Consider the following 288,358-nt stretch of genomic DNA (forward strand, 5'->3'; position numbering starts at 1 on the left):
ATCATCATCATCATCATCATCATCATCATCAACATAATTCACATTGTTGTTATATTATTAGATTTCACTAATACAATCAAATGTTCATGTTAAAAGTCACCAGAAAATAAACATTGCAGCAAAAAAAAATCTAATCATGCTCTATCTCACACGCGTTGACATACCAAAATGATAAAATAGGCCTCCACATTGAAATATAAGATACTGAAATTAAAACTACACATTGAATGACTTTAGTCGCTCTGGATAAGAGCGTCTGCTAAATGACTTAAATGTAAATGTACATGTAGCTAATATCGCAATGCCTATGTCTTCAATAAATCGACAATATTCTTCAGCCTATGTTTTTCTGTAGCCTACAAAAATATAAATGTTCACCACAATGCTTTATGGCTCCGAGGGTAACTAGATACATGAAACCTTCAAATGAGTGAATCCAAGCCGTGGCTTGAATAAGCTGTAGTACTGATGGGTAGGCTATATACCCAGGTGTATGATGGGTAGGCTATATACCCAGGTGTCTGATGGGTAGAACTATTACTATTATATTTAGTAGTGGAGTAATAATAATACACAATCCTATTGGACGATAGCCGAATAATAAATACATTACAATACATTTGGTAATTATTATTGTTCATTACAAAAATGTTTTATTTTTTATTTTTTTTAGTATTAATATACACAATCATCAGCTATAGAAAATAGATTGGGGTTGTCTTCACCCAGGTGGTGTCCCCTTCTGTGATCACCTCCAACAGACAAACGTTGGACAAACGTTGGTTTAAACCATGCCGTCTCTCGAAAGAAAACTCTCTGAAATAGGCTTTGGGCCTCTATTGAATGAATACAACTCTGCGGGGTTATGTCAACGGGCCTGGCCATGTATAGCCCTATGCGTCAAGCGTTGGTAAATTGTAGAATAGTTCTCCAAAATAGCTCTCCCGCTTCATAGGCTTAATTGTTCTTCAAGTCTGTCCATCATTTTATTCGCAGTCAGTTGGGGAGTTCTAGGCGCAGTTGGGGATTTTTCAAAGATTATGGTTATAATTTGGTCGCACTGCTAAATGTTTTAGATTTAGGTAGCCTAGATATAGGACGGCGTTATAAACAACAGCAACAGTGAACGTTAGTGCAGCTTAATATATAAAAAGTTGCTATGATGCACGTACTACATCAAATTTGAGCAAACAATAAACGTTGAGCACCAGCACCATGAGGTTGTGCGTGACAAGTTGTCTCAGGTGAGCGCGCAGCTTGATCAATCAAATTACATGAATAACGTCTCAATATCAAAACTCACTGACAAGCAGCCTCCAACAGTCCTCAACAATGCATCAACTTGTAGTAAATTCGTCTATGGGCCTAAACGAACCATAAAATCAGCCATTTTGGTACTTTATGAATATGTAAATTAGGCCCTATAGGCTAAGTGTCAAGCTTGATTTAGGATACATATACACTGTTTCAACCTAATATTACTAAGGGACGAAGCAGGCTTTTTTTATTTGTGATTTAGTAGAAGCTCTTATGCAGAAAGACTTACAGTAGAGCATACATTTTCATACTTGTCCTCCGAATTGGACCTAAAAACCCTGGCGTTGTAAGGGCCATACTCTACCAACTGAGCCACACTGGACCTGGTGTGCCATGAACCAAGAGGTTGTCAGTTCAAATCCCAGGTGAGGACACGTTGAATAATAATTACTCTATAAATTAACATGCACAATGTAATCATGTATGTCAACGTGTGTTAAAAATGTAAGTGGAAAACATTATATGTTAAAAGTACTGTGTAATCAACTTGAGCAAACATATTTTAAATTGACTGAAGTTTTCTCAAATTGGAGCTAAGTTTGGGCCAACAATTATTTTGTTTTGTTCAGGTAACACTTGGACCGAAAAGTATATCGATCCAGTTACTTAATATATGTTTATTTTATTTTAATTTTGACATGTTTTTTTTACAGTAATAGCCAAAAGACGGGTCCTCCCATTGTTCTAATTTCCCCAAGACAGAAGTAAAACAATACTTCCGTGTTTGTGGATGAATCTGCTTGTTGACCAACTCATCAAACGGTGTTGTACGCAACCGCATTATGTTCCCCAATGGGCATACCCATACAGGCGATTACTCAAACATACAAACATATTGGTCACAGGATACTAACCTGCCGGCGGCGAACATCACACACACACACACACACACACACACACACACACACACACACACACACACACACACACACACACACACACACACACACACACACACACACACACACACACACACACACACACACACACACACACACACACAGTGTTGAGGTTTGCTGTCACAGTCGCCTATCAACAGGCCTATCCTTAATACTTTTTTTGTGCATTATTTTAAGCATCTGAAATTATAATAGTTCAATCCGAAATATTTGCTCAGTGACGATAAAAAGACACGGCTATAATAGCACTATAGGCTATTATGCACTATAGGCTATATGTAGATAATTACTTTACAACAACCAAAACCGCACACACACGAACATTTATTTTGTCAGCTTTACACTGACGTTTGTTCATTCCACGTGTAACTCTGTGTTGTTGTTTTAGTCGCCCTGCTCTGCTTTATATTGGCCAGGTCGCAGTTGTAAATGAGAACTTGTTCTCAACTGGCCTCCCTGGTTAAATAAAGGTGAAATACATATGAAATCATTCATTACCAAAGCAATGGCCCATTATTTTAAAGATCCAGCGCCATTTATGTATTTTGACATAGAATATAACTAACTAAAGGACTGGGGGAGAAAATGAAATCATTCATTACCAAAGCAATGGCCCATTATTTTAAAGATCCAGCGCCATTTATGTATTTTGAGATAGCATATAATTAACTAAAGGACTGGGGGAGAAAATGAAATCATTCATTACCAAAGCAACGGCCCATTATTTAGTTACTATGTAAGAAAGAATTCATCCTCTTATCAACAAAAAAAAGCGAATAAAAAAAAAAGTTTTAAAACATAACTATATTTTTAGGGAGAGATGCACTCTCACAGAACATAAGAATAATAGTGATTAAATGCATTATCAAAACAAATAGACCCAGTAGCCCTTCGTCTAGACCGGCTAGCCTACTCCTTTCTGTAATCTATAAATTATTGAAAGAAAGCGCTCGAGCATGAGGCTAGAAATAACCCTAAATAGAGCACACTCGGCGTAAGAAAATATTGATATGTCATATGATTGGGAGGATTGGGCCCCTGTGTATTTGATCTGTAGTTTCACGGGAAGTAGAAGTAAATTGAAATGACACGACTTTGCACTTAAACAAACGGATTTCGTCAGGGTATGGGTTGTTTGTTTAACCCGACAGCTCGGTGGAACAAGTCGCACGCTTTACACACTCATTAAAACGATTATTCACGATCTGTCGAATGTTTTCTAGTTCGTTCACACGAACCTCTAGCAAAGTAATACAGTCAGAGACTGCAACAAAAATGTTATTATTGCGTGTAGATAGATGTTGGATAGCCTGTTGCGTCTCACAAACTAGGGACAGGTTTGACAGACTACCGCAAAATAAGTATTGTTTAACCAGCATTCGAGACATATTTAATCGCTGTTGGTGTGGTGTGGTGTGGCCTGGACATGACATACTTGAATAAAATAGTGACACCTAACACACACACAACCGCACGCGCTCGTACACACACACGCACACACCCACACGCGCACCCACACGCTTGTATAATTTTACACTTACACGTTTAATTGTTTATTATTATTGTTTATTTTTATTATCATTATCAGGCCTGTTATTACTATTACAATGAATTACTTTATCTATGTGTAAATATATAATACACATAACGGACAGATTTTTACTTCAAATTTAGACTTTTTACATCAACGCCTCTGACCAGTGACCATCACCTACATTGTTTATTACTGGGACTGAATAATAAATAACTGAAAATATCTCTGCCTGCACTTTGACAAGCCTTACGATGCCATATCATAATCCTAACGCTAATCTCCACATCTCTGCACGCATTTTCAATGTTAGCCATGTAGGGTTAAGGTGGTTATCATGATATTACGTAGCCTTCTAAAAGATTCTAGCGCCCTCAATCTGCGAGGCGTAGACCTACAAGATAATGGCCGATGCAAGCTTCTTGTACACAGGCAAGGAATGAAAAAAATACAAGTATTTTGATTAGTACTTCCACCTTTTGGGTCATAAATGAATAAAGGATATTACCATGTTTTTTAAGTAGATGACTACTATTCAGAAAAAAATGTAGGACTATGCAATCGTATAGTTATCATTCGCTCCTTTTTTATTAGGCTATTCGTAGTAGTAGTAATACTAGTAGTAGTATTAGAGTAGCAGTAGTAGACATATTCTTATTCGTATTCTTAATATTATTCACATTTTTAGTATTATTCAAATCCGTGCCTTTTGATTTGGTCCCAAGAAAAGTTTTCATTTTAACATTCTGTCATAAAGAGCAAATCTGCAACTTCATAAAATAAATTAGTTTTCCCATCTCAAGAGGTAAAAAAATATATACTATAGTAAGTGTGCAAAATAAAGTAACAGGATTGACCCTAACAGGGTTGACGATTTAATCTTAAATCAGCCATGAATCCCATGTGACAGGGGGAATAGAAGCTGTAACAGGGAGTGACAATTCAATGCAAGCTTCACAAAAAAATGGTAGAACCAGCGCACCTGATTCTACATTAATTTGACTATTAGATGTTCAATGTTTCTTTAGAAAATATATATTTTTTATAGGAATAGTTTCACCATATTAAAACGAGAGTTCCGTTCGGTAATTTGTAAGTCGCTCTGGATAAGAGCGTCTGCTAAATGACTTAAATGTAAATGTAAATGTAAGAGGGTTGACCTTAAAATGAGGGAAGGGGTTTCTTTTACCTTAAAATTAATCACTAATCACATTAAATAAATAACCCAATAACCTTCACAAATGACTTTGTCAAAGGAACAGAATAATTAAGTCTTTACAATAATGGTGCCATCTTGGAGAAATGTTGGGTTTAAGTGGGTTAAAATCATCCTAGAAGTCACAGAGGATGCATAAAGGCATGTCAAAATACTGCATTTTGGCACCTTAGCAAGTCTTTAATCATATTAACAAATCAGATCTATAGAAATGTTAATGCGGTCTATATTAAAGGGCGCTGAATTAACTATAGCAGGCATGTAATATTCAGTAGGCCTATTTGTGCACAATTTCTACTTCAAATATCAAAGGGATAAGGTATGCAAATGTAATTATTTCCGTGGATTGACCCAGGCCTATTATTGCTGAGGCATCAGCACCAATTGTTGTTAGCTGCTGTTGTTGTTCTTTTTGATGATGTTTGTGGTCAGATATTTGTGTGTTTAGACCCATGCGAGCTGAGCCTCAGGATTGTTGCTATGCTATACAATATGAAGCCCCTGCACGTGCCCTACCATACAGCTGTTATGCTAGTTCTGTGCAGAAAGCAGGATTTGGTGCTACTCATTGGACACCAAATACATATGATATCCCCACTATTCCCATCCGTGTGTAAACGTGCATAAAGGTCAGTTGTTATCCTATGTGTCTGCGTCGACATACATTCGTGTCGACATACATTCATACACATGTCTGTTAGTCAATTACCTTAATCGGCTGGTTTCTCTTGGGGTCTAATGTCATTTCCTACTACAGTACAGACTTTGTGCACCTTAACTTAACCAAGATATTACCAGAGAATCGAGTATGGTGCTATTCTAAAATTGGTGTTTTCATTCATTCATAGATTTGCATTTGTCGATTGGGAATACGTCTATGTTTAACTTCAAAATATAGATGTAACACTGATAGCCTACAGGTCTAGATTTTGGTCTAAATGTGTCATAGATTTTTCACTTCCGGTTGGCGAGTCCAGTCTCTTGAGTAGCTGGTGTCTGGATTGAGTCTTAGGCTGGACTGGAGGATGTCCTCAAATCGCTCTGCTGTCGCTTTGAGGTACAACCACGCCCTTACCCAATCCATATTTAAAATGGCATGCACAGATTGTAGTCTTCATGACACAAGAGACACCGAAAATACGAGAACTTGAAATTCCTCACTTATATGTTTAAAAATATCTATTATCGTGCTGTCAGACAGTAGCGCACATATTTCCGCCTCGATTAGCGGTTACATCACCCATGCAGTATAGGGTAAAGCAACCCAGTTGTAAAGACCAACGCTTGGCACGCAATCCTTTAGTTAATGCTTTCCTCTCTGTGGTTCAGGCATATTAATTGATAATTGTTGTGGCTAAAAGTGCAAGCACATTGCCATATTGTTAGGCCTTTTATTTGATTCTTCGTATTCTGTATCCGGCTATTGGCGTAGCCTACATTTTAAATAGCCTAACAATATGGTATGTCCACCGTTTAGAATTTCTTTCATTTATTATCAAACTGTGAATAAATGTAAATATTATCTGATATTTTGTGTGGGGAACAACATTTCTGCTTCAAATGTATCATATTGGTTCTTGGAGCACGTACACTGTATATATTTCCATACTTTAAGAAGATATATTTCTTCAAGATATAACCCGACCTCATTGCCTTTTGAGTGGTCACCCCATTTAACATTTGAACGATAACATCTAGCGAGGAGATATTGAGTTGCACTAGTCCATTGTGAAAGCAGTGAGGTTATTGCATTACAGTTGCATACTCATTTAACACGAGGCCTCTTTAGGAAATGAACAAATTACTGACCGCACAGCGTTGAAACGTAGGCTTCTGTTGTGTTTTATTTGTGCTATGTATGCCCTCCTACCACTTCGGATGAAAATAAATACAATAAAAGAAACAATTACGTATTCTACAGGTTATAGCTGCACAGGCATTTAAATACACATGCATTTCCTTATTATTCATGTAGCCTACCATTACATAGAAATGCTTTAGGAACGCACCTATATGGCCTGGTCTGAGTTTGAACAATGTAATGCCCCCGAAGCGAATCAATCAATACTCATCATATAGAGGATATGAGGGAGATGGACAAATACACAACCACACAAACACCAGCGGTTACTGTTAATACGTGCTAAAGGGCTAAACCGAATCAAAAAACAGCCTGCACGAGACCATGAATAGTCAGTCACGTGCATTCTGCCTACTACTAGATGTTTCATCTTATCCATCCCTTTGCCACACGATTGCTAATGTGTGATTGCAGTTTATTTAACATGGGTAGGCCTGGTTTGTCTTTAACAAACACATACTATGTACCAAGTGGTGAAAATAAGGGAGACAAAGAAAGGGTAAACATTGTTTTTGTCAGTTGGTTCTCAAAGCCAAACGCTGAACCGAGGAGGCCTTTCACGGTCAAGGCCTAGGTCCTCCATGCACAGTGTTGCCTGCACAGTAGTCCAATAAACAACCACATGCAACATAACAACCTACCGAAACGTACTAATATTCGGAATGACAAAAAAGACAAAACTTTTCAGCAGATATGGACGTAACCTATTATTTTATTTTGTTCGATTGACAGTTTTAGCGACAAAAACACGGGAATAAGACCACAATATCACAACCATGAAATTTAAAGACAACATAAACAATCACTCCATATTTGCATGAGGCGTTTGCTCAACACGGGTTACACGTTCGCAAAGTTAACCTATAATTACAATAGGTATTGACAGTTCACTAAGTACAAAAGGATGTGGTCTGGTGGTGACCACATTCAGTAAAATATGCACAACACAAGCTAAAGGCATTCATTCATTTTGTCCCCTTCTGAATCTGTTCTGGTGCTGAATACTGAAATTCTCAAGTATTTTTTCTAAACCCATTCTTTGGTCTATAAAGTATAACAGTATTGTGAAAATGTAATATATAAGTGAATGTCATAAAGTACTAGCCTAATTTGTTCATAATGGGAGAGGACAAAATAACAAAGAGCCATGGGTTGGTATGGTTATTCTGCATTTTAAAAACACATTTATTTGAAAAGGAAAAATATACAAATTAGTGTTATTTTTTTGTTGTTGCAAAAATCATATTCCACCAGTGCACTCATGATACGTGATAATACTGCAAACATGGAGACTGGTGGTTGATGTGATGGTATTAGATATTCTTAATATTAAAATTAGGCAAATCTGCAGACTATTTAAATACACATTCTAAGGTAATGCCTCTCAGTCCAAAACCTACATTTACTCTTATTTTTTTTGTTATCACATTGCACGTTGCTGACGGTGGAATAATAAACAACTCCCCGAAACATGACATATGCCTACGTACACAGAAATAAATGCAGAATATTACTAAAAAATACCTGGACTTCAGTTCTGGCTGCTTTCATTTAGTTTTTCTCTTTGTTTACTTTAACTTTCCTTTATATGTTTTAGAATGTAAACGGGTGTAAAATGCTCACTTACAGTCTTGCTCCCGAGGGATGTTTTGTTAGTGTATAAGTGGATTTGAAGTTGACCCTTGATTATGATGTGTGAAGTAATCAGAAAGTCCTCCAGAAAGTCCTGAAGAGAAACTTGGTAGCGAAGACCTTAAAGACTCACAGGGAAGAGATGAGGGCGCCTGCGGGGAGGAGGAGGAGGAGGCAACCCTGGCCGCCATCGAAGCGCTGCTCTGGGAGGTCATTGATGGATGCGGGACATGGGGGAAAAAGTAACTTGTCTGTCCTGCAAGGAGGTTTATGGACGAACATGGGTTTAAAGAGTAAGTCCCAGAGCAGGGCACTGATAGACCACATGGCACAGAGGCCGCCAACGCCGCCGCCGTTAGGTGATGAGTGGCATAGGGAATGTCTCCATTCACAAGTCTGTCAACACTCAGGCCATTGGAAGAAGGGAAAGAATGGTTGTTCCCCAAACTGTTTTGAGTCAACATTGTACTGTAGGACATAGGATGACTAGGGTAAGCCGATGATGTCCCATTGTAGCTCAACGCGCTGCTGGCCCTCGGATGGTGAAGCGAAAGAAATGGTGACATTGGCCAATATAGAGAGCCGGCTCTATCCATAAAGGTCAACCCAGAGGAAGTAAGACGAGCACCCCGCTTGAAAGCCAACTTTGCCCTGGATGTGGTCGATCTCCGGCGAAGTTTGCCTGTTGTCCCACCGATAAACACATCGTCACTCGAGGGGTCAAGCATCCAGTAGTTCCCCTTACCCGGGTCATCATAGTGCCGCGGGACTTTAACAAAACATTTGTTTAGGCTAAGGTTATGCCTGATGGAATTCTGCCAACCCTGCTTGTTCTCCCGGTAATAGGGGAAATTCTTCATAATGAATTCGTAAATACCGTTCAGAGTTAGTCGTTTCTCCGGACTCTGCCGAATAGCCATCATAATTAAAGCATTATAGCTGAATGGTGGTTTCTCGTACTTGCCGTTTTTCTTTTCACCGTCTTTCCCACCGCTCTCTCCCTCTTTGCTATCCTTCTTCTCTTCCTGTTTTTCCTTTTCGTCCATGCAAGTGGTTTCATTGGACGAATTGTCACTTTTGGTGCAAATGTTCTCTGACTTTGCATCTTGCACTAGAGAAGGTAAAGGGCTCTTCCCCTCTTCTTCTGACACGGTTCTGTGGTGGTTGTCACTTTGGACGGCTTCAGGCACCAGACTGTTTATACTGAAAGATGATTTAGGAATCATTTTCACTTCTTTCCGTTCTCCCATATCCAACATCACACGCAAGGTCAAATGGCAATAAGCAGCAGCACAGTTATATCTCAATATCTTACACTGGCAACTCTGCTAATAAAAACTATTTCATGTTCTTTACAACACATCGATAGGAGACAGATAGCTACAATTAATTATGGAGCCACAGACACTACGCTGTAAAAAAAAAATTGGTTGAACCTTTACGGACTACAGCCAACCACAGCACCATAAGTATTAACGCGTCCTCCCTTCTTCCAGCCAATCACAGAGTAGTTCTTAGCAGTTGCTTAAGTGCGCAAGGATACACACGTTCACCAATGCAACGCAGAATGGGCTCATCCTTATCAACAAAGGATTTATTTCTCGGACCAAAATCATACCAAGAAAATGGATAACATAACCTCAATCCATTTCACTGCTCTTGAAATTTCCAGATTGCTGATTCAACATATCTCTCCGTCTTTAAAGTTTGTTTACATTTCGTTGGGAAAAAAACACAAGGAGGATCACAGAAATGTAGCGGCCGAAGAAAGGTACTACTTTATGTCTCAAGCATAAGTAGCCTTCTATTCAAATGTGGATATTAGACATCTTATGTTTGAAAAATGGACATGACTGTGACATTTTTATATGGAGGAAGATTTAGGTTACCTGTCTCCACCGTAGCAAAACGGCATGAAGCCTATGTTCATGGTCCTTATTAAATGTTCAGGCAGCATTCAAATATTATACTTAATTCATATTTAATTCTGTTTGTTTCCCCTCCATCTTTTTAGAGTTCAAATAAATCCAAGCCCCGGCGGTCAGCTGCTTGGAGAGCGAGATCTCCATCTTGGGCTCGTGCGTAATGGTTTCGACATATCGTTTGAAGAAGTACCCCTTATATTTTATTTATAGGATATGCGGCGTTGCAAACACCACAAACATATCATAATTATTAGTATTAGGCCTACCATTATCAGCCTAGTAGTAGGCGAGCCTACGATTAGTAGTAGTAGGCCTAGTACAGTGGCCTAGTATATAAGTAGGCCTTGTATTAATAGTATTATTATTCAAGTCTACTACTTTAACCACATATCAAAACGTACAGTAGACCTTTAATAATAATTTTCGTCATACTAGTAAATCCCTCTGACGGGTAACAAGGTTCACATGGAGGGGGGTAGTTGCCTGAGGGCACACAGTTAATGTGTTGTGAAAAGTGTCATGAAATGTAATGTTTTGTCATATCTTTAATTGTATTTAACTGCCTTAATGTTGCGGGAGCCCAGGAAGAACTGCTGCCTAATGGAGATCTTTAATAAATACAAATATGGTCATAAATCTACAAGAACAAAGGGAGTCGAATAAAGCATCGTTTTCACCAATCTTCCATTGATTTAATCTGAAATCTGAAATTCAAACTCAAATGTATTACTTTAGTCAAGATGCGTAAAAGTATTGCGAGAACGAGTAGCCTAAATTGTGGATATGATATATGGTTCTCACAGTGCTCAGCTCAGACCAGTTCCAGGTCAAACCAGCTTAGAGAGCTTGTCTATTTGTGTATTTGTATATTTAGGTAAACTCATATGGGACACACACACACACATGAACGAAGGTGCACGTACGCCGAGACAAATTCACCAAAAAGCGAGCGCAACAGAGCGAAAGAAGTGGTGGAAACTGAGAGCCTTGTGAATTCCCACAAGGTGACTTTTGTTGGCTAGACTTACTGTTGATGCACATTCATGTAAATATTAGTGGCATTCGTTAGAAATGTCAAGCCAACATCATGTGTTTGAAGAAAAAAATTAAATAGAGATTACACAAAGATATCCAAAAACAACGGAGTTGTCGGCCAGTTGTAGTTGTCCAATAATAACACAATTAAACAAATCATGTTCTTTTCGATATTTTGGTCCTGTCATGATGTTGGTATGATATCCAGTATGTTGTTTGGTGATTAGTCATTGATGATTTAAGATAGTGTTATGACGATTGGCTACCTCGGATTTTTCTTAATACTTTTGCCTGCTATTATTAACATCTAATCAAAACAATAAAGCCGATATAATAGCAATAACAACAATAATAATAATATGTTGTGCTGTTATAGTAACGCACTTAATTTTTATCCCATTTCTGAAGTGAGGGGGAGTGGGACAAAGCACGATGAAAGTTTTTTTTAGTAGGCCTATAGTCCAAATATGTTCGATAAGTTACATTTCAACAATACGTTTGGTATATCATTGCCAAGTGCAAATAGTTTAAAAAGTCGTGTAATTTCATTTCAGGTTTGCAAAAATTAAGAAAGGTAAACTGTGTAGGCCTATAAGCACCAGCAACGCAAATATCTAATCTATGCGCAATATGATAGGTGGCAGGTATCGGTTAATAGCGATGGACCAGTAACCGAAAGGTCTCTGGTTAGAATCCCCGAGCTGACTAGGTGAAAATCTGTTGATGTGCCCTTGAGTAAGGCACTTAACCCTAATTGCTCATGTAAAGTCGCTCTGGAAAAGTGTCTCCTAAATTGTACATGTGCAAAAAAAAAAAATCTTGCATTCTGATGGTGGTGATGAGTCCAACTTTCCCGGAGACTATAGTTGTTGTACAGAGAATGTGATACTCCTGAGCAGCCATATCGCATCACTTAAGGAACGGACTGGTTGTCAACACTTTCTTTCAGCTCTGGAAACCAGCGGGAGTAAACAAACAAGGCCATGAGCACGCCCTTTCTGAAGTTTGTGGTATTATCTCTGCAACCTATATCGTCTATTTTCTTATAGCAAATTAGTTTGCAAACCACCAATACATAATTTAATATGTTTAACGAATAAATGTCGGTTCTACGAGTAAAACAAATTCCAGCAATAACCAATAATTAAAATAGGCTACATTTGAAAACTGCATGAAAGACAATTATGGCCTAGGCCTGTGTTGCGCCAGTATGTGAGGACGCATATGCAACCGATATCATCACAAATCACATTCATCTACTTGATACACCCTGCAAATGCTGTGCCGCATCGTTTGTTTTGTGACGGCTATGTTAATGCATGTGCTTGTTTTAAAAACACATATTTGGAGACGCTGCTACCTCAGCCACCGATTATGACATTATCTGAATCCTAAGGTGTCGGTATAAGGTAATTAACCTAGGATTGATGCACAGCACATCAATATTGAGGATTAATAGCGAAGAGTAGGAGATCAGTAGGTCTATTTGTTGCGATTATTGCATAACAAAATAATTAGATTATTGTCTTATTTCCTAAAGTAAATGTCTACCTTATATAAAAAGTTATTTAAACTGCATGTTTCCGTAAGGGAACCTAAAGTAAATTAATGGTAGCCTATAATGGTTTAGAACGAAGTTCCGGCCATAAAAGTATAATTCTAAAAAATAAAATTCCAACTATGTTATGTTCCACACCTAAAACAAAGGCTTACCATTTAATCTCTCAGACTGACAAGCACAATTTAGTTGGGCTCCCGAGTGACGCAGCTGTCTAAGGCACTGCATCTCAGCGCAAGAGGCGTCACTACAGTCCCTGGTTCGAATCCAGGCCGTATCACATCCGGCCTTGATTGGAAATCCAATAGGGTGGCGCACAATTGGCCCAGCGTCGTCCGAGGTAGGCCATCATTGTAAATACGAATTTGTTCTTAACTGACTTGCCTAGTAAAATAAAAGTAAAAAGAAATATTGAAAGTATTAGCTTAATCCGTGTATATGCATGGATTTGTTTTGATTACAATGTCAACAGGTAAGCCTACTGCAACATATTTATAAACAGGCCGTTAATCTAAACAGTTGTTATTCACTTTCGGGCACATGAGACGATAGGCAAGCACAGACAGCAAAACTCCGTTATTAAACTGAACGATACTGGCACACATATGAGAGCAGAGATCCCCCTAGCGGTATAGGACAGAAAGCCTATTGGTTTACAAAGCTGATGTATTGCAGAGGGGAAATCTAAGTCTGTTGAATCAATCAATCAATCAAAATTATTTATAAAGACCTTTTTATATCAGCTGATGTCATAAAATACTATACAGAAACCCAGCCTAAAACCCCAAACAGCAAGCAATGCAGAAACAAATGTTATTGTCACATGTGTCGAATATAACAAGTGTAGACAAGTGTAGACCTTACAGTGAAATATGCTTACTTACAAGCCCTTAACCAACAATAGAGTTTAGAAAAATAAGTAAAAAATAGATAAGTAATAGATAAGCAGTAAAATAACAATAGTGATGCGATATATGGGAGGTACCGGTACAAGAGTCAATTTTCGGGGGCACCGAATATGTACATGTAGGTAGAGTTAAAGTGACTATACATAGATCAAGAGTAGAGTAGCAGCAGCGTAAAAGAGGGGATGGGGGTAACAATGCAAATAGTCTGGGTAGACATTTGATTCGCTGTTCAGGAGTCTTATGGCTTGGGGGTATTGGAGAAAATCATTTTGATTCAATTGATAAAATGAAAATACAATGTTTGCTCTGGAATTTAAATGAAACTATTCTATGCATGTGTTGCAATGGCTAACAGAAACACAAGTTACTACTTCAGTTTATAACACATTTAGCATAATTTAGGTACAGAGATAAAGTATCTCTACAACTCTTATCACAGCAAACCGTTTATATTGATTTATAGACCTTGATAAATAATAATGAATAATTATTCGACGTAGGCCTAATTATTTGATCATACATTTTGATTATAAAATTGGTCTGGCCGTGGATAACTTTTTGGGGACCTAACCTAACGGGAAACTTTTTAATTGCGATTTTGTTTAGAGGTGCTGTATCACTGTATTGTAAATCTGTATTCATTTATAACAGACAAGCCTGCAGTATTTCTACCGTTATGTTCCGTAGTCGATAGCCATGTGTGGGATAGCTGCACAGTTGAAAAGAGTGTTTGCATTTCGTCTTCCTCTAATGTGTGTAGCAGACTATATTCATTTATTGGTCAACCATAAAGTGAGAGCTCAATTGAAGGTGTGTATGTTCTCCTGCAATAAATCGGAAAGATGCTAAATTTCAAGCCAATGTTCATACACAACAGGAAGGTATTTTTTCTCTTTTGTGGTTAGGTCAATTGAAGTAATAAATAGAAAATTGTGGAACAGAGATATTTGTCGCTATTGCAATCTCGTCATTTTGGGAAATATCCTATTTTTGGGAGTTTTATAATTAGTTTATCAAGGAAAATTTATTTACATTTTCTTAACTGATTTTACTGGCCGATACCAACATTGTTAAATCTTTGAGCTGTGTGGTGATTGATTTACTCAGCTGCAGCAGCAGCTTTAGGAGGCGCGTGATCGGAATAACGAATAACCTATCGAATGAAGACAATTCTATAGGCTTGGGGCCACTGAGTGTTCACAACAATAGGAACACCTGCTCTTTCCATGACATAGACTGACCATGGGAATCCAGGTGAAAGCTATGATATCTTATTGATGTAATTTGTTAAATCCACTTCAATAATTGTAGATAAAGGGGAGGAGACAGGTTAAATAAGGATTTTTAAGCCATGAGACAATTGAGACATGAATTGTGTTTGTGCACCATTCAAAGTGCCTTTGAACGGGGTATGGCAGTAGGTGCCAGGCGCACGGGTTTGAATGTGTCAAGGACTGCAACACTGCTGGGTTTAACACGCTCAACAGTTTCCCGTGTATCAAGAATGGTCCACCCCCCAAAGGACATCCAGCCAACTGGACGCAGCTGTGGGAAGCATTGGAGTCAACATGGGCCAGCATCCCTGTAGAACGCTTTCGACACCTTGTAGAGTCCATGCCCTGAAGAATGGGGGCTGTTCTGAGGGCAAAGAGGGGTGGGGGTAGGTGCAACTCGATATTAGGTGTTCCTTAACTTTTTTACACTCAGTGTAGTTCACAATTAAATGTTTTACAAGCAAGCCGATTAATGGTGCGATTTTGTAAAACAAGAAAGACAGGCATATATATTAAATTAAACAGAATATGCAGAGCTATATCTGGTAATCGGACAAATAGGCCCTTTGCCAGCTTGTAGCAAGGCAGATGATGACATTTGCTTATGAATGATTTCTATAGAATCCGCGTAAACACTATAAAGGGTAAGGCTTTATATCTGGAACATGTTGTTCCGTTTCAAATGTATTATTATACAATTAGGATGTTGATTTTTCTGTTGCTTTTCAAACACAATTCCAACACAACGTAATCGATGTTCAAAACATGATGTCCTGTAATTACTAGAAAACCTCAAACTAATGCAAATGTCATAAATATAACTACACACATAAATAGTGAAAAAGAAATGACCAAAAATAAACTAGATGGTTATTTTTCATGAAGAAAAAATGGTGGGACTTGCTTTAACTCTTTAAAAGTAGTGGAATAAGTTGAACATGTTTTAATTAAGCCAAGCAGTAAAAAATACTCAGTTAAATTTAGCAAAATAATTGGTCTGATTATTTTGATAGACTACACTATCAACCTTATTACTTTGGATTGTGGGGCAGTTGGATCATCACAAATAAATACACTCAGACTAGCCTACTACACTTGTGCACAATCCTACTAGAATACCACAGCATAGAATACCACAGTATAGAATTCCAAAGTATATGACAACTGTAATAATAGAGTACAGAAGACAAGGAGGCGTTGCTGTAGTTTAAAATAAATAAATAAGTAAACTAATTTATATTGAAAATTTAACCCTGAGATTAATTTCTTAATGAAATGATAAAGCTGTTAAAAGAAAGTTATGACTGGATAGATAAATACACTTAGGTTGGAGTCATTAAAACTCCTTTTTCAACCACTCCACAAATTTCTTGTTAACAAACTACAGTTTTGGCAAGTCAGTTAGGGCATGACACAAGTAATTTTTCCAACAATTGTTTACAGACAGATTATTTCACTTATAATTAACTGTATCACAATTCCAGTGGGTCAGAAGTCAGCTTGGAAAATTCCAGAAAATGATGTCATGGCTTTAGAAGGTTCTGATAGGCTAATTGACATAATTTGAGTCAATTGGAGGTGTACCTGTGGATGTATTTCAAGGCCTACCTTCAAACTCAGTGCCTCTTTGCTTGACATCATGGGAAAATCAAATGAAATCAGCAAAGACCTCAGAAAAAAAAGTGTAGACCTCCACAAATCTGGTTCATCCTTGGGAGCAATTTCCAAATGTCTGAAGGTACCACATTCATCTGTACAAACAATAGTACGCAAGTATCAACACCATGGGACCATGCAGCCGTCATACCGCACAGGAAGGAGACGCGTTCTGTCTCCTAGAGATGAACGTACTTTGGTATGAAAGGTGCAGATCAATCCCAGAACAATCAGCAAAGGACCTTGTGAAGATGCTGGAGGAAACTGGTACAAAAGTATCTATATCCACAGTAAAACAAGTCCTATATCGACATAACCTGAAAGGCAGCTCAGCAAGGAAGAAGCCATTGCTCCAAAACCGCCATAAAAAAGCCAGACTACGGTTTGCAACTGCACATGGGGACAAAGATCAAACTTTTTGGAGAAATGTCCTCTGGTCTGATGAAACAAAAATAGAACTGTTTGGCCATAATGACCATCGTCAAAATGGCTTAAGGACAACAAAGTCAAGGTATTGGAGTGGTCATCACAAAGCCCTGACCTCAATTCTATAGAAAATGTGTGGGCAGAACTGAAAAAGCATGTGCAAGAAAAGAGGCCTTACAAACCTGACTCAGTTTTAATTTAACCTTTATTTAACCAGGCAAGTCAGTTAAGAACACATTCTTATTTTCAATGACAGCCTGGGAACAGTGGGTTAACTGCCTGCTCAGAATGACAGATTTGTACCTTGTCAGCTCGGGGGTTTGAACTTGCAACCTTCCAGTTACTAGTCCAACGCTCTAACCACTAGGCTAGTTACACCAGCTCTGTTAGGAGGAATGGGCCAAAATTCACCCAACTTAGTTAGTGGTTGGTAGTTGTGCTGTTCTGATTTCAGAATTGAATATCTGAGAAGTGGTCCAAGGTGTTTACTCATTGTCTCATGCTTAGAATGTGCTCTCACCCATTGTTATAATTTGTAACTTCTAAAAAGTTAATTCAACAATGAGTTGATGTGGTTACTAAAACAGCTGTACCTCTTGATTGGCAGTAGATATTTATATTCTCATTTCCAGATTTGATTAGCAAAGAAATGTACCACAATGTCATAAAGTGTCTAAAGTGTAGGGAAAGTGGTCAAAACAGCAGTTGTTTGAAAACATTTTGACGAAAAGTTGATGTGTTTACTATAACAGCTGTATCATTAGATCGGTACAATATACTGTATTTCTGTTCAGATTCCAGATTTGACTAGCAAAGTAGACTGAGATGTTATACTCTCCAACTTTTTGTCTAACTTGTTAGGAAAGTGGTCAAAATGGCAGTTGTTTGTAAAAGTTCAGATGAAAAGTTGTTGACACAGTTACTTAAACAGCTATATCGTTGGATCAGTACAATCTATCTTTGATCTGATTGCACATTTGAATAGCAGAGAAATGGACAAATATGGCATTCACTAAGCTTTCATCTAAAGGGCTGGTAAAAGTGGTCAAAACAGCAGTTGTTTCAAAAAGTTAAGAGGAAAAGTTGTTGATGTGACTAAAAAAGATAAATAATTTCATTCGCAGAAGATAATTATGTTCTCATTCCAGATTTGAATAGCAGAGAAGCAGAGAAAACAACGAACAAACACGATATAATGACAGGTCATTCAATAGAGGCCAAGTCTTTGAAAGCTGCATCCTCCGAAGATGGAGGGGGTCAGTTCATGGCTTGATCGAAGGGAGGTGGATGGGTCCAATCATTGTGTTTGCGGCAATAACCTGAGCCTACATTGAATCCCTTGATCCCTTTCTTCTACACTTTTTGGGATCCATCGCTTGCATCATGTAAATGACCGTTTAAGGTTCTATATAGAACCCTTTTATATGGTTCTTTGATCAGAACTCCAGGGGTTCTTCTTCACTGAACCAAAAATATGAATCCTTGGATCCATATAGGGTTCTAAATTAAACCAATTCCGGTTATATATAGAACCTTAAGGGGTGCCATATATGAAGCAAGCATGGAACCCTTTTTGGTTATTTCCAGAACCTATTTTTCTAAGAGTGTACATGCTTTTAACAATGAAAATGTTTGATGAAACGCATGACCTGAAATATCATGGCGCATTTACCCAAAGTGTGTCAAATTCAACAACATGATTGTGCGGTATAAGCTATAGGCAGACCTAGACTTTGAGGGTTCCATCGCAAAAAGTCTAGGTCCAGGCATAGTACGCATCATAACGGAAATATGTGCACCAGCAATTATGAAGAAAAAAAATCACAAATTATTTCACAAATAGACACAGCTCAAGATGTTAAACCAATTGCAACATCTCGAATGCACCTTTGAACTACAAAAACAAGGAATAGACTTGAGGAATTGAATTGCTTGTTGCTTTCATTGTCTCTGTCGCCACCGTGCGGGGGCAAATGTTGCTGATTCAAGGAGGCATAGTACGCCACTGTAACCTACCAAAGGCCTAGGATCGAAAACGTCAAAATATATATTATTTGTGGCATGTAATTTGCTGACGCTTCTTCTTCGAGTGTATGTTGTGATATCATTCTCCACATATTTCTCAATTCCAGAGAAACTGAACATTTCCATCAAAAACATTTATTTTGACACAATCTGCAACACAAACATGACCGTCCAATCAGATGATCAAAAGTGAGACAGTGCAAGCCTAAATGAGGGGGGGGGGTCATAATAAATGTGGAATATTAGATGATAAATTGTCCCCTAATTTTATCTGAATGCAGGCTTCATTCGACTAACACATGCTCAATGTTGAATAAGTCCTTTAGTTTTTTCTTAGTTGAAGTCTGTATCGAAAAGTAATCACACTGTGATTAAATAAAATTATGGCATGAAAATGAATTTCGAAAAGGATACTGTCTTTGGAAATGTCCACTCATTTAGTTGTACTGATTAAAATATGTTACGATACGAACACTGTTCACACAATGTGATGTTCAAAATATGCTAAAGTTTTCATAACAACATTGGAGGCCATTAATCGATCAAATTACACATGCACCAAAAATGTAGGCTTCTTAAAATGCACATGTATAATTTCAATATCGGCTGTTTTGTCATTGGCATAATGAATCGTTTACACAAAATTTCGTTTGAGCAAGTTAAGGATTATCTATTTGCTTCCACATCGGAGATATTGGGCCTATTTCAATTAGCAAAAGTGGTGATTTGAAAATTATTGTGGATTGAACTGTTGTTCAAAATGAAATACGCCAACTGAAAGTGATTATTTCAATAGAATAAATACATTCATCTTTTTTAATAGGCAGTGGCATGAGAAAAGATCACGAAGCAAAATCTTAAATAGATCAACAAAATTAGGAAATTAACATATCAGTTGTTGCTAACATATCATCAACAAATGCTCATAGTTTACAACAGAAAAACATTGTGGCATTTTGACAATTGTAAAGATGATATGAAGATATCCACTGTTAAGATGACAGACTCCACTCACAGGAAATATCCCAAATTACTTTAAAATCAAATTGTATTTGTCACATGCGCGAATACAACCTTACAGTGAAATGTTTACTTACAAGCCCTTAAACAACAATGCAGTTTTAAGAAAAATACACAAAAAAAGAAATAAAAGTAACAAATAATTAAAGAGCAGCAGTAAAATAACAATAGAGGCTATATACAGGGGGTATGATGGTTCGTCAAGGTAGTTAAGGTAATATATACATGTGGGTAGAGTTATCAAAGTGACTTATGTATAGATATGTAATAAGAGAGAGTAGCAGCAGCATAAATGAGAGGGGGGCAATGCAAATAATCTGGGTAGCCATTTGATTAGATGTTCAGTTGTCTTATGGCTTGGGGGTAGAAATTGTTTAGAAGTTTTTTGGACCTAGACTTGGTGCTCCGGTACCGATTGCTGTGCAGTATTAGAGAGAATAGTCTACGACTTGGGCGTCTGGAGTCTTTGAGAATTCGTAGGGCCTTCCTGTGATACCGCCTGGTATAGAGGTCCTGGATGGCAGGAAGCTTGGCCCCAGTGATGTACTGGGCCGTACGCACTACCCTCTGTAGTGCCTTGCGGTCGGAGTCCGAACAGTTGCCATACAAGGCAGTGATGCAACCAGTCAGGTTGTTCTCAATGGATCAGCTGTAGAACCTTTTGAGGATCTGAGGACCAATGCCAAATCTTTTCTGTCTCCTGAGGGGGAATAGGTTTTGTCGTGCCCTCTTCACGACTGTCTTGGTGTGCTTGGACCATCAAATCAAATCAAATCAAATTTATTTATATAGCCCTTCGTACATCAGCTGATATCTCAAAGTGCTGTACAGAAACCCAGCCTAAAACCCCAAACAGCAAACAATGCAGGTGTAAAAGCACGGTGGCTAGGAAAAACTCCCTAGAAAGGCCAAAACCTAGGAAGAAACCTAGAGAGGAACCGGGCTATGTGGGGTGGCCAGTCCTCTTCTGGCTGTGCCGGGTAGAGATTATAACAGAACATGACCAAGATGTTCAAATGTTCATAAATGACCAGCATGGTCGAATAATAATAAGGCAGAACAGTTGAAACTGGAGCAGCAGCACAGTCAGGTGGACTGGGGACAGCAAGGAGCCTTCATGTCAGGTAGTCCTGGGGCACGGTCCTAGGGCTCAGGTCAGTTGAAACTGGAGCAGGAGCATGGCCAGGTGGACTGGGGACAGCAAGGAGTCCTCATGTCAGGTAGTCCTGGGACATGGTCCTAGGGCTCAGGTCCTCCGAGAGAGAGAAAGAAAGAGAGAAGGAGAGAATTAGAGAACGCACACTTAGATTCACACAGGACACCGAATAGAAGACAGATATAACAAACTGACCCTAGCCCCCCGACACATAAACTACTGCAGCATAAATACTGGAGGCTGAGACAGGAGGGGTCAGGAGACACTGTGGCCCCATCCGAGGACACCCCGGACAGGGCCAAACAGGAAGGATATAACCCCACCCACTTTGCCAAAGCACATCCCCCACACCACTAGAGGGATATCTTCAACCACCAACTTACCATCCTGAGACAAGGCCGAGTATAGCCCACAAAGATCTCCGCCACGGTACAACCCAAGGGGGGCAACCCAGACAGGCCGACCACAACAGTGAATCAACCCACCCAGGTGACGCACCCCCCCAGGGACGGCACGAGAGAGCCCCAGCAAGCCAGTGACTCAGCCCCGTAACAGGGTTAGAGGCAGAGAATCCCAGTGGAAAGAGGGGAACCGGCCAGGCAGAGACAGCAAGGGCGGTTCGTTGCTCCAGAGCCTTTCCGTTCACCTTCCCACTCCTGGGCCAGACTACACTCAATCATATGACCCACTGAAGAGATGAGTCTTCAGTAAAGACTTAAAGGTTGAGACCGAGTTTGCGTCTCTGACATGGGTAGGCAGACCGTTCCATAAAAATGGAGCTCTATAGGAGAAAGCCCTGCCTCCAGCTGTTTGCTTAGAAATTCTAGGGACAATTAGGAGGCCTGCGTCTTGTGACCGTAGCGTACGTGTAGGTATGTACGGCAGGACCAAATCAGAGAGGTAGGTAGGAGCAAGCCCATGTAATGCTTTGTAGGTTAGCAGTAAAACCTTGAAATCAGCCCTTGCTTTGACAGGAAGCCAGTGTAGAGAGGCTAGCACTGGAGTAATATGATCAAATTTTTTGGTTCTAGTCAGGATTCTAGCAGCCGTATTTAGCACTAACTGAAGTTTATTTAGTGCTTTATCCGGGTAGCCGGAAAATAGAGCATTGCAGTAGTCTAACCTAGAAGTGACAAAAGCATGGATTAATTTTTCTGCATCATTTTTGGACAGAAAGTTTCTGATTTTTGCAATGTTACGTAGATGGAAAAAAAAGCTGTCCTCGAAATGGTCTTGATATGTTCTTCAAAAGAGAGATCAGGGTCCAGAGTAACGCCGAGGTCCTTCACAGTTTTATTTGAGACGACTGTACAACCATTAAGATTAATTGTCAGATTCAACAGAAGATCTCTTTGTTTCTTGGGACCTAGAACAAGCATCTCTGTTTTGTCCGAGTTTAAAAGTAGAAAGTTTGCAGCCATCCACTTCCTTATGTCTGAAACACATGCTTCTAGCGAGGGCAATTTTGGGGCTTCACCATGTTTCATTGAAATGTACAGCTGTGTGTCATCCGCATAGCAGTGAAAGTTTACATTATGTTTTCGAGTAACATCCCCAAGAGGTAAAATATATAGTGAAAACAATAGTGGTCCTAAAACAGAACCTTGAAGAACACCGAAATGTACAGTTGATTTGTCAGAGGACAAACCATTCACAGAGACAAACTGATATCTTTCCGACAGATAAGATCTAAACCAGGCCAGAACTTGTCCGTGTAGACCAATTTGGGTTTCCAATCTCTCCAAAAGAATGTGGTGATCGATGGTATCAAGAGCAGCACTAAGGTCTAGGAGCACGAGGACAGATGCAGAGCCTCGGTCCGATGCCATTAAAATGTAATTTACCACCTTCACAAGTGCCGTCTCAGTGCTATGATGGGGTCTAAAACCAGACTGAAGCATTTCGTATACATTGTTTGTCTTCAGGAAGGCAGTGAGTTGCTGCGCAACAGTGAGTTGCTGCGCAACCAAACGGACAACCATGTCCGTTTGGTGGTGATGTGGACACCAAGGAACTTGAAGTTCTCAACCTTTTCCACTACAGCCCCGTCGATGAGAATGGGGGTGTGCTCGGTCCTCCTTTTCCTGTAGTCCACAATGAAGATGTGAAGATGCTTCACAAGCATCTTCCGAAGATGTTATGTTATAACAGGCTTCAAAGTATCTCAGAGTATTTAATAAGGAGTTATTGATGTACACTACCATTCAAACGTTTGGAAACACCTACTCATTCAAGGGTTTTTCTTTATTTTTACTGTTTTCTACCTTGTAGAATAATGGTGAAGACATCAAAACAATGAAATAACATATGGAATCATGTAGTAACCAAAACAGTGTTAAACAAAAATTGTTAAACGAAAAGTGTTAAACAAATCAAAATATATTTTATATTTGAGATTCTTCAAGTTGCACCCCTTTGCCTTCATGAAAACTTTGCACACTCTTAGCATTTTCTGAACCAGCTTCATGAGGTAGTCACCCAGAATGCATTTCAATTAACCGGTGTGCCTTGTTCATTTGTTTAATTCCTTCTTAATGCGTTTTTGCCAATCAGTTTTGTTGTGACAAGGTAGGTTTGGTATTCAGAAGATAGCCCTATTTGGTAAAATACCAAGTCCATATTATGTCAGGAACAGCTCAAATAAGACACGAGAAATGACAGTCCATCATTACCTTAGGACATGAAGGTCAGTCAATGCGGAACATTTCAAGAACTTTGAAAGTTTCTTCAAGTGCAGTCGCAAAAACCAAGTGCTACAGTATGCTGTTTATTATCTATGCATAGTCATTTTGCAAATCACCTTAAATAACTTATACCCCTGCACACTGACTCGGTACCGGTACCCCCTGTATGCAGCCTCGTTATTGTTATGTACATTTATTGTGTTACTTTTTGATTGATTCAATTTTTTTTACTTTAGTTTATTTAGTAAATATTTGATTAATTATTTATTGAACTGCATTGTTGGCTAAGGGCTTGTAAGTAAGCATTTCACATTTAGGTCTACACTTGTTGTATTCGGCGCATATGACAAATACAATTGGATTTGATTTGATTTGAAACTGGCTCTCATGAGGACCGCCACAGGAAAGGAAGACTCAGAGTTACCTCTACTGCAGAGGATAAGTTCATTAGAGTTACCAGCCTCAGATTGCAGACCAAATAAATGCTTCACAGAGTTCAACAGACTCATCTCAACATCAACTGTTCAGAGGAGACTGAGTGAATCAGGCCTTCATGGTCGAAATGCTGCAAAGAAACCACTACTATAAAGGACACCAATAATAATAAGAGACTTGCTTGGGCCAAGAAACACGAGCAATGGACATTAGACCAGTGGAAATCTGTCTTTTGGTCTGATGAGTGCAAATTTGAGATTTTTGGGTCCAACCACCATGTCTTTGTGAGATGCAGAGTAGGTGAACAGATGATCTCCACTTGTGTGGTTCCCACCGTGAAGCATCAAATCAAATCAAATCCATTTTTATTTGTCACATACACATGGTTAGCAGATGTTAATGTGAGTGTAGCGAAATGCTTGTGCTTCTAGTTCCGACAATGCAGTAATAACCAACAAGTAATCTAACTAACAATTCCAAAACTACTGTCTTATACACAGTGTAAGGGGATAAAGAATATGTACATAAGGATATGTGAATGAGTGATGGTACAGAGCAGCATAGGCAAGATACAGTAGATGGTATCGAGTACAGTATATACATATGAGATGAGTATGTAAACAAAGTGGCATAGTTAAAGTGGCTAGTGATACATGTATTACATAAGGATGCAGTCGATGATATAGAGTACAGTATATACGTATGCATATGAGATGAATAATGTAGGGTAAGTAACATTATATAAGGTAGCATTGTTTAAAGTGGCTAGTGATATATTTACATCATTTCCCATCAATTCCCATTATTAAAGTGGCTGGAGTTGAGTCAGTGTCAGTGTCAGTGTGTTGGCAGCAGCCACTCAATGTTAGTGGTGGCTGTTTAACAGTCTGATGGCCTTGAGGTAGAAGCTGTTTTTCAGTCTCTCGGTCCCAGCTTTGATGCACCTGTACTGACCTCGTCTTCTGGATGATAGCGGGTTGAACAGGCAGTGGCTCGGGTGGTTGATGTCCTTGATGATCTTTATGGCCTTGCTGTAACATCGGGTGGTGTAGGTGTCCTGGAGGGCAGGTAGTTTGCCCCCAGTGATGCGTTGTGCAGACCTCACTACCCTCTGGAGAGGCTTACGGTTGAGGGCGGAGCAGTTGCCGTACCAGGCGGTGATACAGCCCGCCAGGATGCTCTCGATTGTGCATCTGTAGAAGTTTGTGAGTGCTTTTGGTGACAAGCCAAATTTCTTCAGCCTCCTGAGGTTGAAGAGGCACTGCTGCGCCTTCTTCAAGGTGCTGTCTGTGTGAGTGGACCAATTCAGTTTGTCTGTGATGTGTATGCAGAGGAACTTAAAACTTGCTACCCTCTCCACTACTGTTCCATCGATGTGGATAGGGGGGTGTTCCCTCTGCTGTTTCCTGAAGTCCACAATCATCTCCTTAGTTTTGTTGACGTTGAGTGTGAGGTTATTTTCCTGACACCACACTCCGAGGGCCCTCACCTCCTCCCTGTAGGCCGCCTCGTCGTTGTTGGTAATCAAGCCTACCACTGTTGTGTCGTCCGCAAACTTGATGATTGAGTTGGAGGCGTGCGTGGCCACGCAGTCGTGGGTGAACAGGGAGTACAGGAGAGGGCTCAGAACGCACCCTTGTGGGGCCCCAGTGTTGAGGATCAGCGGGGAGGAGATGTTGTTGCCTACCCTCACCACCTGGGGGCGGCCCGTCAGGAAGTCCAGTACCCAGTTGCACAGGGCGGGGTCGAGACCCAGGGTCTCGAGCTTGATGACGAGCTTGGAGGGTACTATGGTGTTGAATGCCGAGCTGTAGTCGATGAACAGCATTCTCACATAGGTATTCCTCTTGTCCAGATGGGTTGGGCAGTGTGCAGTGTGGTTGAGATTGCATCGTCTGTGGACCTATTTGGGCGGTAAGCAAATTGGAGTGGGTCTAGGGTGTCAGGTAGGGTGGAGGTGATATGGTCCTTGACTAGTCTCTCAAAGCACTTCATGATGACGGAAGTGAGTGCTATGGGGCGGTAGTCGTTTAGCTCAGTTACCTTAGCTTTCTTGGGAACAGGAACAATGGTGGCCCTCTTGAAGCATGTGGGAACAGCAGACTGGTATAAGGATTGATTGAATATGTCCGTAAACACACCGGCCAGCTGGTCTGCGCATGCTCTGAGGGCGCGGCTGGGGATGCCGTCTGGGCCTGCAGCCTTGCGAGGGTTAACACGTTTAAATGTCTTACTCACCTCGGCTGCAGTGAAGGAGAGACCGCATGTTTTCGTTGCAGGCTGTGTCAGTGGCACTGTATTGTCCTCAAAGCGGGCAAAAAAGTTATTTAGTTTGCTCTTGAGCAAGACATCCTGGTCTGTGACTGGGCTGGATTTCTTCTTGTAGTCCGTGATTGACTGTAGACCCTGCCACATGCCTCTTGTGTCTGAGCCGTTGAATTGAGATTCTACTTTGTCTCTGTACTGATGCTTAGCTTGTTTGATTGCCTTGCGGAGGGAATAGCTGCACTGTTTGTATTCGGTCATGTTACCAGACACCTTGCCCTGATTAAAAGCAGTGGTTCGCGCTTTCAGTTTCACGCGAATGCTGCCATCAATCCACGGTTTCTGGTTAGGGAATGTTTTAATCGTTGCTATGGGAACGACATCTTCAACGCACGTTCTAATGAACTCGCACACCGAATCAGCGTATTCGTCAATATTGTTATCTGACGCAATACGAAACATATCCCAGTCCACGTGATGGAAGCAGTCTTGGAGTGTGGAGTCAGCTTGGTCTGACCAGCGTTGGACAGACCTCAGTGTGGGAGCCTCTTGTTTTAGTTTCTGTCTGTAGGCAGGGATCAACAAAATGGAGTCGTGGTCAGCTTTTCCTTAAGGGGGGCGGGGCAGGGCCTTATATGCGTCGCGGAAGTTAGAGTAACAATGATCCAAGGTTTTTCCACCCCTGGTTGCGCAATCGATATGCTGATAAAATTTAGGGAGTCTTGTTTTCAGATTAGCCTTGTTAAAATCCCCAGCTACAATGAATGCAGCCTCCGGATAAATGGTTTCCAGTTTGCAAAGAGTTAAATAAAGTTCGCTCAGAGCCATCGATGCGTCTGCTTGGGGGGGGGATATATACGGCTGTGATTATAATCGAAGAGAATTCTCTTGGTAGATAATGCGGTCTACATTTGATTGTGAGGAATTCTAAATCAGGTGAACAGAAGGATTTGAGTTCCTGTATGTTTCTTTCATCACACCATGTCTCGTTAGCCATAAGGCATACGCCCCCGCCCCTCTTCTTACCAGAAAGATGTTTGTTTCTGTCGGCGCGATGCGTGGAGAAACCCGTTGGCTGCACCGCCTCGGATAGCGTCTCTCCAGTGAGCCATGTTTCCGTGAAGCAAAGAACGTTACAGTCTCTGATGTCCCTCTGGAATGCTACCCTTGCTCGGATTTCATCAACCTTGCTGTCAAGAGACTGGACATTGGCAAGAAGAATGCTAGGGAGTGGTGCACGGTGTGCCCGTCTCCGGAGTCTGACCAGAAGACCGTCTCATTTCCCTCTTTTTCTGAGTCGTTTTTTGGGGTCGCTGCATGGGATCCATTCCGTTGTCCTGTTTGAAAGGCAGAACACAGGATCCGCATCGCGAAAAACATATTATTGGTCGTACTGATGGTGAGTTGACGCTGATCTTATATTCAGTAGTTCTTCTCGACTGTATGTAATGAAACCTAAGATGACCTGGGGTACTAATGTAAGAAATAACACGTAAAAAAAACAAAAAACTGCATAGTTTCCTAGGAACGCGAAGCGAGGCGGCCATCTCTGTCGGCGCCGGAAGTATGGAGGAGGAGGTGTGATGTGTGGGGGTGCTTTGCTGGTGACACTGTCAGTGATTTATTTAGAATTCAATGCACACTTAACCAGCATGGCTACCACAGAATTCTGCAGAGATAAGCCATCCCATCTGGTTTCCTCTTAGTGAGACTATCATTTGTTTTTCAACAGGGAAATGACCCAAAACACACATCCAGGCTGTTTAAGGGCTATTTGATCAAGGGGAGTGATGGAGTGCTGCATCAGATGACATGGCCTCCACAATCACCCAACCTCAATCCAATTGAGATGGTTTGGGATGAGTTGGACGGCAGAGTGAAGGAAAATCAGCCAACAAGTGCTCAGCATATGTGGGAACTCCTTCAAGATGGAAAAGCACTCCTCATGAAGCTGGTTGAGAGAATTCCAAGAGTGTGTGAAGCTGTCATCAAGCAAAGGGTGGCTATTTTGAATAATATAATTTGTTTAACACTTTTTTTGGTTACTACATGATTCCAATTGTGATATTTCATAGTTTTGATGCCTTCACCATTATTCTACAATATAGAAAAAAGTTTTAAAAAATAAACCCTTGAATGACTAGGTGTGTCCAAACTTTTGACTGGTACTTTATATCAAATAATATAATGTGAACATACCAAACAATTTGCTGAAGTATTTAATTTATTTCAGTGCCTAAATAGTTGTTTGGAACCATTGTGTAATGGGTCAAATTGATGCAAACAATTGTATAGTCTCACCTGGAATTTATTTTGTTGTCAATAGTTGTTTTTGTAATATTTCACATTCACATTTCAGTCATTTAGTAGACACTCCCATGCAGAGCGAATTATAGGAGCAATTATGGTTAAGTGCCTCGCTCAAGGGCACATCGACAGCTTTATCACCTAGTCGGCTTGGGGATTCAAACCAGCGACTTTTCGGTTACTGGCCCCAATGCACTTAACCGCTAGGCTACCTGCTGCCAAATTTAAGGCACTGGTAAAATATGTGTTATTCATTTATAATAACAAAGTCTTAAGGAATGGCCCATCTATTTGACAGTTGTCTTATCTAGAATCTTAAGAGTCTGAGGACTTTCCAGAATTTTCTGGAGGCAGGTACTGACTGCCATCATCCAGACTGAAGAACATTCACAGGCAGCAAAACAGACAGTCACAGACATTTTGTAAGAGGTGCATCAGTCTCTGTATACTTTATTACAATGTCCTCAAACTTCTAACATAGCATCAATGCTACAGTACTTAGATTGCCACTTTAAGCATAAATTCTCTTTTAGTAATGTAAAGGACTCACATTAGTTTGAAGATATGGTCATTTCTCCTGTAATCTGGGTCATCCTTAAATACTATATTGATCGGCGGTCATCAGGTAAACCTCCGAAAAGGGCACCAACAAGTAACATACTGTACCTAATTGCTAAACCTGAAAAGATAGCTAATACATTCACTTAAATTGTAAGATATCCCTGTAGCTGCATCCTTGTATTTGAACAGCAACCCTGTCTTTGTGTCTCCCTCTCCAGTACTCCATAGACAGCATCCCAGTTGTCCAAACCCTGCAAACCAACACAGTTTTCTGCTAGTTGTAGATAATGAATTATTAAATTATTTAAAAAAACTAGAGATGACTTAGCTTCAACAGCATCAACAATTGTTTCAGGTCAGAGTGTTTCAGTCTTCCACAATGAGGTATTAAAACAGGCTGAGGGTCTTATTTTGTTTCCGCCTTGTTTCAACTTGATCGCCAACATCCCATCCATGGCACTTGACCTCTGACCTATAAATATGTACGGTGGGGAAGGGCGATCAGGGGGAGTGGTGGATTCCCCATCTGGCTGCTCAGTAGGTTCAGAGGGGACAAGCGCAGACACAGGTGGGGATCGAGCCGACACAGGTGACCCAAGACAAGATGGGGCCGACATCATAGATGAGGCTTTGACTAACATAGGTGAGGGTGGGGGAGATAGAGGTGAGGCTGGCTCAGGTGAGGTTGGGGCTGGGGCTGGAGCCAGCTCCTCAGGCCTTTTTAACTTTCCCTCTCTGAGTGATAGCCATGTCTTGGGTGATAGTTGGTCTCTCTGTGGGAGGCAACGCTTCTTCCTTAGCTGATAATTCATTGGAATCGTAGTGGGCATGGCTACAGGTTTCTGTAGTGGGAGAGGATGGACAGGATGGAGGAGGGTTGACTTGAGGGGTGAAGTATGGAGATCTAGAGGGGGCTAGCAGGGCCACAGAAGCTGTGCTCTGGGTGGTCAGGGTCTTACAGATGGAGGAAGAGGAGGGAGAGGGAATTAGAATTAGGAATTAGAATACAAGAATGGACATGAACCATCTTATGATGGGATAAAGATCAGCCATTTAGGTCAAGGAGTTGGTCAACCAGGTTGTCAGTCCTGTGATAAGATATTGTGTAAAATAATTAATTTAAAATATTGATCTGCACTGTATGGTTGTTAACTAGCTTGCCAGACAGTTTTAGAGGAACACTGGCTGAAATCAGTTGATGAAAGACAAGTTGTAAATAAAACAAGTACTGACATTTTCAGTGCTTGACTTGAGCAGGAGCTCACCGGAGCTGAGTACCGGCACCTCAAATTCTCTACTGCTTGAGCTCCTGTTCCTCTTCTAGAATATTAGCTCAAAAGTATTGTGGAGCTCCTGCACCTAAACATAAACAGTAGTGGCACCAAAAATCCATGTCAAGCACTGGATATCGTATTTACATTTACATTTAAGTCATTTAGCAGAATGTATCATATTATAGCACTCAAAGCTTTCCAATATATATTTTTGGGACATTTATGATCTGTTCACATATATTTTAGAGGCTATTTACAGTGCCTTGCAAAAGTATTCATTCCCCTTGGCGATTTAACTATTTTGTTGCATTACAACGTGTAATTGAAATAGATATTTATATGGATTTCATGAAATGAACATACACAAAATAGTCCAAATTGGTGAAGTGAAATGAAAATATAACTTGTTTCAAAAAATGCAAAAAATTAATTAATGGAAAAGTGGTGCAAGCATATGTATTCACCCCTTTTGCTATGAAGCCCCTAAATAAGATCTGGTGGAACCAAATACCTTCAGAAATCACATGATTAGTTAAATAATGTCCACCTGTGTGCAATCTAAGTGTCACATGATCTCAGTATATACAGTGCCTTGCGAAAGTATTAGTCCCCCTTGAACTTTGCGGCCTTTTGCCACATTTCAGGCTTCAAACATAAAGATATAAAACTGTATTTCTTTGTGAAGAATCAACAACAAGTGGGACACAATCATGAAGTGGAATGACATTTATTGGATATTTCAAACTTTTTTAACAAATCAAAAACAGAAAAATTGGGCGTGCAAAATTAAATCCATTATAAAAAAAGATAGAATATAACACTACAACAAACCTGCCAAGAGAGGGCCGCCCACCAAAACTCACGGACCAGGCAAGGAGGAGATTAATCAGAGAGGCAACAAAGAGACCAAAGATAACCCTGAAGGAGCTGCAAAGCTCCACAGCGGAGATTGGAGTATCTGTCCATAGGACCACGTTAAAGCCGTACACTCCACAGAACTGGGCTTTAGGGAAGAGTGGTCATCACCCTCTCATCACCCCGAGAACATCATCCCCACAGTGAAGCATGGTGATGGCAGCATCATGCTGTGGGGATGTTTTTCATCGGCAAGGACTGCAAAACTGGTCAGAATTGAATGAATGATAGATGGAGCTAAATACAGGGTAATTCTTGAGGGAAACCTGTTTCAGTCTTCCAGAGATTTGAAACTGGGACAGAGGTTCACCTTCCAGCAGGACAATGACCCTAAGCATACTGCTAAAGCATCACTCAAATGGTTTAAGGGGAAGATTGAAATGTATTTTAATGGCCTAGTCAAAGCCCAGACCTCATTCCAATTGAGAATCTGTGGTATGACAAAAATTTCTGTACACCATTGGAACCCATCCAACTTGAAGGAGCTCGAGCAGTTTTGCCTTGAAGAATGGGCAAAAATCCCAGTGGCTAGGCGTGTCAAGCTTATAGAGACATACCCCAAGAGACTTGCAGCTGTAATTGCTGCAAAAGTTGGCTCGACAAAATATTGATGCATGCTTAAGCTTTCAGTTTTTTTGTCTTATTTCTTGTTTGTTTAACAATAAAAAATATTTTGCTTCTTCAAAGTGTTGTGTAAATCAAATTATATGCAGTTAGATTTACTAGCGTTTAAGAGCAGTTGGACACCACGGAAGAAGTGTTGTATGGCATTGAATCTTGTTTGGAGGTTTGTTAACAAAGTGTCCATGTAACGACGTTCATCTGTTGAAAAAGGAGCGGACTAAAATGTGGCGTGGTGGTTACTCATGTTCTTTAATGAAAAATGAACGATACATGAAATAACTTAATATACAAAACAACAAACGAAACCCATACAACCTCTGTGTTTGTGACAACAAACACAGAGACAGGAACAATCACCCAAAAAACAGACAGTGAAACCTAGGCTACCTAAATGTGGTTCCCAATCAGAGACAACGAGAATCACCTGACTGATTGATAACAGGCAGCCAAGCCTATGCTAGACACCCCTACTCAGCCGCAATCCCAATGCCTACTAAAACCCCAATACGAAAACACAACAAAAATAAACCCATGTCACACCCTGGCCTGACCAAATAAATAACGAAAACACAAAATACTAAGACCAAGGCGTGACAGTCCAAAGAAGGGCCAGATGTACACAGAATGGTGTTGTCTGCGTAGAGGTGGATCAGGGAATTACCCGCAGCAAGAGCAACATTGTTGATATACAGTATATAGAGAAAAGAGTTGAATTGCACAGTGGAGAAGGTACGGTGGGATTCGAAATGGTCAGTGATCTGTTTATTAACTTGACTTCCGAAGACTTTAGAAAGGCAGGGCAGGATGGATATGTCTAACAGTTTGGGTCTAGAGTGTCACCCCCTTTGAAGAGAGGGATGACTGCGCAGCTTTCCAATCTTTATGGATCTCGGACGATACGAGAGGTTGTCGCTCAGACTGATAATAGGGGTTGCAAAAATGATAATTTTAGAAAGAAAGGGCCCAGATTGTCTAGCCCAGCTGATTTGTACGGGTCCAGGCTTTAGCAGCTCTTTCAGAACATCTGCTATCTGGATTTGGGTGAATGAGAAGCTGGGGAGGCTTGGGAAAGTAGCTGCGGGGGGTGCGGTGCTGTTGGCCGGGGTTGGGGTAGACAGGAGGAAAGCATGGCCAGCCATAGAGAATTGCTTATTGAAATTCTCGGTTATTGTGGATTTTTCAGAGGTGACAGTGTTTCCTAGCCTCAGTGCAGTGGGCAGCTAGGAGGAAGTGCTCTTATTCTCCATGGACTTTAGTTTCCCAAAACATTTTGGAGTTAGAGCTACAGGATGCAAATTTCTGTTTGAAAAAGCTAGCCTTTGCTTTCCTGACTGACTGCGTGTATTGGTTCCTGACTTCCTTGAAAAGTTGCATATCGCAGGGACTATTCGATGCTGTCGCAGTCCGACACAGGATGTTTTTGTGCTGGTCGAGGGCAGTCAGGTTTGGAGAGAACCAAGGGCTATATCTGTTCTTAGTTCTACATGTTTTTTTTGAAAAGGGCATGCTTATTTAAGATGGTGAGGGAAGCACTTTTAAAGAACGACCAGGCATCCTCTACCAACGGGATGAGGTCAATATCCTTCTGGGACACCCGGGCCAGGTCGATTAGAAAGGCCTGCTCGCAGAAGTGTTTTAGGGAGCTTGACAGTGATGAGGCGTGGCCATTTGACCGCGGATCCATAGCAGATAAAGGCAATGAGGCAGTGATCGCTGAGATCCTGATTGAAAACTGCAGAGGTGTATTTGAAGGGCAAGTTGGACAGGATAATATCTATGAAGGTGCCCATGTTTGCGGATTTAGGGTTGTACCTGGAGGGTTCCTTGATAATTTGTGTGAGATTGAGGGCATCTATCTTAGATTGTAGGACTGCCAGGGTGTTAAGCATATCCCAGTTTAGGTCACCTAAACAGAACAGAACGAACTCTGAAGATAGATGGGGGACAATCAATTCACATATGGTGTCCAGGGCACAGCTAGGAGCTGAGGGGGGTCTATAACAGGCGACAACAGTGAGAGACTTATTTCTGGAGAGATTAATTTTTAACATTAGAAGCTCAAACTGTTTGGGCAAAGACCTGGAAGGTATGACAAAACTTTGCAGGCTATCTCTGCAGTAGATTGCAACTCCTCCCCCATTGACAGTTCTATCTTGACGGAAAATGTTGTAGCTGGGGATGGAAATCTCAGAATTTTTGGTGGCCTTCCTAACTCAGGATTCAGATACGGCAAGGACATCAGGGTTGGCGGAGTGTGCTAAAGCAGTGAGTAAAACAAACTTAGGGAGGAGGCTTCTGATGTTAACATGCATGAAACCAATGCTTTTACGTTTACAGAAGTCAATAAATGAGAGCGCCTGGGGACATGCAGAGCCTGGGTTAACCTCCACATCACCCGAGGAACAGAGGAGGAGTAGGATGAGGGTACGGCTAAAAGCTATCAAAACTGGTCGTCTAGTGCATTGGGGACAGAGAATAAAAGGAGCAGATTTCTAGGCGAGGTAGGATAGATTCAGGGCATAATGTACAGACAGGGTCGGTTGCATATCGCAGGGTATGGTAGGGAGCGGGTACAGTGGAGATAAACCTAGGCATTGAGTGACGATAAGAGAGGTTGCATCTCTGGACGCACTAGTTATGCTGGGTGAGGTCACCGCATGTGTGGGAGGTGGGACAAAAGAGGTATCTGAGGCATGTTGAGTGGGACTAGGTGCTTCGCAGTAAACTAAAACAATGATAACTATCCTAAACAGTATACAAGGCATATTGACATTAGTGAGCGATATAAAGCAAGGCATAAAGCAATCACAGGTGTTTATTGGGAGAGCTAGCTAAGACAACAATGGGTAAGACAACAGCTAATCAGCTATGACAACAATAACAGGTAAAAGGGCGATGAATGGCAGAGAAGATCAGTTCGCACACACAAGGCCTGAGTTCAAGGCTGGGGCCGACAGATAAACAAAAATAAACAAAATGGAGTACCGTGATTAATGAACAGTCCAGCAGGCATCAGCTATGTAACCAAGTGATCATAGAGTCCAATGAACAGCAATAGATGAAACAGGGAAGCCGCTGAGAAGTCGTTACTACGCTAGCAAGCGGGAGACACAGCGTAAATTAAAAAAAAAAAGAGTTAGCAGGCCTGGGATAGTAGAAACGTCTGCTCTGACGTCCGGCAAAGGCCGGTTGAGTGCACAACAGATGGAATTACGTCGGCAGACCAGTCATGTTGGAACGGCAGGGCTCCATGTCGATAAAGGGTCCAGGCCAGTTGGCAAAAGTATTGTAGCTGGAGTAATTTAGTTTGCTGGCTAGGAGATGCGCCTGGCTCTCGGCTAACTGGTGCTAGTTTCGGGACAAGGGCGTTAGCCACTATAGCCACTCGGTAGCAGCTAGCTAGCAGCGATGATCCGATGCAAAGGTCCAGAGCTTACGGCAAGAATCCGGTGGAGCAGTGGATTCTAGTCGTGTTAGTGAAGAGTCCGGGAGGCATCAGCTGTGTAGCCGAGTGATCACTGAGCAGGCCGGGAGGTGGGCCTGGCTCAAAGCTAGCTTTGGGGCTGAGCCACTCGGTGGCTAGCTGTGATGATCAGGGGAAATGGTCCAGGGCTTACGGCAGGAATCCGGTGTTGTAGTGGGTTAGGGTTAGGGTTAGGGTTAGACAATGTAAATGAGTGACATATTTGAATGAGAGACATAAACATGAAGTAATACATTTAATGGATTTATAATCATTCAGTGTTGGTGTGTGTGCTCTGTTGCATGGTAATACATGTGTTTTATTACCACATCTAGTACTCAGGCTGTTATTTAAATCAAAACAAAACATTTTGTTTGTATTTTTTTAAATAAAAAGTGCATTCGGAAAATCAGACCTGTTGACTTTTTCCACATTTTGTTATGTTACAGCCTTATTAAAAATGTATAGTTAAAAAAAAATACTCATCAATCTACACACAATACCCCATAATGACAAAAAACGGAAATATCTTATTTGCATAATTATTCAGACCCTTTGCTATGAGACTCAAAATTACGCTCAGGTGCATTCTCCATTGATCATCCTTGAGATGTTTCTACAACTTGGAGTCCACCTGTGGTAAATTCAATTGATTGGGAATGATTTGGAAAGGCACACCTGTCTATACAAGTTCCCACAGTTGACAGTGCATATCAGAGGAAAAACCAAGACATGAGGTCGAAGGAATTGTCCGTAGAGCTCCAAGACTGGATTGTATCGAGACAAAGATCTGGGGAAGGGTACAAAAAAATGTCTGCAGCATTGAAGGTCCCCAAGAACACAGTGGCTTCCATAATTCATAAATGTAAGAAGTTTGGAAACACCAAGACTGTCCCTAGTGCTGGCCACCTGGCCAAACTGAGCAATCGGGGGAAAAGGGCCATGGTCAGGGAGTTTTTTTTTAATTGAATTTAATTTGTCCTTTATTTAACCAGGCAACTTACACTGACCAAAAATATAAACGCAACATGTAAAGTGTTGGTCCCATGTTAATTAAGCTGAAATAAAAGATCCCAGAAAATGTCCAAATGCACAAAATACTGACTCCACTTTAATGCCAACATACTGACTCAACATACTGACTCCACTTTAATAATGGAAATTGATGTAAAAAGGTATCACTAGCCACTTTAAACAATGCCACTTAATATAATGTTTACATACCCTACATTACTCATCTCATATGTATATGTATATACTGTACTCTATATCATCTAATGCATCTTGCTATCTTTATCTAACACATGTATCACTAGCCACTTTAAACTATGCCACTTTATGTTTATATACCCTACATTACTCATCTCATATGTATATACTGTACTCTATACCATCTACTGCATCTTGCCTATGCCGTTCTGTACCATCACTCATTCATATATCTTTATGTACATATTCTTGATCCCTTTACACTTGTGTGTATAAGGTAGTAGTTGTGGAATTGTTAGGTTAGATTACTCGTTGGTTATTACTGCATTGTTGGTACTAGAAGCACAAGCATTTCGCTACACTCGCATTAACATCTGCTAACCATGTGTATCTGACAAATAAAATGTTATTTGATTTATACATTTACAGTTATATGTTGGCCATATTGAGGTACTGATATATAGCTATGAGTTAGTCCTGATCCTTCAAATGGATAGGTGTAAGTAATTATAGTAATTCCTAATGCCCTTAACTAGTTGTCTTCGTTAGACAGACACAGGCAGACAGAGAGAGAGAAGGGAGGGAGAAAGTGAGAAAGAAAGGATGAATGTGAGAGAGAGAGAGAGAGAGAGAGAGAGAGAGAGAGAGAGAGAGAGAGAGAGAGAGAGAGAGAGAGAGAGCAGTGCAATTTACTTAAACTTTAGTATTTCAACAACTCGTGTCTTTCAACTTGTTAGGCAATCACATGTACCTACAGGGGAAGGATGGCCAGCCACACAGGAGGGTGATTTTCACTGAGGAGGAGGCCGCGCTGACCGAGATGCATGCTGGCCATTTCGGTGTGAAGCACATGATTGCCAAAATCAACCTACGCTTCTTCTGTTGTGGGATTGTCAAGGATGTGGACAGCTGGGAAAGTGAAATAAACTTTTGTTTATAAATCACATTCTATTATATCTGAAATTATTATAATTTCAATTAATGTTATATCAGAGAGCACACAATGTTTCAATTTGTCACTGTGCTTAAAGGTGTCTAGTCTGCCAGAAGTTTGAGAGGGTGAAGATTGTGGCGCTGGAGTTGTTTCACCATGGACCCTGATCAGTAAGAGTCACATTTCAAATTTTTCCCTGATAAGTTGTTTTGTAATGGTTGCTTCATTTGACCACAGCAGAGGTCAATATTATAAAATGTGTGTGTGTGTCAGTATCCTTACAAATCTGCAAATCTGCATACTGTAAGGCAGATACGGCTAAGAAGGAAGTAATCTTCTCTCTAACACTTTAATATGTTAGGGGTGGACCTCATCAGACCCTTCACGAAATCCAGGAATGGCAACAGCTGGTGTCTAAAACAGCAACTGATTACTTTACCAAGTGGGTGGAGGCAATACCCATGAAGGTCAGTAAAGGAAGAGAATGTGCTTAACTCTACATTCCCTTCTGTAACCCATTAAAAAGGGTGCTTGGAACCAAACCTTTATTTTCATTTTGTATGATACCCATCAAGGACCACACTTACGAGGCCACCTCCATGGCATTGATGGACATCCTCAACACCCACAGTTCTCCTGAGGTCATCTTAAGTGACCGAGGTACGGATGTTAAAGGTTATATTTTATCACCAATATTATTATGATTATTTTTTACAATTTGTTTGAGTTTTTCCATGGTACATAATCAGAAATAGTTCAATATCTTACATTGTCAATAGATATCCCTTTCCTACCTCCTCCTCCAGGTTTGGATGAACGGACAAATCAGATCCTCAAAACTCCCATGGGCAAGTCCCTTGACGGGTACCAGGAATGGTGGGAGGACAACCTGAAGATAATTCTCTTTGCACACAACAGCAGCGTCCAGTCCTCCAACGACCCTATCGCCTGCTGTACGGACAGGAGCTGCAGCTGTTGATTCAGGTAATATACTGGTCTTTCAAATTTGTGATTGACTTAGTGTTGTTGTTTGCCAAATTATTTTGTGGGAGGTTGTCTGTTTTGCATGTTATATTGACATTAATACTTGTCACTTATCAGTTTGCAAACAATGTAAAAAAATGGAATAACATAATAATAGTAGCATTAGTAAAGCTGCATACAAACATGGTCTCCTTTTTGATTTCTTGAGTAAGGCAACTCCAAAATGCAGGCGTTTCAGTCTAGCTCAGTGCTTTCTGTGGTGGTGGGGCAGCCAGCAGAAAATATGGAGTGTAGGGGTTGGTAATGTTCTCTAGTTGCGCCGTGATTGTCTCAGTTTTCTGTCTCTCATGGTGACACTATGTCACCGCCAGATCTAAGGGTAGAGCTAAAAATGTCAAGCCCCTTAGCGGCTACAATAGAGTTACATTAGAAGTGCCAATCCAAAAAGGCTCAAGGTCATTGGCCACAGATAAAATGACTTCAAATCATGTTATATAGTAGCTTTGATTTGGACTGATCATGTAAAAATCCTACTTTCAAAATCTTAGCTTGCTCTCATCATCATGAATCAAGTCGACAATCTACTTGAAAATCCTTTTAAAGCCTTGTCATATGAAGAGAAATAATGAAGAGAAATTATAGATAAAACGTATCGGCTATCATCGGACATAAACATTACACAACAAGTTGGAAATCGCAAATTCAACAACAAATCTGTATTTAAGGGTCTCTTTTCCAAGCTTAAAAAATTATAAACATTCAACATTGTCCATGCTGTCAATCCAGCATGATTTCTGCCGCGCTCAAAACAACTGTTATCTCGGAACTGGGAAATCTGATTTCAGTGAGTTCAAGACAACTGGGAACTCGGGGAAAAAACAAGCTCCGACTAAGAAAATACGTTTTGAATGGTCATCCAACTCGGAATTGTAGGTCGGGAACTCTGGCCTCTTTCCAGAGGTACGGCCTGAAGATCACTGACGTCATCATGATTAAACCTTGTTTTTTTTTCCAAGTTCCTAGTTGTCTTGAAAGCACCATAAATCCAGAGAATGCCAGACTTTGATGACAAAGTTTGATGACAAAATTTGCCCGAGAAGGACTGCCGCACCACCTTCCTGTTCAAGTGAGCACAGCACAACAAGTTGAATCCAAATATGTATTGTATGCTCCTGCATACATTATGTAATATGCCAGGGAGATATGTATACTGTAGCTAAGAAAGTAATACTAAGTGTATGTTAGTAGCCCATGTGTCTCACTCTAATAATTTGGTCTATTTTCCCCTCTTAATTTTGCCAACTGTTCTGACTTGGTTGTGCACATTTAGCCTATAACCTGTTTTAGAGAAATGTAATCATTGAATTTTGTAAGAGCTTTTGTTGTCTGCTTATATGCCCCTTTTATTTATCATACGGTTCTGACTTGGTGTACAGGGAGAACACTGACGGAAAGGCCAATGTTCTGAATTCTGTCGCTGTACATTTCAAACGTGCTGAACAAATAGGACTGTTGACTACGTCCGTCCTAGCTCACTCATTAATGTCTTAATCAAAATGACGGATTGCCTCTTATCTGCTTGTCGTCCCCTTATGCCATAGTTTGTACATCTCAATTGTCAGTATAAACCACATTCTTTTAAGCAAGTCAGCCATATCAGCTATGATTTTTAAAAAGGTAGTAAATGAGGCTGAATTAACTGTTTCACTGCCAGACAAGGCTCCGCTTATAGCCAGGTGTAGAAGTGGTAAGGTGTTGGGACAGCTTTATGTAGGCGCTAACAGTTTGTGGGCACCGTATCAAATAAAAATAAAAAATCACATGTGCCGAATACAACAGGTGTACCTTACAGTGAAATGCTTACTTACAAGCCCAAAACAACAATACAGTTTAATGAAAAACAGGTTAAAAAATTAAAAATAAAAGTAACAAATAATTAAAGAGCATCAGTAAAATAACAATAGCGAGGCTATATACAGGGGGGCCTGGTAAATAGTTCATGTTCGAGGGCACCAGTTAGTTGAGGTAATTGAGGTAATATGTACATGTAGGTAGAGTTAAAGTGATTATGCATCGATCATAAACAAAGTAGCAGCAGCGTAAAAGATGGGTGGGTGGGCAATGTAAATAGTCTGGTTCGCCATTTGATTAGCTGATCAGGAGTATGGCTTGGGGGTAGAAGCTGTTAAGAAGCCTTTTGAACCTAGACTTGGTGCGCCTGTACCGCTTGCCGTGCGGTAGCAGAAAGAACAGTCTATGACTAGTGTGGCTGGAGTCTTTGAGAATTTTTAAGGCCTTCCTCTGACACCGCCTGGTATAGAGGTCCTGGATGGCAGGAAGCTTGGCCCCAGTAATGTATTGGGCCATACACACTACCCTCTGTAGTGCCTTACAGTCGGAGGCCGAGTAGTTGCCATACCAGGGGGTGATGGAACAGCTCTCGATGGTGCAGCTGTATAACTTTTTGAGGATCTGAGGACCCATGCCAAATCTTTTCAGTCTCCTGAGGGGGGAATAGGCTTTGTCATGCCCTATTCATGACTGTCTTGGTGTGTTTGGACCATGATAGTTTGTTGGTGATGTGGACACCAAGGAACTTGAAGATCTCAACCTGCTCCACTACAGCCCTGTCGATGAGAATGGGGGCGTGCCCGGTCCTCCTTTTTTTGTAGTCCACAATCATCTCCTTTGTCTTGATCACGTTGAGGGAGAGGTTGTTATCCTGGCACTACACTGCTCGGTCTCTGACCTCCTCCCTATAGGTTGTCTCATCGTTGTCAGTGATCAGGCCTACCACTGTTGTGTTGTCAGCATACTTAATGATGGTGTTGGAGTCATGCTTGGCCATGCAGTCATGAGTGAACAGGTAGTAAAGGAGGGGACTGAGCATGCATCCCTGAGGGGACCCCGTGTTGAGGATCAGCTTGGCGGATGTGTTGTTACCTACCCTTACCACCTGGTGGTGGCCCGTCATGAAGTCCAGGATACAGTTGCAGAGGAAGGTGTTTAGTCCCAGGGTCCTTAGCTTATTGATGAGCTGAGGGTACTATGGTGTTGAACGCTGAGCTGTAGTCAATGAATAGCATTCTCACGTAGGTGTTCCTTTTGTCCAGGTGGGAAAGGGCAGTGTGGAGTGCAATAGAGATGGCGTCATCTGTGGATCTGTTGGTGCGGTATGTAAATTGGTGTGGGTCTAGGGTTTCTGGGATAATGGTGTTGATGTGAGCCATGACCAGCCTTTCAAAGCATGTCATGGCTACAAACGTGAGTGCTACGGATCAGTAGTCATTTAGGCAGGTTACCTTGGTGTTCTTGGGCACAGGGACTATGGTGGTCTGCTTGAAACATGTTGGTATTATAGACTCAGTCAGGGACAGGTTGAAAATGTCAGTGAAGACACTTGCCAGTTGGTCAGCGCATGCTCGGAGTACACGTCCTAGTAATCCGTCTGGCCCAGCGGCCTTGTGAATGTTTCTCATGGTCTGAGAGTCTGAGAGTCTTTAGGTGCTTTTTGGCAAACTCCAAAAAACAAGCACGCTCTCATGTGTCTTTTACTGAGGAGTGGCTTCTGTTTTGCCACTCTACCATAAAGGCCTGATTGGTGGAGTGCTGCAGAGATGGTTCTGGAAGGTTCTCCTATCTCTATAGAGGAACTCTAGAGCACTGTCAGAGTGACCATTGGGTTCTTGGTCACCTCCCTGACCAAGGCCCTTCTCCCCAGATTGCTCAGTTTGGCTGGGCGGCCAGCTCTAGGAAGAGTCTTGATGGTTCCAAACTTCTTCCATTTCATATTGATGGATGCCACTGTGTTCTTGAGGACCTTCAATGCTTCAGAAATGTTTTGGTACCCTTCCCCAGATCTGTGCCTCGACACAATCCTGTCTCGGAGCACTACGGACAATTCCTTTGACCGCATGGCTTGGTGTTTTCTCTGACATGCACTGTCAACTGTGGGAACTTATATAGACAGGTGTGTGCCTTCATGTCCAATCAATTGAATCTACCGCAAGTGGACTCCAATCTAGTTGTAGAAACACCTCAAGGATGATCAATTGAAACAAGATGCACCTAAGCTCAATTTTGAGTCGCCAATTTTTGGGTCTGAATAGTTATGTAAATGTGATATTTCATTTGAAATATATTTGCAAAGATTTCTAAAAACCTGTTTTCGCTTTGTCATTAGAAGGTATTTTGTACAGATTGCTGAAGATTTTTTATTCATTAAATCAAACAAAATGTAGAAAAAGTCAAACGGTCTGCATGCTTTCTGAAGGCCCAGTAATTCTGTGGAAAAAATAATGGCACTGTACTAGCTAGGTTAGACATATTCCATACATTCTCCCTACATATAATCCTTCTGTCAAACTTTCTATTTCTGTCACTTTTATTTGTGCATGTTTTTAATGGTTGTAACTTGTTTGATGACAATGGTTGCATGCAGTCTGTTTTTGCAAGTGGCCACCTCGTCCTTCAGGTGTTCCCACTGCTTTTTGAGGGTCAGGACTGACTTCCGACTTCTGGATGTCCTTCTAACTGGGGTGTTTCCCTCGGCACATCTCCAGACCTCTACTGATGACCCCCGAGCACAGAGACTGATGGTACAGCACCTCGGTAGGTCAACAAACACATATAAATGTGTGAGTTAAGTGTTTGTTTCACATTATGATATTACTTTTTTTCATCAGTTTATACTGTAAATGCCAGTGTATTTCGACAGGCCTATGCCTATTTATTTGTTATGCCCATGGATTTCCGTTTTTTATTGATTGCTAACAATCAATGTTTGTGTGACTGAAGAAGGTCTGACCCAAATAGCATCCTATTCCCAAGATAGTGCATTACTTTTAACCAGGGCCCTGGTCAAATGTTGTACACTATGGGGAATAGTGTGCCATTTGTGACGTAGACAATGTCTTACCTGTGTCTGAAAATCCAGCTGGATCTGGCTGAAGTCTCTGCCCAGCCTGGCAGACTACAGGGGAAGCCACTTCTCATAAATCCACACCTCCACCTCCTCACAGTCGTCAAAAAACTCAAACTGCTTCAACTGGCCCTCCAGCATTTTCCTCCTGTGGATTCATTAAGGCAATAACCAGCAATAGACCCACTTCAATCAACAGTTACCGTTCCTGTGGTTACACATTTTACACAGACCTACAGGTACTAATAGGCCTCTATTGTCATTAAATATAAACTAATAACCAATTCAATCAATTGCAGATAAAGAGTGTTTATGCTCTATCTGAAGTGTAAACCATTCTGAAACGAACACACCCGGCAAGATGTTTCTCTCACAAATGTCATCATTACTGAGGCAAAACCACACCTTTAGTTAAAATAGAGTCTTATGAATGAACATGTGGTTCTCCGTTATCTGCAATTGATTGTATTTGGGCCTAAGCGGTTGTGTGCATGCTCACCTGTTCTTACTAAGTGCCACCAAAGAGCTGTACTGAGCACTGACTGATTTGACTGGATCTGTCTGTACTCATTTTGGGTACGGGCACCATTTATATTTAGGTGCTGGAACTCTTCAATTATTTTGAGCTAATATTCTCAAGGAGGTGCAGGAACTCAAGCAGAAGAAAATGTGAGTTTCCGGTACACAGTTCTGGTGAGCTCCTGCCCAAGTCAAGTAGGCTACTGTGCTTAAGTAAAAATACATACACACTAGGTCTACATACACACTAGGCCTACATACACACTAGGCCTACATACACACTAGGCCTACATATATTCTAGGCCTACATACACACTAGGCCTACATACACACTAGGCCTACATACACACTAGGCCTACATATACACTAGGCCTAAATACACTAGGTCTACATATACACACTAGGCCTACATATACACTAGGCCTAAATACACTAGGCCTACATATACACTAGGCCTAAATACACTAGGCCTACATATACACTAGGCCTAAATACACTAGGCCTACATATACACTAGGCCTAAATACACTAGGCCTACATATACAGTAGGCCTAAATACACTAGGATGATTTACTGTACTGTAATACACCTGCATGATCATACCTTAGCACTGCAGAAATATGCTGCTGGGTTTGTTTCCACGTGTCAGCATGTTGGGGATGATGATGAAATGTCTCCCAGCTTGGCTCAGTCTCAGTCCCTTCAAAACAAACAGCACTCAGTGCTCCTAGCTTCCGGCTACAGTGTGTCTCAGTGTCTGTTTCTCCACACAACAGACAGTGATTGCTCTGCATTACAGGATCTGTGTTTGTACTGATCTGATTAGTTTAGCACTAGCACCACCCGTCCTCCCATTACTCCACAGTGAAATCTCTGGCCTAATCCACAGGACAGTCACAGAAGGCATGGCCGTTATTTAGAAACTACGGTACATTCAAGATTAGGAGAAGTGCAGTTCAGACCAACGGCCTGCAGAGGGAGCTTGAATCCCAGGTTGATGCCCTTGTGTGTGAGTATGTATATTTGTGTGTGCGTGCGTGCGTGTGTGTCCCCTATCATATACAGGCAAAGTGTATTTTCTCAACAGAAGGATCTGTTATCAGCATCACAACTGAGCCACCAGGCCAGATGGGCCCATCCCTGACTAGATCTGATGTTGATATGACACAAGGATATGCTTTCCTCAACATCATACTGTAGATAACCATAGATAAAGATGGACTATGCATGAATCTACTACAAATATGGTGTCATTTCTAGAGCAAGTTCAATAGGCCCGTACCGCCCTACCAAGCGAAAGAGCAGTAACTTCACATTTAGTCCAAAAGTAGTTACTGACCTTTTTTATACATTAAATACATGCTTTATCATGTGGGCAAAATCCTTCCTCCATTGTGTTGTGCTGTAACTGAAACTGTATGGAACTGAAAGCCATATACAAATAAATCTATAAACACAAGTTAGTGTTGACATTTTTTGTCATGGAGTCATATTCCAGTGGGTGTACTAAGTAAGAAGGCAGTAATTGCCATCTAGGGTCAAAGGTCATGTCAGAGGTAAGGGTCAATATCAGGGGCGTAGGCACAGGTTGGCCTGGGTGGGGGGCCACTGGGGAGCCAGGTCCACCCAATCAGATTGAGTAAAAATATACTTGTCAGTATTCCAAACGGGACATTATTTGCCTTTTTACTTAAGCACAGTAGCCTACTTGACTTGGGCAGGAGCTCACCAGAACTGAGTACCGGCAATTCAAATTTTGTTCTGCTTGAGTTCCTGCACCTTCTTTAGAATATTAGCTCAAAATAATTGAAGAGTTCCTGCACCTAAATATAAAAAATGAGTACGGGCACCATATTTCAGTCCAAGTCAAGCACTGGCCTAAACATGCATACAACATCAGATGGAATTCATAGGAAGCAGTAGGGAGTAGGGAGTGGGAAAACTAAAGAGATAGAGACTATGTCGTGTCTTTGGCATCATTCAAATGAAGACTTATTTTATCAAATCAATTCTCTGTAATTATTATTACGTTATTATTCTAATCATGTAAAAGTCGGGGCACCAAGGAAAATATTCAGAATACAAAGTTATAATTTTCCTAATACACCATTTCAGATATTTTCATATCTGATCAATTAATTAATTAATTAGTCTCATTATAAACGTGGTAAATTGTTGGTTATCTGCACCAACCCAGTCTTCACTATGAATCATCCGTACATCAATTGTCTCAATCATTTATTTATTAACTAACTAAATAATCACAGAAATGCACACACAAACAAACAAAGCAGATTTGGTTACAAGGAAATGATAGGGGATGTGCCTTAGTGGTCTAAACCGGCAAGGCGGCTTGGTAGACAAAGGGACTGAGAAGGCCGCGAAATACAAAAGACACTACGCGGTTGATAATTATAACAATTGAAATGCTAATCCTTCGCACATGAACGCTCACTCATTCGGGAATAATTGCAATCAATATATATATTTACGCTCAGTGTGTCGTGATCTCTGTTGGAATCAAATCAAATCGAATCAAAATCAAATCAAATTTATTTATAGAGCCCTTCGTACATCAGCTGATATCTCAAAGTGCTGTACAGAAACCCAGCCTAAAACCCCAAACAGCAAGCAATGCAGGTGTAGAAGCACGGTGGCTAGGAAAAACTCCCTAGAAAGGCCAAAACCTAGGAAGAAACCTAGAGAGGAACCAGGCTATGTGGGGTGGCCAGTCCTCTTCTGGCTGTGCCGGGTGGAGATTATAACAGAACATGGCCAAGATGTTCAAATGTTCAAAAATGACCAGCATGGTCGAATAATAATAAGGCAGAACAGTTGAAACTGGAGCAGCAGCACGGCCAGGTGGACTGGGGACAGCAAGGAGTCATCATGTCAGGTAGTCCTGGGGCATGGTCCTAGGGCTCAGGTCCTCCGAGAGAGAGAAAGAAAGAGAGAAGGAGAGAATTAGAGAACGCACACTTAGATTCACATAGGACACCGAATAGGACAGGAGAAGTACTCCAGATATAACAAACTGACCCTAGCCCCCGACACATAAACTACTGCAGCATAAATACTGGAGGCTGAGACAGGAGGGGTCAGGAGACACTGTGGCCCCATCCGAGGACACCCCCGGACAGGGCCAAACAGGAAGGATATAACCCCACCCACTGTGCCAAAGCACAGCCCCCACACACCACTAGAGGGATATCTTCAACCACCAACTTACCATCCTGAGACAAGCCCACAAAGATCTCCGCCATGGCACAACCCAAGGGGGGCGCCAACCCAGACAGGATGACCACATCAGTGAATCAACCCACTCAGGTGACGCACCCCTTCGAGGGACGGCATGAGAGAGCCCCAGTAAGCCAGTGACTCAGCCCCTGTAATAGAGTTAGAGGCAGAGAATCCCAGTGGAAAGAGGGGAACCGGCCAGGCAGAGACAGCAAGGGCGGTTCGTTGCTCCAGAGCCTTTCTGTTCACCTTCCCACTCCTGGGCCAGACTACACTCAATCATATGACCCACTGAAGAGACAAGTCTTCAGTAAAGACTTAAAGGTTGAGACCGAGTTTGCATCTCTGACATGGGTAGGCAGACCGTTCCATAAAAATGGAGCTCTATAGGAGAAAGCCCTGCCTCCAGCTGTTTGCTTAGAAATTCTAGGGACAATTAGGAGGCCTGCGTCTTGTGACCGTAGCGTACGTGTAGGTATGTACGGCAGGACCAAATCAGAGAGATAGGTAGGAGCAAGCCCATGTAATGCTTTGTAGGTTAGCAGTAAAACCTTGAAATCAGCCCTTGCTTTGACAGGAAGCCAGTGTAGAGAGGCTAGCACTGGAGTAATATGATCAAATCTTTTGGTTCTAGTCAGGATTCTAGCAGCCGTATTTAGCACCAACTGAAGTTTATTTAGTGCTTTATCCGGGTAGCCGGAAAGTAGAGCATTGCAGTAGTCTAACCTAGAAGTGACAAAAGCATAGATTAATTTTTCTGCATCATTTTTGGACAGAACGTTTCAGATTTTTGCAATGTTACGTAGATGGAAAAAAGCTGTCCTTGAAATGGTCTTGATATGTTCTTCAAAAGAGAGATCAGGGTCCAGAGTAACACCGAGGTCCTTCACAGTTTTATTTGAGACGACTGTACAACCATTAAGATTAATTGTCAGATTCAACAGAAGATCTTTGTTTCTTGGGACCTAGAACAAGCATCTCTGTTTTGTCCGAGTTTAAAAGTAGAAAGTTTGCAGCCATCCACTTCCTTATGTCTGAAACACATGCTTCTAGCAAGGGCAATTTTGGGGCTTCACCATATTTCATTGAAATGTACAGCTGTGTGTCATCCGCATAGCAGTGAAAGTTAACATTATGTTTTCAAACAACATCCCCAAGAGGTAAAATATATAGTGAAAACAATAGTGGTCCTAAAACGGAACCTTGAGGAACACCGAAATTTACAGTCGATTTGTCAGAGGACAAACCATTCACAGAGACAAATTGATATCTTTCCGACAGATAAGATCTAAACCAGGCCAGAACTTGTCCGTGTAGACCAATTTGGGTTTCCAATCTCTCCAAAAGAATGTGGTGATCGATGGTATCAAAAGCAGCCCTAAGGTCTAGGAGCACGAGGACAGATGCAGAGCCTTGGTCCGATGCCATTAAAATGTCATTTACCACCTTCACAAGTGCCGTCTCAGTGCTATGATGGGGTCTAAAACCAGAAAGAAGCATTTCGTATACATGGTTTGTCTTCAGGAAGGCAGTAAGTTGCTGCGCAACAGCTTTTTCTAAAATTTTTGAGAGGAATGGAAGATTCGATATAGGCCGATAGTTTTTATATTTTCTGGGTCAAGGTTTGGCTTTTTCAAGAGAGGCTTTGATACTGCCACTTTTAGTGAGTTTGGTACACATCCGGTGGATAGAGAGCCATTTATTATGTTCAACATAGGAGGGCCAAGCACAGGAAGCAGCTCTTTCAGTAGTTTAGTTGGAATAGGGTCCAGTATGTAGCTTGAAGGTTCAGAGGCTATGATTATTTTCATCATTGTGTCAAGAGATATAGTACTAAAACACTCGAGCGTCTCTCTTGATCCTAGGTCCTGGGAGAGTTGTGCAGACTCAGGACAACTGAGCTTTGAAGGAATACGCAGATTTAAAGAGGAGTCCGTAATTTGCTTTCTAATAATCATAAACTTTTCCTCAAAGAAGTTCATGAATTTATCACTGCTAAAGTGAGTCATCCTCTCTTGGGGAATGCTGCTTTTTAGTTAGCTTTGCGACAGTATCAAAAAGGTATTTCGGATTGTTCTTATTTTCCTCAATTAAGTTAGAAAAATAGGATGATCGAGCAGCAGTAAGGGCTCTTCACGGTACTGTCTTTCCAAGCTCGTCGGAAGACTTCCAGTTTGGTGTGGCGCCATTTCCGTTCCAATTTTCTGGAAGCTTGCTTCAGAGCTCGGGTATTTTCTGTGTACCAGGGAGCTAGTTTCTTATGGGAAATGTTTTGAGTTTTTAGGGGTGCAACTGCATCTAGGGTATTGCGCAAGGTTAAATTGAGTTCCTCAGTTAGGTGGTTAACTGATTTTTGTCCTCTGGCGTCCTTGGGTAGACAGAGGGAATCTGGAAGGACATCAAGGAATCTTTGTGTTGTCTGTGAATTTATAGCACGACTGTTGATGTTCCTTGGTTGGGGTCGGAGCAGATTATTTGTTGCAATTGCAAACGTAATATGAAATTATATCTTCATCTCTGCATTTTGTGTCGCGCCTGGCGGTTTGAAATATGATTGTCTGTGTTTGTTTGCTGGGTTGCTGTCCTCAGATAATAGCATCGTTTGCTTTCACCGTACAGCCTTTTTGAAATTTGACACGTTGGCTGGATTAACAACAAGCATAGCTTCAATTTGGTGTATTGCATGTGTGATTTCATGAAAGTTTAATTTTTATAGTAATTTATTTGAATTTGGCACTCTGCATTTTCACTGGATACCGTCCCACCTATCCCAGAGAAGTTAAACTCCAAAGGGAATTGGAGTTTCCTTCATTAAACAGTTTATAATCACATTCTATAATTTCACAAATAGTTTCATCTTTACTTATTAATTTTATACAACAATTAGATGCAAGCCTTGTATAAACAGAGTTATGGTAATGTGTTATGTCTGTGTTATTGACTTGTTTATTGTTTACTCCATGTGTAACTCTGTGTTGCTGTCTGTTCACACTGCTATGCTTTATCTTGGCCAGGTCGCAGTTGTAAATGAGAACTTGTTCTCAACTAGCCTACCTGGTTAAAGAAAGGTGAAATAAAAAAATAAAAAATACAAATGTGGCTGTATTGTCTCATGAGTTTCACAAACATTAAAAGAAATGGACCGGTCGTAGCTGGATTCTCCCCTGACCATGTACACATTCTCTAAAACATGGGCATTGTTCAGTTCTCAAGTTCTATGATGGAGAAGAGGTTCCTTTGTTCTCCTGAAACTTTCTCTCTCTACACCTCCTGGCCATGAGGAGAGAGACTCCTCTAGGAATTTATGACCTGCAATAACAGAGCCTGGGTGTAGGGGGAAGAGAGAGGTGGTGAGAGAGAGGGCGATGGTGCTCACTATACCCAAAGAGGGCCACATCATGACAACTATATATACAAAAGTACTTAAACACCCCTTCAAATTACTGGGTCGGCTATTCCAGCTATATCCGTTGCTGACAGGTGTTTAAAATCGAGCACACATCCATGCAATCACCATAGACAAAGATTGGCAGTAGAATGCCTTACTGAAGAGCTCAGTGACTTTCAATATGGCACCGTCATAGGATGCCACCTTTCCTTATTCAAATATTTTTATTGAACACACACAAGTATTTTGTATAAGTATTTTGTAGAAAAGACAAGTATGCAATTCTTACCTAAACATAAAAGAGCAGACAGAAACAAAAAGACCCAGAGTTCTAGGTACAAAGTAAATAATACCACTGCTTGGGTGCTGGGGCAAGCACATGCCGCCAAAGGGTAGATTGAAATATTACTGTTGAGAGTGCGTTAAAATGTACAAATTCACAGTGCCGAGTAAGAGTAAGAAAGGAGAGGCTGCCAGATTTGATTAAATGTTGCTAATTTATTGTTCAGAATATATCTAATTCTTTCCAAGCGTACAGCGTTTGCCAATTCGCTAAGCCATAATTTGGTAGAGGGAGCTTCCTTCATTTTCTGAAACAACAAGATGTTTTTTGTTACCGAAATGAGAGTAAGAGATTAGTTGTTTTGGGGGGTTGGTTAATCGGTTTAGGGTTTCAGACACTCCCAGGATGATCAGAAGCGGGTCTGGGTCAATCGAAGTCTCCAGAACTTCAGAGAGGATCCTACAAATTCCAAACAAATAACCATACAAGTTAGAGCATAGGGCAAAGCAGTGGAGTAGTGTACCCTGCGCGGCCTGACATTTATCACACATAGGGGATGTATCAGGAAATATCATATGCAGCTTAATTTTGGAATAGTGTCATCTGTGTAATACCTTGAATTGTATGAGACAATGTCTGGAGTTAATGGAGCATGTGTGGATATACTCCAAGCTCTCTTCCCAGTCTGCCACAGAAATGTCAGTCTCTAGCTCTTCCTCCGATTTTGCCTTAATGGCATATGTAGAAGGTGTGGTAACGTATTGAAAAGTGTCATATAGACAAGACATCACTTTGCCTGAGTTGGGCATATTTTTATGCATCCGTCGAACATGGAAGGTTTAGCATTCCCAAATGTTGGAAGATGTTTTCCAACATAGTCTCAAATCTGTAGGTATCTGAAAAAGTGACTTCTGGGAAGATTATAGGTTTCCCTCAGCAAATCAATGGAGGCAAAGGCCCCTTCTATATATACACCCCTAGTTCTCCCCATTGCTCAAAGGTGTTATCAAGGTTAGAGGGGTCAAAGGAGGGATTCCTGGAAACAGGGAGTAGGAATGATATATGTCTAATGTCAAAGTAGACTTTAATTTGCTTCCAGATACGAACTGTGCTATGTATAATAGGATTGTTACTATAATGTGGCATCTCCAAATTGACAGGCGACAAAATCATAGTGCCAATAGAGAAGGGGCGGCAATCCTGACACTCCATACTAAACCAACTGGATGACAGAGGTGTATCATCCAGCAAAAATGTAACAGCATGGAGGTTAGCGTCCCAATAGTAAAATATACAATTTGGGAGAGACAATCTTCCTTCCCTCTTGGATTTACAAGTGTTTTTTTTAAACCTATCCTAAGTATTTTATAATCCCAGATTAATGGATTGATAATTGAGTCCAGATGTTTATGAAAGGTATGACTACTGGGATGTTCTGGAATAGGTAAAGCAGTTGTGGGAGGAAGACAATTTTAATGGCATTAATTCTTCCCGAGCAAAGAAATTAGGAGAGTTCGTAACTACAATTCCTGGATAGGTACAGTGGGGCAAAAAAGTATTTAGTCAGCCACCAATTGTGCAAGTTCTCCCACTTAAAAAGATGAGAGAGGCCTGTAATTTTCATCATGGGTACACTTCAACTATGACAGACAAAATGGAGAAAAAAAATCCAGAAAACCACATTGTAGGATTTTTAATCAATTTATTTGCAAATTATGGTGGAAAATAAGTATTTGGTCAATAACAAAAGTTTATCTCAATACTTTGTTATATACCCTTTGTTGGCAATGACAGAGGTCAAACATTTTCTGTAAGTCTTCACAAGGTTTTCACACACTGTTGCTGGTATTTTGGCCCATTCCTCCATGCAGATCTCCTCTAGAGCAGTGATGTTTTGGGGCTGTTGCTGGGCAACATGGACTTACGAAGCCACTCCTTCATTGCCCGGGCTGTGTGTTTGGGATCATTGTCATGCTGAAAGACCCAGCAACGTTTTATCTTCAATGCCCTTGCTGATGGAAGGAGGTTTTCACTTAAAATCTCACGATACATGGCCCAATTCATTCTTTCTTTACATGGATCAGTCGTCCTGGTCCCTTTGCAGAAAAACAGCACATGATGTTTCCACCCCCATGCTTCACAGTAGGTATGGTGTTCTTTGGATGCAACTCAGCATTCTTTGTCCTCCAAACACGACGAGTTGAGTTTTTACCAAAAAGTTATATTTTGGTTTCATCTGACCATATGACATTCTCCCAATCTTCTTCTGGATCATCCAAATGCTCTCTAGCAAACTTCAGAGGGGCCTGGACATGTACTGGCTTAAGCAGGGGGACACGTCTGGCACTGCAGGATTTCAGTCCCTGGCGGCGTAGTGTGTTACTGATGGTAGGCTTTGTTAATTTGGTCCTAGCTCTCTGCAGATCATTCACTAGGTCCCCCCGTTGTGGTTCTGGGATTTTTGCTCACCGTTCTTGTGATCATTTTGACCCCACGGGGTGAGATCTTGGAGCCCCAGATCGAGGGAGATTATCAATGGTCTTGTATATCTTCCATTTCCTAATAATTGCTCCCACAGTTGATTTCTTCAAACCAAGCTGCAGGTCTACAATTTTGTTTCTGGTGTCCTTTGACAGCTCTTTGGTCTTGGCCATAGTGCAGTTTGGAGTGTGACTGTTTGAGGTTGTGGACAGGTGTCTTTTATACTGATCACAAGTTCAAACAGGTGCCATTAATACAGGTAACGAGTGGAGGACAGAGGAGCCTCTTAAAGAATAAGTTACAGGTCTGTGAGAGCCAGAAATCTTGCTTGTTTGCAGGTGAGCAAATACTTATTTTCCACCATAATTTGCAAATAAATTCATAAAAAATCCTACAATGTGATTTTCTGGATTTTTTTCTAATTTTGTCTGTCATAGTTGAAGTGTACCTATGATGAAATTTACAGGCCTCTCTCATCTTTTTAAGTGGGAGAACTTGCACAATTGGTGGCTGACTAAATACTTTTTTGCCCCACTGTACATTTTTCTGAAGATGAACTTAAATGGAAGGAGTTCTAACCAATAGGTGTTTTGCAACCGTATGGGCATTAATTTGCTCTTGTTCCAATTTATTCTGTATCCCGAGAAGGTACCAAACAAATTAATAATATCAAGAATAGCTGGAATACTAGATTGGGGTTCTGTTACATAGAGGAGAATGTCATCTGCGTATAGAGAAATCTTATTTAGAGTATCTTTAGTATTATAGCAGTGTATTGCTGCATGAGATCTGATCGCCTGTGCGAGAGGTTCAATGATTAGAGCAAAAAGCAGAGGTGACAGCGCACAACCTTGCCTTGTCCCTCTATAAAGGTTAAATCGGGGCGGACCTTGAATAGATAGGACCACTCAACTTGGTCAAAGGCCTTTTTGGCGTCAAGAGATATAACGTCAAGGTCTACGTTGTGTAACCTTTGGGAATACCTGAGATTAAAGAATGAGTTTCTGTTAGAGATAAAGCTTGTCTGGTCCGAATCGACCAATTTGGCCTTTAAAGTGCTAAGCCTGTATGCCAGAGTTTCCGCTAAAATCTTTTGGTCTGTATTAAGGAGAGAAATTGGTCTATATGACCCTACCTCTTCCTGATCTTTACCCTTTTCATGTATAACTGTATTAAAACGCCTCATCCAAAGCAGGTGGGAGAGCTCCATCCTCATTGGCCTGAACCAACATTTTGTGCAGGTAGGGAGAGAGCATGTTGCTGAATCAATCTGGGCCTGGGGTCTTGCCACTCTTTAGAGATGTAATTGTTTCTCGAATTTCTCCAAGAGATATTTCCTTATTCAGGAAGTTGAAATCTTCCTGGTTCCGGGCAGGGAGATTAGAGTCCTACAAATAGTTTAGCATAATTAAGCATTCGGATCTGCTTATGAAACTGATGGAATCTGTCATTGATGTCCTTGGGGGAAGAGAGTAATTCCCCAGATGCAGATATAACTATGTGAATCATTTGGTCACTCTCAGATTTTCAAAGTTGTCTCGCAAGTAATTTCTGTGGTGTGTCACCAAACTCAAAATATTTTTGCTTGGCATAGAGAAAAGATTTAGCGATTTTAGCTGAGAGAATCCGATTACATTCAAATTTTAAAGGGGTATTGTTTTTAATGTTTCTCCATATATGGATGACTAGCATTCTCCCTATCCAGTAAGTGCATTTGTCCCTCCAATAATTTTGCACGCCCAATTTTTCAGTTTTTGATTTGTTAAAAAAGTTTGAAATATCCAATAAATGTCGTTCCACTTCATGATTGTGTCCCACTTGTTGTTGATTCTTCACAAAAAATACAGTTATATATCTTTGTTTGAAGCGGTTTGGGTAGCCTTTCACAAGCTTCCCACAATAAGTTGGGTGAATTTTGACCGATTCCTCGTGACAGAGCTGGTGTAACGGAGTCAGGTTTGTAGGCCCCCTTGCTCGTACACGCTTTTTCAGTTCTGCCCACCAATGTTCTATAGGATTGAGGTCGGGCTTTGTGATGGCCACTCCAATACCTTGACTTTGTTGTCCTTAAGCCATTTTGCCACAACTTTGGAAGTATGCTTGGGGTCATTGTCCATTTGGAAGACCCATTTGTGACCAAGCTTCAACTTCCTGACTGATGTCTTGAGATGTTGCTTCGATATATCCACATCATTCTCCTTCCTGGTGATGCCATCTATTTTGTGAAGTGGATATAGATACTTTTGAACCTGTTTCCTCCAGTATCTTCACAAGGTCCTTTGCTGTTTTTCTGGGATTGAGTCTCACTTTTCACACCAAAGTACGTTCATCTCTAGGAGACAGCATGCGTCTCCTTCCTGAGAGGCATGACGGATGCGTGATCGCATGGTGCTTATACTTGCGTACTATTGTTTGTACAGATGAATGTGGTACCTTCAGGGGTTTGGAAATTGCTCCCAAGGATGAACCAGATTTCTGGAGGTCTACAATATATTTTTCTGAGGTCTTAGTTGATTTCTATTGATTTTTCCATGATGTCAAGCAAAGAGGCAAGGAGTTTGAAGGTAGGCCTTGAAATACATCCACAGGTACACCTCCAATTGACTATCAAGAAGCTTCTAAAGCCATGACATCATTTTCTGGAATTTTCCAAGCTGTTTAAAGGCACAGTCAACTTAGTGTATGTAAACTTCTGACTCACTGGAATTGTGATACAGTGAATTAGAAGTGAAATAATCTGTTGGAAAAATGACTTGTGTCATGCACAAAGTAGATGTCTTTACCGACTTGCCAAAACTATAGATTGTTAACAAGAAATTTGTGGAGTGGTTGAAAAATTGCGATACAGCAGCTAGCACCACTAGTTACAGTCAACCGATCAAAATCTGCACATCTCTTTCCTGGAAATATGATTAGTGGATGTGATGAACAATTTAATTCACAGATTGTGCAAGTCAGGAAGGAAATTATGATCAACTCGTCATCACCTTAGCCACTTCTGCAAAAATACAATTAATACATACTGGGGTGTCTATTTTCACTGACCTGTGTAATTTTGTGACATTGAGTTAGGAGGGGCAGGAAACGTTAGCCTGGTTGCAGCCCATTCAGTCTGCCAGCCAGCCAGCTGCAGACCCAGCCTGGGCTCTGAGGCTTTGCTCTGGCATTGGGGCCTGTTAGTTTGGTCTGCTGCCAATGTTCTCCATTAAAGTGTGACTCAGACAAGCAGCCCTCCCTTCCTCACTCAGACTTCCTCTCCTCTCATATCCTCTCCTCCTCCTCTATCTTCTCCTCCACTCTCTCTTCTTCTTTCCATTACTTTCATCTCCTCCCCCTATATTCTCGTCCACTCTCTCCCTTTCTCTCCTCTCCTCTGCTTTCCTCCCATGCCTTTCCCACTCTCTCCTCTCCCTTCCGACCAGTGTGACGGCCACTCCCTAATCCAGACCCCGGGGAAATCATATGTCTCTGAACAGATTGTTTTACCTCCTGACAGCCACACTTGGGTTCAAACACTATTCTAATTCAAACACTATTCTAATTCAAACACTATTCTTATTCAAACACTATTCTAATTGCAAATACTTTATCTGTGCTTGATTAAGCTTGCCTGGTATAATGGAACAAAAGAATAGCCATACAACTGCAACCCCCGCCCATCTGGCACTCCAGGCAGGCTAGAGAAAACACTCAAATAGTTTAAATATTTCAAATAGTATTTGAACCCAGGTCTGTTGATTGACTCTCCTCTCTGCTTGCCAGCTAGCTGGGTAATTATGGGAGAGTCTAAGCAGGACTGGTCTGCCTTGGTCTCTCTGGAACCACAGTGGTGGACTGGAAGGCTGCTGGAAGGCTGTTGGGAGGGGTAGCTACCAGCACCAGGCCAGGGCTCAGGTTTGAGTAGATTAGTACAGTACAGTGCACTACAGCTTGGGCCCAGATCTGTTTGTGCTGTGTAGCCAACTCCTATGGCCATGTTGTGACAATAGGAGTCAAATCAAATCTTCTTTGTCACATGCTTTGTTAACAACAGGTGTAGACTAACAGTGAAATACTTACAGTCCATTCTCAACAATGCAGTGCGAAAATAAATGGAGAAATAATAGAAAAGTGAAACATGTAATAATAAAAGTAATAATAAATACACAATGAGTAACGATAACTTGGCTATATACACGGGGTACCAGTACAGAGTCGATGCGCAAGGTATGGGGTAATTGAGATAGATATGTACATAGGTAGGGATAAAGTGACTAGACAACAGGATAAATAATAAACAGTAGCAGCAGCGTATGTAATGACTCAAAAAAGTTAGTTGACAGTGCAAATACAAATTCAGGTTAACTTGGTGTGTTTGAGATCCAGGTTTCTTAATAGTCAGGTGTGTATGGGTAATGCCAGTAAAGTGGAGTAATTATCTGTCTGCAACATGTCCATGACCTACCAGGACATTCAAGGCATGCTGCATGTTGCTTATGAGCAGATTTCAACAGAACAACACTCAGGGGAAAGAAAGAGACAGAGAGAGTAGGAAAGGGAAGGAGAAAGGAAGTACATGGTGAGCTATGCATCTGAATCATATAGTATGATGCCATGTATCCACACAGAAAAGAGAGAGACATACAATACAAAGAACAGTGTCATTTCTGACCATTTAAGTTAGCCACCTTCAGTTCCTTAAAGGGATGTGATGGGATCTGAATAACAATGTTATCTTCCCTACAGTCTTAGAAAAAAAGGGTTCCCAAAGGGTTATTCGACTTCCCAGTAGGAGAACTCTTTTTGGTTCCAAGTCAAGTCAAATCAAATCAAATTGTATTTCTCACATGCTTTGAAAACAACAGGTGTAGACTATCAGTGAAATGCTTACTTACAGATCATTTTCCAACAATGCAGAGTTAAAGACACTGATTTAAAAAAAAAATGCAAATAGTGACACAAGGAATAAATATACAGTGAGTACCAGTACCGAGTACCGAGTCCATACGCATGGGTACGAGGTAATTGAGGTAGCTATGTACCTATAGGTAGGGGTAAAGTGACTAGGCAACAGGATAGATAATAGACAGTAGCAGCAGCGTATGTGGTGAGTGTTAAACTAAGTGTGTATGTGTGTGGCGTGAGAATGCATGAGTGCGTGTGTTATGTGTGTGTGGGCGTATGCAGTGTGTGTGTAAGTGTGTGTTGGAGTGTCAGTGTAAGTATGTGTGAGTGTGTGGGTAGATTCCAGTGTGTGTGCATAGAGTCAGTGCAAAAAAGGTTTGAACCCTTTTGGTTCCAGGTAGAACCCTATTGGGTTCTACGTAAAACCCTTTCCCCAGAGGGTTCTACATGGAACTCAAAATAGTTTGACCTGAAACAAAAAAGGGTTTTACATGGAACGAAAAATATTATTGAAATGGTTTTCCTATAGGTTGTAGATAGCACCTTTTATTTTGTAGAAATGGAACATTAAACAAAATGCTATAAAAAGACAGCCTGTCTCTTTCCTTCCAGTGTATCTGATGGGTCTGTCTGGTGCAATATTTATGTCAGACCTTGGATTACGGTAGTTCTATTCATTCTCTCCAGAGGGTGGTGTGTCCTTCCTGCTATTGATGACAGAGTGAGGTTACATATTGACCAAGACTCTGCACTGTTAGCTGTCTAGACTTTATAAAGCATGAAGGTCCCTTGGCTAGTGTACTGTACTTTAGGCCTCAGTTTTGGCCTGCATCTCCTCTCTAACTTTTCTGAGATAAGAAGGCACAGCCTATGTGATTGAATTAAAAGTGTCTTAATAATAACAAAATAATAATGCAGAATCATAATGTGTACCAGTAAGTAATGATCTGTGTGCCCTATTGACGTCTAATCTGAGTTCGATTGTTTATACCTAGGAATTCCTATAGGGGCGCACCTGGCATCCCAGCTCACCCATTACAAGTGACTTGAGCTGTAGCTAAATATCTGTGTGATATATTTTAATATTTCCCCCTTTCAGGTATGAATGCAATTTCAAATGTATTTGTTCATGTTAGACTGTTACAGATGTTACTGTGTGTTATTTAGTCAGTAGCAAATATGTTTAAAACAACAAATGTGTTGTATGTTTAGACCACTTCGTAGCCACTAGCTGTTTTGCTAGACAGCTTGCTAGAAGGCTGCTCACTTGCACAAGGTGACTTCGTGATCAGAGCGTGCCCGAGAGAGACCACGCGTACAGGTCTTGTGTGTGTGTCTGTGTGTGTGTGTGTGAGTGGGAACAATGGAAATGTTTTGGGAAATGTGAAGGTTGTTGTAATCTAAAGCATTAGTTTGTACCTATGTAAATGGTTGATTTTATATGAAAAGACTCATTACAAGTTATTTATTTATATATTTCCCCCTTTCAGGGGTATAACATTTGAGGCTCCGCTGAGATGAATGCACCTAACACGGAACCCAAACTGGCTGGGCACGTGCGCCATCGGGCATAAATCTATTTTGTCCCCCCACACCAAACGCAATCATGACACGCAGGTTAAAATATCAAAACAAACTCTGAACCAATTATATTAATTTGGGGACAGGTCGAAAAGCATTAAAACATTTATGGCAATTTAGCTAGTTAGCTTGCATTTGATAGCTAATTTGTCCTATTTAGCTAGCTTGCTGTTGCTAGCAAATTTTTCCTGGGATATAAACATTGAGTTGTTATTTTACCTGAATCTCACAAGGTCCTCTACTCCGACAATTAATCCACACATAAAACGGTCAACCGAATCGTTTCTAGTCATCTCTCTTCCTTCCAGGCCTTTTCTTCTCTTGACTTTATATTGCGATTAGCAACTTTCATAAATTAGGTGCATTACCGCCACTGACCTCGTTCGTATTTCAGTCACCCATGTGGGTATAACCAATGAGGAGATGGCAAGTGGGTACCTGCTTCTATGTGGGTGAAATAATTGAATAACATAGATTTCTACATTTATTTTGTAACGCTCACACACGCGACGCGATCGGTGTGGTCTGCCTGTAAGATCGTCTCCACGAGCTAGGAAGACATCCATCTTCAAAACCAACTCGATGACAGCGTGACAGATGACTATGGTGGAGGTTCGACAGACACTGAGGTCAGAGTGAACATCAGGCAGCAGCAAGGTCAATTCAGTAAAAGAAAACCAGAAAGCGTTGTCAACTTTTTTTATTTGAAATGAAGACCTAGAGGATGATAGTATGTCTGAACTGTTGAACATTAAAGACATGATAAATGAGATGCAGGAGGCTAGTGACCTTATCTCAATGGCCAAAGCTAATTAAAATGAAGAACTCAAACTACAAACAGAGCTAGAGAAGTTAAGGCTTTCACTTAAACAAAAAGAAAGTGAGATGCAGGGGCTCGTTAACAAAAATGGAAATGACAATGACACAAACCAGGCCCCCCAAAAAAAAAAAAAACACAGTGCAAATGCAGGGACACGCCATCAGTAGGGCGCAAAGAGTTCAAGATATCCAGTCAAATATGTGAACCAGGCCGAAAAGAAAGACTCACGTTCTCCAGCCTTGCTCACCACATCAAAAACGGACTAAATAAAGGGTATCCAGAGATAGAAATGGTGGATGCAGTGGTAAGAGCTATTTCACCAGGGCTGCAAATGCGGCACTATCTGGAAGGGAAGTCCGAGTTGACGCTACCCACACCGAGGAGAGTACTGTGCAACAGAACTGTATAGCCAACTCACATCATAAGTGCAGAGCAGCAAATAGACCCCACAAAACTTCCTAATCTGTTCCTTAGATCTGATACAGAAAATCCTGTTTGCCTCACAGCAGCAAAGTCTGGTCCTAAGTATGACTCAGCACTGGACCAGAGCATGTTCATGCATACTGTGGAACTGGACAGTTTTTCTCATCTGTTCTAGGCCACGAGCTGGCCAGTGCTACTACAGTGGACCTTGTGCTTGAAAATGCATTGTCATGTTATCCTGTCCTCTGCTTGGTGGTGGGGGATATTGCTGCAGTATAAACACAGGTTGTTGAATGGATTCTCTGATTCGTGAGACTTCAGCACTCAAGTTCTTTAACACCATCTTATCATACCTCAGTTATTTTAGCTCTGATACCAGGTCAGGGGAACGTTTTGGTGAGTTCTGTTTGGTGAGTTCTGAGGGCATTTCTCTTCAACAGGGGCCTCAACAGTCTGAGCTGATTGGATAGTGGCGGGCCAATGTGATATAGGCATTTTCCTTTTGTTCTGTTTCTCTGTCTCGTTAGCACATGCAGTGTTCAGTTTCTCTAGAAGCAGCTCATCTGTTGTTTTTGTGAGATATGGCTGCATGTACGTTCTTATGTTGTCATTTTGTAGACCAGTCTAGAACTTGAGTGCTGAAGTCTCCCGAATCAGAGAATCCATTCAACAACCTGTGTTTATACCGCAGCAATATCCCCCACCACCAAGCAGAGGACAGGATAACATGACAATGCATTTTCAAGCACAAGGTCCACTGTAGTAGCACTGGCCAGCTCGTGGCCTAGAACAGCATTTTAATGGAATATCTACATACAGTTGAAGTCGGAAGTTTACATACACTTAGGTTGGAGTCATTAAAACTCATTTTTCAACCACTCCACAAATTTCTTGTTAACAAACTATAGTTTTGGCAAGTCAGTTAGGACATCTACTTTGTGCATGACACAAGTCATTTTTCCAACAATTGTTTACAGACAGATTATTTCACTTATAACCTACTGTATCACAATTCCAGTGGGTCAGAATTTTACATACACTAAGTTGATTGTGACTTAAACAGCTTGGAAAATTCCAGAAAATGATATCATAGCTTTAGAAGCTTCTGATAGGTTAATTGACATCATGTGAGTCAATTGAAGGTGTACCTGTGGATGGATTTCAAAGCCTACCTCCAAAAGCAGTGCCTCTTTGCTTGACATCATGGGAAAATCAAATGAAATCAGCCAAGACCTCAGAAAACAATTGTAGACCTCCACAAGTGTGGTTCATCCTTGGGAGAAATTTCCAAACGCTTTAAGGTACCATGTTCATCTGTACAAACAATAGTACACAAGTTTAAACACCATGGGACCACGCAGCCTTCATGCAGCTCAGGAAGGAGACGTGTTCTGTCTCCTAGAGATGAATGTACTTGGGTGCGAAAAGTGCAAATCAATCCCAGAACAGCAGCAAAGGACCTTGTGAAGATGCTGGAGGAAACAGGTACAAAAGTATCTATGTCCACAGTAAAACGAGTCATATATCAACATAACCTGAAAGGCCGCTCAGCAAGGAAAAAGCGACTTCTCCAAAACTGCCATAAAAAAAAGCCAGACCACGTTTTGCAACTGCACATGGGGACAAAGATTCTTCTTTTTGGAGAAATGTCCTCTGGTCTGATGAAACAAAAATAGAACTCTTCGGGCCATAATGACCATCATTATGTTTGGAGGAAAAAGGGGAGGCTTGCAAGCCGAAGAACACCATCCCAACCGTGAAGCACGGGGGTGTGCACAGTCTATCGTGCACATACACGAAACAACAAACAATTCCACACACAGACATGGGGGGGGACAGAGGGTTATATACACGTCTAATACTGAGGGAATTGAAACCAGGTGTGTAGGAAAACAAGACAAATGGAAAAATGAAAGGTGGATCGGCGATGGCTAGAAAGCCGGTGACGTCGACCGCCGAACGCCGCCCAAACAAGGAGAGGAACCGACTTTGGCGGAAGTCGTGACACTTCCAAATGGACAATGACCCCAAACATACTTCCAAAGTTGTGGCAAAATGGCTTAAAGACAACAAACTCAAGGTATTGGAGTGGCCATCACAAAGCCCTGACCTCAAGCCCATAAAAATTTGTAGGCAGAACTGAAAAAGTGTGTGCGAGCAAGGAGGCCTACAAACCTGACTCAGTTACACCAGCTCTGTCAGGAGGAATGGGCCAAAATTCACCCAACTTATTGTGGGAAGCTTGTGGAAGGCTACCCTAAACATTTGACCCAAGTTAAACCATTTAAATGCAACACTACCAAATACTAATTGAGTGTATGTGAACTTCTGACCCACTGGGAATGTGATGAATTAAATATAAGCTGAAATAAATCATTCTCTCTACTATTATTCTGACATTTCACATTCTTATAATAAAGTGGTGATCCAAACTGACCGAAGACAGGGAATTTAATTTGTAAATAAATTCATTAAATATCCTACAATGTGATTTTCTGGATTTTTTCCCCCTCATTTTATCTGTCATAGTTGAAGTGTACCTATGATAAATTACAGGCCTCTCTCATCTTTTTAAGTGGGAGAACTTGCACAATTGGTGACTGACTAAATACTTTTTTGCCCCGCTGTATATACACATTCCGTGAACGATACAAAGGAATCTATATTGTAGGATTCCTTACAAATGGTAATGTACAATGTTGAGGCTGTACATAAAGTGGGAATATAATATAACCGTTTAGGTTTAGAACGAGATGTCTCCTGCACAACATTCATCATTATGATTGATGCAACACTTTATACAACGAGCAAAAAAAGCCTCCACCTCCCAAGAGAGGAAATTATGCAATAACTATTAAATGTATTTATTTTTTTCACTTTAGACTGAATGTTGACAGGTAGGTATATACACTCAAGCAGATTCCCCAAAAGCAACAGTGTTGTACGCACAGAGCACTTCTGTTCTGGGCGGTGTATAATGAAAACATAGGGTGGTGGCTGACTAATACGGAAATCTCTCTGACCCATGATCATCATGCCACCTGGATGAAGTAAAATACAGGACTTATTGTTCAACTATTCAAATAGCAATGCTACAAAAACACACTTCCAAAATAAAATTGTAACTTTTACATTCAGATAATTGTTAAAGGTTTCAAATTATTTTTAAGAATGACATTTTTTCTATATCCAGTCCACAAGCTGGCAAGGTAAGACACAGTGCCGCCTTTTTGACTATACGGACAGGGCACAATCATAAGCTTGTTGTGAGTATCATTGTCCTCAAGAAATACACTCCTGTCACAAGCACACAAACATAAAAAATAATTTTTGGTAACCCATATTTTTCTATTTTCTTGCAGAAAATCTAGTATTGAAGCAACGGCAGTAATTTTGCAAAACCAGATTGTGCTCTCTGAAAAAAATTGTTTTTCCCAGTAGGTCAACTGGCCAAGACACTTCCATTGTCATTGACTGTTAAAACAAGAGGAGATGCACTCTAACCTTTGTCCAGTCTATCACATCAACCTCTCCCACCCATAAATCTTTCCAAGCATGTATTTGTTCAGGAACACACTTCCACATACTTTCCTCCTCTATATTTTGACTACATACTAAACATATTTAAGACTATTTTGAAATATATTGATTTTAAAATATTACTTTAAACATTGTGGCAGCATGGTACACACTGTTCCTGGATAAATATACAGCTTAACTTTCACTTAACTTGAGTGCTGTGTCCATACTTTGAATAAATCCTTCATTGATTAAATTAAAAGCTTTGGACAAAGGTTGAAAATAAGACTTGGCCCATAAACACTCAGTTGCCATGCATCTAAAAATATATCTGAGAAACTGATTCTTCAAATCTTTAAGAAAATGTGTTGGTATACCAAAAACTGCCAAGAATAGAAAAAAAGAAAAAAATCAACTGAGGGATTCTGTATCACTTGATTAGACAGTTAACCAACCAACTTTCTTAAAAAAAAAAAAAAAGTAAGGCAAAAATATCAAGGCAAAAAAAAGAGCCTTTAATTCCAACTTTAGTAGGATTACTGCATAAGACTAGATCCTGGATCAATGTCTAACAGGAGGGGTCAAATCTGACTAAAAAACAAGCGTCCCAAAAGCCACACTAGCACACTACTTAGTATGCCAATACATCACACCATACTAGAGGTTGACCGATTAATCGGAATGGCTGATTAATTGGGGCCGATTTAAAGTTTTCATAACAATCGGAAATCGGTATTTTTTTACGTTTTTTTTTTTACACCTTTATTTAACTAGGCAAGTCAGTTAAGAACACATTCTTATTTTCAATGACGGCCTAGGTACAGTGGGTTAACTGCCTTGTTCAGGGGCAGAACGACAGATTTTTTCCTTGTCAGCTCTGGGATTCAATCTTGCAACCTTATGGTTAACCAGTCCAACGCTCTAACCACCTGCCTCTCATTGCACACCACGAGGAGCCTGCCTGTTAAGCGAATGCAGTAGAAGCCAAGTTAAGTTGCTAGCTAGCATTAAACTTATATTATAAAAAACAAACAATAAATCAATCATAATCACTAGTTAACTACACATGGTTGATGATATTACAAGTTTATCTAGCGTGTCCTGCATTGCATATAATCGATGCAATGCAGGGGGATGATTTAACAAAAGCGTATTTGCGAAAAAAGCACAATCATTGCACGACTGTACCTAACCATAAACACCAATGCCTTTCTTAAGATCAATACACAGAAGTATATATTTTTAAACCTGCATATTTAGCTAAACGAAATTCAGGTTAGCAGGCAATATTAACCTGGTGAAATTGTGTCACTTCTCTTGCGTTCATTGCAGAGTCAGGGTAAATGCAACAGTTTGGGCCGCCTGGCTCATTGCGAACTAATTTGCCAGAATTTTACGTAATTATGACATAACATTGAAGGTTGTACAATGTAACAAGGATATTTAGACTTAGGTATGCCACCCTTTAGATAAAATACCGAACGGTTCCTTCCGTATTTCACTGAAAGAATAAACGTTTTGTTTTCGAAATTATAGTTTCCGGATTCGACCATATTAATGACCAAAGGCTCGTATTTCTGTGTGTTATTATGTTATAATTAAGTCTATGATTTGATATTTGATAGAGCAGTCTGACTGAGCGATGGTAGGCAGCAGCAGGCTCGTAAGCATTCATTCAAACAGCACTTTTGTGCATTTTGCCTGCAGCTCTTCGCAAGCACAGCACTGTTTATGACTTCAAGCCTATCAGCCAAATGGTGGTGTAAACGATGTGAAATGGCTAGCTAGTTAGCGGGGTGAGCGCTAATAGCGTTTCAAACGTCACTCGCTCTGAGACTTGGAGTAGTTATTCCGCTTGCTCTGCAAGGGCCGCGGCATTTGTGGAGCGATGGGTAACGCTGCTTCGAGTGTGGCTGTTGTCGATGTGTCCCTGGTTCAAGCCCAGGGAGGAGCGAGGAGAGGGACGGAAGCTATACTGTTACACTGGCAATGCTAAAGTGCCTATAAGAACATCCAATAGTCAAAGGTATATGAAATACAAATGGTATAGAGAGAAATAGTCCTATAAATACTATATTAACTACAACCTAAAACCTCTTAACTTGGAATATTGAAGTCGCATGTTAAAAGGAACCACCAACTTTCATATGTTCTCATGTTCTGAGCAAGGAATTCAAACGTTAGCTTTTTTACACGGCACATATTGATTGTACTTTTACTTCTCCAACACTTTGTTTTTGCATTATTAAAACCAAATTGAACATGTTTCATTATTTATTTGAGGCTAAATGGATTTTTATTGATATATTATATTAAGTTAAAATAAGTGTTCATTCAGTACTGTTGTAATTGTCATTATTACAAATATATATATATTTTTTTTCATCGGCCGATTAATCGTTATCGGCTTTTTTGGGTCGTCCAATAATCGGTATCGGCGTTGAAAAATCATAATCGGTCGACCTCTACACCATACTACATAGTGCACAAGTTTGGGCATTGGGATACAATATAGAGTTGAAGTGTCCTCTCCATTGGTGTTTTTTGGCTTGTCTTTAGTTCTCGTCATGGTTGTAGAGGATGTCAGCGACCTCGTTCTTCCTGTGGGCGGGAGGCACCAGGTGGTGAGGTAGCTCGGTGGGCAGCTCGTACCCCTCCAGCTTCACCTTGATCAGGTGCTGCGCCAGGGCAAACTCCTCATCATCCAGCATGCCGTCTTTATCACAGTCCGCCAGCTTCCAGATCTTCCCCAGGACTGTGTTGGGCAGACTGGAGTTCATCATTTCCTTCTTGGCGTTGACTCCACTGATCTTTCCGTTGATGGGGTTCATGGAGTAGAAAATCTCATCGTACTTGTGTTTGTCACGGCTCACGATCCAGTCCTCGCAGTCAGACCCGGCGCTGATGCCCTCTCCGTAGCCCTGGCCGAAGGGACCGTCTTGGGAGCCCTCAAAGGCCCCGCCGCTCACCATGGCGGGGGGTGCCATGCTCTCCTCGTCACGGATCATGGTCATCAGGCCGGCGATCTTGTTAGCCAACATCTTGTCCACAGACTCAATCAGCTTCATCTTCAGGGAGGGGAACTTGCTGAAGTCATAGTGCTGGAGCTGCTCCTGAAAAACAAAGACAGCAAGAAAGTTTAAGAAACAGGGATCAATGTCATTTGTAATCTAGTCCTGCTTCACAAAATAATATAATAATATATATATTATTTTGTGATATATGCCATTTAGCAGACGCTTTTATCCAAAGCGACTTACAGTCATGTGTGCATACATTCTACGTATGGGTGGTCCCGGGAATCGAACCCACTACCCTGGCGTTACAAGCGCCATGCTCTACCAACTGAGCTACAGAAGGACCAAAATAACACATTACAGTAAGACAGAGCTCTCCAACCCTGTTCCTGGAGAGCTACCCTCCTGTAGGGGTTCATTCCAAGCCGAGTTGTAACTAACCTGATTCAGCTTATCAACCAGCTTATTACAATCAGGTGTGCTATATTCCAGGACAGTAGCTCTCCAGGAACAGGGGTTGAGAACCCTGTAGTAAGACAACGGCTTCCCATCTATGCAGACTACCCAATCACTTGTTTACAGGCCTCCTGGGCCGTATACAGTGTTCCTCACTGAGTTCCCTGAATTTCTTTCAAACCTTGTAGTCATGGCAGATAGTATTCAAATTTCTGGTGACTTCAATACTCACATAGAGAAGTCTATAGTCCCACTCCAAAATACTTTTGGAGCCATTGACTCAGTGGGTTTTATCCAACATGTCTCAGGACCTATGCATTGCCACAATCATAACTTTGATCTTATTTTGTCCTGTGGAATAGATATTTTGTATCTAAATGTTTTTCCTCATAACTCTGGACTATCGGATCATCATCTTTTTACGTTGGCAACAAATCATTTGCTTAGACTCCAAAAGCTGCGCTATAAATTCTCAGACAACCAAAATATTCATTGATGCCCTTCCAGGCTCCCTCTACCTACCCAAGGACGTTGGGAGTACAACAATCAGTTAACTACCTAACCAAGGATCTAAACTTAACCTTTGTAATACACTAAATGCAATGACACCTAAAAAAAAAGAAGGAAGGTCTGACGAGAAACTAGCTCCCTGGTATACAGAAATTACCCAAGCACTGATGCAAGCTTCCAGAAAATTGGAAAGGAAATGGCGCTCCACCAAAATGGAATTCTTCCGACAAGCTTGGAACGACAGTACCATGCAATATCGAAAGGCCCTCACTGATGTCTGATCAGCCTATTTTCCAACCTGATTGAGGAGAATAAAAACAATACAACATTTCTTTTTGATACTGTTGCAAAGTTAACTAAAACAAATAGCATTCCCCAAGTGAGGGTCAATCACCACATTCTTATCGGCAGACTCAACAGCCTTAGATTCTCAAATGATTGCCTCGCCTGGTTCACCAACTACTTCTCTGATAGAGCTCAGTGTGACAAATTGGAGCGCCTGTTGTCCGGACCTCTGGCAGACTATGGGGGTGCCACAGGGTTAAATTCTCGGGCCGACTCTCTCCTCTGAATACATCAATGATGTCGCTCTTGCTGCTGGTGATTCTCTGATCCATCTATACGCAGACGACACCTGTATACCTCTTCTTTGGACACTGTGTTAACTAACCTCCAGACGAGCTTCAATGCCATACAACTCTCTTTCCGTGGCCTCCAACTGCTCTTAAATGCAAGAAAAACTAAATGCATGCTCTTCAACCACTCGCTGCCCGCACCTGCCCGCCCGTCCACCATCACTACTCTGGATGGTTCTGACTTAGAATATGTGGACAACTACAAATACCGAGGTGTCTGGTTAGACTGTAAACTCACCTTCCAGACTCACATTAAGCAGCTCCAATCCTAAATTAAATCTAGAATCGGCTTCCTATTTCGCAACAAAGCCTCCTTCAATCATGCTGCCAAACATACCCTCGTAAAACTGACCATCCTACCAATCCTCGACTTTGGCGATGTCGTTTACAAAATAGCCCCCAACAAATTGGATGCAGTGCCATCCGTTTTGTCACCAAAACCCCATATACTACCCACCACTGCGACCTGTGCGCTCTCATTGGCTGGCCCTCACTTCATACTCGTCGACAAACCCACTGGCTCCAGGTCATCTACAAGTCTCTGCTAGGTAAAGCCCCGCCTTATCTCAGCTCACTGGTCCCCATAGCAGGACCCACCCGTAGCACGCGCTCCAGCATGTATAGCTCACTGGTCACCCCCAAAGCAAAATCTTTCTTTGGCTGCCTTTCCTTCCAGTTCTCTGCTGCTAATGACTGGAACGAAATGCAAAAATCACTGAAGCTGGAGACTCATATCACCCTCACTAGCTTTAAGCACAAGCTGTCAGAGCAGCTCACAGATCACTGCACCTGTACATAGCCCATCCAACTACCTCATCCCCATACTGTATTTATGTATTTATCTTGCTCCTTTGCACCCCAGTATCTCTACTTGCACATTCATCTTCTGCACACCTACCATTCCAGTGTTTAATTGCTATATTGTAATTACTTTGCCACCATGGCCTATTTATTGCCTTACATTTCTTATCCTATCTCATTTGCACTCACTGTATATAGACTTTTTTTCTACTGTATTATTGACTGTATGTTTGTTTATTCCATGTGTAACTCTGTGTTGTTGTATGTGTCAAACTGCTTTGCTTTATCTTGGCCAGGTCGCAGTTGGAAATGAGAACTTGTTCTTAACTAAATAAATATAGTGAAATAAAAATAAAATAAAAACTTTGGTTTATTCTACTTTTTATTTACAAAAAAATATATATTTTCTTACTTAAAAAAACCTCTGCATTGTTGGTTAAGGGCTTGTCAAGTAAGAATTTGACAGAAATGCGCCGACTGGCATGTGACAAATAACATTTGATTTGATAATAATAAAGCCTAAAGTCACCATGCGCAATGCCAAGCGTAGGCTGGAGTGGTGTAAAGCTCGCCGCCATTGGATTCTGGAGCAGTGGAAATGCGTTCTCTGGAGTGATGAATCACGCTTCACCATCTGGCAGTCCGACAGACGGATCTGGGTTTGGCGGATGCCAGGATAACACTACCTGCCCCAATGCATCGTGCCAATTGTAAAGTTAGGTGGTGGAGAAATAATGGTCTGGGGCTGTTTTTCATGGTTTGCGTTAGGCCCCTTACAATGACATTCTAGACAATTCTGTGCTTCCATTCTGTGGCAACAGTTTAGGGAAGGCCCTTTCCTGTTTCAGCATGACAATACCCCGTGCACTAATCGAGGTCCACACAGAAATAGTTTGTTGAGATCGGTGTGAAAGAACTTGACTAGCCTGCCCAGAGCCCTGACATCAACCCCATCGAACACCTTTGGGATGAATTGGAACGCCGACTGCGAGCCTGGCCTAATCGCCCAACACCAGTGCCCGACCTCACGAATGCTCTTGTGGCTTGTATTTGCAAGTCCCCGCAGCAATGTTTCAACATCTAGTGGAAAGCCTTCCGAGAAGAGTGGAGGCCATTATAGCAGCAAATCTGAACCAACTTCATATTAATTACCATGATTTTGGAATGAAATGTTCGACGAGCAGGTGTCAACATACTTGTGGTCATGTAGTGTATATTGATCCTGACTGACTTGGTTGGCCATGAGCTGTCCATTGTCGTTTATATGAGGAAACTTCTAGGCCACATCTGTAAAGCAGGGATTAGGCTTTCCCTGATATGACTCCATTATTGTGGTGTCTAATGGATCCTACAGTCATATCAGGGCTAGGATTAGGGTGGGATGACCAAAGGATATGTAACGGTTACATTGGCTTAAGGTCTCAGGTCTCGGCGGTGCTGTGTTGAACATTTTGTTAAGTAAACACCCATGAATAAAAAACAGAGACATTTGAGACTATGGCAGGTGGTCCCTCTCCTCAACACACAATAACAGGACAGGGAATTTACAGTCCTCCTCAGGGACCAGTACACACTACACTGATCAATGGTGGAGCATTCTCTCAAGACAATGTCTCACAACCAGCTGCACTGTTCTCACTTCAAGTGCTGTGGTGATTCTCTATGTTCAACGCTCTATGTTGAGCGTTTCCCTTCCTAATCCAAAGCCAGGCTCAGTCTGCCTCTGACGCCTAGCTCGCTCTGCTCTCTGTAGCTGACAGAAAACAGCTGCTTTCACACAGAGCTGGGGAGGTGCCAGAGGTGTGGCCGTCTCTCGCTTTCAACTGGATGGCAACGTCCAGCAGTGCTAAACGATGCCCAATGATGAAGTTTTGATGAACTGTTGATGTTTGAGATCTGCACCCTCCATCTACCCCTTTACTTGTATCTGCAAGTACTGTTTCACTTCTCATGTTGAGGTGTGCAAGATGACTGAAATGACTATGGGTACATACGGTATTTGATAATACTCTGCATTTCAGATGAGCCACTGAGTTGCACCTAGATAAAAATCTATTATGTTTTTATTTAACTAGGCAAGTCAGTTAAGAACAAATTCTTATTTTCAATGACGGCCTAGGAACAGTGAGTTAACTGCCTTCAGGGGCAGAACGACAGATTTTTACCTTGTCAGCTCAGGGATTTGATCTTGCAACCTGCCTAGTGTCCCAAATGGCACCCTATTCTTTTTTTTGTGCACTAACTTTGACCAGGGCTCTGGTCAAAAGTAGTGCAGGGGAATAGGTTGCCATTTGGGAAGTAACCATATGAATTATTCTGAATTTGGGGGGCATGGTAACCCAGCGGACCTGCATCTTGACGACATTGGGAAAGTCTCCAGGGGAGATGTGGTGCTCTCTCTGCAGTATGGTGTAGATCTCAGGAAGTCTCATGATCAGTTCCTCTTTCTTCTTCTCCTTCCCAAACAACGACGGCATCTCTTTCTTCAGGTAGCTGATGATGAAGGCATGCACCTATGGGAGAGATGTAGAGAGAGAGAGAGTATTAGTATGGTCAAGCCTGAGCCACTTGTCTATTTATGTAATTTCCAGATTTCAGCTTTCCACATATTCAAATAAGGTTCTATTACACTGTATGTATGAGGTCATGCTGCTTTTGATACAACTTTTGTCTACATCTTTGTGGTATTCTTCCTTCTACATGCTTGATATTTTCATCTGGTTTCATAATAATAATAATAATGATTTGGTGGGTGATTACATTTGTCCTATTTCACACATCTACAAGTGTGTATACGCATGTGTGAATTGGAAATGTGTTTTTCACATGTCTCAACTCCCCCGGAGACACCCTCAGAGAATGGGGTCACAGCCAGGGACAGCCATTATCTTGATGAGACTTGTACAGTGTATTCGTGAACTGAAATTGTATAAGGGGAAATGATAAGGTGGGTTAAAACAGAATACATCAGATAGAAGCTGATTGCATTAATTCACCAGGTTCCTTCAACCTCCAAGCATTGTTGGACCCGCAGGGTTATCAATATGTTCCTCATGTTTGCAAGTGCGACTCCACCTTGTAAATGTCCTTGCCAGGGGGAACATTCAACAACACCGGTGTTTACACAATCATTTCCTCAATAAAGTAGGTTTGGGAGGAAGTTCGCTCCTGGGGATAAAGTAAGGTTGTGCCTTTTAGTTTCCAGAGAATATGAGAATGTTTATTCCTCTTGGAAGCAGGCAGGCATTGTGGGATGGGCAAACAGACGGACGGACAGAGACAGACAGGGTTGGCGTGAACACTATGGTGCTGGAGTGCCAGTGCTTACAAGCAGGCAGGCAGGAAGAGGTTCAGAGGGTGGGTAAATATGGGCCTTGGTTTTTTTCAGGACTTCATACATTCCTCTCTGACCAGGGGTGGGGGGTGACCGAGACCGGCAGGGCCAACCTGGAGTGCTTTACTACCTCACATGGTTTCACACACTCTCAGCATAGCAGGAAGTAATGTGGAGAGCTGCTGGATTTCTGTTTGTCTGGCCAGTTGGAAAATATTGCGGAAGAGATAAGGGTACACTCTTGAGGAATGGCCCTCCTCTGTTCTGGATAAATTGCTTTGTGTGCTGCAGGGAGACTTAAGTACCAGTCTGAATGGAAATACTGTAAACCAGGGATCCCAGAGGAAGTGTTCATGTTGCACAACAGGCCAAAAACAACACAGGTGTAAGACCACATGGTCAGACAAAGTTGTAGTCCGGGATCTTAAGCACACCGATACAATATGTATAGCGATTCTCACGATTCTATATTTATTGCAATTTGATACTGCGGTTCTACTGCTATTTGATGTTCCAAAGATATTGCACACTATGTCTCCTGAAGAGAGATGAGATTGCATTGTAAAATTAGTTTTCATCAGTCATGGAAATGAATGGGGCTGAAAACATGTTGGCTCACTAATTAAAAAGATAGAGAACAAGGATGAAACATTTTTGCAAAGGTTCCGTACAGCCGACTAGCGCTAGCTGGGCAAAAAATGTCAAATATTTTCTAATCGAATCAAAGTATATTTAATATTGTCCAAAACAATATTGCGATATGTAACTGTATAATCCCCCCCAATCACTAATAGAGACATGGGTCTTATTAGGACTATTGTCCTCCAGGGACAACACAAGAATGGGCAGGGCAGAGTAGGTACTGGGGGAGTACAGTCACAGTAACACCTTACCTTAGCAAGTCGAGCTCGTTTGATGAGGTCATTGAGTTTGCGTAAGGCAGCGTTCCGGGGCAGGCCCTGGATGTCCTTGAAGAGGTCCTGGGCCTCTGCCTCAAAGAGCCTCCGGTTCTCCGTGTTCTGCAGGGGCTTGGCCCAGAATGAGCCCAGGTAGACCCTCACCACCTCGGGTGTGTTGATGACTTTCCCAAGGGACCACATCAGAGCTCCGTAGACCCTCATCAGCTGCTGGCTGTCCACCTGGTCAGCCTTGTTCAGCACCACGCGGATCTTGTCATCCTGGCCACGGAAAGCCTTGATGGCCTCAGAGAACTCGTCTGAGATGTCCAGTTTGTGGGCGTCGAAGAGCAGGATGATGCGGTCCACCCGCTCTCCGAACCATCGCAGCACCTCAGAGAAATCATAGCCTGTTGAGCGGGAAAAACAAACAATATTACAATCATGATGCTCAGCCAACACTGAAGTAGTATCATTGTTGTATTAACAACAATTACCGATATTCATCTGTTCCGCTATTGTTTGTAGCCTTTTGTCTGCAGAACTTTTGATTTACAATCTATTAGAGTGCAATGATTTCCTGGACTTGTAAAGAAAGATGTAACACAAACAAATATCAGCCACAAATCAAACACTAGATGTTTATATGTCCTCTAACTAAGAGCGCTACAGCGGCCCAAGGGTGAAAGAACTATCTAAAAGTCACCATTAGTGTTTATACAACAGCCAACCAGCATCTTTGAAAATGACTAAACTATGGGCATCCTGAAACAGAATGAGTGTTTACCTAATAGAATGAGTGTTTACCCAATAGAATGAATGTTTACCTACTTGTAGACAAAATACACAGCAAGGTACACATACACTAGCCTACAGATACAGGTTAAATCATGTGCACGTGGCAGCTGTGGCACTCCTTGAAAAAAATATATATATATGTTTTGGCTCATTGACAAGTACCGGTATTTTAGAAGGTCTCCCTCCAAAGATTTTCTATTGGTTTCAGGTCTGGAGACTGGCTAGGCCACTCCAGGACCTTAAGATGCTTCTTATGGAGCCACTCCTTACCCTGGCTGTGTGTTTCGGATCGTTGTCATGCTGGAAGACCCAGCCACGACCCATCTTCAATGCTCTTACTGAGGGAAGGAGGTTGTTGGCCAAGATCTCGCAATACATGGCCCAATCCATCCTCCCCTCAATACGGTGCACTCGTCCTGTCCCCTTTGCAGAAAAGCATCCCCAAAGAATGACGTTTCCACCTCCATGCTTCACGGTTGGGATGGTGTTCTTGGGGTTGTACTCATCCTTCTTCTTCCTCCAAACACGGCGAGTGGAGTTTAGACCAAAAAGCACTACTTTTGTCTCATCAGACCACATTACCTTCTCCCATTCTTCCTCTGGATCATCCAGATGGTCATTGGCAAACTTCAGACGGGCATGGACATGCACTGGCTTGAGCAGGGGGACCTTGCGTGCGCTGCAGGATTTGAATTGCAGGATTTGGTTTTCTTTGAGACTGTGGTCCCAGCTCTCTTCAGGTCCTTGACCAGGTCCTGCCGTGTAGTTCTGGGCTGATCCCTCACCTTCCTCGTGATCATTGATGCCCCACGAGGTGAGATCTTGCATGGGGCCCTAGACCGAGGGTGATTGACCATCATCTTGAACTTCTTCCATTTTCTAATAATTGCGCCAACAGTTGTTGCCTTCTCACCAAGCTGCTTGCCTATTGTCCTGTAGCCCATCCCAGCCTTGTGCAGGTCTACAATTTTAACCCTGATGTCCTTACACAGCTCTCTGTTCTTGGCCATTGTGGAGAGGTTGAAGTCTGTGTGATTTAGTGTGTGGACAGGTGTCTTTTATACAGGTAACGAGTTCAAACAGGTACAGGTTATACAGGTAATGAGTGGAGAACAGGAGAGATTCTTAAAGAAAAACTAACAGGTCTGTGAGAGCCAGAATTCTTACTGGTTGGTAGGTGATCAAATACTTATGTCATGCAATAAAATGCAAATTAATTAATTAAAAATTATACAATGTGATTTTCTGGATTTTTGTTTTAGATTCCGTCTCTCACAGTTGAAGTGTACAGACCTCTACATGCTTTGTAAGTAGGAAAATCTGCAAAATCGGCAGTGTATCAAATACTTGTTCTCCCCACTGTACATTTAAACTCAGTTTTTCACCATTTCTGACATTTAATCCAAGTAAAAATTCCCTGTTTTAGGTCAGGTAGGATAACCACTTTATTTTATTTTAAGAATGTGAAATGTCAGAATAATAGTAGGGAGAATTATTTATTTCAGCTTTTATTTCTTTGATCACATTCCCTGTGGGTCAGAAGTTTACATACACTCAATTAGTATTTGGTAGCATTGCCTTTAAATTGTTTAAATTGGGTCAAATGTTTTGGGTAGCCTTCCACAAGCTTCCCACAATAAGTTGGGTGAGTTCTGGCCCATTCCTCCTGACAGAGCTGATGTAACTGAGTCAGGTTTGTAGGCCTCCTTGCTCATACATGCTTTTCAGTTCTGCCCACAAATGTTCTATGGGATTGATGTCAGTGCTTTGTGATGGCCACTCCAATAGTTTTGCCACAACTTTGGAAGTATGCTTAGGGTCATTGTCCATTTGGAAGACCCATTTGCGATCAAGCATTAACTTCCTGACTGATGTCTTGAGATGTTGCTTCAATATATCCACATAATTTTCCTCCCTCATGATGCCATCTATTTTGTGAAGTGCACCAGTCCCTCCTGCAGCAAAGCACCCCCACAACATGATGCTTCCACCCCCGTGCATCACGGTTGGGGTGGTGTTCTTCGGTTTGCAAGCCTCCCCCTTTTTCCTCCAAACATAATGATGGACATTATGGCCAAACAGTTCTATTTTTGTTTCATCAGACCAGAGGACATTTCTCCAAAAGTTTGATCTTTGTCCCCATGTGCAATCGCAAACCGTAGTCTGTCTGTTTTATGGCGGTTTTGGAGCAGGGGCTTCTTTCTTACTGAGCGGCCTTTCAGGTTATGTCTACATAGGACTCGTTTTACTGTGGACATAGATACTTTTGTACCTGTTTCCTCCAGCATCTTCACAAGGTCCTTTGCTGTTGTTCTGGGATTGATTTGCACTTTTCACACCAAAGTCATCTCTAGGAGACAGAACGCATCTCCTTCCTGAGCGGTATGACAGCTGCGTGGTCCCATGGTTTTTATACTTGCGTACTATTGTTTGTACAGATGAACATGGTACCTTCAAGTGTTTGGAAATTGAGGTATTGGCTGATTTCATTTGATTTTCCCATGATGTCAAGCAAAGAGTCACTGAGTTTAAAGGTAGGCCTTGAAATACATCCACAGGTACACCTACAAATCAAATCAAATGTTATTTGTCACATACACATGGTTAGCAGATGTTAGTGCGAGTGTAGCGAAATGCTTGTGCTTCTAGTTCCGACAATGCAGTAATAACCAACAAGTAATCTAGCTAACAATTCCAAAACTACTACCTTATAGACACAAGTGTAAGGGGATAAAGAATATGTACATAAGATATATAAATGAGTGATGGTACAGAGCAGCATAGGCAAGATACAGTAGATGGTATTGAGTGCAGTATATACATATGAGATGAGTATGTAAACAAAGTGGCATAGTTAAAGTGGCTAGTGATACATGTATTACATAAGGATGCAGTAGATGATATAGAGTACAGTATATACGTATACATATGAGATGAATAATGTAGGGTATGTAAACATTATATTGACTCAAATGATGTCAGTTAGCCTATCAGAAGCTTCTAAAGCCATGACATCATTTTTGGGAATTTTATAAGCTGTTTAAAACCTCTTATGGCTGGGGGCAGTATTGAGTAGCTTGGATGAATAAGGTGACGAGAGTAAACTGCCTGCTACTCAGGCCCAGTTGCTAATATATGCATATTATTAGATTAGGATATATATTTGGATAGAACACACTCTGAAGTTTCTAAAACTGTTTGAATGATATCTGTGAGTATAACAGAACTCTTTTATGAAATCTGACACAGCGGTTGCATTAAGGAGAAGTTTATCTAATGTTCCATGCATAACACTTGTATTTTCATCAACTCTGCAAAATCACTGGATGTTTTGGAAGCAAAACATTACTGAATGTAACACGCCAATGTAAACTGAGATTTTTGGATATAAATATGAACTTTATCGAACAAAACATACATGTATTGTGTAACATGAAGTCTTATGAGTGTGTGAAGATGAAGATGAAGATCATCAAAGGTTAGTGATTCATTTTATCTCTATTTCTGCTTTTTGTGACTCCTCTCTGTGGCTGGAAAAATGGCTGTGTTTTTCTGTGACTAGGTGCAGACCTAACATAATCGTTTGGTGTGCTTTTGTCGTAAAGCCTTTTTGAAATCGGACACTGGTGGGATTAACAACAAGTTCATCTTTAAAATGGTGTAAAATACCTTTAATTTTATGAATTTTAATTATGAGATTTCTGTTGTTTTGAAGGGGGTGCCAAGCCCTGCACTTTCACTTGCTGTTGTCATATCGATCCCGGGATCTAAGCCATAAGAAGTGGCCTCTAACCTAATTGTTTGTACACCTCCGACTTCAACTGTATGTAGTAGGGATGCACGTTATATCGGTAAGCATATCGGAATCGGACGATATTAGTTAAAAATGGCAACATCGGCATTGGCTCTATGTACAGTCGTGGCCAAAAATTGAGAATGATACAAATATTAATTTTCACAAAGTCTGCTGCCTCAGTTTGATTGATGGCAATTTGCATATACTCCAGAATGTTATGAAGAGTGATCAGATGAATTACAATTAATTGCAAAGTCCCTATTTGCCATGCAAATGAACTGAATCCCCCAAAAACATTTCCACTGCATTTCAGTCCTGCCACAAAAGGACCAGTTGAGATCATGTCAGTGATTCTCTCGTTAACACAGGTGTGAGTGTTGACGAGGACAAGGCTGGAGATCACTCTGTCATGCTGATTGAATAACAGACTGAAAGCTCCAAAAGGAGGGTTGTGCTTGGAATCATTGTTCTTCCTCTGTCAACCATGGTTACCTGTAAGGAAACACGTGCTGTCATCATTGCTTTGCACAAAAAGGGCCTCACAGGCAAGGATATTGCTGCCAGTAAGATTGCACCTAAATCAACCATTTATCAGATCATCAATAACTTCAAGGAGCGGTTCAATTGTTGTGAAGAAGGCTTCAGGGCGCCCAAAAAAAGACCGCAAGCGCCAGGACCGTCTCCTAAAGTTGATTCAGCTGCGGGATCGGGGCACCACCAGTACAGAGCTTGCTCAGGAATGGCAGCAGGCATGTGTGAGTGCATCTACAAGCACAGTGAGGCAAAGACTTTTGGAGGATGGCCTGGTGTCAATAAGGGCAGCAAAGAAGGCACTTCTCTCCAGGAAAAACATCAGGGACAGACTGATATTCTACAAAAGGTACAGGGATTGGACTGCTGAGGACTGGGATAAAGTCATTTTCTCTGATGAATCCCCTTTCCGATTGTTTGGGGCATCTGGAAAAAAGCTTGTCCGGAGAAGACAAAGTGAGCGCTACCATCAGTCCTGTGTCATGCCAACAGTAAAGCATCCTGAGTCCATTCATGTGTGGGGTTGCTTCTCAGCCAAGGGAATGGGCTCACTCACAATTTTGCCTAAGAACACAGCCATGAATAAGAATGGTACCAACAAATCCTCAGAGAGCAACTTCTCCCAACCATCCAGGAACAGTTTGGTGACGAACAATGCCTTTTCCAGCATGATGGAGCACCTTGCCATAAGGCAAAAGTGATAACTAAGGAACTCGGGGAACAAAACATCGATATTTTGGGTCCATGGCCAGAACTCCCCAGACCTTAATCCTATTGAGAACTTGTGGTCAATCCTCAAGAGGCGGGTGGACAAACAAAAACCCACAAATTCTGACAAACTCAAAGCATTGATGATGCAAGAATGGACTGCCATCAGTCGGGATGTGGCCCAGAAGTTAATTGACAGCATGCCAGGCCGGATTGCAGAGATCTTGAAAAAGAAGGGTCAACTCTGCAAATATTGACTCTTTGCATCAACTTCATGTAATTTTCAATAAAATGAGCATGCTGAGACTGACAACACAGTGGGTCGACCAGGATTCCGTACTGAGGAAAGCAATGCTCAAGAATGTTCTGGTTCTCATACCGCTGCTGCCATTTCATTTGCATTTGAGAACATGTTTGAAACTTGGAAAATCCCCAAGAACAATGTACACGCTGTGCTACGTGATGATGCACGTAACATGACAAAGGCTTTGGAAGAATGCAGAGTCGTCAGTTTGCCATGCATGGCACGCACGCTGCAACTGGCTGTGAACGAAGGTGTTTTGGCCCACACATCTGACAGTGGCAACAGGTAGGAAGATAGTCGGTTATGTTAAACACTCACAGTTAGCATACAGCCGCCTGCGAGCAATACAGGAGCAGCTTGGAGTGAAAACAAAAAGACTTAAACAAGACGTTTCCACCAGATGGAAGAGTACTTTTTACATGATGGAGAGCCAGCTGGAACAGAAATGAGTACTTAGTGTGTATGTAGCTAGCTATGAGTTACCTGCAACAATCAGTACAAACCAGTGGACTCTCATTGAAAACATGAATGAATACACTCCTAGCTCCATTAGAACAACTGACTGGAGAAATAAGCTCATCAACTATGTCTGCAGCAGACGCGATACCCTCTGTCAATGCAGGAATAATGCAATATGTTAAATGTTAAATGTACTAACTAAATGTACAAACCTCAGATGTCACACTTCCTGGTTGGATTTTTCTCAGGTTTTCGCCTGCCGTATGAGTTCTGTTATACTCACAGACATCATTCAAACAGTTTTAGAAACTTCCGAGTGTTTTCTATCCAATACTAATAATAATATGCATTATTAGCATCTGGGACAGAGTAGGAGGCAGTTCACTCTGGGCACGCTATTAATCCAAAATTGAAAATTCTGCCCCCTATCCCAAAAGAGTTTTAACCATACCTCGTGGTTAAACTCTGAGACTATCAATCCGACAGAATAAGAGAAAATCTTTGATACTAATTACTAGTCTGCAGCTAGGAATTCTATACCATTGAATGCGAATGCCGACAACCGCCGAAACATCTATTCTATAACAACATTTCTGAATGTTACTCTGAAGTAGCCATTCTAACCAAAAGACTCCAGGGACGCAGAGAGAGGGGCGGATGAACTTCCAACAGAGATCATGACGACACACTGAGCGTAAATATATATATTGATTGCAATTATTCCCGAATGAGTGAGCGTTCATGTGCAAAGGATTAGCATTTCAATGGTTATAATTATCAACTTTGTAGTGTCTTATCTTTCGCGCCCTTCTCAGTCACTTTGTCTACCAAGCCACGATACCGGTTTATCCCACCAGGGCACATCCCCTATCATTTCCCTGTAACCATATCTACTTTGTTTGTTTGTGTGTGCATTTATGTGATTATTTAGTTAGTTAATAAATAAATGATTGAGACAATTGATGTATGGATGGTTCTTAGTGAAGACTGGGTTGGTGCAGATAACCAACAATTTACGACGTTTAGAATGAGACAAACGTGAGGTAAATAATAATTCATTAATTAGAAGACTAATTTATCAGATATTAAAATATCTGAAAGTTATATTAGGAAAATTATACATTTGTAATCTGAATATTTTCCTTGGTGCCCCAACTTCCTAGTAAATTACATTTAACTGATTATTTAATCATGTAATAATAATGACAGAGAATTGATTTGATAAACTACCAGTCTTCAGTTTAATGATGCCAAAGACACAACACTATAGAAGGTCCCACAGTTGACAGTGCATGTCAAGGCAAAAATCTCAGAGAACACAGTGGTCTCCATCATTGGGGAATGGAGAAAATATGAAACTACCCAGACTCTGCCGAGAGCTGGACGTCCGACCAGACTGAGCAACCAGGTAAGAAGGACCTTGGTCAGGGGGTGAACCCAATGACCCCTCTGACAGATCTACAGTTCCTTGGCTGAGATGGGAGATTCTGCCAGAAGGAAAACAGCACTTACAGCACTTCACCAATCTGGGCTTTATAGGAGAGTGGCCAGATGGAAACCATTCCTGACAAAAAGGCACATGACATCAAGCCTAGAGTTTGCAAAAAGGCCCATGAAAGAGCATAAAGCAAAATATTCTGCAGTCTGATGAATCAAAAATGTAACTATTTTTCCTGAATATAAAGAGCTACCAGGCACAGCTCATCACCCGTCTAACACCATGCCTACCGTAAAGCATAGTGATGGCAGCATCATGTTATGGGGATGCTTTCAGCAGCAGTGACTGGGAGACTGGTAAGGATAGAGGGACCAATGAATGGAGACAAATACAGGTAAATCCTTGATGAGAACCTGCTTCAAAGTGCAAATGGCCTTAGACTTGGGGCGAAGATTTACGTTCCAGCAGGACAATGACCCCAAGCATACAGCCAAAGCAACGCTGGAATGGCTGCAGAACAAGAATGTGAAAGTCCTTCCAAAGCTCCAAAGAATGTGAAAGCCCTGCCAAAGCCCAGACCTGAATCCCATTGAAAATCTGTGGAAAGACATGAAGGTTGCTGTTCACAGCCACTCCCCATCTCAGAGCTTGAGAAAATCTGCAAGGAAAAATGGGAGAAAATCCCCAAATCCAGATATGCAAAGCTGATACAGACATACCCAAGGCGACTGAAAGCTGTGATTGCCGCCAAAGGCACGTCTACAAAGTATTAACACAGGGGTGATAATACTTAAGTAAATGACATATGTATTTCATTTTCACTTTCATAGAGGGTATTGTGTGTAGATGGGTGAATTTTTATTTATTTAATCCATTTTGAATTCAGACTGTAACACAACAAAATGTGGAATAAGGGTATGAATACTTTCTGAAGGCACTCTAGCAGTCTTATGGCTTAGGGTAGAGTCTGTTCAGGTTCCTGTTGGTTCCGGACTTGGTGCATCGGTACCACTTGCTGTGCGTTAGCAGAGAGAGCAGTCTAAGACTTGGGTGGCTGGAGTCTTTGACAATTTTTAGGACCTTCCTCTGATACCGCTTGGTATAGAGGTCCTGGGCCATATGCACTACCCTCTGTAGCACCTTGCGGCCATATGCGAAGCAGTGGCCATACCAAGCGGTGATGTAGTGAGTCAAGATACTCTTAATGGTGCAGCTGTAGAACTTTTTTAGGATCTGAGGACCCATGCCAAATCTTTTCAGCCTCCTGAGGGAGAAGAGGCATTGTTGTGCCCTCTTCGCGACTGTGTTGGTGTGTGTGGACCATGATAGATCCTTAGTGATGTGGACACCTAGGAACTTGAAGCTCTCGACCCACTCCACTTCAGCCCAGTCAATGTGAATGCGGGCTTGCTAGGCCCTCTGTTTCCTTTAGTCCATGATCAGCTTCTTTGTCTTGCTGACGTTGAGGGAGAGGTTTTTATCCAGGCACCACATTGCCAGGTCTCTGACCCTCCTCCCTATAGGCTGTCTCATCGTCGTCAGTGATCAGACCTACCACCGCCGTGTCGTCTGCAAACTGAATGATGGTGTTGGAGTAGTGAGCGGCCATACAGTTGTGAGTGAACAGGGAGTACAGGAGAGGACTGAACACGCACCCCTGAGGGGCCACCGTGTTGAGGATCAGCATGGATGCGTCGTTGCCTACACTCACCACCTGGGGGCGGTGAGGTGGTGAGTGTGTCTCTCTTGGAATTCCAGAATTCCAGAATCCAGTTGCAGAGGGAGGTGTTCAGTCCCAGGGTCCATAGCTTCGTGATGAGCTTTGAGGGCGCTATGGTGTTGAATGCTGAGCTGTAGTCAATGAACAGCATTCTCACATAGGTGTCTCTCTTGTCCAGGTGGGAAAGAGAAAATTGCATTATCTGTGGATCTGTTGGGGCGGTATGTGAATTGGAGTGGGTCCAAGTTGTCTGAGTTGATAATGACACACCCTGATCAGTTTCACCAGTCTTTGTGATTATCTCCACCCCTCTCCAGATGTCGCCCAGCTTACCCATTATCCCCTGTGCATTTATACCTATGTTCTCTGCTCCTGCTTTTCACAGTCACTCTTTTTCTCGCCATCCTGGGTTTGACCCTTGCCTGTCCTGACTCTCTGAGCCCGCCTGCCTGACCACTCTGCCTGACCCTGACCTTGAGCCTGCCTGCCGACCTGTACCTTTGCTCAACCTCTGGATTGTTGACTTCTGTCTACTCTGACCCTGCCTGCCATCCGGTACCGTTACCCCACCTCTGGTTTACTGACCTCTGCCTACCTTGACCTGTCTTTTGCCTGCCCCTGTTGGAATATTAAACCATTGTCAACTCGACGTGTCTGCATCTGGGTCTTACCTTGATTCCTGATAGATGTGAGCCATGACCAGCCTTTCAAAGCATTTCATGGCTAAATATGCAAGTGCTAGAGGGTGATAGTCATTTAGACAGGTTACCTAGGCGTTCAAGGGCACAGGGACTATAGTGGTCTGCATGAAACATGTAGGTATTACAGACTGGGTCGGGGAGAGATTGAAAGAGTCAGTGAAGACACTTACCAGCTGGTCAGCGAATGCTCTGAGTATACATCCTGGTAATCTACGGCCATGTGAATGTTAACCTGTTTAAAGGTTCTACTCATATCGGCTACGAAGCGCGTGATCATACAGTCATTCGGAACAGCTGGTGCTCTCATGCATGGTTGTGTTGCTTGCCTCGAAGCGAGTATAGAAGGTATTTAGCTCATCTGGTAGGCTTGCATCGCTGGGAAGCTCGCTTCTGGGTTTCCCTTTGTAATCCGTGATCGTTTGCAAGACCTGCCACATCTGATAAACAGTTTTGTTATATTTTCGTCTTCTGTGACGTATATAAAGTGCACATTTGGGAGGCAAACTCAAAAGTGTATACATTTCAACTCTACATCTGACATGGTACAGGTCTTTTTTTACACCCACAACCATGTGTGTGAGGTGTATACTTTTGTTTCAAAGTAGATTTGTTTAACGCTACCAAGAATCACTTTGTGCGACCCTGAATTATCCCACTGCAGTCAAAGGTTAATGAAGCCCGTGACTGATGTGGTAAACTCCTCCTCAATGCGATTGGATGAATCCCGTAACATAGTCCAGTCTGTGCTAGCGAAACAGTCCTGTAGCTTACCATTCACTTCAACGGACCACTTTAGTGTTGAGCGCGACACTGGTACTTCCTGTTTGAGCTTTTCAGCTTGTAAGAAAGAATCAGGAGGAAAGAGTTAATATCAAGGCACAAGGCGAGACCCAAATGCATGTTTATTAATCCAAAGGGGTAGGCAAGAGAATGGTCATGGACAGGCAAAAAGGTCAAAACCAGATCAGAGTCCAGGAGGTACAGAGTGGCAGACAGGCTCGTGGTCAAGGCAGGCAGAATGGTCAGGCAGGCGGGTACAAAGTCCAGAAACAGGCAAAAAAGGTCAAAACTGGCAGGACTAGAAAAAGGAGAATGCAAAAAGCAGGAGAACGGGAAAAACGCTGGTTAACTTGGAAACATATAAGACGAACTGGCACAGAGACAGGAAACACAGGGATAAATACACTGGAGAAAATAAGCGACACTTGGAGGGGGTCTAGACAATAACAGGAACAGGTGAAACAGATCAAGGCGTGACAGTTATGGTCAGATTTGCCAAATAGAGGGCGAAGGAGAGCTTAGTATGCATCTCTGTGTGTGGAGTAAAGGTGATCTAGAGTTTTTCCGCCTCTAGTTACACAGGTGAAATTAGGTAAGACGGATTTCAGTTTTTCTGCATTAAAATCACCGGCCACTAGGAGCGCCTCCTCTGGATGAGCATTTTCTTGTTTGCTTATGGCCCTATACAGCTCGTTGAGTGCGGTCTTAGTGCCAGCATCGGTTTGTGGTGATAAATAGAAAAACATAGATGAAAACTCTCTTGGTAAATAGTATGGTCTACATCTCGTCCAATTTGGTCTCCAGTGATTGTACACTCGCCAATAGAACGGAGGGTAGAGGTGGTTTATGTACTCGCCGACGTATAGTAGCTGTGTCAGGGTGCCCGCACGTCGGTCTCTCTTAGGGCCTGGTCCGGGGTGAGCAGTATGTCCTGCACCCCTGACTCGTTGAAGTAGAAATCTTCATCCTAATCGAGGTTGGTGATCACTGTTCTGATTTCTATATGTTTTCTTTTCAGTCATAGGAAACGACGGTGGAAACATTGCGTAGGCTTAAACACTGGTATACACTGATTTATAAGGACAAAATGGGTAAAATGCCATTTTATCTCTGTTCTTTTTTTAGTCAGGTCAGTAAATAAATATCAATTACGGTCCCATTCTGATTTGCTTCTAACAGTACCAAAAATTAGAACAGGTCTTGGTAGAAATAGTTATAGTTACTTAGCACCGTGGTCCTGGAATTCTCTCCTGAACATTTTAAAATGTGATGATCTAGTTTCGTTGGTGGAGTTTAAACACTTGATCGATGTATATATCATAGAAGAGTGTAATTGTTTTTAGGCCAGCTGTTTTTAGTCAAGATGTTTGTGTTTTTAATGTAATATGTAATTGTTGTACTGTATGTGTGTTTATAGTTTTGTTTAATGTTGTGTTAGTGTATGTAAGTTGTTTTGTCTGAAACGTTGTTCCCCCTGCTGCTATTGGACCAGGTCTATCTTGGAAAAGAGATATTATCTAAATTAGAAAGAACCTGTATAAATAAAGGTAAAAATATATATATATTACGTCCAAAAAGTTAAGATCGTCGCAAAATAAAAACACAAAAATTAGTCAGGAGCCAGTAAAATGGCAACTATCCATTCCAGCTCTATTTTCATAATCACAGACAATGACAGGGGTTACAAGGCTATAAAGAATGCAAGCAGCCAGACTGGGCCAAGTCATTTAGCTAGGAGGAGCTCTGAGAGAGAGGAGAGTGTGGGAACAGTCAATGCTGTAATGACGTGAGAGACGTGAGAGACAGCGGACATCGGTATAGTAGCCTGAAGGACACTCATGAAACAAACTTCCTCTGCATGACTAATTTGAATCATTGGAACTTGGAAAGATATCAACACCCGTTTTTATTTTGATGACAACTACTCTGAGTTCATCAAGTCCAGTGGTCATGAATTATATCACTTGGCCATGACGTTATTGATCATATTAAAGGCCTACTCTGTGTAAAAATGTATAATATAACTCAACATGAAAACTACTGATGTCATGATGCTATGAACCATTAAAATCATGTTGAAATGGCTGCAACCTCAGCTGTACACAGAGAGAAATGCAGGAACAGATGTAGAAGAATGCCCATCTCTCCATGGTATGCGTCCCAAATGGCCCTAACACTTCTGTAATTGCACCCAATGTTATTGTCTTATAAGTATCGTTTTTCTTTACAGCTTTTCATATCAGAAACCTTGTGGTTTTTCAAAAAGAGGAAAAGAAAGTGAGAACAGGGCAGCACATGATTACCCTAATATCTAAAATAGGGTTGAGGTTACCATCATTTTCTCAACATGGAGGAAACTTGAGTGGGGCTGCTAACAAGGCCTACGGTATGACTTCATATCTCAGGGTTTCCAGTGGAGGCTTAGAAAGCCATTGTTGGATTCCAATTCGGGAGAAAACATAGCTAGAGCCCTGGAGGTGTTGCATCATGCTGTAGCATTGGTACTTCATGGTGATGATATTATTCAATGCAATATTTGTACAATTATGACACACAGCTGGCTTAGAGTGAGATTCTGTACATATTGAGAGCATGAACATGCTGCTTATCTATCTGGTGAATTACACAAAACACTTAATAAAGCTCTCCAACCCATGCTCTGACACTTGACACACACTTGATAGCTACCCATTTGCCCTTACTGCACTGTAGAATACAAAAATGCCAGTATGTGAAAAATGTGCATCTGTAAAATGTATAGAAACAAGGATAGACTTGATACATGATCCACCACAAACAAAATTACTATTCTTTCTTAAAGAAAAGTACCACCATAGCTCTCCAAGTTGGGTAGTTTGATGATTTATAGTTTTAAAAGGGTGGTTGATGTTAATAAAAGCAACATTGAGAGGCTGATGTCTACATCTTAAAGTATTTTGGCAGTGTAGTCCATCCTCCTGTATCAATGTCACATCTCAGCTTGATAGCGAGCTACTGACCTCGACTAACGCGTTGCTTCTCTCCAGACAGGATTCCTGGTGTGTCAATTATACTAATGCCCTGGAGGACCTGGTTAGGCATCTGGGAGCAGATTAACCTACAAGAATACAGGAGCAAAGAAAATAACAGAGTAGCATTAGTATTAAAAATACAATAGAGAAGAAAACACAACACTCGTAATAGACACGAAGGCCAGCTACAGAAAACACCCCGATTTTAACTTATGTTGTCCCAAAAAATATTGAGACGTTTTCTTTTCTACCCCATCCAATGCTTTTTCTACATTTGGTATGTTTTTGATTTGGAGAAACAGTGATGAGTATTCAACCATTCAATCAGATCTGATGAAAATATAGTGTTAATGATAGCTGTATATCTGTCTGGTTGGCAGCAAGGCCCATACCTGTCTGAATGTCTATTGTTTTTGGCAGGAAGGATTTAGAATGTAGTATATAATGTCATGTCTTTGGCTATGCCGGATTAAGTGATATGACATGCTATGCTATAAAATAATTTCTGATTGAGCTAATCATGTAAATGTGATTAACAAGAGAGTCAGTGCACCACAAAATAATATTTATAGAGCTGTTATCTTCCGAAAAAACTCTTAAAGACCTAGTAATATTTTACATCAATAGCAGTCAATATTAATCGTCATCTTAATTCAGTTGTAAATTCTTGGTTATCTGCACGAACCCTGGCTCACAAGTTGAATCAGCAATACAAAATTGGGTTTAATTATTTATTTACTAAATACCTAAGTAATTACACAGAATTAGACATACACATAATTAAATCATAACTTTAATTACAAATTACGTCATAAAGGAAAACGTCCCTAGCGGGCGGAACAGATATGACAGTTTGTTACACAAAAGAAAAGGGCTGGGTTTGAGTGAAAGAGCGGGAAGACTGAGGAACAAAGGGCGAAGCTGTGCTATCGTAAATACAGTATCTTATGCATTCTAAATTACCGCCCATTTGGAAAAGGAAAATGCAATAAATATTTACTCTGAGCTGCGCTTCGGTAGGTTGGTGGTAGATGGAAGGCCGTGTTGCCAAACCGAGTCCTTTGTCCTTTGAAAAATGTCTAGTGAATAAGAGTTCAAAGTTCATACCATTCGCAACCAAAGCTCACGCTGATGTTGGCTTCGTTCTGAACCATTCTGACATCGAACCATCGTCCATACATCCTCAGAACAGGAGGTTATATTTTCGTCAAGGCTTTATATAGGAAGGGAGAGGAGGGCGTGTTTGAAAAGTTTTATAGCCCATGTCCCTTCAAAGGGTCGGGCCACTGATTGAGCAGAGCCCTACCTTATGAAAACCCAAATCTCACATTTTAGAAGCTAAAATCACATTTCATCCCATCACGAATAATTTCATATTCAAACATTTAAATTGAACAACAATTCCATGTGAATCCGATAACTCTGATGTGTAGACTTTCCACTGTAGAGTTTATGTCATCTTATCATTGATGAGAATGTCTCAGATGACAACCGAACTGACATCATATTCATTAAGAACCACCGCATATGCTCAATTGGTCGGATTACCAGAATATAGTTCATTTCCCCCCACCTTCTGATGTTCCCAGAATCTCTATGTTAACCATGGGTTTTGCAAATGTAACATTAGTAGGGTAGAGAGAGGAAAAACGGGGAGAAGAGGTATTTATGACTGTCATAGACCTACCTGCAGGCCAATGTCATGACAGTAGTATGCAGCCATGTACAGTACCAGCCAAAAGTTTGGACACACCTATTCATTCAAGTTAAAAACATTTAAAAAAAAAATATTTTCAACATTGTAGAATAATAGTGAAAACATCAAAACTATGAAATAACACATATGGAATCATGTAGTAACCAAAAAAGTGTTAAACAAATCAAAACATATTTTATATTTCAGATTCTTCAAAGTAGCCACCCTTTGCCTTGATGACAGCTTTGCACACTCTTGGCATGCTCTCAACTAGAGGTCGACCGATTATTGGAGGACCAAAAAAAGCAGATACAGATGAAATCGGCCGGTTTTTAAAATGTATTTTGTAATAATGACAATTACAACAATACTGAATGAACACTTATTTTAACTGAAAATAATACATCAATAAAATCAATTTAGCCTCAAATAAATAATGAAACATGTTCAATTTGGTTTAAATAATGCAAAAAAAAAGTGTTGGAGAAGAAAGTAAAAGTGCAATATGTGCCATGTAAGAAAGCTAACGTTTAAGTTCCTTGCGCAGAACATGAAAACATATGGAAGCTGGTGGTTCCTTTTAACATGAGACTTCAATATTCCCAGGTAAGAAGTTTTAGGTTGTAGTTATTATAGGAATTATAGGACCATTTCTCTCTATACGATTTGTATTACATATACCTTTGACTATTGGATGTTCTTATAGGCACTTTAGTATTGCCAGTGTAACAGTATAGCTTCCATCCCTCTCCTCGCCGCTACCTGGGCTCGAACCAGGAACACATCGACAACAGCCACTCTCGAAGCAGCGTTACCCATGCAGAGCAAGGGGAACAACTACTCCAAGTCTCAGAGCGAGTGACGTTTGAAACGCTATTAGCGAGCACCCCGCTAACTAGCTAGCCATTTCACATCGGTTACACCAGCCTAATCTCGGGAGTTGATAGGCTTGCAGTCATAAACAGCGCAATGCCTGAAGCATTGCGAAGAGCTGCTAGCAAAACGCACACGAAAGTGCTGTTTGAATGAATGCTTACGAGCCTGCTGGTGCCTACCATCGCTCAGTCAGACTGCTCGATCAAATCATAGATTTAATTATAACATAATAACACACAGAAATACCAGCATTAGGTCATTAATATGGTAAAATCTGGAAACTATCATTTCAAAAAAACAAAACGTTTATTCTTTCAGTGAAATACGGAACCGTTACGTATTTTATCTAACGGATGGCATCCCTAAGTCTAAATATTGCTGTCACATTGCACAACCTTCAATGTTATGTCATAATTACGTAAAATTCTGGCAAATTAGTTCGCAATGAGCCAGGCGGCACAAACTGTTTCATATACCCTGACTCTGTGTGCAATGAACACAAGAGAAGTGACACAATTTCACCTGGTTAATATTGCCTGCTAACCTTTCTTTTAGCTAAATATGCAGGTTTAAAAATATATACTTCTGTGTATTGATTTTAAGAAAGGCATTGATGTTTATGGTTAGGTACACGTTGGAGCAACGACAGACCTTTTTCGCGAATGCACACTGCATCGATTATATGCAACGTAGGACACGCTAGATAAACTAAGTCATATCATCAACCCTGTGTAGTTATAAATACTGACTAGTCCAACGCTCTAACCACTAGGCTACCCTGACGCAGGACACGTTAGATAAACTAGTAATATCATCAACCATGTGTAGTTAACTCGTGATTATGATTGATTGATTGTTTTTTATAAGATAAGTTTAATGCTAGCTAGCAACTTACCTTGGCTTCTTACTGCATTCGCGTAACAGGCAGGCTTCTCGTGAGGCAGGTGGTTAGAGCGTTGGACTAGTTAACCGTAAGGTTGCAAGATTGAATCCCTGAGCTGACAAGGTAAAAATCTGTCGTTCTGCCACTAAACAAGGCAGTTAACCCACTGTTCCTAGGCCATCATTGAAAATAAGAATGTGTTCTTAACTGACTTGCCTCGTTACATAAAGTTTTTAAATTAAAAAAAATATATTCAAAATCGGCATCCAAAAATACTGATTTCCGATTGTTATGAAAACTTGAAATCGGCCCTAATTAATCGCCCATTCCAATTAATCGGTCGACCTCTACTCAACCAGCTTCATGAGGAATGCGTTTCAATGAACAGGTGTGCCTTGTTAAAAGTTCATTTGTGGATGCGTTTGAGACAATCAGTTGTGTTGTGACAGGGTAGGGGTGGTATACAGAAGATAGCCCTATTTGCTAAAATACCAAGTCAATATTTTGGCAAACAAAAACAGTTAAATAAGCAAAGAGAAACGACAGTGCAACATTATCTTGAGACATGAAGGTCAGTCAATCCGGAACATTTCAAGGACTTTGACGGTTTCTTCAAGTGCAGTCGCAAAAACCAAAGAAACCACTACTAAAGGACAACAATAATAAGAAGAAACTTGCTTGGGCCAAGAAACACAAGCAATGGACATTAGACAGGTGTAAATATGTCCTTTGGTCTGATGAGTCCAAATTTGAGAGTAAATTTCCTGCTACTCTGTCACAGATGCTAATATATGCATATTATTAGTCGTATTGGTGTCACGCCCTGACCATAGTATTCTTTATTTTCTTTATTATTTTGGTTAGGTCAGGGTGTGACATGGGTAATGTATGTGTTTTTGTTCCTGTCTAGGGATTTTGTATGTCTATGGGTGTTTACTAGTCTAGGTGTTATGTATGTCTATAGTTGCCTAGATTGGTTCTCAATTAGAGGCAGTTGTTTATCGTTGTCTCTGATTGGGAACCATATTTAGGCAGCCATATTCCTTGGGTATTTCGTGGGTTATTGTCTATGGTTAGTTGCCTGTGTCTGCACTTGTTTATATATAGTGTCACGTTCGTTTTGTTGTTTTGTATAGTTTGTTTAGTGTTTCTTCATTAATAAATAGAAGAATATATTCACATCACGCTGCGCCTTGGTCTTCTCCATTCAACGAACGTGACAATTGGATACAAAACACTCTGAAGTTTCTAAAACTGTTTGAATGATGTCTGTGAGTATAACAGAACTCATATGGCAGGTGAAAACCTGAGACAAATCTGAGGTTTGTAGTTTAATTTAAGTGATTGCCTATCCAATATGCTGTGTCTATGGGGCCAGATTGCACTTCCCAAGGCTTCCAGCAGATGTCAACAGTCTTTAGAAAGTTGTTTGAGGCTTCTATTGTGGAAGGTGGTTGAATAAAAGCTGTTTCAACCAGTGGATTAGGCTGAGGTCAATCAGTTGTTTTACTGAGCGGTCACGCCGTGCCTTCTTCTTCTTCTGTAATGAATACGCTATTGTCCGGTTGGAATATTATTGAAGATTTATTATAAAAAGACCCTAAGGATTGATTGTAAACATTGTTTGACATGTTTCTACAAACTGTAATGGAACTCTTTTGACTTTTCGTCTGGATTTTGCGCTTGCGCATTGTGCCTTTGGAATAGTGAACTAAACGCGCTAACAAAACGGAGGTATTTGGACATAAATATGGACGTAATCGAACAAAACAAACTTTCCTTGTGGAAGTGGGAGTCCTGGGTGTGCATTCCGACGAAGATCAACAAAGGTAAGTGAAGATTTATAATGCTATTTATGACTTTTGTTGACTCCACAAATTGGCAGGTAACTGTATAGCTTGCTTTTGTGGCTGAACGCTGTTCTCAGATTATTGAATATTGTGCTTTTGCAGTAAAGCTTTTTTGAAATCTGACACAGGGGTTGCATTAAGAACAAGTTTATCTTTAATTCTATGTAAAACATGTATCTTTCATCAATGTTTATGAATATTTCTGTTATTTGATGTGGCTCTCTGCAATTTTCCCGGATGTTTTGGAGGCATTTCTGAACATGGCGCCAATGTAAACTGAGGTTTTTGGATATAAATATGAACTTGATCGAACAAAACATACATGTATTGTGTAACATTGAGTCCTGGGAGTGTCATCTGATGAAGATCGTCAAAGGTTAGTGATTAATTTGATCTATATTTCTGCTTTTTGTGGCACCTCTCTTTGGTTGGAAAATGGCTGAATGCTTTCTGTGACTAGTTGCTGACCTAACATAATGATATGTTCTGCTTTCGCTGAAAAGCCTTTTTGAAGTCGGAAACTGTGGTTGGATTAACTTCTTGGATATAGGGGGCACTATTTACATTTTTGGATGAAAAACGTTCCCGTTTTAAACAAGAAATGTTGACACGAAAAGATGCTCGACTATGCATATAATTGACAGCTTTGGAAAGAAAACACTCTGACGTTTCCAAAACTGCAAAGATATTGTCTGTGAGTGCCACAGAACTGATGTTACAGAAAAAACCCAGATAAAAATCCAATCAGGAAGTGCCGCATTTTTTGAAACCGCCTCATGCCAATGACTCCTGTGGCTGTGAATGGGCCACGAATGACCTTAGGCTTTCTGTCGCTTCCCCAAGGTGTCGACAGCATTCTGACGTATTTGTAGGCATATCATTGGAAGATTGACCATAAGAGACTACATCTACCAGGTGGTCGCTTGGTGTCCTCCGTCGCAATTATTGCGTGATCTCCAGCTGCAGTATTTTTCCGTTTGCTTCTGATGAGAAGCCAACTGCCACCACTGATAGATTATCGAATAGATATGTGAAAAACACCTTGAGAATTGATTCTAAACAACGTTTGCCATGTTTCTGTCGATATTATGGAGCTAATTTTGAAAAAAGTTTGGCGTTGTATGTGACTGCATTTTCCAGTCTTTTTCTTAGCCAAGCGTGATGAACAAAACGGAGATATTTCGTCTACACAAATAATATTTTCGGAAAAAATGAACATTTGCTATCTAACTAAGAGTTTCGTCATTGAAAACATCCGAAGTTCTTCAAAGGTAAATTATTTAATTTGAATGCTTTTCTTGTTTTTGTGAAAATGTTGCCTGCTGAATGCTAGGCTTAATGCTATGCTAGGCTATCAATACTCTTACACAAATGCTTGTGTAGACTTTGGTTGAAAAGCATATTTTGAAAATCTGAGATGACAGTGTTGTTAACAAAAGGCTAAGCTTGTGTTTGAATATATTTATTTCATTTCATTTGCGATTTTCATGAATAGGAAACGTTGCGTTATGGTAATGAGCTTGAGGCTATGATTACGCTCCCGGATACGGGATTGCTCGTCGCGAGAGGTTAACGAGAAGCGTATCTTTAAAATGGTTTAAAATACTTGTATGGTTGAGGAATTTTAATTATGAGATTTCTGTTGTTTTGAATTTGGCGCCCTGCAATTTCACTGGCTGTTGGCGAGGTGGGATGCTAGCGTCCCAAACGATCCTAGAGAGGTTAACCAGCATGGCTACCACAGCATTCTGCAGCGATACGCCATCCCATCTGGTGTGCGCTTAGTGGGACTATCGTTTGCTTTTCAACAGGACAATGACTCAACACACGTTCAGGCTGTGTAAGTGCTATTTGACCAATAATTAAAGTGAAGCAGTGTTGTATCAGATGACCTGGCCTCCACAATCACCTGACCTCAACCCAATTGAGAAGGTTTGGGATGAGTTGGACCGCAGAGTGATGGAAAAGCAGCCAACAAGTGCTCAGATTATGTGGGAACTCCTTTAATACTGTTGGGAAAGCATTTTGGGTGAAGCTGGTTGAGAGAATGTCAAGAGTGTGCAAAGCTGTCATCAAGGCAAAGGGGTACGCTACTTTGAAGAATCTCAAATAAAAAATATATTTTGATTTGTTTAACACTTTTTTGGTTACTACATGAATATGTGTTATTTCATAGTTTTGATGTCTTCACTATTATTCTACAATGTAGAAAATAGTAAAAATAAAGAAAAATCCTTGGATGAGTAGGTGTGTCCAAACTTGTGACTGGTACTGTACGTGGTGTGGCTCCAATTTAAAGGCTATGAATTCATCCATGTAAAATAACTTCAGTTGGGTGGGGGGGTGGACATACTCCAAGTGATATCTTGTGTGACGCACATTAACGTGCCCGGGAAACAATGAGCTTTGTCGGAGGTTCTCTGGAAAGGAGGAGACGTCCACTGTTCTGTCAGGAATGTCTTTGACCTTAACTTGGGCAACGGTCATAGAAGTACTTACCCATTTCCCCTGGATTATAAATATCTGGAAAAAGGAAACATGCTTCGGCCAAGTGTTGTTTGGCTAAAATTATATCTACGAGAGTCTCTTGACTGAGCCCACAACAGACAGCCAAGCCAACAACAGACAGCCAAGCCAACAACAGATAGTGTACACTACAACTAACGAAAGGTGACAAAGTCACTGCTTCCTCCTAACTGTTTGTGGAAGAAAATGACAGCTATGTCAAACGCTGGGTTGACAGGAAGCAATGGGACAAAACTACCAAAACTATCCCTAACCTCCCTAAGTAAAAAAAAAATCATGATTACATAAACCAACTGGATCTGCTTTGTAAGTCACTCTCGGGAACATAGGGGACAAATCAACAAACCTTGTAAGTACAGGGAGGAAAAAGCATGTGTTATTTTGCACTGCATGCAGGAATGCATGCTTGGATGAATGTCCTCAACAAAACAATGCCTACAATGTGAAACAAAAATGTAATTTCAAATATGTGTTCTCACTTCACAAGAATAATTACTTATTACAGCTGTTATAATGAACAGGGCCCCCGTGTCACTAATATCATATTTATTAGGACAAAGTGAGAGAGGGAGGTAAATGTAGGTAAGATAAACGATAATATGAACTCATAATACATGACAGGGGCAGTGGGAGGTGGTGTCTGGTTGTAATCAATCAATACTCATATCTAAGAAAATGTCTTAACCTTGAGTTATCAGCTGAACAATTCAACATATCTCTGCTAAAGCCTTTACCAAGGCTCAGATGCCTTTTTATGCCATGGAAAATTCCACATGTCACAGCAATTCAAAAAAAATCACACCACCATGTGGGTAACCCTTGATATTGAGAAGATCTTACACCCACAGAGATCCTTTAAATTGTGTAATGTGATTTTATGCTTATACCTGTGTAGTAATACTGCAATTACTATGGTTACAATATTGTTGTTACATAATGTAGTAACAGCTTTGTAAGAGCAACTTCATGTAAAGTGTTACCAGTAATAAACAAAAATGGTCCACTTTACCTGTTGAGGAAAGCGTTTCCAAAAGCGTTGAGTTTACGGAAGGGTTTCTTGGGGTCGACCACCAGAGCGTTACCAGGGACAATCCCCTCGTTCTCCCCGTACATGACAGCGATGAAGCCATCCGTTGTGGGCTCTGGGCCAATCCGCATGCCTGGGAAGTCCTGCTCCAGCAGGTACCTGGAACAGAACAGAGTAAGAGTTTTGTGATACAATACCTTTATTGCACATTACGGCAATACATCCAGACACCAAATACGCCATATCAATACATCAACACATCCAGATACACCATATCAATACATCCAGACACCAGATACACCATATCAATACATCCAGACACCAGATACACCATATCAATACATCCAGACACCAGATCAATACATCCAGACACCAGATACACCATATCAATACATCCAGACACCAGATACACCATATCAATACATCCAGACACCAGATACACCATATCAATACATCCAGACACCATATCAATACATCCAGACACCAGATACACCATATCAATACATCCAGACACCAGATCAATACATCCAGACACCAGATACACCATATCAATACATCCGGACACCAGATACACCATATCAATAGTAGAGGTCGACCAATGATGATTTTTCAACGCCGATACCGATTATTGGAGGACCAAAAAAACCGCTGCCGATTAATCGGCCGTTTATATATATATATATATATGTGTAATAATGACAATCACAACAATACTGAATGAACACTTATTTTAACACATAAATAAAAATCTATTTAGTCTCAAATAAATAATAAAACATGTTCAATTTGGTTTAAATAATGCAAAAACACAGTGTTGGAGAAGAAAGTAAAAGTTCAATATGTGCCATGTAAAAAAGTTCCTTGTTCAGAACATGAGAACATATGGAAGCTGGTCGTTCCTTTTAACATTAGTCTTCAATATTCCCAGTTAAGAAGTTTTAGGTTGTAGTTATTTTAGGAATTATAGGACTATTTCTCTCTATACCATTTGTATTCAATATACCTTTTGACTATTGGATGTCCTTATAGGTCCTATAGTATTGCCAGTCTAATCTCAGGAGTTGATAGGCTTGAAGTCATAAACAGCGCTGTGAATCAAGCATTGCGAGGAGCTGCTGGCAACCACTGCTCAGACTAGGAGTGGTTGTTCCCCTTGCTCTGCATGGGTAACGCTGCTTCGAGGGTGGCTGTTGCCGATGTGTTCCTGGTTCGAGCCCAGGTAGGGGCGAGGAGAGGGACGGAAGCTATACTGTTACACTGGCAATACTAAAGTGCCTATAAGAACACCCAATAGTCAAAGGTATATGAAATGCAAATGGTATAGAGAGAAATAATCCTAAAAATACTATAACTACAACCTAAAACCTCTTACCTTGGAATATTGAAGGAACCACTAGCTTTCATATATTCTCATGTTTCTTCTCCAACACTTTGTTTTTGCATTATTTAAACCAAATTAAACATGTTTCATTATTATCAAGGCTAAATAGATTTTTATTGATGTGTTATATTAAGTTAAAATAAGTGTTCATTCAGTATTGATGTAATTGTCATTATTACAAATAAATAAATAAAAATTGGCAGATTAATCGGTATCGGCATTTTTTGGTCCTCCAATAATCGGAACCGCCGTTGAAAAGTCATAATCGGTTGACCTCTACTAGATACACCATATCAATACATACGGACACTAGGTACACCATATCAACACATCCGGACACTAGATACACCATATCAATACAACACGACACTTCAAATAATGTTTTATAATGGACCATAGGTCTTTGCATGATGGTTGATGAGTGAGGTGAGGTAATAAAACAACAGCAATATCCATCACCTGGCTTCAACATGATTACCAAGCTCTCTTGCAGAACACACTATTAACTGAAACATCTGTACACACCAGGCCAGCGCCTACTAGTGCGAGGCCTCTGTATACATTCTATCATTTAGCATTTTTCAAGCTGAAAGACAAAAAAAATACTTTCATATGAAAATAAATGTGAATACCACATATGAGTAATTCCACATAATATGCTACTATGGGAGAGCTTGGCCATCTGCCTAACTGGATGGCACATGCTCACATTTTCAAGTGCCAACACTAGACCCTTTACAGGCTGGCAGAGTGCTTGATATGTGCCCCTCAAGACCAAAAAAAACAGCTACACATGTTGTTGAGTTCAGACCATGCAATAGGTCATCAGTCCTTCCTGTGAGAGGATGGCACTGTGTCAAAGGTCTTCAAACAGAGGAATGCCAGCTTGCAATGGCAACATCCACTCAGAGGAAAAGACATGTCTTTAGGATGACTATTAATGGCCTCAACTCCCTAGCCTTGTTTAGGTCGAAATCTGTTTGTGCTGTCAAACACGTCACATTCGGCATGACAATGACCATAGGAGTTGGCAAGACAGCACAAATAGATCTGGGATCAGGCTATGATCAACTCCCATGATTCATTATTAAATTCCTTAGAATTGGGTGGGATCCCTGTATGAAGTAACTCTGCAAGCTCTGCAAGAATCAAATCAGGTGTTGTGAATGAGCAATACAATTTAACAGTAAGTGACCATGTAGTCTACTTAAGATAAGAACTGTTTTCACTAACGTTGATCGTTTAATTTAATTTTTTAATTTAAAGGTCAACTTAATAATGGTCAAGTAAAAAAACATTTGATTCAATTAAAACCATATTTATTTCTGTACACATGATCTGCAAGGTGAGATGTTACCCGTACAACAAAAAGGTGCATGTTGACCTAATTCTCAGTATTGTGTACATACTTTCAGCAGCTACCAGACTGGAGTACTGTAGCTTACCAAAGGCACCTTCCCTAAAGATAGTGAAGCTAGCTGCATGTCCTCTCTTGCTGCAGAACCTGCAGATCAACAAGTTATGAAACTGATGTAGTTTGCGCCTGTCCTGATGATTCAGAGAGAAAGATCTTAAAATGGCAATAAATTCAGAGATGTTTAGACAGTTTTACCCATTCTGTAATGGTTCTATTCTTTCTTTCATATAATGGTTGGTTGTTCAGAGGCTCCAGGGGAGCACAAAAGGCCCAGGTCACCAGACATGTCTCATTGATATTTATGGTGGAAACTGGAAAGCAGTTGGTGGAAACTGGATAGTTAATACTACTCTGCTTCTATACTAAAGCAATAAGGCACAAGGGGTTAAGGTATATGGCCAATATACTACGGCTAAGAACATCCGTTAGCCGTGGTATATTGGCCATATACCACAAACCCCTGAGGTGCCTTATTGCTATTATAAACTGGTTATCAACGTAATTAGAGCAGTAAAAATACATGTTTTGTCATACCCGTGGTTATAAACTGGGTGGTTCGAGCCCTGAATGCTGATTGGCTGACAGCCGTGGTATTTGGTATATTACTTCTCTAATTACATTGATTACTAGTCTATAATAGCCATAAGGCACCTCGGGGTTTGTGATATATGGCCAGTATACAGTTGCTAAGGGCTGTGTCCAGGCACTCCGTGTTGCAGTTGTGCTTAAGAACAGCAATTCTCCGTGGTATATTGGCCATATACCACACCTCCTCGGGCCTTATTGCTTATATATACACCACGGTTGTCAGCCAATCAGCATTCAGGGCTCGAACAACCCAGTTTATAATCGTGACATTAAAAAACATTCTATGTAGCAGGTGGTGTGGCATGTTGATGATGTGTCATGTTGTATTGAATTGGAATATGGAATATTGGTAAACTAGAAACAACCTTAACATAATGCTAACCCATTCCCAACACTAGACAGTTGTGTTTACATTAGGTTGCAGGGGGTAACAACCTGCCCCCCCCCATTTAAATTTTGACAGCAATTAACCTCAATTTTGACAGCTCACAACTGTCAAAGTAGGCTACTGCTTAGGGGTTATTCAACAACTCAATTATTTCCGACAGGCAGAGAGCCCTGTAGGTAAAATAAAGTTAACACAAACATGAGAATGCATAACTGTTGCTGATTTCTGGATGCACTAAAGTTACCTTATGAACGTCGTCTTCCCCGTAGAATACTGTCCAACCAGTAGAACCATTGGCTTGCTTTGAAAATCCGCTGCCTCCAACGCAGGTGAGTGGAAATCATGGAAAAGATAGGTTTCTTCCAATGGAAATAATTTTTTGGAGTAAAGTTGTTGAAGACCCTCCGTCACAGTTTGGTACATCTCGCCGTCCTTGTTTCTGCCTCCTTGTTCCTTATTCACCCAACTGAACATGATGATGATGCTCCTCTTCTAAGTTCCCAAATCAAGAACTAACGTTTTACTTCCTGATTTTCCACAGCTTTCAAAGTTTGAGCAACGAGGCTACTTTGTATCCGAATATCTTACAAAAATTGGCACTGTTACTTTGAATCAAATATGTTCTTTGGCAACTGAAAAACGTGGCATCTGGAATCTACGGTTGTTTTCCCAACACTGCTTGATGGCTGCTCTCTACAGTAGCTCCTCTGTGCGGCGCAGTAGTTCACAGCGTTGCAGTGGTTCGCGCCACAGTGGTGCCTGTGCGAAGATGAAGTATTATGTTAACAAGATATTCGGGTGACAGCTCTAACAATGGAAATACATGTCCTCAACGATGGAAGGCAGGCGAGATCAGAAGGGACCATTCTAGCCAATGAGAGTGCAGATAGGCTACGCGTGTGAACAACAGACACAACCAAGTTGTTTTTATCAAATTTGCCGGAATGCCTCGTACATCAACTTATATCAGTAAATTTGTAACAGCCTACACATTATGAAACCTATATTCGATTAAATAAGCCTCACATAATTTTACACTCTCATTGACCGCCATACAAAAAGAGCTTATCTCACGCAGACAAGAGTAAATACTCTCGCCTCGCCTCTCCCTCTATGATTTGCATTACCTTAACGGCACCGCCCTTCCCTATGAATGACCTAGTGACATGAGACTGAATATTCCAGAGGGAAAAATACTGAGTCTACCCCAAGCCCATTTATACATTTCAATGACGTGACATTGTCATAAGGGAAGTAAAGTTTTATTACTCGATACTGCAAACTTGAATGGACAATACAAGTTTGCATTGAAGACTTGGAAAACTTAAATTCGCTCATAATAATGTTGAATGAGGACAGGACTTTTATATTGTCAAATTTTTACAGACGCCATGGAATCCATATTAAGTGACAATGATAATACATGTACTGCATTACATATTGTATGTAGGCACCTAGCAACATGCATGTTGCTTAGACACAGATGTCAGAAAGAAAAATGTGGAATCCTACAATGCCTTCACATAACCACATGGTTTATATGTATGTACGTGAAAACCTTGGCTAATTATTTAATAGTTGCCAGGTGGGAGCAACTTTACAAAAATACTAGAATGCACATTTATCGTGGAGAATATACATGACCTGAATGTATGTACCCTGATCAGAACTGTCATACAGAATGTGGAATTGTGTTAGTCTGCAACAGTTCACTCACTCACTGATGGATACACTGCCAGGTTCTCCTGAAATGTCACTTTGTAGCTGTAGCCTACCTGTGGTGGAAAATATACTGTAGAATAACATTCTGTACTATCCTGACATCTAGTGGAAGGAGAAGATAGACCCGCACCACGGAGGGTTCCCCATATTTGTTTTTGGACTGTTTCCTATGAAGCAGTGGTCCCCTACAGTCTGCAGACTTTTTTGTCCAAGCGAACCCACAACAGCCAACCGCAAATAAACGTATCATCAAGACTTAAATTAACCAACTTGTGATCACTGTACATTTTCCTTGATTCCAAATAGGACAAAGTGTAGCTCCCATTTCCTATGCCTTAAAAATGAATTCAAGATAACCTCTCTATTACACTCTGTTCTGTCTTCTCAATCTTATTCCATCCCATGCCTGATCTTTTGGTGTCTGCTTCAAGCTCCAGCCTCCCGTTGTTTCTCTGGTGTCGTCTTTTCTGTCTCCCTTGCGGGTTCCAGGATAGAGCTTGACTGGTGATGTAGGAGGGCTTTCAGAGGGTGTGACCAATCCCTCCCCATCTTCTCCTGATTTCCTCCACAGAAATCAAACATCAAAGCACATTCAAGTTTTGTTGAACAATTTTATTAATACACATTCAAACATAACTTGTGCAAATAACATTCTCCATCAACCATCATGAAAACAAGTCACTGTCACTTTGTCTCAGCTCAATCAACATGGTTGGAGTTTTAATGAGGCATTTTGTTTTCCCAACTGTTACAAAAGAAATATGATGCACAGCATCTGTTCTGAACATTACAAAACAATGTGTAAGTTACAAAAAGCAGTATAGAAGTAATTTACAGATCTTTATAGATCTTCAAAATGAAAGGCTAGTCTTATTCTTAACTCCGCGAGACAGTGGCATTGCTGTACCGGTGTGTATCCATTCCTTTGTGCCATCTTTGTCTGTGTCTGAAATGGCACCCAAATCCCTATATAGTGCACTACTTTTGTACAGCTCTGGCCAACAGTAGTGCACAATATAGGTAGCAGAATGACATTTCAGATGCAGACCAGATCCACTAAAACCAAATCTGAAATAAGAGCCTGCACACAAGACACACCCTACTGCTCACACAACACCTGTTAATAAAAGCTTGTCAATCAACAACTTTCTCCAACACAGTACATTCTGTACTTTAACAATGCAATAATACAACCAAACTTCACCAGCAATGCAAACAACATACACAACAACATATTGCATTGTATCTCCTTATTCAACATGTCATGTGGGATTGTATCTTCTGCCTTTAATGTAGACATGTTTCATCAACGTCAAGTAATGAGTTCTCAGAGATATTTGCTATTACAGAAGATAGTTGGGCACGGGACAACTATCTCCACACCTCGACTTGTGTTGGATGATGCACTGTCCCATGTTCTTCAAGGCAGAAAGTATTAATGTCTACTGAAATATATTCACTATCTCCATTCTATATGATGTTTAGTTCTGGTAGATTGCTATACATACATACACATACACACACACACACACACACACACACACACACACACACACACACACACACACACATACACATACATACATACATACATACATACATACATACATACATACATACATACATACATACATACACACATACATACTGGGTCCATGTAGTTTGATGATGGTTGCATCCTGATAACTTGGGTTAGAATGATCCACTATCCATTGCCATTTATACCTCTCCCTGCTGTGAGTAATATAGGCATTCCTTAGATTTTTTAACATTCAGCCTGGTTGAAAAATAACAATGTCCTTCTCTCACCTATCTGGTGAGCAACACAGGCACCAAAGGCAACTGCTCTGAGGTCCACCCAGCTCTTTCTGCGGGCTTAGGCTGCACCTTGAGATCTGCAAAGAAACCTTACTCTTATTCTAACTTATTTTCTTGTTCTCCATCCTTCTTTCTGCTCTCTCCATCCCATCTTTTGCAATCTCTCTCACATAAGGGCACCCTGATCCAGATACATCTGCTGTTCTCTACAGACCAGGGGTCAAGGGTCAGGGAGGTCAGATGTGTCCACTGTGACCTTAATGAAGATGGTATCATCTTTGATGTAAGTACCGTTCTCCAGCACAGTCTGGGCCACGAACAGCGGGCAGCCCGAGGCTATGTTCATCTCTGCCGTGGGTCGTCTGAAGCTGCTGCTGTTGGGGTCTGGTTTGAAGGCATCCCCTAGGTGCTTCCTGGCTGGGCCCTGGTCCATCAACATCAGAGTCACCTTCTGCTTAAAGGGCCATAGCAGCAGGGCATCGTACTCGCCACGCATCACCACAAAGAACAGAGACAGGTGGGTTCCTTTCCCCATGCCATCTCCGTTCAGGTAGACCCGGGCACACATCTTGTAGCCAAAGTATCCAGTGTAGAAAGGCTGGCTGTAGAGAGATAGGGTCTTTGACGCCACGGCTTCTTGTTTCCGCCGCTTGTAGTCACGGATCTTCCAGATGAGCGTCCCATTGAAGGAGGCCGTCTCTAGGACCTGGAAGCGCAGGTCCATGTCGGCCAAGCGGATCTCGTGGACACTCAGCATGTCGTCCTGACGGGAGAGCTGTGTCTCTAAAGAACCTGCAGAGAAACAATAGAAAGCCAATGGAATAAGAGTCCTCCTGTATGTTTGTACCACTCTGTACTGGTTTTTATATATATTTATTTTTTCCCCAATTGGTTTAGACTTGTCTCATCGCTGAAACTCGTGTACGGACTCGGGAGCGGCAAAGGTCGAGAGCCGTGCATCATCCGAAACACGACCCAACCAAGCCGCACTGCTTCTTGACATAATGCCCACTTAACCCGGAAGCCAGCCGCACCAATGTGTCGGAGGAAACACTGTCCACCTGGCGACTTTGTCAGTGTGCACTGCGCCTGGCCCGCCACAGGAGTCACTAGTGCGTGATGGGACAAGGACATCCCTGCCGGTCAAACCCTCCCCTAACCCGGACAACACTGGGCCAATTGTGCGCCGCCCCATGAGTCTCCCATTCGCAGCCAGCTGTGACAGAGCCTGGACTCGAACCCAGAATCTCTAGTGGCACAGCTAGCACTGCGATGCTCGGGAGGCCCTAAAGCACTGTTTTTTTCCAATCACTGCTTTGCTCATAATGTAGCTTCAGACTTTGAACATATCAAAATCGGTCCATCACACTACACTCATTCTGAGCAACTCCTAAAAGAGGTACACAGGTTTTAGCGACTGTGAAGTAGCAAAGAATGACAGAATTCCCAAGACAAGTGTTGAGAGAGACAGAGACACTGAGGGAGAGACTAGAGAGCGAGACAGAGAGAAAGCTAGACAAAGGAAGACAGATATAGAGCGAGACAGAAACAGAAAGAGAGTGAGAGAGCATTCAGGGGAACTCACCTAGTGTGTGTGTGGCTGGGATGGCCCCGCCCCTTCCTCCCTCTAGCGTTGCAACCCTGGAACGAATGCTCTCCACGGTGCCTCGTAGTGTTTCCACCTCCTCTCGGATGGTCCTCAGAGACCTCAGCTCCAGCTCCATCTCCAAAAGCTTCTCAGAGTGGGAACTCATCAAGTTCTACATGGAGAAAACGTCCACAAACACATACATACAGTTACACACACTTCATGTAGCCTAGGGGTAGGTAGCCTAGCGGTTAAGAGCATTGGGCCAGTAAGCTGAAAGAGCGTTGAGCCGACTAGCGAAAAATCTGTCGATGTGCCCTTGAGCAAGGCACATAACCCTAATTGCTCCTGTAAGTCGCTCTGGATAGGAACGTCTGCTAAATGACTTCTAATGTAAGTTCCATACATGACAGGACTTTACCTCCAACTGAGAAATCAGTAAATGGGACTGTGGGACAAGACAAGTATTATTATGTATGTCAAAGACTAGCATTACATCTTTATTGAGAGGTTTTATAATGACAGTGTACAAAACATAAACACATGTTCTTTCCATGACAGAATGACCAGGTGAATCCAGGTGAACACTTTGATCCCTTATTGATGACACACTTCAATCAGTGTAGATGAAGGGGAGAAAACAGGTTAAAGAAGGACTCACCTGGTCACAGTTCAGACATGGAATGTGCATGTGTGCCATTCAGAGGTTGAATGGGGAGAACAAAAGATTGAAGTGACTTTGAACGGGGTATGATGGTAAGTGCCAGACGCACCGGTTTGACTGTATTGAGAACTGCAACGCTGCTGAGTTTTTCACATTCAACAGTTTCCTGTGTGTATCAAGAAGGGTCAAACACCCAAAGGACATCCAGCCAGCTTGACAACTGTGGGAAGCATTGGAGTCAACATGGGTCAGCATCCCTGTGGAACGCTTTCGACACCTTGTAGAGGCCATACCCCAACAAATTGAGGCTGTTCTGATGGCCAAAAGGGGGTGCAACTCACATGTTTTGTACACTCAGTGTATTTTGACCTTTTCATTTACCTGCATGGTAGTGAGCTTCTGCTCCAGCTGTCTGTTATTCTCCCTCATCTCCTCGTACTGAGACTCTGTTTCAGACAGACGGCTGCTTAGGCCTGGCAGAACCTTGTACCGCTCCAGAAGCTCTCCTTTAACATCCTCCATCTAGATGGGTGGGAAACATTCTGTCTTAATACTGCTTTCATTACTCTGAACTACGTAACCATTCAGCCCTGCAATTAGTTGGTTGTTAACAAGTTAGTTGTGGTTGAATATTCAGTTTAATTTCTCCCAATGTATTATTTTGGGGTACTTGTCAAAATACATTTTGTTAGAATGTATGTGTTATTTGTAACATGTAAGAGCACATACTCAAATTTGTGATTAGATCATGAGTCAAAACAAGTATGACAGGTAATGCAGATAGATACAAGGCAACATATTTATACACTGTATGCCTTGCATATGGAATGAAATAGAAGTTGGTCATGATGCTGGTGAATTTTCATTATGTTGACTTTATACATGTTTCCTTTAATGGTACACAGGGCAAATTGTTCTAAAGAACAAAGTAGAGTTGATTACCTTGGCCTCCAGCGTAGTGTTCCTTGTTGCCATCAGACGCAGGTGTTCAGAGGCAAAGCTTGATTCATGATCCCTCATGTCTTGGTTGAGACCCTACAGAGGAATATCAGGGAAAATATCATATCAGTAACATACCAGCTTAAAACTACTGTATGTTCTCTTAAATGCGTTGTAGTTCAGTGGGACAATAGCCAGACAACAGAGTAGAAGAGACATCATGAGGAGTTCATAGTGGCCATGATATTACAACTTATATTAAGCATATTATTATTAATACCACTTTTAACAATCATAGTATCATGAAGACTGACCTTGAAATTGCATCCAAAGCGGATAAAGGAGCAGGTGACATGAGCCTTGGGGCACACATGTTGATGACTTGTCAGCTGAGAGTAGAAACACATTTAGGTTCAATCATGTCCTTCTATACCAAGCATTTACATTACAATGTGGTCTCAATTAAATGGGCAACTGTATCACAGCATCTATAACTATGTTACTCCATCTGATGGTAAGAGAAAAGCTGCCCATACTGCCTTGCATGAATACATTTCATACTACAAACATTAAAATACACTCCTTACCTCGCTCCGTAAGATGGAGGGAAAAGTACAATGATTGGGGCAGGCCACCGGACATGAAGGACAAACGGTTTCTTTGTGTTTCTGAAAAATTTAAATAAGAATAAGAAATAAAAGTAACAAATAATTAAAGAGCAGAAGAAAAATAACAATAGCGAGACTATATACAGGGGGGTACAGGTACCGGTACAGAGTCCATGTGCGGGGGCACCGGTTAGTCGAGGTAATATGTACATGTAGTTAAAATTATTAAAGTGACTATGCATGGATAATAAACAGAGAGTAGCAGCAGTGTAAAGGGGGGGCAATGCAAATAGTCTGGGTAGACATTTGATTAGATGTTCAGGAGTCTTATGGCTTGGGAGTAAAAGTTGTTTAGAAGCCTCTTGGACTGAGACTTGGTGCTCCAATACCATGCCATGCCATGCGGTAGCAGATATTCGGTGTTGTTGTCGGTGCTTAAAAGGCAATTCCACAACTTTTTAACTTAATTTCTTCATCTCCAGCACAATACCAGTGTCTACATATGTGAAAACTTTACATTTCTACGTTTTGTATAAAAAAATATAAAAGTAAAAAAGACCCGATGACGTCATCAAAAGTTTAAACATTTTAAAAACAGTAATTTTCAAACACTGGGTGTTTCTCAAATAGCATAATTATGAAGTTAAACGTTTGCTGTGTGCATATCTTATTCCGTCTATTGTTGCCTTTGTCCTGGCTGGAAGAAGGTTCGGTGAATGGGGAGGTGCAGCGTGAGGTAATACAGTAGGGGGAGTGCAAGTGCTTCTCAAATGTAATATTTTATGCGTTCTCCACACTCTCATCTTCACAAGAACGTACTCAAGAGAACGTTGTGGGAGAATGCACTCGGCACTTGGGAGTGTGGAGCACGGTAGTATGCATATTGAGAAACACCCTATGAGATTTGCGGTGACACACCATTATGGTGCTGGAGAAAATGAATATATGGTTGAAAAGTGTCGGAATTGCCCTTTAAGGTGGACTAAAATATGTGCCAGTACTAATTTTGGGTGCCGGTCACAATATTCTATAAGAGGTACAGGTTCGGTGAGCACCGGCCCAACTCAAGTAGTTGTTCTAGTTACCTGTAATTCAGTCATGGCCATCTTGTGCATGCAGAATTCACAGGTGGTCTCTCTGTGTTTACATTTCCAACTCAAGTGCTCAGGAATGTCTTTGCGCATCATCTTCTCTTTGCACTTTCCTAAAGGGCATGGCACCTCAAAATACGGACACACATTCAAATGATCCTGGGAAAAAAGGAGGAAAGGGAATCATAAGGATTTGGTGTAAAGAAAATGTAGCCTATTATGAAGTGCTATAAATAAGATCGCATTTGGGTTGTAGTCATTACAGTTTCAACAGGAAACGTTCAACCAATGTGACTGAAATCAACGAGAATTGTAGATAAACACTTTTCTAGAGTTTGAATAATGACTGTGCGTAACAATGGGACTTTTTCAATTTCCCTGAGTCAGTCAGACACTTACCATGACCTGATGTAGACTCATCTGCTCCTTACAGCCATTCTTCTCACTCCTGCAGTACACTCTCAGAGCCATGATCTCTCTATGGCAGCACACATCACGGAAGATCTGACAGAAAACACAACGGCTACTGTGAGGAGACACGCTGTGATTATGTACGAGGCCATTTAGAAAGGGCATAGTGATGCAAATCATTCACATAGTCTTACCTTGTCTTTGAACAGAGGCTCCATATCTGCTGGACATACTGGATTTGGTTTGCTGTAAAGACGACAAGACATTTAGGTACATTAATACGATGATGATTAACGCGGAGTGAGAAATCTATCATTATAAACTGGGTGGTTCGAGCCCTGAATGCTGCTTGGCTGACAGCCGTGATATATCAGGGTATGACAAAACATTTATTTTTACTGTTCTAGTTTGTAACCAGTTTATAATAAAGAACAGCCCTTAGCCGTGGTATATTAGCCATATATCACACCCCCTTGGGCCTCATTGCTTAATTAACTAATGTCCAATCAACTCCTCCTTTAAGCAACATGTGGCAAAGGACATCATTATTTCTCAATCATAATCATCACACGATCACAACCCCCATTACCAGAAGACAGCTGACATATCAAACACACTGACAAGAAGACGTTTGTCATTTCTCAACTATCATTTCCTAAAAAAAAAACATGCCCCTTCACACTCATCATGAAACTGAAATCTCTTGTCCTCAGGCCTCACCTTAGCTGCTCGGAGATGCAGGTTTCACAGAAGCGGTGTCCACACTCTGTCTGCCTGGGGTTGCAGAGCACTAGCCTGCAGGCCTCACAGCAGTATTTGGGCTCTGGGGTGGCTATGAAGTGGTCCCAGAAGCCCCCGTGCTGGGGTAAGAAGCCTGCCTCGGGGTCGCTGGGCCAGGGGCGCTGGGCCAGAGAGAGAGCAGCCAGGGAGGGAGAGCGATGCTGGAGGGGGATCTGCAGCTCCCGCACGTCCGCATTCCGCCCTGCTGACATGACCTGGCGAGGGCACGGACACGGACACGGACACACACACACACACACACACACACACACACACACACACACACACACACACACACACACACACACACACACACACACACAGAGAGAGAGAAAGACAGGAGGGAAGAGATGTTTAATAAAAATGCACCCGACAGTTACAACATACAGGACAAACACGCATTTCATAAAAAAGGAGTATACAATCGTCTTATGTTACATGGTCTTGGAGTGGGACAATGGTGTTTGAGCTGAGGATGTGTGTGTGAGTGTGTTAATGCTGAGCATTCATTGCCACATCAACAGCCCTGACTCTCAGGCCAAACCTTGGGAAACCCCTTCATAACAGACATAGTTAACTGGGGCTAATGTTATCTCTGCTCTGGGGGGTGCGGTGCAGTGCACAAGCAGGAAGGCCCGGCTTGGGACTGGAATAGAGCATATCCAAAAGTAGATGGAGTAGAGCTGGGTGGATAAAGTGAAAGTTATCAACACCAACCATACAGATCATTTACCGCAGGCATTTTGCTGAGATCTTTTACTATGATAAGTAGCCTATACTACATAAATGTGAAGTTGAAATTAAATAAGTTTACTAATATGGGTGACTGTTAAAAGGACTGTTGATGGCTACAATCAAACTATAGTAGAAGTAGTAGCTCAAAAGGATAAAAAACAACTGTGGTGGTGCACATGGTTATAAACATATCATCCTATGTTTTTATTGTTATTGCATCAATTCAGGAAATGTATCGCAATACGGCTTTTGTCCATATGGCCCTGCTCTAATGGAGGACAGGAGAGCTTAATCTAAACTGACACAAGCCTTTATTATAGACTTGCCAACACATTATTCATTTTCCGAGGGCAAGCAACAGGAGGGCAAGCAATCTAGGCTTGAACATCCAACCCAAATTACAAGATAAACCCTCCTAAAATACAGCATCATCCACTGAACATCCAACCTCAAACTGATCAAAACATATGTAAGGTTCTACTAAATATGTAGCTGGTCTTCCATCATTGTCCTTTTGCCTTTTGGTAGGCCGTCATTGTCAATAAGAATTTGTTCTTAACTGACTTGCTTAGCTAAATAAAGGCTAAATAAAAAAAATAAATTATAATAAATATGGAACATTCTTCCAACAGTGCCTTCAGAAAGTATTCAGACCCATTTTAACCATATTTTGTTATGATACAGGCTAAAATGGATTAAATACATTATTTTCCTCATCCATCTACACACAATACCCCATAATGACAAAGTGAAAAGTTTTTGAACTAAAAATAACAAAACAGAAACACCTTATTCATATAAGTATTCAGACCCTTTGTTATAACAATCCAAATTGAGTTCAGGTGCATTCTGTTTCCAATGATCATCCTTGAGATGTTTCTACAACTTAATTGGAGTCCACCTGTGGAAAATTCAATGGAATGGACATGATTTGGAAAGGCACACACCTGTCTATATAAGGTCTCACAGTTGACAGTGCATGTCAGAGCAAAAACCAAGACATGAGGTCGAAGGATTTGTTCGTAGAGCTCAGAGACAGGATTGTGTAGAGGCACAGATCTGGGGAAGGGTACCAAACCATTTCTGTAGCATTGAAGGTCCCCAAGAACACAGTGGCCTCCATCATTCTTAAATGGAAGAAGTTTGGAACCACCAAGACTCTTCCTAGAGCTGGCCGCCCGGTCAAACTGAGAAATCGGGGGAGAAGGGCCTTGGTCAAGGAGGTGACCAAGAACCCGATGGTCACTCTGACAGAGCTCCAGAGTTTCTCTGTGGAGATGAGAGAACCTTCCAGGAGGACAACCATCTTTGCAGCACTCCACCACACAGCCTTTATGGTAGTGGCCAGACAGAAGCAACTCCTCATTAAAAAAGCACATGACAGCCCACTTGGAGTTTGCCAAAAGGCATCTAAAGACTCTCAGACCATGACAAACAAGGTTCTCTGGTCTGATGAAACCAATATTTAACTCTTTGGCCTGAATGCCAAGGGTAATTTCAGGAGGAAACCTGGCACCATCCCTACAGAGAAGCATGGTGGTGGCAGTAACATGCTGTGGGTATGTTTTTCAGCAACAGGTACTGGGAGACTAGTCAGGATCGAGGGAAAGATGAACGGAGCTACGTACAGAGAGATCCTTCATGAAAACCTGCTCCAGAGCGCTCAGAACCTCACACTGTGGCGAAGGTTCATCTTCCAACAGGACAACGACCCTAAGTACACAGCCAAGACAACACAGGAGTGGCTTCGGGACAAGTGTCCGAATGTCCTTGAGTGTCCCAGCCAGAACACGGAATTGAGCCCGATCGAACATCTCTAGAAAAACCTGAAACCTGTGCAGCAACGCTCCGCATCCAACCTGACAGAGCTTGAGAGGATCTGCAGGGAAGAATGGGGGAAACGCCCCAAATACAGGTGTGCCAAGTTTGTAGCATCATACCCAAGAAGACAAGGCTGTAATCTCTGCCAATGAAGCCTCAACAAAGTACTGAGTAAATGGTCTGAATACTTAAGTAAATGTGATATTTCCGTTTATATACAACAACAAAAAAACTGTCTTTGCTTTGTCATTATGGGGTATTGTGTGTAGATTGATGAGGGGGGAAACTATTTCATCCATTTTAGAATATGGCTGTAACAACATGTGGAAAAAGTAAAAGGGTCTGAACACATTCCGAATGCACTGTATGTGGAACATTCTTCCATCATGCATGTGTATTGTTCAAAGGAAGAATTCCATGAAGCTATAGATGAACACAGACCTAATGACTGAACCCTCAGCTCTACATCCTGTCTCACATGGTTCAACTATCTCATTCATACAAAATGAAACAATTCAGATTCACACTAGTTAGGATATCAAGACTGGCCACTTCTACAGGTTTGCCTTCAATTTTCCCTCAACGTTGAAAGTACATCAGCCCATCATCACTGGATGAGCAAGTGGGATAAGCCTAGGCTATTGGCTGACCAGTTCCTGTGGTTCTCAGGGGACTTCCTGGGATAGTGAAGGGGCTTTTCCACATGCTGCTTCACCGCTGTCTATCATCACTGACTGACTGACTGACTGCACAAACACACACACACAGGTGTAGGCCTACACAAACCCTAGACCCAGCTGAATCGAAGCTGCCAGCAAAAGTTTGAAATGTAGATTGGCTAGGCTATATATCTAATTCAAAGCATATAGTACAGTTGAGATCGTCTTGGGTACATTTGGGCCGGGAATGAGATTAATCAGGTCTCTCTTCCTCTACGGGAAATCGGTTTGATGAAACGCAGAGCATTATGTATAAAAGGGTATTTCCCCTGTTAAATACACTCACTGATTTACATGGAGAATAAACAAGATCTTTTGAGAAATAGGCCCAATATTCTCATCTTTAAACCTGGTCATATGCTTGATGTTGACAGGTGAAATTGTATGTAAGAATGACTGGATGGAGAAAAGTAGAGGGAAATTTGTTACATGTTGTAGCTTCTCAAGTGCGATCATCTTCAAATCAAATCAAATGTTATTAGTCACATGCGCCGAATACAACAGGTGTAGTAGACCTTACAGTGAAATTCTTACTTACAGGCCCTTAACCAACAATGCAGTTTAAAAAATATGGATAATTAAAGAGCAGCAGTAAAATAACAATAGCGAGACTACATACAGGGGGTACCGATACAGAGTCAATGTGTGGGGGCACAGATTAGTCGAGGTAATATGTACATGTAGGTAGAGTATTTAAAGTGACTATGACTATGCATAGATGACAATAGAGAGTAGCAGCGGCGTAAAAGGGGGGCAATGCAAATAGCCTCGGTAGCCATTTAATTAGATGTTCAGGAGTCTTATGGCTTGGGGGTAGAAGCTGTTTTAGAAGCCTTATATGGCCATGCAATGCACCAGCTATCTATTCTACACAGACATTACTGGTACAGAGGTCAGTTTCTCCACTCCAATCATACAGATGTAACCAAGTCTTGAATGCTGCTAGAGTATCATGACATCCCCAAAAAAATGTAACATGTAGGGGAATTCTATGACTGACCTGTCATTGTACATGGGCAATTCCACAGTAACGGAATTACGCTGAGACCCCCTTTTTTCACTTTAAAATGTATGAAAAACAAAAACTATTGATTTCAATGTTTAACAAACAATACAAGTATCTGGTCCTTCTGTAGCTCAGTTGGTAGAGCATGGCGCTTGTAACGCCAGGGTAGTGGGTTCGATTCCCGGGACCACCCATACGTAGAATTTATGCACACATGACTGTAAGTCGCTTTGGATAAAAGCGTCTGCTAAATGGCATATATTATGTGCACAATGGCTACTTTGAACAACTTACATTGTAAATAATCATAGTGGAAAAACTGTGCAGATGCAAAGTTTGGTAACAGAATTACTGTAAAATCTCCCTAAGTTTTATTCTGTTACAAAACTTTCTATCTGCACAGTTCTTCCTGTAAATATGTTTTTGTAAACTACTATTTCCACTGAACATTTTTCACTGTAATTTGAAGTCAATGTTTTGGCTTGGAATACATTTTGAAGTGAAAAATTTGAGTCTCAGCAGAATTCTGTTACATGGAATTGCCCACGTGTAATTCTATAGCCTGAAAGCAATAGAACATGTTTCAACTGTGTGAACAGACATCCAAACAGCTGAATATTACGAGAATAGAGAATCATGCTTTTTCACAGTGATCTTAGATCTGGTCAATAAAAAAATGAAACAGATTCCATAAAAAAAACATTTTCAATGTTTCATATGCATACAGGCATACTGTTTAGCATGATTCAAAGGCAATATTGACATATGTTAAAGCATATAATTTGAATTTAGATAAATTTATTTTGCAACCAATATTCACCCAATAAGCCAATACACTAACTGTGTACCTTGTGTGAGCCTGTTTCAGCGTACTCAAATAATTTATGCAAATGACTTTGATGCACTGACTAGACAACTAATTTGTCATAACTGCAATGAATGTATTACACATGCATTGGCGTAATACTGAATATATAATACAATGAGACATGTCAAGGTGATTATATAGATTAATCCATTTTTAGAATAATTTCACAATTGTTTAGATGGCTAAATCTCGCAGGCAATTCAGTACACCGAAATTGATATTTGAAATTACCTCATACCCCAATTCGAAGCCTCCATAGCTCCCCGCTTTGGTACACCACTGTATGGCTACTCAACATGTTTTTAGAAACATAGCAGCTACATGCTGTGTTCCCACATTGTAACATGGACGATATTATTAACTTCCCTAGTTAGCAACAATACTTACATGAATCAGATCTGTAACGTTGACAAATGCAACGTCGTTTTTCAGGAGCTACAATGTTATAAATGGAGCTTCGGTGAATGGCACGTTCATGAAGGCGAACACCACAATGTAACCGCTTACAATGAAAACGACCGAACTCCGTTTTTAAAATAGGCAGCTAGAGTATTTTATCCGTAGCTGACATCGTAAAAACAATATTAAAGTAAATGTTTTTTAAAATCGAGATGGGAACATAGCAAAATGGAGCCGCCGCTCATTCTTCTGGCTGTTGATGTCTCAGTTGGAAAGCCCCCCTTCGGTATTTCTTCCCCAGGAAATCCCCGTCACGAAGAAAAAAATTGTAGTCAGCCAGTGACAGGCAATGTTTAGTATCGGATTTCCTCTAGATGGCAGTGTCATCAACTGTGAACTGTACTACGGGAATTGCTGTCAGACACAGAAATGTGCAATGGTCTGTACACTCGGTACCCATCACATACTCTACTTGAAAAATGTCTTCCTATCCAAGTAAAAACATTTATAGTTGTGCTATCTGTTCTGAAACAATAGCTCATGATCCTTCTTCAGAAAAGGCATCATCCCTTGAACTGCTCATCACTCAAGGTTTTATATACACTTAGTGTACCAAACATTTGGAACACCTTCCTAACATAGAGTTGACCTAAATATGACAAGTCGTGCTGAACGACAGAACAAATGAGCCTGAGTGCCAACCTGTTTATGTCATGTTGTGACTGACAATAAGCAATGGAGTTGGCAAGAGCAAACAGGTCTGGGACCAGGCTAAAATCAAATAGCAGGAAAATACAAAAAGAGCATCCAGTGGAATCTTTTAAATGTCCCTATAAATCCTTCAAATTTATTTATGGTTAATTAATGAGAAAACTGAATACACAATGGTAAATGACGGCAATAAAATGTACACATTAAAACCCCACCTCAGGCATTCACAATTTCTTCACAAATATATATAAAAAAAAGTTTCAAAACAGTAAGCTAAATCATGGTATCAGTACATTAAAAACAGTTGAATAGCATAGGCAGGTTGCTGCGAAAGGGACAAGGTTTGAACTGACAAATAACACATTTCAAACTCAATGTTTAAATTAAAAATATCAAAATTCTCTCATTCATGTACTTAACTTCTCATTCAACGGTCCTTTCAACTGAAAAATTCGTAACATAAATTGTGTTGACCCGATTGTCCTGAGGTTACTAGTAAACTGAAAATGGACATCCTCACAATGTTTAACAGCTCCTATTTAAAGTTCCTTACATTAATTACAACAACTAATGCATTATTTATAAATATGCACTAGGGTCACAGACAAAAGGTTAGGGAGGAAGAAGACAAATAGAAATGGTTGTGTAGTATCAACTTGCACTGGGTCTCAATATGAAATGTTCCTGTGGAAATGCCATCCTCTCATTCTACGCCCTGTGTCAGGGTGTCAGGCGAGTTGTACCCCATCTCCAACACTGCGATGGTATTCATTGGGGTGTTTTTTCTTTATGTCTGCCTGGTGTACAAAGACATCTTCATCAAGCACACAGAATGACAGGATAGTAATCCACAGGGTCATTTCATAATGAGACCCATTGTGATTAAATACTACACAACCAAAACCAGTCTTTACAAAGTAAAGAGGGTTACAGAAGGATAAAATGAAAAATGTGTAATGTGGTCGAGATCACAGGGATCATCTGTAATGTTGAGTGACAGGGTAAGAGAGGCCAGATACAAAAACAAGTTACATTTGATACAGATGTTTTCCTTCTCACCAAGGTGACAAAAACAGTGATGGGATAAAGTGCAGTCAGATAATCCTGGTTACTTTGACTGTCAGACCGGCTGAAGAATGGCGCTTGAGTTAATTGGTGGGCAGCTGCAAAACACTCTTGAATTGGGGAAGAGGTAACAGGAATGACCTTCTTGAAGAAGCACACACAGACAGGATGTAACCTGTGCAGATTAATCATCGCCTCTTCAGCACAAAAGTAAAATCTCAGAGGGAGGAGTTCGGCCAACAGAAAAATCCAAGATGGCCGACCACTCAGGATGCCAGAGGTTGTTTTGCCACCACTGGCGATGATTCCTGTAAAGGAGGAGTAATTGCAATTAATACATCTGGCAAATTAAACTGAAATTAAAGACTGGAGTTCTTTGTACATCCCTCTGAATTACTATACTGGTGCAAATAAAAAGGGGACCACTAAAATAGTAGGGCACAGTGCAAATTGTCTCATTTCATACAGATTGATAACTGAGTTTAGCCAATTAAATCCTTTACAATTTTTAAATCCATAATGGAATGCAATTAAATTAGTCAGTCACAGACCTCTTTTTGATCCTCTGGCACCACAGGGGTGGTGGCTCCAGTAGAAGATATGTCCATTTTCTCATCATCTCCTCCCTTGGCTGCTCCCTCCATCCCGTGCTCAGCCTCCCATTCCTGCAGCACCTCATCCAGGTTGAAGCGTCGGCGGTAGTTAACAAAGAAGTTCTTCACCTGCACCACTGACTTGTTGCCAATCACGTCCGAGATAGCCTGGAAGTCCCGCCCATATTTTCTTATGGCTGGAAGATGTTACAATGGAGGGAACAAACATTTTATACAAATGTAGATTATGTGCCATGCCCCCCCAGCAAAACAACTTAAGATGGAATTCTTTATACAATGACTTTTCACATGAGCCCCATTTCAGTTGGTTACATTTTCTTTCTACCTCCTCCCTTTCTCTAATCCCTACACATCTGTTGCAATTGCAATCAATTACCTTGTACAGCAAGCAGTTGCTCCTCTGTTGTCCAGCGAGTGTTGAACTTCTGGGTCACCTGAGACATGAATGGTCATGTTATCACTGGCACACAAACATGACATACACCACAGGTCATAATGAGTTAAAAGCAAGGGTTGGAACCAGTTCAGGGAAAGAACAGAAAACCGCAAAAAAAATGTTTTTCTAGGAACAGAACCGGGAACGAAAGTGATCTATACTGTTCCGGACCATAACCGCTTTTTAAAAGCATGGGAACTAGTTAGTAACGTTCTTTTACGTTCCGGGCATTTGTTTTCAGTCCCACAAACAATCTGCAACAAAGCAACTATGCAAAGTCCTCACTCAAATGTATTTCAGTGTCTGCATGCCACCTGAAAATCTTTGCCAGTGTGTTTGAGCATATTCAGAAATTAGGGAGAGATTTTTTACTATAGAAGAATGGATTAACTTTTTCAATGCTAGTTAAGGATACTATTTATACTGAACAAAAATGCAACATGTAAAGTGTAAGGAAATATGTTTCATGAGCTGAAATAAAAGATCCCAGAAATATTCCATATGCACAAAAAGCTTATTTCTTTCAAATTGTGTGAACAAATTTGTTTACATCACTGTTTGTGAGCATTTCTCCTTTGCCAAAATAATCCATCCACCTGACAGCTATGGCATATCAAGAAGCTGATTAAAGCATGATCATTACACAGGTGAATCTTGTGTTGGGGACAATAAAAGGCCACTAAAATGTGCAGATTTGTCACAACACAATGCCCCAGATGTCTCAAGTTGAAGCGTGCAATTGGCATGCTGACTGCAGAAATGTCCACCAGAGCTGTTGCCAGATAATTTAAATGTTCATTTCTCTACCATAACCCACCTTTAACATTGTTTAAGAGAATTTGGCAGTACGTTCAACGGGCCTCACAACCGTGTCACCACGCTAGCCCAAAACCTCCACATCCAGCTTCTTCACCTGCAGGATAAACTGAGACCAGCCACCCGGATATCTCATGAAACGGTGGGTTTGCACATCTGAAGTATTTCTGCACAAACTGTCAGAAACCATCTCAGGGAAGATCTGTGTGCTCCTCATCCTCACCAGGGACTTGACCTGACTGCAGTTTGGCGTCCTAACCGACTTCATTGGGCAAATCTCACCTTCGATTGCCACTGGCATGCTGGAGAGGTGTGCTCTTCACAGATGAATACCAGTTTCAACTGAACCAGGCAGGTGGCAGACAGCGTGTATGGCATTGTGTGGGCGAGCGGTTTGCTGATGTCAACTTTGTGAACAGAGTTCCCCGTGGTGGCGGTAGGGTTATAGTATGGGCAGACATAATCTACGGACAAACACAATTGCATTTTATCAATGGCAATTTGAATGCTCAGAGATACTGGGAAGAGTTTCCGAGGCCCATTGTCGTGCCATTCAGCCACCGCCGTCACCTCATGTTTCAGCATGATAACGCACAGCTACATGTCACAAGGATCTGTACACAATTCCTGGAAGCTGAAAATGTCCCAGTTCTTCCATGGCCTGCATACTCAGACGTGTCATCCATTGAGCATGTTGGCGATGCTCTGGATCAATGTGTACGACAGTATGTTCCAGTTTCCGCCACAATCCAGCAACTTCGCACAGCCATTGAAGAGTGGGACAACATTCCACAGGCCACAATCAACAGCCTAATCAACTCTATGCGAAAGAGATATGTCTTACTACATGAGGCAAATGGAGGTCACACCCGATACTGACTGGTTGTCTGACTGGTTGTCTGATTCACGCCCCAGCACTTTTTTTTTAGGGTATCTGTGACAGATGTTTATCTTTATTCCCAGTCATTAGGGAATCATGAATTTATTTCAATTGACTGACTTCCTTCCTTACATGAACTGTAACTCAGTAAAATGTTGCGTTTATTTTTCTTCAGTTCACTACGTATTTTTAACTATAAAATGGTAAGGCGTGTTTTTAATTAAAATTCTGGTGCCACTCTGCATTCACAAGCTTGTTAGCTAGCTCTGGTACAACGTTAAGGCAAATCTCAGAAGTTCAAAGACATTCAAGCTTGTTCATAGAAACCGCTCCTCCATAGGTATAATTCTGTGGATCTTAATTCAGATAATGTATGTCATAACAAGATGCCCAGGGCATCAAGCCAACTTAATCTCTCGCTCTTTCCCTACTCGCAAAATTTCAGTCGCTCCATAGTAAGCTGCTCTATCCACACTGATTAGTGAAAGAATTTAAAATATGGAGCCAAATGTTTAAAAAGGAACTATAGATACTGATTTTTAGTTCAAGTCTGTTCAGAACTTCAGCGAAACAAAAAAAAATTCTGTTCAGAACGGAACGATTGGAAAATCATTTTTGTTCCAACCCCTGGTTACAAGCCACAAGAGTAACATTCATTCTATGGAGAAAGAGACCAAATTAGATCGTCAGAACTCTAGGTAAGCATTAGCTTTACCTCAGGTACTCTGAAGTGGTCCACTCCTATGTCAAGCTTGTCCTTCAGAGCACTGTTATTCTGTTTGATGCTCTGGATCTAGAAAAGGGATAGAACTCATTCAGGAAACATTTCTAGGTTAACTCATCTCTCACCCGGACACAGGACAATACTGAAGATACTTTAGGTCCCGTTCTTAATTTTCACACAAATCTCCCATTAACATCGATACATGATTGACGCAAAACTTACTCTCAGAGAAGAAAATCCTAGCACAGAGAAGATGAATGTATTGATGCTAAGACTAACACTAACCTGCCGTTTGATGGCAACCAGCTCCATGTCGATTTGCCTCAGCACACCGACTGCAGCAGGGGGGCTGGTGGACATAGCAGCTACGTCTCCCTGGCTCAGGTGCATTCCTTTAGGAGGCTTCTTTTTAGCACGATGCTGGTTCTTCCCTGGAGGACCCTGGGGTTCTTTCTTGACTTGGGTCAGTTTCTCTGCCATACTAGTATTCGGCTAGACGTAAAGGAATACATTTGGGTTAAAATGGCCAAAGTATCAAAACGAGGGAGAATTTAACATGAATTATGTATGTTTCTATTCAAATGGTAATGAAAATATTTAGAAGCTACCCTCTGTACCACTGGTACTGGTTTTATCTCCTGTTTCTCAGGTGCAGCACCCAGCTGAAACAGAAAATCTACATGTTAGTTGGTTCAATAAAACAGCATCTATTTGTATATTAAGTTACAAGAGCCTCTGAACAGACCCACCTCTTTCTTCTCGTCCTTATTTGGTTCGTACACTACATCCCTTGGAGTGTTACCATTGGTCTCCTCAGCCTCATTCTCACTAAAAAGACAAAGCAAAATATTTATACATAGAAAAATGTATTCTTGGCCTGACTTTCCAAGATTACAATATGTTTTTCTAACCAATTTAAGTTTTTAAAAGGAAGAGAGAATGTGGTTCATGCATTTTAAACAAAAGCACACACTTTTCATACCTCTCTTCTCGTCCCCTCTTCTGCTTGCGTGCATGGCGATCCATGACACTGGTTTTGCTCCGTGTCTTCTTCCAGGAGTAGTAAAATCTAACTAAGCTGGCAATGGACTTGTCAGGCAACTAGCACAAGAAGACTTTATCAATCAAGGAAAACATTTTTTTCTACATGATTTGTTGTTTAGAGACATCACACAATGGGCACCCCAAATTAGTATTTAGTGTCTCATGTGCCATGGTCAACTATGTGTTACAATGTTTGTCAATGAAGTATTTCGTTTTAAACAGATTTTTAAAAAACTAAAAATGTAAAAAATGTTTAGTCTCTCACCATCTGCTGTATACGGTGGAAAGTTTTTCCGTGGAAGCTAAAACCCTGTTCAAACAGGACCTTGTCCTCCACTGACCACTCATCTGGGAAAGGTGTGAAGTTGGGCAAATCTGCCAGGGACTTCTCAATGTTGTGCTTGTGCCAGAAAAGCATCCCCAGTGCCTGCTCCATGTTGTACCCATGCTTCTCTTTGGTAATTGCAATGTATTCATCCACTGTAAAAAAAATAAAAATGGTATTTAGTGCCTTCAATAAGTATATACTATACCCCATTGACTTATTCCACATTGCGTTTTGTTACAGCCGGAATTAAAAATGGATGACATGCATTTATCTTCTCACCCGTCTACACACAATACCCTCTAATGACAAAGTTAAAACATGTTTTATACATTATTGCAAATACAGAAATCTAATTTAAATAAAAGTATTCACACAGAGTCAATACTTTGTGGAAGCAGCGATTATAGCTGTGAGTCTTTCTGGGTAAGTTTCTAAAAGCTTTCCACAGCTGGAATGTGCAAAATTTGCACATTATTCGTATTATTATTGTTTTGTTTTTTAAATTCAAGCTTGCCATAGAGTTTTGACTTAAAATCTACTTGAAAATCTAACTCGGCCATTCAGGAAGAGTCACTGTCTTCTTGGTAAACAACTCCATTAAAGATTTGGCCTTGTGTTTCAGGTTACTGTCCTGCTAAAAAGGTTCATGCATTTCCTAGTGTCTGGTGGAAAGCAGACTGAACCATGCTTTCCTCTAGAATTTTGCCTATGCTTAGTTCCATTCAATTTATTTATTTTGGGGGTTACAAGCATACCCATAAAATGATGCAGCCACAGCTATGCTTGGAAATATGGAGAGTGGTACTCAGTAACATGTTATATTGGATTTGCCCCTGAACACTTTGTATTCAGGACATTTTTTGCAGTATTACTTTAGTACCTTATTGCAAACAGGATGCATGTTTCGTAATACTTTCTAATTTACAGGCACAGTTCTTTTTACTCTTTCAATTAGGTTAGTATTGTGGAGTAACTAGAATGTTGTTGATCCATCCTCAAGTTTCCTACCTGTTTTAAAGTCACCATTGGCCTCATAGTAAAATCCCTGAGCGTATTTCTTCCTCTCCAGCAACAGTTCAGAAGGATGCCTGTATCTTTGTAGTGACTGGGTATATTGATGCAGTACACCATCCAATATGTAATTAATAACTTCACCAAGCTCAAAGGGATATTCGAATGTGGGTTTTTTGGCAGCTGTTTTACGGGCTCAAATAAAATGAAAAATCAAATTAAGATGTATTTGGCGCATGTGAGAAATACAACAGGTGTAGACTTTACCGTGAAATGCTTACTTTGCCAACAATGCAGAGTTAGAAAGCTCCTGATCAATTGTGCTATTTTGCATATTTTTTTTAACTGTGGATTTAAAAACATTTTGGGGTTGGTTTCATGTTTCCACCATCATTTCCCATGACTGAAAAGAGCTTCTGGACATCAGAACAGCTATCACTAACCTCGATTTGGGTGAGGACTTCTACTTCAATGAGTCAGAGGTGGAGAACATATTGATTATACAAGACCCAAATCCCAGACTCCCTCTGAGAAGGAGGCGGTGGCGGCGCTATAGAGACAGACGTGCGGGATACCTGAAGGGACTACATCTGCGAGTGGATAAACCGCCTACCCTCTGTTCTATCACTGGAGAATAAACTGGACAGGCTCCGTTAGAGATGATCCTATCGACATGATCTAAAAAAAAATGTAATAACCTATTTTTCCAAGAGTCATGGCTGAACAAGGATGTGGACATTTTTAAAAATCTAGCAGGACCGACCGGCAGTTTTGGGAATGCCTCTTTGTAAACAGCTGGTGCGCAACCTAATACTAGGGTAGTCTTGAGGTTCTTCTCGCCTGAGTTAGAATACCGTATTTTATTTTTACCTTTATTTAACTAGGCAAGTAAGTTAAGAACCAATTCTTATTTTCGATGACGGCCTAAGAACAGTGGGTTAACAGGCTGTTCAGGGGCAGAACAACAGATTTGTACGTTGTCAGCTCGGGGATTTGAACTTGCAACCTTCCGGTTACTAGTCCAACGCTCTAACCACTAGGCTACCCTGCTGCCCCTTATGATAAGCTGTAGACTATAATATTCACCAAGAGAGTTTATCTGTCTTTTTACCACCACAAACCGATGCTGGCACTAAGACTGCACTCAACAAGCTGTAAAGGGCCATACACAAAAAAGAAAATGCTCACGCATGTGGCACTCCTAGTAGCTGGTTAACGCAGGAGAACTGAAATACGTTTTATCTAAGTTCTATCAGCATGCCACCTGTGCAACTACAGGCAAAAAGAAATTGAGTTCACCTTTATTCCACACACAGACACATGCACAAAGCTCTCCCTCCATTTGGAAAATCTGACCATAACTATCCTCCTGATTGCCGCTTACAAGCAGAAACTAAAATACAGAAGTGGTCCAATGAAGCTGATGCTAAGCGACAGGACTGTTTCGCAAGCACAGACTGGAATATGTTCCGGGACTTTTCCGATAGCATTGTTAACCACATCAGTTACCGGCTTCATTAATAAGTGCATCAACGACGTCGTCCCCACAGGGAATGTACAGTGCATTCAGAAAGTTTAAAATGTATTAAAAATTGTTCCCCTCCCCCATCAATCTACAAATAATACCCCATAATGACAAAGCAAAAACAGGTTTAGAAATGTTAGCAGATGTATCAAATAAATATCACATTTGCATACGTATTCTGAACTTTTGCTCAGTACTTTGTTGAAGCAGCTCTGGCAGCGATTACTGACGAGTCTTTTTGGGTATGAAGCTACAAGCTTGGCACACCTGTATTTGGGGAGTGTCGCCCATTCTTCTCTGCAGATCCTCTCATGCTCTGCCAGGTTGGATAGGGAGAGTCGCTGCACAGCTATTTTCAGGTCTTTCCAGAGATGTTTGATCGGGATCAAGTCCAGGCTGTGGGTTGGCCACTCAAGGACATTCAGAGAGTTGTCCTGAAGCATTTTCTTGGCTGTGTGCTTAAGGTTGTTGTCCTGCTGGAAGGTGAACCTTCACCCTAGTCTGAGGTCCTGAGCACTCTGGAGCATGTTTTCATCAACGATCTCTCTGTACTTTGCGCTGTTCATCGTTCCCTCAATCCTGACTCGTCTCCAAGTCCCTGCAGCTGAAAAACATCCACACAGCATGATGCTGCGACCACCATGCATCACCGTAGGGACGGTGCCAGGTTTCTTCCAGTCATGACACTTGGCATTCAGGCCAAAGAGTTCAATCTTGTTTCTCATGGTCAGAGTACTTTAGGTGCCTTTTGACAAACTCCAAACGGGCTGTCATGAGCCTTTTACTGAGGAGTGGATTCAGTCTGGCCACTCTACCATAAAGGTCTGATTGGTGGAGTGCTGCAGAGATGGTTGTCCTTCTGGAAGGTTCTCCCATCTCCACAGGTTACAAACTTCTTCTATTTAAGAATTATGGATGGCACTGTGTTCTTGGAGACCAATGTTGCAGACATTTTTTGGCACCCTTCCCCAGATCTGTGCCTCGACAATCAAGGCTCAGTGCTCTACAGACAATTCCTTTGACCTCATGGCTTGTTCTTTTTGCATTGACATGCACTGTCAACCGTGGGACCTTATATAAACAGGTGTCTTTCCCAATCATGTACAAACAATTGAATTTACATCAGGTGGACTCCAATCAAGTTGTAGAAACATCTCAAGGATGATCAATGGAAACAGGATGCACCTACTCAATTTCAAGTCTCATAGCAAAAGGGTCTGAATACTTATATAAATAAAAAGGTATTAGTTTTTTTATAACTTTGCAAACATTTCTAAAAACTTGTTTTCACTTTGTGATTATGGGGAGACAGCACGGACAGCTGATCGTCCTCACAGTGGCAGACCACGTGTAACACCTGCACAGGATCGGTACATCCGAACATCACATCTGCTGGACAGGTACAGGATGGCAACAACAACTGCCCCGAATTACACCAGGAAAGCACAATCCCTCCATCAGTGCTCAGACTGTCCACAATAGGCTCAGAGAGGCTGGACTGAGGGCTTGTAGGCCTGTTGTAAGGCAGGTCCTCACCAGACATCACCGTCAACAACGTCACCTATGGGCACAAACCCACCTTCACTGGACCAGACAGGACTGGCAAAAAGTGCTCTTCACTCACGAGTCATGGTTTTGTCTCACCAGGGGTGATGGTCAGATTCCCGTTTATCGTCAAAGGAATTAGCGTTACACCAAGGCCTGTACTCTGGAGCGGGATCGATTTGGAGGTGGAGGATCCGTTATGGTCTGGGGCCATGTGTCACAGCATCATCGGACTGAGCTTGTTGTCATTGCAGGCAATCTCAACTCTGTGCGTTACAGGGAAGACATCCTCCTCCCTCGTGTGGTACCCTTCCTGCAGGCTCATCCTGACATGACCCTCCAGCATGAAAATGCCACCAGCCATACGGCTCGTTCTCTGCGTGATTTCCTGCAGGTGTTCTGCAATGGCCAGCAAAGATGGTTGAAACTCACTGCTCGACTGAGGGCCCTTACAGATAATTGTATGTGTGTGGTACATATAATAGGTAGTCAATCAAGAATCATGTTAAACACTATTATGTATTGCACACAGTCCATGTAACTGTGGCTTCTTAACCAAATTTTGCATCCTGAACTTATTTAAGCTTAACATACACTACATGACCAAAAGTATGTGGACACCGGCTCATTTAACATATCATTGCAAAATCATGGGCATTAATGTGGAGTTGGTCCCCCCTTTGCAGACTCCACTCTTCTGGGAAGGCTTTCCACTAGATTTTGGAACATTGTTGCTGGATTTGCATCCATTCAGCCACAAGAGCATTAGTGAGGTCGGGCGATGAGGCCAGGCTCGCAGACGGCATTCCAATTCATCCCAAAGGTGTCCGATGGGGTTAAGGTCAGGGCTCTGTGCAAGTCAGTCAAGTTCTTCCACACCGATCTCAACAAGCCATTTCTTTATGGTCCTCTGATTGTGCACAGGGGCATTGTCATGGTGAAACAGGAAAGGCTGTCCCATTCTGTGTGTGGCCTACCACTTTGCGGCTGAGCAGTTGTAAGTCCTAGACGTTTCCACTTAACAGCACTTACAGTTGACCGGGGCATCTCTAGCAGGGCAGAAATTTGAGGAACTGACTTGTTGGAAAGGTGGCATCCTATGACAGTGCCAAGTTAAGTCACTGAGCTATTCAGTAAGGCCATTCTGCTGCCAGAGATTGCATGGCTGTGTGCTAAATTTTAAATGCCTGTCAGAAATGGGTGTGGCTGAAAAAGCCGAATCCAAAATGTGGAAAAAGTCAAGGGCACACACAGAGAGATAGAGAGACAGAAAGAGAGACAAAAGACTGGAATAACACTCATCTACCCATTTCTGCTATTATTGTAGTTAAATCATTAAGTTAATATTTTGCTTCAGGTAAAACTTCAGATTTGTAAAAGCAACTATTTTACATTTAGTATATAATGAGAAAATGGCTTGAATGTTCCTTACATTTAGCTTCGGCCAGGTTCCGACTGGGGATCCACACCCGCATGCCCAAGTTGTCCCTCTCCTCGGCCACTTTGGCAATCTCTGACATAGATTTAATGGGATTAAATGATTACCAGTGACTTCATTACTCTTAAACTACACTGCCTTTAACTTTAAAAAAAATAAAAAAATGAAACTGGTGAAATTGGCATCACAAGCCAATCAATCATCTCACAGAGAGATCATTTATACAATTTAAAACAAATATGGACCATGAGCAGTCAGGACTTACAATCATAAAGTAAAAGCAGCTACAATCAATTTCATAATGCTTCATTCTTTGATGGGTAGCAATCATATCTAAACAATATTTCTCTCTCTCAATAAATAATAATGGTTGTTCACCCAACAATTAGGGCCTAGCTATGACTGGTGTAAAACAAACTTTTTAAATAAGCTATCTCATCTAAAAAAATGTTTTAATTCAGCAGCTAAAAATGCTGAAATATATTGGATATATTTTAACATCAGTGATTGAGTTGTGTTGTTAAATCCATTCAAACATTAAACAAATGTAGCCATGTACAGGAGTTGGAATGTCAGAAGAATCAAGATTAGCATTAACAAGCCAGTTTAGTCAAGATTCGTGGAATAGGTTAGTAAAGGTTCGTGGAATCTACAGCCAGGAATTGTTCGAGGCTATCACGTCTGGTAACGTGTTCTAGCTTTACGACTGTCTTAACGGTAAAATGACTCACCTGGATCATAGTCTGGCACAAGAGCTTGATACTGAGTCCCAACTCTCATACCACCAATACCTGAACATTAAATAAACACAGGATTAACATTTTGAATCAGTGTACAATTGTATGAAGTAGTTTAGTGTGACCGAGGCTACCACTGTCGTGTTGACCGACCATGCTCATCATCACTGGAACAGCCCGAACTTCCTTCTTCCCATGAATTGTTGCTATTTCCATTTGTAGAAAAACTTTTGTTTGGATTATTCACTGCATTCCTACCCCTTCTTTTCCCAGACATTTCTGAGCCACTCTTTTCCATCATTGCAGGCATTTTTTAAATTGAGAAAGAGCAACAAAACTATTTGAATTTCGGCTAGCTACTGTCTGGCTATCGTCAGCAGCACCTTGCTAGTTTGCTAGCTAGCGAACAAAGTAACGTTAGCGAGTTGGCTAGCTAAGCTGCTGGCTAGCTGGACGAAACTATGATGACCAACTGGTTAAATTGGTCAACTAACCAGCTAAAGACTGCTTTATTATTTAATTAGTTCAGATAGCTAGCTTGCTCCAAAAAATATGACGGGTGACCAAAAAGCTGTTGTGTGGCTCTCTTGAATATTAACCAGCCACCCAGAAAGCTAGCTAGCATGAAATACCCAAGTTAGCGAGGGGTGCTTCACTGCTAGCTTGCTACTACTTGGATAAAAGTTGCGGTTGCAACTAGCAAGCTTGGTTTTTGAAATACATTAGCATAGCTACGTGGCTTTAACACCAGCATTTGTCGACTATATTCTATAGACTTTGACTAGTTAGCTGGCTACTTTTGTCCATTATAGTCGTTACTAAGAGGTGTCGAGAATCTTGCCAGGTAGGTCGGTTGCTAGTTCACACTCCACGGGGTCTTGATAAAGTGCACGACTGCATCAAATGGAACTCAGAATTTTTCAAGCCTTGCCCTGAAGAGAGACCGCTCAAACTAATGATGAGGACCAATTCTCTTCTTACCTGGAAACTAGAGGCTACGATTGATTAAGTAATTATTTAATTGGGAATTTAAGCAACTAAACTAAATTAGTTCTGCAAATACAGCCAATTTATGGAAGTAATAAAAATCCAAGGCTATTTAAAATAATCTCACTGAAAACAGTGAATAAATTAATCAAATCATATGAATTTCAGTCCTTTTATTTTATTTTAAAGGACTGCATTTATTTTCGTTTTTGTTTATATGCCAGAGACCAAATTAAACCTATATTAGCTCATTAACCTCAATCTGTCATGAGCCCCTGGTCCCCATCCTCAGAAGCCCTATAAAGGAGCAATGTCTTGCATTCACATTGTCACAATCAAGCTACTTCTGGTCTCCTTGAAAAGGGTACTCTAAAATAGTATGTGCATGTATTCATAGCAATGTGGCAATGCAGTTGCAAACTATGACCTCCAAAAATATCTCGCCAGGGAAGTCAAACAATATTTGGGGAGCTCAATAGCCTACTTGAGCTAGACTCATATCTTGCTAAATGGGGGTCCTCCGATAGGTATAGGAAATACTTTCTATAGGCTATTTTTTTTACCTGATATTAATTTCTCTTCTTTTTTTTTTACTTCACTGGCCAAGTACTTCTGGAAGGCACTGTATCTGTGCAGATACATGAATAAGATACATGTGTTTTGTTTTTTTCCTCTGCTCTTATGCTTTTTCCATTGTTATTCCCACACAGATGTGGTGATAACAGATTGTGATGTATTTCATTCTCCACTTAACATTAATTTAATCAAAAACTCATCCATCATGCTTCTTTTGAACTTTAACGTGGCCTATTTTATACAGTATAGCCCAGCCCTATCTAGCTGCAGCAGTCATGCTCACATCTATACAGTAAATCTAAATATTATCTTTAGTGATCTTCAATTTCTCATTACATAGGCTACACAGATTACCCATGCCATAATGTCATGTTAGTAGGGTTGGGGTTTACTCTATGGAACATCACTGTGCCTGTTTGCTATTACTCAAAACCATGCTCAAGTAGAACATGGAGAACAGTAGAAGCCCATACAACTCCACACCAGTATGGGCTAAAGGTAGCATAGTGGCTACAGCATTGGGCCAGTAACAGAAAGGATACTATAATAATATGTTTTATTTCACTACACATTTTAATTAGCTGATTCAGAACCAATTTTACACTGATTTCCCACTTCATAACCCATTTTAAATTGCATTTACACTTCTGCATGACTCACAAATAATGTCAACAGGTCAGATTTGATCATACCATGATGTGTGGACATATTGTAAGCTGTATGTTTTCAAATGTATTTAAATGGGTGACGAAGGTGAAGATGATGAAGATGAGCATATGCTACTTTGTCAATTCAAGGTTATGACATGTAATTACACGTATTCACCAGGCAGATGGCGTGGTGGACTATCGAAAATACGCCTATAATTGTCTGTCCTAAACTGAAGCTACTAAAACTAATACGTTATATAACACATACATTTGACTTTTGCACGAACCTACAAACTGGTACACAATTTGAGGTTAATTTGAATGTCATCGTTTAAAAAACAATCTCAAATATCTATATTGTTGCATGTCGAGACCTGTAGTCCATGTTATTGATGTGGTATATCTTGTTTAATAGGTCTACAGTCGATAGGTGTAACCTAATCCTGACGACACAACACGATCTAAACTAAATGTAAATTCCTTGAAAATTATGAAACCCGAGGTGGCGCGTTGCACCAGACGCTCAATTACATAATGCACTCCTGAACCACAACCGGACGGTTCTGTATGCACTGGGGACATTCGATAGGGGGGCGATAGCGCGTTGCCCAAACAAATCGCTCACATGGCGCACTAAACACATACTTTAAAGTTAACGGCACTTGGCATTTAGGACGTCACATTTAATCTCACCTTGGAGTCGTCATCAAACAGCCAATGGGGATATTTGTTGACGCAGTGAGCGACCAACGAGGGCAGTCGTGAAGGAGTTCCACTATTGCCACCAGCAAGGGTATATAAAGTGCCGATGGAGTCTGAAGAAGGTTTGAAGCAAGTCAATAACAGCCGAAACATACTGAACACCGACTCCAAGAGCAGCGAGACAGAAGAGCCGTTTGCTATAGGCTTTCATTTTGATTTGAAAAACTTTTTGCCGTGTGTTATGCAAGTTCCCTAAATTCAGCTATTGATTATTTTATATATTTATAACTGTTTTCTTCTAAATCACATCTGACATCCTGTGTTGATGTTAACAGAGCTGGCACAGAGGTGCTAGGCTATACCTTGCAAAAAAAGGTATATTCAGAAATTAAAGGAATCTGCCGAACACAGTAGCAATGCCTTACGATCTAGGTGTGTTTGACAGCCCGGGCGATTATAAATCAGAGAAACAGTGCCAAAGAACCTCCTTTGCCTTCTACCAAGCAGTGCGGGACGTGTTACCAGTATGGGTGCTCGAGGACATGCGGACTATGGAAGTGTTTCATTGGGAAGAAGAAGGGCGGGCATGCTCTTTTACTCCACCCGAGGCTTTTCTGTATGCACTTGTTCACGACCATCAACAATACGCCAAATTCCTCCTCAACAGATACTCTGTTGGTGCACTGGAGATGCCCAGTCAAAGCTTCTGCTGCTGCCAAGCATCAGCAACACCGCATCTCACAGTAGCTGTTCGCTATAATCGTATTACTATCCTGAAAATGGTCATGGACTCCCTAAAAGACTTCTCTGATAGTGAGCGCCAGAGCTACTTGAACACCCGTGGATGTTTTCACATGCAAGGAGGCAAATACGCATTGCATCTGGCGTGCGAACTGGTGCGCCCTGAGTGTTTGATTATGTTACTAGGACACGGTGCATGTCCTTATGTCACAGACCGAGATGGGAACACCCCCTTGGACTGCCTCCTAAATCAGATACATCAGGGCGAGGCTGACATGCGTAGCAAGCACGTCTGCCTTGGTTACCTCATTCTCTTCATGCCAAAATTCAATTTTCAAATGAAGGGACAGTTGCAGAAGAATCCAGGGCTGTGGCAGAGTCTTATTGGAGAGCAGGCGTTCCAGTGGCTTTTAGAACTATCTCCTCCCTCTCTCTTTGTTCAGGCTATGCATACGATGACCCAGTCTAAACCTGTTAAACAGTTGGACTCTCTGCCAGACTTTCTGAAACCACTGGACTTCAGGCTACACCAGTATACCAGATGAAACTACTCGACAGGTTTATTTTTGGCTATGGTGTGAACGATTTAATAGCGTGAATAAAATGCAGTATGCAGCTTTGTAAATAGGAACAACAACTCAAAAGGTTATTTCATTTTGATGTTTAAAAACAATGCACTATAGAATACACATCTGGACTTGAATAATGTTGCAATGTAAATAAGAGTTGTGTACACAAGAGAACCTGTTGCAGTTTTCTTTCAACCAGAATATACTTGGCCATTATCTGGCGGTTGTGGAGTGAAGCAGGGCAGAGAACGTTATTACTATAGAAACTACACAGGCAACTGAGAAGTGTTGTGTTACAGACCTACAGAAACAATAGACTAGGTCCAAAACTATGAACGTTTCACAGCATGGTATCACCCATAACATGGCACAATGGTTTGAATGTGCTTTTTGCACACATTCATGGTTGTTTTCTCTGCTGATGATTGCACGGCTCATGGTCAGAAGGAAAACATTCTCAGCTCCAGTCCTGTCCTAGGCCCCCACAATTTTGTTTCAGATCAGCACTGTGTTAGTGATGGCCTAGAGTAAAAATGTGCAGTTCTATAGAGTTGAGAAACACTGCTATATCTATGGTGGTCATACAGCACCATCAGGCAGAGTCTCTATAAACACCTTTAATAAGGAAGTTCATTCATACTGAGGAGAGGCATGGATTCATACAACAGGATTCAGTGGACTTGCAGTGCTGTGTATCCCATATAGACATTCACAGAGGGGATACTTCAACTCGATCTTTGGGTTTTCCTGTCTAGTGTAAAACATTGTCTTTAAATCTGATTTTACATCTCAAATGGCACCCTATTCATCTATATTGTTCACTACTTCTGGCCCGGACTTTGTCAATCTGAATTGAACTGGCAAACTCCTAAGGATTAAATAGCACTAGAGTACAGTATTCAGAAGCAACAATATGATACCATTAAATGCATGATTCCCTTAATTATTCAGTAGCTGTATTAAGACAGAATAAATTATTTGGTTCGTTTCCCTTTCTGGTAGTTATACAAAATACACGTGTTATAAATCTCCCAGAACAAACTCCTGCAAATATCCCTTCCTTAGTGAGCACAGTATTCCACAGTAAAAAAGGAAGCATCAATCAATATGTGCACAGTAAGCACCTACACTTATGTGGTACCCTTGCACTGTGACTAACATGATACATTTCTCCATTCAAGTACTTACAGTCACATTCCATCTATGTTATTATAAACAGTAAAAAAATTCAATGGATCTCCTTCATACTACCATCGTAGTTTCCTTTAAAACAACATGAAAACATAATTCAAAGACCATGGCCCTATATAACTCCTGTGATAGTGGTTCAACTGGACTAGAGGTATGACAGATCTAAATATTTAATTGAAGATACCCTATTGGAAGGTTCTAAGTGTGTTGTGGTACGTACAGTTTTCATCGGAATAAATCGATATGTAAAAAACAATACAAGAGCTACAGTAAGTTCCTTTGGGAGAGGATGTTTTCTAAGAAAACAACAGACTGTCTTAGGGTATAAAGTCTAGACTAATGCTGTGTACGGTCTCAGGGTAGCAAGTCTTGACTAGTGCTGTGTACTGGGAGTGCAGTTACCTTCCCACTTCAATTAAAGTGCAAACTAACTAAAATGAAGAAAAATATTGCCTTCCTAAAATGTCACCAATAATTACTTTTTTAAAACTAATAACAATTCATTCCTTAAATTAAATTCAATAGGGATTGGTTGGGTTAGGTTAAAAGTAAACACTGGTTGTACACAGCATGAGGTGGTCTGCGAGACACCCCGTTCCCTTGGTAACACCAATTATCCCATCCTGTCTGTCCACAGAGCCATTGTGCAATCCGTACTGATTCATAAGCACCTAGCAGTTGCCTTAGAATCTATTATGTACATAGGATGATAACATTAAAAAGACATACAGTAGGTAAAGTGCCCACCAACAAATGCAATGCAGCCCATTTCAGTAGTGAAAGTGAATATTAATAAAGAGTGGTTGTTTCAGTTGGGGAGAAACGTGAGAAATAGTACCCTATTCCCTTCATAGTCCACGACTTGACCAGAGCCCTATGGTCCCTAGTCAAATGTAGTGCACTATATAGGGAATATAACACAATTTCAGTCTTCTTTAGATTACCTCCCACTCCTCCTCCAGGTCCTCTCCTCTCAGGGAGCCTGTGTTGACATGGGAATTGATGGTGTTGTGCACCAGGGTCTCGGTGAGCCGGTGCCTCAGACCTCCAGACACACTCACAGCCCACAGCTCGTCCATGGGTGTCACTGTGGGACAATCAGCATGTTGGAGGTGATCAGTTTGAGCAAGGCGAAGCAGAGGCACACAATTTTGTAATGTTGATCCCCTAACAAGGAGTTATTTGGGATGACTTGTAGATCAGTATTGTGACTGCAATGTAGTAGATCTCAAATGTGCACAATGGAAGTCTCTCTCTCTCTCTCTCTCTCTCTCTCTCTCTCTCTCTCTCTCTCTCTCTCTCTCTCTCTCTCTCTCTCTCTCTCTCTCTCTCTCTCTCTCTCTCTCTCTCTCTCTCTCTCTCTCTCTCTCTCTCTCTCTCTCTCTCTCTCTCTCTCTCTCTCTCTCTCTCTCTCTCTCTCTCTCTCTCTCTCTCTCTCTCTCTCTCTCTCTCTCTCTCTCTCTCTCAGAATGAAGCTGTGTTCATGAAAATAGAAAATTTGGTTGGTAGGCTAATTGCTAGTGGAATATTCATAAGGGGTGTGTGTTGGTGCCAATTTCGCCTTTTTTTGTAGCTGAGGCTGGGTCTAATCAGGCTAGAGATGGTGGTGTAGATGAGGCTGGCTCTAGTCAAGTTATGGATGGTGGTGTAGATAAGGCTGGGTCTAGTCAAGATATGGATGGTGGTGTAGCAGAGGCTGGGTCTAGTCATGCTATGGATGGTGGTGTAGATAAGGCTGGGTCTAGTCAAGTTATGGATGGTGGTGTAGATAAGGCTGGGTCTAGTCATGCTATGGATGGTGGTGACTCATTACTCACTCAGCCTCATCACTCACCACTCCCTCCCTCATCACTCACCTCTCTCTCTCTCTCTCTCTCCCTCATCACTCACCTCTCTCTCCCTCATCACTTACCTCTCTCTCCCTCATCACTTACCTCTCCCTCCCTCCCTCCCTCATCACTCACCTGTCAGCCAGTTGAGCAGGCCTGGTATCTTCTTCCAGTAGTCCCCTGCTGGGTTCTTGTCAGTGATACCATAGCGCCTCGCCACCTCCCCGTTGGGGCAGCGCACCCAAACAGTCTTCACACTCAGCACCAGCTGACTGGCCTGCAAGCCTGGGAATAATTTGGATAAATGAAAGGAAAAATTATGATCTAGTCTTTGGACAAAGGTTTTATGAATGGGTGTCTGATCTTTCACTTATGAATATGTAGATGACATAGTCTTTGGAGTCGGACAAAGGTGTTATTAATTATCGTTGGATGTCTGACTAGTTGGTCAATCTTCAGGTCATTCACCTGGAATGTGTTCCCAGTCTGTGCCGATAGGCATCTCGTCTGTGATTCCAGTGCGGACATGTACATTCCCTCTGTTGTCCATGGCCCACAGCATGCTGTCGTTGGGACTGGTGTGGATTCTAATAAAATGCACTCCTAGTGGCTGATGGAGCAGAAAACCATGACGGTGTCAACAACACAGCACAACAGGAGATATCATGGGCTGAGGGTCAAATATTTTTGTCTGGTATGTCTCCAGAATGACTTTATCATCAATATCTATAGTAAAATGTTAAGACAATTTTCTTTAGCAGTCTGAAGATATGAGGATTGACTTAAACATAAAATACAGTGCCTTGCGAAAGTATTCGGCCCCCTTGAACTTGTCGACCTTTTGCCACATTTCAGGCTTCAAACATAAAGATATAAAACTGTATTTTTTTTGTGAATAATCAACAACAAGTGGGACACAATCATGAAGTGGAACGACATTTATTGGATATTTCAAACTTTTTTAACAAATCAAAAACTGAAAAATTGGGTGTGCAAAATTATTCAGCCCCCTTAAGTTAATACTTTGTAGCGCCACCTTTTGCTGCGATTACAGCTGTAAGTCCCTTGGGGTATGTCTCTCAGTTTTGCACATCGAGAGACTGACATTTTTTCCCATTCCTCCTTGCAAAACAGCTCGAGCTCAGTGAGGTTGGATGGAGAGCATTTGTGAACAGGAGTTTTCATTTCTTTCCACAGATTCTCGATTGGATTTAGGTCTGGACTTTGACTTGGCCATTCTAACACCTGGATATGTTTATTTTTGAACCATTCCACTGTAGATTTTGCTTTATGTTTTGGATCATTGTCTTGTGGGAAGACAAATCTCCGTCCCAGTCTCAGGTCTTTTGCAGACTCCATCAGATTTTCTTCCAGAATGGTCCTGTATTTGGCTCCATCCAACTTCCCATCAATTTTAACCATCTTCCCTGTCCCTGCTGAAGAAAAGCAGGCCCAAACCATGATGCTGCCACCACCATGTTTGACAGTGGGGATGGTGTGTTCAGGGTGATGAGCTGTGTTGCTTTTACGACAAACATAACGTTTTGCATTGTTGCCAAAAAGTTCAATTTTGGTTTCATCTGACCAGAGCACCTTCTTCCACATGTTTGGTGTGTCTCCCAGGTGGCTTGTGGCAAACTTTAAACAACACTTTTTATGGATATCTTTAAGAAATGGCTTTCTTCTTGCCACTCTTCCATAAAGGCCAGATTTATGCAATATACGACTGATTGTTGTCCTATGGACAGAGTCTCCCACCTCAGCTGTAGATCTCTGCAGTTCATCCAGAGTGATCATGGGCCTCTTGGCTGCATCTCTGATCAGTCTTCTCCTTGTATGAGCTGAAAGTTTAGAGGGACGGCCAGGTCTTGGTAGATTTGCAGTGGTCTGATACTCCTTCCATTTCAATATTATCGCTTGCACAGTGCTCCTTGGGATGTTTAAAGCTTGGGAAATCTTTTTCTATCCAAATCCGGCTTTAAACTTCTTCACAACAGTATCTCGGACCTGCCTGGTGTGTTCCTTGTTCTTCATGATGCTCTCTGCGCTTTTAACGGACCTCTGAGACTATCATAGTGCAGGTGCATTTATACGGAGACTTGATTACACACAGGTGGATTGTATTATCATCATTAGTCATTTAGGTCAACATTGGATCATTCAGAGATCCTCACTGAACTTCTGGAGAGAGTTTGCTGCACTGAAAGTAAAGGGGCTGAATAATTTTGCACGCCCAATTTTTCAGTTTTTGATTTGGTAAAAAAGTTTGAAATATCCAATAAATGTCGTTCCACTTCATGATTGAGTCCCACTTGTTGTTGATTCTTCACAAAAAAATACAGTTTTATATCTTTATGTTTGAAGCCTGAAATGTGGCAAAAGGTCGCAAAGTTCAAGGGGGGCGAATACTTTCGCAAGGCACTGTACATAAGCAACCATCACTGTATTAATCAAATGCAGGCAGATGTACAATGTAGGCAATCATATTGGTCTTTCTATAAATAAAAAGGGGCCAATTTGTGACATCAGGGTCAACACTTCAAAATGGTTTGATATACATTTAAATATGATTTTCTTGCAACTTCACATGTAAAAGGAATATGAGTGTATAAAAGGCACAATGAGACCATAACTCCTAGCAAGAACAAAACATCTACATGTAATTCAAATGTCACATCTAACATTGATACTGCATGTTTTTTTGTCATGCCTAGTAGCCAGGTCTGTTTGTGCTTTAGTGAACTTCTCTATCATTTATAGCCAAGCTTACCACCTTCCATTAGAATGAAAAAGATCAACAGCATCTCTATTTTCTAATAGTCAATGTAATAATATAATACAGTGGGTTCTGTAAACAACATAATTGACAATAATAACCAATAATTAAATCATTATAATTAGTAAGCTCTTCAAGAAGTGTGTGAAAACTAGACATCGCATTCTTGCTTCCTCTATCCTTATCCCCTCCACTTCTTGTCTCTCCTTGAAAGTGCATTGAAGCCTAAGAGGAAGAACCTTCCTTCCTCTACCCCAATGTGCTTTGAGAGGAAGGTGAGGAACAGAGGACACATCCCTCACCCATCACTCTCTAACATGAGTGGCACAGTGGTCTAATGCACTGCATCTCAGAGCTAGAGGCATCACTACAGACCCTGGTTCGATTCCAGGCTGTATCAGAACCGGACGTGATTGGGAGTCCCATAGGGCGGTGCACAATTGGCCCAGCATCATCCGGGTTTGGCACGAGTAGGTCGTCATTGTAAATAAGAATTTATTCTTAACTGACTTGCCCAGTTAAATAAATGTTCAATAAAAACAAAATAAAAAAAACTGTTGCATCACTCACCTCTCACACTCTCTCAAGTATTTGACAGTTATTACATTTTTTTTGACAGTGCCAGACTGAGTGAGCTACCATAACACCCATGGCCTGTCCAGAAACAACCCATAGCCCCTACTGCCCAGAGTATAGACACTTGTGGAGATCTGAGAGGGATTGATGGGTGGTGACATAGTGAGAGCTCCACCTACCCTTCGATAGGCTTGGTGGAATTTTGATGGTATAGCTTACACCTGTCAATTCTCTGGGGCTAGGGGTTGTTTCTGGACAGAACCCCACACAACCCTCTGCGTGTATGGTGGATCTACAGCACAACTCCTGAGGCATTGGTTGGATGTTTAATTCCATTATTATGCATACAGATTTGCACAGGTGTAAGCTGGACACACGCACAGCAACCTACCAGGCTGATCAGACAGGTCTGGGTAGCTGGACACACCCACAGCACCCTACCAGGCTGATCAGACAGGTCTGGGTAGCTGGAGACCAGCTTTAAACAGTGATAGGATATATTTACACCCTTGCTTCATTCCAGCTAGTTAGATGTGCAACCAAAGACTAACTATAGCTAGGGGCATATCTCTAGTCTAGCAACAGATACTATTGTTTTGGCCCCATAGCATCATTTAATAAGATAATCAATGGTTAGCTAGGATATATCAGTACGCTAACCATTTACAGTAACATCAGTTCATTAATAAGTCAATACACACTAAATCGTATGCAGGAACGGAGAAATCGTACTTTATCTTGCCATTGTGGCACGGTATGGGCAGATATTAATCAATGAATGAATTGATTCACAGAAGGTAGAAGGGTGACCTACTTTGAAAGGACATAAAGTGTTGGCTGTGCACTTGACCAGGCATTCTACATTAAACTCCAACCAGATTTGAACATCAAAATAGCAAGTTGTTTTTGAGGTTTATAAGCAAAAAATATACATTTTTATTTTGATTTCCACTCAAAAACTAATAAACAGCCGTTTTCACATTCCCGATTGCTCCATTTAACTATCGAAAACAAGAGATCAAAATGTACATGGACCGTAATCTTAACTCCGGTATCTTGATTTAATGTTGTCCAAGAATTAGGCTAATTATATTGACCACCATAACAACATAGACACAAAAATGTTCTGTCAATCCTTGAAATAAACATTAATTCCCGCACCTTGGCAGTTGTTAAATCACATGCAGTATCACACAAGCTCTTTACCTCTTGACTGTCATTCAGAAAATCCTTTCCTGAATCAGCTGATGTTGCATGATAATGTCCCCATGTAACTAAACAGCGAGATAGCAAACGTGCATCAAATAACTATTATGTAATTACTGAAGAACTCTGTTAATGACCGTATCAATTTTTGCTGTATTAATCATATTAAAGTTACTCTTTCTATTTGAAGCATTGGATTTTGCAATCACATACATCATTTTGGATATGTGTGCCCATAAACTGTTTTCACACCATAACAGAGATACGAAATGATACCAGGTTACAGTACACTTCCGAGATCTCCATACAAAAAAAAGACCGCAATATCCAGGAATTTCACAGGATCAGGGTGAAAGTGTAATTCGATTGTTAAGAGCTTACTATATAACAAAAAATATCAGAAATGTAAGGAAAGAAAGGTAGTGTTTTATGTCACATGATTTTTGCCATATCATGAGAAAGGGTTTAAACATGTTTTAATTCAATTTATGCATGTTCCTCCTTTATATCTTAATGCATTCACATACATTTGATTTATTTATTAATGACTTTGTAAAAGCTCCAAACAGTTGTCCAATCAAATAAATGCTCACTGGTGCCCTAGTTCATAGAAAGACCCATATAAACAATGCACTGTGGTTAGATTGGCTTTACCTGCTCTGGTGGTTCGATACAGATCCAGGCAGGAAGCATCATGCTGGGGTTGAGGGGTTGCGTCCCAACGCGGAAATAGACCATCCCATAGCCATCACACACCCACACGTTCTGACTGCCACACGATACGCTGACCAGCCTTACCTGATCTGCAAGACAAAGCAAACCAAAGTCAGTTCTTCAATGTCATAAAGAAAGACTTCCAAGAAGCTGAAGAAGGCACTACTGTGCAAAAACATTGGTTCAGACATCTAATAATAGCAGAGATATTTTACATAATGTTGTAACCGGCTTTGATAATAGGCTAATTTTAACTGGGAGTAATATAGAGTGTTTGTACAAGTCTCTATTACTGTTGTTTAGTAAGCAGCCTAACACAGCAACCACAGCCATGGCTATTGCTTATTGAAGCACAACACAGCACACTATACCCATGTGACAAAACACTATTATGTCACAGTAATCTCGCACAGATTACAGAATCTGACTATTGGGATGAGCGACCTCTAAACAAACAATGACCAAGCTACGTCTACTTTAAACATTCAGTGAATGAAGTACATTGCGCTGCCATTGCAGGCCTTGAAATGTATGTGACAAATGTATAGGTCAAGACCTGTAACTGGACCATTCTTAGAGCACAGCCAAGCAGAATAACTGCTGGAACTCGTTCCTTGGTCTATTTTTCCTCTGTAAATAAACTCACAAACAGGGTTTCTCTCTTACCAATCATTTTCAATAGCTCACATTTGCATAAAACAGCCAGTGGAGAAGCGTGATATGATTTACCTTTCCCAAACTTAATAGGGCATGTGATGTTGCAAAGAGAATATGAACATAGGCAGTCAACACAGAGAAGAGGTGAACACGTCTGGATGTCCTCACAGACATCTCTGGGGAAGGAAGTTGACTAATTTAACTGGTTTATTAAATTGTCATACTAACCTTGATGCTCCTCTATGATATACAATCATATTGATGACATCTGTTGGGCAGTCCTTTTAAATCTCAACACATCGCTTAGAACAGGAGGAGGCATGTTGATGATGCAAACACTTGAAAGAGTTATCTGAAATGGGAGTGATGTGGACATCAAGGAACTTGAAGCTCTCAATCTGCTCCACTACAGCCCTTGTCGATGAGAATGGGGGCGTGCTCAGTCGTCCTTTTCCTGGAGTCCACATGCATCTCCTTTGTCTTGATCACATTGAGGGTTAGGGTTAGGGTTAGGGTCTCTGACATCCTCCCTATAGGCTGTCTCATCACTGTCTCACCTACCACTGTTGTGTCATCGGCAAACTTAATGATGGTGTTGGAGTCGTGCCTGGCCGTGCAGCCATGAGTGAACAGGGAGTACAGGAGGGGGACTTAGCACGCACCCCTGAGGGCCCCCCGTGTTGAGGATCAGTGTGGCAGATGTGTTACCTACCCACCAGGAAGTCTAGGATCTATTTGTAGAGGGAGGTGTTTAGTCCCAGGGTCCTTAGCTTATTGATGAGCTGAGGGTACTACGGTGTTGAACGCTGAGCTGTAGTCAATGAATAGCATTCTCATGTAGGTGTTCTTTATGTCCAGGTGGGAAAGGGCAGTGTGGAGTGCAATAGGGAGTGCATCATCTGTAGATCTGTTGGTGCCGTATACAAATTGAGTGGGTCTAGGGTTTCTGGGATAATGGTGTTGATGTGAGCCATGACCATCCTTTCAACGCATTTCATGGCTAAAGACGTGAGTGCTACAGGTTATTTCATAGTTTTGCGGTCTTCACTATTATTCTAAACTGTAGAAAAGAGTAAAAATAAAAACCCTTGAATGAGTAGGTGTGTCCAAACTTTTGACTGGTACTGTGTGTGTGTATATACAGTCTACATACACTTAGGTTGGAGTCATTAAAACTTGTTTTTCAACCACTCCACAAATGTCTTGTTAACAAACTATAGTTTTGGCAAGTCAGTTTGGACATCTACTTTGTGCATGACACAAATCATTTTTCCAACAATTGTTTACAGACAGATTATTTACACACTTATAACTTCCGACTTCAACTGTGTATATGGACAGTATGTGGTTAGAATATGTAGCATATCGGTAGAATACGTAGGATAGGATAGTATATGTATAGCAATAGTTTAATAGGATGGCCTTGACTAGAATACAGTATGTAAACAATATTAAAGTGACCAGTGTTCCATTATTAAAGTGACCAGTCCATAGGGCAACAGCCTCTAAGGTGCAGGGTTGAGTAACCGGGTAATAGCCGGCAAGTGACTAAGTTCAGGGAAGGGTACTGGGTGAAGGCCAAGGGGTTTTAACCAAGGCAAATAAGCCAAATTATTTCAACTGAACATAAAATGGCTTCATCCCTTAAAAACATTGTATTTTCATCTTCAGGTAAGGTTGCGGACTCAAATTAAGTGAATTCATTTGTGAAGTAGGCTATGGAGACAGAGGCATCAATGTTGCTTGTCTTTAGTTATTTTGTGGAATGGTTAATGGACAACCCTTCCAGAGGTGAGTCATTGCTCTTTCCATGTATCACATTATCACTATTTGATTAAGCTATTTGACATTCTGTAACAAAGGTCTGTGTGGGGAGAGACTGGGGCAGGGGGCAACTTCTAAACTGTAGATAGGTAGCGGTCATATCTGCTGGGACTTCTTTAACCATCATAACCCGTGCTAATATCATTCTTAACCAGCCTGTCAGAAGATCGGGATGTCCACCTTTCCAAATACAGATAACCCAGGAAGACCTCATATGTTTATCATTGATAAACTATAGAAATACTCTTGGAACTTCTGGGCAGAATACATTCTAAGAAAAGATTAGTCCTAAACGTTCCCTGAGTCAAGACTAAAGACACATGGTGTTCAGCCATGTCTCAGGGCAAGGCCTAAACATGTCTTTGTATCTTTCTGAATAGTGTATATGGTGTTGCAGCTTCTATGCTTGGCTGCTCAGAGTGGTCTTCAAAGCTCAGGTCAAGGACTAATGTTTTCTAGACATTCATAACCTTGGCCATCACCCTTTCAACTCCGAACTCTATGAAATGGAAATCAACCTTTTATAATAAAAATAATAAAAAATGTTCTACATCCAATGAACATCTTACGTAAAAGAAGCTACACTTGCAAATGTCATTATGACATCACTTTCTAAACTACCCTTCATGAACTATACTGAACTGTGAAAGGTGTTAAAAACACTATGTCCCTGTGCAGCGTTCTAGTATGGAGACTTAGATCATGTGGTCAATGACACTAACAGAACAGGGCTAAAAGTGAGTGTACTCTCAGCTCCTTCCCCACTCATGTTACATCGTGATGCACACAGAGCCCAATAGGACCTGGCTACAGCTGTCTGCTGTCGTCACATGGCCGTCTATTTGCAACCGCCACTTTCCAGCAGCAGAACATATACAACCTGAACCTCTTCAACAAATACTGAAGCTTCTACCAAGACCCTGGTGGATCTAGCCAAGGGTAGAAACCTATGTGCTATTAGATTATTTCAAATCCATGGAAAGTAAGCTAACACTGAACTCTAAGAATGGAGGGTTGGGACTAGGGTTGGTTGGGCAAAATATGGGTAGACCTATTCCAAGGTAATGCTACTTCCAAATATCACTGGTATCCGATATCGTTTTGCGCTGTTAATGAGTAGTAAATCATTCCAGACTGTGCAATTTTTGTGCTAAATTGTGACCTTATAGTTGCGTTCTCATAAATAAATACATAAAAATAGATAATTCATTAGACTATGAACATTGATACAGCATAACTAATAAAACTACACCCTTTTGATTTGTAAAGTTCAAATATAGTATCGTCTTGCACATCACATTATCTCAACCATTTATCGTCAATGTCAAATATCACTGATACTCAATATTATCAAGCCTAGTAGGGACTGAGTTGTTAAAGATTAGGCCGTCTGCCAAATGAGAGTAACACATCGGTCCAATATCCGTTTAGGATCATGTGTTCTCTGCAGACATGTCAGTTTACTGCTTGAGATGTGGTGCAAACAAACTAAAGGCCATATAAACAACACTTCAACCTAAAAGCAGATTAGGTATTTTTCTTTGGTGAACTTATCTGACATTCCTTCAGCATGGAGTATTGACAGGTCAGTCTCAGTGATTGTACCCTTGACTTGATCATTTCCATACCTAGCCTGAACTTTACATAAGAACAAGTCTTATGTAAGTACCAGCTGCCAATACCAAGAAAATAAACACCTCCAACGGAAAAGTGGGGAAGCGAGTGATATCTGACACCCGCCTGTAGAACCTGTGTCCGCGGCCAATCAAGAGGAGGACAAAACGGGTCTTCATACACTGTTGTAAGACAGTCTTTCTACCTACCTGGCGCTTACCTTTAAAGTCCAGATCCTCTGGTTCAGGTGTGCTCGTTTATTTCTCTCCCTGCATTGCCAAAGGATGTGACTAGGACTAGAAAGACAACCGCATATAGACCCCGTTCTGTGTTTACAAACATTGTCGCAAAAGGGCGATGTGCACAAGTTGGTGGCAGAACAAGGGGAAGATCTTACAGAAGGCCAGCAAAAAAAGTCTCTCTTTACATGTTGCTTATTACGGGTGCATTTCACACTACATTTGGATTATGATTGGATTTTAAGGCTTGTATGAATGTCCTGCTTAATATAATGTTTGTTTGTTGAATGTGTGCAGATGGCAATGGCTTTCTTACTGCCGCCAAGAGTGGCGTGAATCTGTGTGTGATGTCAGTATGTCATGTACTGGAAAAGGGTCTATAGAGACGTGAATTAGGTCAGAGTCAGACCGTCGGCAGCTAGGAGGCGTCAGAATCTTAGCCGACCGGGGGACACAACCTGAGCTGGTGGGGACACTAAGATGGCCGTGTGAAAGTATGCAGCTACATGAAGCTGACACCAAAAGACAGGCTGACATTTGACAGACTAGACATACAACATGTGCTAGATACAACATGTACTAGATAAGCATGTGAGACTAGGAACATATGTCCTAGCCTGATCAGTTATGTAATGGCTATAAAAATAACACCAATTGCCAATATATACACAACTAACTGTTCCTTTAATATCTGCAGACCAAATTAATGAGTTACTGCAGTATAATGAAATGTGGCAAACATTTTGTTTTCCCACAAAACAGAGGAAACACCACAGAACTACTGCAATCAACCTCCCTGTGAGGGAACACAATCACCAATGCGCCAAACAAAATGATTTCTGCATTGAGCATCTAGCAGAGCCATCTAGTCTATACTTAGCTACCCTAGCTTGTCATCTGCCCAGTGTTATTTCTAAATGTGAAGAGGGTGGCCTTACCGAGCTGGCTGAGGTCCAGTAGGTTCCAGTGCATGCCAGTGGGGCAGCTAGTGGAGAGGGTGCGGATGTGGACGCGGCCATGTTGGTCCAATCCCCACAAGGCATCGCGGCAGGCAGAGAGCTGGACCATCTCTGTGTCCTGGGGCAGTTGGACTGTGGTGGGGTGCATCTGACCATCCTGGTCCCAAACACAGAACAGGTCTTTCCTGCTCTGGCCCAGCCACAGGAAGCTCCCTGCAGAGACACAGAGACAGTCAGTCACATATTGGTGATGTACAACACAGACACAGATAACAGCGACAGATGTCACTACTCAGAGAGACACAGATAACAGCGAAAGATGTCACTACACAACAGGGGACAGTATGGAATGTAAATGTGGTCTTCCTTATTTATGTTAATATACAGTGGGGAGAACAAGTATTTGATACACTGCCGATTTTGCAGGTTTTCCTACTTAGGTAGGTCTGTAATTTTTATCATAGGTACACTTCAACTGTGAGAGACGGAATCTAAAACAAAAATCCAGAAAATCACATTGTATGATTTTTAAGTAATTCATTTGCATTTTATTGCATGACATAAGTATTTGATACATCAGAAAAGCAGAACTTAATATGTGGTACAGAAACCTTTGTTTGCAATTACAAAGATCATAAGTTTCCTGTAGTTCTTGACCAGGTTTGCACACACTGCAGCAGGGATTTTGGCCCACTCCTCCATACAGACCTTCTCCAGATCCTTCAGGATTCGGGGCTGTCGCTGGGCAATACGGACTTTCAGCTCCCTCCAAAGATTTTCTATTGGGTTCAGGTCTGGAGACTGGCTAGGCCACATATGTCAGAGTCAAGGCCCGCGGGCCACATCCGGCCCGCGAGAAGGTTTTTTACGGCCCCTGGGATGATCTTGATTTATTATTAGAACCGGCCCGCAGACCGCAGCAAGCCGGCAGCCCGCAGATCTTTTACACGCACCAATACTACATTTCCCACAATGCAACGGTGACGCACCGAGCAGTAGGCTGCTTCATTTCAATATTTATTGGCACAGCAGTTGTCAGCATCACAGTAAAATTAACTTTCAGATACCCATAAAAAATGGCAAAACGGAAGGTGGACACTGAGAACCGGGGTTTCAAACAAGGTGGGAGTCGGAGTATTTGTTCACGGAGGTAGCTGGAAAACCTGTGTCTTCTGTGTGGAGAAAGTGTGGCGGTACTGAAAGAGTATAATCTGAGACGACATTATGAAACGAAACACGCGGACAAAAACAAGAATATGGACATGGAACAAAGGCTACAAAAGGCAGAGGAATTAAAACGAGGCCTCAAATCTCGACAGGCTCTGTTCAAAAAAGCCAAATCACAAGGCCAGGCTGCTGTCAAGGCCAGTTTTATTTTGGCAGAAGAGATCGCTAAATCAGCCCGGCCATTTACGGAGGGGGATTTCATCAAAAACTGCATGATTAAAGTTTTGACGAAGTTTGCCCAGAAAAAGGCAACTCTTTTAAATGTGAGTCTGAGCAGAAACACCATTGCCGAGAGAGTAGACCAGTTGTCCATCAATCTAAAAGAGCAGCTTGTGAAAAAGGGAAAAGATTTCATTGCATATTCCTTGGCTGTGGATGAGAGCACCGACATTTCTGACATTGCCCAGTTGTCAATTTTCATCCGCGGAGTGGACTCCAGCCTAAGCGTGACAGAGGAGTTTTTGGCTTTACGTCCTATGCATGGCACAACTACGGGGCATGATTTGTATGAAGAGGTGTCAAGATGTGTAAATGAGATGGAGCTGCCTTGGGAAAAACTCGTGGGTTTGACAACCGACGGAGCACCTGCGATGTGTGGACACAGGAGCGGACTGGTGGCGAAGATACGGGAAAAGATGCAAGAGGAAAACGCGACAGGTGAGCTGACAGCTTATCATTGTATCATACACCAGGAAGCGTTGTGCGGTAAAGCCTTGAAAATGGAGCATGTAATGAGCATCATCACGCGCACAGTTAACTTTATCAGAGCCAAAGGTTTGAATCACCGCCAGTTCAAGGCATTTCTGACGGAGTTAGAAACGGAGCATGGTGATTTGCCTTATCACACAGAGGTGCGATGGCTAAGCCAGGGAAAGGTGCTTCAAAGATGTTTCGAGCTTCGTGAGGAGATTTGTCTGTTCTTGGACAGCAAAGGGAAAGACACAACACAACTCCGAGACGAAATGTTTCTGTGTGAAATGGCTTTTCTGTGTGACATTACGAGTCATCTGAATGCAATGAACTTGCAGCTGCAGGGTCGGGATCGTGTCATCTCTGATATGTACAGTACAGTGAAGGCATTTAAAACCAAACTGACTCTGTGGGAGACGCAGATGCGGAAAGAAAATTTGAGCCACTTTCCCAGCTGCCAGACCATGAAAGAGAAGCTCTCTACCAGTGCGTTCCCGAGCGCACAGTTGGCTGATAAAATAGGTATGCTTGCCGCTGACTTTCGACGCCGATTTGCTGACTTTGAAGCACAAAAAAGCAGGTTGGAACTGCTCGGTAACCCATTTGCTGTTGACGTGGAAAGCTCACCACCAAACCTCCAAATGGAGTTGATTGACCTCCAATGCAATGATGCACTGAGGGCAAAATATGCGGCAGTGGGTGCTGCGGAGTTCGCCCGTTTCCTCCCGACACAATGCCCCAGCTGCGCATCCAGGCTGCTCAAACGTTGTCTATGTTTGGCAGCACATACCTGTGTGAACAACTGTTTTCTTTGATGAACTTGAACAAAACATCACACAGAAGTCGACTTACTGCTGAACACCTCCACTCAATTCTGAGGATTTCCTCAGCTCAGAGCCTTACCCCGAACATTGATGAACTTGTGGAAAAGATGGGACACCACCAAGTATCACCCTCAACCTCAAACAAGTGAACATTACTGTGCAATCACATATTTAGAGTTTTTACTCAGTTCAAGTTTAAAAGTTAAAGTTTAATATTTGTTTTCACTGCATGTTACTTCTCCTTAAACAAAGTGTTGTTTTTGATTAATAGATTTTTGCACTTTATTTTATTGTATTTCAATCCAATTATATTTTAAAAATATTTCAGTTGAGTGGATGATAGAAAATTGCTATTATTGTTTTTTTCTTTGAAGTAAATTTAGCCCACTTTTGCTAAAATAGAAAATATAGGCTACTGATGGTGCCTTGAATACCGGTTTCTTTCATTTAATGTTCATGTTATGGGGATTTTTATATAAAGGAAATTTGTCTTTTGTGTCTGTTGAAAATTAAAGATTACTGACAGAGCCATAAGAAAATATTGCTTTATTTATCTGATCATATTGGAATATATTTGTTAGGTTTTCAGTAGGTTCAATTAGGTTCACTAGACTATATGCGTCATTTAAAAAATGTTCAATGAACATTCGAACAGTCCGGCCGGCGGCTTGTAGCTAAATTTTTTATTTGGCCCTCCGTCCATTTGACTTTGACACCCCTGGGCTAGGCCATTCCAGGACCTTGAGATGCTTCTTACGGAGCCACTCCTTAGTTGCCCTGGCTGTGTGTTTCGGGTCGTTGTCATGCTGGAAGACCCAGCCACGACCCATCTTCAATGCTCTTACTGAGGGAAGGAGGTTGTTGGCCAAGATCTCGCGATACATGGCCCCATCCATCCTCCCCTCAATACGGTGCAGTCGTCCTGTCCCCTTTGCAGAAAAGCATCCCCAAAGAAAGATGTCTCCACCTCCATGCTTCACGGCTGGAATGGTGTTCTTGGGGTTGTACTCATCCTTCTTCCTTCTCCAAACACGGCAAGTGGATTTTAAAACAAAAAGCTCTATTTTTGTCTCATCAGACCTTCTCCCATTCCTCGTCTGGATCATCCAGATGGTCATTAGCAAACTTCAGACGGGCCTGGAAATGCGCTGGCTTGAGCAGGGTGACCTTGCATGCGCTGCAGGATTTTAATCCATGATGCCATAGTGTGTTACTAATGGTTTTCTTTGAGACTGTGGTCCCAGCTCTCTTCAGGTCATTGACCAGGTCCTGCCATGTAGTTCTGGGCTGATCCCTCACCTTCCTCATGATCATTGATGCCCCCCGAGGTGAGATCTTGCATGGAGCCCCAGACTGAGGGTGATTGACCGTCATCTTGAACTTCTTCCATTTTCTAATAATTGCGCCAACAGCTGTTGCCTTCTCACCAAGCTGCTTGCCTATTGTCCTGTAGCCCATCCCAGCCCTGTGCAGATCTACAATTTTATCCCTGATGTCCTTACACAGCTCCCTGGTCTTGGCCATTGTGGAGAGGTTGAAGTCTGTTTGATTGAGTGTGTGGACAGGTGTCTTTTATACAGGTAACGAGTTCAAACAGGTGCAGTTAATACAGGTAATGAGTGGAGAACAGGAGGGCTTCTTAAAGAAAAACTAACAGGTCTGTGAGAGCCGGCATTCTAACTGGTTGGCAGCTGATCAAATACTTATGTCATGCAATAAAATGCAAATTAATTACTTAAAAATCATACAATGTGATTTTCTGGATTTTTGTTTTAGATTCAGTCTCTCACAGTTGAAGTGTACCTATGATAAAAATTACAGACCTCTACATGCTTTGTAAGTAGGAAAACCTGCAAAATCGGCAGTGTATCAAATACTTGTTCTCCCCACTGTATTTGAGATGGGTTGTTGCCATCAGGTGGAGGGTGGGTAGTGCGTGTTATGTTTGTATTACAATATTGTGTTTTGTGTATTACCTTCTTTACTGAGTACAGCCGAGGAATAGACGAATGCCCACTTGGTGGCTGAGACGGTTCCTCTGGGTACCACACCCTGCCAGAATGTACCTGTGGGATCACAACACATCACTGAACACACTGCAGTATTCACACAAAAGTCCCTGTCCACCACAATGACTTAAAACAGAGAAGGTGCCAATAAAGCAATGCTTAGCTGATTAAGTTCTGTGAAGTGTAGTCATGTCAGAAAGTGCATTCCATAAATTGCATTCCTATGCAGAAAACAAAAATTCCTCATGACTGAGCATCTGTGTTAACCCACTGAACTAAAGCCTAGGCATTAGCTTGGAAAGCTAATGCAAGTATTGAGGTTTCATAAATTCATACCGCTGAGGCTGCCCTTGGCGACATGGAAGTTGTTCCTGCCGGATGCAATCCAGACGCCGCTGGTGTTGGAGGAGACCAGGCTGGGCTGGCACTGGAACTGCTGGGACAGGAAGGCCATGCGGAGGCACACTGCAACCCGCTCCACCGGGGCCTTGGTGGCTGTGGCCATGTTCTGAGTGGCCTGGATCAGAGTCTGGAACAGACTTCCCTGATCAAACACTACATAGTCTGTGATGCTCACCTGAGGGTGGGTGAGGAAGAGGAGGGAACAAAAGGCCAGAAATGCATAAGCATTAGAAGTTGTGCCATGGTTAATAGATGTTAATGCGAGTGTAGTGAAAAGCTTGTGCTTCTGGTTCCGACAGTGCAGTAATATCTAACAAGTAATCTAATCATTTCCCAACAACTACCTAATACACAAAAATCTAAAGTGATGGAATAAGAATATGTACATATAGATATGTGGATGAGCAATGGCCGAGCGGCATAGGCAAGGTATAAGGTACAGTATATACATATGAGACGAGTAATGTAAGATATGTAAACAATGTTAAAGTGCGGCATAGGCAAGGTATAAGGTACAGTATATACATATGAGACGAGTAATGTAAGATATGTAAACAATGTTAAACTGCGGCATAGGCAAGGTATAAGGTACAGTATATACATATGAGACGAGTAATGTAAGATATGTAAACAATGTTAAAGTGGCATTGTTTAAAGTGACTTGTGATCCATTTATTGGGTGTCAATGTAGGCAGCAGCCTCTCTGAGTTAATAATCGCTGTTTAGCGGTCTGATGGCCTTGAGGAAAAAAAGCTGTTTTTCGGTCTCTCTGTCCCAGTTTTGATACACCTGTACTGACCTCGCCTTCTGGATGGTAGTGGGGTGAACAGGCAGTGGCTCAGGTGGTTGTTGTCCTTGATGATCTTTTTGGCCTTCCTGTGACATCAGGGTGCTGTTGGTGTCTTGGACTGCAGGTAGTTGGCCCCCGGTGATGCGTTGTGCAGACCGCACCACCCTCTGGAGAACCTTGCGGTTGAAGGTGGCGCAGTTACTGTACCAGACGGTGATACAGCCCAACAGGAGGCTTTCGATTGAGCATCTGTAAAAGTTAGTCAGGGTTCTGAGTGACAAGCCAAATTCCATCAGCCTCCTGAGGTTTAAGAGGCACTGTTGCACTTTCTTCACCACACTGTTTGTGTGGGTGGACCATTTCAGTTTGTCTGTGATGTGTACGCCGAGAAACTTGAAGCTTCCCACCTTTTCCACTACTGTCCATTCGATGTGGATAGGGGGGTGCTCCCTCTGCTGTTTCCTGTCGTCCACAATCATCTCCTCTGTTTTGTTGACGTTGAGTGAGAGGTTGTTTTCCTGACACCACACCTCCTCCCTGTAGGCTGTTTCTTCATTGTTGGTAATCAAGCCCACCTCTGTTTTGTCGTCTGCAAACATTATGACTGAGTTGGAGGCGTGCATGGCCATGCAGTCATGGGTGAACAGGAAGTAGAGGAGGGGGCTGAGCATGCACCCTGTGGGGTTGAGGGTCAGCGAAGTGGAGATTTTGTTTCCTACCTTCACCACCTGGAGACGGCCCGTCAGAAAGTCCAGAACCCAATTGCACGGGGCGGGGTTGAGACCCAAGGCCTCCAGCTTAATGATGAGCTTGAAGGGTACTATGGTGTTGAATGCTTAGCTGTTGTCGATGAACAGCATTCTTACATAGGTATTCCTCTTGTCCTGGTGGGATAGGGCACTGTGCAGTGTGATGGCGATAGCATCATCTTTGGACCTGTTGGGGCGGTATGCAAACTGAAGTGGGTCTAGGGTGGCTGGTAAGGTAGAGGTGAGGTAGAGGTGATATGATCCTTGACCAGTCTCTCAAAGATTTAATATGTCCGTAAACACACCAGCCAGCTGGTCTACTGAGGACACAGCTAGGGATGCCGTCAGCAGCCTTGCGAGGGTTAACACGTTTAAATGTCTCACGTCGGCCATGAAGAAGGAGGGGGGCAGCAGACCTTGTTAGCGGGTCACGACAGTGCCACTGTATTATCCTCAATGCGGGCAAAGAAGTTTATGTGGAAGCGTGACGTCGGTGTCTGACGTGGCTGGTTATCTTTTTGTAGTCCGTGATTTCCTGTAGAATCTGCCACATACGTCTCGTGTCTGAGCCCTTGAATTGCGACTCCACTTTGTCCCTGTACCGGCATTTCACAGGTTTGATTGCCTTGCGGAGGGAATAACTACACCGTTAATATTTGGACATATTGCCAGTCCTCTTTCCATGGTTAAATGTGGTGGTTCACACTTTCAGTTTTGCGTGAATGCTGCCATCCATCCACGGTTTCTGGTTAGGGTTCTTCTTCCCAGAGAGGTGTTTATCTCGGTTGGCGTGATGCATGGAGAAGCCCAGTGGCGCAACCGATTTCGACAACGTCTCCCGAGAGCCATGTTTCGGTGTAACAGATAATGCTGCAATCTCTGATGTCTCTCTGTAAGGCAACCCTTGTCCTAATTTCGTCTACCTTGTTGTCAAGAGACTGGACATGGGCGAGTAGTATATTCGGAAGTGGGGGGCAGTGTTGCACGCCTACAGAGCCTGACTAGGAGGCCGCTCCATCAGTCTCTTCTACGCCGACGTTGCCCTGGGTTGTGGTCTGAACAAAGGATCCGCTTTGGGAAAGTCGTATTCCTGGTCGTAAAGTTGGTAAATTGACGTCTCTCTTATAGCCAATAGTTCTTCCCGGCTGTATGTAATAAGACTTAAGATTTCCTGGGATAATAATGTAAGAAATAATACATAAAAAAATATATAGAAATAAATACTGCATAGTTTCCTAAGGACTCGAAGCGAGGCGACCATATCTGTCGACACCAGACCCATACTCATCCCAGGGTGAAGTCTGTAATGCAAACCATCCTAAATTTGACTTTAATAATACATGCTCTTAAAAAATGATCATAGTGCAAGATAGACGACGTATGGAAAACATTGAACACAGTCTGTAGGATACCAACCTGCCACCAGTGGTCATCTTCCCCCTGGGGCTTCCTGGCAGTGACTCCAGTCCTGAACCACAGACTGCCGCTGGTGTCCAGAGCCCAAACCGTGTTGCTCTCTCCCAGGGCTATACAGATGGGCTCCAGACCCTGACTCTCACTTTGGGAGGAGGAAAAACACATTCACACAAATATGTAATGATCAGCAAAGAAAGCTAACATTGCCTGAGTCCTGAAGACTTGTATTAGCTCCCCAAGCTAATGCCTAGGAGGATTTAGCTCAGCAGGTTAACACAGTCCTGTGGCGGGCTGGAGATCTGGATTTGAACCCTGGTCGGTCATACTAACTAAACGTTCACTGCTACTAGGTCTCTATGACACACGTCTTCCTTCCTCTTTTCAAAAAAGGTGAAAGAATCACAGTTGAATTACAATTATCTGGAATGACCACACCACAACCCACAGGGTTGTCACAAGAACCAACCAGAGCTAACTCCACTATCACTGTTACTGGGGCCTACGACACGCAGGTTCTCTTTTTCAGAAAAGGTCCTACCTGATTTTGTCATACTTCCACATTTCCCCCTCAGAGCAGGAGCTGCTGAGGCCATCGCCATCTCTGTAGAAGACGGCCCTGTGTTGGCTGAGGGCCCACACCACCCCGCCACGCGCTGCGATCTGGGCCATAGGACATGGGCAGTCCACCTTCACAGCTCGTGCACACGGACGGTCCACACTCAAACCTGCAGAACGGGATCACAACCACACAGTCAAGTTTCAGGCATTTGTTGTATTTGTTGTTTTTGTGAGTTAGTGAGGGGCCGGGAATGTCTATATGTAACAGAATGTTAATCATGCTAAACTATTAACAGTATAGCAGTCTCACATTAGTTTCTTAATCATATCGAATTCAAATTAAATGTATATATATCCCATATACATACATTGCATTCGGAAAGAATTCAGACCCTTTGACTTTTCCCACATTTAGTTATTTTCCCCACTCATTAATCCACACACAATACCCCATAATGACAAAGCGAAAACAGGTTTTGAAATTTGTGTAAAGGTATTAAAAACAAAAACAAATACCTTATTTACGTAAGTATTCATACCCTTTTCTATGAGACTCAAAATTGAGCTCAGGTGAATTCTGTTTCCATTGATGATCCTTGAGATGTTTCTACAACTTGATTGGAGTCCACTTGTGGTAAATTCAATTGATTGGACATGATTTGGAAAGGCACAGACCTGTCTATATAAGGTTTCACAGTTCAAAATGCATGTCAGAGCAAAAACCAAGCCGTGAGGTTGAAGGAATTGTCCGTAGAGCTCCGAGACAGGATTGTGTCGAAGCACAGATCTGGGGAAGGGTACCAAAAACTGTCTGCAGCATTGAAGGTCCCCAAGAACACAATGGCCATCATCCTTAAACGGAAGAAATTTGGAACCACCAAGACTCTTCCTAGAGCTGGTCGCCTGGCCAAACTGAGCAATCGGGGAAGAAGGGCCTTGGTCAAGGAGGTGACCAAGAACCTGATGGTCACTCTGACAAGAGCTCCAGAGTTCCTCTGTGGAGATGGGAAAACCTTCCAGAAGGACAACCATCTCCGCAGGACTCCACCAATCAGTCATTTATGGTAGAGTGGCCAGACGGAAACCACTCTTCAGTAAAAGGCATATGACAGTCCGCTTGGAGACTATCAGACCATGACAACAAGATTCTCTGGTCTGATGAATACCCTGAATGCAAAGCATCACGTCTGGAAGAAAACTTGCACCATCCCTAGTCTGATGCATTCTAGTGGCAGAATTGAGCTGTGGGGATGTATTTCAGCGGCTGGGATTAGGAGACTTGTCAGGATCAAGGCAAAGATGAAAGGAGAAAAGTACAGAGAGATTATTGATGAAAACCTGCACCAGAGTGCTCAGGACCTCAGACTGGAGTGAATGTTCACCTTCCAACAGGACAACTACCCTAAGAAAACAGCCAAGACAACGTAGGAGTAGCTTCGGGACAGGTCTCTGAATGTCCTTGAGTGGCCCAAGCCAGAGCCCGGACTTGAACCCGATCAAAGATTTCTGGAGAGACCTGAAAATACCTGTGCAGCGATGCTCCCCATACAATCTAACAGAGCTTGAGTGGATCTGCAGAGAAGAATGGGAGAAACTCCTCAAATACAGGTGTGCCAAGATTGTAGCATCATACACAAGAACACTTGAGGATGTAATCGTTGCCAAAGGTGCTTCAACAAAGTACTAAGTAAAGGTTCTGAATACTTATGTAAATGTGATATGTTTTTGTATTTTTAATACATTTTTAAAAAGGCTAAAAACCTGCTTTGCTTTGTCCTTGTGTGGTATTTTGTGTAGATTGACAAGGGAAAAAAACGAATCCATTTAGAATAAGGCAGTAACATAAAATATGGAAAAGGTCAAGGCGTCGGAATAATTTCGGAATGAACTGTATATCCTCCAAACACCGGTTTTGAGGGCATTATCACTTTCACAGTTTACCAATATATACAGTTGAAGTCGGAGGTTTACATACACTTAGATTGGAGTCATTAAAACTAGTTCTTCAACCACTCCACAAATGTCTTGTTAACAAACTATAGTTTTGGCAAGTCGGTGAGGATATCTACTTTGTGCATGACGAGTCATTTTTCCAACAATTGTTTACAGACAGATTATTTCACTTATAATTCACTGTATCACAATTCCAGTGGGTCAGAAATTTACATACACTAAGTTGACTGTGCCATTAAACAGTTTGGAAAATTCCAGAAAATGATGTCACGGCTTTAGAAGCTTCGGATAGGATAATTGACATAATTTGAGTCAATTGGAGGTGTACCTGTGGATGTATTTCAAGGCCTACCTTCAAACGCAGTGCCTCTTTGCTTGACATCATGGGAAAATCAAAAGAAATCAGCCAAGACCTCAGAAAAAATATTGTAGACCTCCACAAGTCTGGTTCATCCTTGGGAGCAATTTCCAAAAGCCTGAAGGTACCACATTCATCTGTACAAACAATAGTACACAAGTATAAACACCATGGGACCACGCAGCCGTTATACTGCTCAGGAAGAAGACACGTTCTGTCTCCTAGAGATGAATGTACTTTGGTGCGAAAAGTGTCAATTAATCCCAGAACAGCAGCAAAGGACCTTGTGAAGATGCTGGAGGAAACAGGTACAAAAGTATCAATATCCACAGTAAAACGAGTCCTATATCGACAAAACCTGAAAGGCCCCTCAGCAAGGAAGAAGCTAAAACCGGCATTAAAAAAAACTGACTACGGTTTGGAACTGCACATGGGGACAAAGATTGTACTTTCTGGAGAAATGTCCTCTGGGCTGATTAAAAAAAAATAGCACTGTTCGGGCCATAATGACCATTGTTATGTTTAGAGGAAAAAGGGGGACGCTTGCAAGCCAAAGAACACCATCCCAACCATGAAGCACGGGATTGGCAGCATCATGTTGTGGGCTTGCTATGCTGCAGCAGGGACTGGTGCACTTCACAAAATAGATGGCATCATGAGGAACGAAAATCATGTGGATATATTGAAGCAACATCTCAAGACATCAGTCAGGAAGTTAAAGCTTGGTCGCAAATAGGTCTTCCAAATGGACAATGACCCCAAGCATACTTTCAAAGTTATGGCAAAATGGCTTAAGGACAACAAAGTCAAGGTATTGGAGTGGCCATCACAAAGCCCTGACCTCAATCCTATAGAAAATGTGTGGGCAGAACTGAAAAAGCGTGTGCGGGCAAGGAGGCCTCCAAACCTGACTCAGTTACACCAGCTCTGTCAGGACGAATGGGCCAAAATTCACACAACTTATTATGGGAAGCTTGTGGAAGACTACCCGAAATGTTTGACCCAAGTTAAGCAATTTAAAGGCAATGCTACCAAATACTAATTGAGTGTATGTGAACTTCTGATCCACTGGGAATGTGATGAAAGAAATAAAAGCTGAAATAAATAATTCTCTACTATTATTCTGACATCTCACATTCTTGAAATAAAGTAGTGATATTAACTGACCTAAGACAGGGAATTTTTTCTAGGATTAAATGTCAGGAATTGTGAAAAACTGAGTTTAAATGTATTTGGCTAAGGTGTATGTAAACTTCCTACTTCAATTGTAAAAATAATGATTGACAAACATTCATTAGAAACGTTATTTTGATTAATTTATTCACACCATTTCCTTCTTCCACGAGACATAGTCCCGACACAAATCTGAAGTTGCTACCCAAGCCGGCTGGTCGCTCGTTCCATTGGTTCTGTTGCCAGAGACGCAACCCAGTCGTTCAGTCTTTTTGTTCTGTATCTATGGACGCGAGCAACCCAGTGGTTCGATCTAAATGTTCCATTGCCATAATGACTGGCAATGTTCTTATCCCTTGCTTGCTTGCTAGACAACTACGGCTAAGTTACAGTCACGTCAAACAGTGCAGACAGAATAACAGCAAAGTATCTACTAATGCAGCAAAGTATCTTATTATATCCTTCCTGTTTGGCCCTGTATCCTCGGATGGGGCCACAGTGTCTCCTGACCCCTCCTGTCTCAGCCTCCAGTATTTATGCTGCAGTAGTTTATGTGTCGGGGGGCAAGGGTCAGTTTGTTATATCTGGAGTACTTCTCCTGTCCTATTCGGTGTTCTGTGTGAATTTAAGTGTGCTCTCTAATTCTCTCTTTCTTTCTCGGAGGACCTGAGCCCTAGGACCATGCCTCAGGACTACCTGACATGATGACTCCTTGCTGTCCCCAGTCCACCTGGCCGTGCTGCTGCTCCAGTTTCAACCGTTCTGCCTTATTATTATTGGACCATGCTGGTCATTTATGAACATTTGAACATCTTGGCCATGTTCTGTTATAATCTCCACCCGGCACAGCCAGAAGAGGACTGGCCACCGCACATAGCCTGGTTCCTCTCTAGGTTTCTTCCTAGGTTTTGGCCTTTCTAGGGAGTTTTTCCTAGCCACCGTGCTTCTACACCTGCATTGCTTGCTGTTTGGTGTTTTAGGCTGGGTTTCTGTACAGCACTTTGAGATATCAGCTGATGTACGAAGGGCTATATAAATAAATGTGATTTGATTAGATTTTTCTCTAATGATGCACAATTTTGCCTGAGAAAATGTGCTTTCTCATCAGGACACTGTTGTTCTGAGGAGCTAGCCCACAACACAGCTAACACAATCACTTCAATCTGAAGCTGGAAAGACAGCAAACTAGCTGCATTTAGTTTCATTTGACCTGTTTTCTACTGAAATTTCTTTGCATATATCCATAAAAATGACGCCAGCTGAATCATGATTTCGACTGGCTGACCAAAAGCTGCCTGCCTCTTCCCTACTCCCGTCGGACACATTCAATATTATGGGACAGCTGGAGATTGGATTTCAGTATAGAAAAACATTGTTGTAAATGTCAGAGAGACAGACCAGGTTTATTTATTTTTTATTTTACCTTTATTTAACCAGGCAAGTCAGTTAAGAACACATTCTTATTTTCAATGACGGCCTGGGAACAGTGGGTTACCTGCCTGTTCAGGGGCAGAACGACAGATTTGTACCTTGTCAGCTCGGGGGTTTGAACTCGCAACCTTCCGGTTACTTATACAAATCTCCCCTGCTGAAAATCAAACGCTCGTCTAAAAGAAGTGGGAGATATTGTCAAGATGCTTTTCAAAGAGGAGATCAAGTTTATAAATTGCCTGGCTGGGCTGTTGAGACAGTGGATTGCGCAGTGAGATGAAACAGAGTAAATAGGCATTTCAACATCATAGCTTTAGCCGGTGGTAACTAGTGGAATAGACATCGGCTGGAATGTGGTTTTAACCAATCAGTAAAAACAGGATTAAACCCACCCATAGTATACTAATATAGTACTTGTCATGACCAGAGCCAGCGAGTGTGTTAACAATCCATCACAACACCAAAGGTTAAATATTACTTTCTAAAAGCATGTTTTGGATTTACTAGGCTTCATTATTTTGATCCTTAATATGCCATCCGTACAGAATTATGATTACCTCAGAAGATTTAGCAAGTGACTGATGTTACTATTTACTATGGGCCTAAACAGCACCATCTAATGGAGAATGGTTAATCTCAGGAATTGATTTGCTGAATTGAGAGTTCAGACTTTGCCAATAAACAGGATTGTGATATACTTTTCTTAATACTCTGAGGCCACCTGGGGCTAAAATCACAAAGTCTTGTTTAAAATAGAGTGAATCAAGTTGTGCAAAAAGTACATTAACAATACTTACATTATAGAAGCATTCAAATAATGTGCCATCAAAATCTTGAAGAAACTTAATTTCTAAATGTCTAAATGTGTTTGATCTAATCAGGTCTGTTAATCTATACTCCATTGAGAGTAAAAGTGACATACAGTACTGAATAGTCACCAGTAGCTTACCTGTCTGCATGTAGAGGTCCCCGCTGGTTCGGATGATCCATGCTGTGTCTTCACCAAGCGCCACAAAGGCAGAATCCTCCAGGGCCTTGTACCAGTGCCTCTTTCCTTTGATGGTGACTTTACCACATGCATACGCTGTCATGGTCTTCTGTTCCACCTTCCATAGCAGGGACCCTAAATTAAAATGAAACTTTAATGCATCTACTAATATATACACTACCGTTCAAATGTTTGGGGTCATTTAGAAATGTCCTTGTTTTTTAAAGAAAAGCAAAAAAAAAAATGTGTCCATTAAAATAACGTCAAATTGATCAGAAATACAGTGTAGACATTGTTAATGTCATTTGTGGGTTTGATTACAGGCTCAAAATGGCCAGAAACAAAGAACTTTCTTCTGAAACTCATCAGTCTAATCTTGTCCTGAGAAATGAAGGCTATTACATTCAAGAAATTGCCAAGGAACTAAAGATCTCGTACAACGCTGTGTACTACTCCCTTCACAGGACAGTTAAACTGTTTCTAACCAGAATAGAAAGAGGAGTGGGAGGCCCCGGGGCACAACTGAGCAAGAGGACAAGTACATTAGTGTGTCTAGTTTGAGAAACAGACGACTCACAAGTCCTCAACTGGCAGCTTATTAAACCCGCAAATCACCAGTCTCAACGTCAACAGTGAAGAGGTGACTCCGGGATGCTGGCCTTCTAGGCAGAGTTGTAAAGAAAAATCCATATCTCAGACTGGCCAATAAAAATAAAAGATTAAGATGGGCAAAAGAACACAGAAACTGGACAGAGGAACTCTGCATAGAAGGCCAGCATCCCGGAGTCGCCTCTTTACTGTTGATGTTGAGGCTGGTGTTTTGCGGGGAACTATTTAATGAAGCTGCCAGTTTATGGCTTGTGAGGCGCCCGTTTCTCAAACTAGACACTCTAATGTACTTGTCCTCTTGCTCAGTTGTACACAGAGGCCTCCCACTCCTCTTTCTATTGTGGTTAAGACAGTTTCACCGTCCTGTGAAGGGAGTAGTACACAGCGTTGTACGAGATCTTTAGTTTCTTGGCAATTTCTCAAATGTAATAGCCTTCATTTCTCAGAACAAGATTAGACTGATGAGTTTCAGAAAAAAGTTATTTGTTTCTGGCCATTTTGAGCCTGTAATCAAACCCACAAATGAAAAATAAGGACATTTCAAAGTGACCCCAAACTTTTGAATGGTAGTGTACATCCAAAGATGTCATTTTGGTAATCAAACTAACCAACTCCGAAAAGTAAAGATTTATCTCGATGATAGTGGTTGCTGGTGCAGTCCGTCTCCCTCAACTACAGTGCCTTTCAACTCTTCCACAATATATACACATGATAGACCCTAACAGACCCAGTCACTGAATAAATGGTCAATAAAAGCTTAAAGGTACAATATGCAGAAATGGCCCGCCATTTCCTGGTTGCTTAAATTCTAATAGTTCCCTTAACGTCAGTTTATATGATAAAACAAGCAAAAATAGTGTAGATAATCATTGTACCATCTAAACCGCAGTGGAACATCTTTTCAATCCCCCAAAATATTGTATTTTCAGCTGGTGTTCAAAACCGATAGTCAAAGTCGCAAAAATTCAACTTAAAGAACGGGAAATAGTGCATATAGAACAGATCTACAACTTCTTAGACTTGCTTTTAATGATAATGACATATCTATAACTCACATTTCTATGTGAATTTGGTCGTGTCGCCTAAAAGGTTACATATTGCAGATTTAGAAATAAAAGCATTTAACAATAGATTAATAAAAGCTTCTGCTAAATGACCATATTACAGACATCCTCATCACCTGAAGGTGACAGTGCCACCTGCTGCACATTGTCCTCAAACTTCTGCCAGCTCAGGCCCCTGTCTGGGAGGGCACTGCAGTACAGGCCTCCTTTAAAGTCCAGACACCAGATGTATTGGGCAGTCACAACCAGGTTGAGGATGCCACAGCCTGGCCCTGTGTAGCCCATCCAGCTCTCTGCCAACTACAGGAGAGGAGAGAAGGTTCAAACCAGACACAGCATGCTACAGTAATGGTTCGTGTGTTATAAATGTGCCATAAAATGACTAATAACAATCAAATGATCCGTTGCTTTTCATTTTGATGCGACATTTCTAACCACATGGTATCCTATTGAAATGGAATGTGTAATATGCAACGTCACATGTTGTGTTTGATATAACTGTGACCACTAGTATAACTATTACTGTCTTGTCTTGGTCCTGCTGCCCGATGTTGGACCCCTGGAGGTTGAGGGCATTGAGTCTGTCTCCCAGGCTGGCGCTGGATGCTGAGTACGGAACTCCGTGTACAGCGTAAATGTCCTCCTCGTCACTAGAGGGGCACTGCTCAGGCTCCAGGGAATAGCACATCTGATCAACACAGCTTGGAGGCTCCAGATCCAGCAGACAGTGCTGGGAGTCATCCTGGTCCAAGTCATCCAGCCCAATGAGGGGGCTCAGGAGATCATCCTCCTGCTCCTCCATGGGGTCCTGCTCCTTCGAGGTCTGCACGCAAGCAAAGGTGCACTCCAGTAATAGGTCTATGTGTTGGGTGGGAGCCTCCCCCTCTTTGTTAGTGATGGAGGGGCTGTTGCCATTCTTTGGGTAGGACTGGCACTCCATGTACTGGGAGGGCAGGGACATGGGGCAGGAGGGAGGCTGAGTCCCAGGGGGTTGAGTCTGAGTCAGAGGGTCCTCTCTCTGGTCACCACCCTGGCTCTGAGCTCCAGAGGCAGTGAGTTCTGGAGAGACCCCACTGATGGAGCCCTCCTGGTCGGGGGATCCGCTGCTCCTGCTCTGTAGGTCCAGACTGCTACACAGGAAACTTGTGTGGTCGGAAGCTGAGGGGGGCTCACTGATAGAGGTGCTGGTCCCCCCGTCGCTGCCCCCTCCTCCATCCTGACTGTAAATGCTCTCAGACCAGCTGTTGTGCTGCTCACTGATGCGGTTTCCACTTTCTGTAGAGAGAAAAAGAGAGAGCGGGAGAACATAGCAGCAAGAAGTTTCAACATTAGTGGCTTGAATCGTAAGAGAAAGGTAATTATAAGACAAGCTGTTCGTTTTTTCATCTGTTAAAAAAGCAATTTGCAGCAATTGTTTTTACATTTTTTGATCAACTACAGCATAACACACTAGATCTTAAATCACTATAACTGCCACTCGCCTTGCCTCCTCCTCTTGGCCTTCTTCTTGACTTTGATGGCCTGGACCACCAGCTCATGCTGAAAGTCCTCCTGGTTGATGGCACTGTATTGGCTGGAGGAGAGCTCTGACTGCTCCATGGTGCTGGTGGAGAGCATCATGCCCTGAACGCTGTCGCAGGACGTGATGGAACTGCTGTGGCTATGAAAATCACTGGTGCCCCCTACACTGCCCCCTCTCTGGTGGCCCAGTCGCTCCCCCACCTCAGGCCTCTCCATCAGGGCTCCGGCCTTCCCCGCCTCAGGGCTGTTACTCAGCTGGTCCTGCTCCAGCACCTCCTCATCCACCAGTCTCTCCCGCTCCCCCTGCTCTGTGATGATGGCCATTGTCCTGATAGTCTGGACTGTCTCCACGGAGCCGGTTGGAGGGAGCAGGATGGTAGGAGTGGTCAGGGGAGAGGTCAGACGGAAGGACAACTCAGAAACTGGGCAGGAGAAAGTTAAGAGCAGAAGATTGTTATATATGTGGGAATGACTATAGAGATACAATAATTCAATATTAAAGTCTAGGAGTAAAGAAAGTGTTAGCTGGAGATCATGATTCTCCCTCAACTCTCTATGGTTGGTTTGAAATTAACAAAGTGCTTCTGGTATATTATGACATGACGATGTACTATGTATGACATCGTACTGTTGGAAGCCAAGTCCTCAGGAGCATTTGATATGCGAACAATGTCCCGATCTCCTTTCAGGATGAAGATTTCATTTTCGGTGCATGATACAGAGATGATGTCCCCACAGCTCTCCAGTGCACCGATGATCACCTAGAAAGGCAGCATTTTTTTTTTACAGAGATAGACCTATAACATGACACCCTGACAGGACACCGGTTTAAAGACTCTCACAGGCTAAATTCACCTACCTGACTACTTTTTTCTCTATCAAAATATGATTTGTGACAAAAGTGATTCAAAAGTGATTACCTGGTTGAGGAAATACATAAGACAGCTAAAATCCATGTATTAATGTATCTATTAATCCAGATATCCATGTAAAGTATACATTAATTTGTATTAAGTGAATGATGTAAATGTTCCTGCTTGTCTACCCTTTTGTTATGGAAGAAAATATATACAAAAATATTTCAACAACAAAAAAGTATCCATTCCTGCCTGAGGACATCTTTACCTGGTTGAGGCAGTCCAACACGTAGACACTATATTCGTTCCAGCTGAGGACCCAGCCCTCTCTGAGGAAGCAGCTCACCACACCCAGCTGCCTCTCATGGGGCCGACAACCCCCCGTGGGGCCCGGCCTGGCAAACAGCTCAAACTGTGGCACCTCCTGGTTGAACAGACGCTTGAGGACCAGTGTGTCCACCACAAGCCCACTTACATCCGTCCGCCACAGCCGGAGGCCAGGCCTTGCTGCATAGACAAGCAGGTCACTCTGCTTACACAGGCCTGGCTGGAAGCACGCACCAAACTTCCCATTGCTTTGAGGAAAATCAACAATGCAAGATAAATATATTACACTGAACAAAAATATTAAACTCAACATGCTAGATTGTCTTTTTTTTTTTACTGCTTTTACAGTTCATGTAAGGAAATCAGTCGATTGACATAAATAAATTAGGTCCTAATCTATGGATTTCACATGACTGGGAATAGAGATATGCATCTGTTGGTCACAGTCAGATAACTGACTGTGAAAAAAAAGGTAGGGGCGTGGATAAGAAAACCAGTCCGAATCTGGTGTGACCACTAAGGCTGTGATGGTCATGACATTTTGTCAGCTGGTGATTGTCAAGTAAATAATTGCCAGTCTCACGATAACGTAACGTTAATTAACAAACACATTTAGCATCTCTTGGCTTCCACGCAAAGCCTACAAGACACTGATGCAGACCTTTGGATAATCTATTTCAGAAGAACAGAAAAGCATACTCTGCCTTGTCCTTGTTAGCGCCTGATCTGGTCATGCTTTTTAGCTACAGGCAACACTAGTTCATTTAGAAAAAATATTTACTTAGTATTCCATGGCATTATTTTATAGTATGAAGAATACAATTGAACAGAGCTGAATAAAATAGAAAGGATATTTTCTCCAAACGATTTGAGGGAGTGCTCACATACGACTACTCTGTGTTAAGCGGTTAAAGAAACAGGTCCTCCTATATGCGTCATTTAGAGTTCCTTATGTAACTTTAGTTGTGAAATAAACATTGTTTGGATTTTTTATACATTAAGGCTGCATGAGGTGACTAATGATGATTTAAAAAAAGTTGCATGAAAAGGCATGAGCTCTGCTTTCTTTTTTTTGCGCAAGCTGTACACACTTCATCAGTCTGATTCACAATTTGACAAGCACTTGATAATGCCTTGAATTTCCCAGCGGCATCCTCTTTGTGTGGCCATAATGCACCCCCCAAAAAATCCATGCCTGTTGCGGCTAGTGGCCGTTGTGCCCTTGGGCTGAATATAATAATTACAATTCCTCTCTCACGTCTGCGTGCTCCGAAACACCTCTCACTCACATGGGTTTCTCAGATTTCTCAATTCGTATTATTCCAAACATAGTCTGGGACAGTTGTGGGATGTCATAGATCCCAAATTAATACAACGACTAGTATCATCAAAAAAACAATTAATTGCAATGAGGCTGACGCAGCAGATCTGAACGTTTAGCTAAAAATATTAATAAATTATTAGGCTATTTCTTCACATTATAAGCACAGCAATGAGCACCCGGCACTAGGCTTACGGGCAAATGTTCCAAAATGCAATCAATTTGCAGGGAAAAAAACATTCTCAAAAGTGACCGCAAATGTGATTATGCATGTAATGCTTTTTAAAATAATTTTTATGGTGAATGGAGGACGCTTTTCCTGTGGTTAATTTTCATGCCAGCCAGGTAAGCTATGCTCCTGTGGTAAAGAGAAGCAATGTGATGAATAGTTGAGAAATAAAGTTAAGAAATAAATATACTAGACCTAGCCTAGCCTATTGAAAGCTGGGATGGGATCCTCCTCTTTTTAATAGAGGCCATCACTCTGTTTTCTCACGCAATTGCATAGTCTATAGAAATGTTGCATTAGATTTTCGATTCCATTAGCATTACATTACATTTAATGTGAGTGATTATAGGCACAATAGAGTGCTGAATACAAGGAAGTTAGCAAGTTCGGTAGACTGCTAATGACCATCAGCAGCATCAGAGTTGAGAAGCCTAATTACCGTGACTAATAGGTTACGTGGAATTTGACTGTCGTCATGACTTGTGACCGCCGGTGTGGTCACCGTAACAGCCCTAGTGACCACCACTTGCTGCATGCAGCGTGACATATCTCCTTTGTATAGAGTTGATCAGGCTGTTGATTGTGGCCTATAGAATTTTGTCCCACTTCTCTTCAATGGCGGTGCGAAGTTGCTGGATATTGGAGGAACATGAACACGCCATCATACACGTCGATCCAGAGCATCGCAAGCATGCTCAATGGGTGACATGTCTGGTGAATATGCAGGCCATGGAAGAACTGGGACATTTTCAGCTTCCAGGAATTGTGTACAGATCCTTACGACATGGGGCAGTGCTGAAACATGAGGTGATGGCGGAAGATGAATGGCACGACAATAGGCATCAGGATCTCATCACGGTATCACTGTGCATTCAAATCGCCATCGATAAAATGTCATTCAGTTCGTTGTCCGTAGCTTTATGCCTGCCCATACCATAACCCCACCGCCACCATGTGGCACTCCATTCACAACATTGACATCAGAAAACCACTCGCCCACAAGACACCATACACGCTGTCTGCCACCTGCCCGGTACAGTTGAAAACGGGATTCATCCGTGAAGAGCACGTCTCTCCAGCATGCCAGTGGCCTTCTTAGGTGAGCATTTGCCCACTGAAGTCGGTTATGATACCGAACTGCAGTCAGGTCAAGACCCTGATGAGGACAATGAGCATGCAGATGATCTTCCCTGAGATGGTTTCTGACCATTTGTGCAGAAATTCTTTGATTGTGCAAACCCAGTTTCATCAGCTGTCCGGGTGGCTGGTTTGAGAAGAAATCGATTGTGGAGGTCCTGGGCTGGCGTGGTTACACGTGGTCTGTGGTTGTGAGGCCAGTTGTCTGGATGTCCTTTGGGTGGTGGACCATTCGTGATACATATGGGGAACTGTTGAGCGTGAAAAACCCAGCAGCGTTGCAGTTCTTGACACAAACTGGTGCACATGGCACCTACTACTATCCTACTACCTACTATATTCCATTCAAAGACACTTGTCTTGTCCATTCACCCTCTGAATGGCACACATACACGTCTCAATTGTCTCAAGGCTTAAAAATCCTTTAACCTGTCTCCTCCCCTTCATCTACACTGATTGAAGTGACATCGATAAGGAATCATAGCTTTCACCTGGATTCCCTTGGTCAGTCTATGCCACGGAAAGAGCAGATGTTCTTAATGTTTTGTATACTCAGTGTAAGTTGTGGTACTTTTAATTAATAAGTGGCTACCTCTTCCTAGGCTTGGTGCCCAGCTGCTGCAGGTTCTGTTCCTGGGTGTAGAACAGCAGGGATCTCTGATAAGAGGAGATGAGCAGGACCTTCTGACTGTACTGCAGTTGGACTATGGCTGAGAGCTCCTCAAACAGTAACACTGGGTTACACACACCCTAAGGATATGAGCATACAACACACGTCAAAGCTCCAACCGCAATACTGGGTTACATACAACCTGAGCATTCTGGGTTACATAGACCCTGAGGATAGTGGGTTTACATACACCCTGAGGATAGTGGGTTTACATACACCCTGAGGATAGTGGGTTTACATACACCCTGAGCATTCTGGGTTACATGGATACTGGGTTACGTACACCCTGAGGATAGTGGGTTTACATTCACCCTGAGCATTCTGGGTTACATAGACCCTGAGGATACTGGGTTACATACACCCTGAGGATAGGGGGTTTACATACACCCTGAGGATACGAAGGTACAACACACGTGAGAGAAGTGAGAGAATTGAGTTAATAAACAAACAGCACAGTGTGATTGATAGATATATAAATAACTGTTATTGGAGGATATAAGGGAGTATAAAGGGGTAAAAAAAAAATGGTATTATAACTGCATAATACCTGTAGGCTTTAATTAAAGTGTTACTGAAAATTCACACAAAAAAAGACCTTGACCCAAAATGAAAGAATGAAAGCTGCTATACCTGATCCAGGTCCACGGTAGAGTACACAACCTTTCCTTTGTCATCACCAGAAAAGAGCTTCATTCCATTAGCACTCCAGGCCAAGGCAGTGACTGTGCTTTTGTGCAAACCAACCACATCAAATCGCCTTAGCTACAGAAAATAGAGGGACCTCAGTGTTTTTCTACACAAATGGACACATTTACTCAGCACTTACATCTGTTCTGTTTGCACCTGTTCATTTTAGAAGGGAATAAAAAGGGTTGGGTGGTATATGAATGTTTATACCATCATACTGTTCCTGTACCATAACATACTATAGTTTCTAAATGTAAAAATAAATAAATACAGCTAGCAAATTACTAGCGAAGTCCCATAGCGGATGCTTGCTTAAATGCTAACAATATGCAAGCAAACATAAAATAATTGCAACCCAGCTCATAAAGTTATACACCAATCACAAAAGGCTACTCACAGTTTGCTGCATGCAAAAAAAATCCAGAAGAGGTTGATTGTCTTTGCTCTAACCAATAAGCATGATCTTGCCATCTAGCCACCACTATGTATGGTTTTTTTAAAAATCATACTGTAGGTATTTCTAAACACCTTGGTATACGGTATATTACCCAAGCCTAGAATAAAATAGAAAAAAACCCAGCTCAAAAACACTATATTTAGTCATATCAACAGTTCAGTTGATTGATTGGTTTGATGGCATACCTGTTTGTTCCTGCCTGGAAGTTGAGACACCAGTTGAAAGACAGCAACCCGACCAAACACCGTGCCCACTGCCACCAAGTCATCAAAACAACTGAGCAGCTTCACTGCTGTGATAGCTTCGGATTTCCCCTGGAAATATAACATGTTTAGAATGACATACCTACTTACGTTTTACATTTTTTGTAAATCGCTAATATTTGGATGTTTGTTACCAAATTTGCTTTGGGGTGAAGGTGCATGCAACATAATTAAATCAACTAAGCAATACCTAAAACAGTGGCATACTCACCTCTATGCTGTATTTATTAATCTGGCTGACCCGCCTGCAGTACAGGTAGAGCATCCCGATACTACTCCCCACAGCAATGTAATCGCTGTTGGTGTCCAGAGCAGTCAGGTAGACCACTACAGAGCGGAAGCCTTTCTGGACCTTGGCAGGTATTGCATTAAGCAAGTAGTATAGGGGACAGAACTCCCTCAGGGCGCTCTGTGGAGGAGTTTGGGCTGCCATAGTGCACAGGCAATGCTCTGCTCTGTTGACAAGAAAATTAGGCACGGCTATCAAACATGTGTGGAACGCATGGTGATAGACATGACATGTATAGCATAGAATAATATAATACTTGGCTAGAGTACATAGTGTGGGACCAGCCTTGGTACCTAGCTTGCTAGTTGTTGCAGTGGTTATCCTCAGGGTTTTCACACCTTCAGTTAGCGCTAGCTCGATTAGCCTAGCTAGCAACAATCCACATCAACTGAAACTACCAGCTAGTGACATTACTTGGGCAGGTAAAAATTGAATTTGCCTGCAACCGAAAATATTGGATAGCTAACGAGCTTAGAATGAGCACAGCCAGGCCAAGAGCTGTTTATCAGCAATTTTGACATGAGCTAACGTTAACGAGATCATGTTGACTAGCCTAGCTATCGTTAACTACAAATACAAAACACAAGTGTTTACACAGACTTACATTATATTATGTCCCTATATCCTGTTATCATATAGATGACACATACGTTACGCTAAACTCGTGTATAAAAGATAGCGCTGGCGACATTGCTATCGCATCCTTCTATGATTTATTATTCGAGAACGTCAAGCGCTATGGTTGTCAACAACCCTACGACTTCCTAGTCTCGCGGGAATACAATGATGCATGGCTGCCACCTACTGTGCCAGATGAGAAGTTTATTCTCATAAACATTTTTTTACAGGTTATCAATATTGTTTATTTTTCTCTGTTGTGTGTCAAACTAAACAGGCACCTTGATATTACAGCCAACATTTGTGTATTCATGGACACATACAGTAATCCCAGTGAGTGACCTGCAGCATCCAGCTATGTGTATTAAAATTTCAATATGATAGACAAAGCAAATATTTGTTGGATCCAGAGCTTGAGGCTGGTAACTCTAATGAACTTATCCTCTGCAGCAGAGGTAACTCTGGGTCTTCCTTTCCTTTGGCGGTCCTCATCGGAGCTAGTTTCATCATTGCACTTGATGGTTTTTGCGACTGCACTTGAAGAAACTTTCAAAGTTCATGACATTTTCCAAATTGACTGAGCTTCACGTCTTAAAGTAATGATGGACTATAATTTCTCTTTGCTTATTTGAGCTGTTCATTCCATAATATGGGCTTGGTCTTTTACCACAAATGAACTTTTAACAAGGCACACCTGCTAACTGAGATGTATTCCAGGTGACTACATCATGAAGCTGGTTGAGAGAATTCCAAGAGTGTGCAATGCTGTCATCAAGGCAAAGGGTGGCAACTGAAGAAACTCAAATATAATATATATTTTGATTGGTTTAACACTTTCTTGGTTACTAAATGATTCCATAAGTGTTATGTCATAATTTTGATGTCTTCACTATTATTCTACAATGTAGAAAATAGTAAAAATAAAGAAAAACCATGGGATGAGTAGGTGTGTCCAACTGGACTGGTACTGTACATCATTGGGTCGTACAGGAGCAGGCGGTTACATCCCTGAATTTGATGTAGAGATATGTCGAAACTAACAGATTAACTGTCAGTATATTTAGTTGAACCTTTGGCAATAGTAGGTGCTCCACCAGTCAGAAATGTACTATGGTCAGATTCACTGTCTGTATTGAACAGTTTATCATCCGGAAAATCTAATAGGAGTGACCTAGTATTGGAGGCATTAATGTTATTATGGAGAATCAAGAGACTGGGAGTAGTAGTGCGATTCTGCTGGGTCCCAGCCCACCTGGGAGTGAAATAGTAGACCAGGTAGCCAAAATGGCTTTAAAACTAGATATAATTGATATTTGTCCTCCACTGGGTAGAGATGTGTGGGAGAAGAAGTGGGACTCAAAGCCCAAGGGCCGGCATTTATATGCCCTCCAAAGAACAGTTGGTGGACCAAGATTCAAGAGTTAGATTAAGAAGGAAGAGGTGGTGTTTGCTCAGTTGCGTCTGGGACTTTGTACATTGAAATCGGCATTATATCTGGTTGGCAAGCATGCAAATGGTTTGTGTACAGAGTGTATAATTTATGAAACAGTGAAGCATTTGTTGATGTATTGTTGTAAGTACCGTATGTGGAAGAGTGAGAAATATTGACGTGTATGGTTATTGAGGTTGGATGGGGATCAGGGTGTTGAAAGGGATTTTGGGAATAGGTTGTTAGAAGTTAGTAGGGTAGTTTTTTATTTTCTTAGTACTACCGTATTATATAAAAGGGTTTAATGTATCTTAATTACTGATTTCTTTATTCAGTCTGAACTGTGATTGACTACACACTCCAGGACAGTAGGCGGTGGCATGCACCTCGAACATTTGTTTGCGGACCGCTATAATAATATAGAATACGAAGAACGGATACGGAAACGGCATATCAACGCTGGAGAAAAATATGATAGCTACAGCTAGCAGTCTCTTAGCTCACGACGTGAACTGTTTCCTTCTGTAGCGTTTAATGATTGCACCGTTTCACAATATTGCAACAACAAAAAAATTGGGACCATTGCAGTAACCTTTGTAGAAATATATTTGTACCAACGTATTGGTCTGTAAACATTTAACGAAATTCAAGTTACCTAACCTATCGATTGGTTCAGACTTGCACATGAACATCTAGCTAGCTAGCTAGCTACAACAATCAAAATGGCCGACAACGAAAGCAATATGTCAAGTACAACAACAGGGGCAGATCATGTTACAGTATCTCAAGTTCCATGTGTTTCTGGATTGCAAGTTAACCAGAAGCAAGTCGGCGAGAAATGCATTGAAGCAAATGCACCAGAGATCACCGGAGAGCAGGGCTTGACAGATTTCCTGCAAAGCTGCACAAAAGAGGAGACATTCGTTGCAAAGGACTCCCAGGAGGTTGTCAGCCAAACTGAAGACCATGAACAACAATCTGAACAGAACATATTAACTTCTATTGTTGAGACCCCAGGCATTGCAACGGGAGCAGAGTATTCTACAGTCAGTGCTGACTTTGTAAATGCTCTTGCACCTGGGACCACCATCATTTATGTGCAACCAGATGGTAGTTTTGTTGAGGGATCAGGTCTGACTGAAGAGGAGCAGCAACAGCTAGTGGAGCAGTTGGCCAAACAACAGCTTATCACAGTGACTGAGAATGAGGCTGCTCATCTGTTTGAACAAAATCAAGGCATCAAAACAGTCCCTACTACTTCATCACAGATACAGTATACTATTCCCAGTACAGCACTGGCTCCCAACGAACTGCAACAAGTGATAGAGCAAGTTACCAAATCTCAGCAATTCATGGCCCAGACACCCAAGGGATCGGAGCAGGTTGTGACCACACTGGATCCCACAACTGGCTTGTTCACGACTGTAGCAGCTTCAGAGATTGCAGTAGCAAGCCCACAGCCACTGGTAACTATGCAGAATGCATCACAGAAGCTGAAGAATGTTGCGAAACAAGTGGCACTTCAGTCCCACAATGGTACACGCCTGGTTCAGAAAAAGGTAACAACGTTTGGGATTTGTTTGTGTATTCTATGTTAGAATTTAATTAGTAATCCAAATTATTGCTTGTGACTTTCACTGATATATTGTCTAATTCTGTTTAAGGAGAAAAAAGCTAATATTCGATCATTGCTCTTTAATAAGCTGCATGAAATCTACTGTCTGGTAATTATGACCGCCACTGACATTAATATTGTTTATATTTTACCAGCAGGAAACCATCAGAATCCAAGTCCAGATACCATCTGGAAAGCAGGAGGGGAAAGGACCTACACAGACTACCATATCAATCCCTCAACAGAAGAACTTGGCTGTGGCCAGTCAAGGCCAGCAAGTCAAAGTGTCTACGAACGGCAGTGTGAGCAACAGCCCCCAGATCATCCACATCACACCCATAGTTGGACAGCAACAGTACTTCCTACAGCAGAACCCTGGAGACCCTCCTATTCAGCTGCTACTGCAGAGCTCAACACCTGTGGTTGGGAGCCTGGTTCCCGTTGTGCACAAACTGCCCATACCTGTTCAGACCCCTGTCCAGCAGCCTTCAGGTAAGGTCCCGGTCAATGGCACAACAGTCACAGCAATTAAACCTGCCACGTCTGTCTCTGTCCCCACAGTGGAAAAAGTCAAAAGGGTCAAAACCAGAATGAAAAAGGCACCGAAAATCAAAACACGTTCCGGGAGGGTGTCCAGACCGCCCAAGTACAAGGTGAAGGACTATAAGTTCATCAAGACAGAGGACTTGGCCGAGAGCCATCAGTCAGATTCTGACGACTACTCTGAAATCAGTGTGGAGGAAGATGAAGATGGTGAGGATGGTAAAAAGGGAGCATCTATGATTTACAGTCACAAGCGGAAGGCCTTTCAATGTGAAACGTGTGATAAAGCTTACATAGGCCATGGAGGTCTGTCCAGACACTACAGGCTGAACCCCTCCCACGGTGAACTGAAGTCACTTCCTGAAGGGACCTCTAAAACAGACAGCCCTGATAAAAGCGCAGACGCTGGGGACGAACATAAGAAGCCGACTGAAGAAAGTAATGCAAGCAGTGTTAAAAATACATCAGGTCCTGAGAAAAGTGAGGCCACAGAGAAAACAGCTGCTGCAACCACTCAACAAAAAGTAAGACCCTAGAAAGTTAGTCTCAACCAATGTTGACAAAAAATGACCATTGGTATGTTTACAAACCATAGCTAATTTAGCCTAAAACTAATATGGTTGTCTGTCTGTTATAGTAGCCGTTTCTTGGACACAGACTAAGCCTAGTTCTGTTCTAAAAATACAAATCATGCACAATGGAAAATCTCTTGAAATGGCTTTAGTTCAGGACTAGGCTTAATCTGTGTCTGGGAAACCAATCCATAGTGTTTTACTGATTCTGTTGTACCTCCACAGGCGGACACCACAGCAACCCAAGGAGTAGCAGCTTCTACCAGGCAGGCTGTGGTCCAGGCTCGGGGACCAGGGAGGCCCAGAGGACGAGGCAGACCACCTACCAAAGCACACCCAGCGGTGAGACTGGGGCGACCTCCAAAGCTTGGAGGGGGAGCAGCCAGCGTGGAGCAGCAGACCCAGAGTAGGAAAGCATGGCTCAAAGAGGTACATCAAATTAAGCGTCAGGATTAGAAAACGTTACTACTATAAAACATGTGCTCAAAAGCATTTTGTTCTAAGAATGCAACACATAGCGATGCTGTGAGTATCACATCTGAAAATCATACCTACCAATGGTGCTAATGACAAAGGATAGGAATGTGTATATACTAGTACTTTACTACGTCACTTGTCCCGTTTAGGTGACACACGAATGTGACAATGAAGAACTAATGGAGACTGTGCTCCCTCGTCTGGCTAAGGTCATGACTGTCTGGGAGTTCCTCCTGATGAAGGTACGGTCGGTCACCACTTGAAAAACAGTGCAATAAAAAATAAGTTACCTAATACATGGTTTTTGCTGCACATTGTTTGAATGCATGGTGATATAGTGGGACAATTGGATGATCACATTTTAGGCTTGATATGGAAGCTAATTACCTCTGGACAAATGGTGGATCTTTTTATCAACAGTCAAATAAAGAATAAGACGTTCTGTTTTTAGTTTACTGAATAAGTGTATCCCATTTAACTTAAGGTGGAGAAGGAGCGGCAACCCAAAACCCAGTTTTCGGATGTGTACCGGGAGTTTGAGAAGCTCCACAGTCAGGTGAAGAAGATGGCCCAAGACTACATCAGTAACCCTCAGGGTGTTCACATGGCCTTGGAGGTCCACAATGTAGAGGTAAAAATGAATACAGAATATTTTCCTGCTAGCACTGACTTTGCTGATAACTACTTTGAGGGAAAATGTACTTGCCTACAACTGTGATATGTGGTTGTCTCACCCAGCTATCTTAAAATGAATGCACTAATTGTAAGTCACTCTGGATATGAGCATCTGCTAAATCACAATTGTTATTCCATCTTGGAATCAAAATATAGAGTACAATTTTCATACTGTACATCCTGTCACTTAGGTTGCCAAATCTCTTGGCATTGTTGATGAGGTGAACAAGTTCAAAGTTCTGAACCCTCCAACTCAGCAGAATGTCACCAACATGGCAACCAAGAATGTCCACTATATGGAGGTAAGGAGAGCACTATTTAATTTAGACCGCATACTTCTCTACACTTACGGAATTATGGCATTATTATGAATTGTTTTCATAATAATGAATTATGAGATGCTCAGATTTGAGTAACTGTTAGATTGATGTAAGTCTTTCTCTACCTAGAATTCTAAAATGTTACCTCCAACAAAGAGGTTTAAAATGGAAAACCAGGTTGGTGTTCAGATCCATCAGAACGGCATTGAGACTTCCACAAAAGGTATGTTGTATTTTTTTTCCTGATGCTACTAACAATTTGTGGATAGATATTTGCTAAATGTCCAAAGTAGATCACTTTTCATTATCTTCTTTCTTTTCGCTGTATCCTCTCAGAATCAAGTGAGGCCAAAGTCGAGAACACCGCAACAACAAGCATGAAGTACATTTCGCCACATACTGAGGTGGTCGCCAAGAGTCCCTTGGGCCCTCAAGTCACTCAGACTGCTACCATCACACCACAGGTCGTCTCATCTAACCCTGAGACGAACATAACACCCATGGAACTGATCCAGGATCACTTATCCAACAGCATGACAGAAACCGTTGACTCAGTAGGAGAGGAGGCCATGGAGACAGATCAGGGTGTGTCTGGTACAGAACCTACCGAGGTCCTGAGCACCAGTGACATAGCAGATCAAATGAAGGAGCTAGAGAAGGCCTTGGCCACAGACCCAGTCGCAGTTGATCAGCAGCCCATGAGTACTCAGCCGCAGCAGTCCAACCCTACCCCAGTCCAGCAGAGTGGCCTGACCCAGGCTGCCTCCACCTCCAGTGGACTAGGCCAGGTGGTGGTTCAGGAGGCCCAGGGCTGCCAGGAGGTCCAGGAGATCTACATCCAGACGGAGGGGCTGACCATGCACCTAGCAGAGGGCCAGGAGGGCGAATTGGCCTCGGAGCGCATCGTCATCGTCAACGGGCCTGATGGCACCACTATGCACATCCGCGCCCCTGAAGGAGTCCCTCTGGAAGCAGTCCACGCTCTGCTTGGTATTGAGGCTGAGGGGAAAACACAGCAGTGATGATTTTTGTTCCTCCACACCCGGCCACCTCAACACCAAGCACACATCTCTCTTTTCCATCTGGTGTATTTTAAGTGTATTCCTGGTATTCTTTGTACATTTGTAAACGTTCTTTTCGTTGTGGTGTTTTCATCCTTTAACAAGTGCTTAGTTTGTGATATGTTTATATGTAGATAAATATCAAAGCAGTACAAAAAATGTTGCACTATTTTATTACTTTTTATATATTTGGGTGTAACATTTTCCAAAAATAGGTTTCTAATACCATTGAAAATGAATGCAAATGAGGGGAAATAAAATCAAAAGTTAAGAAATTGTGGTTATTCATTTCCATGTTTCATTTGTCACTCATTGTTGCAGTACAACCATTTCATATGCTGTACAGTTGAACTCATTTTCCTAATAAAGGATGCAAGAACCAAATCATTCTATTATTTCATGGAGTTGAAACCAGCAGCATTGCTGTGCATGAGTTCCTTTGTAATGGCCATACAATAGTTGTCATTTATTTATGGACTTGTTAGTACAGTAGCCATACAAGTCCATAAACAAAATAGAATGTTCCAACTGAAGTTGGTTAAATTGGCCTATGCCCTGTCTCTAAAAGAAGACCCTCTAACAGTAACTTTGCCCTGTCATCTGTGTACGGCTGATACAGCCAGCAGGACAGGTACACCATTGAAAGGTCTGGGTTAGTTGTGTGAGCTAGCTCCTGAAGAATAGCCCGTTTCAGAGTCAGTTCTTGCTTGTAGGCTTCATAGAGCTTGTTGGAGACGTCTGCTGCAATGAAAAGAGACATATTTCATAAAACAAATGGTCCATACTCAAAACATCTTGAGGGCCAGTTTCCCAGATACAAATTTAGCCTACCATAGAACTAAAAGGCAATTGAGAATCTCCATTCAAAGTGTTTTCTAGTCTAGAACTTGGTGTAGCCTGGGAAACCAGTTCAATGTGTATTTTCAAAGCGCAGGGCATCTAAAACTGATTAATAGTCTCACCGAACTGTGACGTAGGCCAGGTCTGAAATAAAGGAGTTTGTCTTCCTCCTGTTCCATACTGGAATGTCTCTAGATCGATGATCCCCTTCTCAGAGGAAACTAACTTCTCCATTTTTGATACAATACGAGTCTGATGGGAAAAAAAAGGTCAGTAATGACACCGACAGCACAATTGTAGCCTGGTCCCAGATATTTTTGTGTTGTGACAATGACCATTGAGTTTGCAAGACAGTACAAACAGATCTGGAACCAGGCTACAATTGTTGGTGTTTCCAGGGAGAAAAAGAGAAAGTTGAACAATCCTCAATCAAGATTTGGCAGATTCTTCCACAATCTTTGGTTCTGTTCAATAATGACACAAATGATCTACTCACCATTTTGTCCACGACACTTAGCAACTTGTCACACTCCTCTTCTAGTTCTCTACTGTTTTCAAATGCATTCTCTGAATTAGAGCTGGCAGAGGTGTCCTGACCCGCAATCATGACTTGCATCTCTTTCTGTGAACTGATTTTAATAAAGGGAAAAGGAGGGGTGCACTTTAAGAGCTCTCTCACATTGGCATGACTTTCCTACCAATTCTGTATAAATCCATGGATTATTGGACATGTATTATTATCCTACTACAAATCTTACAACAACAGCCTCATTGGTAGAAACCACACATTGCAGAACATGGATTGACTTACCTTTTATTGAATCCTAAATTGACTATCTTATTTGCCATGGTGGATCCTTCATCATTCAGTCGGTCCCATTTCAGAATCAGATTGTGCCAGTCTGCTGCGTTGTCCTTCACTTTCCTTGCACTGCCAGTCACTGCAGACTGGGACTTTCTGCCAGGAGTGGTCGTCTCTGATCCTTGTAGGCCTACTGGGGAAAAGACAGAAACACTTCTGTGTGTGGCCTAAGAGAGTGTGCCTGCCTGCTAGTGTCTTTGGTGTGGCCAAAGATATGGGAAGAGGTCATTTACTGACAACCAGGTAATGGGTAGATAAGTATATTAGATACATTTTTATTGCATAGATAGAATATTAAATAAAACATAGCAAGTAATTCACCAGCTGACACAAGAAGGCTTCTTACTAACTACCATTATGATTCTAAGGATGTAGCCAGAGCCATATATTTCATATTTAACAAAAATACAAACGCAACGTGCAACAATTTCAACGATTTACAGAGTTACAGTTGATATAAGGAAATCAGCAAATTTAAATAAAAGTATTAAGGCCCTAATCTATAGATTTCACATCAGGAGCACAAATATGGGTGGGCCTTGGAGGACCCAGGCCCAGCCAATCAGAATGAGTTTTTCCCCACAAAAGGGCTTTATTACAGACAGAAATAATCCTCAGTTTCATCAGCTGTCCGAGTTGCTGGTCTCAGAAGATCCCGCAGGTAAAGGGAGGTGGATGTGAAGGTCCTGGACTGGCGTGGTTACAAGTGATCTGCAGTTGTGAGGCCGGTTGGACATACTGCCAAATACTCTAAAACGACGTTGGAGGCAGCTTAGAGTAGAGAAATTAATATTAAATTCTCTGGCAACAGCTCTGGTGGACATTCCTGCAGTCTGCATGCCAATTGCACGATCCCTCAAAACTTGAGATATCTGTGGTGTTGTGTGACAAAACTACACGCAAAAAAACTTGTCAGAGACTCCAGTCACCCAAGTCATAGACTGTTGTCTCTGCCACCGCACGGCAAGCGGTACCAGGGCGCCAAGTCCAGGCCCAAAAGGCTCCTTAACAGCTTCTACCCCCAAGCCATTAGACTGCTGAACAATTAATAAATTAATCATGGCCACCAGACTATTTACATTGACCTCCCCCTCCATTTGTTTTGTACACTGCTGCTACTCGCTGTTTATTATCTATGCATATTCACTTTACCCCTACCTACATTAACAAATTACCTCGACTAAACTGTACATTGACTCAGTACCGGTACACCCTGTATATAGCCTCAACAGATCACTGACCATCTCGAATCCCACCGTACGTTCTCCACTGTGCAATCTGGTTTCCGAGCCGGTCACGGGTGCACCTCAGCCACACTCAAGGTACTAAACGATATCATAACCGCCATCGATAAAAGACAGTACTGTGCAGCCATCTTCATCGACCTGGCCAAGGCTTTCGACTCTGTCAATCACCATATTTTTATCGGCATTTTTCTAATGACTGCCTTGCCTGGTTCACCAACTACTTTGCAGACAGAGTTCAGTGTGTCAAATCGGGGGGCATGTTGTCCGATCCTCTGGCAGTCTCTATTGGGTGCCACAGGGTTCAATTCTCGGGCCGACTCTTTTCTCTGTATATATCAATGATGTTGCTCTTGCTGCGGGCGATTCCCTGATCCACCTCTAAGCAGACGACACCATTCTGTATACTTCTGGCCCTTCCTTGGACACTGTGCTATCTAACCTCCAAACAAGCTTCAATGCCATACAACACTCCTTCCGTGGCCTCCAACTGCTTTTAAACGCTAGTAAAACCAAATGCATGCTTTTCAACCGTTCACTGCCTGCACCCGCACGCCCGACTAGCATCACATCACGCTGGATGGTTCCGACCTAGAATATGTGGACATCTATAAGTACCTAGGTGTCTGGCTAGACTGTAAACTCTCATTCCAGACCCATATCAAACATCTCCAATCTAAAATAAAATCTAGAGTCAGCTTTCTATTCCACAACAAAGCCTCCTTCACTCACGCCGCCAAACTTATCCTAGTAAAACTGACTATCCTACCGATCCTCGACTTCGGCGATGTCATCTACAAAATAGCTTCCAATACTCTACTCAGCAAACTGGATGCAGTTTATCACAGTGCCATCCGTTTTGTTACTAAAGCACCTTATACCACCCACCACTGCGACCTGTATGCTCTAGTCGGCTGGCCCTCGCTACATATTCGTCGCCAGACCCACTGGCTCCAGGTCATCTACAAGTCCATGCTAGGTAAAGCTCTGCCTTATCTCAGTTCACTGGTCACGATGGCAACACCCACCCATAGCACGCGCTCCAGCAGGTGGATCTTACTGATCATCCCTAAAGCCAACACCTCATTTGGCCGCATTTCCATCCAGTTCTCTGCTGCCTGTGACTGGAACGAATTGCAAAAATTGCTGAAGTTGGAGACTTTTATCTCCCTCACCAACTTCAAACATCTGCTATCTGAGCAGCTAACCGATCGCTGCAGCTGTACATAGTCCATCGGTAAATAGCCCACCCAATTTACCTACCTCATCCCCATACTGTTTTAATTTATTTAATTTTCTGCTCTTTTGCACACCAGTATCTCTACCTGCACATGACCATCTGATCATTTATCACTCCATTGTTAATCTGCAAAAATGTAATTATTTGCCTACCTCCTCATGCCTTTTGCACACAATGTATATAGACTCTTTTTTCTTTTTTTCTACTGTGTTATTGACTTGTTAATTGTTTACTCCATGTGTAACTCTGTGTTGTTGTCTGTTCACACTGCTATGCTTTATCTTGGCCAGGTCGCAGTTGTAAATGAGAACTTGTTCTCAACTAGCCTACCTGGTTAAATAAAGGTGAAATAAAATAAATAAAATAATTGTTGTTATTTTACTGTGTTCCTTTGTATTATTTTTTACTTTAGTTTATTTTGTTCTTCTTGAACTGCACTGTTGGGCTTGTAAGTAAGCATTTCACGAAAAGGTCTACACTTGTATTCGGCGCATGTGACAAATAATGTTTGATCTGATTTTAGAGTGGCCTTTCATTGTCCCCAGCACAAGGTGCACCTGTGTAATGATCATGCTGTTTAATCAGCTTCTTGATATGCCACACGTGTCGGGTGTAACGTCAATTTGTATAGTTTACTTCACTACTTGAGTCATCTCTCTCCACTCGCTCTCTCCCAGCCACCCAATGAGAGCATTTGTTGTTCCTCGACCACAAGACACTTGCATTCAGTCTGCATGGTCAACTATGATGTTTGCACTTTGCTTCTAAATATAAATCCACTAGCATTATATAATTAATATTAGTTTGTGTTTCTTACATCTGCAAACAGCTCGTTTGTCTTTTCTTCGCAAGTTGGGCCTAAATCTTGTTAGCCGCTAATGCTAATCACTAGTTAGCTGGCTAACTAGCTAATAAATGTACTGAATCAGAGGACACATAATTAGCTTTACAGCCACTTAATACCAGAGATGGTGTAGACCTAAATCAGCATGATGTTTGTACAACGGCATCTTCTAAATCAAAGAGGAATACAAAGCATGAAGTAGCTAAGAGAAAATCTTCAATGCAGCCAACGATTATAGGGTCCCCAAGGAAACACAACTCTTTGGTTCCTACCCTGTCACAATAACTCCTGCCTGGCATTATAAGTCCTTGTCATGTCAAACAATACTTTATTCAAAGTGTCAACTATTATATTCTAACTATAGAATTAGAATAATCATTATATTTCCATGATTCCAACAGTTCACACAAGTGTTTTAATCTCAATCACTAGCCAAATCGCAATTGTAACATTTGGTTAAAAATAAGGCCTCGATGATTTGCCCATATCGTGCAGCCCTATGTGGCAGTATGGAAATTATCTCAAATGAGTGCAGGAAATGCATAAATTGATAAATGCTTTAAAGTATTTTAAATTTAAGTTCAATTGAACAGTATAAAAGTATCAGAATGGAGAACGACCCATTGAAATCCCTTAGAATATAGGTGTTGCCACCCGAGGGTTACGTACTACTAAGCAAATTTAACAAGATGGCACCGACAGAGATGTTCGTCTCGCTTCAAGTCCTTGCAAGTCCTTCAAGTACTATGTAGTATTTCATTTTGTTATGTATTTTTTCTTACATTGTTAGCCCAGAAAAACGTATGTCTTATTACATACAACCAGGAAGAACTATTGGATATGAGACGGATGCCAACTTACCAACATTACGACCAGGAATACGACTTTCCCGAAGCGGATCCTCTGTTTGGACCACCACCCAGGACAATGGATCTAATCCCAGAGCCGACCCAAGACAACGGCAGCGCAGAACGGGCAGACGGAGCGGCCTGGTCAGGCTCCATAGACGTGCACATCACCCACCCCTTCCAAGTATACTACTCGCCAATGTCCAGTCTCTTGACAGCAAGGTAGACAAAATTAGAGCAAGGGTGCCTTCCAGAGAGACATCAGAGATTGCAACATTCTCTGTTTCACAGAAACATGGCTCTCTCGGGATACATTGTCGGAATCGGTTCAGCCACTGGGCTTCCCCATGCATCGCGCCGACAGAGATAAACACCTCTCTGGGAAGAGGGGGTGTATGCTTCATGATTAAAGACTCACGGTGTAATCAGAACAACATACAGGAACTCAAGTCCTTCTGCTCACCCGACCTAGAATTCCTCACAATCAAATGCCGGCCATATTACCTTCCAAGAGAATTCTCGTCAGTTATCGTCACAGCTGGGTACATACCACCTCAAGCAGACACTAAGACAGCCCTAAAGAAACTTCAGACTCTATATAAAGTGGAAACCATATATCCTGAGGATGCATTTATTGTAGCTGGGGATTTGAACAAAGCAAATTTGAGAACAAGGCTACCTAAATTCTATCAGCATATTGATTGCACTACGGGTGGGGGTAAAACACTTGACCACTGCTACTCAAACTTCCGCGATGCATACAAAGCCCTCCCCCGCCCTCCCTTCGGTTAAATCTGACCACTATGCCATCTTGCTCCTACCGTCTTATAGGCAGAAACTCAAACAGGATGTACCGTTGACTAGAACCATTCAATGCTGGTCTGACCAATCAGAATCCATGCTTCAAGATTGTTTTGATCACGCGGATTGGGATATGTTCCAGGCCAGCCTCAGAGAATAACATTGACCTATACACTGACCCGGTGAGTGAATTTATAAGGAAGTGCATTGGAGATGTTGTACCCACTGAGACTACTAAAACCGACCCTAACCAGAAACCGTGTATGGATGGCAGCATTCGCGCAAAACTGAAAGCGCGAACCACCGCATTTAACCATGGAAAGAGGTCTGAGAATATGGCTGAATTTAAACAGTGCAGTGCAGACAATCAAACAAGTGAAATGCCGGTACAGGGACAAAGTGGAGTCGCAATTCAACGGCTCAGACACGAGACGTATGTGGCAGGGTCTACAGGAAATCCCGGACTACAAAAAGAAAACCAGCCATGTCACAGACACTGACGTCACGCTTCCAGACAAACTAAACACCTTCTTTGCCCGCTTTGAGGATAATACAGTGCCACCGCCGCGGCCCACAAACAGGAACTTCCCTGTGGCCGACATGAGTAAAACATTTAAAAGTGTTAACCCTCGCTAGGCTGCTGGCCCAGACGTCATCCCTAGCCGTGTCCTCAGAGCATGTGCAGACCAGCTAGCTGGTGTATTTACGGACATATTCAATCACTCCCTATCCCAGTCTGCTGTCCCCACATGATTCAAGATGGCCACCATTTGTCCTGTACCCAAGAAGGCAAATATAGATAACTGAAGATAACTGAACTAAATGACTACCGCCCCGTAGCACCCACCTGTCATCATGAAGTGCATTGAGAGACTAGTCAAGGATCATATCACCTCCACCTTATTGGCCACCCTAGACCCACTTCAGTTTGAATAGCGCACTACCAGGTCCACAGACAATGCAATCTCATCTGGACAAGAGGAATACCTATGTAAGAATGCTGTTCATTGATTACAGCTCAGCATTCAACACCATAGTACCCTCCAAGCTCATCATCAAGCTGGAGACCCTGGGCCTCAACCCCGCCCTGTGCAATTGGGTCCTGGACTTCCTGACGGGCCGCCCCCAGGTGGTGAAAGTAGGAAACAACATCTCCACCTCGCTGACCCTCAACACTGGGGCCCCACAAGGGTGCGTGCTCAGCCCTCTCCTGTACTCCCTGTTCAGTCACAACTGCATGGCCATGCACGCCTCCATCTCGATCATAGAGTTTGCAGACGATACAACAGTAGTGGGCTTGATTACCAACAACGACGAGACAGCCTACAGGGAGGAGGTGAGGGTGTGTGGTGTCGGGAAAACAACTTCTCACTCAACGTAAACAAAACAAAGGAGATGACTGTGGACTTCAGGAAACAGCAGAGGGAGCACCCCCATATCCACATTGAAGTGACAGCAGTGGAGAAAGTGGAAAGTTAAGGTCCTTCAGCATACACATCAATGACAAACTGAAATGGTCCACCAACACAGACAGTGTGGTGAAGAAGGTGCAACAGCGCCTCTTCAACCTCAGGAGGCTGATGAAATTTGGCTTGTCATCCAAAATCCTGACTAACTTTTATAGATCCACAATCGAAAGCATCCTGTCGGGCTGTATCACAGCCTGGTACGGCAACTGCTCTGCCCTCAACCGCAAGGCTCTCCAGAGGGTGGTACGGTCTGCACAATGCATCACCAGGGGCAAACTACCTTCCCTCCAAGACACCAACAGCACCCTGATGTCACAGGAAGGCCAAAAAGATCGTCAAGGACAACAACCACCTGAGCCACTGCCTGTTCACACCACTACCATCCAGAAGGCGAGATCAGTACTGGTGCATCAAAGCTGGGACCGAGAGAAGCTGTTCTTCAGTCTATCTCAAGGCCATCAGACTGCTTAACAGCAATCACTAACTCAGAGAGGCTGCTGCCTACATGGAGACCCAATCACTGGCCACTTTAACAAATGGATTATGAGTCCCTTTAAACAATGCCACTTTAATAATGTTTACATATCTAACATTACTCATATGTATATACTGTATTTTATAGCATATATTGCACCTTGCCTATGCCGCTCGGCCATCGCTCATCCATATATTTATATGTACATATTCTCATTCACCCTTTAGATGTGTGTATTAGGTAGTTGTTGGGGAACTGTTAGATTACTTGTTAGATTTTACTGCACTGTCGGGAACCAGAAGCACAAGCATTTCGCTTCACTCGCATTAACATCTGCTAACCATGTGTATGTGACAAATACAATTTGATTTTACATGTATTATTCAAAAACATAAAATAGCGTCATACCGTAATTTTTTTTAATACCGTGATATATTTTCTCCATAACACCCAGACCTAGTAGCTTGCTACCTCCGATCCAAGGCATCGTTCGAAGCTTGCTAGCTCGCTCAGCAGTGGTCCAATCAATCAACATTGAATTTGTTAACACCATCCACCTCATTCGCTAACACAAGACTGGAGTTATTGCCTTACCTTCCATTGTTATTGTATATCCATGGTTTATACTATTCAAGTTTAGTTAGTTTATTGAAGTACTCTTGTGCTTTCTGAAATTTCTTCCAAAGTCAACTTCCGCATATTTCTTCTTCTGGGTCTGTGACAGACTGTCAGCGCCAGTGAAAATATCGCCACCTACCTCAGAGTATTGAATTACAAGGGATTTCAGTGTCTTGCACCTCCCAGTACATTCGCAGTAACACACACACAAATACATCATAAAGCTTCTGACATTAAAAACTGTTTATTAAATACTTTTCTCCATCAAAAAGATGACATACAGTAACTCATGTTAAATCCATAATGGGGGTTTTCATAACAGACTAATTTGCTCAACAGATGACAGAAGAAGGACCACAGAATAAGATGATGTATGAAATAGCTATCAATGTATGTTTATCTCTGTCAAAGTCATTTATTGGTTGGGGGGGTCATGTGCTGCTGTGTGTGGCTGACTGTCGGTCCCAGAGTCTCCCTCAGCTGGTGCCTGGTGGTACAGAGTGTGTAGGCGCTCAGCATTTATATCAGCATCCTCTGCCCCTTCACAACACCGCTGCCAGATTTGGGGGATAGCATCGATTCCATAGTGTGCCCCTGCAATGGCCCCCGCCATGCAGGCAATGGTGTCTGTGTCTCCCCCCAATGCCAGACTGTATGCCATTGTTCTCTCCAGGCCACCATAGCGCTCAGGCAGACCCTCCCGGGGTTCCAGGCAGTGCAGCACACAGAAGATGGCAGTAGGGACAGAATGCAGGGCTGCAATGCCATTGCCTGAGTACAAACACAGAAAGAAGTACATATTTAGAGTGAACTAAAATTGCTAGTCTATCATACTAGCTAGTGATAAGTGATAAACTAGTAAATTATATTCCAAGACGAGTAGGGAATAACAAAATCCTAGAGGGATAATGCCACCATTGAATGTAGATTGTATTTACCCCATAAGTCAATACTGACCTAACTCAGATATGACCTCTTCAATGCTGACACTGTTGTTCCTTTCCATCAGGTCCTTGACTCTGTGCAGTCGATCACAGAATGGGAACTCTGACTCGCTGAAGCTGGAGATGCAAAACAGAACAAGACGAAAGAAAAGTTGAGAACCAAAAACTCTCCTCCGTGCAGCGGTTATTTCTTCAAGCACCCTAGAAAAGGCGTACCCTTGTGTTTGAATTCATCATTGGGCGATTCCACGACAGGATAGCCCAGAGTCCACTCGGGAAATTTGACGTGTTTGTTTATTGTTTCACACAATGTCTAAAAATAAGCCAAATCAAAAAATGGGGTATTAATAATATTTTTAATTGTTGAATAAATGAATGTAAAAAAAAAAGTATAATATATAAATAATTTAGACACTCCATATTTTAGAGCACACAAAAAGCAGTATAATGACAACAAGATGTAGCATGTACAGTTCACAGATCATAGGGTCTTACAGGAAGCACATATAGGTCTACCAAGTGCCTAAAATTGCCACTTTCATCATGACAATCTCAAAAATAGTCTGTGATACAAATGTAAAAAGCATGTCAAACATATTTTCTCCAAATTAAGTTTCTATGTGAGATTTGCCAACATTCTGAGATACCCCCCCAAAAAAATTGCCACGCCTGACGTGGAAACAGACCATTTATTTGGATTTATTTTTTTACCTTAATTTAACTAGGCAAATCAGTTAAGAACAAATTCTTATTTACAATGACGGCCTACCAAAAGGCCTCCTGCGGGGACGGGGGCTGGGATTAAAAATATAGGACAAAACACACATCACGACATCACGACACATCACGACATCATTCTCTAATAACTCTATTACTCATGTTTACCAGTCAAGTTTGGACACACATACTCATTCCAGGGTTTTTCTTAATTTTTTACTATTATCTACATTGTAGAATAATAGTGAAGACATCAAAACTATGAAATAACAAATATGGAATCATGTGTAACCAAAAAAAAGTGTTTTATATTTCAGATTCTTCAAAGTAGCCTCCCTTTGCCTTGATGAAAGCTTTGCACACTCTTGGAATTCACTCAACCAGCTTCATGAGGTAGTCAATTAACACATGTGCCTTCTTAAAAAGTTACATTTGTGGAATTTCTTTCCTTCTTAATGCGTTTGAGCCAATCAGTTGTGCTGTGACAAGGTAGGGTTGGTATACATAAGATAGCCCTATTTGGTAAAAGACAGAGTCCATATTATGAGAGAATGCCAAGAGTGTGCAAAGCTGTCATCAAGGCAAAGGGTGGCAATTTGAATATATTTCGATTTGTAAAAAAAAAAGAGAAAAAAAAGGTAACTACATGATTCCATGTGTTATTTAATAGTTGATGTCGTCACTATTATTCTACAATGTAGAAAATAGTACAAATAAAGAATAACCCTTGAATGAGTAGGTGTTTTAAAACTTCTGACTGCTAGTGTATATTCCTGCTACCAGTCACTGTTCAGCCGTTTACATTTATATCCTACTACCAGTCATGTTTTATGTATAAACCTAACTCAACCACACATTGCATAAGGCATAAATATCATACCCCCCAAAAAATGCTAACCTCCCGTTATTGTAATGGTGAGAGGTTAACATGTCTTGGGGGTATGATATTTGTGCGTCTACAACTTTATCACTCATCATTATTCACAATTAATTCAGGACTATCCGTAATCATGGTAGCATCCTCATTAACGTAAAAGTGTTTTAAAACATATTGTATTCTTATTTACAATAAGAGACTCATAAATGACACAATGCCTTATTTGACCTAAGATAAACTATTTAAATGCAATGCTACTAAATACTAATTTAGTGTGTGTAAACTTCTGACCCACTGGGAATGTGACGAAAAAAATAAAAGCTGAAATAAATCACTCTACTATTATTTTGACATTTCACATTCTTAAAATAATGTGGTGATCCTAATTAAAAATCAACCGTTTCCAGCTACGATAGTCATTTACAACATTAACAATGTCCTGTATTTCTGATCAATTTGATGTTATTTTAAATGGACAAAAAATGTGCTTCCTTCAAAAAACAAGGCCATTTCTAAGTGACCTCAAACTTTTTAACGTTAGTGTAAGTGAATTTGTCCCAATACTGTTGGACCCCTAAAAAAGGGGGGGGGGACTTCGTACAAAAAGAGCTGTAATTTCTAAAACGTTCTACCCGATAAGGATGAAAATACCCTGAAGCTGACAGTCTGCACTTTAACCTCAGTCATCATATCATTTCAAATCCAAAGTGCTGGAGTTCAGAGCCAAAACAACAACAAAAAATTGTCACTGTCCCAATACTTTTAGAGCTCACTGTATATTATTATTACTACTAAGATCACTGCATTGTTGGGAAAGAGCTCTCAAGGTAAGAATTTCACTGTACTGTTTTCACTGGTTGTATGTATCCTTTGCACTTGGTAAATGAACGTAAACTCTTTTTTACTATCTGTTTAAATACTTACACTCTTGAGTCACTGCGAGCAGCATCTTCTGCTTCCACCGCCTCCATCTCTGAGATGAGTTTGTTGATAAACGTAGGCCTATGTGGCAGTTCCAAACCCCCCTGTAAAGAAAGGTGGACCGCGAGGGCCTGGAGCACTGCTCCATTGTAACCCAGAGAACAGGAGTGGGTCAGCATCGCACCAAGCCTGGAGTACTGGGAGCAGAGAGGGAGAGAAATAGGAGATGCAGAGAGAGCGAGAGCAGAGAAAGAGAGAGAGGATTTAAGTATGGCAGTGCCCAGCTAAATGAAGACAGTCAAATTGGAATGGTTGTTAGGGTGACAGTAGCCTTATATCCTCCTCAAACAGCAAATCTGTTGAGTTTCTAGCTGGTTTTCTAGGACGGCCAGTAATGGTAGCCATTGTAGCCACTCGCCTCCACCACACATTCTATCACTAACCCTCCTGATGTCAACTTGGTTACTGAAAGCCAGCGCAAAAGGTGCAGCCCTCATCGCACCACCATTCCCAAAGGAGCCGTGGCCACTGAACTGAGCCCGAGCCGGCTGAAAGACATCATTAAGGTGTGGAGATGCAAGCTTCCTCAACACCTGGATCACACCTGCCCCGTACCCCCGCCCTGGAGAATGGCTGTATTCCTTTGCAAACCTGCAGAGAAAAAGCACCCCAACATAATATTTACATTTTATAGATACTTAATACTACTGAAACTGTAATACACAGACAGACCCCTAACTGTCTACTTTACCTGCGTGCCATGTCTTGCTCATCAAACCCTGCCCTGGTCAGCAGAGACTGGACAACACAGCGTGTCATGGCAGTGTCATCACTGTACTGCAGAATACCTGGACACACACAGATGATGATGATGATGATGACGACGATATGATAGTGTGGTGGTGGGTGTCTGATATTAGGCTTAGAGGCACATTCACAGAAGACTGCTATAAATGTGTAGCCATTTCCCATTAAATATAGGTTAATGTTGCATTGAGCAATCCACATATTTTATAGGGATTAGGATTAAGCGAGGAGGGGGGCTGAGGTAGATGCATGGTGATACATGTGAGTATTTGTACTGAAAACACATTAGTCTCTTGTTTTTCAATATAACTAGTGATCGATCTTGTCTCACCATCGCCGCGACTCTCATCCTCCAATCCGTTCAAATGCTGCAATACACGGTCCATGGGCACCTCCTCTGCACCTTCAAATTCTCCACCAACGCAGTCTCCCAGCACCGCAGCAACCAGCGCACCGCGGAACCGAGACAAAGAGGCTGGTCCTCCCGCTCCCCCTGACCGCACCGCCGTCATGGCCATGTTGTAACTTGTGAATGACTTTTGCTTGCTAAATTATCTATACCCCCCTCTCTGTACAAGCGATTGATCTCCAGTTCGCTGACGATAGCTAGAACAAATCAACAACAATGTCGAGTCTCCTTTCCTGCTTCCTGTTGACGTTTAGTTGACTATTTGACCTATGAGAAACGTTGAGCGTTGCAGCTGGGAATAAACGATTTAGCTAGAACAATAACTAACCCAAGATCGTTCATCTGTGTCGTTTTCAATGGTATAAAATGAAGCATAGTGGGCAGAACAAGCAAGGAGGTGGGCACGAACTATCTAGATCCTATTGGTGAGTTCTAGCATTATTTGCATATTTTCGTTAGGGAACGCCTTCTCTGTGAAGTGCGCGTGTGTAATAACTAAATTCACCCTTGTACTCTTTGTGAACAACGTCACTTCTACAAAGCTTAATGCACTCTATTCGTAACACATTTTAGTTGTGTGAACAGAAAATTGTATTGAGATCGGGGTTTTCTTCGATTATAAAATGTCGGCCCAGATCCATATCGCAATATTACTGCCAGCCACTTGGCTTCCCCTCTTCACCATATTTGGGGAGTGGACATTCCAACCGGATGCTTCAGGTTTGTATATCCGGTGTGAAAATCTGTCTTCTTGTTTTATCTGTAATATTACCCATCAATCTAGATTTAATTTCGACCTGCAACGTCAATGCTAAACTACATAGTAGGGTACTGGACTAATCCAAATATGCGGGATTTTAGCTTGGAAAACTAAATAAAGTGTCCAGATTGGCTATCTAGCCATAGAATGGAGTACGAATTCAGATGATATGTACCATGTTTATCTACTGATTGGTTACATTTGAATGTATTGCGTTACTGAATCAAATTACCAGACCAAAAACAGAGTATGCGCAAAGCTATGGCGCTTTACGGTACAGCCATACCAGCAGAAAGGGAGAGTTCGATGTGCATGCAACTTCCCATTGAAAAGCTAGCTAGCAGTCAATAACACATATTAGAATGCCCCCTCCATGAAAATGATTTCAGACACATCCTGCAAATAATAATCTACCTCGTGCACAGTGTGAAGTCGCTTCTGCACTGTCTCTAACAATAACATTGTGAAACAGTGCATCTTAGCTAGCTAGCGGCAAAGCCAAAGGAAACTCCCACGAGAAGAACAGCGCGCAACAAAAACATGGCGGAGTCAGAGGAGGCTAAACAAAAATCTCAGGTGAAAATATGTAAACATATCTTATTAACTAGTTAGCCATCTGTTTCTGTTCAGCCGTGTTACAGCCAGCATCATGTCCCTCTTCAACTGCATTAGTAGCTAGCTAAACGTTACAGTCGAGCTAACGTTAGCTAGCTAACTATTTAGCAAGCTATCGTAGCAGTGCTCGTAGAACAATCAACCCTCTTATCAAAGATGGGCCCACAGTTCTGTCAAAAGTACGTTATGAGATTGTATTACTGTGTAAGTGTACAACGGTCTATGTCAAGAGGTCCGAAACTTTATGACAGACAGTCCATAACCGCAGATCAGGGTCGCTGTTGCAAGCAAGCGCCACTACGGCTGTGTACCTACTACAGTAACTGTTCAGAGGTATGGTCCCTCATGGCACAGGCAGTAGTGTGCTTGTTCTGTATGCAATATGGTTTCTGGTTCAAACCCCAGTCAGAACATTCCCCCTCAATATGCTGCACTATTAATACTATAGGAACAAAGTGGTAACTTAAACTGGTTGTCTCCCTCCCCACAGCATGAACTCCGGCTGTCCAAGGCTTTTGATGAGGCGGTGAAGCTCTCAGCCCCCATGGCTGGTGAGTCCCAGAGGCAGCACACACCCCTTTCAACCAGATCTCTCTGGAGCAGCATCACAACCGGACCAGTCTTTGATGCACCAGAACCAGTCGGACGGCCTGACATCGACCATGATTTTAGCAGTGATGATGAGGGGCATGTATTCCCTCACATCTCTCACCCTACCAGTGCCACCTTCTCCCTGGCTGGTCTGGGGGTGGTCGAGCAAGAAGACGAGCTGGATGGGGTTCCTGTGTTTGGGGTAGATGATGAGGAGGAGGAGTGGAACATAGCCCTGCCCAAGATGGCACTGGGTGATGTGGAGTCTGACAGAGAGTCAGCCGGACGACCTGACACACAACATGCAGAGACTCAGGATGATGATCAAAATGCGACTGACAGATTCCTTGATGCAGTTTCACTTTCCAAAGTTAGAACAAGTGAGAATGAAACCATGATGTCTAACCTGAGTTGTCCTGTGATGTACCTCCTCAAGCATTTCTTACTTCTCAACATAACTTTTAAATGTCTTACTACTTAGGCCTACTTCTTGTGCAATGATTAACAACAGTCATTCTTTTGACAGCTTCTGAGGAGGCTAGTCAAACTGCTGAGTACAGACTAACCATACAAGGAGAAAGTCATCTTTCAACTAACCACTCTCTGTCCCCTTTACCAGAGAACAGCTTGGGTAAGACTGCAAGCAACCTTGTCCTGCTAGTTATAACTCATTTTAATAAAAAACATTAATTTGATAGTTTTTCCACTTCATGCTCATGCTATGCACACTATTAGAGCTGTGATGATGATTCCATTAAATAGCTTTTTCTCCATTTCTGTCAGATGAAGGAAGTCTGAATCAGTCTACGGCTGGGGGATCCAGCCGTCAAGAGGTCTGTTACTGTATGACTTAAGTATACAGGTAGTGTAAATGCTTTTATGAACATTACATTTTTTTTGTCTCCTTCATTTATCCATTTCGTCCCTTTTACCTGACCTCCAGAGGTCAGAGAATGTGTTCCAGAACCCAGTGATGGGGGACAGAGAAGACCCCCCCATCTCTCCCCTCATGAACATCAAGGATGAGCCCATAGATGAAGGATATGACTGTGCCCTTCTACCCTCAACACGGAATATCAAGGAGGAACTGGACAACACAACTCCTGAGGTCAGCCAATGCTCCCATGCCCTGTCTTCAATCAATCTCCCCCCAGCACACACTTGATTTGATGGTTCTGTTATACTGTGGTTTTATTATTATTATACAGACTGCTCTGTGTTGTATGTTACAGGAGGAGCTGAGAATCAGTTCTGTCTTTTCCGTTGGAGGAGGAAACTCCTATGGCTCTCCCACTGGTGAGAGAATCAGCATATTACAGTGCCTTGAGAAAGTATTCATACCCCTTGACTTATTCCACATTTTGTTGTGTTACAGCCTGAATTCAAAATGTATTAAATAGATTTTCTCTCACTTATCTACACATAATACCCCATAATGACAAATTAAAAACAATATATTTTTGTATAATTGTTGCTATTACTCTCTAAATTGAGCTCATGTGCATACAATTTCCTTCGACCATCCTTGAGATGTCACTACGACTTGAAGTCCACCTGTGGCCAATTCAATTGTTTGGACATGATTTAGAAAGAAACACACCTGTCCATATAAGGTCCCACAGTTGACAGTGCATGTCAGAGCAGAAACTATACCATGAAGTCCAAGGATCTGTACGTTGATCTCAGAGAGAGAATTGTGGTGAGGTATATGTCTGGGGAAGGGTTTAAAACAATTTTGAGTGTTGAAAGTTTCCAAGAGCACAGTGGTCTCCATAATTTGGAAATTGAAATAATGTGGAACCCCCCAGACTCTGCTAAGAGCTGGCTGTCTGACCAAACTGGGCAAGAAAGACCAATAATTGAATGAACACTCTGACAGAGCTACATAATTCCTTGGCTGAGATGCGAGAACCTGCTGGGGGGGTAACTGCTGGGATACCACTAACAGTAACCATAGAAGAAGTTATGACTTCCTTGAACAAGGTCTACTTGCGTTTGATTTTGTGTAATAAGACGGTACAAACAGAAGACGTTTTCTTTATTTTTGTGGTCTAGCATGACTGTGCTGTGACTGTGGTCAGCATTGCAGGTGCTTCATGTAGTTAGCAGTAGTGAAATTGATTTTGATTGTGATAATGATGGGATCAACCTTTTACAGCTGTTGTAAGTAGGAAAAGAGAAACAGAAGGGATCATGATGGAGGTCTGAATACTGCTGGGGAATTGAGTGGTGTTGAAATTAGGCTCTAGAACAGGACACTATACTGTAGAAGAGCGCTACAAAATGTTTTTTCCCTGAACGATCAAACTAAAACATTCAGAGAATGATAGGGGTGTTTAAGGACGCCAAAGTTTTGGTATTTGGCAAATTATTGATTTATGCAAATGGTAAAATGATACAGGAGAAAATTCTGATCCTTAATGAGGATAGGGTGAAATGCTATATCCCGGTGCTAAGGCCAAATGGGGGTAACTGCTGGGATACCACTAACAGTAACCATAGAAGAAGTTTTGACTTTCTTGAAAGGTGGGAAAGTAACTGAAGCAAAAAGGATGTTGAGCGAAAAGTGGCAGTCGAGTGTATCCCACAATGGTACTGTTAAACATTGAAGGGATATTGCCTATCGGAGTACAAATCCAATTAAAATAATCTAATAAAATGTTATTTGTCACATGCGCCGAATACAACAGGTATAGAGACCTTACAGTGAAATGCTTACTTACAAGCCCTTAATGCAGTTTTAAGAAAAAAGTGTTAAAGTATTTACTCAAATAAACTGAAGTAAAAATAACAATTAAGTAGCGAGGCTATATACAGGGGGTACCGGTACAGAGTCAATGTTCGGTGGCACCGGTTAGTCGAGGTAATATGTACATGTAGGTAGAGGTAAAGTGACTATGCATGGATAATAAACTGAGAGTAGTGTAAAAATGGGGTCTGGGTAGCCATTTGATTAGCTGTTCAGGAGTCTTATGGCTTGGGGGTAGGAGCTGCTACCGCTTGCCGTGCGGTAGCAGAGATAACAGTCTATGACAAGGATGGTTGGAGGCTTTCACAGTTTTTTGGGCCTTCCTCTGACACTGCCTGGTATAGAGGTCCTGGAGGGCAGGAAGCTTGGCCCAAGTGATGTACTAAGCCCTTTCTGGTTAAATAAAGGTTAAATATATATTTTTTAAATAAAATCCATCTGGCCCTGCGGCCTTGTGAATGTTGACCTGTTTAAAGGTCTTACTCACATCGGCTACAGAGAGCGTGATCACACAGTCGTCCGGAACAGCTTCCCTCGATGCAAGCATAGAAGTTATTTATGTCTGGTAGGTTCGTGTCACTGGGCTGCTCGTGGCTGTGCTTCCCTTTGTAGTCCGTAATAGTTTGCAAGCCTTGCCACGACGAGCGTCGGAGCCGGTGCTAGGAATGCTAAGTTACCGTGTCAGAGAATATGTGCCAGCTCCACTTCAGTGCTTTTATGCCAAATGACAGCCTATTGCCAATGTGTACAAAGGTTATATTAGATGTGCAAGGTGTGGTGGGGATGAAGTGTACGGAAATTTAGATCTGATACTAAATTAAATTATGCAACTGTGAGCGCGTAGTGCAGCATACTGGTGATGTGAAGTACAATACAAGCCATGGAAGCGCAGAGGTACCAAGTAACGAATAATGTATCCCTTGTGGAGGCTGTTTGGAAAATGAACAAGCCTTTTGATCTAAACGCTCTGCTTCCAGTACATTAGCAGTCAGTGGTGGCTGCTTCTAGGATGCCCATAGCACCGAAGGGGTCCATGGCACCTCGGACTAGTGTCAATGTGATACGCGAGCATAAATACATGGTAACAGAGAAATCCATGGTTGTAAATCGTATAGACTTGATAGCTTGTGTAGAGCAATCAACATCGGCCATATGAAAAACTGCACAAATAATGAAAGTAGTGGAGGCATTCCAAGAAATACTGAACATCACTGAGGTTTCAGTACCCTTGATACATCAGATGATCAGGAACAGAATAAATTGTTGTATTATGTGTTTTATCATCTTCCTTCTATGGAATGCTAGAAGCTTTATTGCTAATTGATTTAGAGATTAAACCTGATGTGATATGTCTTCAAGAGACGTGGCTTAGACCACATCTTTATTTTATTATTCCTGGCTATTGTTCAATCAGATCTTGATAGAACAACTGGTCTTGCGTATTGTAATATACAGTATCTGTTCCACCTGAATATGAATGGGTGATGGTGGAAGTCTACAGTACAGGTAGTCATATTAAGCTTTTTAATTTCTACAGTCCTTGTTGACAACTATCAGTAGCGATGCTTGATGAATTATCAGGATGCTTGGGTTCTAGAGAGATATGATGTGGTGACTTTAATACACATTAGTTTGTGGAAGCACACATCCAGATGTTAATTGTGTGATTGTCGAAGATATGAGGATAGTAAGAGCATTAGTATGTCTTAACGATGGATGTGGTACAAGAATAGATGTTGTCAGAGGGTTTACATCCTGCCTGGACCTCACACTGGATTCTAACTCTATTGCAGCAATGTGTGAGTGTAATGGATGATTCTACTGTTGGGAGTGGCCATTTCCCAGTTTGATGTACCATGAATTGTGATGTCACTATTCCAGATAAGGCACCATTCAGAATATGGGGCTTTCCTAAAGCAGACTGGGAAACGTTTAGAGAACATTGTTTAAACTCTGTTGCAGAGTTGTCTCTAGAGAGACCTGTTGATGCTGCCTAGAGGCAATCTCTTATTTTGAATGCAGCAAACTTACATATACCAGTGAGTGAAGTGGGTAAGGAAAGAAGGGTGGTTCCTTTGTGGACTGAAGAGTGCTCTGCGGCTATTTGAGGAACGAAATAGGGCCTACAGAGTATTAAGTAAGATTTTGACTCCTGAAAATCTGGTTAATTTCCAAAGAAGAGAGCTTTGGTGTATAGGGTCGTTAAGTCTTCCAAGAGAAATGCATGGAGACGGGTAAGTTCTACAATAGGCAGGGGTACGGAGCTGGAAGATGTTTGGTCCATGTTGAAGAAGATGACTGGTAGAAGCAAAAGTACTCGAATTTTAGTTTTGGTTGATGGTGATAATCTCTGTATCAGATTAAGAAAAGGCTAACCTGTTGGGGAAGACATTTGCTAATGTACAGTCGTGGCCAAAAGTTTTGAGAATGACACAAATATGAATTTTCAAGGTCTGCTGCCTTAGGTTGTATGATGGCAATTTGCATATACTCCAGAATGTTATGAAGAGTGATCAGATGAATTGCAATTAATTGCAAAGTCCATCTTTGCCATGCAAATGAACTGAATCCCCCCCAAAATATTTCCACTGCATTTCAGCCCTGCCACAAAAGGACCAGCTGACATCATGTCAGTGATTCTCTCGTTGACACGGATGAGAGTGTTGACGAGGACAAGGCTGGAGATTACTCTGTCATGCTGATTGAATAACAGACTGAAAGCTTCAAAGGGAGGGTGGTGCTTGGAATCATTGTTCTTCCTCTGTCAACCATGGTTACCTGCAAGGAAACACGTGCCATCATCATTGCTTTGCATAAAAAGGGCTTCACAGGCAAGGATATTGCTGCCAGTAAGATTGCGCCTAAATCAACCATTTATCGGATCATCAAGAACTTCAAGGAGAGCGGTTCAATCGTTGTGAAGAAGGCTTCAGGGCACCCAAGAAAGTCCAGCAAGCGCCAGGACCGTCTCCTAAAGTTGATTCAGCTGCGGGATCAGGGCACCACCAGTACAGAGCTTGCTCAGGAATGGCAGCAGGCAGGTGTGAGTGCATCTGCACGCACAGTGAGGCAAAGACTTTTGGAGGATGGCCTGGTGTCAAGACAAGGTGAGCGCTACCATCAGTCCTGTGTCATGCCAACAGTAAAGTATCCTGAGACCATTCATGTGTGGGGTTGCTTCTCAGCCAAGGGACTGGGCTCACTTACAGTTTTGCCTAAGAACACAGCCATGAATAAAGAATGGTACCGACACATCCTCCCGGAGCAACTTCTCCCAACCATCCAGGAACATTTTGGTGACGAACAATGCCTGTTCCAGCATGATGGAGCACCTAACTAAGTGGCTTGGGGAACAAAACATTGATATTTTGGGTCCATGGCCAGGAAACTCCCCAGACCTTAATCCCATTGAGAACTTGTAGTCAATCCTCAAGAGGCGGGTGGGACAAACAAAAACCCACAAATGCTGACAAACTCAAAGCATTGATGATGCAAGAATGGGCTGCCATCAGTCAGGATGTGGCCCAGAAGTTAATTGACAGCATGCCAGGGTGGATTGCAGAGGTCTTGAAAAAGAAGGGTCAACACTGCAAATATTGACTCTTTGCATCAACTTCATGTAATTGTCAATAAAAGCCTTTGATGCTTATGAAATGCTTGTAATTATACTTCAGTATTCCATAGTAACATCTGTCAAAAATATCTAAACACACTGAAGCAGCACACTTTGTGGAAATTCATATTTGTGTCATTCTCAAAATGTTTTGCCCACGACTACATAGTGGAGTTACTTTGAACACAGTCGTGAGATTTTAACGCTCATATTAATGTCTATAAGAAGAGGGATGTTGTTGACTCTTTGGATGCTGATTACATTGCATAGGATGCGATTATCCCTAATAGGCTGTGGATGGACCGCCCGGGTCATAATAAATTGTGTTATGCAGTGTTTAAGCATCTTCCTGATGGGGTCATAAAGATTCTCCTGGGATTATTTAATAAGATCTGGAGTGAAGGGGTTATACCTCCTGGATGGAAACGCGCCGTTTACCTTATTAGAGACCAATAGCACTGACCTTTAACCTATGTAAACTGATGAAAAATATTTTCAACAGACTGTCTTATTTCTTTGAACACAAATGTCAAAGTGGATTCCATAAAGGTAGATCTACCTTGGAGGCATTAGTAAAGGTGATCAATGAAGTGGGAACAAACTCTGGTCATCAAATAAGTCATGGCTACTGTCTTTTTGACATTGAAAAGGCATACAACACTATGTGGAGAAAAGGCCTTCTGATAAACATGGAAAGACAGTATTGGTGGGGGGGGTTATATAAATGGGTTCTGGTCTTCTTATTTAGCCGTTCTTTTCAAGTTAAAATAGGATCCAATTTATCCGATTATGGAGTTGATAATTGTATTCCTCAAGGCATTTCTGTCAGTCCTATTCTGTTCAACATTATGATTAAAAATGTGTTTACGAATGTGGTTGGAGCATTGGGGCTTCCCTATATGCTGACAATGGAGCTATGTCGAAGAGGGGAAGGTATGTCTCGTGATCAAATTGATTCAACAAGCTATACTAAACAAAAATATAAATGTAGCGTGTTGGTCCCATGTTTCATGAGCTAAAATAAAAGATCCCCGTAATTTCCATTAGCATAAAACGCTTATTTCTCAAATTGAGTGCACATTTTTTTTATGTCCGTGTTGGTGAGCATTTATCCTTTGCCAAGATAATCCATCCACCTTACAGGTGTGGCATATCAAGAATCTGATTAAACAGCATCATAACACAGGTGCACCTTATGCTGGGGACAATAAAATGCCACTAACATGTGCAGTTTTGTCACACAACGCCACTGATGTCTCAAGTTTTGAGGGAGCGTGCAGTTGGCATGCTGACTGCAGGAATGCCCTCCAGAGCTGTTGCCAGCTAATTTAATGTTCATTTATTTACCATAAGCCACCTCCAGCGTCGTTTTAGAGAATTTGGCAGTATGTTCCAACTGGCCTCACAACTGCAGACCACGTGCAACCACGCCAGTCCAGGATCTCCACATCTGGCTTTTTTGGGATCGTCTGAATCCAGCCACCGTGACCGCTGATGGCATATATATGAAACTGGGTTTGCACAACCAAATAATTTCTGCACAAACTGTCACAAACCATCTCAGGAAAGTGTGATCTTCACGGATGACAAGATCCTGAGGCCTACAGTCGTGCCATTCATCTGCCGCCATCTCCTCATGTTTCAGCAAGATAATGCACAGCCCCATGTCGCACGATCTGTACACAATGCCTGGAAACTGAAAATGTCCCAGTTCTTCCATGGCCTGCATACTCCCCACACGTCACCCATTGACCATGTTCGGGATGCTCTTGATCGATGAGTGCGACAGCATGTTCCAGTTCCATTTTTTTAAGGTATCTGTGACAAACCAATGTATAGCTGTATTCCCAGTCATGTGAAATCCATAGTTTAGGACCTAATGAATTTATTTCAATTGACTAATTTCCTTAGCTATAACTATAAGATATAACTCGTTAACATTTTTGAAATTGTTGCATGTTGTGTTTTATATTTTTGTTCAGTTGGCTGTTTAAAGATGGTTGATTGACTGGGGATTCAAATGATCAGTGCAGAAGTCTTAGCTGTATGTTCTTCTCAAAGAAGAAAGTTGCTGATAATGAACTTTTTGTATGGACATCCTATTGGTAGGGTTTCTACGTTCAAATATTTGGGTCTATTGTTCAATGAGGGAAATATCATAAATGTTGAAACAAAGTGTTAGAAGGCGGTGAATCTTATGCTCTCTGGTTATGGTAGAAGCTTTTATATATATTTTTACCAATATTTACAGATGGTTCCAATAAGCAGGCATTTACATTCCTCAATTTGATGTGGAGATACAGTACTTGTGTAAGGGTTTTCCTGTGGTGAAGTAGAGGCGGACCAAAATGCAGCGTGGTGGTTATTCATGTTCTTTAATTTATAAAGAAACTACACATGAGATAACTAACAAAAACAACAAACGTGAGAGAACCTAAAACAGTCCCATCTGGTACAAAGACAGGAACAATCACCCACAAACACACAGTGAAACCCAGGCTACCTAAATATGGTTCCCAATCAGAGACAATGACTAACACCTGCCTCTGATTGAGAACCATATCAGGCCAGACATAGAAATAGACAAACAAGACATCCAACATAGAATACCCACTCGGATCACACCCTGACCAACCAAAACATAGAAACATACAAAGCAAACTATGGTCAGGGTGTGACAACTTGTGTCATGTTGTTTAATCTCTTACATACAGTACCAGTCAAATGTTTGGACACACCTACTCATTCAAGGGTTTTTCATTATTTTTTCTATTTTCTACATTGTAGAATGTAGAAAATGGTGCCAAGTGTGCAAAAAATAATGTCATGTGTGCAAAGCTGCCATCAAGTCAAAGGGTGGCTACTTTGAAGAATCTGAAATATAAAATACATTTTGATTTGTTTAACACTTACACTTTTAATGTAGAAAATAGTAAAATAAAGAAGAAACCCTGGAATGAGTAGGTGTGTCCAAACTTTTGACTGGTACTGTATATATTCACAATAAAATAAATCGGTGCTTGATTCTGCCCTGTCTCCTTCAGGCTCTATGGCAGCCTCCCAGAACACCACCTCCATATTTGGACCAGGAAGAAGTGTAGTTCCACAGGGGCCAACAATGACCCTCAGGAGCCTGGCTCCAGTGCCCCAGCCCCAACCCCAGGCCCCCAGCAGCTCCAACCCAGCCAACGCAGTGCGTGTGTCCTGCTCAGGCTGCTCTAAGATCCTGCTGCGCGGTCAGACTGCCTTCCAACGGAAAGGATCCACCCAGCTCTTCTGCTCCACCGTCTGCCTCACTGGGTTCACCCTGCCTGCCATCAAACTGAGAACCTGTTACCAGTGCCTCAAGTGAGTCACTCAGCCACTGTCATCCAAGTCCCAGCTGAACTGTGGTGGTGCTCCAAATAACGTTTAATTTTTTTGTCTTCCCCATTACTGTAAAATTCTCTTAACTTTATTGCTGTTTCTAACTATTTATTTATTCTGTATAACTCATATCTTCAGGGAGATCGAGGACCCCAAAGATGTGATCAGTGTCATTACAGACAATAACCTAAAGGATTTCTGTAGCCAGTTCTGCCTCTCCGTGTTCAACCGCAGGAGGAAACCAGGGCCTCTCTCCAAGCCTTCTGTCCAAGAGCCTGCCACCCTGAGGTGCAGTATGTGCAAGAAAAGCAACACGGTAAGGGACATGACAGACAACCACTGGTTCGACTAGTTCACTTCTAGTTCTAACTCAATCGCAGGTGAGGTTACGTGAGGAAATGTTTTATTTGACTTGATAATTTTGACTGGTTTTGATCATTCTCCATCCACCTCTCTCTCTCAGATTCAGCACGAGGTGACTCACCAGGGCTCCTTGCACAAACTGTGCAGTGATGAGTGCTTCATGCGCTTCCGCTCCTCCCACAACCTGGTCATAAATGTCTGTGAGAGCTGTGGAGAGTACTGCGCCAGTGCTGACAGGAACTGCCGGAGACTTCGAGTAGAGGGCGTCACCATAAAGTTCTGTAGTCCTACCTGCATTAGCACTTATAAGCAGGTAAGCACGTACAGTCAAGTAGTACACACAGACGGTCCTCCATAGGAACCGTACTCCACTTTTGAAAACTGTCTTGGTCATATGGTCTTCTATCACAGTGGTTCCTAAACTGTGGGGCACCGGCGTCGGCTGAGTTCTCAAAAATAGGAACTCAGTTCGGCTTTAAACTTACTGTTGAAAGTTGTAATAGTGGAACACACATTAGGTACTGCATTATCAGTTCCTCTTGTCATGTTAGTTATTGAATACCTTAGAGTGCTGTTTACAACTAGCCCATGTCAGCTAATGTTTTTTTATTTAGTCTTTTTTAGCCCATATATATTATTGTAAGTTTTTTTGTCACTCAAATAGCACATGAATACACATTAGACGTGGCAAAATGTTTACAATTGCAATAAATTATTTAACTGCTAAATTTGCTTTGCAACCCATGACAAAATGTGTAGAATTGCAGGAAATAAGCTTTAACCCAAAATTCTCTCCACCAACAAGAGGGGTTGAACAGTTTGTCATGAACAGTGCTTGTGCCCATAGAAATAGACATGGCATGGGTGCGGGGGGTGTTCGCTAATGTTGGAAGGGGGGGGCCCAGAGTGAAAAGGTTTGGGAACCGCTGTTCTATCAGGTAGTCGGAGGATGGGCCTCCCCTCTGAGGCTCGTTCCTCTCAATGTTTCTCTGTGAATAAATTATTGCTATTATGCGCATTTATCTCACTGAGTCCCCGTCTCATCTTGGCCATCATCAAATCTCTCCTAGTTTTATCCACTCTTTCCAATTGTTTCTGTATGACAGACAACCACCAAGGTGATGCCGTGCGGACGCTGCCGTGACCTGAGGCTCATGTCTGACATGTTGGAGAGCACCGACTCGGAGGGCAAGGTGGAACTCTTCTGCAACTCCATCTGTGTCAATAAAAGCTGGCCTCAGAACGAACTGTCAGGTAGCATTGACTTTACCATGGTATAAGCGGAAATCTGCAAATGTATTTTATTTATCGAAATTTTAGGCCTTATGTTGTCTGAAATCTGTTTCTGACTGCTATAATTTTTTTCTGGGATGCGTCGGCATTTCCATTTAGTCCAATAATTTTTAGTCAGAGAGTTGAAAAACCCTGCAATGGCTTCTGGACTAGGCTCGGTCAGCAGATTTCCCCCGCAAGCCAGGAAACAATTTAGCTTTTCAACCAATATTTCACCATGAAATTGGTATTGAAATGTATTTGCAGTGGTATTAACAAGTAATTTCTCTACCATAAGCCGCCTCCAACCTTGTTTTAGAGAATTAGGCAATACGTGCAACCTGCCTCACAAGCGCAGACCACGTGTAACCACTCCAGCCCAGGACCTTCTTCACCTGTGAGATCTGGTGCGGAGGAGTATTTCTGTCTGTAATAAAGCCCTTTTGTGGGGAAAAACTCATTCTGATTGGCTGTGCCTGCGCCCCTGCCCAGTCATGTGAAATTCATAGATTAGGGCCTAATGAATTTATTTCAATTGACTGATTTCCTTATATAAACTCTAACTCCGCAAAATCATTTAAATTGTTGCATGTTGCTTTAGATTTTTGTTCAGTATACATGATTGTACTGAGAATTTTATTATAATGTAGTCCGATTTTTGAAAGATATCTACAGTTTATTACTGGACTGTTTTAAAGATGGCTTACGGTAGGCTTGATCATCTGTGACCTTGCTGACTAGTATGTAAAAAGTTTCCATTCTATAATAACTGTCCCCCTGTTGTCACACACAGGAACGGCATTCCCATGTACCTACTGCAAAGTGAAGGCTGTCTCTCAGTACCACCTGGCCATGGTGGACGGCACCATCCGCAACTTCTGCTCCTACACCTGTGTCAAGACCTTCCGGGTGCTGCTCATTGATTTATTGGTTAAATGGATTGATACATATGATCTGTGCTTTCTGTGTGTGTATATTAAAGACTGTTCGGTCTCTGTTAGGTAGATTTTAGAGGGATTTAATGTATTTTCTAGCATTCATTTGGGTATATTTTACATAATTATACATTATGCAGAACCATACATAAAAATAAGATGCCAATCAGCCTTTAGAATACGGATTTTACAGAATACATAATATGGCTCTTTTAATGTGCTCTCCTACGATGTAATCTGATAGGAGGCCGAAGGCAGCCAGCCTCCCCCCCAGCAGGGCCAGATGAACGGCTCCTCGTCCACTGGTCCTCCCCCTCCCCCTCCAGCACCACCCCAGGGCTACTTCCGTCCTTATCCCCCGTCCTGGGTCCCCACTACTGGCCACCCATACGCTCCAGCCCAGACCACTGCTCCACCTCCACCCTATGGAGCCGCCCCAGACATGGCTCGGGCCTATGGAGCAGGGCAGCATCAACCAGGGCTGCCCATGCCCCCCCCCTCCTCCTCTACCTCCACCCCCAAGGGGCATGTGAAACTCTCCTGCCATCAGTGCCCTCAGCAGTTCCGCTGGAAACCGGAGCTCTACGAGTACAATGTAGGTACCCCCCTCTCGTTCCTGAACCTCGTTGTTCATTTCTGATGTGTCATGGCCATTGTCAAATTTGTGGGGTTTTTTTATACATTTTTAGTTTAACCTTTATTTAACTTTAGTTTTGTGATGGGGATTTTTTTTATGCTCTTGTGATGAGGGTTGTAGTTTTGTCTGTCTAATGCTCTTGTGATGGGGGTTGTAGTTTTGTCTAATGCTCTTGTGATGGTGGTTGTAGTTGTATCTGTCTAATGCTTTTGTGATGGGGGTTGTAGTTTTGTCTAATGCTCTTGTGATGGTGGTTGTAGTTGTATCTGTCTAATGCTCTTGTGATGGGGGTTGTAGTTGTATCTGTCTAATGCTCTGTGTCCTCCTGGGCTCTTGTGTTGTGTTCCTTCAGGGTCGCACCATGCAGTTCTGTTCCAAACCTTGCTGTGTTGAGTTTAAGAAACAGCGTAATGTCATAGTGAGGTGTGAATACTGCAAACTGGAGAAGTTGGTCAAAGAAGTCATAAAATATGACTTCATCGATCGGCCCTTCTGCAGCGAGAGTGAGTACCGAATCCCCTTTCTCTCCCTCGCTTTCACCTTGTCCTTTCCCTCGTTCAGCTCATCCTTTCCCTCGTTCAGCTAGTCCTTTCCCTCGTTCAGCTAGTCCTTTTCTCTCTTCAGGGTTTAAAGTTCTCCATCTCTGTGACAGATTTCCGTCATATTGATTCTGGAGCAGATGTTGCTTTTTTTTAATTGGGGAGGTGGGGGAATACTGGTTTGGACATGACATAGCCAGGCAATAATACAGATGATAAATGTATTCTTAAAATATATATACATACATACGGTGCATTTGGAAAGTATTCAGACCCCTTGACTTTTTCCACATTTTATGACATTACGGTCTTATTCTAAAATGTATTTATTTTTAATGCATTTGCAAAAATGTCTAAACTATTTTTTTCTTTGTCATTATGGGGTATTTTGTGTAGAATGATAGTAGAATGAAATATTTTTTCAATTTTAGAATAAGGCTATAACGTAACAAACTGGAAAGAGTCAAGGGGTCTGAATACTTTCCGAATGCATTGTATATAAAGCTGTGTGCACTGAACTGACATGCATGATTGTTGCTAACACTCCGATGTTCAGATGACAGGAATTAAATAATCTATAATGCACACCGCGGTAGAGCCTACTGTAGCTGCTCACAAAGTACTTCAAAGCCTCTACTTTATCACTCCGGTTAGGATGCAACTGTCCAGTGCTTCTATTTTTGCAATGTAATAATGTAGGGGAGGGAAACGTATTCTGACGAGCAGTCCGTGCACAACAATTCTTAATGCAATCACAGGAAAACACTTTTGAAAGTAGTTTTGGCAAATTTATTTTTAAAGCAGTGTTGTCCTTTGTTAAAAGAGTTGGGTCCCAGTTTTCCATTGCTAACTTTATTTCTTTACACCTGCAATTGCGCGAGTGGCATTGTTTTACGAATGAAGTTTTACCACCGGAGTTTCAAGCATGGTTTAGGAGCAGCTGCGCAACGATAATGATTGGTCGTTCGCAACAACCATCTTTTTAAATTGTTATTTTTGGAACCTTCTGGAACCGAATCGTGAAAGCCGTCGATTTGTCTCCCTGGTTTTCATACTGTTAGCTACTATAGCTTTTTGAGCTGCAGACATCAATTATCTGCAGATAAATTATAAAAATATTCTCTGAAGATGGTAGTTCCTCATAACATGAGCAATATAGTTAGGAGAGAGGCTCATTCTGGTCCAGATAAAATTTTGTATACTTTTTTTGTTGCAGGCCATATAATAATTTGGTCAGATTAAAATGTATTTTAACTCACATTTCACGATCTGACAATGGTAGACGATGTTTTAGGCTTTATATTTGAGATGTACAGTTTTTCATGGGCAGAGAAGAAGAGGAAGAGTCCCAACTCTGTTGAAAATATCTCTCTCCAGCAGGTGGCGACGTTCCGTCACCAAGCAAGGAGTTTTTTAATGGAGTGTCAAATTTGGTCAACAACAAAAAATGTATGGTTTATATGCTACGTGAGTATTGTTTGATCAAATGCAAGTTTCGTAATGCGTAAGTTGTTACGAGTCTACTAATATACGTAGGACATGTGACATCCTGGCAACTTTGAGAAAAACACTTTTGCGGAGTTGGCTATGCATATTCATGGTGTGAGGCTAGTAGCGTAGCATATATATATATATTTTTTATTAACAACAAATCAATACATAAAGCACATGAGGGGGAACACAAGCATACATAGATTACAAACAATGGACAATCGAGCTAGGGCAGGGGTGTCAAACTCAAATACCCAGTGGGCCAAAATGTAAAACCTGAACAAAGTCACGGGCCAACATTGAACAAATTAACCTTTTAATATGGACCCAAACAAGTTTTGCTTTAACATTGAATATGGAACAAGCATCGCTTATTACCATACAATATATAATTTAATAGTGGAGACATGCAAAATCGAATTTCAAATGAAAAAAACACATCAATGGCATTCATTTATTAAATAAATAACATTTAAATAAAAATTGTATGCCTCTTTTCTATTTGCAGCCTTCTGATTTAAATACCAAAATCAACTTTTTCCACTGGCTAATAATTTTACAAATAAAATGATAATAAATCAATCAACCATTCAAGCCCATGCCTTGTAGCAAGAAAAAGTGCATAAAGAAAACGTTAATTATTGCACACTGGTCTAATCTGATGTGCCCAAGCCAGAAACCTGGCATCTCTTCTTGGATGCTAGTTCATCAATGTCTGGGCTCAAGCTCTGAGCTGAAGAAATCCTCAGTATCGAGCGAAGATGTTCATCAGTCAGACGTCTCCTGTGAGTTGTTTTGGTCATCTTCATCGAGGAGAAAAGTTGCTCGCATAGATAAGTGCTGCCGAACATGGAGAGCATCTGAGCAGCTTGGGTGCGGAGCTGAGGCATTGTGTCAGGGATGAACCGTGGAAACTGTGCGGCGCCCACAGCATCATACTTTGACTTCAGCGTGTCGTTGCACTGGAGTTCAATCAGCTCCATTTGGATGTTGGTTGGTGCATTTTCCACATCAACTGCGAAGGGATTACTAAGCAGTTCAAACTTGCATTTCTGGGCATCGAAGTCGGCAAATCGCCGGCTAAACTCAGCGGCGAGAACACTGAGTTTTTCAGCAAACTGTGTGCATGGGAACACGGCGGTAGAGATCTGCGCTTTTATGGATTGGCAGCAGGGAAAATGGCAAGGGTTTCCTTGCAGCATCTGATTCTCCCACAGGCACAGTTTAGTTTTGAAGGCCCTCACTGCAGCGTACATGTCTGTGATGATGCGCCCCCGCCCCTGAAGCTGCAGGTTCAGCGCATCGAGATGGCTCGAGATGTCACAGAGAAAGGCCAGCTCACACAGGAACTTTTGCTCCCAGAGCTCTGCTGTATCCTTCCCTTTGGTTTCCAGGAATTTACATATTTCCTCACGCAGCTCGAAACATCTGTTCAACTACTTTTCCTCTGCTTAGCCATCTCACCTCTGTGTGATACGGCACGTCTGCATATTCCGAACCACACTCCTCCAGAAAAGATTTAAACTGGCGGTGATTTAGACCTTTGGCTCTTATAAAGTTAACTACCTGTGCTACTGTGGTCATAACATGTTCCATCTTTAGGGCTTTGGCACACAGTGCTTCCTGATGTATGATGCAGTGGTAAACAGTTAGCTCACCTGCACAGTTCTCTTCCCGCATCTTCTCCCGAACCATGCCCACCAGTCCACTCTTTTTACCGCACATCGCTGGCGCACCATCTGTCGTTAATCCAACGAGTTTATCCCACGGCAGCTTTATTTCAGTTACACATTTGGAAACCTCCTCAAAGATTTCCTTTCCTGTGGTTGTGCCATGCATTGATTTGAATCCTAATAGCTCCTCCGTAACACACAGATTTGAGTCCACTCCACGGATGAAGACTGACAGCTGAGCAGTATCAGATGCGTCGCAGCTCTCATCCACAGCGAGGAGAACGCAACAAAATCTTTTCCCTTTTCCATCAGCTGGTCATACAAATTGGTGGCAAGATCACATGTGCGATCAGCTACTGTGTTCCTGCTCAGGCTCACGTTTGAAAATGCTTGTTTTTTCTCTGGGCATACGAGGTCACAAACCTTCATCATGCACTTTTTCATGAACTCTCCCTCATTAAAGGGCCGGGCTGATTTTGCGATCTCTGCTGCCACTATATAACTAGCCTTTACAGCAGCCTCGCTTTGTGATGTGGCTTTTTTAAACATATTCTGTTGTGAAACCAAACTTCTTTTCATCTCCTCTACTTTCTGGCTCCTTTGAGTCATGTCCAGGTCCTTGTATTTGTCATGGTGTTTCGTTTCATAGTGTCGTCTAATGTTGTACTCCTTACTTACAGCCACGTTGACTCCACAAACAAGACTAACAGGTTTGTCTTTTACATATGTAAACAGATATTCTGCCTCCCACTTGTCCAGAAAGCTCCTGTTTTCTGCCTTTCTTTTTGCCATTTTTGGGAAGGGTTAGCTCGCTGACAGTTGTAGCGTCTATGTTGCTATGACTACTGTCACAGAGGAGAGAGCGTTTCTGGGTCCTGTCCTGATTGGCGCGCGAAAACAGCAGAGCATTATGGGATTCGTAGTATTAGTGGTGAATGCACTGTATAATACCGGCGGGCCAGCTCTAGTAGTAATTTGGTATTGTCTCGCGGGCCAAATATAATTACCCCACGGGCCAGAGTTTGACCCCCGTGAGCTAGGGGGTACAATATCACATTACTATTACACAGGGACCTTAAGGGACATACATATACTTACAATTCTAACAGCTTTTTTGTTAGTAGAGCATTTAACCGTCTTTAAATACAGTTCAACTTCTTTTTCTAGGGTACGAAAATGTGGTTTTCTGTTTGTAAAAGTAGCGTAGCATCTCTCTCCATGGAATACAGGCGATTGACGTCAACAATCCACATGGAATATTCAAAAATGATTACAACAATGAGATGTATCCACCAATACAATGACTCCCATTGTTAAGGGACAGAGATTCAGTACATGTATCTATCTTGTCAGTAATAATCTTTGTTTTAGTTCAATTTCCAATTATTATTGAATGAAGAGCCGTTTGTGAGCCAAATAATCAGTTATTTTAGGTGAATGTAGCCAAATGATCCGGCAGACTCGGAATGACCATCACTACACAACAGCTCAAAGGGAACAATGCTATCTTAAAAGGGCAATGACATACTTTGTAATACATTTGAGTGAATAATAATTAGTAAATATTTATAGATATTTATAATAAAAGAAGAAGAAGAAGAAGAAGAACTAACAACAATCAGGATGTTGTGTCCAATTAGGCTAAATGCAGATCGGCTGAAGCATGGGGTTTGTCTATGTACATTTTATAGCCACTATGCTGCTTCAGTAGGGCTCCAGATGATAATGCATATTGCTAATAGCACATCTGATAATATAGACCATGCATAGGCTATATGCATGGTCCAATATGTTAAAATCATTTTTACCAATATGTTTTTGGGTTCATTTATGGAGGTGGAAATGATATTTTATGTCAGCATTTTTATTTTCATTCATTTTGGAATTGAAGGTCCTTTTATGTATATCAAAATTGTCCCCAGGAGGACCCCACACCCCCTAAGCAAGGGGACTGGAGTTGGTCAAACTCACATTTTAATGCATGGACAAAATGATCCTCTTTCCCTAAAATCATGATGATCATGATTTTCTTACATGAAAGGGGAGGTTAACGTGGCCCCAGACCATCCATTCTGATATCGACTTAAGTTTCAGTCATTGGATGTATTTATTTTCAACCCGTCTTTCACGTAGTCCTTTTCTCTCATCACGTACACCAACTAACCTCATCATATGTATCTCTTTGTGTTTGTCTGTGTGACTGTAACAGGTTGTAATCTGCTCTTCAAGCACGACATGAAGGGGCCATGGCGGATGTGTGCCTACTGTGCCAACATCAGCCCCAATATGATCCACAACCACTTTGGTGGCAAGATGCAGGAGTTCTGCAGTGAGGCGTGCATGTCAAATTACACTGTTCTTTTCTATGAGGTCAGAGCTAAAATCATCTTTATGCATGTTGACCTCTGGGTTGTATGTAGCAATCATCTTAGAGTAGGAGTGCTGATTTAGGATCAGTTTTACATGGACAGCAGGGACCTGATCCTAGATTAGCACTCCTACTCTGAGACGTTTTCTAAATTCAGGCCCTGGTCTCACTCTCTTGATTTGATTACCTCACAACCACTTCCTGGTTTGATAACTGGGAGCTGTCTATTTAGTCCACAAATGGTTGAAGTCCTTTGAATTGCTGACCTGTTTGTTGTCATTCCCTCCCAGATGGCTAAGTGTGAGTGCTGCAGACGTCAAGGGAAGATGAAAGAGCAACTGAAGTGTTTTGGGGCTATGAAGCTGTTCTGTACCTTGGAGTGTGTCATTCAGTACTGCTATCAGACCTTCCAACAGCACCCTTGGACTAGCAATGGCACCACTGCTACACAGGGTACTACTAAATTATTTACTCAATTAAATTCCTCTTGAAAATTACTACCTTGTTGTCTGACGTATTGCTACATTTCCTTTTTAATGACGGATTTAGGCCTACTACTCAACATGTCTCTCATCCCTGCCCTTCTTTCTCTTTCTCCTGCTAAAGGTCCATCCCAAACTCCATTCCCCTTCTCCAAGCCAGCTCCTGTCATTGCTGATGTTGTATCGTTGGCCACCTCTCCTGCTGACCAGCCCCATACTACGGCTGCCACTGCCTTGACTGGTAGCTAGCAAACTCATCTAGAACACTGTGGAACACCAAGCATGGTTAAGACATTGTGAAGACAAGGTCTAGTAATATAAGCTTTGGAGGAAAAAACTGTTTTTTGTTTTGCTTGCAGGAGCTCTTCCGACGTCTAACTCTCATGGCAAGAGCCTGGGCGATGCGAGCACCCAGACGGAAGCCATGAGGATCTCAGCCCGCCGGAGGATCATGAAGAACAAGGCCATTATCTGTAAACCCCTCATGCTGGACCAGCAGACCAGCTGCCAGATTCAGACGCAGACCACAGAGAAATCCATGACATTAACGGGTACAAAAAACACCATGCAATTCTAATCATTTGCAACTTTTTTAAAACATATATATGTATATATATATATACAACCAGGTAGTCGTGTGTGTATATATATATACTTTTATTTTTCACAACAAACCAGCCCCGTCCATGAAGTTCTAATAATGTGTTCATTATATTTCTTTGGCCTCGCCCTGCCGCTGAATTTGTAAATCATACCTTGCACTACATGTACATAGTGGGTTTAAAGGTTTAGTATTGACATCTGTTCATCATCCTCTCTCTCGTTGTTGTTGATGTTATTGTTGTTTTAGGGTTCGCAGAGACTGGGTTCACGTACACTGAGAACGGGGAGAAAGTGCGGGTGATTGTGATGCCTGTTCCTGTGCCAGTCTTCATCCCAGTGCCTATGAGCTTGTACAGCCAGTACACTCCTGTGCCCATGGGTATCCCTGTGCCTGTACGTCTGCTCTGTGTCTTCTCCTCATGCCCACATCCACTTTCTCTTTATATGCCTCAGAGTAGATACATTATTTTCTATTTTTCAACTGGAATTACCGGGAAGTACCCATCCCTGATGTCCTTAACACTCACAGGCCCCCACAAACACCCTCATGTCTTGGATTGATATACTTCTGAGAACCCCACCATGTTTCATGGTGCATTCTTTTAATGGTCTGTTAACTTGGCTGGTTAAACCATATTGTTCTGTTCTTTGTGCCCCCTGTCCAGGTGCCAGTGCCCATAGTAATACCTCCCTCGTTAAGCCGTTCAGAGCTTAAGGACAGAAAAGACAATGTTCCATCTCAGACCATGGCAGAGGAGGAGGAGAAAGACAAACCTGTCTCCCATGGAGGTGAAGAGAATAGTTTTTACTCTGAGCTATGTATTGTGTATGAGAACGTTACTGTATCTTTATTGTTGCTTGGCACACCAGCTTGAACAGGTCTCTCTTGCAAAATACATGTTACCTCCATAATGAGATGAACCTGTATTAATAGATAGGCATTGTGTTTGAAAAGCAACTTTTTAAATGAAAATCTCTCTGTGGTGGAGGCTCTTACTGGTTGCTTACATAACATGTTGTCTGTCTGTCTGTGTTGTTTATCCACAGATCAAGGCAGCGCCTACAGTGGGGACCTGGAGTCGGAGGCCGTGTCCACCCCCCACAGCTGGGGTGGAGAGGACGAGTCCACCTCCACATCCAACCCCCAGAGAGGGGCAGAGAAGCCTTCAGAGCACCACAGCACAGCTCCTTCCTCCCCTCAACTTTTGGACCTGGAGGCTGACTACCCCCCTGGTGAGAAAGTCAACATGCATTTATGTTCCCATACATTATTTAGCCTGTTAAGTCAGTTAATTAAGAACAAATTCTTATTTGCAATGATGAACTTGCAAATTCCCACATATCACATCTGTGTCATCTGTTTAAGTATCATTATAAACTGGGTGGTTTGAGCCCTGAATACTGATTTGGCTGACAGCCGTGGTATATCAGACCGTATACCAAGGGTTTGACAGAACAACTCTCTTTTAATGTTCTAATTACATTGGTAAGCAGTTTATAATAGCAATAAGGCTTTGTTTGGAAGTCTCCAAACAAATACAAATGCGCTTACTTTACTGTTATTCTGGCTGCACTGTTCGACTTGACTGTAAGTTATCCGTAGTAGGCTAGCTAGCAAGCAAGGGATAACCGGACCGATAGAACGAACAACCAGCCAGGTTGGGTAGCAACCCTAGATGTGTGTCGGGGCTATATCTTGGGGAAGGATGAACTAGTGTGACTAAATTAATCTAAATATAACGTTTTAAATTAAAATATGTTCGTTATTATTTGAGCATGTTGGTAACCTGCATGAACGTGATAATGCACTCGAAGCCAGTGTTTGGAGGATATATTTGCACGGTTTGCTGGCCCTCGACTTGGTTTCGGGCCTAACAACACCCGTACCAATATATCCTCCAAATATCGGCTTCTCGGCATTATCACTTAAATGTGTATTCCATGCTGTTTCAGATTCGTTTGATCCTGCTGCAGTGAAGGAGCAGAGACTGACTGTAAAGATTAGAAGACGAAAGAGACCCAGAGACGTCTTCCCTCCCAGTAAACGGGTATGTCAATGATATAGGATACGTCCCAAATGGAACCATATTTCCTTTTTATAGTGCACTAATTTTTGACTAACAGTAGTGTTCTATAAAGGGAATAGGGTGTCATTTGAGTGCAACATAGTCTACTGGTCACATGTGATAGTTTTATTTATCCGTTATTTTACCAGGTAAGTTGACTGAGAACACATTCTCATTTGCAGCAACGACCTGGGGAATAGTTACAGGCGAGAGGAGCGGGATGAATCAGACAATTAGTTGACCGTGATGGTTTGAGGGCCAGATTAGGCTAGTTGAGAACAAGTTCTCATTTACAACTGCGACCTGGCCAAGATAAAGCATAGCAGTGTGAACAGACAACAACACAGAGTTACACATGGAGTAAACAATAAACAAGTCAATAACACAGTAGAAAAAAAGAGCATATATACATTGTGTGCAAAAGGCATAAGGAGGTAGGCGAATAATTACAATTTTGCAGATTAACACTGGAGTGAAATGATCAGATGGTCATGTGCAGGTAGAGATACTGGTGTGCAAAAGAGCAGAAAAGTACATAAATAAAAACACCTCATCCCGCAGCGATCGGTTAGCTGCTCAGATAGCAGATGTTTAAAGTTGGTGAGGGAGATAAAAGTCTCCAACTTCAGTGATTTTTGCAATTCGTTCCAGTCACAGGCAGCAGAGAACTGGAAGGAAAGGCGGCCAAATGAGGTGTTGGCTTTAGGGATGATCAGTGAGATACACCTGCTACGGTGGGTGTTGCCATCGTGACCAGTGATGGTCACACATAAGGCGGAGCTTTACCTAGCATAATTTAGCCAGGACACCGGGGTTAACACCCCTACTCTTACGATAAGTGCCATGACCTCAGAGAGTCAGGACACCCATTTTAACGTCCCATCCGAAAGACGGCACCCTACACAGGGCAGTGTCCCCAATCACTGTCCTGGGGCATTGGGATATTTTTTTAGACCAGAGGGAAGAGTGCCTCCTACTGGCCCTTCAACACCAATTCCAGCAGCATCTGGTCTCCCATCCAGGAACTGACCAGGACCAACCCTGCTTAGCTTCAGAAGCAAGCCAGCAGTGGTATGCAGGGTGGTATGCTGCTGGCAAAAGTAATAAAGTAATATAACATTTGTAATAAAGTAGTCATACAGTATAGTAATATAATGGTAACAGAACTAGTTAGTTAGGTAATATGGCCCCTGTCATATCAGCGCCATTATTACTTTTGACTGCAATAGGGTTTTATTATTAGATCATTAAACCAAAGATGTTATAAAGTAAAAGTAAGTGGTTTCTACTCCTACTACGTTTTTGGTCCAACTGTTTTTCCCTTTCCCTTTCTGTGGGCGCTTTCTGTATTGCAGAGTTGTAAGCGAAGTGGGACTATTGACATGGTGGAGCACACTGTTTCACTCCCTCCTGCCAGATCAAAACTCCATCACAAGTACGGGGTGAAAGCCTGGAAGAATTGGGTCATGCAGAGGAACAAACAGATTGACTGTGAATTTTCCAAAGATGCCTGTGAGTCCAACCTAACTGCACAGACCATTTTTAGATCTTTGCTTATCATGTAAATTTGTCCATCATTCTCCCTATGGCAGCTAAATCCATGGTTCCCTGATGTGGTTTTCTGTGTTCATGTGTCACTCTTACAGCAGCTAAATCTATGGTTGTGAAGGAGAACGTGTTGCAGTGTAACTCCTCTGAGCTTAGTTACGGCCTCTGTCATTTCATCAGTGAGGTCCGTCGCCCCAACGGCCAGGCCTACCCTGCTGACAGCATCTTCTACCTTTGTCTGGGCATACAGCAGGTATTGAGCCTCCACGTTACTCCCTAGTATTTTATTTTTATTCAATACTTTATCCAAGATACTTCCAGTTAATCCTTATACCTTATTCCGTACTATGTTATCTGCTACTGTACCACCTTTTCTGTCTGTCAGTGGCCATACTGGTTATAGTGACGTGATGGCAGCTAATATGACAAATTGACTATTTTTCTTAATGTTTAAACAGCAATTTTTGTTCTCTTTGATTTTGCTTGAAAACAATAAGAAAAATGTATATAATTCCATGTGAATTAACAATGTAGCTGCACTGCTGCCAGCAATGTTTTTTTGTTTCACTGTGAGTCCTTTTCAGATGGTTAAGCATTGCACCTGTACTCTGTGGGTCCCGACAGATCATTGTGGCGCGGTCGGTCATTGTGGTGCGGTCGGTCATTGTGGTGCGGTCGGTCATTGTGGCGCGGTCGGTCATTGTGGTGCGGTCGGTCATTGTGGCGCGGTCGGTCATTGTGGCGCGGTCGGTCATTGTGGCGCGGTCGGTCATTGTGGCGCGGTCGGTCATTGTGGCGCGGCATTGGTCGGGTCATTGTCGGTCATTGTGGCGCGGTCGGTCATTGTGGTCGGTCATTGTGGGTCGGTCATTGTGGCGCGGTCGGTCATTGTGGCGCTGATCGGTCATTGTGGCGCTGGTCGGTCATTGTGGCGCTGGTCGGTCATTGTGGTCGGTCATTGTATGGTCGGTCATTGTCGGTCATTGTGGTGCGGTCGGTCATTGTGGTGCGGTCGGTCATTGTGGCGCGGTCGGTCATTGTGGCGCGGTCGGTCATTGTGGTGCGGTCGGTCAGACAGACGGTTATTTGTAAACGGTCGTATATACTAGCCTACCTATTGTATTGAAAGCACATCTTTGTTGCATTATTCAAACACTCAGAATTTGCTGCTTCATCTTCAGTAGCCTACATCTCCTCTTCTACTTGGGCGTGTCAGATCAACTGTGCCTATTGTACAGTGCATTCGGAAAGTATTCAGACCCCTTGACTTTTCCCACATTTTGTTACGTTACAACCTTATTCTAAAATTGATTAAATAGATTATTTTTTTCGTCATCAATCTATACACAATACCCCATATTGCAAAAAACTGTTTTTAGAAAAAATGACAGACCCTTTACTCAGTACTTTGTTGAAGCAAATTTGGCACAATTACAGCTTCGAGTCTTCTTGGGTATGACGCTACAAGCTTGGCACACCTGGATTTGGGGAGTTTCTCCCATTCTTCTTTGCAAATCCTCTCCAACTCAGTCAGTTTGGATTGGAAGCGTTTCTGCACAGCTTTTTTCATGTCTCTCCGGAGATGTTAGATCGGGTTCAAGTCGGGGCTCTGGCTGGGCCCCTCAAGAACATTCATAGACTTGTCGCAAAGCCACTCCTACGTTGTCTTGGCTGTGTGCTTAGGGTCAATTTCCTGTTGGAATGTGAACCTTCGCCCCAGTCTGAGGTCCTGAGCGCTCTGGAGCAGGTTTTCATCAAGGATCTCTCTGTACTTTTCTCAGTTTATCTTTCCCTCAATCCAAACTAGTGCCCCAGCCCCTACCGCTGAAAAACATCCCCACAGCATGATGCTGCCACCATCATGCTTCACCGTAGGGATGGTGCCAGGTTTCCTCCAGACATGATGCTTGGCAGTTATTGGTTTCATCAGACCAGAGAATCTTGTTTCTCATGGTTTGAGAGTCCTTTAGGTGCCCTTTGGCAAACTCCAAGCGGGCTGTTGTGCCTTTTTACTGAGGAGTGGTTTCCGTCTGGCCACTCTACCATAAAGACCCGATTTGGTGGAATGCTGCAGAGATGGTTGAGGAAGCTTCTCCCATCTCCACAGACAAACTCTGGAGCTCTGTCAGAGTGACCATCAGGTTCCTGGTCACTTCCCTGACCAAGGCCCTTCTCCCCTTATTGCTCAGTATGGCCGGGCGGCCAGCTCTAGGTAGATTCATGATGGTTCCAAACGTCTTCCATTTAAGAATGATGGAGGCCACTGTGTTCTTGTGGACCTTCAATGCTGCAGAAATGTTTTGATACCTTTCCCCAGTTCTGTGCCTCGACACAATCCTGTCTTGGAGCTGTCTTGCTAAATATAATTAGGCTATAGTTTACTTCATTGCCTAGAAATAAATATTGATCTCCCAACCAAAATCATCCCACTCCTAATAGGTAGGCAGAAAAAAAAATTTGAAATAGAAAGTGCATGTCTCTAACTTGGCTCTCTACAAGCTAGCTTATTGGCTGATTTAGCCCAGTAATGCGATAGCTTAATAGAATCTATTTCTTAGGTTATTTTTGTGCATTTTGATATTGCCTAAAGGGCGCAAAATTGTCTGGAACCATGGCTGGTAGGTGAGCTGTGTCACATACTCCTAAAATAGCTGTTAAGTCAGACCAGTTCTTGATGTAGAGCGTTGTAGTCGGGACAGAACCAGCAGATGCGGTATGAAAAGCTGTGGGGGTGGGATGAAGAAATCAGTCCCACGCAAACCTCTTACCTGCACTGCCCTTACTGCGGCTCAATTCCACTTCGCAAACATTTGCATTTCCTTCTCATTTAACTTCTCAAAGTATTGCCATACATGTATTTGCTGCTGTCGCTTGCCTTTCTCTCCCATTTTTCCAACTGTTAATGAAGAGAGTCGACTCTAAAATAATTGATTTCTCGACTCCAATTTCTGAGTGTCAAGATTCAATATTTTTGGAACGGAGGAGACTGATTAGTTGCCATACTTCCGACAACACAAACACTTGCATCTTCCATAGCGATCTATCAACGGACGGAGGGGGGGCAGGGGCACAGTATAGGCAGTTCGGCCTCTAGGCAGGCAGGCAGAACCGTGCACTAGGCCTATATAGAGGCCGTGCACGAGGCCTATAAATGGGGCTCCTGTGTGGCGCAGCGGTCTAAGGCACTGCATCTCAGTGCAAGAGGCGTCACTAAAGTACCTGGTTCGAATCCAGGCTGTATCACATCCGGCTGTGATTGGGAGTCCCATAGGGCGGTGCACATTTGGCCCACCGTCGTCCGGATTTGGCCGGAGCAGGCCATCATTGTAAATAAGAATTTGTTCTTAACTGACTTGCCTAGTTAAATAAGTAAATAAAAATATATCGGCAATTTCTTGCGTTGCAATGTCTCAACTTCAGTAAAGCAGGAATAGGCTAGGATATTGAGATGAGCGAGATGCAACACTTTACCCAGTGTTGCACAGGTTGTTCGCAGCTTGGTAGCTAGGGCACCAAAACAGCGGAGAAGTTGAGCCTCGCGCTTCAAAGCTTTTAGTTGTTGAGAAAATTGACCCACTATGCAGTTTACTTTCTGCGTCTACATAACAAGACACAATTTTTCAGTTATGAATTTTTCTTAACATTAAGGATCCAAGTTTTAAATGTTCACACCCCTACTAGTAACATCAGTATTATCTGCACTTTTGCTATAGTAACTACTGCCCCAGGGACATCTATTGTATTTGCCCCTCTGCCAACTATAATATACAGTACCTAATGCCTCTCTCCCTCACCATCTCTCATTTGTCTCAACAGTATCTATTTGAGAATGGAAGGCTAGAGAATATCTTCACTGATATGCTCTATCATAAGTTCAGCATGGAGATTACTATGATGCTACATTACTGGAGTCCTACCCTGCTGCCCAGCGGTAAGAATGTTTCTAGCCTTCTTCTCTTCTACGCCTGTCCTATCCCTTTAATATCGCTGGACCATTTGAAATGCATACACAATGATGACACATCCCTCTGTCCCGCCACTGTTTCTCTTTAGGCTACCTGCATTCCCGTGTGGAGGAGGAGTACCTGTGGGACTGTAAACAGCTGGGATCCTACTCCCCCATCGTGCTGCTCAACACCTTGCTCTTCTTTGGCACCAAGCTGTTCCAGTTCAAGACCATGGGCCAACACAGACGTCTGTCCTTCACCAACTTCACCCGCTGTACCAGGGTCACCAAGAACGGCAAGAGCTCCTTCCTGAGGTTTAGGCCTGGTCAGGATGTGTCAGACACCCCCGGTGAGTTGAGTTCCAACCTCAATGGTGTTCAAGGCTATCACATTCTATTTTATTTTATTCTACTTTCTTTATCCCATTAGGCGCAATTAAGAAAGGCATTGCCATATCACAAGCAATAACATCCTCCACGAGTTCCATAATGCGTTGTGGGTTGTGAGTTGTTTTGTCTTTTGTCTGCATATCCAGATCTGCTAGCTTTGCCGGCCAAGAGAAGGCTGGATGAAGAGGAAGGTGACATGGAGATGCCTGAGAATACTGAGAACCCACTACGCTGCCCTGTCAGACTCTACGAGTTCTACCTCTCCAAATGGTGAGATTACATAGTACATCTTTATTTCTGTTATATTCCACTCTAATTTTACTGGAGCTATATGACTTCTTTGTGATATTGACAATGTTTTAATGTCTCAATGTTTTGCAGTCTGAAAAACAAAAATTGAGAATATTTCTGGAATTGCTGCCTTTCGATAATTCTATAATCCTTACTTTGTCTCTACCTGCAGCTCAGAGTCGGTGAAGAATAGACCACACCTGTTCTACTTGCAGCCCGAGCTCTCCTGTCACTCAAATAGCCTGCTGTGGTATTCTGCCCAGCAACTGGAAGGCCCTGCGCTGGAAAGCATGCTCACACGCATCCTGGCAGTACGGGAGGTCCACCTGGATGAGCTTCCGCTGCATAATCACTATACTGAAGCCTCCACAGATGATGACGATGACCATTTGTAGTGGGAATAACCTACTCATGGAATGGCACACTATTCCCCATATAGTGCAGTGCAGTACGTTTCAACAGGGCCCATAGGGCTCTGGTCAAAAGTAGTGCACTATATAGGGGTTAGGGTGCCATTTCGGACACGGCCATGGACATGCTGCAAACATGCACAATCATGTAAAGACAATAAGATACTGTCTGACACTTCATTTAGTTTTCCATTACATCTTTGTTCTTAGATTCTAGTTTTAGATGATGAATGGAATTATGGCTCACAAAACATTAAAACTATTCATGTTACATTCGTTTCTGTTTGTTTTTCTAGTTTGTTATAATATAGCTGAAAATGTTGTTACTTTCTACCAATCTGCCTTATTCTGAGGGCCCACACAACTAATTCCATAGTCTTGACCATCCAAACTACGAACTAAACCGAGGTGATCACATAATGTTGTACATAGTTTTGTTGTTTTCGTTTTTTGTATGAATCCCTCTGTTGTGGACTTGAATAAGCAACATTTTGCAAAGGACATTTCTGTCCGCTCTGCTGTCTGTTGTCTGAAGTGATTAAAAGAACTTGACTGAGAATACAACTCATAAACCAAATGGAAATGTTCCTTCACTGTGAAAGTGATCATCAGTTAGATTTGTGAATAATGTTATGGTAAATGACCTATATGAAAATCTGAGTGGATTTGAAGAGTCATTCTCATCTGCTTGACTGCATGATTTACTAATTGATGGTTCAAAGGTGGGGTGATGTATCGTGCTTTAGCAGTGCAGAGTATTGTTATTGTACAGCACATGATGTGTTGTTGGACAAAATAGAAGAGAGAAGCCACGTTCTCCTTGCATGTGCGAAAGGGCATGAGTGGGAGGGGAGGGCACTGTACTGAGAGAAGTGGTACTGGGGGATTGAGTGTGCTGAGCGAAGAAGCGTTAGTGTGGGAGAGAGAGGAGGCAGGTAAAAGAAACTGCAGGCTTTATCCTCATGTATCTCTCAGCCAAGCCAAACACATTGAAAGTGGTTATATAACAGAACATGTTTTGTTTGCTATACCCATTTCTGATTAGTTTCGAATGATGTCATTTCAAGGATATCATTCTGCCAATGTCACATGCATCACCTGTGTGAGCCGGAGATGATGAAGCTGTGACTGTCTTTCTTTTCACCACGTCTTTAGAGCCGTCTGATTTCCCCTGCTGATTCATGTCTGGGGAGGACATCAAAGCCCACAGAGGTCATACCTAAATGGAGTGAAAAGAGGACGGAGAGAAAGAAAAAAAGAAAAAGTTTGTCTTTAATAGAAACCTCTGAAGCAGCCTTAGAAACATGGGGGAGGGGAATCTGTGAGGGCGAGAGATGGAGAGCGGGTGAGAGAGAAGAGGGGGGTGGCTTGCGTTGGTGTTCAAATAAGAGACCATTTGTCAAATAATCAGTGCCTCTGAGCAGACGGATGATTTACATGGTTTCTTAAACCTTAAGTTTCTTCATCTCAGAAATTATGTATTCTGGAGCGCAAGCAAAGAGATGGATTAATCAGCTGTCATGGCAATGACAAGCTTTTGACTCATTTATTGATGGGGACAGTTGAAATTGATGACAGCAGAGACTAGTATGAGGAGAAGGTGATGCGGAGATAGACAAAGGGAAATACTTTGGAGGTTCTGAATGAACCAACACAGAGAGAACAGTGAGTTATCCAGCATCATGTTGAAGTCGTGTGTTGTTTTTTTGAAGCTGCAACTCTATTCAACACCTTTGTGAATCTGTTTTTGTGTTGTTGGCTGCAGTTCTGTCAGAGCAAGCGAGCAAAATTGTTCTTGAATATGCCTCTATGACAAAAATAATTTCTCCAAGCTCCTGTACTGGTATTATTGAGCGGAGAGAGAGAGAGGCAGTTTTAATAGATTTTACAGATGGCACTCAATCTGAATATTATTTGTAATTGACTATTGCATGATGAAAAGGAATGAGCTGACATGCATCATACTCATTTTTAAGTTGTCTCACTGCACTTCTTTTATATCTAGTATATTTCAATTTCCATCACTTTTTAGACTACTCTTTTTGGAACATTTACTGACAGTAATTTTTGCTGGTGGTGGATAGAACACCATGGGGAAGCCTCTTAGTCGACCAGGTTGCTTCAGGCAGTGTCCCTGCTGCCTGGAGAAGAGTGTGGACGGGGATGGCTACAATGAGGACGGTTACATCCCCCAGCGCTCCATCTACGACACCATGTGTATCAATGAACAGATTGACCATGGCTCTGCTCAGAGCACCATAACCTCCAGGGGAGGCCAGGACAACAACTTCTCCAGCAACGGCAACCTAGGGGTTGGTGCCTGCGGGGACATGATCACGTTTGAGGCACGATCTACAACTCCCATACCTTCCATGGGTAGGAGGCTAGACGAAAGGGTGATATTTGACCAGCTGAAGCTGGTTGAAGCTGGCCAGAGCAGCCGTTCTCCAGGGGGGTTTGGGGGGAGGTCAGTGTCCCCCAGTGTATCCTTGATTTCAGCCCCTGGGGGAAATTCCTCCTCCAGTGGCAAGAGACATCAACACCTGCATGACAGCGGCAAGAGAGGGGACAGCGTCCAGCGCTCCTGGAAAGTCCTAACACCCCCTAAACATCTTGAGCATCTAGAACTCTCATCTGGAGATGTAATGGAGAAGAATTTCTTAAATCCTTTCTACTCACAACACAACATGACCTCCCCTCTAATCTCACCCTTCTCTGGGTCACCCCTTTCCTCTGGCTGTCACACCCCTGTGTTCTGCTCCCCAGCCAAGCCCCTTCCGTTTCAGTATCAGAGCTTAGTCTTTGAAGAATCACCCCCCTCTCAGCCTCGTCACCCCCCTCCCAAACCCCCTCTCGCCCAGCTCTCTGTCACGGCCCTCCAATGTGTTCAAGAGGATCTCAGAAGGATAGGAGGAAGAGAAACAGAAAGAAAGAATGTGAAAGGGGGAGAGATTGAGAAAAAAAGGGCGGTATCCCACTCAGTGGGCTCCATGTCTCAAGAGGAGAATGTTGGGGTTTTTGGTTTTGCGCCGAGAACGAAGGCACTGGACTCAGCCATTGACAATGATTCTCCCTTCTCCCCAGAGCCACCCCGTGACACTACCCCCCTCTTGCTCAATCAGATTTCCCCAGGACCTGCCCCTGCTCGTGCTGTGAGCCCCCAGCCTATGGAATCCACCTGGCCTCGCAGGCTGATTGTAAGGAAGAGAACTGTTAGACAAGGTGGTGCAATCCATAACTTTCCTATCCTTCCCCCTCTGCCCTCCCTGGTGGTGCTTAGTGCCATGGAGAAAAAAAATCTTCCCCACCTCACCCCTTTCTCTGAGCACCAGGGTAAGTTGGTAGGGTTGATGGGTAGGGTGGGTTACTCCTTGAAGGAGCAACACTTGGAAAATTGGAGGGTCTTCTCTGCAAAAAAAACTCTCCAACAACCAGGGAAGGAAGGGGAAGGAGGGGAGGAGCCAGAATGTAAAAGCAGCGATGGCACTGAGTCAAGTATAAAGGAGGGAGATCCAGAAAGCAAGGAGCAGGAGAGTGGAGCAAGAGGTGGTGGTGCTGAGGGGGAGGAGGTGGAGGAGTGGGACACAGTGCTCGGTATGGTGAACACACTGTGGGATGAAGGCTGGGGGGATGCAGAGTCTTACACTGGCTCACTGAGGCACTGGCCTCTGCTCAAACCCCCTTCTGGGTTTGGAGGATCTCACCCACCCTCTAGTGCTGCTTCTGAACTCTCTCTCCTGGAGCTGGAGAGAAGGGCCAAGGATGTAGAAAGTGAGCTTGTAGCAGAACAATGTCTGACAGATTCTCTGAGAACGAAAGCTTCACAGCCCACAGCAGGGCAGTCTGTTGTTTCTGGAAGTGTCTCTGAACCTGAGCAGATCAGTACCCAACCCAGCCTGGAACTCCTTGCCATGGGGTGCTCAACAGGGACAAAAAATGTCAAGGAAGATGGTTCGCCTGATTTCAACCTGACCTTGGAGTCAGACTCAAGTGGAGTCTTCATGTCGAACCCCAGTCAGACAAGCCAGGAAGACAACGCCTCAGATGGTAGTGACAGACCCTTGACTGAGTCAGACTTGGGGAGCAACACATCTCTGGACGAGGATAAAGACGAGGTGGCATTTAAAGACTGGGGGAGGGAGGAGAGCACCGAGCTTCAGTGGTGCTACCCATCACTCTTAAAGAGCTCCTCTCACTGTGAGGGATATGGAATTGAGGAAGAAGCACCTTTGATGAAAGACACTGAAATGGGTGACATGCAATCCACCAACAATGAAGGGCCTGATAACCCAGATCTACATGATGGTTTCACCCCTTTAAACCAGACAGAATTGAAACCGAGGAACAAGAGTGTTAAGATCATATCTGGCACTGACTCCCCACTCCCCTTGTCCCCCTCCAGACATGAGATACCACGGAAGAAGTCAGGCCTGGACAGCAGTGACCTGGATCCGTTTGCCACTACAGATAGTTTTGTATACCTGGCTGTGTCTGTGCTCCCTGATGTCTCACTAGCACAGGAGGAGCCCCCCTCTCTCCCCACTGAGTCTACACCCCCAACCTCCCTTTCCAGACCCCTCTGCCCCAATGTTGAGGAGAGTGACTTCCTCTCAACAGATAGCTTTGTGTATCTGGCGGGTCCTGAGTGTCATCTGCTTGCCACAGAAGGCCACTCTTCCTTTATTCGTTGTTCCAAGGGGTCCGACTCCTCCGATGACAGCGGGTCCGGAGTGGACTTTGTGTTCGGCTCCATGGTTGGAGACAGTGACTGGGATTCTGATGAGTCCGAGTCCGGCTCTAAGTCTAAACCAATCAAACAACCGATATGGGATCTGTGGGAGGAATTAGAGCAGGAAGTGTTGTCTGATCTATTCTGTGAGGAAGTGAAACCAGTGACAGAGGAAATTACAGTCCCTGTAACCGATCAACCGAGGAAGGTTACCTGGCAGTTCAGGGCTGCTGAAGGTTCCACTCGTCAGACGAGTAAAAAAGACACGTCATCCTCTTCATCTTCCTCTTCATCCTCTTCATACTCCTCAACCCACACAGAGGTGTGAGGGGAGAGACACACTGACTGCGTCTCACATGGCACCCTATTCCCTATAAAATTCACTGCTTTTGACCAGGACCCATTGGGAATAGGGTGCCATTTGGGACACAGACAAAGTTTGAGTCTGGTTCATAGTTGTTGATCTCACAGTGATTAAGGCAGCCCGTGACATTCTTTTAATTAAATTATACATTTGTTTTTAAGGTTTTAAACACCATAACCAATTGATTCAGTCATACGTTTTGGTATTCATGCTTCATTTAAGTAAAGATAGTCATAGTAAATACTACCTTAATAAGAGCTTCATTCTTCATAGATTTCTATTACCATATAAGCTAAATTGAAGAACTCTCCTTCTGCAGTTGCTTTATTTAATGTATTTTCTGTTGCATCAAATAAGTTACATATCATTTGTCAAGTTGATTGATATTGAGATACTGTTGTATTTTCATTTACAGTATTTATGTTTCATCTGATTGTTAGACATGCCTACACATTTGCTATATACACTGAGTGTACAAAACATTAGAAACACCTTCCTAATATTGAGTTGCGCATCCAATTTTGACCTACAAGGTGTCGAAAGTGTTCCACAGGGATGCGGGCCCATGTTGATTCCATTGCTTCCCACAGTTGTGTCAAGTTGGCTGGATGTCCTTTGGGGGGTGGACCATTCTTGATACACATGAGAAACTGTTGAGTGTGAAAAACCCAGCAGCGATGCAGTTCTTGATTATTTGTCTTGCCCATTCAGTCTCCGAATGGCACACATACACAATCCATGCCTCAATTGTCTCATGGCTTAATTTAACAAGTGACACCCATAAGGGATCATAGCTTTATCCTGGATTCACCTGGTCAGTCTTTGTCATGGAAAGATCAGGTGTTACTGTTTTTCAGTATATTTAATTTATGAAAAGTGTTGATTGGGTCTTGTATAAATGAAAATCATGAGTGAATGTGGTGTATTTTATCATTGGTGTATTTGATCATTTCCCAGCATCGCCCGGGTTGGGGTTTGGCCGGGGTAGGCCGTCATTGTAAATAAGAATTTGTTCTTAACTGGCTTGCCTAGATAAATAAAGGTTAAATAAACATTTTTTGCCAAATAAATAATAAAGTGCTCTGAAATAAATGTTGCATTGTAAAGCTATGAAGATTTCTTGCAGTGAACTACTGATCTACAGTAGCCTACCTTGCCTGGTTCTTGATGGTGTATAATAATACTAAGTGATGCATAGACATAAAGGGAGCTTATTGTAAAGCTTTTATGTACAACTTGTTGAAATGCATAAATGTGCAAATAAATACCTTGACTTGGTGGCTCTAATGGGGATTCTGTGTCACCTGCATTTTGTCTGTTGGGAAAAGTAAGCCCCACATGTATTTTTTCTACATTTTTATTTTACCACTGCAAGTGAATACATCCAAGGGCAACACCCCTCTATTGCAGAAATGTAGGGCTCTGTCTGTCTATTTCAGGCTAAATTAATTAGATCATTGTGAACCAGGCCAGTGAGGTGGCAGTGGATGTGATAATGGGGTGGGGGCTGTCGTAATTAATAGTTAATTTGTATGTCAGCTGTAATTCACATGAGGATCAATACCCACATTATCTGAGGAGACTGACAAACTGTTGTGTTTGTGTCTGAGTAGGAGTTCATTGGGTTTGTTTGTGCCATCTTGCCACTCCTTGTCATTCCAAACATTACAGGGAGTGGCAAGGAGTGGCATGATTGCACGAACAGACTAGTAAGGAAATAATTGAAGGCCGGAAAACACTCATCTTTAAACCTTGCTTGGATAAAACAATGCATTTTTAATGTTGAGCGAGCTTTGCACCTTTTCATTGAACAGACTAGTACCCAGGCTAATAGTATACGAATGGCCTTTCATCACAGCCACAGTGTTTGTCTGGGTGACTAACATCTCAATACCATTTTACTGTCACTCAATCATATGCGACACTGTACTTTTTTTTTGTGTCTTTTTGTTTGAAGAAGGAATCATTGTTACCCCAACCCAAATAAGTGGAACAGTTGACATTGAGCTCTGGCGCATTGAATGACAGCGATGACATTAACCTTTTGTTTGAGCATCTTGAGAAAGGAGACTTCTCCAGTGTATGTTTGACAGGGCACCACATTAAAAAAATACACCTCACATGTTCATGCAATGAGGATCTCTCATAATCATGAATATTGTGGCTTCGGGGTGCTTCAAACACACCAGACGTGGTTATTGCATAATTGATTGATTCTGCTAAAGATTATTATTGAGAATATCTATTCTACAGAGCCTTCAGAATGTATTCACACCCCTTTACTGTTTCCACATTTTGTTGTGCCTGAATTTAAAATGAATTTAATTGAGATTTTTTTGTCACTATACACAATACCCCATAATGTCAAAGTGAAATTATCTTTTTTTTCCTTCAAATTAAATAAAAATGAAAAGCTGAAATGTCTTGAGTCAATAAGTATTCAAAACCTTTTTTATGGCAAGTGTAAATAAGTTCAGGAGTAAAAATTGCTTAACAAGTCACATAAGTTTCATGGACTCACGCCATGTGTTTAACATTATTTTTTTATAACTACCTCATCTCTGTAACCCACACATACGATTATCTGTAAGGTCCCTCAGTCGAGCAGTACATTTCAAACACAGATTTAGCCCCAATGACCTGTTAGGTTTTCCAATGCCTCGCAAAGAAGGGCACCTAGTGGTAGATTGTTTTTAAAGCAGACATTGAATATCTGTTTGAGCATGGTAAAGTTATTCATTGCCTTTTCGATGGTGTATCAATACACCCAGTCACCACAAAGATATTTCTGTATTTCATTTCAAAAAGATCGCAAACATTTCTAAAAACATGTTTTTGCTTTTATTCAGGCTGTAACACAACAACATGTGGAATAAGTCAAGGGGTGTGAATACTTTCTCAAGGCACTCTATATTAGCCTGGTCCCAGATCTGTTTGTGCTCTTGCGAAGTCCACTGGCATGACAACCCACATGAAAAAATTCTATAGTATACTATGGTATACAGTGTATTCGGAATGTATTCAGACCCCTTTACGTTTCCCACATTTTGTTACATTACATTATTCTAAAATTGATTAAATTATAAATCTACATCAATCTACACATAATACCACATAATGAAAAAGCAAAAGCAGGTTTTTAGAAATGTTTCAAAATGTATTAAAAATAAAAAACCAATACCTCATTTACATAAGTATTAAGACTCTTTGCTATGAGACTCAAAATTGAGCTCAGGTGAATCCTGTTTCCATTGATCATCCTTGAGATGTCTCTGCAACTTGATTGGAGTCCACCTGTCGTGCATTCAATTGATTGGACATGATTTGGAAAGGCACAGACTTGTCTATATAAGGTCCCACGGTTGACAGTGGATGTCAGAGCAAAAACCAAGCCATGAGGTCAAAGGAATTGTCTGTAAAGCTCCAAAACTGTATTGTGTCAAGGCACAGATCTGGGGAAGGGTACTAAAAAATGTCTGCAGCATTGAATGTCCCCAAGAACACAGTGACCTACATCCTTAAATGGAAGAAGTTTGGAACCACCAAGACTCTTTCTAGAGCTGGCCGCCCGGCCAAACTGACCTATCAGGGGAGAAGGGCCTTGGTCAGGGAGGTGACCAAGAACCTGATGGTCACTCTGACAGAGCTCCAGAGTTCCTCGGTGAAGATGGGAGAACCTTCCAGAAGGACAACCATCTCTGCAGCACAATGGCTTCCGTCTGGCCACGGTGGAGTGGCCAGACGGAAGCCATTCCTCAATAAAAGGCACATGACAGCCCGCTTGGAGTTTGCCAAAAGGTCCCTAAAGGACTCTCAGACCATGAGAAGCAAGATTCTCTGGTCTGATGAAACCAAGATTTAACTCTTTGGCCTGAATGCCACCTATTTTTGTGTTGTCATTATGGGGTATTGTGTGTATATTGATGAGAGGGGGACTATTTAATCAGTTTTAAAAGAAAGTCTGTAACAGAACAAAATGTGGAAAAGGTGAAGGTATCTGAATACTTTCCAAATGCACTGAAAATACTACAGTTGTCACTGTAGTCTTTTTGCGGACTAGAGTACAGTTAATACTGCAGTATTTACTGTCATATACTGTAGTATTTACAGGTAACTATAGTATAACTACTGTGGTTATCACGGCTGTTGAAAGAACTGGACCAAGGTGCAGCGTGGTGAGTGTACATATTATTTTATTTAGAAAAGAAGCCGAACAAATCAATAAACACAACAAAAAAAACAGTGACACTAAAGGCTATGTGCCATAAACAAAGTCAACCTCCCACAAAGACAGGTGGGAAAGGGCTACCTAAGTATGGTTCTCAATCAGAGACAACGATAGACAGCTGTCTCTGATTGAGAACCCTACACGGCCAAAACATAGAAATACAAATAATAGAACATAGAATACCCAACCCAAATCACACCATGACCAAACCAAATAGAGAATGTTTATGTCTCTAAGGTCAGGGTGTGATGGTACTCCCCCCCCCCCAAAACCTGAACCTATAGGGGAGGATCTGGGTGGGCATCTATCCGCGGTGGCGACTCAGGTGCGGGACGCAGACCCCACTCCACCACTGGCTCACCCCACTTTGGTGGCACCTCTGGTGTGGGGACCCTCGTCTCCGACCCCGGACTGGGAACCCTCGTAGCGGGCCCCGGACTGGAGGCCGTCTCTGGGGGCCCCGGACTGGAGGACGTCTCTGGGGGCCCCGGACTGGAGGACGTCGCTGGAGGCTTCGTGCCATGGTTCATCACTGGAGGCTTCTTGCCATGGATCATCACTGGAGGCTTCTTGCCATGGATCATCACTGGAGGCTTCTTGCCATGGATCATCACTGGAGGCTTCTTGCCATGGATCATCACTGGAGGCTTCTTGCCATGGATCATCACTGGAGTGGAGAGGCACACAAGGAGGCCTTGCTCTGGGAGCAGGCACAGGACTCACCAGGCTGGGGAGACATACAGGAGGCTTAGTTCTTGGCAGAGACACCGGATACACTGGGCCGTGGAGGTGCACTGGCGGTCTCGAGCACAGAGCTGGCATAACCCGTTCTCGCTGGATGCCCACTTCCACCAGGCAAATGCGGGACGCTGGCACAGAGCACACCGGCCTGTGAATGCTCACTCGAGACACCGTGCGCATCACCCCATAGCACGGTGCCTGACCAGTCACATGCTCGCCACGGTAAGCAAGTCTGAATCCTGACTCTGTCACACTCCCCGTGTGCCCCCCAAAAACTTTTTGGGGAGTGGCCTCCCAGTCTTTGGTGCCAGCCGTAACCCTATGTAACCCTGGGCCCTCTTTCTCGCTGCCTCCACCTTCCTCTCTGCTATCAGCTGCTGCCACGGCAGGCGATCCTTTCCCGCCAGGATCTCCTCCCATGTCCAGGATCCTTTGCCATTTAGGATGTCCTCCCATGTCCAGTCCTCCTGAACACGCTGCTCCTCCTTACCATGCTGCTTGGTCCGTTTGTGGTGGGAAGTTCTGTCACAGCCGTTGAAAGAACTGGACCAAGGTGTAGCGTGGTGAGTGTACATATTCTTTTATTTAGAAAAGACGCCGAACAAATCAATAAACACAACAAAAAAACAGTGACACTAAAGGCTATGTGCCATAAACAAAGTCAACCTCCCACAAAGACAGGTGGGAAAGGGCTACCTAAGTATGGTTCTCAATCAGAGACAACAATAGACAGCTGTCTCTGATTGAGAACCCTACCTGGCCAAAATATAGAAATACAAATAATAGAACATAGAATACCCACCCCAAATCACATCCTGACCAAACCAAATAGAGACATAAAAAGGATCTCTAAGGTCAGGGCGTGACAGTGGTAAAAGAAAACTGTAGTACACACCATAGTAATTAATGTAGTGTTTTAGTGGACACTACTGTAGCATTTACTATAGTGTTTTTATTAGATTATAATTTACATAGAAGTGAAGGCTTTCTCCTTCTGGAAACCTACTGGAGAAATACTAAAAGAGCACATTTTCCATAACCTCTAGGTAGGTAGGCCTGAACAGATAGTTCAGAACTGATGTGGTTTTCTATAGACATGTGGGTAGGTCTGAACAGATAGTTCAGAACTGATGTGGTTTTCTATAGACATGTGGGTAGGCCTGAACAGATAGTTCAGAACTGATGTGGTTTTCTATAGACATGTGGGTAGGTCTGAACAGATAGTTCAGAACTGATGTGGTTTTCTATAGACATGTGGGTAGGCCTGAACAGATAGTTCAGAACTGATGTGGTTTTCTATAGACATGTGGGTAGGTCTGAACAGATAGTTCAGAACTGATGTGGTTTTCTATAGACATGTGGGTAGGCCTGAACAGATAGTTCAGAACTGATGTGGTTTTCTATAGACATGTGGGTAGGTCTGAACAGATAGTTCAGAACTGATGTGGTTTTCTATAGACATGTGGGTAGGTCTGAACAGATAGTTCAGAACTGATGTGGTTTTCTATAGACATGTGGGTAGGTCTGAACAGATAGTTCAGAGCTTCTTCTCTTTCAATAAACTGTAGGGAATATATGGTCTATACTTGGAATTTAGGATTCTCAATTTTGTGTGGCAAAAATTGCGATTTGGAGCAGGGGAATGGGTAGGGTATATGCACATTAAATACAGTAGTATTTACTAATATCATTAGAGAATAAAGAAATGAACATTTTTCAGATTTAACATGTTTATTTTCTCACTCAATTTTTTTCAAGGAGTATGTGGGGGTGCATGCTGTGTGCTTGTTTCTACAGTGTGATACGTAGCCAGCTAGGACACTGCATGAGTGGGTGTAGCCGAGTGGGTGAATCATGCAGTAGAATATCTGCCAGGTGCTACACTTGTTGAATCGACATCGTTTCCACGTCGTTTCAATTAAATAATGTTGAACCAACGTGTAATAGACGTCTGTGCCCAGTGGGATCAGACCATACTCGAATGAGGGACAATAAGCAGTGTGAGCCATGGCAACGAGAGAGCACTAAAGGAAATTGTTATTGTGGTTAGATGACAGAGGGAAGAATAGAGTGAGGGAGAGGGTGTGTTGATAATGGAGAAATGGAATTGTAGGAGGGAAGTACAAGTAAAAGGCTAACAGGTGTCACTTATGTAACGTTAAGGCAGGCAATGTGCTGTGCTGTGGATGGAGTGTGCTATTTTAAAAGACGTTGTAGCTGAGAGAGAGAGACCATGTGGGCTGAGGCTTTAGAACGCAGACGGGGATAGAGTGAGAGAGAGAGAGAGAGAGAGAGAGAGAGAGAGAGAGAGAGAGAGAGAGAGAGAGAGAGAGAGAGAGAGAGAGAGAGAGAGAGAGAGAGAGAGAGAGAGAGAGAGAGAGAGAGAGAGAGAGAATTTCAGAAAAGGGAGAGCTTTTGAATGGATCTGTTTAATAATTTTTGTTGTAGCTTTTGAACCGTGCAAAGATTGTTGTGACCTTTTTAATTGTATAAAGGTTGTTGCCTTTTTATTGTGTAAAGCATACTGCAGGAAAAGGGGTTTTGAATTGTCTGTGGTGGCGATGCAAATTCCCTTTTGTTGAAGAGTGAGAGGTGATTTAATTTGCATGGAATTCTGAGTGAGTGAGGTGAACGTTGCACATTTGAGAAATGAAAGCACTTTATGTACCCACAGTAGTCCCCCCATTTGAAGATGTCATACGTATTTGGACAAATTCACTTAAAGTGTAGTCAAGCAGTCAAAAGTTTAGAATTTGGTCCCATATTCATTGCACACTATAACTACATCAAGCTTGTGACAAGAAACTTGTTGAATGCATTTGCAGGACCGGATTAAGAAATCATAGGCCCCGGGGTTACAAAACCTTCTATGGATTATATGTTTAGGGCCACCACGCAACAAGCTGTAGCCTATATTTGGCGCACATGCTGCCCAAACTGCAGCCTTCCTGACACTTTATGTTGGTGTTTCCTTAATTTAATTCATTTTAATGAATTACATTTATTTTGTGCTTGTGATAAAACATTTTTTATAAACTATTGATCGTCTGTGTCTAAATTATATTTTGAACATTTAGAGCGGCTTCTGTGGTTGGAAAAAATATATTATAATAAAATCTAAAACGTAAGTCTATCAAATGTATTTATAAAGCCCTTCTTACATCAGCTGATGTCACAAAGTGCTGTACAGAAACCCAGCCTAAAACCTCAAGCAGCAAGCAATGCAGGTGTAGAAGCACAGTGGCTAGAAAAAACTCCCTAGAAAGGCCAGAAACTAGGAAGAAACCTAGAGAGGAACCAGGCTATGAGGGGTGGCCAGTCCTCTTCTGGCTGTGTCGGGTGGAGATTATAACAGAACATGGCCAAGATGTTCAAATGCTCATAGATGACCAGCAGGGTCAAATAATAATAATCACAGTGGTTGTAGAGGGTGCAACAGGTCAGTAAATGTCAGTGGACTTTTCATAGCCGATCATTCAGAGTATCTCTACCGCTCCTGCTCTAGAGAGTTGAAAACAGCATGTCTGGGACAGGTACCATGTCCGGTGAACAGGTCAGGGTTCCATAGCCGCAGGCAGAACAGTTGAAATTGGAGCAGCAGCACGACAAGGTGGACTGGGGACAGCAAGGAGTCATCAGGCCAGGCAGTCCTGAGACATGGTCCTAGGGATCAGGTCCTCCGAGAGAGAGAGAGAAAGAAAGAAAGAAAGAAAGAAAGAAAGAAAGAAAGAAAGAAAGAAAGAAAGAAAGAAAGAAAGAAAGAAAGAAGAGAGAAAAAGAGAGAGAGAATTAGAGAGAGCATACTTAAATTCACACAGGACACTGGATAAGACAGGAGAAATACTCCAGATATAACAGACTGAACCTAGCCCTCCGACACATAAACTATTGCAGCATAAATACTAGAGGCTGAGACAGGAGGGGTTGGGAGACACTGTGACTCAACCCACTCAAGTGGGTCTTAGGGATGGCATGGAAGAGCACCAGCACCAGTAAGCCAGTGACCCAGCCCCTGTAATAGGGTTTGAGGCAGAGAATCCCAGTGGAGAGAGGGGAACCAAGACAGCAAGGGCGTTCGTTGCTCCAGTGCCTTTCCGTTCACCTTCACATTCCTGGGCCAGACTACACTCAATCATAGGACCTACTGAAGAGGTGAGTCTTCAATAAAGACTTAAAGGTCGAGACCGAGTCTGCGTCTCTCACATGGATAGGCAGACCATTCCATAAAAATGGAGCTCTATAGGAGAAAGCCCTGCCTCCAGCTGTTTGCTTGGAAATTCTAGGAACAGTAAGGAGGCCTGCGCCTTGTGACCGTAGCGTAAGTGTAGGTACGTACGGCAGGACCAAATCGGAAAGTTAGGTAGTAGCAAGCCCATGTAGTGCTTTTTAGGTTAGCAGTAAAACCTTGAAATCAGCCCTTGCCTTAACAGGAAGCCAGTGTAGAGAGGCTAGCACTGGAGTAATATGATCACATTTTTGGTTCTAGTCAAGATTCTAGCAGCAGTGTTAAGCACTAACGGAAGTTAATTAAGTGCTTTATCCGGGTAGCCGGAAAGTAGAGCATTGCTGTAGTCTAACCTAGAAGTGACAAAAGCATGAATTCGTTTTTCTGCATAATTTTTGGACAGAAAGTTTCTGATTTTTGCAATGTTACATAGATGGAAAAAAACTGTCCTTGAAACAGTCTTGATATACTCGTCAAAAGAGAGATTAGGGTGAAGGACGCCGAGGTCCTTCATAATTTTATTCGAGACGAATGTACAACCATCAAGATTAATTGTCAGATTCAACAGAAGAGTTCTTTGTTTCTTGGGACCTAGAACAAGCATCTCTGTTTTGTCCGAGTTTAAAACTAGAACATTTGCCACCATCCACTTCCTTCTGTCTGAAACACAGGCTTCCAGGGAGGGGAATTTTGGGGCTTCACCATGTTTCATCAAAATGTACAGCTGTGTGTCGTCCACATAGCAGTGAAAGTTAACATTATGCTTCCGAATGACATCACCAAGAGGTAGAATATATAGTGAAAACAATAGTGGTCCTAAAACGGAGCCTTGAGGAACACCGAAATTTACAGTTGATTTGTCAGAGGACAACAGCTTTTTCAACATTTTTTGATAGGAATGGGAGATTCGATATAGCCCGATAGTTTTTAAAATATTTTCCCGGTCAAGGTTTTGCTTTTTCAAGAGAGGCTTTATTACTGCCACTTTTAGTGAGTTTGTACACATCCGGTAGACAGAGAGCCGTTCATTATGTTCAACATAGGAGGGCCAAGCACAGGAAGCAGCTCTTTCAGTAGTTTAGTTGGAATAGGATCCATTATGCAGCTTGATGGTTTAGAGGCCATGATTATTTTCATCAATGTGTCAAGAGATATAGTATTATAAAACATGAGTGTCTCCCTTGATCCTAGGTCCTGGCAGAGTTGTGCAGACTCAAGACAACTTAGCTTTGAAGGAATACGCAGATTTAAAGAGGAGTCCGTAATTTGCTTTTCGTAAAAGAAGTTCATGAGGAATGCTGCTTTTTAGTTAGCTTTGCGACAGTATCAAAAATATATTTTGGATTGTTCTTATTTTCCTAAATTAAGTTGGAAAAATAGGATGATCGAGCAGCAGTGAGGGCTCTTTGATACTGCACGATACTGTCTTTCCAAGCTAGATTCAGGAGGGAGCCCCCTACAGGCTTGGGCCCAGCCCCTGACACAATTGACAAGTCACCTTTATTTATTATGCAGTTTATTTAAAACAAATTATTTAGCAGTTACCCAATCAAGGTAGGCCTCCCAAGTTACCCATGTGGGCCCCCTACCTCCTCTCCTCATCTGACAATTAGCAAAGCGGCAGCAGGCAGTAGCAGGCTGTCTACACTCATTGAGAGCGGGCTCCTGAATCTTCCTGTGGTTAGCGGTTGAAGTGAAACAATAAATACTATATAGATATACCCTACTGGTCAAAAGTTTTCAAACACCTACTCATTCAAGGGTTTTTCTTTATTTTTACTATGTTCTACATTGTAGAATAATTGTGAAGGCATCACAACTATGAAATAGCACATTTAGAATCATGTAGTAACCAAAAGAGTCTTAAACAAATCAAAATATATTTGAGATTCTTCAAATAGCCATCCTTTGCCTTGATGACAGCTTTGCACACTCTTTGCATTCTCTCAACCAGCTTCACCTGGATGCTTTTCCAACAGTCTTGAAGGAGTTCCCACATATTCTGAGCACTTGTTGGCTGCTTTTCCTTCACTCTGTGGTCCGACTCATCCCAAACCATTTCAATTGGGTTGAGGTCGGGTGATTGTAGAGGCCAGGTCATCTGATGCATCACTCTTCTTCTTGGTCAAATAGGGTGTGCAAAGCTGTCATCAAAGCAAAGGGTGGCTACTTTGAAGAATCTCAAATATAAAATTGATTTTTATATGTTTGACACTTTTTTGGTTACTTACATGATTCCATTTGTGTTATTTCATAGTTTTGACGTCTTCACTATTTTTCTACAATGTATAAAATATTACAAAAAAAGAAAAACTCTGGACTGGTGTGGGTGTGTCCAAACTTTTGACTGGTAGTATATATATTTATATATGTGTTTTTTAATTGCTGCCTAGTGCCTGGGCCAAGCGGCTACAGCACCAGTAAGCCCCTGCATTAATCCGACCTGTGCATTTGCAGTTTGTTTTGGATTGTGTTTAGCCCAATAGGAACGGAATGGTGTATAATGTCTTGTGCCATTTTGGTGTCACTTTTACATTAATATGGATGATACCATGGTTATCTATAATCATGAACGGATTGTGAAGTATCCTGCTTGTCATCTGACTGCAAGTCGTTACAGAGGGTAGTGTGGATGGTCCAGTACAAAACTGGGAGCCAAGCTCTCTGCCATCCAGGACCTCTATACCGGACGGTGTCAGAGGAAGGCCCTATAAATCGTCAAAGACTCCAGCCACCCAAGTCATAGACTGTTCTCTCTGCTACCTCATGGCAAGCGGTACCGATGCACCAAGTCTGGAACCAATAGGACCCTGAACAGCTTCTACCCCTAAGCCATAAGACTACCAAATAGCTACCCGGACTGCATTGACCCTCTTTGCACTAACTCTTTTGACTCATCACATACAGTGAGGTAAAAAAGTATTTGATCCCCTGTTGATTTTGTACGTTTGCCCACTGACAAAGAAATGATCAGTTTATAATTTTAATGGTAGGTTTATTTGAACAGTGAGAGACAGAATAACAACAACAAAATCCAGAAAAATGCACGTCAAAAATGTTATACATTGATTAGCATTTTAATGAGGAAAATAAGTATTTGACCCCCTCTCAATCAGAAAGATTTCTGGCTCCCAGGTGTCTTTTATACAGGTAACTAGCTGAGATTCAGAGCACACTCTTAAAGGGAGTGCTCCTAATCTCATTTTGTTACCTGTATAAAAGACACCTGTCCACAGAAGCAATCAATCAATCAGATTCCAAACTTTCGACCATGGCCAAGACCAAAGAGCTCTCCAAGGATGTCAGGGACAAGATTGTAGACCTACACAAGGCTGGAATGGGCTACAAGACCATCGCCAAGCAGCTTGGTGAGAAGGTGACAACAGTTGGTGCGATTATTTGCAAATGGAAGAAACACAAAAGAACTGTCAATCTCCCTTGGCCTGGGTCTCCATGCAAGATCTCACCTCGTGGAGTTGCAATGATCATGAGAACGGTGAGGAATTAGCCCAGAACTACACAGAAGGATCTTGTCAATGATCTCAAGGCAGCTGGGACCATAGTCACCAAGAAAACAATTGGTAACACACTACGCCGTGAAGGACTGAAATCCTGCAGCGCCTGCAAGGTCCCCCTGCTCAAGAAAGCACATATACATGCCCATCTGAAGTTTGCCAATGAACATCTGAATGATTCAGAGGACAACTGGGTGAAAGTGTTGTGGTCAGATGAGACCACAATGGAGCTCTTTGGCATCAACTCAACTCGCCGTGTTTGGAGGAGGAGGAATGCTGCCTATGACCCCAAGAACACCATCCCCACCGTCAAACATGGAGGTGGAAATATTATGCTTAGGGGGTGTTTTTCCGCTAAGGGGGCAGGACAACTTTACTGCATCAAAGGGACAATGGACGGGGCCATGTACTGTCAAATCTGGGGTGAGAACCTCCTTCCTTCAGCCAAGGCACTGAAAATGGGTCGTGGATGGATATTCCAGCATGACAATGACCCAAAGCACACGGCCAAGGCAACAAAGGAGGTCAACCTCGAAACCTTAATGACTTGGAGAAGATCTGCAAAGAGGAGTGGGACAAAATCCCTCCTGAGATGTGTGCAAACCTGGTGGCCAACTACAAGAAACGTCTGATCCCTGATTGCCAACAAGGGTTTTGCCACCAAGTACTATGTCATGTTTTGCAGAGGGATCAAATACTTATTTCCCTCATTAAAATGCAAATCAATTTATAAGCAGGGGGTCAAATACTTATTTCCCTCATTAAAATGCAAATCAATTTATAACATTTTTGACGTTTTTCTGGATTTTTGTTGTTGTTATTCTGTCTCTCACTGTTCAAATAAACCTACCATTAAAATTATAGACTGATCATTTCTTTGGCAAACGTACAAAATCAGCAGGGGATCAAAAGCTTTTTTCCCTCACTGTATGCTGCTGCTACTGTTTATTATCTATCCTGTTGCCTAGTTACTTTACCCCTACCTATACAGTATGTACATATCTCCAACAATAACCCTGTACCCCTGCACATCGACTTGGTACTGGTACCCCGTGTAATATAGTTATCGTTACTCATTGTATATTTATTCCTTGTGTTATTATTTTTTCCTCTGCATTGTTGGGAAGGGCCTGTAAGTAAGAATTTCACAGTTAGTCTACACCTGTTTTTATGAAGCATGTGACAAATAACATTTGATTTGACTTCATCTTGGGAATGGTGAGTTGTTAGCATCTTTTGTATAGCCTCTGTAACTTTATCACCCGTCATTTTTCATGATTCATTCATGATTTTTGTTAATCCTTGCCTTATCAGGATTCATTAAGAAGTGTTCAGAAACATCTCATTTACTCACTTAGAAATACAATTATCATTCATTATTAAGTTTCTATTGGGAAAAACATAACATACAACCAAAACAAACTGCAAATCCATCCAACAAGCTTGATGTAGTCATTGCCTAGACACTATAAGTCAATTTGTCCAAATAGTTATGACGTCTTCAAACGGAGGGACTAGATATATAAAGAGCGTTCATTTCTAAGCGGTACATTCTGTACTGTCGCTTCATATAAAAGACTTGATCTCAAATCCAAAATGCTCCAGTATAGAGTAAAATGTACAGTTAGTGCATTCATCTTAATATATCTAGGTGGGACAACCATATATCTCAGTCATAGTAGGTATATTTTTCCTCCATAAAGTAGCCACCCACAAAGTCAGTGCAATATGGATTTACATTTTAGTCATTTAGCAGACGCTCTAATCCAGAGCGATTTACAGTTAGTGCATTCATCTTTAGATAGCTAGGTGGGACAACCACATATCTAAGCAAATTTTTCCTCAATAAAGTAGCTCTCAGCAAAGTCAGTGCTATATGCACCAAAATCAAACAGATCAGGACTACAGACTTGTGGCAGCAGCCTCCTCTGCCTTCTTCTGTCTGCTGATGTTCTGCTGGCTCCCAATAGTTGGATCTACCCTGATATACGATGACCTCGGCGGAGCGATGTTGGTCACCTCATGGCACTCAGCGAAGAGAAGTCTCTTGTTGGCCTGCCGTACTTTAAGCACCTTCTGTAACCGCTTGCCCAACAGATAGAACATCTCCAGGATGCACACGAAGATGCAGATGGCTGAGGAGACCACCATGAAGATGGTGAAGATCTTCTTCTCCGTGGGCCTGGATATGTAGCAGTCCACTGTGTTTGGGCAAGGCTCCAGGGCACACTTGGAGAGACGTGGCATGTCATAGCCATGGTAGATGTAGTAGAGGATGTAAAGGAAGGCTGCGTCAACCACGGCCTTGAAGATCAGGCTGACCAGGTAGGTCCACCACAGGCCTCCACGTTTCTTCCCTGGGTTGGCGTACAGGTGAGAGCCCTGGTGCTGGGAAGCGTACTTTGAATCCTTCCCCTCACGATGCTTGACGTGAGCCATGACCATGAGAGATGGACAGGTGACGAAGATGAGCTGGAGGGCCCACAGGCGGATGTGTGAGATGGGGAAGATGCTGTCATAACAGACATTGGTGCAGCCGGGCTGCCTGGTGTTGCACACAAAGTCCTTGCTCTCGTCTCCCCACACACGCTGGGCGGCAACCACGAACACCATGACACGGAACACAAACACCATGGACAGCCACACACGGCCAAACACAGTGGAGTACTTGTTGACCCCGCTGAGTAGGCTCTCTAGTGCTGACCAGTTCATACCTGTGGCCTGTAAAATACAGAAGTCAGTCACAAGGCAAAATGGTCTCACACAGGGTTAAAACAAATCTGTCATAAATGAATTAAATACAAAGACTTAAACCTGACCACAAAGACACTGACATGGCCAATCTTCAATCCTTTTCAGTGCAGTTAAACACATTATTTTCTGTGTGATGGCATTAGTTCTAGCTTGCGACTCTGTGAGTCTTCACAAAGCAGTGTAGGCATTGACATTACTAAATTCAACACTAAAATGTCCATGAAGAAACCACACCTAGTCTATTTACAATAGAGGAAGTCCATTTATTGTAAAACCAGCACACTTTCAATGAAGGGAAGTTAGATAATTAAATTCTTGACTCATCATTTTATGAATCTAACAAGACCTAAATGGCCTACAGTATGTGTATATGTTTTTGTGTTACGTCCTCTTTAATTGGTCCGTGGAGATTAAACTAATTTACCTTCTGATAGGATTTATCCACTATAAATGCTTTTAGAGATTCGAAGCACAGCAATCAATTTTCAAACTGTAGGCCTTACGGAAGAAGAAAAAAATGGAACACGTACTTTTCCATAATGTCAGTAATGACGCCATCATTTAAAATGATACCATTGTATTTATGTCTCCCACATCCACTCAGACTATTGATTATATATTTACTGTTAGAGCGTAGGCCTGTATTTGACAAGTATTCAGTATTCCAGATCGTGATTGTATTTTATTTATTGATTCATTATTACTAAAGTCTTTGCAACAACAGTACTTGCCAGTAAATGGTCATTTAAATGAGTACAGAGGTATTGCTATGTTGGTAGAAAGCAAAAGTGCGTCATCACTACATTCACATCACTGAACAAACAGACGGTGATTGATTTGATGTACATATAATATAAGGTGTCTTTCAGCGTCCTAAAAGGCGTATGTCAAATAAAATGTATTATTATCATTATTATTAAAGACATGTTAAGCACCTTGAGTATAGAACACCTAATGTGTAGAGATAATAAACATACAGCAGGAAACAGGAACGTCTCTTTTGTACAGAGCCTCTACTGTGTCAGGCCTTTCGTAACCCTGGGTCTCTGAATTTTAAGTTAATTTCTCCTCAATTCCCTAAGACAACATAGTTAAGACATGCATTCATTAAAGTTGGCTGAAAATGACCTTACTTGGGATATGAACTGGGATCAGAAAAATGTAAATATTCCAGCGGAACAAACACAGCAGGAATCTATCCTCGAGTATCTCTCTCCTTTCTCAGAAATCCTGCCTGTGTCACATGGAAAACTACCAGCCCCAGGTGTGTGAGGAGTGAGGACTGTATACTATTGGCAGTGGTGTAGTTTTTCTACCTGCTAAACAAAGGGTGTGTGGGTGTGTTTATCTATTCATGAGGACTCAAGGAAACCACACAAGAACAGACATGTGAATCCAAGCCCACTACCTGAGAGAGCGAGAGAGAGAGAGAGAGAGAGAGAGAGAGAGAGAGAGAGAGAGAGAGAGAGAGAGAGAGAGAGAGAGAGAGAGAGATGGCTGTGGACTGTGAGAGCGTCATAGGCCTACTGTAAGCAGTAAGACTAATATGGCATTTCACACATGTGGAATCCTAAGATTCAGTGGAGGCTGATGGGAGAAGCTATAGGAGGATGAGCTCATTGTAATGGCTGGAATGGAATTAAATGGAACGGTATCAAACACATCACACATACGGAAACCACATTTGTTCCATTCCAGCCATTACAATGAACATGTCCTGCTATCGCTCCTCCCACCAGCCTCCACTGTTAAGATTGGGTAACACAGAATGATGACCTCTATGGCATTTTACATTTTTTTTAAAATGCAATCTTTATTCAACTAGGCAAGTCAGTTAAGAACACATTCTTATTTACAATGATGGCCTATGTAGGCCTATTTAATTATCGCTATGGCAATTAATGCATCTACTAGATTTCTTGTCAAGGCAGACTTTTTTTGTATAGTGTCTTTGCCGTCAGAATTGGTCAAACATGCAATATCCTCTATCACCATCAAGGTCTGTCATTGAATTAACATGGAATAATGCCCAAAACGATGTTGTATTCTTTCTCCAAATGACTGTGACTCCCTCTAGTGTTGAGAACCTGAATGAAAATGCTCACTGTATTTTTTCCCAACATACACGTTGACGTCACGTACGTCACGTGGTATAATACCAAGCCGCTAGCAAGCTAACGCTTTTTAGCACTGCTGTCAACAAACGGATATGTTGCTTCTTTCAACCAGTTTTTCATCGATTTTTCATTGAAGACGTCAATCATCAGCTTTTTGTAAGTAACTAGGCAGTTGCCTAAACATCCGGCACGTCTTTGTTAGCTAGCTAACGTTAGTTTTATCTGCTGCGTTGACAACGTGCTAGCTAACCTAGCTTGACTCCCAAATGCTGTCGCCATCTATGGCAAATGGCTAATTTATTAGATTAACCTCTAGCAAGCAAATAACTAGCTCACTATGATGGCTAAATGCAAGTGCTTCTGCAATAGCTACGTGTATAGCTAGTATTGCATCATGTATAATGTGTAATCATTGCATTTACTGTATTGAACTATTCTTGCCAGAGAGACAGACAGTGATAGGGACAAAGAGAGAGAGATGTATGTAAATACATGGTATTGTTCCTCTTCTATGAGCTGAATGAAACTTTAATGTAATGTAAAGAAATGTATTTTCTATTGTTAGTAAAGTACGTTTAGGCTTCACAGCATTGTTCCTCAACGTGGCTTTAATGTATACGCTATGATTTCGCCTAATGCTTTGTTTTACAGGTCAAGAGCTCTTTGTGAGCAGCAGGAGCCCTAGGCTGTGCCACTGTAGAGAGAAGAATCAATGGTGTGCAGAGTTGCCACACCGCCTTGTGCACGCTGGATGAACGCAACGTTACTCAGCACACAACGGTTGGTTTGTTTCACTCATTGATTTTCCCAGTGTTATTCAACATGTTAGGCCTATTTCATTATCGCAAATCAAAATTACACGAGACGTGTAATACAACGTGACAGACATTACATCGTATGGACTCTTTTATATAGCCTGAATTGGTTCAGTGCTGTACCCTATCCTACTTTGCAGCTAGTCTATTACCTGTTAGTAATTGGGCTGTGTTGCTGATAAAACCATTCCTCCCTGTGACTGTTACCTTCCTGTGAATTATATGTTTTCAGGCAGCACATTTATGGCGTTTGCGAGGGTGCCGCACTGTGGAGACTTTTGCCAGGCACAGCACCAGCACCTGTGAGCAGCCTGCAGCCAAACATATGAAGAAATACCCCACCAGAAGTCAACCAGTACTCCTGGAGAGAGAGAGGCTGATATTTCTCCAAGTATATGGCTTGGATTGAGCTAATCCAGCCACTAAACAACCACTAAATAATTCCTGAATGGGCTAGTTGGGATTTCAAATCTAAAGGGATACCCCTTTTCTTTCTTTTGTTTCCTTTTCATATTCCACTTTTTATTTACTTTCGCCCCATTCTCCATAGCCTATATCTTTCAATAACCACCTTTATACCCAATCTAGCTACCATTTTGGAGTACTTTTCTCTACTACTCTACTGTATACCCTCTCCTGGAAGACTGCCTTCTCTGTCTGTCAAGATGAATCGCCCCGCCCCTGTTGAGATCTCCCATGACTGTATGAAGTTTCTGATCACCCACAATCCCACCAACTCCCAGTTGGTGAAGTTTATAGAGGTACGGTATCATTGACTCCTACTAATACATATCTCTTATGCTTTGCATTTACATGAAGCATTGTGTTATTTGGTTTATAGAGTTCTTATATGTTAAACCATATTTGGAATGAACTGAAAAACAAAGTGTGTTGAATGATTACTTACTAAACTAAAATCACTTATCTATTATAGGATCTGAAGGCTTTTGGAGTGCAAACACTGGTCAGAGTGTGTGATGCCACTTACGACAAAACCCCTGTGGAGCAGGAAGGCATCACTGTTGTGGTGAGACAACTGCTCTTTTCTGCCACTATCTTAACCTGTTAGACCTTAAAATTTGGTTGGAGTTGATTCAGGCATTTCTGTTGTATCTGCATGATATCTAGGCCTGTCCTTTTCCTAATGATGGAGGTAGCATGAAAGCATTAGGCCTATCAATTACCCTACCTAAACAATGAATCCTTTAACAGAGCCTAATTACAACCATGTGTTCTCTCCAAACAGGATTGGCCCTTTGATGATGGTTCTTCACCCCCTGAACAAGTCGTTGATGACTGGCTCAACCTCCTGAAGTGTAAATTCAGAGAGGAACCCGGTTGTTGCATTGCAGTGCATTGTGTGGCGGGGTTGGGTCGGTGAGTTGTCTACATATTGTATCTTCTCCTTCCTTTGAATGTCTGCTAGCCACCAACTCAAAGCAGTGTTTAGTGAATGTGGTTATTTAGTGAAGGAGGGGTATTTTATAGTACACCAACTTTCCCATCTCTACAGTACACTTGATGTGATTTGATATAATTTCTCCCCAGAGCCCCAGTCCTGGTAGCGTTGGCGTTGATTGAATGTGGGATGGAGTATGAAGATGCTGTTCACTTTATAAGACAGTAAGTTATATAATAATTTGGTGGGTGCTTATAATTTGTTCTATTTCATACATGTTCAAGTGTGTATTATGCATGTGTGAATTGAAAATACGGTTTTAAGCATACCCTATTCCCCCTGAGACACTCTCGGAGAGTGGGGCCAGGGATCAGCCGTTATTGACAGCGACCCTGGAGCAATTAGGGTTGAGTGCCTGGCTCAAAGGCACATTGGTAGTTTAAAAAAAAATCTGGTTGGCTCTGGGATTTGAACCAGCAACCTTTTGTTTACTGGCCCAACACATTTAACTGGTAAACTACCTGCTGCCCACAAGTTCTCTACATTGATAATATTTGGATACTTCAACCATTTTTGTGAATACTAATAAATGAATAATAATTTTCATAAATTATCATATCTTCTCGCTACTGTGATTAAAAATGAAGATGATATAGTTATGGTGAGGTGATTCCTGAATACGCCAGTGTGGCATTTAAAATGCCATCAAAATGCCAAAACCATCAGAAATCATCAAAATGCCATTTTGTCTGTGTTTCTTCTCTCAGAAAGAGACGCGGAGCCTTCAACTCAAAACAACTAATGTACCTCGAAAACTACAAGCCCAAGATGCGTCTCCGCTTCAAAGATGCTAATGGTCAAAATTGCTGCATTCAGTAAGAAGATAAGCGGTATTGTCAAGATTTACTCAACAAAGAAACTGACTCCTATAAGAAAAGTTATTGATTATACTCAAATAAGAAAAACATATACTGAAAGAAAAAAGTGATTGATTTCCAGTCTAAATAGTAACATTTAAATTGATCAAAGTAAACAAAATTGAAAAGACCAGTTAGAGATTAATCTGAGTTGTTAGCACTGCTGTTTTCCTCAACTACTGTAGTGATTCATTAAAGCAAGATGTTTAAAATTGTTCCTTGTTGTTGGTGGTGTGATAATGTATGAGTTGTGCAAAGGCTGAAATCTGTTTTTGTTTAACAGCCTTTGATAGTATTACATATTTAAAATTTAAAAAATAAGATCATCAAGGACGAGCACAAATCTGCATAAATACTGTATTTACCTGGTATTTCCTACAAAATGTTGTGGTATAATTCATTTATAAACTTCTCAACATATTTGGGTAACTGCCTGGTACCAAATGGGGATTGCTGTATTTGAATTACTTATGAATCAACATGTAATTTAGGCCTATAGGTATTACCATTTACCATGTAATTTCAGAGTAAATACCCTAATTGTATTTCAGTTTTTGTGCTGTAAATAAGAGTGTAACGTGATCATGTTTTGGATGATGAGCACCACCACTACAATATGTAGGCCTACACACATTAGAAAACCTCAAATAAATTAAGTTAATACAATTCATTAGAAGAATTCGTTTATTTTTTGTCAGACCTGAACGATCCAATGAATCGTTTCCCGTCCCCTGCAACTAACTGTTTAGAGACATGATTACATCTCCAACAACTCATTTCACAGTATGGACACAAGATGACACTGACGTTCCATTTAAAACTGCATCATCCTTTTGAAACCGCTCATGTGAACAAAGTTGGCTTAAATGCTCTGGTAGCCTATTTTATTACATTCATCAGTATTTTAATTATAGTCCTAGTTAAGAATATAATTATCAGAAAATATAACTACAGTCGGAGAGTTTCCTTTGCCTGTCATGGCGTTTGTAGCTTCGGTTGGAAAGTGGGTTGCATTATCTTGTGAATTTAAAACGGTTCGCTGTTCTATTTTGATTTAGCTTGTCAAATAAACGAGGACGAGACCAGGGGCTGATAACTACATAGATTTTTCCCCGAACGTCATAATGTGGCTATCCAGGCATGAAAGTCAAAGTAACATTGTTGCGGTTGGAATGGATTTGATGTCACATTTTCTTGATATGAAGCATAAATTACTTTAGAGCGTTCTTGTTAACATCTGCAGTATTATTTCACGGATAGCCATATAAAAGCAGCCGTCTTTGCTACAACAGCATTTAACGGATTTGTCCTGGCCTTTGATTATACTATTTATTCCTGCGCGCGGGCGGTCGAACACTCTAAAGGCAATCGGCGAATTATTTGTGGCATGAACTTTCAGTCGCTCAGTAGCAAACTCACCGAAACAACATGCCTCCCAACTACGCTGAGTGATGTTCAGTGACTATTGCGTGCCGTGATCCACTTCGCCCTCAGCGTCTAGTTATGCCTGCATCGCTGTGGGACCAAGTGTCGTTACTTTAGGACCATTACATCCGATTCTGGAGAGGGACGCACTCGACCATACCGACCAGTTATTCGGACCAGAGAGAGAGTTTCTCCAAGAGATTGGCTGGGATAAACATTAATTGACTGACTAAAATCATGACGCCGGTAAGTACATTTTTAAAAATCGGATAGTTTGAGAAGTCTTGGAAAAATATATTGTGGATCGAATGAACAGATGCCTGTGGATAGCTTCGAACAAATAAGCTCTTGTATAAAATAAAACCCGTTCGTTTGAATAGAATTTACATATGGATTTTGAGTGGTGGGTGAGCTACAGTACTCTCATCAATGAGAGAGATGAATAGGAAGCGGAATAAGGCAGACTTTTAGGGTAGCCTAGGGAAGACCCCCACATAACAGTGACCGGCAATACTTGTGGTCACCCAACCAGTGACGCACATTCACCAAGACCTGTAACCTCCCTGTCAGTGTCAGTCCACCAGTAACACACACACGGCTCCAACATGGATCTCCTCATGCCTGTTAACTGGCTTTTGCTCATTATCCTAATTTCGACTTCTATAATTAGCGAGGCAGTGTAGTGGGTTGAAACTTTCACAACTGCTTTATTCACACACATGCACATATTCCATTTGTATGTTCTTTATCATGTCTAGCAGGGCAGTCCTATTTCTCCCTCAAACCCCTCTTGTCGTCCCTGTACTACAGAAGCCTCTTTTCGATCTTTCACAGCACCCCCATTACCTTTATTTCCACCCAGATTTGATACAACCGCTTTCATAGCTATTTACAGACACTGGAGTTTAGAATTTGGGTGTAATAGTCAGGAAAGACACTGCTAATGGACTGTGCTGGACATTCATTATCATTGGGAGTGAGAGTGTTTTAAACATCAGTTATTACAGTTATACTCTACTGTAGTACAACGCTGGTGTTTACGAACCAAAGATCAAGTTCAGAGCCCTCTATTCACTCGGCTCAGACCATGTGGAGTTAACTGACTGATATTGATTGTGAGCCATTTTGTACTCTCCCATCTCATGACTTGACCAGTAGCCAGTTGTAGGCTTACAAAGACTTAGCCTGTTTAATTGACTGACTTACTGTTGTTGTTATAGTGAGAGTCCTCCTCCTCAGCTCTCATTAGTGGAAGTGAAGCATTGCATCACTGTGTAGTCGAGCTGCTGCTGTTGTTGTTATGAATCCAGCCATACCATGTGCCATTTGTATTGATGTGCCTTTCGGTGTTGGAGTCAATTACATTTCAATTCAGTCAGTTCAGGGAAGTAAAGTGAATTTCCCATTACAACAGAGGAACATTTTGTTTTGAATTGGAATTTCAGTTTACTTACTGAATCGAAATGGAATTCAACCCAACCATGATCTCTAGACGAGAGGATAAAATGAGTGGCTGAACATGGATCAGACAGTGCTGGTCTCTGTGAGCTGCTCCAAGGCAGGGTCCTGTCACATCTCAGAGCTACAAATCTGATCCAGAACATACTGGGTTCAGATCCTCCCATTCAACCTTGCCTTTATAGGAAACACTCCCCCCAGTGCCCCGTCTATGTGCAAACCCACTGGGCATGAATGTCAGCAGTGTGAATGGGAGGCTGTCAGCTCCATTGAATAGACTACAGATGAAGCGCAGTGTTTACAGCTATGTCCTGCGTTTAACTTCAACAATCTCTGGAAGAACAGGATTTTAGCTCTTTTAGTGGTGCCAGGCAAGCCCGTTCCCCTACACAGTGGTTGCTATGGACAATTTATTGACTGGTCTGTGCTGCACGGGGAAGCCAGCTAGCCAGGACACTAAATCAGGTGGTCCAGAGTGTGTGGGACTCTGAAACATCAAACTGTCTGCATTCTGGTTTCTTATCTCTGTTGTCTGTCATGGAAGTATGGGCTCTGGTTAAAAGTGGCACATTATGTCTTCCACCCAACAGACATGTTACAAATCCATCCAATGATAAAGAGATACTTTATCTGAAAATCTCTTGAATGATTATTATAAAATAAACTTTGTTTATAAATCACACACAGAGAGAGATCTGTCTTTCTCTGTCTGCCTGGTAGATGAGGTCTGAGTGACAGGGTAAACTGTGCATCACAGGCTCTCCAGGCAGTGGCTCATCAGTCAGCCCAGCTCCAGGCCCACTGCGACAGCACCTGGTCTGGTTCCTTGTTTCCTCTTATTTAACTAGGCAAGTCAGTTAAGAACAAAATCTTATTTTCAATGATGGCCTAGGAACAGTAGGTTAACTGCCTTGGTCAGGGGCAGAATGACAGATTTGTACCTTGTCAGCTCAGGGATTTGAATTTGCAACCTTGCGGTTACTAGTCCAACGCTCGAACCACTAGGCTACCCTGCCGCCTATTGACAAGGCCGGAGTGTTGCTGGCACAACCGTTAGATTTGGGATTCATTGGAATCAGTCAGTACAGATCCAACTCGTCACTCCTCAAACCGAATATCAAGTGAAATCGAAAAGATGGGATGGCATTTGTTTTCTACAATGCAATTTCCTATCAGCCTGTCTGAATGTTGTTTCTCCTCTCAGCAGGTTTTAGTTGTGTGGTTGCTAGGTTGTTTCTGTTTTGAATGGTACAGATGTGGGATTTTAACTTAATCTGTTTCTCACAGCAGTAAATAATCCTGCAGCAACAGGAAATATTAATAATTGTGTGGATTATAATTAATGGACATTTTTGTAGGACAAATCCAGTCTGACATTTTATAGTAAAAATTACAAACTTTAGAAGCCTTTTTAAACCTTAAATGCACTACAAGTTTGCATTTCCTGGAAATGTCCTGCAACAACAGGGTGATCAAATTTAAGATTCTACACCTGTAGTTTGAACAAGAAGTGTGTGTGTCTGTGTGTTGTTTGGCTGGATACTTATTTCCTGTGGTCAGTGAGTGTCCTGTTCTTCCTATACGTGCCCTGTCACAGTGACATCCTGGTCAGTTTAGTGTCACCATGTGCCTCTTATCTCTCTCTGCCTCACACAGCCTGTTCCTTGGGAATCTAATTCATGATGTTACACCTGGCCTGGTTCTGTCTGCTTTTACCAGCACACACACCCCCACCCTGGCTACGCTCCTCACGTTAACTCACTGACACCCCAACCCCTTTCCTTCTACTGCCTGGTGTCACACACCCTCACCCTGGCTACGCTCCTCACGTTAACTCACTGACACCCCAACCCCTTTCCTTCTACTGCCTGGTGTCACACACCCTCACCCTGGCTACGCTCCTCACGTTAACTCACTGACACCCCAACCCCTATCCTTCTACTGCCTGGTGTCACACACCCCCACCCTGGCTACGCTTCTCACGTTAACTCACTGACACCCCAACCCCTTTCCTTCTACTGCCTGGTGTCACACACCCTCACCCTGGCTACGCTCCTCACGTTAACTCACTGACACCCCAACCCCTTTCCTTCTACTGCCTGGTGTCACACACCCACACACACACAAGCAGTGAGTGAGTCTCTTAGCCATGCCTGCCCTCCTGTCCGTCTGTTTGCCTGTGAAAATCCTCTCCCTCCAGTTCTATGAAGAGGTTCTTCAGCATGGTGCAGCACAGCCTGATCAGTGTGACCAAGGACAAGGCCTGGCTCCACCAGATGGTATGTCCCGGGCCGCAGCCACAGGAGAAAGAGAACAGGAAGGCACAGGTGCCACACAGGGCAGCTAAGGTGACTGCCCTTATGTACTACCCACCACTGTGACCTGTATGCCCTCGTTGGCTGGCCCTCGCTTTATATTTGTCGCCAAACCCACTGGCTCCAGGTCATCTATAAGTCTGCTAGGTAAAGCCCCGCCTTATCTCAGTTCACTGGTCACCAAAGCAGCACGTGCTCCAGCAGGTATATTTCACTGGTCATCCCCAAAGCCAACTCCTCCTTTGACCGCCTTTCCTTCCAGTTCTCTGCTGCCAATGACTGGAACAAATTGCAAAAATCACTGAAGTTGGAGACTTACATCTCCCTCACTAACTTTAAGCATCAGCAATCAGAACAGCTTACCGATCATTGCACCTGTACACAGCCCATCTGTAAATAGCCCACCCAACTACCTCATCCCTCTATACTGTTATTTATTTTTTGCTCCTTTGCACCCCAGTATTTACTTGAACTTTCATTTTCTGCACATCTATCAATCCAGTGTTTAATTGCTAAATTGTAATGCCGCCACTATGGCATATTTATTTATTGCCTTACCTCCCTTATTTTACCTTATTTTCACACGCTGTATATAGACTTTTCTATTGTGTTATTGACTGTACGTTTGTTTATCCCATGTGTAACTCTGTGTCTGTGTCGCACTGCTTTGCTATATCTTGGCCAGGTCGCAGTTGTAAATGAGAACTTGTTCTCAACTGGCCTACCTGGTTAAATAAAGGTGATTTATATATATATATATATATATATATACATTTTTTTTTAAAAATATGCTGTTGCTAAAAATAGAAAATGGCATCCAGAGCTGGCTAGGAGTCATTTTGGGAAGCTGGACAGTGTGATTATGTTTTTAAGGTGTTATGTGTTTGCACAAGTTTAAGAGTTTGGTGGGCTGTTGATGTTTTTTGTTATTTAATGAGTGTAATTCGGGTGAGGACACCGGAGAGGCACAGTATGTATGTGGTTGAGGACAATGTTTCTGGTGCATATGAATGCATATTGTATCTTGTTGTACTGTAGGCATGTGTGGTGTCTTTGTAGATTTGAAAAGTTACCTGACTGTATGGGATTTTGTTATGAATGTTAACATGGAGTAGGCTGTTCAGTGTGACTGAGTGTTTAATACTATTAGGCAGAGGCTAGTTTAGCCACTCTAGCTCTTTGTGTGTGGCTTCTGACCTTTCATTGAGAGACAACAGCAGCTCTGAGCAGGTTAAGTGACGCAGGACAGAGGAGGTCAGAGATGTATGCTCACAAATTGTTGCTTTTTGGAAACATAATCATTAGCAGTGATGATGAATTCAGGACTGGTTTGGGTTTTATCACCCTTGGTTGGTTTTTGTTTGATTCTAAGCAGCCCCTATATAGTCAAGGCTACAGGCCAATCCATAAGGAGAAAAAAAATACATGATCCTTTTCCCTCACAGCGAGGGGACAATAACCTTACCTTCCTGGATTTGTTTTTGCGCTCTCTCTCTCCTGGTATATGTTTTCACTTGTCACCCCGTGGACACACGCACACGTTTACAACCGCCATAATCAGATTATTATAGCTTGCTCAGGGTTGTAAACTGAGACTTCCAGAATTCCTCCTCTCAATCTGTCTATCCCCGTCCTGGCGTGTGGCAGGGAGAGATTACCTTACATTGTGGACGGGACGTGCAGCTCCATTTCAGGGTTTGTCTCGGTCGGTGTGTCTGTGGTTTAGACATGCTTATGGGGCTGGGCTGAGCCTTCCGCAGAGGGCTCAGTGGTTTATACAGACCAAGGGACCAGTGTCAGGCAGCTGTTGGGTATAATTACCTCTGTCTATGTCTATCCTAGTGGATGATTCTGTTGGACAGGGAGGAGGGAGTGGTGACATTAAGAGAGAGACATTTTTAAAAATTTTGCCACCCAAATTTGCAGATTAACCCACATTTCCGTTTACAACAGATTGTCAATCTGGAAATGATGATGTCACTGCCTAGTTTAACTGCAAATCATATTTATAAATGTTTTTGTAAAAGCCCCATGAGCACCAACATGTAAAAAGGACCCATGAGCACCAACATGTAAAAAGCCACATGAGCACCAACATGTAAAAAGCCCCATGAGCACCAACATGTAAAAAGCCCCATGAGCACCAACATGTAAAAAGCCCCATGAGCACCAACATGTAAAAAGCCCCATGAGCACCAACATGTAAAAAGACCCATGAGCACCAACATGTAAAAAGCCACATGAGCACCAACATGTAAAAAGCCCCATGAGCACCAACATGTAAGTGAGCAAAGACCCATGAGCACCAACATGTAAAAAGACCCATGAGCACCAACATGTAAAAAGACCCATGAGCACCAACATGTAAAAAGCCCCATGAGCACCAACATGTAAAAAGCCCCATGAGCACCAACATGTAAAAAGACCCATGAGCACCAACATGTAAAAAGACCAATGAGCACCAACATGTAAAAAGACCAATGAGCACCAACATGTAAAAAGACCCATGAGCACCAACATGTAAAAAGACCCATGAGCACCAACATGTAAAAGGACCCATGAGCACCAACATGTAAAAAGACCAATGAGCACCAACATGTAAAAAGACCCATGAGCACCAACATGTAAAAAGACCCATGAGCACCAACATGTAAAAAGACCCATGAGCACCAACATGTAAAAGGACCAATGAGCACCAACATGTAAAAAGACCCATGAGCACCAACATGTAAAAAGACCCATGAGCACCAACATGTAAAAAGACCCATGAGCACCAACATGTAAAAAGACCAATGAGCACCAACATGTAAAAGGACCAATGAGCACCAACATGTAAAAAGACCAATGAGCACCAACATGTAAAAAGACCCATGAGCACCAACATGTAAAAAGACCCATGAGCACCAACATGTAAAAGGACCAATGAGCACCAACATGTAAAAAGACCCATGAGCACCAACATGTAAAAAGACCCATGAGCACCAACATGTAAAAAGACCCATGAGCACCAACATGTAAAAAGACCCATGAGCACCAACATGTAAAAAGACCAATGAGCACCAACATGTAAAAAGACCAATGAGCACCAACATGTAAAAAGACCAATGAGCACCAACATGTAAAAAGACCCATGAGCACCAACATGTAAAAGGACCCATGAGCACCAACATGTAAAAGGACCAATGAGCACCAACATGTAAAAAGACCCATGAGCACCAACATGTAAAAAGACCCATGAGCACCAACATGTAAAAGGACCCATGAGCACCAACATGTAAAAAGACCCATGAGCACCAACATGTAAAAGGACCAATGAGCACCAACATGTAAAAGGACCCATGAGCACCAACATGTAAAAAGACCCATGAGCACCAACATGTAAAAAGACCCATGAGCACCAACATGTAAAAAGACCCATGAGCACCAACATGTGAAGTTCATAGGAGCATTTCAAATGTGGTGTCAAATGGAAGATAGGAGGCTATATGTTTTTTAAAATTAAGGCATATATACATTTTTCAACCATTTCCATCCTAAAAATGTTGAATAAGCAAAGGCTTTGATTTATTGTCTTACAGATGGAAAGGGAGTCTTCCAAAACATCTACCAGAAAAAGTAAAGAAAAATGCATCAAAGAAACCTATGAATAGGAGGAACAGGACACTCACTGACCATGGACACATAAACATCCAGCTAAACAATAGACATACAAATTCACTGTCTTACTCTAAGAATGTTGTCTTGGCGGTCTGTGCTTGTAATATCTCTCCTCTAATATCTATCGCTCAGCTATGTCATCAATAGTCTCTCCCTCTTGACTGCCTCTGACTTTGAGGCAAAGCATCTGATGGAAATGTATTTAGGCTAGAGGACGGCCAGAGTTAAGGGGACATTTCCTGTAATACAAGAGCTTTCCTCTTTGGGTAACATGCATGAACATTTCTGCCATATGTATGTTGTATAGTTGCTAATCAGATATTACCAGTAGTCTGGTATTACTACAATAGAAGAGTTTTCTAGGGCAAATAAGTATGTGACTAGGTGATACCTTGTCAGATGTATAGTATGTTTGACAAGCTATATCTCTGTCTCCCTTCTGTAGATGATCTTGATAGTGTACCTGAGCGACAGCCAGCAGATGCTGACAGAGGTGCCCATCACCCCAGAGACCACCTGTAAAGACGTGGTGGAGTTCTGTCAGGAGGCCGGAGAAGGTGGCTGTCACCTGACTGATGTCTGGAAGGGCAACGGTAAGTGACACTTTCGGCTTTAATCTCTGACTTTAAACCTCACCTTCAACCCCTAACCTTTGGGTTTAAGTCACTGGTTTAATGGTTCACTGACTGACTGGTGTTGAGCTGACAAGTTAAAAATCTTAGCTTTACAGATATTTAGGATAGCACTATTTTATAATTTGCTTCTGCTTCATGACTTTCTTACGGACATTTTAACGATCTCCTCCAAGTTTTAGATTCATATATTTAACTGAATGTCTTGATATATACAGGCACAAAGACATCATTGACAGCCAGACATCATTGAGATCTCTTACTTGGGTAATCACCAACTCTCCTCCCTTGACAAATGTTGTCACATATTTCAAGTAACAGACTCATCTCAACATCAACTGTTCAGAGGAGACTGTGTGAATCAGGCTATCATGGTTGAGTTGCTGCAATGAAACCACTACTGCGGCCAACAAGGCAGAGTTCATCTCAGCCTATGCCTCCCTCCAGTCCCTTGACTTCTTGGCACTGACGGAAACATGGATCACCACAGATAACACTGCTACTCCTACTGCTCTCTCCTCGTCCGCCCACGTGTTCTCGCACACCCCGAGAGCTTCTGGTCAGCGGGGTGGTGGCACCGGGATCCTCATCTCTCCCAAGTGGTCTTTCTCTCTTTCTCCCCTTACCCATCTGTCTATTGCCTCCTTTGAATTCCATGCTGTCACAGTTACCAGCCCTTTCAAGCTTAACATCCTTATCATTTATCGCCCTCCAGGTTCCTCGGAGAGTTCATCAATGAGCTTGATGCCTTGATAAGCTCCTTTCCTGAGGACGGCTCACCTCTCACAGTTCTGGGCGACTTTAACCTCCCCACGTCTACCTTTGACTCATTCCTCTCTGCCTCCTTCTTTCCACTCCTCTCCTCTTTTGACCTCACCCTCTCACCTTCCCCCCTACTCACAAGGCAGGCAATACGCTTGACCTCATCTTTACTAGATGCTGTTCTTCCACTAACCTCATTGCAACTCCCCTCCAAGTCTCCGACCACTACCTTGTATCCTTTTCCCTCTCGCTCTCATCCAACACTTCCCACACTGCCCCTACTCGGATGGTATCACTGCGCCGTCCCAATGCTCTCTCTCCCCCGCTGACTCTCTCCTCTTCCATCCTATCTTCTCTTCCCTCTGCTCAAACTTTCTCCAACCTATCTCCTGATTCTGCCTCCTCAACCCTCCTCTCCTCCCTTACTGCATCCTTTGACTCCCTATGTCCCCTATCCTCCAGGTTTTAGGCTCGGTCCTCCCCTCCCGCTCCGTGGCTCGACGACTCATTGACGAGCTCACAGAACAGGGCTCCGGGCAGCCGAGCGGAAATGGAGGAAAACTCGCCTCCCTGCGGACCTGGCATCCTTCCACTCCCTCCTCTCTACATTTTCCTCCTCTGTCTCTGCTGCTAAAGCCACTTTCTACCATTCTAAATTCCAAGCATCTGCCTCTAACCCTAGGAAGCTCTTTGCCACCTTCTCCTCCCTCCTGAATCCTCCCCCTCCCTCCTCCCTCTCTGCAGATGACTTCGTCAACCATTTTGAAAAGAAGGTCGATGACATCCGATCCTCGTTTGCTAAGTCAAAACACCGCTTTTCTGCTCACACTGCCCTACCCTATGCTCTGACCTCTTTCTCCCTCTCTCTCCAGATGAAATCTCGCGTCTTGTGACGGCCGGCCGCCCAACAACCTGCCCGCTTGACCCTATCCCCTCCTCTCTTCTCCAGACCATTTCCGGAGACCTTCTCCCTTACCTCACCTCGCTCATCAACTCATCCCTGACCACTGGAAACGTCCCTCCCGTCTTCAAGAGAGCGAGATTTTGCACCCCCTTCTGAAAAAACCTACACTCGATCCCTCCGATGTCAACAACTACAGACCAGTAAATTTCTCTTTTCTCTCCAAAACTCTTGAGCGTGCCGTCCTTGGCCAGCTCTACCGCTATCTCTCTCAGAATGACCTTCTTGATCCAAATCAGTCAGGTTTCAAGACTAGTCATTCAACTGAGACTGCTCTTCTCTGTATCACGGAGGCGCTCCGCACTGCTAAAATAACTCTCTCTCCTCTGCTCTCATCCTTCTAGACCTATCGGCTGCCTTCGATACTGTGAACCATCAGATCCTCCTTCCACCCTCTCCGAGTTTGGGCATCTCCGGCGCGGCCCACGCATTGGATTGCTGTCCTACCTGACAGGTCGCTCCTACCAGGTGGCGGGCGAGAATCTGTCTCCTCACCACGCGCTCTCACCACTGGTGTCCCCCAGGGCTCTGTTCTAGGCCCTCTCTTATTCTCGCTATACACCAAGTCACTTGGCTCTGTCATAACCTCACATGGTCTCTCCTATCATTGCTATGCAGACGACACACAATTAATCTTCTCCTTTCCCCCTTCTGATGACCAGGTGGCGAATCGCATCTCTGCATGTCTGGCAGACATATCAGTGTGGATGACGGATCACCACCTCAAGCTGAACCTCAGCAAGACGGAGCTCCTCTTCCTCCCGGGAAGGACTGCCCGTTCCATGATCTCGCCATCACGGTTGACAACTCCATTGTGTCCTCCTCCCAGAGCGCTAAGAACCTGTGGCGTGATCCTGGACAACACCCTGACGTTCTCAACAACATCAAGGCGGTGTCCCGTTCCTGTAAGGTTCATGCTCTACAACATCCGCAGAGTACTGACCCTGCCTCACACAGGAAGCGGCGCAGGTCCTAATCCAGGCACTTGTCATCTCCCGTCTTGATTACTGCAACTCGCTGTTGGCTGGGCTCCCTGCCTGTGCCATTAAACCCCTACAACTCATCCAGAACGCCGCAGCCCGTCTGGTGTTCAACCTTCCCAAGTTCTCTCACGTCACCCCGCTCCTCCGCTCTCTCCACTGGCTTCCAGTTGAAGCTCGCATCCGCTACAAGACCATGGTGCTTGCCTACGGAGCTGTGAGGGGAACGGCACCTCAGTACCTCCAGGCTCTGATCAGGCCCTACACCCAAACAAGGGCACTGCGTTCATCCACCTCTGGCCTGCTCGCCTCCCTACCACTGAGGAAGTACAGTTCCCGCTCAGCCCAGTCAAAACTGTTCGCTGCTCTGGCCCCCAATGGTGGAACAAACTCCCTCACGACGCCAGGACAACTGGAGTCAATCACCACCTTCCGGAGACACCTGAAACCCCACCTCTTCAGGAATACCTAGGATAGGGTAAGTAAGGGTAAGTAATCCTTCTCACCCCCCTTCTCTCCCCCACAAAAAAGATTTAGATGCAAGTGGCTGTTCCACTGGATGTCACAAGGTGTATGCACAATTTGTAAGTCGCTCTGGATAAGAGCGTCTGCTAAATGACTTAAATGTAAATGTAAATGTACTAAAGGACACCAATAAGAAGAGACTTGCTTGGGCCAAGAAACACCAGCAATGGACATTAGACCGGTGTAAATCTGTCCTTTGGTCTGAGTCCAAATTTGGATTTCTGGTTCCAACCTCCATGTCTTTGAGATGCAGAGTAGGTGAACTTTGAAGAATCTGAAATATAAAATATATTTTGATTTGTTTAACATTTTTTTTGCTTAGTACATCATTCCATATGTGTTATTTCATAGTTTTGATGTCATCACTATTATTCTACAATGTAGAAAATAGTCAAATTAAAGAAGAACCCTTGAATGAGTAGGTGTGTCCAAGCTTTTGACTCGTACTCTATATATTTTTAAAATAATCTTTGAGAACTAACCATCACCAAAATAAAAGCTAAATAGTCAGGGGGAATTGAAACATCCCCAAACTATGAATTTAGCCGTATTGATTTTGTTATTATGTTTGAGCAAATAAAACACTATTACCCATGGCAAATGCATAACATTACAGGAAATTTGCTTTCAAACTGGGAAATGTGTAGGATTAATATTAAAAGCCCCCCCACCTAAACACATTTTTGATTCAGGAAAACCCAGGCCTGTACATCCCAGACAGACAGTGAATCATGTGTTCTAGTAATTCTATTTCAATGACTTCACAGGTGAGGGGAAAATATAGTAACTAGCTATTGGCAAGGTTGGCCTGACTGTCATGGGTTCTTTTCTCTTCATCACGACACAATACAGTGCTTCAGTACCAGAGTTTAGCCATGGGGCCTTATGTCATTTATCCATTCTGTTAATAGAATGTACTTCGTTCATCTCTAATGATGATCAGGGCTGAGGGGCAATCAACCCACCATGTCACTTTACAATCACCAATAGATAATCACCCAAGTCTATGTATCTAACAACAACTCCTGTTTTCTTTTACCGCCCAGAGGAAGTGAGACAATTGTTAGTATTGTATATAATATAACTATATTCTAATTCTGTTCCCCTTGTCCTCCACAGTGAGAGTAATCCCTTTATTAGTATTGTATATAATAGAACTATGTTATAACTCTGTTCTCCTTGTCCTCCACAGAGAGAGTGATCCCCTTTGACCACCTGATGTTTGAGCACCTGCAGGAGTGGGGTCCCAGGAGGATGGAGGTCATGTTCTACCTGAGACACGAAGACTCCCCCTCAGAGAGCAGCGACCAGGGTGGGTGACTTGGCCTTGGTAGACCTTGCCTGGTCCCAGATCTGGTTGTGCTCTTGCAAACTCCGTTACTGTCTCTTTCCAGGTTTTCATCCAATTTTTTTACGCAAGTAATGTTGTATAAAAAAAATGTTATGACAGGCCTGATGGAAACAGAACATTTGTCTGTAAATTTTCTAAATGTCGACAAAATACGCTAGACAAGGCGTGATTTTCTTGTGTCTGTAAAATGCATTTTGCGAGAAATGTCGGTGGAAACGCTTTTATGCGCAAATATTGATATAAAACCATCATATAGAAGTAAACTTGGAGTCACACGATAACATGTTGTGTGGTCTTCCCGCCTGACTGTGGCCCAATCAGGGGTGGAGGGCAGGGAGACTGCGATCTGACTGGGGCCTGACTGGGGGTGTAAAAAAGGCCTGGGACGTTGGAACTGGCCTCTGTGAATGAATCAGCCTGTAGTAAAGAGAGGACTTTACCGTTGTTCACTATTTCCTATCATGTTAGTTATCTATCCTATAGACCAGGTATTCCCAAACTGGGGTACAAGCAATGCCGTCAGGGGTACGCCAAATATAAATGTGATTCATAATTTTACAAATATATATATTCTGTTGCACAGTCACTATATTCCTCGTTATACAGTTGAAGTCGGAAGTTTACATACACCTTAGCCAAATACATTTAAACTCAGTTTTTCACAATTCCTGACATTTAATAAGAAAATCCCGGTCTTAGGTCGGTTAGGATCAACACTTTATTTAAGGATGTGAAATGTCACAATAATAATAATAATAATAGTGAGAAGGATTTATTTCAGCTTTTAGTTCTTTCATCACATTCCTAGTGGTCAGAAGTTTACATACACGCAATTAGTGTTTGGTAGCATTGCCTTTACATTCTTTAACTTGGGTCAAATGTTTCGGGTAGCCTTCCACAAGCTTCCTACGATAAATTGGGTGAATTTTGGCCCATTCCTCCTGACAGAGCTGGTGTAACTGAGTCAGGTTTGTAGACCTACTTGCTCGCACACGCTTTTTCAGTTCTGCCCCCAAATTTTCTATAGGATTGAGGTCAGGGCTTTGTGATGGCCATTCCAATACCACGACTTTGTTGTCTTTAAGCCATTTTGCCAAAAACTTTGTAAGTATGCTTGGGATCATTGTCCATTTGGAAGACCCATTTGCAAACCAAGCTTTAACTTCCTGACTGATGTCTTGAGATGTTTCTTCAATATATCCACATAATTTTCCTGCCTCATGATGCCATCTATAACGCTTAACTGCCTTTGAACGGGTTATGGTCGTAGGTGCCAGGCTCATCTGTTTGTGTCAAGAACTGCAACGATGCTGTTTTTTTTTACGCTCAATAGCTTGTATCAAGAATTGGCCACCACCCAAAGGATATCCAGCCAACTTGACACAACTGGGGGAAGCATTGGAGTCAACATGGGCCAGAATCCCTCTGGAACGGTTTTGAAACCTTATAGAGTCCGTGCACTGACGGATTTAGACTCTTCTGAGGCCAAAAGGGGGTGCAGCTCAATATTAGGAAGGTGTTCCTAATTTTTTGTACACTGTGTATATTGTTAATGCTGTACTGCTATGTGTCCATGCTGTGTTAGTGACTAGTTGTCTGCACAGTGTCTGATGTGTTTGTCCTTGTTTCCAATGCAGGGAGCCAGCTCTCTCAGGAACAGTCCAACAGAGGCAGTGGAGGGAGCTCAGACCAGTCATGTGAGGAAAGGGTAAGTCCTCACAACACAAACAAACAAAAAAAACACACACACTGCAGTAAATCACCTAGCCAAACACACTTCCTGGCATAATGCCTGCCTGCGTGTGTGTGAATGGGAAGGAAGGCTGTATGACGTCATGATTTGACATTTCAAGTCCTAATAATTCCTATCCATAGGGCCAAATAGGCACCAGAGAGTTTTTACTGTAATGCCAAGCACTTCCTTGGTCACTCACGCCTACAGATTTCATAGTGGATCACTAAAACTCTGTGTGTTTGTGAGTGTTACACGTGTTCTGCGGTTGTGAGGCCAGTTGGATATATTGCCAAATTCTCTAAAACAACGTTGGTGGCTTATTGTAGAGAAATTAACATTCAATTCTTTGGCAATAGCTCAGGTGGACATTCCTGCAGCCAGCATGCCAATTACAGGCTCTTTCAACTTGAGACATCTGTGGTGTTGTGTGACATACAGTAACTGCACATTTTAGAGTGGCCCTATTGTCTCCAGCACAAGTTGCACCTGTTTAATGATCTTGATGTTTAATCAGCTTCTTGATATGCCACACCTGTCAGGTGGACAGATTATCTTGGCAAATGAGAAATGCTCACAAATATGGATGTAAACAAATTTGTGCACAACATTTAAGAAAAAAAGCTTTTTGTGCATATGGAACATTTCTGGGATCTTTTGTTTCAGCTCATGAAACATGGGACCAACACTTTACATGTTGTGTTTGTATTTTTGTTTAGTATATACAGAAAGTATTCAGACCCCTTGACTGTTTCCACATTTTGTTATGTTACAGCCTTATTCTAAAATTGATTCTGACGCTCAAGTCTCAGTCTTATCTAAGGGCCTCTCTTTTGTACCTACATGTACAGATAAACCATTCGATACGAAAGTAGATCTGTTTAAATTCTTTCGCAAGATTCAATTTAAGCATGTGTTTTCGCAAAACACTGATCCGGGCCTAGTAACAATTCAAAGAACTGGTACCCATTTTAAGCCCAAAATCAAATTCTGTCCCATTCTGTCCCAAATTCTGTCCCATGGTTAACAACTCCTCGATTAATACCTATTGTAGGTTAGAAGCCATGTCAGTATATACGAGACAAACAAACCATATTCAGAAGAATCTCACTAGAACAGAAGAACTGGCACTCAATGAATTAATGAAAGATTCATCTTTGGTTATAAAACCTGCAGACAAGGGGGGTGCTGTGGTTGTTTTAGACTATTAAAAATATACATAAGAATTTCAGAGACAACTCAGCAATGAACGTTTCTATAGAAAACTGAGTGTTGATCCCACACAGGTCTTCCAAAGGGAAATATGCTCTAATCTGGAGCCCTATTAAACAACCTGATCTCAAACCCTGAATATGAATATATTTGCTGCAAATGTGCCATACGTCCATGCTTATACATTTTACGGAAATTACACAAACATAAAACACAACAAGGCAATTATCCAGGCAGACCAGTGGTTGCAGGAATAGGCTCAATGCTAGAGCCATTGTCGAACTTTGTAGACTCTTTTATTAAATCCCATGTGCAAGCATTGCCATCATATGTAAAAGACTACAGTCTTCATAAACAAGATCTCAGCAATAACGGGTTTAAAAGAAGACTGTATTTTGGTCACATTAGATGTCGAGATTCTACATACCAGCATTCCCCATGTGGGGTGGCTGGCAGCACTAGCACACTATTTGGGAGACAGAGATACTAATGAATATCCACCAACAAATTTCATTCGAGAGCTGAATATGTTTTGACCGTATAACTATTTCAGGTTTGATGATGAATACTACCTCCAAACGAATGGAACATCGATGGGCTCCACATTTGCTCTGAGTTATGTTAACCTCTATATATGTATTTTTGAAGAACGTTTTGTTAATAATGAAAACAATAATCAATTTTTGAATAAAGCCCTGAAGTGGTATCGATATATTGACGACATGTTTTGTATATGGGAAGGAACTGAAGAACTGTCATATTTTATGGCACTACTCAATGACATTGACCCTAATCTCAAATTCACCATTGAACGTGACACTCAACGTGTTCATTATCTCGATATATGGATTGAGAAATCAAATGGAACCCTGTTTACAACTCTGTATAGAAAAGAAACGGACAGAAATACTCTATTACAGGGGGACAGCTTCCACCCTGAGCCATTAAAAAGAGGACTTCCAAGAAGCCAATTTTTCAGACTGCGCCGTATAAACCACTCCACAGAGGATTATCTAGAAACAGCAGCGGAGATGCACATTAGGTTTCTAAGAAGAGGCTATTCGTCACAATGTGTGGATGAAGCTCATAATTTGGCATTGGAAAAAACACGAGATGAACTGCTACAAAAAAGACAAAGATCAGACCCTTTACTCAGTACTTTGTTGAAGCACATTTGGCAGCAATTACAGCCTAGAGTCTTCTTGGGTATGATGCTACAAGCTTGGCGCACCTGTATTTGGGGAGTTTCTCGCGTTCTACTCTGCAGATCCTCTCAAGCTCTGTCAGGTTGGATGGGGAGTGTCGCTGCACAGCTATTTTCAGGTGTCTCCGGAGATATTCGATCGGGTTCAAGTCCCGGCTCTTGCTGGGCCACTCAAGGACATTCAGAGACATGTCCCGAAGCCACTCCTGCTTTGTCTTGGCTGTGTACTTAGGGTCTTTGTCTTGTTGGAAGGTGAACCTTCGCCCCAGTCTGAGGTCCTGAGTGCTCTGGAGCAGGATTTCATCAAGGATCTCCCAGTACTTTGCACCATTCATCTTTCCCTTGATCCTGACTAGTCTCCCAATCCCTGACGGCAAATGTTTATTTTTTACATTTAAAAAAAATCATATCTTTTGTAGTGGAGGCAACGATTTGGTGTGCTCGAGTGAGTGTGTGTCTGTTTGTAGAGTGTAGAGGATTAGGAAAAGGCTTAGTGACAGGCATGATTACAGTTCCCTTAGAATTTGTCCATGTGTAAGCAGGAGATAAACTTACTACAGTCTGGTATCTCTGACCCATGCTGGAATTCCCACTGCTTTGTTTGGTATTATTTTTGTGTCAAATGTCAATCATTTCTGCTAGATACTGTCTCAAGGCAGTGCTCAAAAGCAATTCAATTTAGTTTCACAGTTTATGATCTGTTCCATTACAATTTACTATATAAGAACTACATGATTACTGCTGCTTGGAGACGTGATTTGTTTCTCCACTTTTGATATAGTTTTATGCCTGTACTGTAGTTTCTTCCTGGTTGGGTTTTTCTGATTTATCGAATGACCTTTTGACCTGGTTTTATGTCCTAGTACCTGCTAACTTCTGGTGTTCTTAAACTCTCATCTTCAGATTGAGTCCTAACTTGACATACTCGTGCATCACTCACTGTGTAATCTAAAGGTAGTTAAACACTGAATCCGAGTTCAGATTCAGCCATGAATGTTTTAAAAGAAGCAGATAACTTAGTATATAATTTAACATAGTAACTTTAGCACTTTTAGCAACAGTGCATCTACCTTTAGTTATGAGTGAGTGCTTTTATTCAGGATTGGTTATCTCAGTCAGTCAGTCCTCATGGATTACAATAGTCTTATGACATAACTGTGTTAAGAGGATTCTTGGTCTGTGTCCCAAATGGCACCCTATTATCTGTGGTCCACTATGTAGGAAGGGAATAGGGAGCCATTTGGGATGAATTCTTTGGTCTCATTATTCGTGGGCTGTGGCCATGCAGCCAGACTCTCCTGGTCTGTCACTGAATTCACCTGTCAGTCTCAACACTCAGTCCTCTTGTGGAATTGGCTTTGATTTTCCCTTCTGTTTATGGTCAAACGAAGGAGTGCATTCATTCTAGGGGTAAGTTGTGTATCCGAGATATGACTTTGATTTCTGTGTGTGTGGGTGTGTGTATACGTGGATATGTGTGTGTGTGTGGATATGTGTGGTGTGTGTGGATGGGGGGACACCCATGAGCTTGTGTTGGAGGGCTATGTGTTAGTGGGACTGCTGTATTAATGTATACTCTACTGTACCGTCTTGATTCTTAGCACTTTAATATTTCTCTGCATCATCAGTGTCTCACAGGGTGGAGTAGTAAGTACACTGTCAGGAAAGTGTGTGTCTTGTCATTTATATGTAGGCCTACTTTGTGTTAATGGCCTCAGACTGTCAGCCTGCAGATCTTGCTGAAACTTCAGAAAGCGGTTAGAATAAATGTTTTTCACTGTCAAGTCCGTGTGAACTTCAGCTAGTGGAGAAACAGGCTAGTGGAGAAACAGGCTAGTGGAGAAACAGGCTAGTGGAGAAACAGGCTAGTGGAGAAACAGGCTAGTGGAGAAACAGGCTAGTGGAGAAACAGGCTAGTGGAGAAACAGGCTAGTGGAGAAACAGGCTAGTGGAGAAACAGGCTGGTGGAGAAACAGGCAGTGCCTACGCCAGCACCTTTTTGCTCTTCTCATTGTTTCTCTTTCAGTGTTGTCTTCTTTCTACCCCCTCTCTATCTCTCTCTCTCCATCTCTCTGGAATACAGAGTCTGTATGTCCAGTCCTACCTTCCTTAGACATAAAGTGTGGAGAGCTTAGTTTGGTCATGGCAACCATTGGACCGTCTGGCTCTGTGTGTTCACAGCTGTGCTGGTGGGATCTTGGGCTGTTCTGGGGATGAGTCTGATGATTGTCGGCGTGGTCAGAATTCCAGTGGATCTTGTTCATAAGGCCAGAAGTGATAAAATAACAGGTGGTCTTACTGGACAGTGGACACTCCCTGCTTTTTCACATACAGTAAACTCCGATTTGATTTAAGCCCCCACATGCATCTGCTAGTGGATGTATTCAAAATTAAATAATGCAAAAACAAAGTGTTGGAGAAGTAAAAGTGCAATATTTGCCATGTAAGAAAGCTAAAGTTTAAGTTCCTTGCTCAGAACATGAGAACATATGAAAGCTGGTGGTTCCTTTTAACATGAGTCTTCAATATTCCCAAGTAATACATTTGAGGTTGTAGTTTTTATAGGAATTATAGGACTATTTCTCTCTACCATTTGTATTTCATTAACCTTTGACTATTGGATGTTCTTATAGGAACGTTAGTATTGCCAGTGTACCAGTATAAATTCCGTCCCTCTCCTCGATCCTCCCTGGGCTCGAACCAGGAACACAACGACAACAGCCACCTCTCGAAGCTGCGTTACCCATACAGAGCAAGGGAAACAACCACTCCAAGGCTCAGTGAGAGCGAGTGACGATTGAAACGCTATTAGCACGCGCTAACTAGCTAGCCATTTCACTTCGGTTACACCAGCCTCATCTCGGGAGTTGATAGGCTTGAAGTCATAAACAGCGCAATGTTTGACGCACAACGAAGAGCTGCTGGCAAAACGCACGAAAGTGCTGTTTGAATTAATGTTTATGCGCCTGCTTCTGCCTACCACCGCTCAGTCAGATACTTGTATACTCAGTCAGATTATATGCAACGCAGGACACGCTAGATAATATCTAGTAATATCATCAACCATGTGTAGTTAACTCGTGATTATGATTGATTGATTGTTTTTTATAAATGAAGTTTAATGCTAGCTAGCAATTTACCTTGGCTTACTGCATTCGCGTAACAGGCAGTCAGTCACCTTGTGGAATGCAACAAGAGGCAGGTCGTTATTGCGTTGGACTAGTGTAAAGTTGCAAGATTAGATACCCCGAGTTGACAAGGTGAAAATCTGTTCTGCCCCTGAACGAGGCAGTTAACCCACCGCTCCTAGGCCGTCATTGAAAATAAGAATGTGTTCTTAACTGACTTGCCTAGTTAAATAAAGATTAAATAAAGGTGAAAAAATATATTTTAAATCGGTGTCCAAAAATGACATGAAAACTTGAAATCAGCTCTAATTCCTCGGCCATTCCGATTAATCGGTCGACCTCTAGCCTGGACTTTAATGGCTCTCTGGCTCTGAACGCTGAATTTAGCTTTATGGTCATTACTCCTGCTGCCTCCAAATGCACCTGCTACTGGATGTGCTGTGTTGTAAGGGAGTGAGCTGTGGCTACAACAGAGCAGGGCTCAGGCAGGGGTGGCCAGATGGATTGACCCTTATGGCTGACTGGGTGCTGTGTGTAATTATAGAAATTATAGCTGGGTTTGTGACAACAGCAAATAACCTTGTGAAGATGCTGGAGGAAACAGGTACAAAAGTATATATCCACAGTAAAATGAGTCATACGTAGACATAACCTGAAAGGTCTCTCAGCAAGGAAGAAGCCACTACTCTAAAACCGCCATAAAAAAGCCAGACTACGGTTTGCAACTGCACATGGGGACAAAGATCGTACTTTTTGGAGAAATGTCCTCTGGTCTGATGAAACAAAAATAAAACTGTTTGGCCATAATGACCATTGTTATGTTTGGAGGAAAAAAGGGGTGGCTTGCAAGCCAAAGAACACCATCCCAACTGTGAAGCAAGGGGGTGGCAGCATCATGTTATGGGGGTACTTTGCTGCAGGAGGGACTTGTGCACTTCACAAAATAGATGGCATCATGAGGAGGATACTGTATATTGAAGCAACATCAGTCAGGAAGTTAAAGCTTGGTCACAAATGAGTCTTCCTAATGGCCAATGACCCCAAGCATACTTCCAAAGTTCAATCCTATAGAACATTTTGTTGGAGGAACTGAAAAGGCGTGTGCGTGCTAGGAGGCCTACAAACCTGACTCAGTTACACCAGCTCCATCAGGAGGAATGGGCCAAAATTCACCCAACTTATTGTGGGAAGCTACCCAAAACCCTTGGGAGCAATTTCCAAACACCTGAACGTACCGCGTTAATCTGTACAAACAACAGTACGCAAGTATAAACACCATGGGAGCACGCAGCTGCCATACCGCTCAGGAAGGAGATGCGTTCTGTCTCCTCGAGATGAACAAACTTTGGTGCAAAAAGTGCAAATAAATCCCAGAACAACAGCATAGGACCTTGTGAAGATGCTGGAGGAAACAGGTACAAAAGTATCTATATCCACAGTAAAACGAGTCCTATGTAGACATAACCTGAAAGGCCGGTCAGCAAGGAAGAAGCCACTGCTCCAAAACCGCCATAAAAAAGCCAGACTACGGTTTGCAACTACAGATGTGGACAAAGATCGTACTTTTTGGAGAAATGTCCTCTGGTCTGATGAAACAAAAATAGAACTGTTTGGCCATAATGACCATCATTATGTTTGGAGTAAAAAGGGGGTTTGCAAGCCGAAGAACACCATCCCAACCGTGAAGCACGGGGGTGGCATTATCATGTTGTGGGCATGCTTTGCTGCAGGAGGGACTGGTGCACTTCACAAAATAGATGGCATCATGTGGTAGGAAAATTATGTAGATATATTGAAGCAATATCTCAAGACATCAGTCAGGAAGTTAAAGCTTGGTCGTAAATGGGTCTTCCAAATGGACAATGAACCCAAGTAGACTTTCAAAGTTGTGGCAAAATGGCTTAAGGACAACAAACTCAAGGTATTGGAGTGGCCATCATAAAGCCCTGACCTCAAGCCTACAGAAAATTTGTGGGCACAACTGAAAAAGCATGTGCGAGCAAGTAGGCCTCCAAACCTGACTCAGTTACACCAGCTCTGTCAGGAGGAATGGGTCAAAATTCACCCAACTTATTGTGGGAAGCTTGTGGAAGGCTACCTTGAAACGTTTGACCCAAGTAAAGCAATGTAAAGGCAATGCTACCAAATGCTAATTCAGTGTATGTAATCTTCTGACCCACCACAAAATACAGTATATCACAAAAGTGAGTATACCCCTCATATTTTTGTAAATATTTGAGTAAATCTTTTCATGTGACAACACTGAAGAAATGACACTTTGCTATAATGTAAAGTAGTGAGTGTACAGCTTGTATAACAGTGTAAATTTGCTGTCCCCTCAACATAACTCAACACACAGCCATTAGCCATTAATATCTAAACCGCTGGCAACAAAAGTGAGTACACCCCTCAGTGAAAATGTCCAAATTGGGTCCAATTAGCCATTTCCCCTCCCCGGTGTCATGTGACTTGTTAGTGTTACAAGGTCTCAGGTGTGAATGGGGAGCAGGTGTGTTAAATTTGGTGCCATTGTTCTCACACTCCCTAATACTGACTGGTCACTGGAAGTTCAGCATGGCACCTCACGGCAAAGAATTCTCTGAGGATCTGAAAAAAAGAATTGTTGCTCTACATAAAAACCCTGAAACTGAGCTGCAGCACGGTGGCCAAGACCATACAGCAGTTTAACTGGACAGGTCCCACTCAGAACAGGCCTCGCCATGGTCGACCAAATAAGTTGAGTGCACGTGCTCGGCGTCATATCCAGAGGTTGCCTTTGGGAAATAGACGTATGAGTGCTGCCAGCATTGCTGCAGAGGTTGAAGGGGGGTCAGCCTGTCAGTGCTCAGACCATACGCCGTACACTGCATCAAATTGGTCTGCTTGGCTGTCGTCCCAGAAGGAAGCCTCTTCTAAAGATGATGCACAAGAAAGCCCGCAAACAGTTTGCTGAAGACAAGCGGGCTAAGGATATGGATTACTGGAACCATGTCCTGTGGTCTGATGAGACCAAGAAACTTCTTGCCTACAGTCAAGCATGGTGGTGGGAGTGTCATGGTCTGGGGCTGCATGAGTGCTGCCGGCACTGGGGAGCTACAGTTCATTTGAGGGAACCATGAATGCCAACATGTACTGTGACATACCGAAGCAGAGCATGATCCCCTCCCTTCGGCGACTGGGCCGCAGGGCAGTATTCCAACATGATAACGACCCCAAACACATCTCCAAGACGACCATTGCCTTGCTAAAGAATCTGAGGGTAAAGGTGATGGACTGGCCAAGCATGTCTCCAGACCTAAACCCTATTGAGCATCTGTGGGGCATCCTCAAACGGAAGGTGGAGGAGTGCAAGGTCTCTAACATCCACCAGCTCCGTGGTGTCGTCAAGGAGGAGTGGAAGAGGACTCCAGTGGCAACCTGTGAAGCTCTGGTGAACTCCATGCCCAAGAGGGTTAAGGCAGTGCTGGAAAATGATGGTGGCCACACAAAATATTGACACTTTGGGCCCAATTTGGACATTTTCACTTAGGGGTGTACTCACTTTTGTTGCCAACGGTTTAGATATTAATGGCTAATGGCTGTGTGTTGAGTTATTTTGAGGGGACAGCAAATTTACACTGTTATACAAGCTGTACACTCACTACTTTACTACTTTACAAGTGTCATTTCTTCAGTGTTGTCACATGAAAAGATATACTCAAATATTTACAAAAATGTGAGGGGTGTACTCACTTTTGTGATACTGTATATTTAAAGTATACTTTCAAAAACGCACCAACTGTCACGACTTCCACCGAAGTCGGTTCCTCTCCTTGTTCGGAGGGCGTTCTTTGCGCGTTTCCGGCTGGTTTGCTCCAGGTTTGGTTTTATACCCCGTGCTTTGTGGCAGCCAGTACTTTGTACTTGGGTTTTGTACTTTGTGCTGCCTCACTTGTTCTTTGGGCATTTGTGTTGTGACGCAGTTGTGTTCTGTATTATGATTGCCTAAGAAAAGTGCTTGTCCATTAATCTCTGCTCTCCTGCACCTGACTTCCATGCACCACCTACACCCACCATTGACACCAACATTTGCATATTACCCAGCATCCTTTTCTGAAGCTAAAGTTTTGATTTATAATATATTGTTTCTGACATTGCCCACAAGTTTTCTGTAGGATTGAGGTCGGGGCTTTGTGATGGCCACTCCAATACCTTGACTTTGTTGTCCTTAAGCCATTTTGCCACAACTTTGGAAGTATGCTTGGGGTCATTGTCCATTTGGAAGACCCATTTGCGACCAAGCTTTAACTTCCTGATTGATGTCTTGAGATATTGCTTCAATATATCTACGTAATTTTCCTTTTCATGATGCCATTTATTTTGTGAAGTGCACCAGTCCCTCCTGTAGCAAAACACGCCCACAACATGATAATGCCACCCCCGTGCTTCACGGTTGGGATGGTGTTCTTCGGCTTGCAAACCTCCCCCTTTTTCCTCCAAACATAATGATAGTCATTATGGCCAAACAGTTCTATTTTTGTTTTACAGGCCAGAGGACATTTTTCCAAAAAGTATGATATTTTCTGCGGTTTTGGAGCAGTGGCTTCATAGGACTCGTTTGACTGTGGATATAGATACTTTTGTACCTGATTCCTCCAGCATCTTCACAAGGTCCTTTGCTGCTGTTCTGGGATTGATTTGCACTTTTCGCACCAAAGTTTGTTCATCTCTAGGAGACAGAACGCATCTCCTTCCTGAGCAGTATGGCGGCTGCGTTGTCCCATGGTGTTTATACTTGCGTACTGTTGTTTGTACAGATGAATGTGGTACCTTCAGGTGTTTTGAAATTGCTCCCAAGGGCGAACCAGACTTGTGGAGTTCCAGAATTATTTTCTGAGATCTTGGCTGATTTCTTTTGATTTTCCCATGATGTCAAGCAAAAAGGCACTGAGTTTGAAGGTAGGCCTTGAAATACATCCACAGGTCCAATTGACTCAAATTATGTCAATTAGCCTATCAGAAGCATCATTTTCTGGAATTTTCCAAGCTGTTTAAAGGCACAGTCAATTTAGTGTATGTTAACTTCTGATAAATGAAATCATCTGTCTGTAAACAATTGTTGGAAAAATGACTTGTGTCATGCACAAAGTAGATGTCTTAACCGACTTGCCAAATCTATAGTTTGTTAATTAACAAGAAATGTGTGGAGTGGCTGAAAAACGAGTTTTAATGACTCCAACCTAAGTGTATGTAAAATTCCAACTTCAACTGTATTTAAATATATATTTTTCCGCTTTGGTAACCAGATTGTTGGCCTGTTACAATACATACATCATGATGGATTTGACAAGTATCCACTTTGTTCGATCAGATTTGTTCAATGTGCGCTCGTCTGGTCAATGGTTCCATTGACTGCTATACTGACAAGATCCTTTAACTAAACGTGTAAATTCGGAAAGTCGCCTTCAAGCAATCGAGGTAGTGCTCGGTATCAACAGGCAAGCCAGCCGGGTCTGGAGACTATAGTGAGCGTCGATTGGTTATTCATAACTGGATGTAGTAGTTTATTCAAATTTTGGTCCCTCGCCCAACGCCCAAACGCTCATCTCCTGGCAGTTGGAGAAATTGCTTTTTGGACTATGATAAAGCCTTGACTCTGATGCTCTATTGAGAATTACATTTACATCCTAGAAGTGTAATCAGTGTGACTATTCCTGAGATCACAGCAATTGTAGAATATGATGCATGAAAGCTTGTGAATGATACAAGGTTTCCCCTAAATTCCTGTGCGCATCCGGAGGGTCCCGAATTCTGTCTGCCAGACAGCTGTGGCGCAGGGACTTTATGACAGCAGGAGCTTGGAAGAGGGAAGGGGGGTGTACTTGTCCTGCAGTCTGGCTCCAGCAGCGGAGATAGGGAGTAGTGGAAAGAACTGCTGGCACGTCAAAATTAGAACAAAACCCTCACAGGGGTGAAAAATGTATGCTGTCACAAAGTCACGTCAGCGACGAAGAATGTGCGCTTTTGATCGGCTACATGTTTTAGATATTCTTAGCCTACGTACATTTTTTTATATTGAGATAGGGGTATTTGTTGTAGAAACATTTAGGACATACAAAGAAAGACAAATACGATCCGTTATCGGACAGGCCTAAATAGATGTGACAACTATCCGGTTGATTCTCGCCCCCTCTGTTTACCGATTTGTAGATCGGCGTGCGAACACTTGTAACCGGGACAGCAGGGGACTAACCAACCGCGCTCCTCGAGCCAGAGGAAGAGACTCGTAAATCAACGCATCCGACAAGTGCGAAAGTTCTGATAGGAATCAGTGCACTGTCATTCAGTGGCGCCGTAATCGGCTACATTTTCTGGATTAGCAGAGGAACTATTTGCTAGAAAAAATGGAGTGGAAACATGTTGAGGCTGTACAGGAATTTACAGTTGAAGGACAATGCAGCAAAATTAAGGTGCGATCTTGCAGAATTACATGGGACGCCAACCAGGTAATAAAACCTATTTAAATTAACTAGCTTTGATGTTTTGTCATGGTGTGAAGTTTCTCCGTGCAGGTCAGTCACATCGTTGTCTCTGCCTATAAGGCTTTCCATGTGGTGTTATTGATTTGTATAGCATTTCATTGTATATATCCTGAGCGTAGAAAATATGTTATGTAACATAAGGCTTGAATAAAAAGCAAATAAGAGAATAGTTTGAATATCAGCATTTTTCACGATTTTAATGATCATGCAATGTCATAATTGCATAATTTAATGAATGTTGTATAGAAGTGGCACTGATTTTTGCATTGAAATATTGTCATAGCTGTTAATTTATTGTGTGCAATTTGAAAAGTGTAAGATATGTTCTGTTAATTAAAGCCTACATATGTATTCTTATGTTCCTCATTCATTTGTAATGTGATTTAAACTTAGTGCTATAGTCGGCAGCTATGTCTATTCCCATAGATGAAACATTGTAGGTACAGTACAGTGGCATGGTCCTTCATATGGAATGAGGGGTGATGCAGCATTCTGATCCTACACTTGTTTTCTAATATCAGCAGTTATGTCATGGTTTGACGTGATGGAAATGCACTGTAGCATTTTTTTTTTACCATTTCCCTTACCTTGCAGTAGACTGACTCCTGCTTTCCTGCTGTTTAACTGACCTTGACAGACCCGTTAAAAGACTGACAGCAAGTACTTAGAACAGCAGTACTGATATCGTCAAAGCCTAACGTCTGTTTGCAGCTATGTCAGTTAAAGCTACTCTACAGCTCTGTTAAAATGCAACCAAGCCTGCTTTCAGTGGTCTTTTCAAACCCCATTTGACTGATGAGGAGAATTTGTTTCTGAATGAGGGCAACTCTGCCCATAGGCCCACTAGTCTATAATGTTCAGTGTAGTACTCATTCTATCCTTCTGGGGATGGATACAACGTTCCACTGTTGAATTGTATTGTCATGTATTCCAGGAACTCTTGATGTGACAGGCAACACTTGACAGTTCCGTTGACTGATGCATGACTGAATGGACCACTTAGAGGAACCTCTCATTTTTACACACACACACACACACACACACACACACACACACACACACACACACACACACACACACACACACACACACACACACACACACACACACACACACACACACACACCGAGTATTGTGTTTGTTAATCAGTGACTACACACAATCACAGGACATGGCAGGACTAAAAGCTTCCTGTTCAGGCAAACAGACATTTCCTAGTGGTCCAATGAAGATTGTTGGTGTGTGAGCACCGTGTGATGTGAGCATGCTTGCGTGCGCTGTGAATTATTATTATTTTTTCTTTAAAAAAAAACAGCATTATTTGGCGATTCCACGCCAAGACAGCCCAAAAATAGTTTTGGTATCTCAGATTATTCTGTCAATATTCACATAGAAACTTCATTGAGGGGGGCAGGTAGCCAAGTGGTTAGAGCTTTGAACTAGTAATCGGAAGTTTGCAAGATCGAACCCCGAGCTGACAAGGTAAAAATCTGTTGTTCTGCCCCTGAACAAGGCAGTTAACCCACTGTTCCTATGCTGTCATTGAAAATAAGGATTTGTTCTTAACTGACTTGCCTAGTTAAATAAAGGTTTAAAAAAAGGATGGGAAGGATGTTTTAAATTATTTTAACATTTCTATGACAAATATTTGTTCTGTACATGCCTCCTGTAAGACCTTATGATCTGTGAACCGTACATGATATAGACATCATCTTGGTGTCATTATGCTCCTTATAGTGTGCTCTCAAATATGTACTATGTCTAGATTCTGAAATAAAACAAAATAAATATTTATTCAACACACAGTACCAGTCAAAAGTTTGGACACACCTACTCATTCAAGTTTTTTACATTTTATTATTATTATATTATTTTAAACTATTTTCTATATTGTAGAATAATAGTGAAGACATCAACTATAAAATAACACATGGAATCATGTAGGAACCAAAAAAAGTGTTCAACAAATCAAAATATATTTTATATTTGAGATTCTACAAAGTAGCCACCCGTTGCCTTGATGACAGCTTTGCACACTCTTAGCATTCTCTCAACCAGCTTCACCTATAATCCTTTTCCAACAGTCTTGAAGGAGTTCCCACATATGCTGAGCACTTGTTGGCTGCTTTTCCTTAACTCAGTGGTCCAACTCATCCCAAACCATCATCTCAATTGGGTTGAGGTCGGGTGATTGTGGAGGCCAGGTCATCTGATGCAGTACTCCATCACTCTCCTTCTTGGTCAAATAGCCTTTACACGGCCTGGAGGTGTGTTTTGGATCATTGTCCTGTTGAAAAACAAATGATAGTCCCACAAACCAGATGGGATGGTGTATCAATGCAGAATGCTGTGGTAGTCTTCACTGTTATTCTACAATGTAAAAATAATGAAAAATCCTTAAATGAGTAGGTGTGTCCAAACTTTTGACTGGTACTGTAAATCTAAATATCTCAAAAGTACCCTTCTTGTTAATTTTAAAGTTGAAACCCGATGCGGTCAAACTGCCACATCTGTTTGGTGAAATTACAACAACAAAGATGTTTTTACCTCGGGCGTCATTGCACGTGCGATAGAACAGCAGAGTACTGCAATATTTTTTTATTACGTTGCTGGATGCTCATCTCCTACTTTTCAAAAAAACAATAACAAATGTACCTGGGGTGACCAGTGGTGCTGTTTCACCTTTCATGGATCTCAGCTTTAAGACCTATTGTTTGGAACACTATACTCTACAAGTTCATCACATTTACAGAGTGTGCTCTGCTAATTATGAGCAATTTTAGGAGAACCACCAACACAGTGAATGGGAAAATGAATTAAAAGGGAACTGCCTCTGCATGCAATTTGCTGAATGTGCAATCCTAAATGAGGGCTGTGATTGGTTAATGACCTAACAACCGTGAGCATCAACTAGATTCAGCCATGGGCCGATGTGACCGCAAGAAGCTCAAACAGGTATAATATTTGACTAAAGCATAATCATTTCAAACCTTCCTTACATTTGTATACGATCACATACACTGAGTGTATAAACATTAGGCTCGTAAATCAACATTTTCCTAATATTGAGTTGCACCCCCTTTTGCCCTCAGAACAGCCTTAATTCGTCTGGGCATTACAAGGTGTCATGAGTTCCACAGGGATGCTGGCCCATGCTGACTCTAATGCTTCCCACAGGTTGGCTGAATCTCCTTTGAGTGGTCGACCATTCTTGATACACATGGGAAACTGTTGAGCATGAAAAACCCATCAGTGTTGCAGTTCTTGACACAAACCGGTGCGCCTGGCACCTACTACCATACCCTGTTCAAAGGCAGTTAAATCTTTTGTCATTCCCATTCATGCTCTGAATGTCAAACATACACAATCCATGTCTCAATTGTCTCAAGGCTTAAAGTCTATGTCATGGAAAGAGCAGGTGTTCTTAATGTTATATCGCTCTATTATGTGTGGGAATACTTTGTAACAGGTTTCCAAAAAATAAAGTCACTTGGAGCTAATTTGTTGGTGTTTTTACAATAATTATCATTGTATTTTTTTTAGCTTTGAAAACTTGGGGGTGCAAATGTAATCACTGCTGGACCAAATTCGGCCCACAGGAAGCCAGTTGGTGAACCCTGACCTATAACGTAAATGGCTATGTCTGAAATGAATAATGTAATTAAAAGTATATTGTTCCAAACAATATGTCTAAAAATAAGCAAAATCAACAAGGGTACTTTTGAGATATTCTTATTAATATTTGTAATGTTGAATAAATGTGATTTTGATTTTATTATTTAAATTCAGAATCTAGACATACTCCATATGTTAGAGCACACTGTAAGGAGTATAATGACACCAAGATGATGTCTGTATCATGTACAGATCACAGGATCTTACAGGAGACATGTATACAATAGGTCTAAAAAGGGCCTAAAATGGCCACTTTCATTGTAATTTTCTCCTAAATTGTTTGTGATACAAATGGAAAAAGCATGTCAAACATCCTTCCTCCCAATGAATATTTTATGTGAAAATTGCCAGAACAAATCATTTTTACCCTGTCCTGGCGTGGAATCGCCGTATTGTTTTTGATAGCTTTGTGTGCACACACCTTGCACTCAGCATCATGGGTCAGCAGAAAACCTTTAAATGTCATGAACATACTGTTTGATATTAAAATGTATATGATATTCTGTTTGATATTCATTTTTTATGTCACAAAACGACTGTATGAGTCCTCTAACTTTACATCAAAGAGGACAGTTCTGCTTTTGCTTTTTTGATGTTATAGAGACTTGTCTTCCATAAGACAGGTATGTTCTCTTTGTTGAATGTTGTTATTTAGATCTCCTGCTGCCTACACCAGTCTCTGTAACTCTATTGACTAATGTTTTATGTGCGTGTTGGTTGAGTTAGAACACGCTCAAAATTTGGGCCATCTCTCTGTTTGTCTCGTGTGTGTAGGTGGGGAACCCTTGCGTGGAGCTGACTCTGTCGGAGCTGCAGGAGATGGCCACACGGCAACAGCAACAGATCGAGACCCAACAGCAGATGCTGGTTGCCAAGGTACTAGAACACAGACAATAATATAAACCATTAACATCATTATTGACCTCTCTGTGATAAACCTCCTTTGCAACCGCAATACCGCAAACCATATTGACCTCGCATTCAGAAAACCCACTGCTGTCTATACCACTGAGATTTCTGGCCAAGCTCAATGTTTTTACCCTCTGAGTTGAGTGGCTGTGTTGTCAATTAGAGCACACCGTAGCAAAATGTTTTAAAGCTTTTCTCATTGGACAAGTCCGGGGTAGTCCCTTTTTTATTTCAGTCCCTTTTTCATCCAATTGGTGCCTACTGAACGTGGCCCTGTTGTGTTATGGGATCGGTGCCATTTGAGTGTCCAGAGTGTAAATCATTCTGATTGGTCACAGACAGTTTTTCTGGATTGGCTCAGGTTTCAGCCTCTCTCTCTGTGGGCTCCAGCCAGTCAACATCTGGGTCAGAAGGCTCATCTATATATTTTTGTATTTAACTAGGCAAGTCAGTTAAGAACAAATTGTTATTTACAATGACGGCCTAGGAACAGTGGGTTAACTGCCTTGTTCAGGGGTCAGAACGACCTTGTCAGCTTGGGGATTTCGATCTTGCAACCTTTCGGTTACTGGCCCAACGCTCTAACCACTAGGCTTCCTGCCGCCCAATAGTTATATAGTTATGTAATATATAGATCCTCAGCTTTCAGTGGGCTGGGCTGGACCATATAGCTGGCTCCTCCTATATGTTACCAGGGATCCATTTGACATGGCACTCTATTCCCTCTATAGGTAACCGGCCAGAATGGGGAGGACTGGGGAGATGGGTCTCAGACAGGGGGAAGAGTGGATGAACCTGGTTCCTCTAGGTTTCCTCCTTCTAAGGAGGTTTTACTGGCCACTATGTATCTGCTTCTGCTTGCTCTTTGATTGGTTGATGGAATGGGATATAGTTCACACGGTCTGTGGTTGATCTACTCACATGTGCTGTGGTCAGCTTGTTGTGGTCTCTGTGGTCATTTAAACACAACAAGCAGTTCCTAGATCAGCTTGTATGTGAGGATGGGTTCAGTCATGATCTAGGTACAAGGTCATGGTTACTAAGGTTAGTGCGGTCATTGTGGGAGTTGGCAGCGTGCGTTGCCAGGGACAACAACAGGAAGGGACTAGATGTCCCGCAGGAAATTAGGTCAGCAGTGAGCAGCCAGCAGCTGAGAAGGAAGTGTGTTGTCTCAAGGAGGGGAGAAGACGGAGAGGAACCTAGAGGGTTGAACAGTATTTTACCACACCCAGCGCACTGGTCACTTCCCAGGAATATCAGTCAGAACATACTGGAAACGCTAATTTAGCACCAGGAAAGCATTTTACGTGTCTCATGACATCAAAGGGACATCTTGTCACGTATTCTTTTGTGTTTCATTGATCATCACATTTCCTTTACAAGGAGTTTGGATCCGGTTGTGGGTTAGGTTTTGACTGATACTTCTCATTCTGAAGGTAAATATGATTTTATGATGGAGCTGAAAGAACACTGCCAATGTTTCAATGTTTTCTGGTCTTTGAGAAGCCATGATGCTTTACTCTGTGGATGATTGTAATGATTAGGGTAATAATGGTGATGAAGTGGACTCCTAGAGGCTCAGTGTAGATTGACTGTATAAGCTACACAGCGTTTAAGTGAGTCATATTTGTTCAGTGTATTAGCGGTGTGTATTAATGTGTGTGATTAGCTGTGAGTTTGTATTGATGGGTTACCTCTCTCCTATTAACAGTATATTGTGTTTAGTCAACACTCCCTGTCCTACTCTCTCTGTCTGAGCCTGTACTGTGTTTGCTCATTCTAGAGCAGAACTGAAAATGCTTGTCAGCACCACATAGTCTTGCAATCCCTTTCATTCGCTCTCATTCACATTCTGATTCCCTTTTCCTTCATTCTCTTACTCCACCACTTGTGTGTATTTGGTATGTATGGATTCACTTCCGCTTATTTAGATTGTCTATGTATGTGAGTATTATTTGCAAGGCTGGTATTTTTTTTGTGTTGTAAAAAACATGTATTGGCAAAGCCCTTTTCCTATTGTGATACTTTTTTGGGGTGTATTCTCTCTTCTCTGCGAGCTGGTGTGTTGAGGCCCACTGTGTTAAATGAATAGGATTGTATTTAACGTGTGTCTCTTGCTCCCTCTTTTCTCAATCCTTTTTATTACCTTCTTTTTCCTTTAACTTCTCATTCCTCTTCATCTTTTGTTCCTTTCAACTCTCTTCTGTCGAACTGAGGGGTGTGTGTGTGTGTGTGTGTGTGGGTGTGTGTGTGTGTAAGTTATTTCTAAAAGCAGGTCATTGTGTGTGTGTGCGCGTGCGTCAGTTTGTGTAATTTTATCCGTCATTGCACTGTGCTTGAATGAAGTGGAGGAATGCTTTTCCCTCCCCACATCTGTAACTCATTGTTCCCTTCTGTTCCTCCAACCCAACCCTCTGCTCTCCTGTCCTCTTTCTCTGTCCTGTTTCTCTGTCCTCTCTCTCTGTCCTGTCCTCTCTCTGTCCTCTCCTCCTTTCCCCTCCTCTCCTTTTAGGAGCAGCGTCTGAGGTACCTGCAGCAGCAGGACCACAGACAAGGCCAGACGGTGTCAGAGGCTGAGAAGCTACAGAGGTTGATGGAGCGAGTGGAGAGTCAGGAGGCCAAACTAAAGAAGATCCGCGCCATGAGGGGCCAGGTGGACTACAGCAAGCTCATCAATGGCAACCTGTGTAAGCCATGTGATGCAGGATGCAAACGCACACTCCTCCTGGTGGGAGGAGCTATAGGAGAACTGGCTCATTGTAATGGCTGGAATGGAATAGATGGAACGGAGTTTGATACCGTTCCATTCCAACCGTTACAATGAGCCTGTTCTCCTATAACTCCTCTCACCAGCCTCTTCTGACAGAGAACCCCAGCATAGTGGAATCTAGGCCCCATTCAGCTGTCCATGATGTCATCTCTTTCCCTAGTTCTGTCAGTGAGCCTGGAATCTGACCCTCCCCATGTTGTGGTCTGGAACTGGGTGTGTCTGGGTGCCTTAAAGTCCCTATGTTCAGGGTGTAGTCCTGTCCTGTATAACGTCCAATGCTGCACCCTGTCTGACACATTCTGATACTGGTACTCAGGAGAAAGGGGAGTTGTCCATCCAGTCCACAACTTTCCAATACACTCTATTCACTCTTCTCTCATACACCATCAGACTTGAAACATCTATGTTTTGATTTCTCCCAACACACTCAAACACACAGGTAGTCCGTATCTCAGTGTACTGCATCTCCTCTCCTCTCCTCATGCAGCGGCTGAGATCCAGCATGTGAGTGGGCAGTTCCAGGAGAAGCAGGCAGAGCTGCAGTCAGCTGTGGTGAAGGTGGACCAACTCAACCAGCAGCTTGAGGACCTGAGGAGGGGACGTCTCAACGGCCTGCAGCCCCTAGGAGGACCTCTCACTGGCACCGCCGCTCTGGAGCTACGCAAACTCTACCAGGAACTACAGGTACATTTCCTGAAGAAAATGTGTGCTTGCTTCGGCTGTTCTAAAACTATGTTTTGGGTAATAATGCATAATGTACACTGTATAATATACACTGTCTGCTCAGAACGACTATACATGTCATCAGAGAGAAAGCTTGACGTGACATTTATTTTTACGTAATACAACAAGCAATGACACTATAAAATGGCACTTCAGATTCACATTTTGTTAGGAAGTTCCAGATGATGTCATCCAGCTGCAGAGCAGATGTGAAGGAGAGGAGATTAGATGAGTCAGGCTGACATTTTCATTCTGAAGGATATTTGCGACGCTGACACAATAGATGTGCAGCTTTGTCTCTCCATTCCTCATCCTGCCAGGGCATGGTTAAACAGAGACAGGACAGGGCGCACGTTGCCCATCCATCTGCCTCCTGGTGTGACTCACAGCCATTCTGTTCCATGTTCCCTCTGTGTCTCTGTCAGGTGCGTAACAAGCTGAACACGGAGCATAGTGGCAGGCTGCAGCAGAACAAGGAGCTGCTGAATAAGCGCAACACGGAGGTGACTATGATGGACAAGCGCATTGGGGACCTTCGCGAGCGCCTGCACAAGAAAAAAACAGAGGCACGTCAAAAAGAGATCAACCCCACAGGAAGAAACTCTCATATTGAGTATCTCTGGGAAGCTTCTATCTTTGATTTCACCTTTATTTAACCAGGTAGGCCAGTTAAGAAAAAGTTCTCATTTACAACTGCGACCTGGCCAAGATAAAGCAAAGCAGTGTGGCAAAAACAACAACAGAGAGTTACACATGGGATAAACAAACGTACAGTCAATAACACAATAGAAAAATCTGTATACAGTGGGTGCAAATGAAGTAAGGAGGTAAGACAATAAATAGGCCAATAGTGGCGAAGTGATTACAATTTAGCAATTTACACTGGAGTGATATATATGCAAATGAGGATGTGCAAGTAGAAATACTGGTTTGCAAAAGAGCAGAAAAACAAAAAACAAATATGGGGATGAGGTAGGTAGTTGGTTGGATGGGCTATTTACAGATTTGCTGTGTACAGCTGCAGCGATCAGTAAGCTTCTCTGACAGCTGACGCTTAAAGTTAGTGAGGGAGATATGTCTCCAACTTCAGTGATTTTTGCAATTTGTTCCAGTCATTGGCAGCAAAGAACAGGAAGCAAAAGCGGCCAAAGGAGGTGTTGGCTTTGGGGATGACCGGTGAAATATACTGTACCTGCTGGAGTGCGTGCTACGGGTGGGTGTTGTTATGGTGACCAGTGAGCTGAGATAAGGCGGAGATTTACCTAGCAAAGACTTATAGATGACCTGGAGCCAGTGGGTTTGGCGACGAATATGTAGCGAGGACCAGCCAACGAGAGCATACAGGTCGCAGTGGTGGGTAGTATATGGGGCTTTGGTGACAGAAAGGATGGCACTGTGATAGACTGCATTCAATTTGCTTTGTGTTCCCACTCACTCTCATACACACAGACCGCCAGCGTATACAGTAGCATAGCATGCCTAAATACTGTGCAGTGTGTAGTGAAAGTACACAAAGTTTTCACATTTTGCTGCCTTAAAAAATAGCGTTTTCATTTTCCAAATTTAAGGCAACAAAATACTGATAATTTCACTAGGCACTGTTAACACGTATTTAGGTAGTTGACTTTGCTCTCTGTCTCTTAACAATTCTCTGTAATCATTGTGATTTGAACCACCGCTGCTTTGGCTGTGGAAGTATAGCTGACATTGTATTTTGCCCTCTCTCTCTCTCCACTCCACAGCTTAACAGGATAAACGGTCCTCCCTCCCCCCAGCCCACTCCCAGCAGCTCAGGCCGCATAGCCGCGGTATGTCCGTATATCCAGGTGCCCGTCCCAGGCAGACAAGAGGTGGGCTATGCTCTGCCCCCAGACCCCGTCAAACCACCGTTTGTCCCTGGGACTGGCACCATCAGCCATGGCCGCTCCAAATCAGGTCAGTCCCTGTGCCACACTGCAGCTTTACCTACTTTATCGGTCTTAGACTACTTACTGTCAGACTATATCTGTTTATTTGGGACACCTTGGTTTATCTGATCTGGACAGTCCTGAGATTGCTCTGGCATAGCTGGTAACTTCTCTGAAATTTCAGATCTAAATTAGTTATATTTTTTCAGATTATTATTATTATTTTTTAAATCTGTCTCAGCGTTCTCTAACTTCTTGTCCTTTGTATTTCGTCATGTCTGTCTGTGGACCTCTTCTTCTCCTGCCCTTATTCGTATCGTCTGTTCTGTCTGTGTTGTTGATGTTGTGGTTCCACGCTGTGCGTGGTTTCGGGCTCAGCAGAGGAGGAAGGGTGCGGTGTGAGGAAGCCCTTCGTCCAATGGAAGGTCTCAGATTTAGACATCATAGTGGACCCCGTGGAGATGAGAGAGGTGCCCCGGTCCCCCTCAGGGGCCTGCAGTGCCGACACAGTCTGGAGCCAGGGGCTAGGGCAGCAGAAGCAGAGGGGCCTAAGTAACAGGGCTCAATATCAACAACATAAATGTAGATAGTTCTGCACTTGCATGTATAACATAGTTACAACTTTTACCTAAAACCAATACCACAGCCTTCCCTTATTTTATACATATTAAATATATTTATAACATTAAATATACACATTGAGTGGGCTCTCTGTAACAAGGCCTCAGTAACATACTATAATAAAATAAACATTGCAAGTTTTATTAGTCGTATGTACACGATACACATGGTAAACACCATCCAACAAAATGCTTACTTGCAGGTTCCTATATCAACAACATAGCATAGGAAAACAGCTACCTAAAACTAATGCCACACCCTTGTCATCCCTCCTTATATAAAATATGTACAGGTTGAAATCATTATGTAACTATTGTGTTCATCTTCAGTAGGCCTATGTGAGGTTCCATTTCTTTTGGACCTAGAAAATATATTTATTTACAGTACTAGTCAAAAGTATGGACACACCTACACATTCCAAGAGTAGTAACCGAAAAAGTGTTAAACAAATCCAAATGTATTTCAGATGATTGATTCTTCAAAGTAGCCACCCTTTTCCTTAATGACAGCTTTACACACTCGTGACATTCTCTCTACCAGCTTCACCTGGAATGCTTTTCCAACAGTCTTGAAGGAGTTCCCACATATGCTGAGCACTTGTTGGCTGCTTTTCCTTCACTCAT

At 42.2% G+C, this 288,358-nt stretch overlaps 13 protein-coding genes and 1 long non-coding RNA gene across 30 annotated transcripts in view; 6 read left to right on the top strand and 8 right to left on the bottom strand.

The window, feature by feature from the left end:
* Window positions 1-7,516: 7,516 nt before the first annotated feature.
* LOC118368115 (forkhead box protein G1-like) lies at window positions 7,517-9,887 on the bottom strand. Its single transcript, XM_035751893.2, has one exon. It carries the CDS (start codon window positions 9,713-9,715, stop codon window positions 8,477-8,479), a length of 1,239 nt encoding a protein of 412 aa, XP_035607786.1. The 5' UTR covers window positions 9,716-9,887; the 3' UTR covers window positions 7,517-8,476.
* Window positions 9,888-9,996: 109 nt separating this feature from the next.
* Window positions 9,997-11,587, top strand: LOC127915904 (uncharacterized). Its single transcript, XR_008092880.1, has 2 exons — window positions 9,997-10,227; window positions 10,471-11,587. It is a non-coding gene; the product is annotated as an uncharacterized LOC127915904 (long non-coding RNA).
* Window positions 11,588-61,073: 49,486 nt separating this feature from the next.
* Window positions 61,074-102,727, bottom strand: LOC118368116 (EH domain-containing protein 4-like). The gene is made up of 6 exons (XM_035751894.2): window positions 101,922-102,727; window positions 97,886-98,062; window positions 89,034-89,131; window positions 74,797-75,209; window positions 72,918-73,082; window positions 61,074-68,263 (listed from the first exon to the last, which is right to left on the bottom strand). The coding sequence occupies exons 1-6, from the start codon at window positions 102,149-102,151 to the stop codon at window positions 67,706-67,708; spliced, it is 1,641 nt and encodes a 546-aa protein (XP_035607787.1). The 5' UTR covers window positions 102,152-102,727; the 3' UTR covers window positions 61,074-67,705.
* A 1,263-nt stretch (window positions 102,728-103,990) lies between these two features.
* Window positions 103,991-117,151, bottom strand: LOC118368117 (TNF receptor-associated factor 3-like). Its single transcript, XM_035751896.2, has 11 exons — window positions 116,835-117,151; window positions 111,239-111,513; window positions 110,713-110,764; window positions 110,507-110,611; window positions 110,102-110,266; window positions 108,996-109,076; window positions 108,723-108,797; window positions 108,412-108,504; window positions 107,851-107,991; window positions 106,803-106,977; window positions 103,991-106,009 (listed from the first exon to the last, which is right to left on the bottom strand). Exons 2-11 carry the CDS (start codon window positions 111,508-111,510, stop codon window positions 105,438-105,440), a joined length of 1,731 nt encoding a protein of 576 aa, XP_035607789.1. The 5' UTR covers window positions 111,511-111,513; window positions 116,835-117,151; the 3' UTR covers window positions 103,991-105,437.
* A 513-nt stretch (window positions 117,152-117,664) lies between these two features.
* Window positions 117,665-130,698, bottom strand: LOC118368119 (REST corepressor 1-like). 2 transcript variants are annotated; one of them, XM_035751898.2, is made up of 12 exons: window positions 129,874-130,698; window positions 129,715-129,774; window positions 128,978-129,058; window positions 123,402-123,616; window positions 123,066-123,193; window positions 122,842-122,920; window positions 122,701-122,754; window positions 122,378-122,584; window positions 122,084-122,161; window positions 119,613-119,670; window positions 119,174-119,412; window positions 117,665-118,930 (listed from the first exon to the last, which is right to left on the bottom strand). In XM_035751898.2, the coding sequence occupies exons 1-12, from the start codon at window positions 130,028-130,030 to the stop codon at window positions 118,889-118,891; spliced, it is 1,398 nt and encodes a 465-aa protein (XP_035607791.1). In that variant the 5' UTR covers window positions 130,031-130,698; the 3' UTR covers window positions 117,665-118,888. The 2 variants fall into 2 exon arrangements, with proteins under 2 accessions (XP_035607791.1, XP_035607792.1); XM_035751899.2 differs by having other exon boundaries at window positions 123,075-123,193; window positions 129,874-130,695.
* A 1,203-nt stretch (window positions 130,699-131,901) lies between these two features.
* On the top strand, window positions 131,902-134,001 carry LOC118368120 (ankyrin repeat domain-containing protein 9-like). The gene has a single exon (XM_035751900.2). The coding sequence runs from the start codon at window positions 133,052-133,054 to the stop codon at window positions 133,919-133,921; it is 870 nt and encodes a 289-aa protein (XP_035607793.1). The 5' UTR covers window positions 131,902-133,051; the 3' UTR covers window positions 133,922-134,001.
* A 546-nt stretch (window positions 134,002-134,547) lies between these two features.
* Window positions 134,548-172,297, bottom strand: LOC118368118 (tectonin beta-propeller repeat-containing protein 2-like). The gene is made up of 20 exons (XM_035751897.2): window positions 172,134-172,297; window positions 171,452-171,695; window positions 171,163-171,291; window positions 170,464-170,595; window positions 169,756-169,913; window positions 166,418-166,724; window positions 165,921-166,053; window positions 165,253-165,714; window positions 164,295-165,046; window positions 163,888-164,071; window positions 162,060-162,233; window positions 156,176-156,362; window positions 155,638-155,779; window positions 152,617-152,857; window positions 152,248-152,337; window positions 147,510-147,743; window positions 142,178-142,326; window positions 137,434-137,575; window positions 137,101-137,250; window positions 134,548-136,223 (listed from the first exon to the last, which is right to left on the bottom strand). Exons 2-20 carry the CDS (start codon window positions 171,671-171,673, stop codon window positions 136,072-136,074), a joined length of 4,140 nt encoding a protein of 1,379 aa, XP_035607790.1. The 5' UTR covers window positions 171,674-171,695; window positions 172,134-172,297; the 3' UTR covers window positions 134,548-136,071.
* A 1,713-nt stretch (window positions 172,298-174,010) lies between these two features.
* Window positions 174,011-179,114, top strand: LOC118368123 (uncharacterized). 3 transcript variants are annotated; one of them, XM_035751908.2, is made up of 9 exons: window positions 174,011-175,135; window positions 175,347-175,683; window positions 175,753-176,258; window positions 176,532-176,735; window positions 176,933-177,025; window positions 177,268-177,414; window positions 177,650-177,760; window positions 177,908-178,001; window positions 178,115-179,114. In XM_035751908.2, the coding sequence occupies exons 1-9, from the start codon at window positions 174,299-174,301 to the stop codon at window positions 178,798-178,800; spliced, it is 3,015 nt and encodes a 1,004-aa protein (XP_035607801.1). In that variant the 5' UTR covers window positions 174,011-174,298; the 3' UTR covers window positions 178,801-179,114. The 3 variants fall into 3 exon arrangements, with proteins under 3 accessions (XP_035607801.1, XP_035607799.1, XP_035607800.1); XM_035751906.2 differs by having other exon boundaries at window positions 175,347-176,258; XM_035751907.2 differs by having other exon boundaries at window positions 175,350-176,258.
* Window positions 178,994-188,225, bottom strand: cinp (cyclin-dependent kinase 2 interacting protein). 5 transcript variants are annotated; one of them, XM_035751915.2, is made up of 5 exons: window positions 188,057-188,225; window positions 180,491-180,674; window positions 180,176-180,308; window positions 179,802-179,931; window positions 178,994-179,577 (listed from the first exon to the last, which is right to left on the bottom strand). In XM_035751915.2, exons 1-5 carry the CDS (start codon window positions 188,061-188,063, stop codon window positions 179,378-179,380), a joined length of 654 nt encoding a protein of 217 aa, XP_035607808.1. In that variant the 5' UTR covers window positions 188,064-188,225; the 3' UTR covers window positions 178,994-179,377. The 5 variants fall into 5 exon arrangements, with proteins under 5 accessions (XP_035607808.1, XP_035607805.1, XP_035607806.1 ...); XM_035751912.2 differs by having other exon boundaries at window positions 178,994-179,580; XM_035751913.2 differs by having other exon boundaries at window positions 178,994-179,580; window positions 180,491-180,671; window positions 188,057-188,193.
* An 80-nt stretch (window positions 188,226-188,305) lies between these two features.
* adprs (ADP-ribosylserine hydrolase) lies at window positions 188,306-193,092 on the bottom strand. The gene is made up of 6 exons (XM_035751909.2): window positions 192,678-193,092; window positions 192,291-192,387; window positions 191,983-192,190; window positions 191,543-191,736; window positions 189,038-189,141; window positions 188,306-188,851 (listed from the first exon to the last, which is right to left on the bottom strand). The coding sequence occupies exons 1-6, from the start codon at window positions 192,862-192,864 to the stop codon at window positions 188,496-188,498; spliced, it is 1,146 nt and encodes a 381-aa protein (XP_035607802.1). The 5' UTR covers window positions 192,865-193,092; the 3' UTR covers window positions 188,306-188,495.
* A 448-nt stretch (window positions 193,093-193,540) lies between these two features.
* Window positions 193,541-223,734, top strand: si:ch211-266o15.1 (zinc finger MYM-type protein 4). 3 transcript variants are annotated; one of them, XM_035751903.2, is made up of 27 exons: window positions 193,542-194,091; window positions 194,621-195,101; window positions 195,248-195,352; window positions 195,505-195,554; window positions 195,665-195,829; window positions 195,954-196,017; window positions 204,128-204,431; window positions 204,588-204,765; window positions 204,913-205,125; window positions 205,919-206,066; window positions 206,878-206,993; window positions 207,264-207,614; window positions 208,009-208,159; window positions 213,569-213,729; window positions 214,018-214,180; window positions 214,334-214,450; window positions 214,569-214,760; window positions 215,060-215,205; window positions 215,478-215,601; window positions 215,860-216,045; window positions 216,766-216,860; window positions 218,234-218,390; window positions 218,525-218,679; window positions 222,243-222,357; window positions 222,480-222,722; window positions 222,909-223,032; window positions 223,226-223,734. In XM_035751903.2, exons 1-27 carry the CDS (start codon window positions 194,056-194,058, stop codon window positions 223,446-223,448), a joined length of 4,563 nt encoding a protein of 1,520 aa, XP_035607796.1. In that variant the 5' UTR covers window positions 193,542-194,055; the 3' UTR covers window positions 223,449-223,734. The 3 variants fall into 3 exon arrangements, with proteins under 3 accessions (XP_052352640.1, XP_035607796.1, XP_035607798.1); XM_052496680.1 differs by lacking the exon at window positions 195,248-195,352 and having other exon boundaries at window positions 193,541-194,091; XM_035751905.2 differs by lacking the exons at window positions 193,542-194,091; window positions 194,621-195,101; window positions 195,248-195,352 and having other exon boundaries at window positions 195,505-195,583.
* A 10,355-nt stretch (window positions 223,735-234,089) lies between these two features.
* gjb9a (gap junction protein beta 9a) lies at window positions 234,090-245,302 on the bottom strand. Its single transcript, XM_052496681.1, has 3 exons — window positions 245,153-245,302; window positions 243,176-243,986; window positions 234,090-237,188 (listed from the first exon to the last, which is right to left on the bottom strand). Exons 2-3 carry the CDS (start codon window positions 243,975-243,977, stop codon window positions 237,013-237,015), a joined length of 978 nt encoding a protein of 325 aa, XP_052352641.1. The 5' UTR covers window positions 243,978-243,986; window positions 245,153-245,302; the 3' UTR covers window positions 234,090-237,012.
* An 847-nt stretch (window positions 245,303-246,149) lies between these two features.
* ptp4a2a (protein tyrosine phosphatase 4A2a) lies at window positions 246,150-249,484 on the top strand. The gene is made up of 7 exons (XM_035751917.2): window positions 246,150-246,292; window positions 246,788-246,916; window positions 247,184-247,712; window positions 247,886-247,978; window positions 248,198-248,328; window positions 248,500-248,574; window positions 249,118-249,484. The coding sequence occupies exons 3-7, from the start codon at window positions 247,617-247,619 to the stop codon at window positions 249,227-249,229; spliced, it is 507 nt and encodes a 168-aa protein (XP_035607810.1). The 5' UTR covers window positions 246,150-246,292; window positions 246,788-246,916; window positions 247,184-247,616; the 3' UTR covers window positions 249,230-249,484.
* A 663-nt stretch (window positions 249,485-250,147) lies between these two features.
* The window catches only part of ppp1r13ba (protein phosphatase 1, regulatory subunit 13Ba), a 48,593-nt gene continuing 10,382 nt past the window's right edge, over window positions 250,148-288,358 (top strand). The window contains exons 1-10 of one of the 8 annotated variants that reach the window (XM_035751921.2): window positions 250,148-250,938; window positions 258,568-258,715; window positions 263,175-263,294; window positions 264,971-265,041; window positions 281,580-281,681; window positions 284,227-284,401; window positions 284,972-285,168; window positions 285,633-285,773; window positions 286,950-287,142; window positions 287,496-287,696. In XM_035751921.2, the coding sequence (XP_035607814.1) occupies window positions 250,930-250,938; window positions 258,568-258,715; window positions 263,175-263,294; window positions 264,971-265,041; window positions 281,580-281,681; window positions 284,227-284,401; window positions 284,972-285,168; window positions 285,633-285,773; window positions 286,950-287,142; window positions 287,496-287,696 (1,357 nt within the window). In that variant the 5' untranslated portion in view covers window positions 250,148-250,929. Of the gene's footprint in view, window positions 250,939-253,890; window positions 254,499-258,567; window positions 258,716-263,174; window positions 263,295-264,970; window positions 265,042-268,760; window positions 268,892-276,435; window positions 277,095-281,579; window positions 281,682-282,870; window positions 283,151-284,226; window positions 284,402-284,971; window positions 285,169-285,632; window positions 285,774-286,949; window positions 287,143-287,495; window positions 287,697-288,358 lie in introns of those variants that run through there. The other 7 variants (XM_035751918.2, XM_035751920.2, XM_035751919.2 and 4 more) reach the window with 7 other exon arrangements.

The sequence above is a fragment of the Oncorhynchus keta genome, chromosome 35, assembly GCF_023373465.1.
Source record: "Oncorhynchus keta strain PuntledgeMale-10-30-2019 chromosome 35, Oket_V2, whole genome shotgun sequence".
Taxonomy (NCBI): Eukaryota; Metazoa; Chordata; class Actinopteri; order Salmoniformes; family Salmonidae; genus Oncorhynchus; species Oncorhynchus keta.

What these genes read in the sequence shown, in the direction of transcription:
- LOC118368115 (XM_035751893.2), bottom strand. Translation starts at nt 9,715, where the DNA reads ATGTTGGATATGGGAGAACGGAAAGAAGTGAAAATGATTCCTAAATCA.
- LOC118368116 (XM_035751894.2), bottom strand. Translation starts at nt 102,151, where the DNA reads ATGTTCAGTTGGGTGAATAAGGAACAAGGAGGCAGAAACAAGGACGGC. An exon ending in GGGAAGACGACGTTCATAAG is followed by an intron (nt 98,063 to 101,921) that starts GTAACTTTAGTG and finishes GTTCTGTTCCAG; the next exon opens with GTACCTGCTGGAGCAGGACT. An exon ending in AACGAGCTCGACTTGCTAAG is followed by an intron (nt 73,083 to 74,796) that starts GTAAGGTGTTAC and finishes TCTCTCCCATAG; the next exon opens with GTGCATGCCTTCATCATCAG.
- LOC118368117 (XM_035751896.2), bottom strand. Translation starts at nt 111,510, where the DNA reads ATGTCAGCAGGGCGGAATGCGGACGTGCGGGAGCTGCAGATCCCCCTC. An exon ending in AGCCTCTGTTCAAAGACAAG is followed by an intron (nt 110,612 to 110,712) that starts GTAAGACTATGT and finishes GTTTTCTGTCAG; the next exon opens with ATCTTCCGTGATGTGTGCTG. An exon ending in TGAGTCTACATCAGGTCATG is followed by an intron (nt 110,267 to 110,506) that starts GTAAGTGTCTGA and finishes CTTTTTTCCCAG; the next exon opens with GATCATTTGAATGTGTGTCC.
- LOC118368119 (XM_035751898.2), bottom strand. Translation starts at nt 130,030, where the DNA reads ATGCCTGCAATGATGGAAAAGAGTGGCTCAGAAATGTCTGGGAAAAGA. An exon ending in GAACCTGGCCGAAGCTAAAT is followed by an intron (nt 123,617 to 128,977) that starts GTAAGGAACATT and finishes TTTTTTTTACAG; the next exon opens with TGGATGAATACATTGCAATT. An exon ending in TGCCAGAGGATCAAAAAGAG is followed by an intron (nt 118,931 to 119,173) that starts GTCTGTGACTGA and finishes CCTCCTTTACAG; the next exon opens with GAATCATCGCCAGTGGTGGC.
- LOC118368120 (XM_035751900.2), top strand. Translation starts at nt 133,052, where the DNA reads ATGCCTTACGATCTAGGTGTGTTTGACAGCCCGGGCGATTATAAATCA.
- LOC118368118 (XM_035751897.2), bottom strand. Translation starts at nt 171,673, where the DNA reads ATGGCAGCCCAAACTCCTCCACAGAGCGCCCTGAGGGAGTTCTGTCCC. An exon ending in CGCCAAGGGCAGCCTCAGCG is followed by an intron (nt 152,338 to 152,616) that starts GTATGAATTTAT and finishes GTGATCCCACAG; the next exon opens with GTACATTCTGGCAGGGTGTG. An exon ending in AGACTGGGAACACATTCCAG is followed by an intron (nt 137,251 to 137,433) that starts GTGAATGACCTG and finishes AATTATTCCCAG; the next exon opens with GCTTGCAGGCCAGTCAGCTG.
- LOC118368123 (XM_035751906.2), top strand. Translation starts at nt 174,299, where the DNA reads ATGGCCGACAACGAAAGCAATATGTCAAGTACAACAACAGGGGCAGAT. An exon ending in CTGCAACCACTCAACAAAAA is followed by an intron (nt 176,259 to 176,531) that starts GTAAGACCCTAG and finishes GTACCTCCACAG; the next exon opens with GCGGACACCACAGCAACCCA. An exon ending in GGGAGTTCCTCCTGATGAAG is followed by an intron (nt 177,026 to 177,267) that starts GTACGGTCGGTC and finishes ATTTAACTTAAG; the next exon opens with GTGGAGAAGGAGCGGCAACC.
- cinp (XM_035751911.2), bottom strand. Translation starts at nt 188,015, where the DNA reads ATGGTGTTAACAAATTCAATGTTGATTGATTGGACCACTGCTGAGCGA. An exon ending in AATTTAGGATTCAATAAAAG is followed by an intron (nt 180,309 to 180,490) that starts GTAAGTCAATCC and finishes TATTAAAATCAG; the next exon opens with TTCACAGAAAGAGATGCAAG. An exon ending in CTGGCCTACGTCACAGTTCG is followed by an intron (nt 179,578 to 179,801) that starts GTGAGACTATTA and finishes TCATTGCAGCAG; the next exon opens with ACGTCTCCAACAAGCTCTAT.
- adprs (XM_035751909.2), bottom strand. Translation starts at nt 192,864, where the DNA reads ATGGCCATGACGGCGGTGCGGTCAGGGGGAGCGGGAGGACCAGCCTCT. An exon ending in GGATGAGAGTCGCGGCGATG is followed by an intron (nt 192,388 to 192,677) that starts GTGAGACAAGAT and finishes GTGTGTGTCCAG; the next exon opens with GTATTCTGCAGTACAGTGAT. An exon ending in GCTCGCAGTGACTCAAGAGT is followed by an intron (nt 189,142 to 191,542) that starts GTAAGTATTTAA and finishes TTGCATCTCCAG; the next exon opens with CTTCAGCGAGTCAGAGTTCC.
- si:ch211-266o15.1 (XM_035751903.2), top strand. Translation starts at nt 194,056, where the DNA reads ATGGCGGAGTCAGAGGAGGCTAAACAAAAATCTCAG. An exon ending in GGAGGCTGACTACCCCCCTG is followed by an intron (nt 216,046 to 216,765) that starts GTGAGAAAGTCA and finishes ATGCTGTTTCAG; the next exon opens with ATTCGTTTGATCCTGCTGCA. An exon ending in TGAATTTTCCAAAGATGCCT is followed by an intron (nt 218,391 to 218,524) that starts GTGAGTCCAACC and finishes TCACTCTTACAG; the next exon opens with CAGCTAAATCTATGGTTGTG.
- gjb9a (XM_052496681.1), bottom strand. Translation starts at nt 243,977, where the DNA reads ATGAACTGGTCAGCACTAGAGAGCCTACTCAGCGGGGTCAACAAGTAC. An exon ending in AGAGGAGGCTGCTGCCACAA is followed by an intron (nt 237,189 to 243,175) that starts GTCTGTAGTCCT and finishes CCTGATCCCTAG; the next exon opens with GACCATGTCTCAGGACTGCC.
- ptp4a2a (XM_035751917.2), top strand. Translation starts at nt 247,617, where the DNA reads ATGAATCGCCCCGCCCCTGTTGAGATCTCCCATGACTGTATGAAGTTT. An exon ending in AGTTGGTGAAGTTTATAGAG is followed by an intron (nt 247,713 to 247,885) that starts GTACGGTATCAT and finishes TATCTATTATAG; the next exon opens with GATCTGAAGGCTTTTGGAGT. An exon ending in GCTGTTCACTTTATAAGACA is followed by an intron (nt 248,575 to 249,117) that starts GTAAGTTATATA and finishes TTCTTCTCTCAG; the next exon opens with AAAGAGACGCGGAGCCTTCA.